Source organism: Myotis daubentonii, chromosome 12 (genome assembly GCF_963259705.1).
Source record: "Myotis daubentonii chromosome 12, mMyoDau2.1, whole genome shotgun sequence".
Lineage (NCBI taxonomy): Eukaryota > Metazoa > Chordata > Mammalia > Chiroptera > Vespertilionidae > Myotis > Myotis daubentonii.
The window spans coordinates 73,509,022-73,797,379 of NC_081851.1; the positions used below are offsets into that span (position 1 = coordinate 73,509,022).

At 43.0% G+C, this 288,358-nt stretch overlaps 2 long non-coding RNA genes across 2 annotated transcripts; one reads left to right on the plus strand and one right to left on the minus strand.

Annotated features, from left to right (window-relative positions):
* Positions 1 to 26,464: 26,464 nt before the first annotated feature.
* On the plus strand, positions 26,465 to 181,738 carry LOC132213843 (uncharacterized). Its single transcript, XR_009448078.1, has 4 exons — positions 26,465 to 26,631; positions 165,331 to 165,413; positions 176,368 to 176,517; positions 180,858 to 181,738. It is a non-coding gene; the product is annotated as an uncharacterized LOC132213843 (long non-coding RNA).
* On the minus strand, positions 145,931 to 242,400 carry LOC132213844 (uncharacterized). The gene is made up of 3 exons (XR_009448079.1): positions 242,016 to 242,400; positions 159,690 to 159,770; positions 145,931 to 146,355 (listed from the first exon to the last, which is right to left on the minus strand). It is a non-coding gene; the product is annotated as an uncharacterized LOC132213844 (long non-coding RNA).
* Positions 242,401 to 288,358: the final 45,958 nt, after the last annotated feature.

The window sequence follows — 288,358 nt, forward strand, 5'->3', positions numbered from 1 at the left end:
TAAAATAAACAAAATAACAACAGCAATAACAGTAATAGCAAGAGCTAATAATAGGACATTTGAGTTCTCTGTGCTAATAAGCATCATACTAAGTATAAGCCATGGATCATCTCATTTAATGCTCACAACCCAATGAGCTTGGTATTAGTTATTTCTGTTTTACAGACTTAGAAACATATAGGCAGAGGTGTAGTCCTTTGGAATATTTGGCAGACTCCGACTTTTATTACTTTTTCCGTGGAAGCATTTTTTTTCTAAATGCTGCTGAAGAGCAATGATGTGAAATGATTATTCAGAATTGATCGAGGGAATAAGCAAAGGCAGTTTTCCCCAAGGCAGTTGTGTGCATTGAGACTGCACTCTTCCTTCCCACCTCATTTCCCACTCCTATCTCTTGGAAATACAGGTGCCATTTTTAATAGATGCAGCTGGGCCATTAATAGACAAAGCTTGCCATCAGGGGCCTGGTGTGGTTGTGGAAGAGGTCTGTCTTTGTTGTGGTCCATGTCCTGTTTGACTCCCCACTTTCATACCTGTGGCTCTCCTTGCCCCTTGTAGAGTGAAGAGCTTGCTTCATTCGGAAGGAAGCAAAGTGCAAAGTGAGGTCACTGGATCCTGCTAACTCGTAAGACTTTAACTTGCAGAAACATTTCAGAAATGTTTCCTAAACATTTACAAGAAACAAGAGGTATTTTGATAGGCTCATAAACTTTATTTAGTTTTAACAAATACCGAAGTTAGTGGTTTACTATACCGATAGGAATTACATGTTGTGCTATAAAGTCAAAGGCCAAAATAGTTCAGATAGCTACGGCTCTAATTAAGACTTCAGTGCATGGTGGAGTGTGGGGAAAGTAACACTGCACTCCACAGTCCATTCCTTTAAAAACAGTTTAGCTACTCAAGTTCCATTTATTTAAAAGAGCCTTTTATGGAAAACTTGGAGAATATTGGATTCATTAACAACAATTGTAGGTTTCCTTGAGTAGCAGCTGGATCTATTGAAAAGGCCGGATGAACAAATACGAATTGACCATGACCTCCAGAAATTAGGGGTCTGTTTGAAACCTGTTAGTGTAACAGTATTTTGTGTAGTAGCTTTAATCTTTTTCTCTTTGGATGGAATTAAGGACTCATTTTCTTTTTTCTTCCTTACTACCATTTTCTCCTTATTTTATATGCATATACACACAAAATTTCATATCTATTCCCATGCTATCATTTTGTCTTCACTCATATTTCAATGCATGTTTTTGTTTACTTGTTTTTACCCTGTTGTTGTTATTATTAATGGAAATGCATCTGTAGGTATTGAGTGTTTTTCCCAGCTTTATTAAGGTATAATTGAGAAATAAAAGTGTATATATATTTAGGGTGTACAAAGTGATGATTTGCTATACATATACATATCAATTACAACATTCAAACTAATTAACACATCCATCACCTCACTTAGTGACCATCAGTATATGTGTGATAAGACACTTAAGAATCACTCTCTTGCCCTCCCCGGTTTGGCTCAGTGGATAGAGTGTTGGCCTGTGGACTGGGGGGTGGGGGATAGAGGGTGGGGGGGCGGGGAGGTCCCGGTTTCGATTCCTGCCAAGGGCACATGCCCAGGTTCCAGGCTTGATCCCCAGTAGGAGGCATGCAGGAGGCAGCCCATTCTCTCTCATCATTGATATTTTTATCTCTCCCTCTCCCTTTTTTTTTCTGAAATCAATAAAGAAATATATTTTTTTTAAAAAATAAAAATATGTTTAAAAAAAGAGTCACTCTCTTAGCCAATTTCAACATACAATAACTATAGTCTCCATGCTGTATGTTAGGTCCAGAGAACATATTCATCTTCTAATTGGCAGTGAGTACCTTTGACTGACATCTCCACATCACCCCTACTCCCCAACTCCTGGCAACCACCGTTCTACTCTGTTTCTATGAGTTTGACTTTTTAATTTTATTTTTAATACATTTCTATTGATTTCAGAGAGGAAGGGAGAGGGAGAGAGAGAGATAGAAACATCAGTGATGAGAGAGAATTATTGATCAGTTGCCTCTTGCACTCCCCCAGTAGGGATCGAGCCTGCAACCCAGGCATGTGCCCTTGACCGGAATCAAACCCGGGACTCTTCATTCTGCAGTCTGACGCTCTATCCACTGAGCCAAACCAGCTAGGGTTATGAGTTTGACTCTTTCAGATTCCACATATAAGTGAGATCATACAGCATTTGTCTTTCTGTGTCAGGCTTATTTCACTTAGTATAATGTTCTCCAGTTTCTTTTTTTTTTTTTTTAATATATTTTATTGATTTTTTACAGAGAGAAAGGGAGAGAGATAGAGAGTTAGAAACATCGATGAGAGAGAAACATCGATCAGCTGCCTCCTGCACATCTCCTACTGGGGATGTGCCCCTCCTGCACATCTCCTACTGGGGATGTGCCCGCAACCCAGGTACATGCCCTTGACCGGAATCGAATCTGGGACCTTTCAGTCCGCAGGCCGACGCTCTATCCACTGAGCCAAACCAGTTTTGGCATGTTCTCCAGTTTCATCCATGTTGTTGCAAATGACAAGATTTCCTTCTTTTTTTATGGCTGGATAATATTCCATTGCCTACGTAAGGCACATTCTCTTTATGCATTCATCCTTTGATGGACCCATAGGCTATTTCTGTATCTTGGCTATCACGGATGATGCTATTGTGTGATTTTTAACATTCCTCCAAATGAGTGCCTTGGACTTCACACCCCTGTTAGCCCAGGATCAAGACCAGAAGATAGCTAACTAACATGGTGGAGTGTGGGGAAAGTAACACTGCACTCCAGTTTATTCCTTTAAGGTTTTTTTGTACTTAGTTTTATTTTGAAAAGGTTTTGGCGATAAAAAACAATGAAAACCATCAAGGAAATAAATATGCTCTGTGTGATTCTAGTTTCCCATTATGTAACCCTTAAAAGCAGCGGTTCTCAACCTGTGGGTCGCGACCGCTGAAAATACATCCTGCATATCAGATATTTACATTATGATTCATGACAGTAGCAAAATTACAGTTATGAAGTAGCAACGAAAATAATTTTATGGTTGGGGGTCACCACAACATGAGGAACTGTATTAAAGGGCCGCGTCATTAGGAAGGTTGAGAACCACTGCAAGGGTTTTTTTGGGAGTTGTTAGATGCTTGTTATGAAAATGAAAAAAATAATATTTTAGCACCATTATTTTCTCTTCTTCCTTCCTCTCTTGCTTTCTTTTTACCTCTTCTTCATTATTATTAATTAATTTATTTTTTATCTATTCATCAGACCCCTCCACTACCATGGATGGCTTGTGCATAATGTGGGAAAAGCTCTGGGGGTAGAATTTGAGAACCTGCATTTGAATCTCTTTTATGCCAGTTATTAGGTGTATGACTTCAGGCAAATAATTTCATCTTTCTGGGCGTCTATTTTCTTATCTATAGAATGTGGCTAATAAAATCTGGCCTATTATTTGTGCTGATTAAATGGGATAAATTTGATAGAAGAAAAGCTCATTGTAAATTGTAAGGTTCTATTTAATATTAATATATAAATTATAATAGTAATGCTTTAATTTGAAAAAAAAATCATCCTGTGGACCAATTTTTCACATGACAGTCTATTTTACGTGATATGTTATGGTTAGACCATCTTTGATGTAACCATCTTCCAAACTGGACAATTACGTAGTCTTAGACAGTTGGGGACTGTGAAAAACACTGCAGTTGGCATGCTCCTGCATAAATAATCGCTCTTCATTTCTGAATCTCTCTCTGGAGTTTGGCTGCAGAAGGCCAGTCCCTTTCTTCCAGGGCTGCCATTGCTCTGGGCTCCTGTCTTGTTGGTGCTGCTGCTCGACTCTAGGAGAGGTCCTTTTCCCTCATAATGTCCCTGGTTCCAGAAGGGCCTCCAATTACTCTGGGCATGAGTGGCAATGCAAGAGGATGGCTTTGCCCAGCTGGCATGGCTCAGTAATTAAGCATTAACCTATGAACCAGGAGGTCTCGGTTCGATTCCTGGTCAGGGCACATGCCTAGGTTGTGGGTTTGGTCCCCAGTGTGGGGCATGCAGGAGGCAGCCTATCAATGATTCTCTGTCATCACTGATGTTTCTCTCTCTCTCCCTCTCCCTTCCTCTCTGAAATCAATTACAGTGGGGCCTTGACTTACGAGTGTCCTGACTAACGAGTTTTTTGAGATACCAGCTGTCTCTCCTCCGATTCTTTGCATTGAGTTGACAGAGTAATTTGAGTTAACGAGCTCATTGACGAGCTCCTTAACGAGCTCGGTCTCGGAACGAATTAAACTTGTAAGTCAAGGCCCCACTGTGTGTGTGTGTGTGTGTGTGTGTGTGTGTGTGTGTGTGTATACACACACACTAGGGGCCCGGTGCACGAAATTCGTGCACTAGGTGTGTGTGTGGGGGGAGTGTCCCTCAGCCCAGCCTGCCCCCTCTCACATACTGGGAGCCCTCAGGCATTGACCCCCATCACCCTCCAATCGCAGGATCGGCCCCTTGCCCAGGCCTGACGCCTTTGGCTGAGGCGTCCGGCCCGGGCAGCGGGGACCCGCAGCTGCAGCGGCCCCGCGATCGTGGGCTCTGCTTTAGGCCCAGGCAAGGGACCCCTAGCTCCTGGGACTGCCAGCTTCGACCGTGCCCAGCTCCCATCGCTGGCTCCACCCCTACTTCCTGCTATCACTGGCCAGGGCGGAAAAGACACCTGAATCTTAGTTGGCAGTTAATTTGCATATAGCCCTGATTAGCCAATGAAAAGGGTAGCTCGTACGCCAATTACCATTTTTCTCTTTTATTAGTGTTGATATCTATATATGAAAGAGAATGGCTTTTGTGGTTGTTGGATGGTGAACTGGACTCATAATGCCCCTTTGCTATGGAGGATCTTCTTAGACAAAAAATAGGCTCTGACTAGGGATGGGATGGGCAAAACAGAGAGAAGGAGAGGAAGGGCATGTACTTGTTCCTGCCCAGAATCCCCGTCAGGGTCCCCAGGGCTCTCCCAGCTGGGCCTTATAGGATTACAATTGAATTCACAACTCCATCACTTCCAGAGAGAGCAGTTCTGTCTGCACTGCTATTCTCCCCCCACCCCCACCCCCAGTGTTGTATCTGAAGTGAAGAGTGGGGCAGCAACCCTCCAGGCTGTTAGCAGCTCTGTCTTCCAGTGAATGGCCTGTGAAATGTTAGAGAAGAGCTGCAACCCTCCTCCCTGGGTGGATATCACCTTCTTCCCTTGGATTTTATGAAGAACCTGATCCTCTTTGCCTGAACGCAGCCAAATAAACGGGAGTCTCCGAGGAGGTTGATGGCTCAGCCATAGAAGTCCCACAGCGACGTCTGGTTTTGATGTATTGCTGATGGAGACGATCATGCTCCCAGAACGAGATCACTTTTGCCAGTTTGAGAGAAAGGTCATGTTTTTAATTTAACTTAATTTCCTACACCAAAGAGAATTTTCAATAGGCTATTCGACTTTTGCACCTTTAATGAGACCAGATGCTGTGGGGCCTGCAGCAATGAAGAGAAAACAGATTTTCTAGTTTACACTTCCACTTGGTGCATTTTCTAAATTGAGCATGTGCGGTTCTTTGAAGGATGCCATTCCTCGTCGCTGTTTCCTTCTTTCTCCTTCTTCCCCCACCCCCTTTCTCCATTTCTGTCCATCTTCCTTTTTCTCCCTCCCTACCTTCCTCTCTACATCCCACTCCTCCTCCTCCTCCCTAGGGTTACCTTTGAGTACAGAACATAGGCTAAGCAATGTGCTTGCAGCTTTACAAATATATTTAACTTCCATTTTACAGAAGAGGGAACCAAGACTCAGCAAGACTAAGTAAGGAGTAGAGTATAAATTGTGTAGTGGAATGGTAGGCTGAAGAACAGTCATTTATGAGCTTGGATACTGAACCTAGATCATCTGAGTTCAAGTCCAGGTTTGGGCATTTATTTGCGGATGACCTAGGAAAATTACTTCATCTTTGGACCACTCACTAGTCTATGTTGATTGTCTTAAAATTATGTTCGATTCTATTTTTAATGATGATGACTGTAAATACAGAAGTGCATATATATAGTTTATAGACTAATGAAACACATCCCTGGATACCTTTCAACCAGATTAAGAAATAGAACCTTGCCCATGCCTTTGGAGTCTTCTTATGTGTTCCTCTTCTGTGGCAATCCCCATCTTCCTGAACCCCAGAGTAACCATTGCTTTAGATTTGGGTTTTATGCTGTTTTTTTATTTTATTTTTATTTTTATTTTTTTGCGTACATGTACTATAGCTATATATACACATCCCATTCTTAAACATACATTGATTAGCATTGCTTATTTTTGTATTTTATTAAACTGAGAAACAAAGTATTTTTCTTTGACTTATTTTTTTAAAGCTTTAACTCTATTTGTGTAATTCTGCCATGTAGATATAATTCATTTATTTTCAGTGCTAAATGAAATACAGTTATATGACTTTATCTCAGTTAGTCTCTTCTCAATGGAAATTCCAGTTGTTGTATCTTTTTGATACTAGAAACAGTTCTGTAAAGCATACTATTAGACTTTCTCCTGGGGCACCTCTGCTGAAGTTTGGGATGGTCATCATGTTTATGCCCGGATTTATGCCCAACTGCTTTCTGAATTTGTTGTAACGGGACAAATTTACTCTCTGGTGGAATAGAGTTTCCATTTCTCTACTACTTTGCCCACACTTGGTATTATCAGATTTTAAATGTTTTGCCAATATAGTGAGTGCAAAATATATCTTATTGTTTTAATTGGCAACTTTCATTTCCAATGAAATTGAGCAACTTAACACAGTTTATAGTTATTTGCATTGTCTCTTAGGTAAAGTGCTTCTTCACGTTTGCTTAATGTTTGCCCATTTCTCCTCTTTAGTCTCATATTCCCTCTTTATTAAGTGGGGGACTGTCCTGGAAGCTCTCCAATGGCTTACAGCTTTGTGTTCTGCGACTCAAAGGCTGATATGTTGATGCCACTAACTCTCTGCTTTCACATGTTGTCTTCCTCTCTCTGAAACCTGCTTGCATGTCTTAGGGATTGATGCCAGCTCGTGGCCCTGTCTCCTGGATCAAGGACATGAGAATTTCCTGACTTTCATTGATTATTTTAAAATTCCCATTGACAACTAAATATAAGATCTCCTTTTTCTTGTTTATATTCTGTCAAATGTTTACAAGTTGAGCACATATTTATGATGGGCCAGAATCCAGATTATTCTGCTGTTGCTCACTGGTAGAATCAAGAAAAACATTGAAAAGTGAGGAGATTAATTCTTCCTGTTTCTACAAAGTTGGCCCCATGATCATAGTTTATTTTTAGGATAATTTATTACATACCTCTTCCTCACTCTGTTTCTAAATCTTGTTTTCCTGCAGATCAATGATTTTAAAAGAAACAACAAATTAAAACAAAACCAAATCCTCCCAAACCAATGAACCAACTAACCAACAAAAACCCAAATCCAAACAAGCTCAAAAATCCCCAGCCGGCATTAGCAAATCTAATACTACCCTTTGGTTTAGCTCAGGAACTGCACAGGGGGCTACAATTTCTTACACATTTGCCAATGTCTGCCCCCATCTCACCTTCTCTTTTATTATAATAAGGATCCCTGCACCAAAGAAGGAAAATGGGATGGATGTCAGAAATGTGGTGCAATGGCAGTCCCTCTCTCCTATTTCCCCACAGCAACAATAATTTGGGAACCTTTGTGGGAACTTTGGGATGCAGGTAGGAGGCTGTGAAACCCCAGTGGAGCCCAAGACTGAGGAGAGCCATTTAGAGAAGTGGTTGCACATCCACATGGCAGGCTCACCGGCCATGGTCATGGGGATAGACTTGGAAACAGTCCTGTTCCCTGGTAGACTTGACTATAGCTTCAGTTGTCCTTGGTCCTGCTAGTGCCATATGCCTGCCCTTGACCTGGCTCCAGCTCCTCTCAGCCATGGTCTGGGATCAGTCCTGCCTAGTCAGAACCCAGCAGGAGAAACACTCTTCCTCTGTGTCCCGAGAGGCAGGCCTGCTGACCTTGGTCCTGGCTGTGGATCCTGAAGGAGCTTTCTGACTTGGTTCAAGAAAACCCAACCATGGTCTGGGACCCAGTCCTGCCCACCCAGGGATCTGCCCAGTGATGCAGCAGGAGCCCTCCCAGTGGGAACATACCTTTCATACCCCTGGAGCAGCCCCACTGTCTTGGAGCCAACTGCAGACCTTGAAGTGGACTTTTGTCCCAGCACCAGCCCTACTAACCAAGGTCCTAAAGGCAGTCCCATCTTCCTAGGGCATTGATGGCGAACCTATGACACGCGTGTCAGAGGTGACACACGAACTCATTTTTTTGGTTGATTTTTCTTTGTTAAATGGCATTTAAATATATAAAATAAATATCAAAAATATAAATCTTTGTTTTACTCTGGTTGCAAATATCAAAAAATTTCTATATGTGACACGGCACCAGAGTTAAGTTAGGGTTTTTCAAAATGCTGACACGCCGAGCTCAGAAGGTTCGCCATCACTGTGTAGGGACTAGGCAGGATCCACACCCACCTAAGCTCCTGGTACCAGGCCTGCTAATTGTGGACCTCACTGTGGACCGAGCAGCAGCCATGAGACTTGGCTTTAACCCTGCCCAACTGCAGTGCCAGAGACAATTCCATCACCTGGAGGTACAATAGGAGAAAAGCTTTCCCTGACAAAACCAGTCAATAAAGACGAGAAGAGATGTTGGCTCCTGCAAATGCACAACAAAGGCACCATTGCAAGGCTTCCTGGATCATGAATCAGGAAAACGTGTTACCATCAAAGAAAAGAGTAAAGCTCCCATAGCCAATCTCCAAGGAATGGGGTAGCAGTCTGCAAATTTCCTGACAGAGAATTCAAAACCATCTTAAAGAAACAAGAAAACAATATGTGGACAAAATATGAAATTTGATAAATAGAGACCATAAAAAAGAACCAAACAAATTTCAAAGCTGAAGAATATAGTGACTGAACTGAAAAAACGCAGAGAGTTTCAACAATAGACTTGAACATGTAGGAGAAAGAAGACAAATCTTTCTAAATTAGCATGGCAACTATAGTTAACTAGAGGCCCAGCCCCACCCACCCGCACGCACCAGCCTCACCACGCTCACAGCCCCGCCCACCTGCACCGGTCTTTGGTCCTTATGGCATTAGGGCCATGGGCTTTTTTATATATATAAATAATACTCTATTGTCTATTTGAAATTTGCTCAAGAGTAGATCTTAAGTGTTCTCATCACAAACTAAACATGGTAACTGTGTGAAGTGATAGATGTGTTAATTAAGCTTATTTGTGGTAATCATTTCACAGTGTATACATATACCAGACATCATGCTGTATACAGTGGGTCCTCGTTTCTCGAACTTAATTTGTTCCAGGAGGCTGTTTAAGAAGCAATTTGTATGAAAACGGAATCATTTTTCCCCATTAGAAAGAATGTAAATTGAATTAATTAGTTCTGGACCCCCAGATGATTCCCTGTTTCAACCTTCCCTATAGACAGTACATGCCTAATGTTCTGTTTAATTTATAAATAAACATTTCTTAAATTTATCGAACCACCCCCTACTGGCTTTACATAAATTTTTCATATATCACTGCCTCCTGAAATGGTGTCATAGGCTAATTGCTTTTCCTTTATCCAAATCAACAACAGTTTTTCTGCCTATTCAATTGCCTGTGATTACTGTTTTGTGAGCATTTTCACACCCTTAATAACATTAGCACTCTTGGTGGCCTCTTTTATTTTAAAATTGTGCTAATTGCCAGCAACAAAAGCCTTCTCTCCTTTGCTTGTTGCCTGCCAGATGCTATTAGCCTTGCTGAGGTATCAGCATGAAAGAATTGTCAGGTTGAAGTTCTGGTCGACACCAGAGACATTTGTTTCTGTGAACAGCGTGGTGGATAACTGAATTGTTGGAGATGGGAGACATTCGAGTAATGAGGTTTGACTGTACTTTAAATATGTACAATTTTTATTTGTCAATTATACCACATTAAAGCTGGGAAAAAACAAAGAGGAGAAATGTGATGTAATGGGAAGTTGGAAAGTTCAAGGCTTGGCCACTTATTCAGCATCCGGCATGCTTGCTTGGAGACCTTAGAGCCGTGCTGTCCTAGATGGTACTTTCAAACCTGTTTGCAGTTAGTATAATACATGATAGCTTTTCCATTGCTGCCTGTGGTTTCAAAATAAATAATGTTTCATATTATTTGAATTATTTTCAACAATTGGTTATTTCTCACTAAGCTATTGGCTCTTTGAGGATCAACTCTTATAGATTTTGATCCATTGTCAAGTCAGTTCACACCATGCCCAGCAAGCACATGTTGATGGAATACAAAAGGAAGAAAAAATGACCAGTTGATGGAAGTCCACAGCACTCAGGGCTCCAAGGCTCACCCCTCACACCCTTATGCCACATTTCATCCAAACCCTGGAAACTGTGACCTCTCTCACTTCCTGCAGCAGCTCACTGGCAGCCTCAAGACCACCCTGCCTCGGCCTGAGAAGTGAGAAATTCTGAAAGCAATCGAACACTGTAAATTTTCACAGCAGTTCAACTGAAAGCTGTTGGGCACAGATGTTTCTGTAATTGTGATATGCTGGGAACATTCTCTGGGCTCCAAGCACACAGCGCCTCAGCCTCATTCTTCCACCTGGGTGCCTCAGTGGGCAAGTCTCGCTGCATCGAGGCTGTAATGGGAACCAGGTGACAGCATGTGCCTGTTTTAAAAGAGCTGAGCAAGATTCATGCCCTGGTCCCAGTCACTCCTGGCCTCCTGACCCAGCTCCTTCCTGGGGAGCTGGCTTTGCTGATGGTGGGCCCCTCTGCTCCCTCTGGGCCCCTTGTCCAAGATGGGACTGCCATCTCATGTTTGCTGTTGGGTGGAGCCGTGGAGTTCTTCCAGCTGCTCTCTGATAGGCTGTAGGAAAAGAATCAGGAAGCGGTCTCCCTGGTGTGAAAGAACATGAAGCTGCCAAGTGACCTCTGTGTGATCAGGACCACTGCTGTCATTTTAAAATCCACAGGAGGATTTTGCAACTTGTGACATATCCCTTCCAAACTGGATTTGCTTTGAGCATACGGTATTCCTGCCTTTACCTAGAGATAGCTCCCATTTACTCCAGGGCCCTTCCTGCTTGTGGAAACACGAGGAAGGCTACGAATAGCACAGCGGAAACATCTGCCACTGCCTGGAATGTGCACAGCAAGGCTGACCAAAGTTCAGCGCCCAGGGAACGTTTCTCACAAATGTTCCCAGTTGGGATGACTTGGACCTGTGCGTGCTGTAGCCAAAGGAGTCAAGAGGTCAGGGAGGAAGGGTGTAGAGCTGGGGACCTGGGAAGAGGAAGCAGTGTGGCACCTGACATATGCTGGGAGGGTCCCTCCTGGCCACTCAGGCCGAGCGGCTCTCCTATGCTTACAGCTGTCAGTGTTACTGCATAACAAAAGTTCCCCCACTTCTTTTCACACTTTTCTTAACACAAGCTGCTGAAAGACCTGCTTTTGTAAACCTTGGCATAACCTTTATGCCTTAATTTTGTCACCAATGTTTAATATTATCTACACAATTATTAAACAGAGTTTACTCTAAACAGTATTCGCAAATCCTCTAACAGCCAAGAGAAATATATATTCCCAACTTTAGCTTATGTTTATCTTATTCATCTTTTTAATCTGTAATTGTTGTATAGCAGAAATTAAAAAAAAATTCCGAGAAGAATTCAAGGAAGTAATTGGTAAGAAAATTTAAAAAAGCTTCCATAAAAACTAAACTAAAAATCCAGACAAACTCTTAGAATAAGAAAGTTCAACAAGATTGTTGGATCCCAGATCAACTTAAATATACTTATTTTTATCAGCAATAATCAGCCATCAACCAAAAGTAAAATAGTATGTCTTTTACAACATCAATAAAACAATGAAGTATTTAGGAATTAACTTAATCAGGAGTACACGAGATTTCTATAGAAAAATGTTAAATTTTACTAGAATACAACCTACTTTGGGACTATCATGAGAAGGCAGGGTTTATTGGAAAAGACAATAATGCTGAGAAAAATAGAAGCAGCAGGAAAAGAGAAAGACCAGATAGGCATGACTCCACAGGAGCTGTGCAGGCTGCTGAGGACAGAGCATTGTGATCCTCACTCATTCAGAGTCGTCAGGAGTCCGAGCTGACTCACCGGCACCTAACACACACAGAAGATGATTTATTTAAATGGGGAGACATTCCTTGTTCTTGTCAAGGATGAGTCAATATGATCAAGCTGTATCCTCCCAGATTAATTTCCAAATTCAACACAATTGCATTTAAAATTCCAGTGGGATATTTTGAAGGACTTGATAAATATATTCTAAAAATTATATAGAACTAATAAGGCCACGGATAGGTAAGTGAACATTAAAAAAGTAGAGAAAAGGAGGAATATTTTTCTTGCCAGATATGAAGACATGAGATAAATAACTCAATTGAACAGAATAGAGAACTCAGAGACAGACATATATCTATATATATCTCTATGTCTATCTCTACCTATCTCTATCTCTATATCTCTATCTCTCTATCTCTATCTCTATCTCTATCATCTCTATCTCTACCTATCTCTCTAACTCTAGTTCTATCTCTATCTTTATCTCTATATCTATATGTAAAACATCTGTATCTGTATATTATCTATATGTATTATGTGCATGTCTATCATCTATATGTTTGCATTATATAGGTATATCTATCTACATGTATATTTCTATATCTGGGGACTTAATATTCAAGAAAACAAGCACAACAAATCATTGAAGGGGTTGGGGAAAAATAAGTTTAATAGTTGGATCTGGGAAAACTGCATCACAATACAAAGAAAAATAAACCTTATAACATACAAAAGTAAATCTCAGATGGGTTACAGACTTGTCGCTTGGCTGGACTGGCTTAGTGGTTGAGCATCCACCTATGAACCAGGAAGTCAAGGTTCGATTCCTGGTCGGAGTACATGCCTGGGTTGTGGGCTAGACCTCAGTAGGGAGTGCAGGAGGCAGTTGATTGATGATTCTCTCTCATCATTGATGTCTCTGTCTCTCTCTCCCTCTCCCTTACTTTATGAAATCAATAAAAATAAAAAAAGACTTAATTGTCGAAGGAAATACTATAAATGTTAGTTGAAGAAAATAAAGGGAGAATAGTTCAAAGGCCTAAGAGGGAGGAAGAAATTCTTAAAACGGTTAAAACACAAGGCATGAGGCAGACTCATTAATGATTTTGATTATGTCAAATTTAAGCACATTATGAATAAAGTTAGTAACAATTTAACTATAGGATAATATTGCAGTGTCTAATATGGACAAGATATTAATATCTAGGACATAAGTAGAAATCTTACAAATCAGTATGGAAAAGAAAGGAACCTCAGTGAAAAATTGGGCCATGGATATGAGTAACCAATTCAACAGAGAAAATAAATAAAAGGCTTCAATGCACGAAGATATATCTATTTTTGACAGAGATCTATGTGGCAACAACAAAAGCCATAGCAGCTGAAAAGTGGGATTTTAGTTGTGGACAAATTTAATTCTCTAGTTCTCACTTTACTTGGAGTTTGAAAGTTAGAGAAGCCTCTTTGGCTTGAATAAACATTGGAGTCATTGACAATTCTAGGCAAAGGAAGTCCCAAGAAAGAGAAACATAGCCCCATAATTTGGATATGATAGAGACTTACGTGGTTAATTTGAATGTTAAGAATAAGAGTGTTTTGGGTAAGTGGGTAATACTGGTCACACAACCCGCCTCTAGTACTTGTGCGTTTTAGAGTACCCATTGTGTTCCAGGCACTAGGCTAGAACATGAGATGTATTGAAGATGACTAAGGCATGACTTTCTCCTAGGGATCACAATGGAATGATTTTTTTCCTGTAACAAGGAGTCAAGCTCCTTGGGGTTCATTGTAATCTTACTTGTAAAGTGAGGATAAGGACCTTAGTGCATTGGTTACTGACCTGGAGTGCACCCTCAGTAAAGATTAGCATGCCCATAAATTCTGCTGTGGATATTCTGTAGGAAAATCAAGTATACTTTAGAAATAGTTCAACCATAAGTCCCGCCTCAATCACTTCATGTGTCTATTGTGGGGCTCTGTGCTCGCTGTTCTGAGGTGCCTGGGAAGGTGGTGGCCTCGCCCTCACAGCTCAGGTCCCGCTGTAGCACAGGGTCAGCACAGTTGTGGGAAAAGCATCTCAGACAGAATTTTCTTATCCTTCTGGAAAGAAAGGCCTCACCCTGCAGGCACCTCTGTGGTTCTCCCTCCCTCTGGCCTGTTTGTTCTCTCCTCGCCTGTCATAACTGTGTTTACAAACCACCCAACCCTTCCCATTAAAAATGACAGAGATTATAGGGCCCAAATGAATCACTTCTAGCATCTAAGTCACAATAGTCATCTCTCTTCATCATTTCATTATAATGGAAGCACCAACAAATATAAACAGTACTAGTTCTACTGAAATTTACAGGTCAATTACTCACTACTTTCAAATCGGGCTTGCCTATATGTATGTCTTGCAGATAAATATTGTATGTACAAAAAACGACAGAGATGATGGAGCCCAAATGAATCACTTTCTAAGCACCTCAGTCACACTAATCAATTGCAGCTCCCTGTCACTGGGACAGTGATCTCTGTAACTGGTGATCTTTACGTGAGCTTGTTAGGAGAGCCGTTAGGAGGGGATGTGGACTCTTCTCCAACAAGAAGCCACATGCCTATGAGGCCCTTCACTCACAGGGCTGGAGGCGTTGAGTCACCGACTGGCAGTGTGGGAGTAAAGAGGACCGCTGGGATTCAACAAATTCTGCTTGAAGGGAGGGTATCAGAGTGAGTGGAAGGGTGGTGTTTCCTTCCTGCATCTTGTGGGGAAGGCTCAGAGTTTGGGGCTTTGCTTTCTTCCTCTCCCTGAAGAATCTGCCCTTTCATCTCATCTTGGCTTCTCTCTAATCAGGGGTCAGATAGGCTGGCAGAGCTGCAGGGTGGATGGGATAGCTAGCTGTAGTGGTGGTAAATAGCCCAGGGCAAAGGAAAACAAAACAGAAGATCCAGCTTAAGTAAAGGGATCCCAATGGGTGGAATATCGGAAGAGAGTCCCATAAGAATCATATATGTGAATGAGGACAGACAGCTACTTTAATTTGGGAAGAAATAAGACGACACAGACTTTGAACTTGACTGGGGAGATATGCCCAGAACTTCCATCAGTGAAGTGGTGACTTCATGATGTAGGTGTCTTTAGGACGCAGGGTTGGGGTTGACACCTCTGAGCAGCATTGCCCTGTGTGCCTCTTTCTGCCTGGTCAGCTGCCAGCTGTCCTCTGTGACCTTGGGAGGAGGGTGAATAGAAGTGTCTGTCTGCAGACATCTGCATGCAGAGCAATCTGGGGGCACAACAGTCCTGGTCCTTGGAGTTGCCCTGTTAACTGCCAGCATCTCCTGGTCTTTGTGGCTCTCAGCCCCTCACTTCTCCAGTGTTTCATTTGGGCTCTATGTGTCCCCTGTATCAATCCCCAAGGAGGCAGGAACAACCACATGAGCCCCGCCGTTCCTTCCCTCCCCTCTCCACCTGGGGAGGGCCTGCTCCTGACACTCCCCACTCCACCCCTTCCAGGTCTCGGTCAGGTTCCCCACAGATAACCACCAGGCTCCTGAGTTCCTTCCTTCAGGTCATTGTTGCTCCATCCTGTTCGGAGTTACTGAATGACCAGGCCTACACACTGCATCTCATTTAATAGTTGTAAGAGTCCAGTGAAAGACATTAGTATCCTGATTTTATAGATAAGTACACTGAGGCGCAGAAATTTAAAATAATTTGCCTAAGGTCACATAGCTAATAAATGATACATCTGAGGTTTCACCTGGAGTCTCTCAGACTTTACATTTTCGCTTCTATTAACCTCCTAAGGTATTTTATGAAATGGATTTGGTAATTTCTTCTTAACTTGAATTCTTGGGTGGTTCACCAGTTCCCCACCAGAGGCCTCTTTGGTGCTTATGTCCACTTCACACAGAAAGAAACTTTTAGGACAGACCAACTGGTCCATGCTCCCAGCCCATGCCAATCTATGGAATTGAATGGCAAAGGTTAGATGATCTTGACTGGGGATTTTTAAACCAAAGGAATCTCTCCTTTTGTGATTATGCAAATTTGATTTTTTCTTCAACATGTTTGCTCATTTTTTAAAAAGTTTTCAGAATATTTTGTACCACTAATGTCTCATTCAAAAATTATTTTCATCAAAATGCAATTGGTTAAAAATAATTGTTATTATTTGCAACACTTTTTCTCTGTAATCAGGATTTTTCTCTTTTGAAACTATCGAATCAAGACAAAATATTGAAATAAAGTGGACGCTGAGGGTGATATAAAACAGCCATTGTCATCCTCCACTTCAAATTTTCATCTTAATAAAATGAATTTTATTGTTCTTATCAATTGTTTTTATAATTAGTAAATGCATTAATTTATTAATAACTGATTTAAAAAATCAGTTATTATTAGGGTTGCATAGCTTTCATTTATATTTTTAAATTTTTTTTGTTAATCCTCACCTGAAGATATTTTTTCCTTTTTTTTTTTTTTTTTTTTTTTTTTTTTTTTTTTTTTTTTTTAGAGAAAGTGGAAGAGAGAGGGAGAGACAGAGAGAGAAACATAGATGTGAGAGAGACACATCTATCAGTCACCTCCTGCACTCGTCCTGACCAGGGCCAGGGGACTGCAACCGAGGTATGTGCTCTTGACTAGAATCAAACCTAGGACCCTTTAGTCCGAGGGCCGATGCTCTAACCACTGAGAAAAACTGGCTAGAGCCATAACTTTTATTTAAAAAGAGAGTTCATCTTCTAAAGATGTTTGAAATACACTGTAGAGACAATCACTGTGAAAGCCTTTGTTTCCACCTCACTTTCACTACCCCCACCTTGGGAGGCCCCCCACCTGCTTGCTTGTGCTCCAGTCTTCATAGCTGGACTTTGACCCCTGGATTTGGGGATTTCTTTAACTCTCTTCTTGCCCTTTTGAATCTTGTGTGAGGTTTTCAGCTTTGCAAGCCCCACCTCTGCCATTTTCTGAGGTCAGGGTTTACATTCCGCGTCAGCCCTGCAGAACATGTTCTGAGGCCGAGCCTACAGCTGGATCCTGGGCTGGATCCCCACTTGAGAGGTGTGGACTGGTCAGCTCTTCATGGATTACTATCTGAGTGGGCACCTGGCAGCCCCAAAGATGAGCACCTCAAGTTTATATTGCTCTTGCTCGCGTGTGGCAACTCTGCACTTGTGCTGAGAACAGGCTTCTTGGCAATGCACCTACGGCCCACGGCCCAACCATTTTTGCAGCCACGAAAAACACAAAAGTTTGCGCTCTTCAAAGAAGGCATTATCGGAGGAAGCACAGAACTCCTGACTCTATGCCACGCGTTGTGCTAGGTGGTTCCCTGTGCATTTTCTCTTGTTTGCTTCTGACTTGAACTAAGTGGAATAAACAAAACAAAGAGCCCATTAGAGAGCACTTGTGAGACTGGGTTGGAGAATTTGCTTTTATAGGGGAAGAAGTAAAGGGAAGTATTTGCCACAAGGGCAGGGATTTATTTATTCTGCTGGTGGTTCTCAGATTACACCTCAGGGCTCTGATGCTTCTGGAGAGCCCTGAAGGATTCCGTGGCCATGGACGGGATCGTTGGCACTTTGAACAGAGCCAGGGGGATGATTTCTGTAAATGTTCATTTGCCAAAGAACAAATGACAGGAGAAGGCGGCATGATCTCTGTTCTCAAGGAGCTCACAAGCTGGCTCGGAAGAAAAGGCACGATATGTACAAGATCATTAAAGACACTACACAGCATGTAGTCATGCCTGGCACAGACCTCCAGGGCCAGGAGAAGGAGCAATTCTACAAGCTGGAGGGCTGGGAAGCCACTCAGGACACTGGGGCTGCTCTTGCGCCATGTTTAAGGGGCATTTGTTCATGTCCTCTCCTTCTTACACATTTTCCATGCCTTGTGTTCAGTCCTTGTCTCCACTGAACTTTCTGTTCCTGTTACTTACAAGGAGGAAAGACTTAGCCATTTACTTGATTAATGGGTGGTGAGCATAGGGGATAGCATGAGGGTTTATTGTAAGGAACTGAGGGAGCTGTAAGGGCAATGGGGAGGTTATGGTATTTACCAATCTGTGACTCAATTTCTTCTTCTAATGGGACTAATAATAGTAGTGCCCACTCAGAGTATTTGAGGGAAACAAATCTGTGTATTGCTTAGCTCAGTGAGTGACAATAATAGCTCTTCAATACATGTAATCTTTATTTTTACTAATAATTTCTGGTTTCTCATAACTTTTACTTGCTGGGGGCTCTTGTGACTTGAACTTCAAATTCCCCTCAATGTCTCTGCCTGAACTCCCCTCAAACTCCTTTCAATTTCATATCTTGTTGCCCTTGCCTGATCATCTTCTTGTTCCCAACAATGTTCTTAACAGAGAATCTTGTTGTCTTGGCTGATGTTTTTGGTTTGGTCATGTCATATGTGACTGGCCTTGGTATTAGCAGGTTTCTATTGGGTTCGTGCCCTTTCCTGATCCAATCATCAGGGACGATTGTCAGGAAAACAACATACAATGGAGTTTGGGCATGGCATGTTGGATGGTGGGTCTTGTGCTGTTTATCTCTCATAGCCTAACTTCATACGGATATCTGCCCAGTTCGGATCTATACACAATCACAGTCTCTTAGTGCTGAGAAGACACATAGGTAAAACATATATGGTCCTTGTGAGACCTTTCCAGCAGGGAGTGGTTTCGGAGTGAAGGAAACAAAGTGCCCAGAAGCCTGGAGTGTATGTTAGCTTCTGAGAGCAGAGTGAGGGGACTGGCTGTAGAGGTCAGTGGTAGGTCCCAAAGTCCGGTGGATCTGAACAGGCTCATTGACAAAGAGATTCTGGGGGAGGGCCTTGCAGGTGAATAGCAGAAAATATGCCCGTTTTTGTGCTAAATGCTTTTATTGCCCCTTACTATAAGCCTGTGAGTTAAGTGTTTATCACTATCTAAATTATGCACACGAAGCATGGGTGCTCAGAAAGGTTAAGTGATTTGCCATAGGTCACAGAGTGCTAGAAAGTAGCAAAGGAGTGATTCAAACCCAGGGATGAAGGTTCCCCCAACAGGAGCAAGGGCGTGAAGGGAAGAACTAGTTTGAGCTCACTGCATCTGGAAAGGCTCTCAGTCTGTTTGGCTGGAGCCCAGCATGCCTACTGGGGGAAAGACTGGAGAGGTGTGCTGGGAAAAGACTGTGGAGGGTCCTGGATGCTGAGGAGTTTGGGGGTGGGGCCAGAGTCTCAGTTACAGTTCTTGGCACTGGGCCTTGTATGTTGTGAAGGTTCAGCAGATGCTTTTTGAAGTGAAAAGGGATTTAGTTGCCAGGCAGAAAGGGTTTGGGGACATTTTCTTGGCTGCCATCTTGGATACCCTAGCCTTGGTCTTGGCCCAACTCTCCTTTTCTCTTCAGCTTCATGTGGATACCAGAGTGATCTTCCTAAAATCTAGGCTTCTTCATGTCACTCTTCTGCTTCAAGTCCCCCAATAGCTCTCTAACTCTCTCAGAACAAGTTCAAACTCCTTAGTGCAGCATTAAATAAACTTCCGATCTACGTCCAATCCTTCTGCTCTGTCTTCTCCTTCATGTTCCTGAAGCTACTATATTGAACTGCTCACCCTTCCCTAAACATCTATTTTTGAGTCTCCAGGTGATTGACAGGTTTTCACCCCATTCTGCCTGGAATTTATGAGCTGGCATTATTGGTTAAGTCCCTTTTAGGAATTAAGTTGTTAGCCTCCACAACCCTGTCAACCAGATTCTTTTCTTCCCATTTTATAGATGAGTAAACCAAGGTTCAGAGAGGTTAAAACGCTTGTCCAGAGTCACAGAACTAATAGGATCAGAAGGGGGATTTCAACCCAGACAGCTTGACTCCAAGGCCTGTACTCGCCACCACCATCCTAGGTGGCCTCCCTTTACTTTTGCACTGCGTGGGTATTTTCTTATTCTACGTGGTCTGATCAGATGCCTCTTTTATGGAATTTTCTTTGATTACTTTCTCACCTCCAAGCTGCTCAGTCAGATGAATCACTCCACAGAGCTTTGTTTAATCTATAACAGAATTTATCAACTCTTATTAGAATTGTTTTCTAGAGCTCTGTTATGGACTGAATGTTTGTGTCCTTCCCCAAATTCCTATGTTGAATGGTAGGCCCAGTCCTCAGTGGGACTATATTTAGAGATAGGGTCTTTATGGAGATAATTAAGATTAAATGAAATCATATGTTTGGTGCCCTGCTCCCATAGGATTAGTGTTCCTATAAGAAAGACATCAGATAGCTCACTCTCTTTCTTTCTGTCATACGAGGACCCAGCAAGAAGGCAGCAGCCACCTGCAAGCCATGAACAGTGCTGCTATGACTGTTACATTTGCATTTGTTAAGTAGAGCACAGGGTGTGGATGGTGAGTCCAAGTTCAACAATGGGCTAGACTAGAAATTGAAATAAAGAAGTTTGTTACTCAGAAGTTCTAGAGGAAATACCCAGAAGGCCTTGAGAGGTTACATGAGAAGATCAAGGCAGAGTGCAGACAGAGAGAAAGGGAGTACATGGGGCTTATGCTTTTATTAGGGCATCCGTGGATGCAGTGCTTTAGGGGGGGCGAGTAGTATCTGGCTAAGAACAGATTGGTCAATTCAAACCAGACCCTCCCCACCCCCGCCCCGGAGTCTTACCTAAGAGATGAATAAGACAGACACTAGGGAGCAGGGGGTGCTGTTGATCACAGGGCTGTTGGGGAGTCCTGTCAGGAACTTTCATTTGCCTGTGACTCTGTGCAGCTAGAGTAGAAATCTAGGGCATGTGCTTGCATGAGGGGGCTGGTGTCAGTTTAAGGCCCTGGATGCTGAGGCAGGAATGCCGTGGACTAGCTTAGCTCAACTTTCCCCATGAGCCCTGATCAGAAAGTGACTCTGTGGGATCTTGATCTGAGACTTCCAGGCCCCAGAACTGTGAGAAAGTACATTTCTGTTGTGTAAGCCACCAGGTCTATGGTATTTTGTTATGGCAGCTCGAGTAGATGAATAGAAGCTCTTTCTTTCCGGATGGGGTCTCCCTTTCTGGAATGTGAGCTACTAATTGGCAGAGATCCTCTCTGTTGGTGGCCCTGTATTCCCACATCCAGCTTGGTGCTCACTGATGGGCAGTGAGGCTCTCGGGCAGTCTGTGGCATGGTGCCTCATTGCATCCTCACTACCTTGCACCCCAGGATCCCACAGCTCCAGGCCCACTCAGAGCACTCTCCACCTCTCCTGCCAAGTTCACCTGTGTTCTGGGCCCCTGCAGGGCCCCGGAGACGGCTGTCTCTGCACAGAGCTTGCACTGAGTGCTGATTTACTAGCTTCTCGCAGAGGCTGGGCGGCCTGATGTCTCCACTGGCCCTCGTAAAGTGCACCCCCAGCCCTCGCCCTGTGCCAGCAGCCGCCCTGCCGACAGCCCGGGCAGGATTTATGACAAGGATTCATCAGATTAGGAAGGATGACACGGTCTTTCTTCCACTGTGTACAATGCAGTCAGACAACATTGCAGGCCCCTCTGCCTGCTGAGTAAACCCACATTGTAAGGCCTGGCATTTTCCGACCTGCAGTCACTTGGAAACATTTTGATTTCACAAGAAATAACTTTAGAAATGGTCTGGAGCTGAACAGAAACTTAACTCTTTTGGGCCCCCCTTGTGCTACCTCCTGCCCGGCTCTGGGACCTTCCAGGGGTCTGCTCACTGCATTTTTGCTCTGTATCAGGACCCAAAGGCAGCCTTGGATTTGACCCAACCTCCACTTCCTCTTCTAAGAATGGAATATTTGCCCCAAGCCCTGAGGGCCACTCATCCACTCTCTGCGTGTTAGTGTCTGTGAGAGGGAGCTTACAGCTGCCTGCCTGTCACTCCCTTTCATCATTAGACTACGTTGCATCATAGAAAGCTCTTCGAAATTTAAAAAATGTTTACCTCTTTCTTGCTTTTGCATCTACTGGGCTTTCTTTTGTCATCTTGAGCAAAAACGAACATAGTAAAAATTTGCTCCATCTTTCACACAGCAGTTTTTCATTCATTCTAGCAGCAATGGGTCTCATTCATCAAACATTTATCAAGAGGCTGCTCTCCTGCACACAGTAGGTGGAAAGATGAGCATAGGGCGACTGTGTGTGGTTTTATGTTGTGTGCTGCCCATCTTTGGGGAGCTCTGTTCACACAGCCTGTGGGGTCCTATAGGGCTGTCCTGCATGAACATGATTCTGTATTTGCCCTTGAGGCCTCACAGGTTACTCAGGGTCTTCTTTGCCCAGCTCAGCCTTTTTGGCTTTCTTTCAATGATTCCTTCTTAGTCATAGTCATGGCTTGAGTTTACTCATCATCTTGTCCTGCCTTCCCAGATAGTCTTATCTGTCAGGGTCCCTCTGCAAGTATGGGCGCTCCAAGTACTTTCTGACTACATCTGAGTGATTTGGGCCTATCACGTAACCCTCACGAAGAGCCATTTGCTAAGGTTTTGCTTTAGTGAGTGATTTCTAGAGATCAATCAGACTTGGAGATAACTTGACATGGATGGCTAAGGGAAGGAGATATCCACCCTTTGGCTACATCTGGCATGTGCCCTTCAGGATTATAACTGTCCATTCATGTCTTTGTGTACCTTATTAGCTTCTTTATAGGAGGGGCTGAGTTTGATTGTTGTGCATCTTCATAGACAGCAGAGTGCCCAGCCCAGGTAGCTGCTTGGTTAATATGAAACAAATGGTAAGTACCATGTTCACGCATCATTCTAAGAGCTTGGGTGGGGGCAGGGAGGGGCGGTCATAATGGAGAAACACGACACCTGCTCTCACAGAGACTATTACCTGGATTTCTCATGGCATGATCAGCGAGTGACTAAGTGTGAATCCTGAGAAGCTGACTTGGGGAGGCAGTGCTCCTGAGTGACGCTCAAAATCTCATGGGCTGGGCTGTATCCAAGTTGTCCCACCAGCAGCATGAGTGCTTTTTACAATCGTGACAACGGCACACAGTCAGCGAAGATGAACTTGCGGCTGCTTCTGGAAAGTCTAGGTTTTTAGTTATCATTCAAGGCATGAAAGGCATGAAGAGGAAAAGGTTTTGCAGGACTTGGCTTCTGGTTGAGCCCCAATATTCCCTGGGGGCACAATCATTGTTTTTTGAGGCTATAAAGATATGTGTGTGTGTGGGGGGGGCAAGGTAAAAGTGTCATTGGACTCTCTTAGAGGTCACAAAGCCATCACCAGGTCACCTAATCAAAGATATGTATGTGGATGATTGTGTCAAAAAATTAGACACACTGGAAATATCAGAGTTAAATAATGAGACAGGAAAAAAAAAAAGACGGGATGAACGAGGTAGGGTGAATAAACTTTCAGTGAAGGGCATCACTTTAGCTTGAATGCTATCATTGGGGAAGACTGACCAACTCACCAGTTCTGCACATGCTTTTGTGATTTCTCAGTGTCTGCCATGAGCTATAATAGCTCTCCCACCTTCATTGCAGCCAGTTCCTTCTTGGTACCCCAGAAATTGTCAGACCTAGGCCTTGACTTTGGCTTTCCTGGCCCTCAGTTCTGTAGTTTTTCACAGAGACACACGTGGCTGCATTTTCCACTCATTCACTGTTGTATATGCCATGATTTTATCTAACTCTGGTCAGATATTCCTCATCATTGGCCTGAAGGAAGGCCCTAGACTCAACTTTAGTTTAAGTCAATAAAACAAAGCCTCAATTGCTGGTACTCTGCCACACCTCTCATGCCCTGCCTCTCTGTTTTGTTCCAGAATGCCTGTAACTCACTGTTGTGGCATTTTGTAAACTTAGCTTGAGGTTACATTCATAGCAATATTTGGAAACCACCTTAATTTTATAATTAAAAATTGAAGTGACTCACCCTACCTTCTCTTTCTTTCCCCACAAATAATCTGGCTGTAAAACAAATCTCTGCTATTAAGTGTTATTTATTCAATTGTGATTTGCTGTAGAGCTGTTTAAGAGCGGGTCATTAGGTTAAAATCATTGCGCTTGTCCTCTGAGCAGAGGATGTCTTGTGCTGACTTACGTTGGGTGTGCTTTCCTGACGCTGAGCGAACACAGCCGTGTTTACATTACACATATTCTCTAGTTGCTGACATCTTTTTGTTCCAGAAGGAAAAAGACAACACAGATGAGTGACCCGATCTGAAGTGATATGTCAGGTCAAGCAGGACCAATGGTTGATACTTTCCACTCGCATTAACTACACTTTCTTCCCTTTTCCAATCTTTCTCGCCCCAAATCAGAGGAAACCAGTTCTTTCCGTTGATCTGAATCCTCTGTAGCTTGTCTGGAGAGTCTCTGAAGCCAGAGTCTCAAAGGGCTAATGAACCTATGGGTCCCTATGGATAGACCCAAGGCCACCACCCAAGCCCCTGGTTGTCTCCAAATGGATAGGAGTTTAGAGACCCATGCAGAACCTGTTTTTGTTTTTGTTTTTTTTTGCTGTGTCAAAATGAGTCTACATACATTGCGAAAGGATGATCAGGATAAGTGAAAGCTCTCCACAAAATCCCTCTTGGGTGCTAAAATAGCTCTTCCAAAGTCTCCCACCTTCTTCCCATTCAGAGCCCTCTTGGCTTTGCATTTTCTAGGCAGATGTGAGAAATGTCACCCCAGTTCCCAAGAGGAACTGAACAAGACAGATGGGCTCTACCCCAGCAGGACACCTGGATGGCAGCCTTATCTAGAGCCGAAATGGGACTGCATGTGCCGCCTGTTTATTTATTCTCCTCCTGTTTGGAGACTTTCCCTGATTAATTGCTTTCTAGTAATCGAGGCTGCTAACTAATGTCTCGTCTGATTAACCTGTAGGTTGGCCCTCGGTCCCAGAGGGTGGGCTGGCCATCCCGCAGGGGGAATGAAGGAGGTCGATGGCCAGGGGCCCCTGGGATGCCAGTTTTGGGCTCGTTTATTTGCTTTAAGTCTTGTTTGCTATTCCTGCTGCAGTGACTGGCGACAGCTCCCCCCAAGTCCCATCCAATCTAATTGGCCTGCTGAAACAGCAGTGAACACAAGACTTAAGAAATGTTTTCTTTGAAAACTTCTGGTCCGACAGACACTTTGAGATCGTATTTCACCCTGTTTCGATTGCACACCATTCCCTGGGACTTTCAGGAGAAAAAGCTAAGTGAGTCTTACAGGAGAACTGGTGCTTTGTGGTTTGGGGGGGCTAATGAGCTGGAGGTTGGAGGGGAAGCTGTGCTGAGGCGGCCCGGCATCTTCAGAATCTAGAGACTCTGCCAACGTTAACACATCCGAGGAGGTATTCAGTATCAAAGTCTCTCATATTTGGCTCCATAAACACAATACCGTTTGCAAAAACAAAGCTAAGGAGCTCATGCTGATTACTTCAATAAAAGCTGTTTAATTATGAACATTTGGGAAATGAAGTTACCACCGGGACCAGGAGGGCTTTGGCGTCCGGTGTCCGTGCTCCCAGCATCCCACTGTTAAAGCAGATTGTCCACTCAGCTGAAAAGGCTGACATTGAGCAGGGCACACCCTCAGCCCTGTGGGATGCTACTCACTTGCCAGTAACGCTCCCTCTTACTGCAGTGGCAAATTTGGGGAACTGAGCAGTGATAGAATTAGCAAATACTATTCATACCATTTGCAGGTCATCCAAGGATTATTTAGGGTGGCGGCCGAAGCTTCCAGAAGACCTGCATTGGTTGCTAGGCAGCTAGCGGACTTCTTTTTCTCTCCCAAGAAGTCAGGGTTATAGGACTGGGCAACATGGAAGTTAATTCTGAGCAGAGAGTCAGTGGGTCAAATTCTGACAACACATTTTGGAAACCTCAAATGAGTTTCTCTAAATAACATTTTAGGAACATGATCTTATTCATGCTTCTGTATAATTCTCCCCTCTCTTTGTGTGGTTATAACAGGTTATTGTGCATCAGATAGGATAGATAGAACTATCCATGTCAGAGCTTAAAGAACAAAAATCAGAGTTGAATCTTTGTGTGCGAAAAAAGAAATATAGGGACATACGCATGGTCAAGGAGTGAACTCTTCCCCAGAGTGATTCCTCCCACATATTGATGATTATTTCTCAGGGAACCAAAAATTTTTGTGTTTTAATTATTTTTAGTAGAAATCTTTAAAACTTGCTCTGATTTTTTATTAGCAGATATGAATACAAATTAATATTCTGACCTGCTGAAAAACTATTGAGTAATTTATGTGGCCATTTTGTGCCACAAGAATATTCTGTGCTCTTGTAATGACAATATATTCTTGATTTTTATTTCTCTTTAAACAATGCAGTGATTTTTTTTTTCTTTCAGTGAATAAGACAAAGCCAAGAAGAAATTCTGAGTGTTGTGGAAAAGTTTTTGCTGTAAATCCATATTGCTTGAAAGATGGTCTGGAACCTCACAGGTAGCTGGTGAGATACAGTGCTAAGGGAAGGGACCTGGACTTTATGGGGAAGGGGAAGGGGGTAGAAACAGGGGTTACTCTGGAGTTTTGTTGGGGGTCCTGGAGTTAAACTCCAGGCTCTGGGGCATTCACCTGGAGAACATGTGCCAAAAACTTTTCTTTTTCCCTAACTTATATTCAAAAATTGAAGTTAAAGGGCAACTTTTTATGCATGGTATACAAAGTTAAAATAACACCTAAAACTCCTCTGTGTATGGATTTGTTTTCTCTCCAAATGGTCAGAGTTACTGAAAGAAACTTAGAAAGGAGGTTATTGGGGGTTCACAAGACCCTCTGGGAAGAACCTACTTAATCAGACCAGCCACTGGGACTTTGACAAAAACCAGTACAATGTTGTTACCTGACATCAGTGAGAAGGGACCCTGACTGGTTCCCAGGAGCTGCCTGTGTCACTATTAATGACAAACACCAGAATTTGTGGGGCATGGAAAGGCGGCCAGGCTGGTAATCAAGATGCTCAGCTCCTGGTCCAACTTCTGCTGTTTGTGTGACCTGGGATAACTCATTTAACTTCTCTGAGTCTGGTTCCTCATTTGTTTAATAAGGCTAATAATACCAATGCCTTAGAATCGCAGGTGGAGATACAAACCGAAGAGGTAATGGTTGTGAAAGAATTTTAAAAAGACTCCCAGGTGATTCTAATGTGCAGCAAAGGTTGAGAACCACTGTGTTAGAGCAATGATGGTCTTAGAGGACATCTCATTCAGTGCTCTCATTTTATGTACGGGAACCTGAAGGAGAGAGAGAGGCAGAGAAAGGGACTTGCCCAGGATCAAAGTTGGAACTAGGGGATCTGACTCCCCTTAGGGGCTTTTGTTCAATGTCTTATATAGAGAAGGCACCTTATCAATAATGTGTGAGTTCAAATGAAACAGCTTCAGATGATATGAAACAATGATATTCAAGGAGAATCAGGCGAGGGTGTCAAAAGAAGGCAATTGTGAGGCCATGCTGACTCTCTTGGCTCTTTCTGAAATCTGTTCACTTTCCAGATCATACAAGCTCCATCCCCGTAGGGAAGCACAGTGTTCAAGGTTCCTGTCTCATCTTCTAAGCTAACACCTGACTGTGAAGTTTTGGTACTCTCAGCACACAGGGCCTAGAGTAGCTGGTCACCTGGTCACTTATGAGCAGATCAATACCTGTTTCCCCATTTGGAGGAAGAGGATGTGCCTGAGGTCAGGCCGGCCTCTGAGAAGGACTGGCCTTTAGGTGAGGGTCCTGGTCCAGGAGGGGTCCATGTACATTGTGTATCTTTTTCCATAATAGTAAGGGCTCTGGAGAGCAAGGCTGGAATAATTTTCTGCTTATCCCAGGTTGGTTCTCCATAATGGACTTGTGGATAGCCTAGCCCCAGCCCCCAAGAGTCCCAGATTCAGGCATCTCAGAGACTGCTGTAAAATGTAATCAGCAGTTGCTTATTTTTGAGCTTTTATGGGTAGCCACTGGATGTTTCGAATGTTTGATGCTTTGAATTCAATTTTATATGGAAGCTTCTCCCCTTCCCCAACTCAGTAATACATCGGACTGGAAGCCTGCAATTGGAGGTGGGGTCTACAGTGGTCTTCTCTGTTTTTCATCTTATGCAACTTTTCCTCCTCTACCTGCCCCTAGTCTGCTCTGGTCTTCTAGGGTGAAGAGGATTGGTGAGGGAGAATTAGGGAGTGAAAAAGGTGCTGCTTGATGGGCCTGTCATAATCAAATATTACTGCCCTCTGGGTGTGTTGGGAGCTAGACACCCTTATATTGGGGATCAAGTGCTGTTCCCTGAACACGGATGATGTCCCTTCAAATTGGCCACTTACTACTGCAGATATCAATGCCCATCCTTTCTTGGGGTTATTCTGCTGCTCAGCTCCCAGGAGGACCTTTTTTCATAACACAAGTAACATTTTTCATAACACAATCTATACTGGTATCTTTCCACAATGTCCACGTGAAACCAAGGGAAACTCCGAAATTGAGCCATTTCCAGGGCAGCCGCCTATCCTTCCTCTGCTTTTAGGTAGCTACCCATCACTTCCTCTTTCTGCTGAGTTTTTTCAAGCTTGGAACCACACCCAGTCTCTGTGCCTTCAGACAGACCAGGCTTTCCAAACTGTAATCCTGAAGCCTCCCCCAGGTGAAGGGATGCACCCCCTCTCCCTTTCTCATGGAGTGTGCAGAGGGGTGCTGATAATGCTTACCATTTTTGTCAAAGAAATATCTTCCTTTAGATCTCTTCAACCTCAGAGATTTTTAGAGTGGATGTTGGGCTACGCATTGCAAGTATGATTTCGGAAACATTTCCTTTGCAAGTCCTGCATTGGTGGGCAGTTCATTTTATAATGTGCTACTAGGAAGAGCTCCATTTTAACTCCTGTTAACCTTCCATTTGAGGTGCAGACAAATCACAGCAGAGCCTGTCTTGTTTGCCTTGCAAAATAGATGTAGTGAATTTAAAAAGGGGTCATGGAAGGAAAGAAGCTTTGTAAACACAAACATCCTATAGAAATGTTGGGCGTTGCCCTGACCACTGTGGCTTGGTTGGCTCTTGCCCCAGACACCAAAGGGTTGCTGATTCTATTAGTATTCCTGGTCAGGGCACATGCCCGGGATGCTGGATTTGATCCTCAGTAGGGGATATGCAGGAGGCAGCTGATGTATGTTTCTCTCTCTCTCTCTCTCTCTCCCTTTCTCTTCCTCTCTTTCTAAATAAAATCAATTTAAAAAATCTTAAAAAAATAATAAATGAAATGTTGGGCATTATTCTTAACATCATGTAAGTAAAATATATATATATGTTTTTATCCTTTAAAACAGCCTGTGGATCGTGACCCCTTTGGCAGTCGAACAACCCTTTCACAGGGGTCGCCTAAGACCATCCTGCATATCAGATATTTACATTACGATTCATAACAGTAGCAACATTAGTTATGAAGTAGCAACGAAAATAATTTTATGGTTGGGTCATAACATGAGGAACTGTATTTAAAGGGCCAGAAGGTTGAGAACCACTGCTTTAAAATAAATTTGCTGTATCTTTAGTGGTATTGTTTAGCATTTTTAATCATTGAAGCAATTCATTAGAAACAGTGATTTCCAAGATCAACCACATTCAAACTACATGTATCTTTCTCTTTGAAAGAGAAACTTTGCTTTTACTAATGCCTGACTGTCTTTATGTCCGTGGAGTAGTGGTCTTCGATTACTCATAGACACAGACCAAGAATGTCTCACTGTAGCCTTTGGTATGAATTCTTGGTACCCCCAAAAGAGGAAATTTGCTTTTTTGCTGTTTGCAAAGGAATTCAAGACCTTTGTGGTCACTAAGAACTCATAAAAGCAATGATCCATTATGTAAAATGATCCCTGGGTCTAGTCTTCAGTAAGCCAGCGTCCAGTTTGGGAAATAAATATCAGAAACTGAGGCTTTGTGTTTGAGAGTATGTGGTGTTTGTTGGTAAATGGGATTTCTCCTGAAGTTGCCTTAACTTTTGCTATGCTTTCTCTATGGAAAAACATGAGAGTCTAAACAGGTTTATTTTATGCTTTAATATGCTAAACAACAACAATAACAAATAAACAAAAACAGGTAGGGCAAAAGCAGAGAATTGAATGTCTATTTCCAATTAAAACTTTATTTGAAGTTTTCAGTTGTAACCAAAGGATGCTGCATAGCACTGTATATATCCTTTTTACTTCTAACAGGTCTATAATATCTCTGGAGCAGGGAACCAAAATCTTGGGTCTTTCCTGACCTTCTAAATAATAATTTTCAGATACAAAATCATATCTTTTATCTTTTTTTGTTGTTGTATGTAAAGTCTAGATCAGTTGATCATGTGTGTGCTGTGAGTATGTATGGGTAGTGAAGGAGGGAGGGAGAGAATGGGGTGTAGGGTTAGTTCTACTTAAATGTTGGTACACAGAGTTTATTATGTGGCCCCCAATGTATTTAAGTCTGACATTTGGTCTTTCAACAAATATTTATTGTCTGACATGTTCTAGGAACTCTGATAGTTTCTGGGGCTACAGAGTTCATTAAACCCTGGTCCCTCAAGGGGCTTACATTGAAGTTGGATCTCTTTCAGGGTTTGGTATGGAGCACAGAGCTTGAAAATTATTCACTATAATACACATTTATTCTTTATGTGGTACCCAAACAATGAGACAATCTTTGTTTAAATATTTTTTAGAACTTTCATTTGAAAGTACTGTTCCATAAAACATTCCTGTGTATAGAAATCTTGGTTTTATGAGGAGTGGGAATTTTTTATGCAGATTTTCTTTATAAATTTGGAGTCACTGATGAAGTGGCAAGGGTGGGAAATTTAGTGGGTGGCAGGAAGATATACAAAACATCTTTGGAAGTTGCCAAAACCAATGTGAACAAGATGTTCGCTATCATAGCTTTCAGAATTTGGATCCATAAAAGTACTGTGGTTATGTCTAGGACCAAGAGGCATTGATTTTTATTTTACTGTAATATTGCAGATTGTGCCATTGGCAACATGACTTATCATACCATTCTTTTGGCAAGATGAAACAAGCTATGTCTGGTTCTACTTCATTCTGCAGTAGATTAACTCAGTTGCTGGGAGTTTAGGGCCAATGTACTTGGTTGTACTTCTGATTTCCAATTAAACATCAGTCACCTTCACAGGAAAGAAAGGGGTGAGGGGTTCTTCTTTGTCTGTAGATGCCACATAATGCCAGCTACCATAGCTACATTGTGTGGCCCTCAGAAGCCCTAGGGAGGGTGTGTGGTTGGTTTCTCCAATCACCTCTTCCAAAGGAATAATTCAACATATATTATACAATGATTTTATTAGTCTAGTTACCATAAGTTTGGTAAAGTGAACCTTGGAAGCATTGCCGAGTAATACCTACCAAAATGGAGCCCAGGTCAATAGGCAACTTTCATCAGTGAAGGTGAGCAAGTCTGGCCCCAAGGTCTAACTCTGCGTTGATTTTTTTCCCCCAAGATAAGGAGCCCTCATGCTTATACTGACAGAACTAATTCACTCTTCTGCAGAATATAGTGCTGGTTACTATTTAATTCTCATGTCCTAGGTATCCTGTATGAATTAGACCTCTTCACATGGAGGACAGAAAGGAAGTCTGCCCAAGAAGCAGACCCCTCATGTCTGCTTTTCTAAATATTACACAGAGTTGTGGACATGCCCTCAGGCATCATTTTTCTTAAGACTTCACAGTTTTTGCAATTGTCTTGGGTTGAGAAAATGACATTACTCAGCCACACCAGCTTCTTGCCAAGATGTTCCATAAAATGCATAATAAAGCAGCATTTTAAAAATTTTTATTAACTTTATTTTTATTGTTGATACTATTACAGATGTCTGCCCTTTGTCCACCCTGACCCAGCCCATGTCCCCCCCTTCCTCTGGCCATCATCACACTGTTGTCTGTGTCTATGGGTTGTGCATATGTGTTCCTTGGTTAATACCTTCACCTTCTTTCATCTAGTCACCCTCTTCCCACCTCTCTGACAGCTATTAGTCTGTTACATGTATCTGTGCCTCTGTTCTATTTTGTTTTTAAGTTTATTTTGTTCATTAGATTTCATATGTAAGTTTTATCTTTTCAAAGAACCAGCTCTTGGTTTCATTGACCTTTGTATTATTTTTCTTTAGCCTCTATGTTATTTATTTCCACGCTGATCTTTATTATTTCTTTCCTTCTACTTACTATGGGATTTGTTTGTTGTTCTTTTTCTGGTTCTTTTAGGTGTAAGGTTAGATTGTTCATTTGAGATTTTTGTTGCTTCTTGAAGTAGACCTGTAACACTAAGAACTTTCCTCTCAGGACCACTTCCATTGTATCCCATAGATTTTGGGTGGTTGTGTGGTTATTTTCATTTGTTCCATGTAAGTTTTGACTTCTTCCATGATCTCATTGTTAACCCATTTATTGTTTAATAACATGCTATTTAGTCTCCATGTGTTTGAATGCTTTTCAGTTGTTTTATTGTAGTTGATTTCTAGTTTCATGCCATTGTGATCTGAGAAGATGCTTGATGTGATTTCCATCTTCTTGAATTTGTTAAGTCAAATTTTGTGTCCTAACAAGTGGTGTTTGAGATTGTTCCATGTGCACTTGAGAAGGATGTATATTTGGGTTAGAGATGAGATGTTCTGTAAATGTCAATTACATCTATCCAATCCAGTGTGCCACTTAAGGTGGTTGTTGCCTTGTTTTTGTTTTGGTTTATTTTTGTTTGGAGGATCTATCCAATGATGACAGTGGGGTATTAAAATTCCTACTATGACTGTATTACTGTTGATCTCTCCCTTAAAGTCCACCAAGATTTTCTTTATATATTTAGGTGCTCCTATGTTGGTTGCATATATGCTAATAAGAGTTATACCCACTTGTTGGATTGATCCCTTTAGTATTAAGTAGGGACCTTCTTTGTCTCATTATAGCCTTTGTTTTAAAGTTTATTTTGTCAGATATAAATATTGCTACCCTAGCTTTTTTGTTTGTTTGTTTCTATTTGCATGGAATAATTTTTTTTTTTATCCATTCACTTTCAGTCTGTGTATATCTTTTGTTCTGAACTGGGTTTCTTGTAGACAGCATATATATATGGATCGTGTTCATTCAGTTACTCGATGTCTTTTGATTGAAGCATTTACATTTAAGGTTATTATTGATAGGTACTTATTTATTGTCATTTTAAAAATACCTCTCTATTTCTTCTTCCTCTTAAAGCATTTAAGATTTAACATTTCTTGCAATACTGGTTTGGTGGTAATGAACCCCTTTAGCCTTTTTTGTTTGTTTGTTTGGGAAACTCTTTATTTCACTGTCAATTTTAAATGATAACCTTCCTGGATAGAGTAGTCATGGGGCATGGAGAGGACCAGGATTCTTACCTGAAATTCCCACAGGAACCTGGATTTTCCAGGGAGAGCATTCACCTGAAGGCTACCTTCCCTGCAGAGGCAGAAGAATGGCTTTTTAAAGAAATCCTCACCTTATGATATGTTTTTATTAATTGAGAGGGGGTGTGGAGAGAGAGAGAGAGAGAGAGAGAGAGAGAGAGAGAGATCAATTGGCCTCCTCCCACGCATAACTGGACAAGGGATTGAACCCACAAGCTAGGTGTGTGCCCTTACCAGGAATGGAGCCCACAAACTTTTGATGTATGGGATGACATTCCAATGAACGGAGCCACCCTTCCAGGGCTAAGAATGACTTTTAAAATAAGTCATAAGCTACTTAAGCTGGGTGCTCTGCCTCTGTGGGCTCAGAATTCTCAGGGATCCAAGACAGGGGCCGCTCTGATATTTTTACCTTGAATTGCCACTTCTTGATCTCTTCAGAGTTTTATTTGACCATGTAAATGACAAAATGGGATTTCTTGGGGAAGTGGGAAGAATATTTTTAGAATGAAGGACATTAAAAAAATGAGACAACTACTGCAAGAGTTTGAAATTTGACAGGAGCAGACATTTTCCATCCCTCTCATGAAACTTTGCCCAATTCCTTGGACCTTTAAATACCACAGATAAGCTTCAGTTTCTGGCCAGCGGGGAGAGGGGCTCATGCAGAGCTCTGTGGAGGCTCAAAGTGACACCTGTGCGGGGGGCTGCCAGTGATTCTGGTTCTTCAGGCCCAGATTTCCTTCTCTGACCCTACTTAATTGGATGCTAACCATCTACTTGTAGGATTTGGCTTTAGAAAACCTCGTTTAAAATTCCAGCTTTAACCATTATTAGCTGTGTGACCTTCTATAGGTGAGTGCACCTCTCTGAGCCTCAGTTTCCTCATATGTAGAATCAGGAATGATACCATCTAAACTTCTGTGAGGCTTACTGTTTGTTGCATCGCAGCGTATTGCGGGTCAAGTGTAGTGAGGGATGCAGTGTGCAAATGGCAAGTCCGAGAGCCCAGTTCAGAGTGTGCTGGTTCAGTGAACAAGTAAAGGTTATGCAGTGACCAGACGTTTCCAGGGATTTTCCATAAGCTTCCAGGAAGAACATTGTTTAGTTGTTATTAAAGTTTTGGGAAATCACACGTAATAATTACAGCAGAGATTTGGTAACTCAGTCAGGAGTGGACATCAGATCTCCTGACCTTTTTTGCCCAGTGCTTTGTCCTTAGCAGCGTTCCACCTCTTCCAATGACAACTGCTCTTCAGCATATGGTATAGAGGCAGGGATTTGTGGTTTCTACTGTTCTTCTACAAATAGAATCTTTCTGATTCTCTTAATCTCCTGAAAGGTAGGCAGGAAAGCTGCTATTATTCCCATAGTATATTGAGTGAGCAGGCTCAGAAATGCTGAGTACTTTCCCCAAGAACACACTGCTAGTTAATGGAGAACTGCACCTGGAACCCAGTTCATTGACTCTGGAGTGTCCAGTGGTGGCCTTGAACTCCTGTGGACTCCAGCCTTCTGTGCTGATGTGTCAACAACCCACTTCTCAGGAGATGACGTCAACGAAGTTTGTCCAAGACAGCCCAGCCCACCCATGACTAAGCAACTGCCTGAGAGAACCTAGGGAAGCAGCATGAGGTGGGCTCCCCAGCAATGAACCCCTGCCCAGATGCCAGGGCTGGAGTTTGGACTCTCTCACCTGAGACTTGCCTTGCGAGCTCTGAGAGTATGTAGAACTTCTTGCTATATATTGCACAGGTCTTGGGATTGAGACTGATGATATTGTGGCAAAGCTAGAGTTTGAAAAAGGTTAAACCACTCTGAGCACAGCAGGGGCTTTTCATCAAATTCAGCTGCGGGAAACCCTGCAACAGGACCACATTGCTACTGAAAATGTCGTCAATCAGTCAACAAGTACTTCTGGAGACAGTAATGTGAGAATTCAACAAGATCACCTAAGTGACAAGTCAGGAAGGCAGCATGGTTCAGGGAAAAGACTGGGCTTTGGAGACATTCAGAAGTAGGTTTGAAGACTGGCCCTATTATTTCCGAGATGTATGAGTCCCACCAAACCTCTCAACATCACTGAGCCTCAGTTTACCCACCTACAGTTGGGAAAAAAATACCTACCTCTCCAGGTTTTTGGAAAAATACTTATTTCTTACTTTCTCTCCTTTGTCCAACATTTAAAAATTATAAAGTGATAAATCATTGATAGTTGTTAGTTCCTATACTTGGCATTGTACATGACAATGGGAAGGACAGGGAGGAGAGAGACATTAAAAGTGTTGACAATCTGATTGTTAAAAAAATGATAATATGTTGTTGTTATAATTTGCATTTCCCAAATCACTAGAGAAGATGAGCATTTTATGTTTGTTTATTGTCCATTTGTATTTCTTCTGTGAATTAACTGTTCTTATGTTTGATCTATTTTTATTTTTCTTGTTGATTTGTAGAAACTCTTTTTATATTATGTCATTCTCCCTCTCCTGAGCATTCAAGTTAATATACTAAAGGGTATTCTGGAGCAGTATTGCTCAGACTTTAATGGGTCTTCAGTATCACTTGGGGATCTTATTTGAACAGAGAATCTGATTCAGTGGGTGGGTCATGGAATGGGCCCAAGGATCTGCATTTCTAACAAACTCCCAGGGGCATCCAGTGCTGCTGGTCCACACCCCATACTTTGAGGAACAAAGTTTAGGATTTATGAGTTTTGTTTGGCAAGATTCCATCATGTGCAAGGAACAATGTGTGGTAGGCTTTTCTCTTGTTCAATAAAAGCACTAGGCACAACCGGATGAAAGTGATCTGTGTGAAAATTAGAAGGAAGGGGTACCTGTTGGGATGACTGCAGTCAAAGTCTTTCTAGGGAAGCTTATGGGGACTGATGTGAGGGTTGATGGGGGCTTCTGTCGGGGGGGGGGGGGGGAGAATGGCCTTTGTGTTTTGAGTTTAAGTCCCACCTCTGATTTAGCTTTAGGTCCCTTAGGCTTTCCATTTCCAGCTTGATAATAATAATAAAAACACAAGACCTGCTCTGATTATTACAGAAAGGTTTTGTGTTTGTTTTTTGTTTTTTAAAAATGAGAGGAGAATTACTGATACGCTTTGTGACCTGCAGCAAGCTAGAATACAGCAGCTATTGTACCTGTTCACGCAAAGCCCTGGAGTCTGAACAGCGGACCCAGAGCCCAGGAGTGTCCAGTCTGGCTCGTGTGCAGTGAAGGCACAGTGCTTGGCATACTCTCGTATCACTCCCCAGACTCTCGCTTAGACAACCCCTCTGCCTCACAGCTTGGATTCTCGTAAGTGTATCTGAGTCACTTTGGACTTGAATTTTACAGCAAGGCACCACTCCAGGATTATCTGTGGCAGGTAGCAGGTATTGAACTGTATGTCTGATTCTGAAGGTAGGTCATCATAGTCCAGCTATCTGGTCTCTCTCTCTCTCTCTCTCTCTCTCTCTCTCTCTCTCTCTCTCTCTCTCTCCTGAAATATGACTCCCCAATTACTATGGTAATTTTAACACAGCAGAATTTAGAGTATGTATTATTCGATTGTCTATGACAGACATTGGCTGGCTTTTTATGAAACGTGTTTCTTCTTTTTTCAGAACACACAGCTAGACAATATTCCTCAACTTTCTTCGTAGTTAGGTATCATTTAGGGCTGATGTTTTTAGGAAGCGAATTTAGCTTTTCTACTCCCTGGTCCCCTGTCTGCTGGCTAAACACAGAGGACTCCATGGTCCTAGCAGAGAACTAGCATGGCAGAAAGGTCATGCAAAGACCCACCGCCAGTCTCTACTGCCTGTTTTGGATTTTACATGAATGCATTATTTATGCATGTTGTGCTTAACACCTTGTGTATTTTTGGGCTTGTTCATTATAGTAGTTAGAATTACCTTAACTAATGCACTCTAATTTGGGAATATCATTGGGATACTTTCCGACTAATACCTAGCATAAACATTACAGTTCTTTGAGTAACCTCTTAAAGGATTATATAGGATAGATGAGTAAAAGAGAAAGGTGAGTTAGATAATCTGATGAGTATGGTCGGAGAGTCTTTAAGAGGCTGAGCATTTGAGATATGGGGAAACTTCGGGTTGTCCTTAATTGCCATACTTCATGAACTTTTATTCATAACTGTGAAGCTTAGAAATCAAGCAGTGAGAAAGAGTTCAATGCTCCCTGTGACTACCCCTGCCATCTCCCTTGAATTCCTTTCTTACCACTCAGGCCTAGAACAAGATGGCTATTCTTCAGAGAATGAAAGCTGAGTGAGTCCAGCAATGTTTCTGTTTGATGTTTTTGGCAGTGATGATGAAAATTCTAGACTGAAACGATACTATATGCAGTCTGGACCAATTGCCTTATTAAAGTAGAATGGATTTCCTCTCTTTTTGCTGTCTGGATCAATTCTTGGAGGAGTTAGAGAATTTGGTCTCTCAATTGAAGCAACATATTGTACTGATAACATGTGAAAGTAAGTCTGATTGGACTCACCAGGCCTTTCCAACTCACTGCTCATGTGAGCATTAGGAGGGCTTTTGCAAAATAAATAGAGCTTGCCAAGGTCTGCTAAGAAGGGTTCCAGATTCCATTGACCAAAAATGGAATGTTTAATATTCCATAGTAAAAAAAAAAAAAAACAGGAATAAAAAAAAAACAGAACCATGGAATTCTGAGTCCCACCTGTTAAATTATTTGTCCTTCTAATAGAAGCAGGAATGAAAGGCGTATGTTTAACATCATTTTGGACCCATTTCCTATGGCGGAAAACCAAGGTAAACACATTTTTCCTGATGTAATTGTTGATATTAGTTCAGCTCATATGATGCAGGAATAGCTATGTGAACCATTTTACTTGGACCCATCCTTGGCTGGAGTTGGACATGCTACTGGGAAAGCCTGGAGCCTGTAGTCTGGGGGCCTGTATCTTTTAGGAAGCCCCCTGGTCCAAGCATTGCTGCTATGAAGGTGCCCATTGGGTTCCTGGCCTAAGTTCTCATTTCTTCTCCTGTGTGTTTGGGAATATTCATCTCAACTCCTTACTTGGATTAGTTCTTATTTCTTATTTGGCTTCTACTGGAGAATTATCATTCCCCTTATTTTGCATGGACACATATATGTGGTTCTATTGTAAATGCTGGAGATTTTTTCTCTTAGTTCTTTTTTATCTTTGGCTCTCTCTCTTCTTTCTGGACACCCTTTTTTTTGTCCCCTATGTTAATAACTCAGTGTGTCCCCCCCCCATTTTCTTTATGCTATATACTTATATACAAACATGTATACCCGTATATATTTTTACTATTTTTGTGTTATTTTTAACCCTCTTTTCTGTATATTTTCAGCTTGACATGAATTCCCAGGGTAGCATATGGGGTTGGTTCTCATGCTAGTCTCTCCAAACTTTTTTAGTCCGTGATGTGGTTTATTTCTCTATTCATTCTTTCCACAAATATTTTGTTTCAAGTTCTGTACTACCCATTGTAGGTATAAAGATGAACTGGATACAGATCCTGACCTCAGGGAGTTACAAGTTCCTGTACTTAGTGCAGTGAGAGAGGGCTCTGGAGGCCCAGACAAGGGGCATCTAGACCAATCTGGAGGGAGGGCCCTGTTAATACCACCGGGCTCATTGCTTCTCTAGAAGAACATGTTCCAAGTCCCAGTTGGGATAATTCAAAACCCACATGTCTGTCCCAGGTGCAGGGTGGGGAGGGGGCTCTGGCATGGAGGCAGGAGCAGCAGGGGCAGAATAGAGGGCTCTGCCTCAGGGGGTGGGACAATGGTGGCAACACAGAGTCCTGGACAACTGTGCTGCTGAAAGAGTCAGAGGGGCAACAACTGTTGAGTATGAATTCTTTCCAAGTCTGTATTTGTAAACGAGGTACCAGCACTGAGGATGTCGGTCCTGCATTGTCATTACTTCACATGCATGTCCTGGCCTCCCAACAGGACAGTAAGTACACAGAGAGCAGGAACTGTGCCTCCCATCTGTGATACCTTTCCCGGGGCACAGAGCACGATTCTGGTCATGGAGGCCTTCATCTATGAGTGCAGTGCCGCTGGCTGGAGGAATTAAAATAAAATTGTGAATGGACATTTACACATGAAGTTACATTTCTAATAGCCTTTTTAATGTTCTGTTTAACATCCTCACATCCTAGAAATGCTTATCTTTGCAGTATTTATAGTTCACAAAACATTTACCAGTACTTCCCTGGAACTTTAACATGAAATTTGGAGGCAGATATCAGTGTCAGCATTACAGTTTTATGTTAGTGCAGACACACTTGAAGCTCAGGCATTTAATCATCCAAGACAGCAGAGCTGTCCCTGGGAAGACTGGAACTCAAGCCTCAAGCCTTGTCCACTGTGACTTGATAATGACACAGAAGCGATTCTCTTGGCCCTGAGCTGGTGCAGGGCTCCTTCAGTTTTCATCAGCTTGGCCTGTGGGCTCGGGGCAGCATGAGTGGAAAGTTTACAAGTGTGGTGATGAAGGGCACCATTAGGGCTCCAGAGGGCCCTAGAGAGGACTTCCATGTTGCCAAACACCCGTTAAAGATCACAGTGCCAGGAACCCCACTGATGGCAAAGCCATCTGTCAGGCTAAACGTTGCCTGCCTCAGTTTTCTGTTTAAGCCAGAGATGCCTATAGGAGTGGAAGACATGAAGTGGAAGCCACCAATTAATATCACTGTAGTGTCGGTTGGATTATCAGTTACTCTCCTTTGGGATCTTAGGGAAAGGCTCCAATCCTAAAGTGATGTAGTTTGTTTTGTTTGCCTGTTTGCCATAGAAGACTTTGCTGCCTACTATGTGATTCAGGAGAGTAGACGAGTTGGCCACACTGTGGTGCGGCAGCGGAGGGGGACAATGGGGGAGCATAGGAAAGCTTTTCCTCTAGATCCTTGTGCTTCTAGCTGGGATGCTTTGAGGTCCATCTGATCCTGGGCAGCTCAGACATCACCCCCTTGTCTGAGGCTGCTCCGGTAGGAAGCAAAGCAGGATGAGGGCTTCCTTCCTATTGACCTTCCTGAGAAGGGGAGTGTCAGGAGGTAGGAAAGAGTGTAGCTGAGGCATGCTGTGGGAGAGGGACGCTGGGCTGCGTGGTGTGTGGTTACTCTGGGGGAAGCAATCCCTCTTGATTTGGGAAAAGGATGGCCTCCTGTGCTGAAGGACAGGTCCCCAGCATGGCAAGGTCTGTCTGGAGCCAGCATGATGGGTATGTCTGAAGGGTCGGGGGGCACCAGTGATCCTCAGCCCACTAGGGTCCTGTGGATACTCTCAGGCTGCTCTTCCATTTCTTGAATGAAAAACAAATAGTCATCGGTGCCGAAGTTCAAAGCCATGGTTCCTGTGTGTTCCTTAACATGATGCAGGTGGGCCTTCATTGGAAACACCTTCTGCTCCTCCAGCTCAGTTCTCATGAAAACAAACAGTGGTGCCCTTTGCCCAAGTTGGAAGAGGGGGCCGTGAAATCGCCATGAGCTTCCCGTGCATGCCCCGACTTGAATCAGGTCCTTCTGCAGGGCTGAAGACCTGCACATAATTGCAGAGTTCACCATGGGCAGCGAGCAGGGTCCCGTGGGCAGCGTATTTGTATAGGGCTCCTCCTGTAGCCATGCTGTGTGGGGAGAGGGATCAGGGCCCTTAGCACAGGCCACAGTGCAGCTATGACTTGGGGGGGGGGGTCTCCTCATCTCTGCTCTGGACAGATTTCACAATCCAGGCTTTGCATGATTCCCTCCTTCCCCTTCATATTACAACTGCTATTTGGACATGAAGTTCAGTATACTACCTTGGAGACAAGGGAAGGCACTGGAATCTGGAGCCTGACCCCCTGCATGTGAAAACTATCCATGTGACCTTGTGTGAGTCACTAAGCTTCTTCATCAGTGACTTGCAGGTCCTACTAGTACTTACCTTTTAAGGTTCTTTTGAGGATTGATACATACAAAGGACTAAGTGATGTCTGGCACTGAGTGAACACTCAGTGTTAGCTGTTACTATTAATAAAGAGAATCAATATGGGTTTTTTGTAATAGATTTTACTTATTAAGAGCAGTTTTAGGTTCACAGCAAATGTCCCATGTAGATTTCTGGGCCCAGGCTGGTGACAATGGGAGTCTTTAGGATCCTTGCTGTTGACCTGCCCTCCACTCAGAGGACAACTAGCCAGGCACATCACACTCCTCTGCCTTTGTTTGTACCTTTAATGCCAACAAATCCTAAAGCTCATATAGGGCGAGTCCCTAAATATTTAGTGAGGTTTTGCTCACTTTTCCTCAAAGCCTTGAGTTTTAAGAAATAAAACATAGAAAACACTACTACATCCAGAGATCATAGTTAATGCCGCAGTGGGTCAAATGAGAGCTTCTAAAGCATAAAAGCAAGGTGATAAAATCACTAATGATGTAAAGTAGGACATACTGACAGGAATTAATTTAAATTTAGGAAAAAGGCAAAATTACTGAGGGAATGAATAGAATTGCCAGAAATGTATGACAAAATTGGCAGATTACTCCTCATTGCATACAGAATTAAAGAGTGTGAAGTGATGATTGCAAACATTCATTTCTGAAAAATTTGTTTTAGATGATTCATTTGGACAAAGAAGCTACATTAAACACACACACACACTGGTAGGCAAGAATAACAGGAATGCATGCCTGAAAAATACATCTTACCTAATAATAGGCAAACATGTAAATTGACCATCTACGCGCACCAGCTAATCAGGAGAGTATGCAAATTAACCCAACAATGGCATTAGTCCAGCTGTGCATTAATTCTTGGGAAAATTGTGGAGATTCCTTCTGTTCATCTGTGATGTGAGGCCAGCCTTACTCAATGGGATCCAATGATCTTTCTCCTTCACTTGCTTTGACCTTGGGTAGGCCTCTTTAAGCTTTAAGGCCTCCACCTGACAATTCAGAATGAGGGATTTGGACCATGTGTTCTGAGAGGACCCTTATAATTCTTACCATTTCTGAGTTCAAACACTCCTATGCACCACCAGTCCCCAAACCACTCACATATAACTTTGTTGGTCACATTCTCTTTGGTTCTTTCTACCAGCCAGGGATCATTTTAATCATGAAGCCACCAGTCCCTAAACCACCAAAGTGACAGTCAAGGCAGGACACAGAGATGCTTCTGGTTATGAACAAGAGGCGGCCCTATAGTTAGGTAGTGAAAGTAACAGAAGCTATCCCAACAGTAATCCTATAAACTCTAATAACTTCCATAATAAACCATAAAGGCTGAGTTGCTCTGTACTCTTCCATGCCCAGCCTTCAGGTTGCCATTTTGCCATTTTCTGATTGTTTTACCTTCTAAACCTGTCCTTAATGTTCACTGTAACCAATTTTTACCCAGTAAAACCATTTACCACTGTGTGTGCATGTGTCCTACTATATATCTCTTTTTCGAGGTAATGTTGAATTATGTTGGTACAAGTTTATGACCATTTCCATCTTGATGATTTGATTTAGAAAGCACAATGTTTTTGCTATCTGTAGGCTGACCCACTTTATCCCTCTCTTTAAGTAGGCTGAACATATGGGTGCCTGAAAAGCAATTACTTTTAATTTTTCATTTTCTTTTTATGGAAGCATCTGGTGCAATTCGCTTGTCATTTATGTTGCATGCTTATGTCTGAAGGGAGAAAGAAGACTGGGTTCTGGTGGTAGATAGTGAGGTACTCATGTTTGCAAAGAAGGCATTGTGCTTGCTTCATATTGAGTTGCTGTTTACAAATGATGTCCTTTTGTTTTAAAATGACCTTGAGAAGTGGGTGGAAATGATGATCCCTATGGAGCATATGAGAAAACAAAAGCCTAGAGAGTTAAATTAACACATCAAGGTCTTGCCTGAGTATCTGGGTATGTAGACATGAGCCCGCACTGAATAATTTGTCCTGAACCTCCTCTTTCCCAGGAAAGCCCTTCCTAATGTAATATATCCTGAAGGGCAGTCTCTGGGCTGAAGTAACCTGAGAGGAGATGGCAGTCTTCCAAGAAGTTGCTGATCTCCTTAGGTCTCAAGTTCCTTGCCTGTGCGAATGTGAAGGCAAATGGGGTGGGATATTGCAACACCGGGTTATCACTCACATGCTTACTTGGGAAAATGTCTCCCGTACACAGATTAATTAAAAACCGATCCTTTGGAATTCTGTGCCTTGGAGTGAATTATGAGTGGTTTCTGTGAAGTTTTTTGTGGTTGCTAACTGGAAACTGTAGAGGAGTGAAGTGGGCAGCACAGCTGCATTGTAAGAATGCAGGTTGTTTTTAATTAATGCCATATGAAGCATCCAACCACAGCATTTTCCCCCGGTTTGATGATGTCTGTGGTCATTGTAACCTAGAATTCTCCAAATTACTCCCATGTTGTGCTAGATGCAGCAATGATTGAGTCCTACTTGCTGGGGGCAGTTGGGATAATAGAAACCTCATTGGTCTGTGGAGGAGGCATGGACAGCAAGTTGGGGGTAAAAAGGTAAAATCTGATTCCAGGTTGGTTCCAGAGCCAGTTCCGTCCACCTGGCAGGAAGCAGGGAGTAAGAATTTATTCTTTGCAACTCAGCTAACCAGTCCTTATTGCTTGGACAAAGCTAGCATGGCTTCGCTTCATGTGGCCAGGCTATGCTGGAGCCTAGGCACAAGAGCACCAGCCATCATTATCCTTTTCAGAGGAGTCCACAAGGCACAAGGACAGCCAGTGTCCAAAGCATAGGGGCTCGTGATCCTGCAGCTGCTGCTCTTGCCTCCAGGAGGACACCACAGTCTTGCAGTGATAGTTTGACATGAATTTAAGGTAGAAAGGGGAGTCAATCTTGATGTCATGCATTTATTACTGAAAAGTAGGACATCAAGGAATAGGGACAGTTGTGTAATCGTTATACCCGCAGTAAAACCTCACTGATTTGAGTCACTGGAGTGGGATTGGTCTGGTTATAAAATATTTAACAAAAAGTGCATCTTGATCAATTTAAGATGCATTCAGGGTTATATAGGTGAAATATATATTAAAAAGCATACTACCTGAGTGTAAAAAGTCCTTCTCAATGCTTGACAATTTATCTTTATGGAGGTGAAACATATGTCATGCTAGCTAATTTACATGATTAATTTACTTTTCAAGCAGCTATCACAGAGATAAAATCTAGCCTGACTTATGCCCAAATTATCAGAAATTTCAATTAGGGAATCTGGATCAGGTACAAAATTGTATTTGATGAAAAGAAGGTTTAATCTGAATGGAGTCCAGACATAGGGCTCTGGAATCAATATAGGCATGCGATTCAGTTCATAAATATGTAATGACATCTACTATGTACTCAGTGTGAGGGTGTGAAGCAAACACGCCTTTGTAGACAATGCATGTAACTGTCATGAAAGGCACCCATGGTTAGTGTGAATAGAGATTAGGGTAGAGATTAGGATGATGGGCGAGTCTGGGATGCTAGACTGAAGAGAGAATGAGGAGCCATGGGAAGTTTTTGAGCAGGGGAATAACATGGCCAGAGCTATGTTTTAAGGGTAGCCACACATATGCTATTTTGAAGATGTAGGTAGAGAACTGCTGCAGAGTTTGAATGAGAAGTATAGTCCAAGAATTATAAACTATGGCAATTAATTGATGTGAAGAAGAAAAACATCTCAGAAGGGGTGTAGCAACATCCATCCCGGGAGACGTGGCATGAGGTTAATGGGGTCAGTCAGTGGAAGGGGCCACTTTGAAGATTGAGTTTTGGACAGTGGCTTTGGACATTTGACTGGGAACCCTTTTGGATTATTCAGCAGAAGGTGTTGAATTAGTATATGGTCTTAAATTTGATGAGGCTGGATTTAAATGCTAAATCTGAGAATCAGCTGCATGCAGGTGCGATCTAACTGTGGGTATTGGATCAAGGTAGAGTGGATACAAGCAAAGAACTGATGTCTGGACCTTGGGTGATGAATTCTTTGGTTAGGAAATGACCCATGTGATCTGTGTATTCTCTGTACCTCCAACTCTAGGGAGTATGAGTCCTTGCTGAAGTGGCTGAGGATAACGGCGGGCAACTGAGTTTTCTTGCAAAGAATTACATAGTTACACTGTGCAGTCAGTGACTAGATTTCTGCTCTGCTGACAGGTTATCTTTAAACGCTAATAAAAATGATCCTCTTGGTCATCCCAGTCTTCGGTTTCCTTCTTTTTGGCTGTCATAAATGCACTTTTGCCTCTTGACTTACTGTTAGAAATTTCCTGTGTAGTTTGTGTAGCATTAGGGGGTCAGGTTTTGGGATTTGAAACCCAAACAAATCTTTTGCTGCTTCCTACAGTACACTTAAATTAATTTAGGGGTCAGAGGACATCCTGTGAAAATATTGAGAACAGCCCCGCCTTTATTTCTACACAGATCCAAAAGGAAATCACATTTGCACAGCATGAAGCTCATTTTTAGAGTATCCCAATTATATTATTGATTGAGAACATTGATCTATCAATCTCAGAATCAATTTCTGAAATAAATATTTGAAAAGATAAGCATGTTTAACTTTGCAAGTTACCGAATGTGATGCAGTACAGCAAAACTATGAACCCAGAACAAGAATTAACATCAACAAAATGAGATAATCTTACTGAAAACAATTTATTTAAACTAATGTTTACCAAGTGCTCATTAAGGGAAAGCATAAAGCACGACGGGGATGTGGGTGGATGTTCTAAGAAATCAGATATGATTCCTGTTCCCAGGGAGAGTAGACATTGATGGGTGAGCTTATTTATAAAGATAACAATAGCAGGGACTACAATAGACTGACTATAATTCAAAATAAAATGAAATAAGTAATGAGCTGAGACAAAGCAGCACCAAGTATGAAGAGGTGGTTTAGTTCTGGAAAGAGAATCAGAAATGTTGTTTGTTTGCTTTTTTTCCCCAGACAAGGAGGCATTTGAACTACATCTTTGAGGATAATACTTGTAAGCATGATGGTGGGTAGTTGTGGTGGTGATGATGATGGTGATGACAGATGACTCTGAAGATAAAGAAGAGTTCCCAGTCCTTGAATGCCGATGGTTTACCTGACTCTATATTATTTGCCAAACAGACTCTGTGTTAATGTTTCAGTGGGTAAAGTGGAAGGAGGGGATTTCAGATGGCAAAAAAGCCTGAGAAGAAACATGTGTTTGCGTGTGCAGAATAGTGTGTTCAAGGCCCAGGGTTACATGGAGGGCTGCAGTAGAGGGAAGATAGGAAGAGGAGCAGGGATCAGATGAGCAAAGAGCTCCAAATTCTCTCTGAGTCACACCTAAAGCTCTCTGGATACTTGTGTGGGAAGCTGACCCCATTAAGCTTAGCAGGACAGGCTTGTGGTATGTGCACCTCTCCTCTTAAACCCTGGGACACATTCCCTGGAACTGCATGGCCTGCAGCAGAACTTTCTCCTGAGGTTTATGAAGGAGAGGCCTTGAACCTAGGCTTTTGATGACTCCAGGAAAGATGACTTTGGTGCGGGCCCAGCAGGCATCATTAACAAAGGATGGCCAGTGCATCATAGACCAAGGAAGACAAGGGTGATGCTTTCTTAGATGAGGAATTCTTTTCCACTATAATCCACATGTCTCCTAACGCATCTGGACTTCCTCGACTTCTAAATAGGAATTCCACAATATGCCTGAAATAACCTCCAGGCACCTCAATGATTTGCTAACAAAGAATACTTTTTATTACTTTAAAATTGGACCGATTCTACAGTCTATGGCTCAGTGGGGGAGAAAAGAACGCTTATTCATACTAAAGGTGTCTTTATGGGAAAAAATTCAGAGAATTCTGATAGCTCTGAAAGAGAAAGAGAAACAGAAAAATAATGACTCCTGGAAAGGATATTATATGTTTTAAAACAAGTTGAAATATCTCAGAGATATCAGTTGTGGTGTTTTTTCTTGAAAGTATGTGGTCATTTGGGGAATGAAGAGGGAACATCTGTGTGTGGCAGGAGGGTCCAATCGGCTTGATAGCTCAGTACTCCAGTCCAGTTGGGCTGAGTCCAATTGAGATTAGAAAGGAACAGAAAGGTTTGTCTGTAGAACAATTAGTGGGATGTGAGGAATATTTAGTTCTGGTTGTCAGTTTTGGTAAATCTTAAGCAAAATCATGAACCAACAATGACAACATAAACATAACAGAACCTTTAAAAAAACCCATATCTGTGTTTTTACTAGCCTTCAGAGGCAGAAACATCAAGTATTTGGGACTCAGTTTTCTGACTCATGATGCAAAGAACACTTGCTCTCAGATGTTGAATTTATATTTCTCTCTGGTGTCCCTGGGTATCCTGGGAGCAGAGACACATTCAGCTGCAGGGACCAGACCAGTTTCCTGAGTTTCCAGGCTTCCATGAGGTTTGGTTTTTAATGAAAATGATTATCTTAAAAATTCCAGAGATTTCTAGGCAAGCTGTTAACATGAGAACCGACATTTAACTATTCCCTCTCAAATTCACTTTCGAACAAGTAACAGAATATATTAAAAATGGAAAAAGAAATCTCCATTGAGATGATGAACATGCTAGACACTTGGAGAATTTTGTTAGAGGCCATGTCCATGGGACCAAATGCAGCAAGCATACGGTGGAATGACCAAACCAACTGTGAGAATGTTGAAATACTTCCATGTTTATTGGTAGAAAGCCACTTCCCAGAGCCTCTGGAGTGCTCTCATGCTGTCCAGGTGGATCCCTCCTCTGGGAACCCTTCAGTTTCCCCACAATTCAGCAACTGCTAGGATTAAGCGGGGCGGGAGAGGTCTCCAGAATCTGATGTCAGTAGCCATTGTGATAGCCACTAATTGTGTGCTAGGCAATGACTTGCTTGTTAAATATTTAGAATGCCAGCACTGTTGATTTGTCAGCTGAGATGGTGTATGAGGAAAGTATTGTCAATTAGTGTTTATCTTCTCAAAATAGCATTCCTTTCTTTTTGGGACCTGCTCCTTTCCCACAACAACCATGTGGTTCTGATGAGGAATGGGAAAGAGCACTCATTGCCCTGGCTTTAGTGATTGGTTCTGGGATGAACAGATACCTCAAGCCATGTCAGTCAGATCGTTTATTATTATTATTATTATTATTATTATTATTATTACTACTACTAGAGGCCCGGTGCACGGATTCGTGCACTGGTGGGGTGCCTTGGCCTGGCCTGCAGGAATTGGGTTGAAACTGGCTCTCTGACATCCCCCAAGGGGTCCTGGATTGCGAGAGGGCAGTTCTCAGGTGATGCACCTCGGAATCAGGCTCCCTTCTCTCTGGTTTCGGGTACATCACCCAAGAACCACTGCTGCCAAGTGACCGCATCTCAGTGGCTCCTGCATTGAACATCTGCCCTCTGATGGTCAGTGTGCATCATAGCTACTGGCCAGTAGCCTGGTCGGCTGGTTGTTTAGGCGTGTGTGTGTGTGTGTGTGTGTGTGTGTGTATATATATATATATATATATATATATATATATAATTTTTATGTTTTTTATTGATTTCAGAGATGAAGGGAGAGGGAGAGAGACACAGAAGCATGAATGATGAGAGAGAATCATTGATTCTCACCCACAACCGGGAATTGAGCCGCAACCTGGGCATATGCCCTGACCAGGATTCGAACCCTGATCTCCTGGTTCATAGGTTGATGCTCAATCACTAAGCCATGCCAGCTGGACTATTATTATTTTTTTTTTAATGGGAGTTGCCACTCTTAAGTTAGAAAGTAGAAGTCTCCACAACATGACCTGCCACATGGGGGAACTTGTCTAAGGGAAAGAAAAGTACAGAAGGGGGAGCAGAGACAGATAGAGATCCTGTGGAAGTCCTCAGGGTGCTGAGTCCCTGAGTCCATTTGCTTATGAAACTCCCCATCTATCTCATCCTTTTTGCTCTTTATTATCCCCTTGATAGGGTGTAATTTGGATTATTGTTACTTTCAACCAGAGTCTTGATTTAAGACAGGAAGTAGATGAGAGCTAATCCCGTGAGTAGTCTGGGTGGAGAGGGAGCAGAGCAGCGAGGCACTCCTTGGGGAGATGGTGTTGGTTCCTCATTAGCAGTAGAAGAAAGCCCAGAGCTTCTGTAGTTCCTGGCGGAAGTGGTCACACCCACCCGACACCTGGCCAGGGCATCCTGTCTTCACCATCTGTGCTGAGATGAAGGTCTCAGCTATCATTCAGGTGTGACTCTATCTACTTCCTGACCCCACCTGCTCAGGATGCTCAATCCATTGTTTGGTTGAGCTTTTTTTCTGTTTTGGTCTCTTGAACCTGTACGGAATTTCTCCTGTTAAATTTTCCACCAAGAGAGTGCAGACCAGTTTCTCACAAATCAACTTCTATCCTACCTGAATGGGAGGAGCCAATGCCAGGAGACATCATCACACTAATTGTGTGCTAGACACTGTAATGTGCTCATGTCACCTTGTGTAATCCATGCAACAAGTTTATGAGGTTTTCCAACTATTTCATGGATACAGAAACTGAGGTGAGAAGAGGTCATGGAGCAAACAAGTGGTGGAGAAAGCATTTGAACCCAGGCAGCCTGGCTACTAACTGTGGGCAACACTATGAATAAAGGAGGAGACAATGCTCCCAAGAGAGCTCTGAGATTCGGGGGCTTCGTCATCCCCAAAGCCTCCATGCTAACCTCGCCCATTCTGCTGCCTTCCCCATAACCCTCCTTAATGCAGTCTGAGCTGAATTTTTGGCCACTTTCCACTTTGAACCAATAAGTCTTGACTAAGGAGCAACTAGGAGGAGACCGAGGAAGACCTCCCTGAATGCTTCAGGTGGAGCAGTGAGTACCATCCACAAGGGGAAATGAGCGATTTCTGTGAGGTCATGAGACAGGACAACACCGCAGACCTTCGAGAGCTTTCTGCATGTCAGGAGGCGGCTGCCAAAGACCCTGGCAATTCAGAACTGCTTTCTCTGAAATAACTCCACTGTAAGAAAAATCAGAACATTTGAGAGAGTATTTGGTGAATATTCTTAAACTCGGTGGGGATCAGGGGCTGTGGACTACATCAGGAAAGGGGCAAGTCCAGCCAGGTATGTACCTTATCTGGGGGAAGTGCTTTATCAAAAATTTAAAATTAATTTTGCCACAGCAAGTAGTTAGCCTAATGTTGTAAAATACAATTAATGAGAAGACAAGAGCTGGAACAAGTCTTCTGGAACTCTAAGGAAAAACTGAAAAGAAAATGATAAGAAATTGAAAAGATGTGGGAAATAGATCATGGAGAAGAAACTCTGCACAGTAAGAATGCTTAAAGGAGAAACATTAAGTATGTAGCAGGGAAGAAAATAAAAGAAATAGGAGAAACTCCTTGGTTGAAAGAGATGGCAAGAAAAAGAAAAAAAAAGTATGCAATAGTATGACAGAAATAAGAATGAATATAACAGATTTGCATTGCCAGGGGAAAAATCACTCAGGTTGGTTTAAATTAAACTGAATGTTAATAAGAGACCATTCAAGGCAAAAATAACAAGAAAGGATTTAAAAATTAAAATGATATGCAACAATGTATCAGGGAGATAAACCAAAAGAAATCAGGTGGCTGATATTGATATCAGATAAAGTAGAAACTAAGGCCAAAAGCATTTAGGGTGGTGGTGGTGTGTGTGTGTCCCAAAGGGTAATTCTATATTGGCCAATGGACCAATTCATAATGAAAACATGCAGTCAGGAATGTGTGTGTTATGAATAACATAGCATTCACATAGATAGCGCTAATACTTATAAACCTGAGGAAACATCAACAATAAGACAATTGTGCTCTTAGACATAACCCTACCAATGCCTAATAGTTTAGGAAATAATAAAAAATATAACAGGAAGCCATGAATTAGGACAAAGAGGTCTGGGTTAATAAACAACCTTGAAATTCTACATTAGCAATCCCCTTTATGTCCTTACAGATAAAGTTCCTTCTTTGCAAGTATCTTTGGGTCACTTTCAATATTGAGTTATTCCTCTTCTATGCTGCAAAGAATATCTCAATAGAAAACATTGTACTGACCACAATGTCTGACCAAAAAGCTGTAATAAAAAGTAACTAATCAATGTTCAGTCATTGGATGGGGCCCTATGTGAACCCCCAGCCTTTCCACTCAGGCAATCACGGCCTTGCCTTTGAAGACAGGCAGTATGTATTCTGTGCTGTTGCTGTTAGACTTTCCACAACAAGAGGATCAACATGAAATAATATCCCCCAGCAGGGGACCATCGAAATTTACTGCAGGCAACTTCATGTTAGTTTTTGGAAAGAAAGAGATCAATCAAATGATTAAGAAAAGAACAAGAACAATGGAGTTAGAAAGATTCTTCAGCCATCATCCTGCCCAATTCTCTCCTCTTACAGATGAAGGCATGGAGAACAGGGACAGAGATCTCTAGTAAGAATTCCTGTGGAGCCCAGCTGGTGTGGCTCAGTGGTTGAGCATCAACCTATGAATCTGGAGGTCATGGTTCAATTCCTGGTCAGGGCACATGCCCCGGTTGGGGGGTTTATCTCCAGTAGGGGGCCTGCAGGAGGCAGCTGATCAATGATTCTCTCTCATCATTGATGTTTCTCTCTCTCTCCCTTGTCTGAAATCAACCTACATATATAAAAGCCTAAGTAACCATTATGACTGGTCAACTGGTCGCTATGACACACTGACCACCAGGGGGCAGACGCTCAGTGCAGGAGCTGCTCCCTGGGGTGGTCAGTGCTCTCCCACAGCAAACCTCAACGGTCCCTCCCCCCTGCCAGCGGGCCCCGATTGGCCACAATCGAGGCTGGCCAGCCAACCGCCCTACCCCAATCAGCCCGATCAGGACTGTGAGATAGGCCCTGATTGCTGGCCAGGCTGGAGGGACCTCACCTGTGCATGAGTTTGTGCACTGGACCTCTAGTAAAAATATATTTAAAAACAAAAAAAGAATTCCTGTGGATTTGTCCCAGGTTGTGCAGCAAACAAAATCTGGCTGGGGCCCAAGTCTCCTGGTTAGGCCACAGCTCTGTGCCTTTCTGCTGCTCTCCAAGTTTCTCCTCAAGCAAGTCCTGGGGCCGACATTGCACGTGTGGGCTGTGGGCTCAGTTCCAGCTGGAGTGACCCTGGTGTGCTCACTCGCCTGCAGAGCCGAGGCTGCCTGCTCCCAGGGGACTCCTCGGCTGCTGGCCTCTGCTCCTCTTGTGAGGAGAGCCTGAGCAATGTGGTTGCTATTACCCAAATCGCAGGCTTCCCACCTCTGCCAGGTAACCTGCGAAACAACCTCTGACCTCATTAAATGCAGAAATCACTGAACTGTAAGCGTGCTTTGGGGGGTTTTCTGGAACGCTCTCATGACCTCTTTTTGTCAAGGCTCATTTTGTTTCTCCCCACCTCCTGCAGCATCTGACTAGTCTCCCTCCTTTATCTCCTCTCTCACAGGCTCCCAGGATAGGTCGCACCCTCTGCCTCCTCTCTTTGCATGGTGCTTCTGAGCCACACCAGGTGGGCAGCTGTTTTTCCATATCATCCGGCCAACCCGTGTTTTCTCACCTGTTGTCCGGCTGGACTGCAGTTGGAGACCAGGTCTCATTAGCGGAGTGGAGAGAGCAGAGATGTAAAAGCTGGGCTGCTCTTTGAGACTGCTGAACCAACTGCTTCGGGGGTGGGAGACCTTGTTCCCAGCCATGAACTTATGAACTGAGGGTTGTATGAAATCCAGTCCTCATTGTTGTTATAGTGTAATCCTCTCTCGGTTATCCTCCCAACCGTTCCGTAACAGGTTCACTTCTTCCTCCCTTTCGCTGTCAGGGGCTCTGGCATCAAGGCGTGGGCATCTCATCTCCAGATCCCGGCTCCTGGTAAGATGCCAGGGGCCAAAGCCTGGTGGAGGCCAGCTTAGCCTCTGAACTCTCAGCTGTGACTGGGGGGATAATTGCAGAGCCCCTGTGGGGTAGAGGTAGGGGGATGTCTCCTGAAATAATGTCCTCTCAACTTCTCACATCTTTGTGAAACTTCAGGGAAACAATGAAAAGCAAAGGATTTTAGGACAAGAAGAGGTCTTAGCCATCACCCACTCCAGACTCCCTATTTCAATTTTCCATTGCTACATCACCCATCTCCCCAGAAGGTGCTGGCTAAATAACCACCAACATTTATTTGCTCATGATTGTGCGATGTAGTGGGATGTGGTGATGTGTCACTTTCTGTGCCAGGTGGGATTGGCTGGGAGCCTTGGTTCCCCTCCATGTGGTCATTCTCGCCCCATGTGGTCACTCACCATTTTATTGTCAACCTGAGTGTTTGTATGCAAGCTGGCTTCTGAGAGACAGAAAGCATTCTGTTGGTTAAAGCAAGTCAGAGGGCAGCTGGGCATTTAAAGGAGAGGAAGCAGACTTCATCTCTTGGTGGGAGGAGTGCATGAGGTTGCAGGAATGGAGGAGATGTGTGGCACCATCTCACAGATGACCCACCACACTCCGTGCTGGACAGAGCTGTGATTGGGCTCCTGCAACAATGAGTGACCCAATGAATGGTCAACATGGTTGGGGCTCCTGCTCCCAGAAGAAAATAGCTCACTTTTCCTACTTTTGAGGAAAGAATTGAAGTTCCCTTTAAGACTAATATGAAAATATTAGGAAGTGAGAGGGGAGCAGAGATGAGAAATTGGGGTGAGGTGGGAAGGGAACATGTATTTTGAGTTCTGCCAGGCACCACTCTGACCTATCAAATAAGCCAAGTTCATGTTTCTATTTGGATTTTGCTAAAAATCCCGGGGCTGCTTTTTATGTTTGTTGAGTGACTATTGGTTGCCACATCTCCCTAAGTCTATTTTTGATCTGGAAATGTGTTCAATGAACATAGGAAACATGAAGCACTGAGGCTTTCTGTCCCACACTGAGAGGTGATAACATGAGCATGATACTTGGACTGGAAAGAGTGGTAGAAAGGCCGGAGAGGAAATTCCATGCTGAAACACCCTGGAGCAGCACAGTCTGTGAATGCTGTGAAATCTGCCTTCAGTCAGGGTGGCCTTGGAGCTCCCTGAGGATGTGCTAAAGGTCTCTGGCCATTTCTCTTTTCTCTCTGTTCATTGGGAAGAGGTCCTGTAGAGAATTGCTGGGGTTGCTTTGAGAATTATGTTTTGTGGTGTGCATTGCATTTTATATATTTTTCTAAACTTTGCTTCTGGTCTTGGGGGGGAAAAGGCATCTGAAGAAATGGGCTAGGCTTGGAGTAAGGAGGAGAGGTTGAGGCACTGCTCCCTGGTGTTGGCTCAGGGCTTGGGGTCTCCTGTGTACCTAGTCTGGGGATGAGGCTCCCACTTATGCCTGTTTCACAGGCTTCTTGGTAGCAGCAATGCATTTGCATGTGTAATACATAGTCTCCCAGACTGGCTTACATCAAGTTCAAGCCTCATTACACTATTATTCACATAATTGATTCCAAGACCTTGAAATCAATAACTAGATAAACTCTTTTGGTTTAAATATTGTTCAGTGCAGTACCTCGAGGAATTATTTAATTTGGGGCTTTATAAAGAAAGTGTAAGAATTTATTTAGTTTATGTTGAATATTTGACAAAGGACTTTAAAAATATATTTCAGACTTTAGGAAGGGAGAGGGAGAGAGAGAGAGAAACATCAGTAATGAGAGAATCATTGATTGGCTGCCTCATGTACCCCCCGCCCCCCTTCCTGGGGATTGATCCCGCAACACTAGCATGTGCCCTGACTGGGAATTGAACCTTGACTTCCTGGTTCATAGGTCTATGCTTAACCACTGAACCACACTGGCCAGATGACAAAGGACTTTTTGATTATCACTTTAATATCTCAATCTTTGAGTGCATGAAGATCTGCTATGAAACAATACTTGCAGAATTCTTAAGGTGGTATGCCCATAGTAAAGTTTTAAAATGGTTCCCCAGTTGAAAAATTGGGGAGGTGATGGTTGTAAATAAGATAGATGAAGTAATAATGACTAATGTTTACCTTACTGTGGTGGTCTTACTGTTTGTATTAGTTTCCCATTGCTGCTATCACAAATTATCATTAATGTAGTGGCTTAAAACAGCACAAACTTATTCTCTTATAGTTCTGGAAGTCAGAAGTATAAAATGGGTCAGCAGGGATGTCCTCCAATGGAGACCCTGGAGAAGAATCCATTGCTGACTTTTCCAGCTGATAAGGCTGCCTGCACTCCTTGGCTTGTGGTCACACATCACTCCAGCCTCTGCTGCTGTCATCACGTCTCTCTCTTATGAGGATCCTTGTTAATACCTTGGGCCGACCTAGATAATACAGGATAATCTTTGCATTGTAAGATCATTAACTTAATTACACCCGTGAAGGCAAGGCTCTTGCTATTTAAGGGACATTATTCTCACATAGTATTAATGGCAAGTGTTTATACAGTCTGTTGTTTCTTTCAATAGGAAAAGTGGCATTAGTGTAATGGTGATTTTTAACTGAACATTTTAGTGTTTTGTTTTTTTTTAAAAGGGGGCAAGCTTGTCCCAAAGAGAAAAACTTTGTGAAATATGAAGATTTTAATTAAAAAACTGAAATTCCCACAGAATGCTTTATTTTAGAGCAAAATGCGACTGATATGAGGGCTGTAAATATCAATACACTTTATTTTGTTTTAAGCTTTTATTTTATTTCTTTTGGGGAGCTATAAGGTCAAATAGAGAACCTGCAAACAGATTTCCCCTACTGTTAAAAACAACATATTAACTGATGAAGAGAGTTTACATCTTGGATTATGAATTTCATTTTGATGAAACTGATCTCTGTTTATATGCAATCTATATCTCAAAAGCAGAAATTAAATTAAAAATTTAAGATGGAAAGGATGGAATGCTTTGATGCCAGTAGCAAATACCAGTGGCAATTTAACAACTCTATTTGTATAATATTAACTAATTGTTACTATTTTTGTCAGTTCTCTGGTTAAAATTTCACATGTGAGTGGTCTGCCCTTAACCTATTTTCCCCAAAGCCCTGCTGCTTTTAATGTGTGGTTTTCTGAAATGTGAGTCTATCAGGAACATGTATGTGACATTATAACAGAAATAGCTTCATTTGCATTTCAAAGCCACAGTTAATCCACCTCACAGTAATAGACAGATACTGTTTCAATAATAATCATCAATTTTGTTTTTCCTGAAAAGTCCCATCAGAGGAGGATACTGATCTCAGAATGGGAGAGCATTTAGGAAATTTGGAAGGATTTGGAAAAGTTTTGGTGTAGATTGCATTTGATGTAATTGGAAGAAATGAATAGGCATGACTTAGGTAAGAAAGAATGGAATGAAGATTCAGAAAGAGGGTCCAACACTCAACAGATATTTGTTGCCTTGGTTCATGAATTTCATAGGAAGCATACGTTTGTCTGCTCACAGCCAAAGGCTTTGGTGCTGGCCTTGTTTGTTGTAGTCATTTAGCATCTTGTTGGGAGCACTGGAAACCTCCAGGATGACAGCAATCCTTTCCTTGGGGAAATTATGCACCAGGCCAGTGTCTCCCCATCTCCACTTGGCTCTCTAGCACTCACCTGCTAGGTGAGGAGAAATGATTTAGAAAAAGCCACCTTCAGCACAAATGAAGTAGATCATTTAGGCTGCCTGCATGAGACAAGCTCTGGGAAGGAATTTCGGCTCCTTCCATTTGTGCAAGAGCAATTTCCTTTTAAGTTCAGAATCGCTTATTCCTAAACCAAGACAGAGGGAGAAGGGAGGAGAGGGGGAGAGAGAGAGAGAGAGAGAGGGAGAGAGAGAGAGAGAGAGAGAGAGAGAGAGAGAGAGAGAGAGAGAGAGAGAGAGAGAGAGAAAGAGGCTCAGACTTTGCTTGTAACCCTTCGGATTTATTTGGGGTGAGTTAGCACGAACTGGGCATGGGAAATGATGCCAGGCACACAGACCCCGCACATCAAGGTGGGAGCAGGCATTGGCCCAGCACCTCCCGCCTGCCTTAGTTTTGAAAAGAGGAGCTAAGAGGGCAAAAGGAGGTGAACCTTTGCTATGCAGAGAGACAAGTCAGACAATGTGAGTTTTAATTGAAATCATATCCCCAGCATTTTACTTTTCAAAAGCTGTTAGCGTGACAGAGGTTGCATTTTCTTGTGACTACTGTTATTACTGTCATGCTGACTGCTGTGGGCCGGGGCTGAAGGTTACATGTGGGCCCTGACGACGCTGGGCTGTGGGAGGGGCTGGCAGAAGGAGCCGCAGCCTGCCGAGGCTCCCCGGGAACCAGCTTCTGGCCGCGCTGCCTCTGGCTGAGGGATCCCTCGCTCTGGACCCCATCATCCTCTCCAGCACCTGGTGGGGATGCTGCCGTGTGTCCCCCGCCCCTTCCCACACAGACCTCTTGGATCCTCAGCATCTTGTCCACTGTAGGGGCTGCAGTGAACTGTGTGGCTCGTGGGGCACACAGGCAAGTCTGCTCTGAGATCTCTGCCAGAGCTAGCGAATCCTCAGGGCGCCCAGGGCCTCCTTCTGAGAAGGGTCATCGCTTAAAGGCTCCCAACCGTGACTCTGCGTTTGAATGTCCCGGGGAATCTCCCTAAAATGCAGGTGCTGAGTCAGGGGGTTTCATATGGGGCTTAAGCTTCTGTAGCGTTAACCAGCTCCCAGGTGATGCCAATGCCGCGTTTGGCTAGCAGGCGCTCAGCTGGCGCCGGGTTGGAGGAGGCTTCTAAGCTGCGTATTTTTTTAGAAAGAAAATCCAAGGAGCATAAACTCCAAGGGGCCCTCTCTCTGTGCCTCGTCCTGGGCCTTGGCGCTGCGTGGGACAAAACCTGAGAGGAGGAGAAATCTAATGCCACCGCCTGCCCGGGAGAGCTCAGGCTCGCAGGGGTTGTCGGGAAGACAGGACCCACGCAGGCAGCCGTCAATCAGGTGTTCGAGCTCATTGCTGCTGAAGCGCCCACCGGGGTACCAACTGCGAGCGCTGGGCCATGCGAAGCAGCCGGCTGTCCGAGGCGGTTTGGAGATCCTGCTTCAAAGTAAGATTTCTCTTTTCTTAATAAGAGAAGCTCCTCTTGTTGCAGAAGGCATCCCTTGTCAGCTCACTCGCTTGCTGTTACACATGTCTAGGTGCGCAATTTGACTTTGGTTCACGGTACAGCAGAAACACAATGTACCCTCTCATTTGTTTAGCATCATTTTAATGAGCAATTGTTACATGGAAAGCTCTGTGGTAAATTAAAGGGATTTGTGTATCCTATATTATATGAGGTCTCAATAGAAATAGTACATTTTTCCAAAGATGAAAAACACACACACACAGAGTGAGGCTGTTCAGAGGCAATGTGGTCAGTGCAGAGGAGGCGTGTGGAGGGCAGCGCGCTCTCCTGCCCGGACCCCTCCTACTCGCCGTCACCCACGTTTCCAGCGGTTCCTTTTGCAAACGTAGTGACCGGCAGAGAGAAAGGGCTCCCTGCCTTTACCTGGAGCGTGCACGGCCCAGCGTGGGCATCCTGGGAGGTGACCCATCACCCAGGAGTAATTCGGGCAACCGCCCCCAGGGCCCACTGCACCTCTTGGTCGTGGTCCGGGGGTCTCCGCAGGCCCTGCGCCCACAGAACGGAGAGGTCGGCTCCACCTTTCCGAGCAGGTGGATGCAATTTAACTAACATGGCGGCCCGGTTGTAGAGAAATTGACTTCTCGTGAAAATACTGAACTAAGGGATTTCTGCTGATTTCTTTAACTCCCACCCTAGGCAGCAATAGAATTTCCTAATGCCAATTCAGGACACACACACAAAAAAGTAATTCTCTATCAAGCTTGAGTGGGCTGTTTTGATAATCTCTCAAAAAGAGCTCTTCTATCCGGCCGTCTAACCACTGTGCGTACACCTGAAACTAATACAAAATAATATTGAACATAAACAGTAATTTAAAAAAATTAAAAATGAAGCCATATATATATATATATCAGAGGGAAAGAGGAGTTGGAAAAAGGGGGGAAAGGGGACGGAAAGAGACTTTGCTTGGGGTGATGGATGCACCATGCAGTGTACAGATGCTATTTTGTTGAGTTGTACACTTGAAACCTATATGGTTTTGTGAGCCAGTGTCACCCCCGATAAAGAAACAATCAAAAAATAAACATACTTCCTGCTCTAATATGAGGTGGGGGAGGAGCCCCCCAGTCTCCTTTTGTTCCTCTTAGAGGGACTGTCTTTGGAGAAAGGTGTTAGCATGGCCCTCCACACATCACTGTTGTAGGCCCAAGCTCAGGATCTCGAGGAGAAGCAAGCCTGTGGTTCCTGAATATCTCAGTTACTAAGAAGCTTTGCAGCGAGGTAGAAGGGGATTATTTTCTCCTTTCAGGCATCTTCCTGGCCACGGGGCATCCTGGGGATTATCCCCTGGGAAGCCCACTCTGAGGCTGAGGGGATCAGCACGCATCCTCGTGCTCAAGGGTTTTGGGTGGGAAAGGGGTCTGCCTTAACAGTCCCTGGGAGGAAAAAAGTCCTGTTTTGTCGTACTTTTCTTGTAAATATTTTAGTACTAAAATGACTTCGAACACTATTACTAAGAAGCTGAACATGTTTAATGGGCTCTGTGGCAGTCAGGCTAACATGCCTGTCACTTTGTCTCTCTAATGTGCCCCGAACATTCCTGCCTGGAGTGAGAAGCGTGAATGTTATTTTTTCGGCTTGGATCTTGGCAGGTGTGTAACGTGACTCCTGATAGCAGGACAGCCGATTACATTCGTCTATAAAACCATTTCTAAGGCTCTTGGCACCCAAACTGTTATTGCATGTCTGCAGGTGTTTAGTAATTGGATTAATGCAGAGCCGAAGGAATGTCTGCTCCCCGGCTCTGAGAAACATTGAGGAAAGACAAATTCATTTCGGAGAGTGACCTGGAATGCACGATGACAGGCCCGTGCTCACACATGAAGCCAGATCTAAGCCCGCACGTTGAAAATGAACTGCTGTGAGCAATCACCTTCCATAGGAAAGTTTATCCAAAGCTAAATACAATAACAATGGCCTTGTGAGTCAGGCGGGAAGGAGCTTCAGTCTGGGTTTTGATCCTCTTCCAAGAGCAACTCAGACAACTTGAGCTTAAGCCTTCCTATCATGCAGCTCATGAACCCTACAATCCTAGGTGTTTAATAATAATAATAATTTTTAAAAGGCCTTGGTAAACAGAAGAGGATGATAAGCTTCCCAGTGGAAGTGCAGAGACCACAAGAGTATCCTGGATCATCATGCTCTTGCCAATTAATCCCCCCCTTGATGGTAAAGACACAGACCTCCTAGAATACGCCCATGCAGCCATGAGCAGTGCTCACACCCCATTGCAACTATGACCAGTGCCCAGAGTGGATGTCCTTGGGGTAATTTTGTCATTCTGGCTAATTACAACTCATGATACCCTCCGGGAGCAAAAAGCCAAACTCTCAGGGGCTCCCATCTGAGTAGATAACACCTAATGGGTTGGCCTTATAAACCTAACCTCTATCTCAGCGTTACAACTCCGAAGGGAGGTGGACCATTTGGAGACAGTCCAAATAGAAGGGAGATAATGGTGAAAAGGCAAGTTTTGTGAAGAAAGGCAAAAGAAATTGGTACTGCTTAGTTTAAATCCTGGAGGGGTAACTTGTAGTTCACAAATATTATGACAGCAGGCAGTGAGAGCAGAATGGGGAGAGGGTAGGACAAGAAGCCAGTCATGGCTTGCAGAGCATGAGTTGGAAGGGCTCGTAAGGTAGAGGAAGTAAGAAATCTGTGTGAGGGAGGAGCATGGCCCACATGGCTCCTCATTCATTCCACAAAATTTGCTGGTCACAACTGTGAGCTAGTTCTGAATGTGTGGGGATTGCAAAGTGACCGGGATATATTTTCAGTTTTCTGAGAGTTGTCATCTAGAAAGTCAGGGAATGTAATGGTAACATTCTGGGTTTGTTAACACAGATGGCTGTGAGAGCTCATGGGGGCATTTCAGTGGCCTGGGCAGGAGTGACTCCCCTTTGGAGGACACCAGGCCGCCTTGTGAAGGTTGATGGGGTTTCGGTTGACATGTCAGCTGACTTTCCAGCTCTCAGTTGGAAAGAGTTATACTGGGGATGGAGGATGCTGCCATGTTTGCACATTTGGTTGTTTGGGACTGTAGGTGAGTGGAAAGGAGAAGCCTGGAGAGCGGCTGTGGTCACCTTGCCATGAGGTTCTTCCATGAATTTGAGGAAGGAGGACTCCGTGGGGCATGATGGGGAAAGGTGTGGGTAGGCAGCGTGTGGGGAGGAAAGTCAGAGGGACCTATGGGTAGAAAACAAACAGAAAGGAATAGCAACAGCAATAAAGCTTTCAAAGGGAGGCGGCAATCTGGAGGGGTGTGGGCAGCAGGGTCTGCTTCGGAGGCAGAGTGCTCAGAGCTTTCATCATTCAGATGTCAGTGTGGTGGGCAGGTGGGCTGCCCCAAGAGAAGGTCAGGAGAAGACGACGACCGGGCAGAGGGCTTAGGTGGGGGAGGCAGCCCAGCCCAGGCCGAGGAGGGGCGTTCTCTGTAAATCATGCAGGAAGGGCAGGCCCAGTGAGCAGGGGAGTGGAACTCAGTAGGTCAGTGGAGAAAGCTCAGGACAGTGTCTTACAGTTTTCCAGGGACAGAAAGGAGCTGGGTTAATCAAGATGAAAACAAGAATCCAGGAGGACTAATGAGACTAAAAATGCTTACTTTTAAATCTGCATTAAAAGTTTGAAAATGAAATTGCTGTTTGAGGAACTGATTGACCACTTGGAAAGTCTATTATCACATAAATCCAAACGATTAAACCAGGAAAGGTTCTTACAGACTGTAAGCCCAACCCCATTAGTTGATACCGAGGAAACTGGGAGGAACAGGGCTAATCCCCAACCACACAAAGACTGGGCAGATCAGGACTATCCCACCATCCTGGAAGGGTGAGGGATGGGATACCCATGGGGATGAGAGGGAAGGAGGAGTAACTTCTGTGTGCTCATTAACTGCACTGAAAGTATTCATCAAGCAGGGCATCTTTAGCTAAGGCCAGCCAGTGCAAGGCATTGTGAGAGAGTGAGAACTTCCAGTTCTACCGGGCAGAGAGAAGAGTGAGTTCCTTGGGAACCAGTTGATGGAGAGACCACTGTGGTGGGCATGGTCCAGGGAAGTTTTGAAGAGGAGCTTGGACAATACAAAGCTGTATGTATATGCATGCATGCGTGTGTGCATGTGTGTGTGTGTGTGTATGCTTACGTGTGTGAGGGCAGTTAGGAGAGGAGAGAATCATCCACAAGGCACTTGGAGACCACTTATTTGGTAAATCATGGTACAACTCTATTTGTGATGCATGGAAATGCGTGATTGATTTTGATGGTAGAGGCTGATATTTCCCCTGCAAGCACTTAGGCCCACGGAAAGCTGAGTAGAATTACAATTTTCTTCAGCTGAATTGGCAGAAAACCTGTTCCCCCTCATTGCTAACTTTCAGTTGGTCTCATTGGTGTCCCAGAGTGTCTTGTTAGGTAGATATTTCTATTTAAGCCGATTGTAATGCTATCGCTCAGGTAACATCTGGAGATCCTTTCAGCTCTGAGGCCAGGCTTATTTTCTAAGGGGAGTCCATGTACCCACAAATGGTTGGCAGGATTCTTCGGGCCAGGAAGGAAAAGGGCCCTCATCAGACTCCCTCTGCTCTTGGTCAACTTCTTCCTCCAGTGCTGCCTTCCCCTGGGAGCCACTGGGAGCTCAGAGTCACTCCACACTCAAAATTTTTCTGTGTTTACAAGACATTTGGGCACAGATGGAATTATTGCATCACAGGCCAATTTCTTCACCTCTTTTACACACTTTTATCACGTAAAGCAGCATGCTGAAAGATCTCAGTGCTACTGAAGATTGCAAAAGTAAAGTGTAGCTTCATCTGCCTTTGGAAATCTGTCCAAGGACCTTTCTGTATATACTAGAAGCCCGTTGCATGAAGATTCGTGCAATAGGCCTTCCTTCCCCTGGCTGCTGGCACCGGTTTTCCTCCGGCACCTGGGACCCTGGCCTTTGGTCTGGCCACAGCGGAGAAGCCAAGCCTCTTCAGTCTTCAGTACGGCTGGAGCCTTCAGTCTTGGCTCCGTGCCTGCGTATGCAAATTAACTGCCATCTTTGTAGGGTTAGTCGCTCTGATTGGCTGGTGGGCATAGCGGAGTGACACCAATTTGCATGTTTCTCTTTTATTAGTATAGATTCCATTTCCCCTCACAGCCCACAGTGTCGCTGCCTCTTAACCCACGCTGCCAGGCGGCTTCCTCACCTTCCTCAGGCCAGTGTTGGTTCTGATATAGAACTCCCAGCAGGCCTTCCTGGGAGACATTTTCCCAGTCAAACCTCACGGACCTGGGCAGTTTCTGGCAAGAGGGACGAAAATCTGAATGGTCAACAGTAACAAGAACCAAGAAAGCCATTTATATACCCAAACTAGACTAATACATATTTCCTGATTAGTAGAGGGTCTTGTAGGATATGTGTTGAATAAGGAGATCGAATTGGATCACAATTAACATTACTTATATATGCAATCAATACAAAAAGTTCATTAAATCAGACAGAAATTCTACTTCATCATCCTCTTTGCTTTGCTGATATTGTTTCATCAAAACCCTTTTTATTCGGAGACATGGCATAGGTGAATTTTAATCCAGACACTCAATTATCCAAATCACTGGCATTTTCCTGCTCTTAGCAGTGTGCTCCAGGAACACAGGCTGCTTGTTCCTCCCCTACCTTGGCTGGCAGAGCACGGAGGGTAAAATATAGGAAATTGGCAAAACTCCATTTTCAATCCATGCTCAAAACTCGGATCAATCTTGCTTCTCTTTCTCCCTCAAATAGAAGAAATGAAAGAAGCCCTTCTTTATGTAAAACTGGATCTTATTCTCCAAAGGGGTGGAAGCCCCTGGATTGCAGATGAAAAGGGCCCAGTCTTCTCCGAGAATAATCCGGGACAGGGAGGTGGCGGTGAATGGCCTCCTTTGTAACTGCAAACACTTCTCCCCAGTGACCTCCAGGAGGACAGAGGAGGCATCTGGGGGTCAGGGATTGAGTCAGCAAGAAGCAGGGAGATATGGAAGGCAAGAGTTGGGAGTGGAAGCCTGTGCTGTTGCCCCTTTTACTCACATCCTGCCTGGGCTGGGCTTGGCAAGGCTTCCTGCTTTCCCGCCATCTTCTCCAAATGGTAGGAACAAGATGGAAGAGGCAGCACTAGGGTAGCGCTCCATGCTCAGAAGTGATTGTGGACTGATTTATCCATCCATCCTTCAGAAAATGTTAAGAATTCACCGTGTATCGAACCCAAGTCCGAGGCTGGAGGTACAGAGATGAATAATTCACAGGTGGTACGTCCAGGGATTTCCCAGTCTGAGGGCCCAAGATGAAGCTGCATCTGGCCAGCAGTCTTAGAATTCTGGCTGCATTGGTATTCGGGCTTCCTTACTCATTGCTGATTTGCTGTTTCAGTCTTTTGTCATGAATTGGGAACATCAGTGTCTTATAAGATGATGGAAATGGATTTAACCTGCGTAAGCAAGAGAATTGAATTTAGGTAGAGGCTCAGCCTCAGGGTGGGGCTTAGGGTGAGGCAAGCAAGCAGCTATGGCACAAAATTTATGGAGGTATCACTCACAGGGTCACACTGGTGTGAGGTCTAACTAACAACGGCTGCTTGACAGACTTTGTACAAGCCATTTAAACTCTCTGAGGACATACTTCACTCTTAGAGTTGTTGAAAACTTAATAGTATAATCGTTGTAAAAGTACATTATAAACTATAAATGATATATAAATACATGTTGGTTTTAACAATAGTAATAATAATTGTTTATAATGTGTTCATTAATCACAATGATATCAATAATAACCATAACCAAAACATTCTTTGTGGTAAGTGCAACACATTACATTAGAAGATGCAATATAGAAACCTAAGGTTCTGGCTCTACACTTTAGAAGAGGCAGTCATTAAATACAATACAGTAGTGATGTGTAGAAATATTTTGAGTGATGAACTCAGACTTGAATGTTAATTCCAGGTTTGTCACCTACAAGTGACTAGCCTGTAAAGTCTCAGTTTCCTTATTTGTGAAAAGAGAAAAATAATAATAGACTCATAGGGTTGTTACTGAGGATTAAATGAAATAATGTGTGTAACGCTCATCATCCTGGAGGCCCCTACTACTCGGATGGGAGCTACTGCGGCTAGGTGGGGACTGCAACAAAACCACTTCGTGCCGCAGGCCAGAATGTCTCCTCAGATTCTTTGCTTTTCCAGGTTTCCTTAGCTGAGATCATATCACACAGCTCTATGACACAAGGATGTTTTCCCCATAGGCCTGATGTTAGGAATAATTATACTAAACGTTCCCTCTTTCCTAAGTTTTTCCAGAATTGCTGCTGTGGTGGAAGTACCCCAAACTAAAGATTTGAACTTTTTCTTTAAAAATAGGAACTAGAAACTGCATTAATGGAATTAGGCTTTCAAGTCATTATTGTTTTAGCAATTTTTGTGTGTATCTTAAATATTATTTTAAATTGGTAATTTCAATAATTACTTTGAAAAGCACGGAGTCTCACATCATTGTGACCAACTCCTGACTGCCAGAGGCCAGCTCTCTTCTTCATCCAGTGAGACCAGGGATGGCCTTGGTAACTCTATTGTGAAGGTAAAAGTAAAGAGAGAAAGATAAACTTTGCTTCCTTTCTCTTGCTTTTATTGCCAGAAGCTTGAGGATGAGCAGGGGTGGTCTGGGCCCCCTGGTGCAGGGCATGGCAGGTGCACAGATTTGGGAAAGCCACATGAGGTTCTCAGAGTCGAGTTTGAAAAAAAAATATTGTCTTAGCCCCACTAGGGGGACCAGGTTTTGGACTAAGGGAAGGGCCACATTCCAGGCCTCAGAAGGGGTCAGACAGAACAAGCATAGGTGCAGGGAAAGACTCAGTGGCTCAGGAGAAGACGTAACAGTTGAACACCCACTGGCCCCGTCAGACCTGCAGGTAACACAGACAAAATGATAGCTCCTAGCCTGACCAAGCTTCTGGCTGGTGTGAAGGCAACAGCATTGCACACAGGGTAGAGGAACTCACTTCCACAACTCAGAATTGCTTCTAGGCATGCAGAGATTCACAGGTGAGAATGATTATATCTCATCAAGTTCCCTCTTTCTGGCAGTAGTATCTCAGTCTCTCATCTGATATCTATCAGTTCCTATTGGCCGATCCCTGATCTAACTTCTGGCGTTGAACAGGCCCTTAGAAAAAATTTGGTGAATGAATGAATGAGAGAGTATAATGGCCCTGAGGCATGTCCTGGCCATAGTGTCCTAGGAAAGGGATTCTTAATGATGACGAGCCACCCCTTCACCAGGAAGAAGGGGTGTGGGCACCATGGATCTTTACTTATCACTAAAACGTAGTTAATTAGATCAATGGAGGGATGTTCTCTCCATTTCATAGGATGCATTTTGTTGTTCAAATGGTATAAAAGTTGAAGATTGGGTTGTGTACTATCAAGATTAATGTGTTAATTCTTTCCTTGAATTTGAATTTAGAAATAAATGTGTTTCTAATGATAGATTTACATGCTTTGGATTTGTAGCTAATAATCATATTAAACCAGTGTGCTTCCCCTTTATTTTTAGCAATCAGTGTACTTAAAACTTAAATTAAAACCCAACAATTGTGCTAAACATACTTTAGTGCCTGATAATTCCATCCTTGTTTTAACTTTGTATCATTCTTTATCTTGGGATCATAGGGTGTTTTTTTTTTTCATAAAAATGCAATATATTTGTAAGAATTTCTTTGTATTTCAATTTCTTGGTAGAGAGGACATAGATTTTTTTCCTCGGAAGAATTATGATTGTTCACAGAGTTCAAGAACGCCAATTTTAATTAGCCTTCTGATTCCCAGGGCTTACAAGCCTATCGTGATCACTAAAGTTGGAGGAATGGATGGCCAATAGTGACGTCTAGCTCATGCCCTCCATTTATTACTCGGAACTCCAGCTCCCTTCCCCATCCCTGTCTTGGTTCAAGGGCAGGTCTACAAAGTGCAGTTCTAGGCAACAGCAGGGCTTAGATGGTACCCCTCTTGCCTTGGGGGAGATTTCACACTCGCCCATTCTTTTCCTTAAGACCTTTGGCGGTCAAATACCTCACATTCTTCCCTGCTGAAAGTTCTGCAGGAAATGCAATTTACTTTCCTTGTTTCCCTCTGTTGCTTCAGAGAGCTATGTAATACTAGTGAGGGAGGCAGTGAGATAATGCAGGAGTTCAGGACTTGTATTGGAAACTGGCCAACAGGGCTGATCTTCACCTTTCCTCTCTTGACTTCCCTAATTGCAAAACCCCACAGAGAGGTGGGGAAGACTAGTGGACACCTAAGGTACTTTCTATAATTCCCCTTGACTCTTAATCACTGTCTGGCTTGTTGACACCCAGCAGATTCTGATTCAGTGATTTTTATCATATCTTTTAAATAAATCATAACATAAGACAATCATCATTAACTGTAGAATCAGGGCAGGGCTGGAGATGATTGTGGTGAGCAGGTAGTCATAGCAATAACAATAAGTCTAAAAGGAAACAAAGAGATTAAGCAATTTGCTCAAGGTCGCAAAATAATAGTAAGAGAAGCAGAGATCCAAGCTCAGGCCTTCCTAACGCTCAAATCTATGCTTTGAAACACTTTAAAAACCACCAAGTGGAGAAGAACATTTGTGAAGGTCAATGGGACTGAGTGATGACATCATAATTAAACATAATTTCACCTCCAAAACTGGACTCCAAGAGTGATCTGAAGTGCTGCCATGGGAACATGACAGAGTCACATCCAGTCTCCATGGAGCCAAAGGCATCAACTGAGCTATCTTGAATGGATTTTTTAGTTACTTCAAAATTACAATAACAGACATCTTGAAAATAGGAAATGCAAGCCCTTTGTTCCAGTAGTTGTATTAACAAGTCTTTATCCTGGGGATATAATCAGAGTGGTACACAAAGGTGTGCATACAAGATGTTCACTTCTGAGTTATTTATGACATCAAAAAATATGGACTGAACCAATGCTCAGCAGGAGGTTTGAGTAAATTACACACACAGACACAGTGGGACCTTAGCCACTAAATCTTTTCTGTTCCTATATTTTTGCTTTGTAAAGTATAACTACTTTTTTTTCATCCTTTCCTGAAGATATGTTTTTATTGATATTTAGAAAGAGAAGAAGGGAGAGGGAGAGAGAAACATCAATTGGTTGCCCCCCAGACCCACCCCAACTGGGGAACAAACCTGATACCTAGGTTTGTACCTGACTGGGAATCGAACCTGCAACCTTTTAGTGTATGGGACAACATTCCAACCAACTGAGCCTCCCAGCCAGGGCTGCCACTAACTCTGTATTGTGGAACAATATCTAGTGAGGGGGATGGTTTCTTGCAATATTGCTGCGGGAAAAGGCAGGTTACAAAGAGGTATTATTTTTATTTTTAAAAAGCACAGTTTTAAGAAAAAGACTTGGGTTAGCAAAATGTTCACTCTTCCTGGAGTGGTGGGACTGCAGGTGACTTTTGTTTTCCTCTTCGTGCTTCTTTTTCCCAATCTTTGTGCTTCTCTTTCCACTTTTCCCCAATCTTTCTGTAATGAGCAAGGATTGCTTTTGAACCAGAAAAAAACATCAAATAAATGTCATTAAAAATAAGAAGCCGAAGCCTGCCCTCCAGCACTCAGCCCAGGACATCCGTGGGGTGTGCTGCAAGTGCCCTGAGTCTCAGTCGGGAGCTCTACCAAACAGCTATTGGCAGACACCCCTTTCTCTCAGTCCCTCTCACAAGGACCCCAGGACTGGCACAGAGAGATGGGCTGGAAGACAGTTTGAGTGTCACCTTCCCTACAAGGCCGAGCTCCTGATCTGATCTCCTACAACAGACCCATTCCTCCTGAAGAAAGATCCTCCCCAACCCAGAGCCCTGCCTCCGGGAGGGGTGTCCCTTGTTCCCCACAGGCGGAGGGGTTCTCCTGCTGTGGGAGGCGGTGATTGTCAGCATTGACCTTTCCCTGGGCTTCCTGGGGACCTCATGCTGGAGGTCCCTGGCAGGCTGTGACATGCTTGCCTTTGAATTTGCACTGGGTAACACCCAGGCTCTACTTTGCTGCATCTTTATGAATCAATAGCAGGTAATCCTTTTGGAGTAGGTGGGATTTAAATTATATGCCAATGGCCACATACCCAGGGTGAGCTATTGGCCATACTCACCTCTCTCTGTCCTGCTGTGCTCAGGGTGTTAAATGTATTGCTTAGACAGGCTCAGTGTTATAACTAGCAGTGTTAACTAGCAGGCTAAATGCTTTTAAGGAGCAGTAGCTTTCAGCCTTTAGGAATACTGTCATTCCACGATGCCAAGACCAGTGCTACTCTTCTCTTTGCCTGGTAGGAGCCCAGCCCCTGGGCACTGCCCGAAGCACTGGCTACATGTGTAGTTAGCCCAGGAGTGGTGGGGAAGGGTGGCACCGTGAGCTAGAGAGAGGCAGTGCTCACAGTGCCAGGCCTGCTGGGGGCAAAGTCTGGGATGTACCAAAGCCCAACTGCTTTTGCTCCTCTGAGCGTGTGACCTGAACTTAGAGAAGCGCCTCTGTGAGCACGCAGGGCTACGTTCAAACCTCCACTGTGCTCGGTTTCCTTGCCTTTCTTTCGCCCTCTTTGAAATGAAAAATAAAGCCACCTGTCAAAGCTGGTGATATGTTCAGACCTGTAACCCACACAGATTCAGGAAGACTTCAAAGTGGAAACTCCTCGGATCTGATTACATTTCCTCGCAGATGGTGAATTTATGCCCTGAGCTTCCACCTTTGCTCTGACTTCTGTTCTCTGAGCTGGCGAAGAGAATATACAGTATTATTTGCAGACTAATGAGGTAAATGCCGCTTAGTCTCTCAAACTCCATGGACTCTCTGGACTTCAACAGAAATACTGCGACTTTGCTTTTTATATGGACTCTGGGCCCTGAAAAACATGTGCCTATGAGAAGATAAAACACCCTTTGGGACTCCAACTTTCCTACCAGGGTATCTGTCCACTTCATGGTACTTCGGCTAGTAACAGTGGGGACAAAAATAGCATATAACTCCTAGGGTGATCGTGAGCCATAATTGAGTTACTTAGGCAAAGCACTAAAAATACTGCCTGAGACAATCATTTTATATGTGTGAGCTATTGTTTCCCTGAAGAAATAGTTACAGAGGAGCTGGAGAAAGGAAGGTGAATCTATATGCTGGTGATTTCTCTAATAACTATCTATACCCATTGCCTAGTGTAAACTCCTCTTGCAGCCGTTCGAGGCCTGCCATAATCTGGCCCCAACTTAGCACATGCCCCGTGGTTCTCTTCCTTGACTATTTCACTCTGGAAAAGGTTGGCATGCCACCTCTTCAGAGCAGATCTATCCACTCGGCTTTCTCTGTTTTCTATGAAATTCTATAATGCGTATTTTCTGGGCCATAAAGTTTGGTCCTGGGATTGGACTGACTACAAAGGTGGTGTATTTTTGACTTATCCTGTGAGGCTTGCTATCCTGCTACCCACATGGCTCCTCTGTTGTTGTGCACATGTGTCAACCACTGGTCTATGTTCACGGTTTCAGCTAAGAAGCATTTACCGAGAAGAATAGCCAGGGCTTAGAAGAGATGTTGAGTTCACTCTGGGGTATCTCTCCCAGACTTTGGATAGTGGCTTCCAGGTGAGTAGGACACTGACCAGGTGACTAAAACAGTAGACCTGGGTAGAGCTTCCCCATGCTGGCAAGGTGGGGTCTGTTGTCTCTTGTGGATAGAACACTCATTTGCTTCCCGGGGACAGCTGACTCAGTAGGAGAGCGTAATTCCCCATGTCCAAGGGGGCTGCATTATCTCTTGCTGGGTGAGCTGTAAGGCTCAGGCAGAGACCAGGTGTCTGTATGCTCTCAGGGCACAGGACTCCTGGGTGGGGCACTCACCGTTTGCCTCTTGCTCATGGCCTGGTCCTGTCTGGTACCTCTTCTGGAAGAGAAGGAATCTAGATGGAGTCTGGTTTACTATTGAGTAGGTCACCATGGCCAGGTGGCTACTAGTTTAAAGCATCCCTAGAGAGAGCATTCCCAGGTTATTATGCTTGTAGGTGTGGGGTAATTCTTCAATTCAGTGTCCCGAGTGGACTGTAGGACTCCTTCTCTACCTCCTTGTTTTTGTCTTTCCATGTAGCACTTTCTGTACAGATGAGAATCATGTAAACACCCTTTTTTGACAGTTGCCATTACCTCTAGCCTTTCAGCCAAGACAGGCGATTCAGCAGACATTTCCAAGCTATGGACGCTGTCCACAATCAGGGGGAAACAGAAAATAGCTCCTGTCCCCAAGGCGCTCAGTGCTGTGTATCAGGTGGATGGGTAGAGAATTGCCAGGAGTTCAGAGACTGTTGCAGGGGTGCGTGCATGAAGTGTGGGCTGAGGGGCCATGTTCCTGAAAGGCTGCTCTGTGCAGTCTGCCCAGGGCTGGTCTCCTTGCTCATGGAAAACAGCCACAGTCTGGGCCATGTCCCATCGAGGCACTCATTCCATCAGACGTAGAACATTTTTTCTCAGGGACTGAGGTTGATGCTAACCTTAGCCTTCCCTCAGCCTTTCAGAGGGTTTGGGAGAGGCCCTGTGTCTTCACACAGGAACTGGGCCTGGTTCTCAATTTGTCAGATCCATTCTTCTGGCATCAGGGCCTCATTCCTCAACCTGCTCAGCCGCACAAATTACCTGGTCAGTTCAAATATCAGATGCTCCTGATTTCCTTTCCCCTGGACTCCCCACCTTCTTAAGCCCACCTTGCAGACAGTCTTCATAGCCTCCTTATCTGTTCTCAACCTTTTCTGGACTTTCAGGAGTCTGCCCATACCTTTCATGTGGAAACTGCCCCTTCCACCCCATGTCAATGTCTGGTCTCATATTTCATCTCTGTAAAATGCTGCTGAAAGTTTCAACACTTGTATCCAAGATCTCCCATAGTTTCTAAACACTTTGGAACATAGATCCCCTCTCATATGTTTTTTTTTGTCCCTTACAAATCCATTCAAATAGCGGATTACACATGGTAGTTACTCAGCGTGTTTTCTGTTTCCTAATAATTTTATAACATTTTAAATCTATTAATAAATACCACTTGACCACATTGTTCTTTCAGTTAAAACACACTTTTCTCACACTTGCACACATGGTAAGTATAATAGCTGTTATTTGTTCAGTGCCGACTATATGCCAGGCTGTAGATGTGTTACATGCATCATTTTATTTTAATCCTTGCAGTAACTTTGTTAAGAAAGTGTAATATGAGAGCTGAGGAGACCCTGATGGCTCTTGTATGAGTCAGGGTGGAAAAGGGTCTGGCTGCTAACTCTTCCCTCAGTAACGATCTCTATCCGTTGCCTGCTGCAAAGGCCTCTGCCAGGGGAGCAGCGGATGGGAGGAGAGGGATTGGGATAAGAGGTCAGGGACCTTAGGTTTGATGAGTCCCTTGAACTGTAGAATTATCTTTTCTTCTTTGGCATTGTTAAGCTTTAGACAAAACTTACTTCAAATAAAATGATGAAAAAAGAAGGTCACTTGGACTTCTTTTTACTGCCATGTGACTTAGGCACTCAGTATGGGTTTAACACAGCTGTGTTTTTAATAATCTAAGCCAGATTAAAGGAATCCGTGCTGGAAATGTGTGTTTTATTTAACAACGTGTTACTTGTAGCACTTCAGACACACGTGGGCTTCGACATTTCGGTTGAGGAAGCTACGTGAATGTTCAGGGAGCTACAGTTTTCACAAGATTTGTCTCCTCCAAATTTATAAAAAATAAGTGTTGGTAGCTCCCACATTCCTCAAATAAATGAACACTAATCAACTCACACAGTTCAGTTCATTTAATGTTTAAAATAGCTCCATGCTGTTGTACTTTAAAAATCTTCAGAGATTTCCTGAATAGATCATTACCACCAAGTTGGTACTGGCTTGTGGAGGCAATAAAACAAATAAAGTCATTAAAAATAATTTGAACAAAAGGAGTAACTTGATATTATGCCATCTACATTTGGTTAAAATGACATTTTAAAGTTCTCTTTCATCTTACCAAACAGATTTTCTAAAAGGAAAAAAAAATGTGATTAATAAATTATCCTTCATAAATCTTATGATAACTATTATAGTCTTTGGAGAATTATGAGTCCACATCTGGAAAAAGTATTTTATATGCTACTGCCTGTAAAACAGCATGCCGTGCCTTTTACAAGTGCACGTTAGTAAGTAAAAATACGGTACGATCTTTGTGTTCATCATTTTCCCCTCCAAAAGAAGTGTAAGCCTAGTTTATTTCATAGTAAAGAGTGCTAATAAAGTTTATATGACGCTTGTTTTCCTCTCTTACTTTGGTGCTGATGCAGTTTTACTGGCTTATTTAGAATGAGCTTTCTATCAGAACTCAAGGAAGCCTTCTTACGTGCTGAGTTGGCCTGTCCCCTTCGAATCCCTGCCTGGGCAGAAGCCCCATGGTTCAAGGGGTGGCCAACATTGCAGGACAGAGCTGAAGCTAGAGGAGCCACACACTTCACTTTAAAAAAAATGTTTGGCTCCTGAATTCGATTCCTTTTGTACTATTTTCAATGCACAGATCTCATGAGCTAGTGATTCAAAATGCAAGATTGGCTCATTTTTAGAATTAGAAATTTGATTAAACTTAAACATTTGTTCTATAAAATGAGCGAAGTACTTGGAGAGCCAGCAGTGTCCCTTGGAAATAGCAAATGCTCTTTTTGTTTCCAAGCAGCTGTTTGCAATAAGAAGTGGCTGGTGAGTGAAAGGGAAGGCCGCCATTAGCGAAGGTGACCCCTCCGGTTTTATGGAGCTCTGCAGTCATGTGAGCACCATCAGTGATAAATATCACAACAGAGGTTGCAACGTGCCTGCTTTTATTTTCATGTGGACCCTTAAATGCACTTTAAGTCACAGAATATATTTAATGACTGCGGAAAAGCACAGTCTATGTGCAGAAAAGCAACCTCAGAGGAAAGAAGACACAGTAGAACTCTTACTTTTATAAGACTAACCTACAATAACCCGTAGCAATAACACCTGTAAAACAAATTTTCTATTGTTTGGATTTTGGAAAAGCAACAGGCTACACTCTACTAAAGTAGACACCAGGCTTTCAGTCTCCAGAGGGTTTGATGCATTTCTCTGTTGGGCCTTGTTTCCAAGCATTGAGCGACCAGATTAAGGGCTTAGGTGCTGTTGGAATGGTGCGGATTGTAAAGTTCACTGAGTCCTGACCTCATAAGTGAGGAATCTGAGGAGCAGAGTAGGAAAGAAACTTGTCCAAGGGCCAGTAACCAGCACAGACAGGACAAGGACCCATGTTTGCTGATAGAGGTCTCCCAACTCCTAGCTAATCGTGTAGATTGACAATTGAAGCATTGAAAATACTTCTAATTTAAAATGGGGTTAGCTTGGCTTGGAGTGAGATTTCTGTTCCTTTAATTGGATCATCAAAAAAAAAATCTAGAGTCTCATTTATTGGACAGAGGTAATTGATGTTGTAACTCATAGTGTTAAAAAATTAGCACTGAATCACTATGAAACAGGTAAACAAAGGTAATTTCAGTGCACTCAGGGCATAAAGAGAAACAGTTCTGTTGTTCTAGGTTTCTAGCTTATTTCTACCAATAATCAGATGTGTGATCTTGCATGACTCTCATAATAGCTATGTACCTAAATCTCTTCAGTTTTAAAATAAGATCAGAAAAGGTGATTGCAAAGCCACCTTTTAGATAAAAGCTATGTCATGAAATTATTCCACGATTGGTTTCAGAGCTTTGTTGAGTGGCGAGATTTTCTAATATCTGTTCAAGTTTCTATGCAATGCCTGTAGATGTGACTGTATCAGGCAATCCAATGTAGTAAAGTAACAGCCATTTATTTAACTCTGGCCTCTGTGGGTTGACAATTGGACTCGGCTGACTCATGTGCATGCTGTTGGTTGTTGGGGCGATGGGGACATCTGGGCACACGGTTTCTCTTCTCCTGCAGGCTAGCCTAGACTTGCTCATGTGGTGATTGCAGGTTCCAAGAAACAGAGTGGAAGTGATCAAGGTCTCTCGAGGCCTAGACTTAGAAATGGTGCCATTATGTCCATGGCATTCCATTGCCAAGTCACAAAACCAAGCAGATTCTCAGGGAGGGGAACTAGCCTCTGCTCCTTTGTGGGAGGATTTGCAAAGTCAGAGTGACATGGGTACAGAGATGGTGGAGAATTTTAGCCATTTTTGTGATCTACCATAGTGCCTACCTCTTGTTATTTAAAACACTAGGTGCTCCATGAATCAGTGGTGATAAGACTTTTAAATTTCATGAGCAAGTAAACGTTAAAATAGAATAGTGTGGCAAGTGCACATAAGCATTAGAAATTAGCAATTTTTTAATTGTAATAGGAAGGAACATTAATACCAAATGCCAATCATCCTCTATTCCCCTTATTCTCTCTCTGTATATATGTAAAATATTATGTATATATATGATTATTTACACCCAAAAATGTATTGGAAGAATAAAATTTCAGACCAAAGGAATGGCCATCTTACACTAATATTTATCTGCCTAACTTATTGTCTGTTGTTGCTATTGTTACATCTGACTGGCAGAAACGTCAAGAGTGGCAGTGCTGCCCAGCTGGAGTGGTCAGTGGTTGAGCGATGACCTGTGAACCAGAAGGTCATGGTTTGATTCCCAGTCAGGGCACTTGCCTGGGCTGTGGGCTCGATCCCTAGTAAGTGGCGTGCAGGAGGCAGACGATCAATGATTCTCTCTCATCATTGATGTTTCTATTTCTCTCTCCCTTCCTCTCTGAAATCAACTATATATATGAGTGACAATGCTCCCCATGAAGTTGCCCTTGAAGCTACACCATTTTTATTCATAATTTTCATTGACGTGTTCCTTAGCAGCTATTACTAAGACAAGGTTCCCTGCAGACCTGCTCCTTGGTTGCACATTGGAGTTATAAAAATTTCCACATACTAGAAATAGCAAGGCTTTAAAACTAGGACACAATGATTTTTCACCAAGTCCATTTACATCACAGCCTGTCACCAACTTTTCCCCACTGCTCTTTCATCCAGTTGGCTTCCCCTGTCTATATCTGAGTGGTTTCCGAGAGAGAGAGAGAGAGAGAGAGAGAGAGAGAGAGAGAGAGAGAGAGAGAGAGAGAGAGAGAAAGAGAGAGAGAATGAGAATATGAATGAATGAATGAGAATGAACAAAGTCAGTGCTTGTCACTCTGCAAATAGCCATCATGGGGCCTTGTTTACACTGGTGCCTTTCACCACACTGGCCGCTGGGACTGGTTTCCTCACCTCTGCTAGCCCCCTCTGTTCTTAATTCTGTGATGTGCCATATTAGTCCACCATTCAAGAAAGCTTCCAAAGCAATGGCGAGTTCATTCTTTCTGTAGCCAACCTACTGTTTTCTAAAGATGCAATTCTTGCCCCAAAATTAACCTCAAACTTTGGTGGAGCCAAGGAAACCACCTCAGCAGCTTTCTTAATTCTGTCAGTGTTCATGAATCCTCCATTCATACCTGTGCCTTCAGGTTGAAGAACTGAGTGGGCGTGCACACGTGGGCCGTTTCATTCAGAATCTGGTGGCCAAGCTTGTTATTTAAAGTGATCGCTAATGCTATTTTTTGTGAGCACTGTTCATCTGGAAAAATGAAGTAGCAGTAGACCAATAGGTAAACCTGAGAAAAACAAAGGGAAGGAGGATGTTATGAATAATAGCAAGAAAATGAACATAACGGTACTAAAATTAACTTCTCCATATTATACTGATGATTCCCTGAACTAATTTTAAAAGCCTATGTTTGGGAATGTGAAAATTTACCTTCTCTCTCTCTCTCTCTCTCTCTCTCTCTCTCTCTCTCTCTCTCTCTCTGCCTCTCTCTCTCTCTATGGAATTGAGAGAAACCTGTGGATTACAGCAGCCATGTATGACTGACCTTCATTTGGATTTTTAAGCTTTCTTTGGCAAGTGTACCTTGGTATCATTTTATTTTTTACTTTACTCAGGAAGATAAATACCTTCGTGATGAGGTGGCAGGCAAATCCCTTACCATGCAGAAAATCAACCTTAACTACTATTCTCTTTGAAATGGAACTGCCCTCCGTGGAATAGAAGAAAGGCAGTAAGAAAACAAAACTGCCTCCCTGAAACAGAACCCAGAATCTAAAACCAGTCATTCTCTGGAGGGTTGAAAATCTTTCCTTTCAAATTAAGTTAGACTTGTGTTTCTACCATTATGGTTTTTGGCCATTTCTCTCTCTCTTTCCAGATGGTCCAGACCATCTGGATGCTTCCCAAGCAAACGGCCCGTATTCCTGAGCAGCAATTCTCTAATAAAATAAGTGCATTTCTTCTCGTGACACTAAATAACACAACTCTGGTATCAGGCATTCCCACCAACAGTGAATGAGGGTTCCATTTTCTCCACATCCTCACCAGCACTTGTTGTTTGTTGACTTATTGATGATAGCCATTCTGACAGGTGTGAGGTAATATCTCATTGTGGTTTTAATTTGCATCTCTCTGATGGTTAGTGACATTGAGCATTTTTTTATGGATTATCTTTTTATATTTCTTTTAGACACCTGCATGTCCTTTTTTCTGAGAAGTATCCAATCAGTTTCTTTGCCCACTTTAAAATTAAATTGTTTGTGTATTTGATGTTGAATTGTATAAGGCCTTTACAAATTTTGGATATTAATCCCTTACCATTGGCAAATATGTTCTCCCATTCATTGGGTTGTCTTTTCACTTTGTTGATGGTTTCCTTTGCTGTGCAAAAACTTTTTAGTTTGATACAATCCCATTTGTTTATTTTTCTTTTGTTTCTATTGACCAAGTTGATACGTCAGAAAAAAATATTGCTATGTGAAATGTCTGAGATTTTACTGTCTATGTGTTCTTCTAGGATTTGTATGGTTTTGAGTCTTACAGTTAAGTCTATAATTCATTTTGAGTTTATTCTTGTGTATGGTATAAGAAGGTGGTCTAATTTCATTTTTTTGCATGTATTGGTCCAATTTTCCCAACACCATTTATTGAACAGACTGGCTTTATCCCATTGTATGTTCTTATCTCCTTTGTCTAATATTCGTTGACCATATATGCATGGGTTTATTTATGGGCTCTCAATTCTGTTCCATTGATCTATATGTCTGTTTTTATACCAGTACCATGCTGTTTCTTCTTCTATAAATTTTAAGTATTTGTTTCATTGTGGTCTGCTGGGTCTAGGATTTGGTCTGTCAAGGGTGTAATAAAAATGGACATAATGCTTTGAAATGCCAAGGAAAACAAATGCTAAACAGGAGCCTGAGTAGGCTAAGATATGCAAAGAGGCCCAGGGACCTCATCCCAGGGGCGAGTTGGGGAGCTTGGGGTATGTAGGAGAAGGAGCACGGAGCAGTGGAGTGAACTTGCACCCCAGACAGTGGGCACTCCATGCATGTGTCCAGCTGCAGGTTTAGTTAGGATTAATGTGCTTTGATGACCAGCCCTATCCTAAAATTTCCAAGAGAAATCAGATTCTGATGCCAAGTTTCCTGAAAACAGATGGGCAAGACTTTTCTCTGGAGAAAGAGCACCAAGGTGAAATGCCACATGTCAGGAGAAGGTATTTCAAACTTAATTCACAACAGGCAGCAAGAGTGTAGAAGAGTAAGCTGGCCTTCAGCGACTTGTGGTGTGAACACGCAGAGGAACCCGAGCTCTCCTCCTAGGACGGCTGCCCTCTCTAGCTTCCAGTGTCCACCTGTTGTGAAATGCGAGCCTTTGCTGCTGGAAAAGGACACCAAATAATATGTTTTCACCCTCTGCACAAACCTCTGTTTTCACAAATTTCATGTGAGATCGAATATGTCATCACTTCTCCTCAGGGCTGCAGAAGGGGGAGTTCTACCAGCGTCTTTGTTGGAACAGAGCTTGTTTTCACACCACTTTGTGTCAATGTCTCCCATTTTAAGCTCTTGTTTTTATTGGACACTTTGGGTTTTTTTAGCCCAAACTGCGAATATCCAAAACCCACTAGGTTGTAGGCCAGATAATTGGGCCAGGGAATAGCCACTTATTTCCAGATTTATGTCAAAACTGATTGAAGTAGAGATCCACTCATTCCACCTGCATAATCTCCTGTCTCAGCTCCCCGGACACTGCCCTTTCCCAAGATGGTGAGTGTTGGTTATACCCATGACTCCTTTTTTACTAAGTCTCAAGTTAGTGTAATTTAGGACGTAAAAGACACTGTATCCCACTGAACCCCAAATATGTGTGGATTACCACCACCGAGGCTACAGATCTGTCCTGTGGGTAAAGTTTGAGAAGGGAATAGTAGGGCTGTGGAAGAAAGAGTGCAAATTAGATAGAAAACATGAGAAGCATCTTACTGTAGGTGCCTAAAAAATATGTTAGAAATGTTGCTAGGACAGGTGGATAATTGCAAAATTAAAAAATGGAAACAGTAAAGCTCCATATTTATATTAAACATTAAAACAATGGGAGTTATATTAATAAATTTAATGTATGAAATGATACATCTTCCCTTCCATGGAATTTATAAGTATTATTCTTAAGTAGAAATTTATAAGTATTATTATATACTTGTTAAAGGCAAGTGTGGTACTATGCAAAAAACGCTGATCTTTGCTTCAAAAAATATGAATTCCAATCTAACTTTATTATTAGCTCTGTGACTTTGGATAAGTGACTTAACTTCTCTGCATTTAAATTTCCTCAGTAGTAAAATAGTGATAAAATTAGTAACTTTAAAGTAATTGAGATAATGGCTAAATGACATAAAATATGAGAAAGCATTAAGCTCTATACCAGGCACATAGAAGGCACTTAATGAACAATTGTTATGACAAAGAATAAAAACCTGAACTTGGCGTTTATATGTGAGATCCATATGAGCTACCTGCACACAGGTGGGGAAAGAACAGATTTGAAAGTGGCATATTGGGGTTGGGAATGTACGCACAATGATGGCGAAAGGCACTTGGCTTCTCAGAATGACTGTAGCTTTTGGGCTTATCCACTGCCCAGTGTGTCCTCCTGTCCTTGGCTGTTCCTCCATTCCAGTCCCCAGTGTGATACACAGATGAGTCCTCCATCTCTTTGGTTAGGAGTCTTCCAATGCCAACACATAACTGAACTCAAGCAAAATGAGTTTTCAACAGGGTTGGGGTCAGTTGTTATGGAAAAGTTCCCATGGGGGTAGGTAAAGGGAAGGTGGAAAGGTGGTGTGAAGGCCAATATTTAAGGGAGGGGGCTCCATATAATGTAATACTTTTTCATTGACAGCAACTGCTCTTTTCTTAGTTCTTCCTTACCCACTTTTCCACTTGGGGTGTTTCATGTTTATCCCTTCTGCCTTGGATCTCGAGATTTTTATTCAACAGATATTCACTGAGCACAAGATCCTGTGTGCAAGATCCATATTGTAACAGGGGAATCCGTGGACAGCTCATTTCTGGCACCAATCCTCTCACACTACCCTGCTCCTTTCACTGGCTATTTTGTCACTTCCTTCAAAGACAAACGAAACTTACCAGCCTTTCGTAAATGACTAGTTTATGGATGGGTCTGCTGTAAGCAACAAGGGAAATTAAAGAAGGGGCACAGAGCTGGGTCTCCATTCCTCCTTTGGTAGCATGTCATATCATTGCAGATGTTTGGTGTCTTTCTGAGCCAGCCAGGTGGGGAGACTTTCCATGAGGCAGTGTAAGGGCAGAGGGAGGGACTAAGATCAGGGAAACCAGGGAAGAACAAAAGTGGATGGAGGAAAGTCATGGCCATGTAAAGGAAACTGGCCATTGGTTATTTCGGACACATAAGCAGGACTAAGAGTGGAGGAACAAGTAGGGAGCTCAGGAGTTCAAAGCAAGTACAGATGAGCTAGAAATCCCTTTTACATGATTTGATGTCTGTTCCAGGGGGATGCTAGGTGGCTGAGTGGGGACCATGATATATTTTACCTGTAAAATGTTAAATAACCTTATCCCATCTAATAAAAGAGAAACATGGTAATTGGCATACGACCGCTACCCTTCCCATTGGCTAATAAGGGCGATTTGCAAATTAACTGCCAGCCAAGATGGTGGCCTGCAGCCAGGCAGCTTGAAACTAACATGAGGCTTGCTTGCTTCAGTGATGGAGGAAACCAATGTTCCCCGCCTGCCTTGCCGGCCTCTGAGCTTGCAGTTTGAAACATAGTTACAAATATAGAAGCTAAACAAAAACCCAGAAACCAGTTTTCAGCGAGCTGGGATCTCAGAGCTGGAGTTGATACAGAGTTTCGATTATAGAACCTAAACAAACCAGATACCTGCTTTCAGCAGCTGAGGCCTCAGAGCTGGAGTCTCAGAGCTAAAGCTAGCCCAGAATTAAAAAAGAAAAGAAAAAAGGAGCAGTTGGGAACTTCAGTCCCAGCCTGAAAACAGCCCTGAGCCCCTCACCCAGACTGGCCAGGCACCCCAGTGGGGACTCCCACCCTGAAGGGTGTGTGACCAGCTGAAAACAGCCCTGAGCCCCTCACCCAGACTGGCCAGCACCCCAGTGGGGACCCCCACCCTGAAGGGTGTGTGACCAGCTGCAAACAGCCATCATCCCCTCATCCAGGCTGGCCAGGCACCCCAGTGGGGACCCCCACCCTGATCCAGGACACCCTTCAGGGCAAACCAGCCAGCCCCACCCATGCACCAGGCCTCTATTCTATATAGTAAAAGGGTAATATGCCTCCCAGCACCGGGATCAGCGGAGCCGAGAGGCCTCCCAGCACCGGGATCAGCGTGACAGGGGCAGTGCCCAAACCCCCTGATTGCCCTGCGGCTCTGTGTGTGACAGGGGGCGGGGCCACAACCTCCCTATCGGCCCTGCTCTATTCCTGACAGGGGAAGGTGCCCTAACCCCCTGATCGGCCTTGCTCTGTGCCTGATAGGGGGGAGCTCCCCAACCCCCTGATCGCCCTGCGGCTCGGTGTGTGATCAGCCCTGTTCTGTGGGTGATAGAGGGCGGCGCCCCAACCCGCCCTCCCCCCATGGGCTCTGCTCTGTGTGTGATGGGGTAGAGCCATAACCTCCCCATCGGCCCTGCCCTGAGTGTGACAGTGGCGGCACCCCAACCCCCTGATCGGCCCTGCTCTGTGTGTGACAGGGGGCGGTGCCCCAACTCCCCTATCGGCCCTACTCTGTGAGTGACGGGGGGAGCTCCCCAACCCCCTGATCGACCCTGCTTTGTGTGTGACAGGGGGCAGTGCCCCAATGCCCTGATTGGCCCTGCTCTGTGCGTGACAGGGGGTGGCGCCGTAACCTCCCCATCGACCCTGCCTTGAGTGTGACAGGGGGCGGTGCCCCAACCCCCCAATCGGCCCTACCTGGAGCATGACTGAGAGTGGCATCGCAACCTCCCAATCCGCCCTGCTCTGTGCATGACAGGGGGCGGTGCCCCAACTCCCCAATCGGCCCTGCTCTGAGCCCGACCAGGGGCTGCACCTATGGATTAGGCCTGCCCTCTGCCACCTGGGAGCAGGCCTAAGCCAGCAGGTCGTTATCTCCCAAGGGATCCCAGACTGCGAGAGGGCACAGGCCAGGCTGAGGGACCCCCACTTCCCCCCGAGTGCACAAATTTTTGTGCACCGGGCCTCTAGTCTACACTAATAAAAGAGAAACATGCAAATTGGTGCCACTCCGCTACTCCCACCAGCCAATCAGGATGAGTATGCAAATTAACCCAACAAAGATGGTGGTTAATTTGCATACGCAGGCATGGAGCGAAGACTGAAGACTGAGGACTGAAGAGGCTTGGCCTCTCCGCTTGGACCAAAGGCCTGGGTCCCGGGTGCCGGAGAAAAACCAGTGCCGGCAGCCCGGGGAAGGAAGGCCTATTGTGCGAATCTTCGTGCAATCGGCTTCTAGTTTTAAGATAGAGATAGATATATTGTCCGAAAGTGACATTTTTATACTCGTCACTACAGTGTACCATAGACAGACCAAAATTCTTATAGAAATTTTAGAAATGGGTAGATTCATTGGAGCTCCAGAGTTGAGGGAAAGCCTTTTGGGAAAGATTACATTTGAGGTTGTTCTTGAGAGAGGCGTGAGACGTGGGGAATGGGAGAGAATTAAAGGTGCTGACTGTAAAGCGCTGTATCCTCTCCTGGGACAACCTGCCTTGTCTTCCCTAAACACTGCAGCACTGGGGCTTCCACTGACACTCCCTCCGCCGAGAAGCCTCCTGGCTGGGTTCATGCCTGTGCCCTCGCCCCAGCCCAGCCCTCTCTGCCCACCAGCCCTTCAGCACATCAGGCTCTTCTTTACGAACCTCTCCTCGGAGCTCCTTTGATCAGCACGACGGAGACAACCACAAAGCACCTTCCGGAGCCCAGGGATCTGCTTTTTCATCACTCCTGTTCCTCTGGTTCTTTTACAACAGGTGGCACCTAAATCCTCCCCTGTCTCCCAGATCTTTCTCCTGCAGCCCAAGCACACAGCTTCTGCTCTCTGTGGACTTGATCCTTCCAGACAGCCTGCCAAATTATAAACGCCCTCTAATAAGTCTCTTCCCTTCTCGACCCACAATTCCTCATCTTGCACTCAGAAAGCACAGGAAACTTAATCGATAGGCTTTTATTGAGCACTACACGTTTGCCTAGGCCTGCAGTGGGGCTGTGCCATAGACCCATGGGCGCCCAGATGTGCAAGTCACATGTTTACATTTGATCTCCACAGCAGCACCTAGACACTAATAGGCAGGACAAGCGACATTTTAGGAAAGGCAGGAGCGAGTTGCGGGAAGGTTAAGTGAATTATATGAGCCACACAACCTACCATGGCAAAGCCAGGACAAAGCACCAAGTGCTCCTTCTCTGCCAAGTGGTCCGGCCACCATTATGGCACCTAAAGGCAAACCTGACTGATGGGATGGATCCCACCATTGTTCTCATGTCAGATGAATTGAGGGTTGGAGAATTTAAGTGGGATTTGAACTCGGGACAGAATGATGGCAAAACCCATGCCGACAACCATCACATGCTCCAGCCATGGTTAAAGGAAGGGATTTATTCATTGTGACTTTGAAGCAGGATTTACACTCCTTGGTGGAAGACGGAGGGTCTTATGCTTGACCTCAGTGGAAGGAGGACCTTGATCAGAGAGGAGTGTGGAATAAGGAAACAGGCAGCCTGTGGGACAGTGCGCGTCCTGCCCTGCTAGGGGGGCTATGCTGTGGGAGGTGCTGGGGAGCAGAGTCCTGCCTTATGCAGGGAGTTGCAATGAATGGCTTCTGATGTTGTTTTCTAGTTAGGACTTTGTAAGCTTCCACGAAGTCTACCATGGAATCCACTGTGAGTAAAAAAGCCACGTTTAAAAGCTCCTTTCAAGTGTCCTGGGGCTGGGAGACAGGAAGGCGATCGTCACTTTCAGGAGTTGTGACAAGTCACTTGTCTCACAGGTGATACCCAACGTGTCCCCTATTCTTGCTCCCTGTCCCTGGACCCCCTAAGACTCATCCAAAAGGGGCACTTTCCTCCTTTCCCCCCCGAACTCTGTGTAAAAGTCTTTAGGAAAGAATGGGAATAAGCACATTTGACCCTTGTGTCCTTCAGCCTGGGCTACCTGAGCGACGGCTCATTTTTGTGTTTGATTTAGGATCTGATCCAAGATGACTTTTAATCTCCGTGCGGCAGGAATTTCGTTCCTAATATGTCAGCTCCATCCCGCTGAGTGTTCCATCCACACCCTTAGCCCAGTTATCTGCGGGGACTTTGACCCCAGACGGGGAGTCCCAGATGGGAGGCAGGACACTGCTTCAGGATGGACTATGAAAAATGCATGTAGGATAGAAAAATGTGAATTATGTGTGAAACAAACAAAAGCACCAGGCAACATGGAATTTGTGTCAACAAAAGCTTGCTGCAAGCTGTTGCTTGCTTCTAAGCGGGAAGTGGACCCTGGCGCCTGGGGAACAGTAGCAGGGAAGGACTTTTTGCAGAAACAAAAGGGGTGACCTATTTTGACTGCAGCTGCTTTCAAGCTTTTCAGCTCTCCTCTTTCCTGCGTCTGCCTCCCCCAGCAGCTCGGGAAGTCACTGCTTGTTAAGTCTCATGGTCTGAGCCACGAGAATGGGAATAACTGGCCTAACGTCTTGACATATGCAAGAGACAAGCAAAACAGTCCAAAGGGTGGGGCCTCCGGTTGACTTTCTTGTTGATTATAAACCAACAAGACTGGATTACTCGGTGAAGGAGGGACGTCAGCGTTCTCAGGAGGATTCATGTACTGGAACGCCTAGCTCATGTTCCAATTAAAATATCCATTCTGGAGCTATTAAACTGCACAGACTTTTGGTGCCACCAACTGAAAATGTTCTCAGTGCTAGTTTCCGAGCTAGCTGCAGAAATCCAAAATGGTCGTTCCCTCACTGAGAGAGATTTCTAGGATGAGACACCCAATATATACATTTTTTTAAAGCAAATTATTTTCAGTCATTTAAAATGATTACCCTGTTCCTCTCTGGTCCCTGCTGGAGGCCCAGACATCCAAGTGCCATAGATAGCTGTGTCAAATATAATGAAGAGCATTCCAATAGTTCGGGGGGGGGGGGGCGCACACTGCTCCAGGCTGGCTCACGGCCACTCTGGCTACCACCAGAACTGCCTTCCTGAGGTGTTCGGGGAGGAGGGAGCCCTGTGTGGTCCAACTGGCAAGCTTTTTGCATACGGACCTCTCCCTTTACAAGGCTGGTGAGATTTTGTGGCCCACAGGCCACAGCCTCAACCCAAACCCATGACCACCTCACACTTTCATTAATTCGGGAGGTACCACTTCTTGCTCTCGCTTCCCCAAATGGCTCCTGGGGCTCCTTGCAACCTTTTACAGAGAGATTGAGGCGGCAGGCTGCCAGGGCTGTGGAAACGAGGCACCCTCCAGTTGAATTTGACTTTATGAAGAAAGGATATTCAATTTCATTCCATTCCATTTAATTCAATGCATATTTATTGAGTGCCAGTTAATATAACAGGTTCTGTGGACCTGCCTATGGCCTGGGCTCATTTCAACCTTATCTCACCTTGATCTCTTCATTTATGAAAGTGTTATCGATGATAACATAATCCGCTCAAGATTTCTGTGGGCTTCAGTGCGAAGGTGTGTGTAGCGCACCCAGCCCATTGCCTGGTCCATGGTGGTCGTGCAGGGGACAGCAGTACCTCTTGTTCCTCTCCCCTTTCTCCAAATGCTCGGAAACATGAATTCATCAGTCACACCAGGAGTCATTTCAGGCGCGGGCAGGAGGTCTGAAGGGGGTGTCTCTGATGAAGATTTCCTTCTCAAGACCGCACTTCTACGTTGAAGTAGCTGGGTTGTATTGCTGACTTCATAGGGTAGGGAATTAAATGAGATAATATCTGTGAAATGCTTGGCACACTATTAGTGACTCATAGAGTCCATGCAATGACTATTATTTAACTAGAGGTCTGGGTGCACGAGTTTTGAGCACTGGGGTGGGAGGTCCCTCAGCCTGGCCTGTGCCCTTTTGCAGTCCGGAACTCCTCAGGGGATGTCTGCCAGCCGGCTTAGGCCTGATCAAGCTGGCAGGCAGACATCCCTCCCGCAGTCCGTGGCTCTCACAGTCCACAGCTCTCGCAGTCCGGGACCCCTCGCTCCTTAACCGCCCACCTGAGAGGCTCCTGCCACTGCTGCTGCACTTGCCAGCCATGAGCCTGGTTCAGGGCTTCTGGCTGAGCGGTGCGCCCCCTGTGGGAGCACACTGACCACCAGGGGGCAGCTCCTGCGTTGAGCATCTGCCCCTTAGTGGTCAGTGTGCATCATCGAGACCGGTTGTTCCACTGTTCGGTCTATTTGCATATTATATGGGATGTATCTGTCTATGTATCTATGTATGTATGTCTCGACCTATTTTCTATAGATTTATTTTGTTATTACTGCTTATTTTCTTGGCTTGAAACCTCTAGGATTCTGGCAGTCTAGTTGTCCCTTTCTTCCTCTGTTGTGTCTTCCTGGCTCCTTAAAGACAGGCTATTCATTCATTCATTCCCCAGACATTTGCTGAGCACTTGTTAACTGCCCACAGTCACACAGGCAGGTTAGGTCACCAAAACTGGCCACCCATTTGGGACCCCTGACATCTAGCAGCTTGTGGTTTTTGAGGAAGCCAGAGAAGTAAACACATACTTTCCAATACCATGTAATAAACATAGGGGTAGAGGTCAACATGGGTGATGTGGGAGCACAGATTAGGGACAGGCAGCCTGCTGGGGCTGGTGGAAGCGTGGTCATGGGTGGCTCCTGGCCGGGATGTCTCAGCAACTGCATTTGAAAGGGCAGATGTTTTTAAATTCTCAAGACCAAAGACTTTCCATTCGCATTTGTGTCCTTGAGGCATCATGTGCCAAAACAAGCGATGGGAGAGTCTAAATTCTGCCTCCAAACTATGCTGGAAGGCAGCACAGTGGCTGGGCACTCTGGGGTGTCTCATCCCAGTGGCACACACAGAACTTCCTTCTTCTCCATGACTTCAGGGCAATACCATCTGAGCATTGAAGCCTGTGCTGCAGGTTCTCCCCAGGTCTCTTTATAGTAGGCTGTCCCTGCAGGTCACCCCACACAGCTGTGTCTCAGAGCACCTGTGAGAAAAACCTGGTCAGGACAGGGGCCAGGAAGCATGCCTGTAAATACATGGACAGTGCTCACAGGAAGGCTAACAGGGAAGACAGACCCAAGTCCACTTCCTTCCTAAGGTCCATCTGTGGCTCCTGCATCCACCCATGGAGGGACAAACAGCAATGATGATGCTGGAGTGATGAGGAAGAAAGTTCGTGAAGCACTGTCCAGGAAGTGACGCCAACGATGCAGAAGGCTTGGCCCTCCATTTCTGGCATCTGGTGTAGCAAACAGCTCCCTGAAACATCGGGGTTGGCTTTGTAGTTAATGCCTTGGCCCACAGGGCAGGAAATAATCCTCATTGTCCCAGCAACATTTTCAAGAATCTTGACTTAGAAGCCTTGTGCCTCCATCCAGGCCCTCAGCTGAGCTGGGGTCTGGACATGCCCTGTGCTGTGTTTCTCCTGTCCATTGCCCCTTGCTGTGCTTTCCTGTGGTCCTTAGCATCCCTGCTAATTTCCTGTCCTCCTTGTCTCTTCTTCAGGAAGCCTCGAAAGTGGTCCCCAATCTCATGAAAAGCCAAACAGCTAACTCAGCCTTCAGGATTGACAGAGAAGCACATAGGAGCTTCTGTTATGAGGAACACATCCCCCCACCCCCCTTTTTAAAAGACTTTTTAAAAAATTTTTTTAGAGAAGTTAGTTTTAGGTTCACAGCAAAGTTGAGGGAAGGGTACAGAGATTTTCCATTTATCTCCGGCCCCCACACATGCATTGCCTCCCCCATTATCAGCATCCCCCAATCACATTTGTTACAACTGATGAACCTACATTGGCACGTCATTATCACCCAGAGTTAATAGTGTAGGTTACAGTTCACTCTTGGCGTTGTACATTCTGTGAGTTCGGACATATGTATAATGACTTGTCTCCACCCTTAAGGTATTCTCACTGCCCTAATATTCTTCGGTGCTCTGTGTACTCATCCCTACCACCCCAACCCCTGGCAATCACTGATCTTTTCACTATCTCCATACTTTTGCCTTTTCTGAAAGTCATATAGTTGGAATCGTACAGTATGTAGCCCTTTCAGATTAGCTTCTTTTACTCAGTAATATGAACTTATTTTTTACTTTTTAAATTAAAAAAATTGAATTTATTGGAATGACATTGATTAATAAAATTATATAGGTTTTAGGTGTACAATTCTATAATACATTATCTGTATATTGTATTGCATGTTTGCCACCTCAAGACAAATCTCCTTCCGTTATCATTTATCCCCCCTGTACCCTCTCCTACCTCCGCATCCCCTTTTCCCTCTGGTAATAACCATGCTGTTGTCTGTGTCTGTGAGTTTGTTTGTTTGGTTTTGCTTCATCCCTTCACCCTTTCCCCCCAGCTTTAAGTTTCCTCCATGTCTTTGCTTGGCACATTCACTTTGTAAACTTTCATGCACATAACGTTAGATCCAGGAAGGTGGTCTTGGCCCACTTTGAGAGCGCAGGGACTCTAGGGGTTATAAGAGCACCCGGATCAGACCAGTGATCAGTACACTTCGGGCGGATGGATAGGGAGAAATTGGCCCAGTCTCCTTGACTTTCCAGCTAAGGGATCTCCTGTCCCCACTCCACTCTGTGTTGAAACTGACCTCAAGGAAAAGGTAAATGAAACTAATTCCTTCTGGAGGAGATTATTGAGTAATTGAAATGGACTTCCTCAGAAGGGTCCTCCTTCCACTATCCAGTATTAACAGTCATGACACTGGAGTAATAATAACGAAGCAGCAAATGCATAGCAATGACGCTGTCTGTTTCCTTGTACAATTGATACAGTCCTTTAACACCTGGTTTCTCAGTTGATCCCATGATAGTGATGCTGTAGGTGGCAGGAATGACACCAATATTTTTACTTTTCAGGCAAGGAGGCCACATTTTTATGTGGCCGTGGGACATAGCGAGGGTCACACAGTTGATGTGCATAGCAGAGCCAGGATTCCAATTCAGGTCTCTGACACCAAGCCCATTGAGATTTCTCATGTGTAACTGATACATGCTGGGCCATGTCCAGGCTTGGGGCTCAGAGGCAAGAGTGACCACCTGGGACTGGGGGTCAGGGTAAGCTTCATAGGAGAGGTGTCCCTTACCTAGGCCCTGAGGATGGGCAGGAGTCAGGCAGAGTTTAGGGGGGTGGTTATACCTAGCAGGACAGTTAGCAAGCTGGTTACTACAGGGGATCTTTCATGTGACATGGTGCAATGTCAGAATGTTAGGGTGTTCAGATGGTTGTGAAGGGGTTCAAGAGAGAGCTGTGGTCATGAGGGTTTTTCTCTAGTGCCCCTCCTTAGCCTCCTTCTCAGCCTTGGCCTCTCTGTTTGGCTCAGGGTGGTTGGAGACAGGGCACACTTTCCCTGTCAGAGGATTTGGGCATGAGCACGAGGGAGCTGTTCCTGCCAGGGCTCTCAGCCTCATTCTCTTTCCTATCCCGCTGGTATCTTGGGAGGAGGCCATGGACCAGTCCCTGGTCCTACTGCAGTTGTCAGAGGAGCACCCACTCCGAAGCAGCCCGCACTGGCCTCCTTTCATCTGGCTGTTCTCAGATGTGAAGGACACAGAACAGAAATTGTCTGAAGGCCTGCTTAGTGGGGGGTGAGGGGAGCCAGAGGGGGAATTGAAATTCAAAGCCAAGGCCCCCAGACACCCTGCTTTGTGGCAGCTCATCAGTTTTCCCGCTTCTCCCGTGTGGGAGCCCGTGTGCTCCTGCTCTTGTCTGGCTGCAGCCTGGGCAGCATCTGTTAGCAATGAATAAAGACGGGGTGGCGGAGGTGGAGGCGGGGCCGGGTGGGGGCAGGAGGAAGGTCTATTTAAACAAAATGTGTTTGCTCACACACATAAAACCACAGGCCTCCTGGAGGCGAGCACCCCATTGGGCCCCCTCATTCTTGCATTTGTAATCAGGAGCATGTGATTGAAAGACTGAAGCCTTCATGTAGATTCAGTGGGCCTCAGCCTCCCTACATATGAGGGGCTTGGGCAGGGAAAGTTCTCGGGGCCTTTCCTGTGTCCAGCGGCGAGAGATGGCTGGTCTAGAGCTGAGAACCCTCTAGTTCTCACACAAGGCGTAGGATGCTCTGGGTTCACAGTGCCTCTGGGCCATTAGGGAAGGAGGCCGAGTCTCCTCTCAACCTCCAAAAGGTGAAGCAGGCGCTTTGGTAAAGGGCTCCACACAGCCCCCAAGGCAACATCTGATTCTTCGCCTTAGCATTTGAGGCCTCCAGGATCTGATGTCTGCTTCCCCATTTCCCATCAATCTGTATTCTTACTTCAAAATCAAGACCTCCAAGGAAACAAAAGGTAAGACACATGCCAGCGAGGCCAGAGCCAGAATTCAGAGGCACTAGAATATTTCTGGAAGGCTTGACAGGTAAAGACAGTCTTGTATATAGAAGGAAACAGTTTCAATTGCTTTCTTGAGCAAGGAATCCTTTTAGAAAATTATTGGGAGTAGGCAAGGAGTTGGAGGCTCTTCTCAAGTCCCTTACGAAGACAACATGGGGGAAGAGAACAGAGCATGTCCTCCTTCCTTCATCCTTTTGTGGACCCAAGGAAGAAAGGGCCTTGTGTGGGCTGGTGCAGCTCCTGTGCCTACCCTGTCCATGGCAGGGCTTATGGCTGGTCCTGAAACCCTCCACTGGCTCCCACCAATAAGGAGAGTGAAGGAACCACCTCACCTTAAACTCCTACCACTGGGATGTGTGGGTGACTACTCTCTGAGATTCTAGCCAGAGTTTCTACTTCTAAGACCTTCCATTGCCTTAGAGTGCTGAGGCGGTGGGAGGAAAGAGAAGAGGAGAAGTATAAGATAAGATTTAGTGGCCTGGAAGTCTTCCATACCTGCTTCAGAATAAGGGGATAAACACATTAGAGGATAGATTACACTCAGGCAAGGGTGGAAGCAAGACACAAGATAGGTGTCCCTGATTTAAGGAGGCTCCAGGAGGATTGTGAATGGATGTGTCTACGCTACCTCCCCCCCCCCCACTTTTTTTTTCTGGGGCAGCCTTGACAGTGATCTAGGTACAACTAAAGGGTCATCTATGGTGAGCAAATTGGATGTCTTATACCTCTGTTAGAAACTCTGTAAGCTTGACCATCACTGACCCACGATGTGACCCTGGAAATTAGCTGTTAGTTCCCAAGTTTTCTACATATCTTAATTGGGAATTCCATTGCCCAGACCCCTCAGCAGCCTTGGGGATTAATGAAAGCCTTGTTCACAAATGTCTCAGGCTCCATAAAGGTTTAGATCGATAATTAACAAGAAGGAGAAGGCATAAACATTTCAAATATATATCAACTCCCAGATCTGTAACAGCCAATAAGTCTAAAAACTGAGTGGCCACAATTTCCCTCAGTGACAGGCAGCCCATACAGTTTCAAAAGTAATTCTGCAATGAGTATAAATTACCACTTGGGTAAACCTTCCATGTATGCCATGGCTATGGATTTATTAAGTGAAAATGAAACTTTTAAATAAATATCTGAGACAAAAAATGTATTTCCCATCTAATCGGACCACAGAAGCAAGAGGTTTTAAAGCGCTCAGTAGCCTGGACTCTGAGAGTAGAAAAAGCTGATCACATTTTCTTAGAAGTAATTCTGCTGAGTTAGTCCCTGCCATGAAATCTCCCTCCTCAGCTCTCCAAATACCTGGATTCCCTGATATTAGCCAAGAGCAATGAGGGCACAAAAGTTGCCAGGACGTTCCCCCAACTTCTTGGGGGATCTGACAGATCCTGAGGCATCTCATTTCCCTAAGATCTGGATTTGGACTTTCCTCTCAGACTCTGAACCAGCAGCTTCCCAGCCAAATGTTCCTGCCACGTGGCCTTCCCTGTAATGGAAAAATAGGTCAGTGTTTCAGCTTTTAACTAGCTTTATTGATACTAAAAATAATCTTTGCAAGAGACCAGTGGACCCCAAAATACAAAATGAAAAGGACACATCAGCAGCCTAACCAGCCCTGCAAATGCTTGATGGCATTCCCTGTAGTGTAGACAGCAACACTCAATGGACACTACTGTCTCTCTAGCAATCATTCTGTCCCTTCTCTACTAGGGGCTTCCCAGCCCCAGGTTTAAGCCCTTGATTACATTTAACCCATCAAGGTCATTCCTATTCCTCTTGCCAAAGAAGGATGTGAGAACTCAGGTCTAAGCTGATCACCACCTGGTGTTCCCTATTGGTAAGCATTGGTTCATAAATGGGCTGGAAACATCTTACAAGCAATCCTTCCTATATAATAAAAGGCTAATATGCAAATCGACCTAACTGTGGAACGACCGGTCTCTATGACATGTACTGACCACCAGGGGGCAGACATTCAATGAAGGAGCTGCCCCCTGGTGGTCAGTGTGCTCCCACAGGGGGAGCGCCACTCAGCCAGAAGCCAGGCTTATGGCTGGTGAGCACAGTGGCGGTGGCGGGAGCCTCTTCTACCTCTGCAGCAATGCTAAGGACCCCTCAGGGGATGTCCTAAGCTGGCAGTTGGACATCCCCCAAGGGGTCTCAGACTATGAGAGGGTGCAGGCTGGGCTGAGGTACCCCCTCCCCCCCCCACAGTGCACAAATGTAGTGCACCGGGCCTCTAGTGAGATATAAGAGGCTATATTTTATGGGAATTTTGATAAAACTTTCCTTGATCATAAAAAAAAAAAACCAAAAAAAAAAAAAAAAACCGCAGGAAGATATGGTCTCTCACTTCCATTGGTGAGAATGAGGAGCATTGTATTGGTTGCCATCCTGTTATGGCAAAGGGAACCAGCCTTAGGATAAAACTGAATCTATAGAAGAGTGAACAGTGATAAAAAAAGAGAAAAGGTCCTTGATGACCTCATAGAGGGACTAGGTTAATTTCCTTTCCCATTTGGAAGTTCAAGTTCTAACATGAGGATTTCAAGTAGTATGAGAGTTGGGATATCTCATAGATTGTTGACTCTTTCAGTCTATTTCTAGAGAAAGATGTCAGGGTTGGAAACAAGAATTACACTATATTGTTGTATACAGTTGCTAGAGTTAATGTGCTTGTATTTTTCATTAATATTTTTGAGGAATATCAATTTATAATTGTATTTTTTGTAATGTCCTTATAAGTTTTGGCATTAGGATTAAGCTGGCATTATAAAATGATATGAGATATGTTTGGTCCCCTGTGTTTATTTTTAAAGTTTGTGTAAAATTAGTGTTATTTCTTCCTTAAGTGTTTGAAAGAATTCACCAGTAAAATCATTGGGATCTTGTATTTTATGAGAGGAAGAGTTTTGATAAAAACAGTTTCTTTATAAAATTGCTGTTTGAACATTTTTCATCTCGTGCCATTTTGACAACTTATATTTTAAAGAAATGCATCTATTTCACCAAGATGTTTAATTTGTTGGCATACATAAATTTTTCATATTATTTTATTATACATTTAATATCTGTAGGGTCAATAGATATACCATCTTTCATCCACAATACTGTTAATTTGTACTCCCCTTCATTCTTTCCTACTTGATCAGTCTCAATGTTTCTTAATTTTGTAGAATTTTTTTCTTCAAAGAACATAAATTGGGTTCTCTTAGTTTAATAATTATTTTCTGTTTTAAATTTAATTGATTCTTTTTTTTTTTTTTGCTTTTTATCTGTATTTATTTCTTCTACCTACCTACTCTGGATTTACTTTGCTTTTATGTTTTTTGCTTCTTAAAGTGGAACCGTAGGCCATTGATTTTAGATCTTTCTTTAGATTTATCTATGAGCATTCAAGCTATATGTTTTCTTCTATGCACTGATTTAGGTGAATCTCACAAATTTGGACATATTGTGCACTTTTTACCAATTCACTAAATCCTCTTTGACTGTGTCTAGTCTAGATTTTGTGTTTTAGTCTAGATTTTGTGTTTTAGTCACTTTAATGTCTCTATTTTAAACGCCTGTTCTTGTTTGTTTTCTACCAATTTTTGTTTCATTTTTAAAGAAATTATTCTTTTATCTCTTTGATGTTACTACACGTGTTTATTTTGTAAATTTTTTCAGACTCATAAAGTTAGTTGATTTCATCTGAGAATACCCTTGTACACTCTTAATGATGTTTGACTCCCTTTCTTCGTGTAATATTTATCTGTGCATTTTAAATTTAGTCTCAGATGGATTTGAAAGTTTATTTTCCTCATTTTCCCATCTGTGTGTATCCTTCTTATCGTATAAAGTTTATAGATGTCACCTCATAGCTTTTCTGAACCTGCAGAGCAGCGCCACACATTCTAATGACAAGTTAGCACTTCTTCCCTGTGGCAGCTTGTGGAAATGACATGTCTGGCCACTGAGCCAGCGGGTAACTTGATTCTGTGTCTGGTCTTTGTATTCACCTGCATCCCTATGACCACAGTTTCCTATAAGCATAAGCCCTATGTAGAATCAACAATAGCTTCCTTTGTGTCACGGTTGGGAATTCCCCCTCCAGCACTGACTGCAGGTACTGAACCTAGCTTTCGTCTCCCAGTTCGGAGGTTGGTGCAGTTAGTCCATTTTGCCCCGTGGGAACTGGCCTCCTGGCTACCAGTGCTTTGGTTTGGATGATGACCTAGAAGGCTTGTGGCTTCAGCTCTGCTCACTACTTTGCATTTAAGTTCTATTTCAGTCCATGGTGATGTTTGTTATACTTCTGAGCCCAGCTCTGTCTTTTTGGATTTCGCTTTTTCTATTTAATTTATCATTGCTGTGTGTTTCAAGCTGACAAAGTGTACTAGACGTAAACGAAATATATCATCTTTGCCAGAACTCTTCTTCTTGCTTTATAAATGGAGAACTGAGGGAGGCTCAGAAAGGGGGAATGTCTTGGTTAGGGCCATCCAGTAAGCTTGTGCCGGAGCCTGAGCAGGCCCTCCGGCCTCCTGCCTCTGTGCCCTGGGACTTCTCACTGTCCCCAGGTGCTCAGAAACTGACTCAGCACCGAGCTGCTGCCTGCCTCCTTGCAGGAATGAGGTAGGAGAGAGAGACAGCTGCTGGGGAGACTCACCTGATGTTTCCTGATAAGGTAGAGAAGATGCTTAACAGATTTCATCACCGCCAAATTCATGTCTGACTCAAAGCCTTTCTTTCAGCAAGTTGTCACAGTCTGAGCCAGGGCCTCGCCCCACAGTGCTCGGTGCCACATGACCTTTGCACTCACCACCACAACCCAGCTCTAGAAAAAGTATTTTCCCTTTGGAGGTTTCCTTTTAATGAAGAGACAAAAGAAGAAAGTGGACTTTTAATTTGAAATGGGCCCAACATTTCAATGTAGGTTGTACAAATAAATCAAACACAATTGTCAGTTGAAAAATGTCACTCAGCTTAAGAAAAAAAAAATGTTCCATGTGGTATGTGTACCTGTGGGAAGAACAGTGTTTAAAGCCTGGTTGCTGGATACTGTCACCTGGCCAGACATCCATCTCTCATAATATTGCATAGCTATGTGATGAAGGGCTGTCAGACTAAACTCTTTTATTACTTAAAAGTTTGTAAATCAAGATTTTAAAAATAGAATGGGAGGGTAGATGTCGTTCCTCCTTTTGATTACTTCAAATGAAGCTAGTTAAAAATCCGTCTGGTGTCTCTAGCCATTGTGCACACACTGTAGGCAGAAAAGGACACGAGATTTCCTCCTGCTCCAATGGACGGCCCCCATGCACTAAGGCCTCTTTTATTTCTGAAGCTGTGTGGCCTGTTCCATGTCCATGTGGCCACGTTCTCCCTGGTCTCTATAATTCAAAGTTCCAAATGGAACGCGACACACTCAGAAAACTACTTTTACTTGCAGAATGCGCATTGGAAGGTGGTTTGTTGAGCTCTGTGCCTCGCAGCCTTTAGCATCTCTCACCACCCAGCGGTGGTCTAAGTAGGTATTCAGTCAGCTGAATGCCGGAAGGAAGGAAGGTGGCTGCAGATGCAGGGCAGCCACAGCCTCAGAAGACTGCCATGACTGAATGTAGCTACAGGAAGCAGGTATTTCCCTGGCTGTGTTCTAAGATTAGCGCTTATAGCAGTTGACCGATGTGTATCGGCCAAGCAGAGGGTGTTTAAAGGATCAAGTGAGTGTTGATCTAATGCTTTGAAGATAAAGGTGAAGATAACAAGCAAATTCCTATTATTGCAAATGATCTAATAATTACTGTAATCATTATCCTTATCCAGCCATAGACTTAACAATAGAGATATTCAAGTACATTGAGTTTCATTCTTCAGCTGCAGTACGGTTCATTGTGAGTGATAATGCAGATCATATAACCTTGAACAGGTTGCAGAGTGAGCTACCTCTCTCCCACTTGCAAACAAGTAACAGAGAACAGCAATTGCAGGAGAGGTGGCTGGAGGGAGCCCAGGGAAGGGAGAGGGTGGTCCAGCTCCCAGTATTTCTGATTCCCCAATGTCAAACAGCAAGTGAGTATCTCCAGTGAACCAGCTAACATCTTTGTGTTGAACTGACAGGTTGTTTTGACATCATGAGACACAGCCAAACAAAGAATGAAAACAAATTGGTAGCCACGTTTCACAGTTCCTGATCATGGGCACAAAGCAATCAAACACACCTGCAAGAAATCCTGAAATACAAGCTTTGATCCTGACTTCGTTCAAGGTTCAACCCTCCGCTTCTTCATGAATTTTTTTCCAGCTCAAGTAACCATGGGATGTGTCCTGACCTGGCCTAGATCACAGAGTGAGACTTATCTCTTACCCTTATCCTCATAAGCAGATGCTCAACTACAGCTGGGATGCTCAGCCACAGCCAGGCAGGTAGGAGAGAGTGATGGGGCCATCCCCAGGCATACAGCATGCTAGACTTAGAGACCAGGCTGAGGTAGGATGTGATGATCAAATAATCAGGTGGCTCGATGCTATACATTCAACATAGTTTCCACATCCCAGAGCTTGAACATATTGACAGTTAGAGGTTGAAGAGAATTTTGTGACAGAAGAATAGGTTTGCCTTAAGCCTCACATGCCTCACATAACAGGGAGTAAATGTTGAAAACACGATGTTATAGAAATGAGTGTGAAAGAGTTTTGAATCAATTCAGAGGCAGTGCGTCCGTTAGGAAGGAGCCTGTTATGTCCAGGTATCTAATCCTAATCCTGTTCTCCTCCAATGGACCTCTTGGTGTCCCAATTAGAGGTAAAGAATCCACGACTGGAAGGATGCTGGTCCTAGTGGTAGGGGGTCAGTTCTTTGATGTGGTAGGAAAATTCAGGGTTGGCAGCATCAGCCTAGTCTGGGACACAAGGAAACTCTTTAACTTTGCCCTAATTCCCTCCCTCCCTCCCTCCCTCCTTCCCTTCCTTACTCCTTCCTCTCTCCCTCCCTCCCTCTCTTACTTTCTTCTCTTCCTTCCCTATGGACCTCTCTCCCTTCCTTCAATCTTTTCTTTCTATTATTTCAAATAATTATCTTTTAGATTTGTCAATAATCCCTATTTTATTTTATTTTTTTAATATTTTTTCTCTTCTATTATTGACTTTCCAATAATATCTCTGGATTTACTACTTTCTTTTTAAGCTTAAAACCTATTTTTATTAATTTCCATCTTTACTTTTTACTAATATATACATGTAAGACTTTAACTTTTCCTCTGAGAACTTCTTTTTTAAAAATATATATTTTATTGATTTTTTACAGAGAGGAAGGGAGAGGGATAGAGAGTTAGAAACACCGATGAGAGAGAAACATTGATCAGCTGCCTCCTGCACACTCCCTACTGGGGACGTGCCTGCAACCAAGGTACATGCCCTTGACCGGAATCAAACCTGGGACCCTTGAGTCCGCAGGCTGACTCTCTATCCACTGAGCCAAACCGGTTAGGGCTCCTCTGAGAACTTCTGAGATGCCAATCTGTCCAATAGAAATTGTCATATAATCATAACCACAGCCATAACTATAATGTATAGTATATGTATAGTATAGATAGTAGATATATATTGCTTTCATTGTAATTTAGTTCTAAATATTTAAAATTTTCAGCAATATTGTGTTTTCAATTTGGCACGGTGCCCACACTAGTTCTATGCCTGGGCATCGTAAGCCTCCCCGGGCCCCCCATTACATTGAATAACTATGGATGAAAAAAAATTGAATGCACCGAAACCTGTTTGGCTCAGTGGATAGAGCGTCGGCCTGCGGACTGAGAGGTCCCAGGTTCGACTCCGGTCAAGGGCATGTGCCTGGGTTGCGGGCACATCCCCAGTGGGAGATGTGCAGGAGGCAGCTGATCGATGTTTCTCTCTCATCGATGTTTCTAACTTTCTATCTCTCTCCCTTCCTCTCTGTGAAAAATCAATAAAATATATTTTTAAAAAAATTGAATGAATCTTTGTAATTTCTCTGGTTCTGAATATTTAGTCACCACTGTATTTCGTATCAATCACACTCCTTTTCTTGGCCATGTGTCTACATTTCTGTGTGCTTACTGTCTGGACGTGCTCCTTAATATTTAAACAAAGGCCCAGATAGGCATACATGCAGACTCAGTATTAACAGGAGGGAAGTAGGAACCATTTACAACTGGAACTTGTCCAGGAGACAGACACAGTTATGCCAGGGACGAACAAAATGCATCTTCTCTGCCTTGAATTCTGCATTCAGAATGAAAAGGGAATTGAGGTGCAGGGCATTGCCAAGCTGGAGAGCCAGATAAGGTGGCGGGACCATTCCCCGACCTGCCTCGGCCATGCACCTCATAAGCTGATAATCCTGGGTAGAATTTCCCAACCAGCATCTAGAAAAGAAGTGGATTTTATAGCAAAGTGAGGCAGGCTGACAGCTCTCAGTAAACAGAACATAGGTCTTCTGTGTAATCTGGGTAGGAAGCCGCTGTCTGCCTCCCTTATCTCGTCTTTAACTCAGATCCTCTTCTAGTATGTCACATGTTGGTCCCGACTAAATAGAAAATAATAATGATAAATTTAATGGAGAGGCCCCATTTATTCAACACTTATCAGGTGCCAGCAACTGTGCTAAGTGTTTTATAAATATGATCTTACTTAATCTTCTGGAAAAGTCCATTATAATTATTTTAATATCACAGATAAAGCTAAAGCTCAGATAGGTTAAGTAATTTTTCTAACATCTGAGAGCTAGTGAGGGGCAGGGCCAGGGTCAGGGCCAGGGCCAGGGCCAGGGCTTTGCATCTGATGACAATGCCTGCTCTTCACCATCCTTCTGTCCTCCCACTCCCAACTCTAAGCAGACCACTCCCCAGAATCCCACTTTACCCTTTACAGGTGGTTAGCATTGCTCTTCCAACAACATAATTTACTTCCTTGCTTGCTTAGATGTCTGTCACCCCACTGGGCTGTGAACTGCTTGAAAGTAGGAGTCTGTTCATCTTTGTATCCCTATTGCCTCACGTGGTATGTGGTGCAAAGCAAGAACTCAGGAAATGAGTGATGAATGAATGAATCAGTAAATGAAACAGACATTTGGTAACAAGCTGCTTTGTCAAAGACCTTTTATTGTTACTTTACTGGTAATCTTTGCCCCTGTAAGGAAAATCATATCACATAATAAGATTTAAATTTGTTTTCAGATATTGATATCAAGTTAGTTTTCTTAGTAAAACAGTCAAGAGTTAAAGGAATCGGCAGAGGAAATAAAAGGGCCTCTTCAGGAATACGTAACACAGAAGAAGACTACAAGTTCAAGATTAAGGATGTTGAAGAATAGGTAGTCAATCGGCCAGGGTCAAACTCAAGAAAGCTTGCTTCTCCCATGTTTCAGAACCCAGAATGATCCGTTTCAGTGCAAACAACAGCCTTGGCTCAGGGTATAAGGCAGCTGCCCATCAGCTAGATTAGGGCTGTTTCCAAACCTACGTCTCATTCTTTCTGGGAGAGAACCACACCAGATCTGGTCTCTGAGCGCTCACTTGGAAATACAGCCGTCACTCTGCAGAACACATTGGAGGAAAGCTATACCCCTATGGAATCAACAGATGCAATTTGAGTTTCAAACACTGAGCTCAGAGGAAAGAGCAGACAGCTCCAGGCTGACTCTGTGGAGCTCCAGCGTGGACCACACACAAGCAGATTCCCACACACCTGGATCCCCAGCCACACGGGTCCAGGGTTCTTACCAGCTCCTCAGAGAGGGGCCACTAGGGGCTGAGGCCAGCATGTATAGTGTGTTTTTCACCCTCTGTCATCTATAAGGACCCAGAGTAAACTCTATCAAGTTCTCATGTGAGAGTATGGGCCCAATTATTCTCAACTGAGCCTTGAATGAAAGAGCTGAAAGCTTTTCCAGATATGGACTGGATGGAGTCTGTCCGTTTATTGGAGAAGCCAGACCAAGTGCGCAGCTTTTTTTTTGCAAGATACTGCTTGAATGAATATCTTACACATTGAGCAAAGACTTGGGAATATAATAGAAGTTTTTGCCCTCCCCCCAGATTGCTAAGAGGCCTGGTATTTTAGCAGTGGAGGGGGCTTGTGTAAAAACAGCGGGAGACAGGGCTGCAGAGAGAGGTGTACAAAGGTCTTGCCCTCCCTAGTCAAGCCATTCATTTGGTTGGCCTCTGTCCTGAGTGTGCGCTTTAGTAACTGATTCCAGAATGCAGGAAGATGTTCCCTCTCTGTGTGATCTCCTAGTGGTTTTAGAACTGTGCACACAATATTGAATAATAGAAAGTGCTGATTTCACTAATTTATAAGGGCTGTGGTAGAATATATAGGGTGAACTAGGTGCCTGGGAAGTCTGTTATATACCCGCTTATTTGCCGGCTGATGTCTAAATCCTCCATCAAAGCTTGATATTCTGATCTCTTTTTATAAAGAACATTTCCTAAAAGGTGTCCACTGTTACAGGGAAGCCTCCTTTTCTGCTGTGGAATGCTCTGAAAGTGCCAAGTTTTATGATGGTATTAGTCACTGACAGACACAGATTGATTTTAGGGAAGGTGAGACATCATTATATCAACTCACTAGAAAGTGTAGGATTTGAGTACAGCCAGGGATGGAAGGGATCTGCTGGTCCTTTTTTTCCTGGTGAGTACATAGTAGTCATTCATCTCTATCCGGCCCCCTCCTTCTGTTCCCCTACACACACACACACACACACACACACACACACACACACACTGCTGTGCACACTTGCCTGGTGTAGACATCATTTCCCTGTGTTCAGCCCAGAGGTTTCCCACAGCTGGAGTGGGGAGCACCTGTGTGGCTCTGCTTTGCATCTGCTGCACTCACTCACCGGCAGGCCTGGTTACCATCTGCATAGGTAAGGCCCAGCCTGGGCTATAACCACCGGCCCAGCTCCTGCAGGCGCAGAGTAAACCTGGACATAAAGCAGGTATCCTGCCATACCTGAGAGGCTCTGCTTCGTGTCCCTGGTTCTTTCACACAAAGAACCTTATTTACCTGGCATGCCTCCCGTCTCTTTCTTGATACTCACATCTTCTCTTTGATTTCAGTAGCTGAGTCATTCTAGGAGCTGGAGAAATGAGCTTAGGAGGACTCAAAATTAAGTGGCTCTGTCACTGACTTCATTCATTCATTCATTCATTCACTCACTCATGAAACTCCAGTGTGCTCTGTGGAGACAAACCTGCATAAAATTCCACTGCTGCACTTGAGGACTTGAGCCTAGCTTGGAAGAAAAACTTAAAAACTCATAATTGCAGCACAGTGTGATAAGAACTCCTGAACGAGTGCATGAAAAGGGCTTTGCAGGCACAAAAGAGAAAGCCACACACTTCATCTGGCAGAGCTTGGAAGAGCTGTATGGAGGACAGCACATCTGAGTAAAGTCACAAGTAAGAAATCACAGCGTTCTTGGGAAATAGCAGATTAGGGAATAAAAGGCAAGAGTGAATTCATCCAGAGTGGAAGTAAATTAAAAATCAATAATAAAAATATCTCAGGAATACTCCCAATATTTGAAGACTAAGTAACAGATTTATGGATAACTTGTGAATCAAAGAAGCAATCAAAAGGGAAAAGGAAGTATTTGAACTGAACCAAGGCATATGTACAACATATTAAAATTTGTGGGAGGGAGTAATTAGAGGAAAATTTATAGCATTAAATGCCTATATCAAAAGAGAAGAAGGGTCTCGAATGACCTCAGTTTCCACCCTAAGAAAATAGAAAAAGAAGAAATTAAACATCAGTAGGTAGAACAGAGGAAATAGTAAAGATCAGAGCAGAAGTTGATGAAATTATTATCAGAAATACGATAGAGAAAATCAATGAGACCAAAAACTGACTCTCTGACAAGAATAACAAAATAAAAATCAATAAACATCTATCCAGGGGTGGGCAAACTTTTTGACTAGAGGGCCACAATGGGTTCTTAAACTGGACCGGAGGGCCGGAACAAAAGCATGGATGGAGTGTTTGTGTGAACTAATATAAATTCAAAGTAAACATCATTACGTAAAAGGGCACGGTCTTTTTTTTCAATAGTTTTATTCATTTCAAATGGGCCGGATCCAGCCCGCGGGCCATAGTTTGCCCACGGCTGATATAGACAGATGAGCAAAGGAGAAAAACAAGAAGACACAAATTACAATATAGAAAATGAGAAGATGGCATCACTGTAGATCCTACAGATATTAACATGGTAATTAGAGAATAATATGAAGAGGTTTATGTCAATAAATTCAACAACTTTGATGAAAGAAACAAATTTTTATAAAGACACAAACTACCAAAGCTCACTCAAGAAAGATTAGATAACCTACATAGCCCTGTATCTATTTTCAAAATTAAACTTATAGTTAAAAACATCCCCTTAACTTTAGGACAAGTTGGATTCACCAGTGGATTTCACCAAATATGTAAGAAAGAGATGTTATCAGTTCTGCCTATACTCTTTTAGAAAAATTTTAGAAAGGGGGTAATACCTAACTCATTTTATGAGGTCAGCATTATGTTGATATCACAACTCTAGAAAGACATTATAGGAAAACTATACACCAATACCATTTATAAACATGTGTAAAACTTTTAGACAAAATATAATAGATTGAGTATAGAATAACTAAATAGTGAAGAAATGTAGGGTTGGCTTAACATTAAAAAAAAATCAATGTCATTCATCATATTAACAAAGAAAAAAATAAAAAAATATGGCCTTCACAAAAATGAAAAAAAAAGCATTAAATAAAAAACCAACATCCATTCCTGATAAAAACTCAGTAAACTAGAAACAGAAGGGCACTTCAGTTTGATAAAGGGCATTAATGAAATAATGCACAGCTAACATCATGCTGGTGACTCTTTAAAATTAGGAGAAAGATAGGATGACTGCTCTAACCACGCTATTAAACTCTGTACTAGAGATTTTAGCCAGTGCAATAAGGTATAAATAACAGAGTAAAAATCATCACGACTAGACAGGGAAAATCAATTCTGTCCTTATTCTCAGAAGACATGATCATCTATGTAGAAAATTTGATGTAATCTATAAAAAGAAAAGCTGGTAGAACTAATTCAGTTTACTAAATTTTCAGGAAAAATATAAAAACAGCATGCCCTGGCTATTGTGGCTTGGTTGGAGCATGGTCATATACACTGAAGGGTTGCAGGTTCAATTCCTGCAACATACCCAAGTTATGAGTTTGATTCCTAGTTGGGGCACATGAGGGAGGCAACTGATTAATGTTTAGTTCTCACATCACTGTCTCTCTTTCTCTCTCTCTCTCTCTCTCTCTCTCTCTCTCTCTCTCTCTCTCTATCTCTCTCTTGCTCTCTCCTTAAAATCAATTAAAAAGCATGTCCTCAGCCCTAACTGGTTTGGCTCAGTGGATAGTGCGTCGGCCTGCAGACTCAAGGGTCCCAGGTTCGATTCCAGTCAAGGGCATGTACCTTGGTTTCGGGTACATCCCCAGTGGGGAGTGTGCAGGAGGCAGCTGATCGGTGTTTCTCTCTCATCGATGTTTCTGACTATCCCTCTCCCTTCCTCTCTGTAAAAAATCAATAATATATATATATATTTTAAAGCATGTCCTCGGGTGAGGGTTAAAGAATTCAATAGTATTTTTATATACAAAGAGCAAATGATCAGAAATTTAAATTAAAACCATTTATATGACCATACAGATATGAAATGACTAGGGATAAATCTGACAAAAGATGTGCAAGACCTCTACACTGAAGACTACACAACTGGAAAGAAGTTAAGAAAGACCTAACTAAATGGAGGGAAATATGTGTTGATGGGTCAGAAGACTCCATATTGTTAAGATATCAAGATATCAATTATCTGCAAATAGAAATATCAGAATATGTTTTGAAGACATTGACAAGCTAATTTTAAAATTTATATAATATATTTATAAAAACAGGTTTTTTTAAAAAACATATTTTTATTGACTTTTTAACAGAGAGGAAGGGAGAGGGATAGAGAGTTAGAAACATCGATGAGAGAGAAACATTGATCAGCTGTCTCCTGCACACCCCCTACTGGGGATGTGCCCACAACCAAGGTACATGCCCTTGATCGTAATCGAACCTGGGACCCTTCAGTCTGCAGGCTGACGCTCTATCCACTGAGCCAAACCGGTCAGGGCTAAAAACAGGTTTTAAAAATGAAAAAAGGGGAAAAGCATTTGTGTAGAAAAATTATGGAGATATTTGTTAATACTAGACACACACAGCCAATGAGACTCAGAAACATAGCCATCTGCCCGCTTCCAGGAGTCCCTGCTCAGCTCACAAATACTCAGTCTCACCCCATGTCCTCCAACATCAATGGAATCTGACATCCTTTGTCTGGCATGTAATCTTTCAGATAATGACTCAGACCAGCGTTCCTGATCTGATGCATATCTCATCTTCTCAGCAGAGCAGGGCTTTCCTTCCCATAAGCATATTCTCCAGCAGACAGAGAAGAGGATGTGGAGTGGTGGTAGTCATGGAGATGGTGTGGCTATAGAGGCCGAAGTGATCTGATGCAAAGAAGCTATGCCTTTGAAGTTTCCTGGTATATATTAAATATTCATGCAAATTTTCCATTCTATGCCATACATGCATGCGCACACACATCTTAAATCACCACTTAGTAAATTGTTACCCCCGGGGGGGTGTTCATGATTTTACCATGGATTCTTTTACCCTTGGCCCCCCACCGAGTACTCCTAAGGGTAAATATTCCTCAAATTTAAGAAAAAAATATGCAACAGAAACATTCTCCTCCAGCTAGCTCAGTTTCTTCAGTTAGGAAATATCTCCCAAGTTTCTGTGGCCCACAGGAGCTGCTTGGCTTCTCGAAAGGTCCTATGTATTTGAATTCCTTGTACTTAATGCAGTTGCAGTCAGGTTTTACTGCGTCCTTGTACCATCTCTGACCATGCCAGCAGGATGCCAGTTACCAAGTCGCTGCAGCATCCGAGTCCTCTGGTTTGTCCTTAGCTGCTATGTTATGTACTATGTCACTCTTTTCTAGGACCTACACCTGTCTTGCTTATAATTTTATTTCCAGAACGTAGCATAGTGCCTGGCATATAATTAGTGCTCACTAAGTATTTGGTAAATCAGTGAATGTTTAAATGAAAAAAAAAAAAAAGGTGTGTCTTAAGAGACTGTCAGTATCTCAAGGGCAGGGTCTGTCTCCCATGCCCTGGTGTTTTTAGTTAGGGGTCCATAACTAATGCTTATTTGGTATTTATGGATGTCTGAGGATGATGGGTGGAGAATTTGGATATTTGATATAATTACTAACCAGTTCAACTTACTTACTTTACAAAAAATTACTGAAGTGAGCCATCTATATTGATATTTTACACAAGCATATGTTTTAAAATAGGCCTGTGCTTTTGTACTAAATGCTGTTAGACTTGAATGTAGGGCTGTTTAGTTGAAGGTCATTGAGCGTTGAGAAGCAGAGGAGTCTTGGGAGGGCTCGACAAGAAAGGACGTGGGTGGCAAAGGGACAACGAGATGGTAATTACCATCAAGAAGAGACTGATGCTGAATGTTTGGTGTCTGTCCTCCTCTATGACTTCAGTCCTTTGATAGAGAGCACGTGAAATGGCACACTTACCACCAGGCTTCATGTCAGGTGAATAGGGCCGTGATGTAACCGTAGAGCAGAAGTGGGATTTCCAGCCCCTTTGAAGTTCAGCACACACAATGCAGAACTGAGAGATGTGAGAAAGCAGAGCAGAGAAGCATGGGTAACACGTGCCCTCCTGGGCAAGAGAATGTGTAGTATGTCGCCTTGGAGGAAAAACATTCTGACAATTCCAGAAAGGTTGTGTGGCAACCTGACACTATCCCTGGAAAAAATGGATAGATGATTGTAGAAATTAAGAACCCCAACATGTATTTGTCCCTTGGGCTATACGAGAAAGAACAGAATCTACGACTGAATTCATAATGTTAGTCCTGATGGATATCTGTCCACGCTAACAGGTCAGGAGTGCAGTGGGGCCAAGCCCAGGACTCGGGGTCTTCCTGTGGCCTCCTGCCGGGAGGGTCATGCACATTTAGATTCTCCGACTCCCCCCTTCCCGTGGTGGTTTCATTCTGCATGACTGCTCTTCCCTCATCATTGTCTTTTACTGTCACAAAATGCCAGTCTGCACTGTTAAATAACAACATACCCCATAACTATGGTAGGCCAATTGTGGTTTGAGTACCAGCAACCTTGTGTCACCTGGGAATCTCAGGCTTTCCCCAGAATTCACAAATCAGAATTTGGATTTAACAAGCCTCTCTCCCCGCTTCCACCCCGGGATTTCTCTGCATTTGACAGTTTGGGAACACTGCCTCTAACACCCTTCGCTGGGTTGCTTCTTTATAAAGTCTCTTAAATTCAGCTTCTTCTGTCTCAAATTGCGTCCCTACATCTGGTCATCAAACAGGTGTTGCTTTTCCATCTTTGAGATGGCTTTTCCTGGCCTCTTGCTGACAAACGCTGTGTTATTGCCTGGAGAGGAGCTTCCCAAGGCTGTGTGCATTCAAAGGGAGACGGAAAGGAAGTAGCTTAAAGTCAGCTTAACTTTTGTCCACTTACTTAATTCCACAGATGATTCATAGGGCTTGTTTTTATTTCCCTAAAGATATCAGTTTCTGATTCCGTGAAGCTATGTTTATAGACAATAGTTCACATGTCTTTTTAAAGCTGCATGTGTTAAATCAAAATTATCTGTTTTGATCTCTGATGTTAAGAAAGTACCTTTCCAAACCCCATATATGGTAATATTTGTGATACTAAGCCATTCACAAAACACCTTTACGGGCCTCTTGGTGAGTTATTTACTAGGTAACCTTTTGTAACCAACAAGATAAGAATAAGATGTCTCCTCCCCTCACTCTCATCCCAGGCCCATGCACAGCAAGAGGTAGCATATAGGGGGGTGAGGTGAGCAGGTCTGTACACTGGGAAAGATGGTAAACATAAACTAACCTATCAGGCAATTAAGGGGATCTTGGCTGAGGATTTCAATTTGTAATGTAACATAGTTATAATAAGCAGATGGGGATGACGAGGGGCTTGATCTGACCTTTTATAGTTTCCAAATGTTCATGAAAGGCAGTGAACCTTTAGTTGTCAAGAACCTCGAGGCTGTTCAAACTATCCAGTTGGCTGCCAAGTTTCTATAAAATCGTCCATCTTATAATAAAGGAATGCAGGCCTCAGAGTGAGGCAGATCTGGATTCAAATGCCAGCCCAGCACTTACCAGTCCTGTGAACTTGGACAACTCCGTTTCCTCGTCTGTAAAATGAGGAAATTCATAACTACTACATAGGGTTGTGATAGACTTCAGAGAAAATGAATGCAGAATATCCAGCACTTAGGACACGAGCAAGTAGCTATTATTCTCTAATTTCCAGGATAATGCTCAGCAGAGTAAATATGCCAGAAATATTTGTTGAATTTGCTGTCTCCATGAACTCATCTTTATATGTTGAGGGACAAATGTAGTAGAAACTTGGGGAAAAGGTTTTCTCTTGGTAACTAACTTCGGTATTAACATATACCATAATCCTGATTTGTCACTCTACAATCTGTCTTATTGATAGAGTTAATTAACAAAATCAGTTTTTAAATTGGGGACTGAGTTGTCCAAGTTCACAGGACTGGTAAGTGCTGGGCTGAAAGTTGAATCTAGATCAGCCTCACAATTTAAAAATTGATTTTGTTAATTAACTCTATCAATAAGCCAGATTGTAGAGTGACAAATCAGGACTATAGTGAGCCAAATAGGCATCCACAGACATGTTTGAAATTGAAGCCACACTGTTTCTATGAGATTATTCCTCATTCCAAAGTAGAACTCAGGAGGAGGGATATGTCTCACTTTTCTTCCCAGAATGCACTAGCATTATATTGGGATGGGGTCCGCACAGGGTAAATGGAACAAGAGAAGTGGTTACCTAAAGGACCAGGAAGAGTTAGCTTGATGAAGAAAGAGGAGGAAGACCATACAACATATGGCAACTACAGTGAAGAAAGTCTATGGAGCTTTAAATGATGGCTCATTTCCTTTTGTGGCTTAGAAGATATTGATATCATCACTCTATTAAAATCCCTGGCATGGCAGTATGGGATTCTACCACCATCACCATCACTGCTGGAAACCATGCTGGTGGTTAGCATATGTAAATATGATCTTATATACATTCATCCAAAGTGGCATTCATATCAAAGTAGAACACTTCATATAAGGGACCGAGGGTAATACTTAGCCACAAAATGTGTGCCAAGAGGTGGTTTTCCAAAAGGTTTCCCCAAGGTCTCTTTCCTTACCAAGGGCAAGTGTTCAACTGCAGGATCTTGCCACATGTTTCCATTTGAGCAGATGGCAGGAAGGTTTGTCTACAGTGTGGAACTTGTTAGGGGGGAAGCCTCCTGATAGAGAATAAGGAGGCTGCTTAAATTTACTTAGTGGTGGAATGGTTTGTAATCCATTCATGCTTGTAAGTATAATGCTTTTATAATTGCTTGTAAGTAAGTTAAAAGCCTACAGAATCAACTCAAGGGAAAAGACTATTTATCTGATGCCTAGACTTATGCTGAACTCTCCAGACAACATATCCATTCCTTGTCCATATCATTGAATAATATTTTACATATACATCTTCTTAAACTTGCTACTTTGATTACGACAATATTATTTTCCCTCTCAATAGGAGAGGGATTAAAGACTGTAAAGGAGTTACTTTGGGAAAATGGCCTGATGGTCTTTATGGGCAATAACATCAAGACCAACCACCACTAAACTGTGACCACCCACTCACCACCCAGATGCTATGTCGTATAGGTGAGAATGACCTAGGTCAGTAGTAGGCAAACTGTGGCTCAGCAAACTGCGGCTCGCGAGCCACATGCGGCTCTTTGGTCCCTTGACTGTGGCTCTTCCACAAAATACTGGCTCTTCCACAAAATACCGACTTCTGCGCATGGGCCACGAAGTTTCAATTGCACTGTACGTGTGCACCCGCACGTGGTATTTTGTGGAAGAGCCACAGTCAAGGGGCCAAAGAGCCGCATGTGGCTCGCGAGCCTGCGGTTTGCCGACCATGGACTAGGTCATTCTTGCTATGGTAACAAACAACCCCACAATCTCAGTGGTTTAAGACAAGAAGAGTTTCTGTCTCATTTGAAGTTCACTTTGCAAAACTTCCCAAGGCAGCTGTCCTCCATGTGTTGGCTCAATATTCCAGGGTACTTGAATCATAGGTACTTCCATATTGGCACACCCTTTTGTATTATCCCAGGTAGGATAAGAACTGGATGGTTCTGCACTGATGATGTCATGTTTTAGCCCAGAAGTTGCACAAGTCTGTTCTGTCCATAACCCCTAGATCAGTGATGGCGAACCTTTTGAGCTCGGCGTGTCAGCATTTTGAAAAACCCTAACTTAACTCTGGTGCCATGTCACATATAGAAATTTTTTGATATTTGCAACCATAGTAAAACAAAGACTTAGATTTTTGATATTTATTTTATATATTTAAGTGCCATTTAACAAAGAAAAATCAACCAAAAAAATGAGTTCGCGTGTCAGAGGTTCGCCATCACTGCCCTAGATAGTTGTAATACCCCACCCAACAGCAAGCTGGGTTGGGAACTTTAATCCTCCCATCTACCAAGAAGGGGAAATAATTCAATGAAGACAAGTATTTATAGTCTACTTTAACATAAATTGTTTCAAATTTGCAAGGAAACTGTATGTAGCAAGAATGAACGTGCTCATGTTAAGTATGAGAGGCATTATAGATTAGGTACCTGTGAGCATGGGTTTGGAGTCAAACAGTCTCCGATTGCCACCGTGAGATCTATGGGAGCTCAGAAAAAATATGTTTCATTTTCTGGTGAATTGGGATGAGATTATCTAACTCAGATGTTTTGAAGTTTAATTGTAGTAAATAAAATGAATTGTATAGTTTATAAATCACAAGAGTTCAGGAACCTTTAGCTCTCTCCCTGACATACAAATCAAAAGTTGTAATTTTGGTAGTAAAAGAGTAATGAACCAGATTACTTTAAAGCTTGGTTGGTTAGATAATTTCAATGAAATATAAAAGTTCCAATTTAAAAAAATTCCCTTGGCCATTTATGCCAACTAAGAGTCCAGCTTCCTGCTACGTTTTCCTGTCTTTTCTCTACCCTGACCCCAGCATCACAATACTCTAGCAACTTTTTCACAGTTTCCATTCTGTCATGTTCAGCATTGTCTTGTCCTAAACCTAGACTCAGTTCCTGACCTCTCTTTACTTATCCCAAAACACATTCACAGAAGTGACAGTCATGATTTTTATTCCTTCCTAACCAATCTCTTCCAAAAACAAGGACAAGGGTAAAGGATTATCACTTTCATGATATGGATTATGCTACCCTCCTTCAGTAAAACAAGTTATTTCAGCCAAACGGGAGGTGGGTGGATAGTGGATGTTATTTTTGCAGAACAAGACCAGATATTTATGAGAATTCCTGTTTCATTAATTAGAGTAATACTTCCTGATCCTTGTGTCCTAATTCTAAGAAAGGATATACACACATATAAACATAAGTATATATGAGTATATATGTATACATGTATATGTATATATATGTATATAATATATATATATGCATATATATTGGGTGGGAAAACATGTTTACAGTTGTAATACAAATAAATAAAAAAAGTAATACAAGAATAAATCCTGTGTTTTGTGTATTCACAACTGTAAACCTACATTTGCCCATCCCTGTACTGATGAAAGAATAGCAGAACTAAAGAAAGAAAGAGCCCCAAACTGTACTGATCATGAGAAGTTATGGATGGAGTTATGATAATGACATTTAGTGATGAGTTTCCTGGCAACCACAGCAGCAAGGAAAACCTGATGAGCTTCATCAACGGAACAGGGGAAATATACTCATTCCTCAAGAGACACATTTTCTGGCCTTTAATCACAAATATAACTTGCAATCAAATATGGTTATACTTTCGGTAATATCTTAGAATAGTTTTCATACCGCATGTGCTCTACTGACCCCTCATGACAGCCAAAGGCGTGGCATCATAGCTCCTCTTGAAGACAGGCATTTATGTGGCCAAAGTAATACAGTGGGGCCTTGACTTACGAGTGTCCCGACTAACGAGTTTTTTGAGGTACCAGCTGTCTCTCCACCGATTTTTTGCATTGAGCTGACCGAGTAATTTGAATTAACGAGCTCCTTAACAAGCTCGGTCTCGGAAAGAATTAAACTCGTAAATCAAGGCCCCACTGTAGGTTAAGAAGCCCTCAGGTGACATAAAGGCTGTTGGGTACTGGAACCTCAATTCTTTTCAATAGAACACTTGCTTGACCCTGAAGTATGTCCATCTTGATCTTATTTTACAAAGTTTAAATTTTGGGGAACTTAGGAAATTCAGTTGCAGAATTCCGGGATTCTGAAGACAGTGTAATATTGATGTGATAGGTTCCTGGTTAGAAGTTTTGATAGCCAAGCTTGTAAAACCCAGTATACTTCACCAGTTATACTTTTCTTTGAACGCTGATGCCCTCTGGGTTCCTGAACAATGTATTTCGAACTGGAGGACACCTCAATGCATACAATAGGAGCTCCTCAGTTGGGGGGGGGGGATTGGTCCTCTCAGCCCTATCTGTGTGGCCTACCCATGGAGGAGCCCTGTTTCTGCATAGCTGAAGGCTGAGCTCAAGGCAGCATGGTCAGCTGGCTCGGTGGGCTCGCTCAGAGCCTTGCAGGCTGGGGAACCCCTGGTGGGAGCAGGCTGCCTCAACGCTTACACAGCTGTAAGGCTCCTCGTGTCCTTGGGCTGGCCCATCACATATGTGGCTTCAAAATGTTCAAACCTCAGGCCTCAAATAATCTTTTGTTCCTCTTTCCTGCTTTGTATGTTTGACTCAGTAGCTTTGTTTATTTTCTTAAAATATTTCCTTTTGGTTTGTGTTTCTTGGCTTGCCCCAGCTATGATTTTTCTAAATGCAATCTTCTCGGACCCCTTTGCCATTTATAATGACTCCCCCCCCCACCACCCCCCCCAATGATGGCAAGCTGTTTAGATGGCTTGCACTTCCTGAGGCTTGGGAGGGTGCTCAGGACCCTGATGCCACCTCCTCTTCACCTGAAGGGTGAGGGCTCTTAGGGGCCACTGCCATGTAAGGCAGGGTCTCTTTTGCATATGTACCCAAGCCGAAGAAATTCCATATTCTCATCTTCCAACCAAGCTTTTCAACCATTGATATCAGCAGTACTGATTTTCTGAAATTACAACTTTCTTGATCTCATCTTTGGGGTTCTGCAACTAGGGAAGCCTTTTAAAAGGAAGCTAAGCAGGACACATTTTCTACAGCAACCCTAAGACAGCCGCAGGCTCTTTTTACATAGCTCCACCAACTTTTGTTTTTCTCCCCGGAGGAAAGACACAAAACCATTTCCCTAAGATTGTCAACATTCCAAAGCAGCTAGTCCTGCCGGGTTTCCTGTGTGCAAATGGCCACTGCCCTTCCCTGGAGCGGAGCTCCAGGCTGGAAGCTCTGGGCTCCCTGAGCATCCCCTTCAAAGAGGAAAATACCAGCGCCTCCTGAACCAACACTGAGACATGTTTGACTAGGGGTGATGAAATGTCTTCTATAAACACTCCCTACCTTACCCACCTCCCTTTCCAGGACTGATTCACCACTGAAGTATTTGTGTCACCCAAGTTCAAGAACATGAAACCAAACCCTTTGGTTTTCAAGTGCCATGGAAGGCCCAGTGAGCTCCACCAGCTAGGGAGGTAATTAATGAAGTCCAAGCTGCTGGTCTCCAGCAGGCGTGCCCGAACTGCAGATGAGAGCTGGGTCAGATCACTAGTGCATGCTGGGAAGCCTGGTTGCAGTTCCTGGCCGTGGCTAGTCAGAATGCATACTTCCAGCACAAGACGGGAAGGGACTCTTTACTGCCTCAAGTGCTCTCCCACCAGCAAAGTAGGAAGTCTCATTAATTCAGGATCCTCTCCCTCAGAGCTGGGGATCCTGACTCAAGTTTACTTTTACATTCTTATATGGAGACAGGTGTGTGGTTTCATTTAAGAATAAAATGACTGTAGGGGGAGTAGACTATCTTCTTGAGAAAAGAAGAAAGAAAATAATATTGAAAAGACTAGGGGCAGCCAATATATCTCTGTATTGCAGAGTATTTTCAGCAGCAGGAGTGCCAATATAAATAGATAAGAACCCAGGCTTCGCTGCGAGCAAACTCTCCCAGGGAAGATGCTATCCCGGAAGTCATCACTGAAACTCCAGAGATAGAAGTAAGAGAAGTCATGGTACCTCCCCACAGAATCTTCCCTTTTATTTTCCCCTGGACCCTGTTAGACATAATCATTACTCTCCCAGGACAGTCTGCAAAAATTCAAGTTACCTCTGACATAGCTATAGGACAGTGATGGCGAACCTTTTGAGCTCGGCGTGTCAGCATTTTGAAAAACCCTAACTTAATTCTGGTGCCGTGTCACATATAGAAATTTTTTGATATTTGCAACCATAGTATAACAAAGACTTAGATTTTTTTAAAAATATATTTTATTGATTTTTTACAGAGAGGAATGGAGAGGGATAGAGAGTCGGAAACATCAGTGAGAGAGAAACATCGACCAGCTGCCTCCTGCACACCCCCCACTGGGGATGTGCCCACAACCAAGGCACATGCCCTTGACTGGAATCGAACCTGGGACCCTTCAGTCCGCAGGCCGATGCTCTATCCACTGAGCCAAACCAGTCAGGGCAAAGACTTAGATTTTTGATATTTATTTTATATATTTAAATGCCATTTAACAAAGAAAAATCAACCAAAAAAAAAAATGAGTTCACGTGTCAACTTTGACACGCGTGCCATAGGTTCGCCATCACTGCTATAGGATATTGTTTATAGTATCATAGCACTGAATGCACCTGAAAGTATATGTGTTGGGCTATTAATCTACTGTGGGTATGAAACAATATATACACAATTGGGTGGAAATAAGTAGATTAACATTTTCCAATCTAGTTTCTCCCTGAATGCTGTTCTCAGAGTTTTGCTTAGGGTTATATGAAACAAAAACTTGTTTTGGAATAAAATTAATTTTAATGGCAGCTGATGATGTTGAAGTCTGAAAGGTTTCTTTATCTTAGAATCTTTAATAACTGAATCTGTACTGTGAATCTCCAAGAGGGGGATTTGGGTATTGCATTTCTCTAAGTTACAAAGTAACTTATTTTTTCTAGGACTATTAACATCTCTGGAAATACTGAGCTGTGGAACACAGTTTGGTAAATTTAGGGTTAAGCAGTACTTCCTGTGACATAACTAAGCTAACGCAGTCAGTATTATTAGTATTTAGACTAGAAGGTGCTAGAAGGTCCGTAGAAGCATCCTATGTTGTTTTAATAATATAATTCATGGCCATTAAGGACTGTTTTAAAAGGAGTAAACAGTGTCTGAGGAACATTCAACTTTATATGGAATGTCTAAAAAAAGCAAGCAAACAAACAATCAATCTGCCAGCTGCAGAACACTGCTTTATTAGGCGTAATGCTGCTTGGGTGTGGCCCTTGTCACATCATGCTCTTTGGATTACAGATACTTGTGTGGCCAACCTGGGAGGCTGATCACCTGATCACCCAATATAAATTTACATTTATAAGAAAATCTGGTCTGAATTAGAGCTAACTTACTACTTCACCTTTGAAAAATGACTTATTCATAAGATGCCACTGCCTGTAATGGAAACTTAACTGTCCTATATCACAGGCATTTCAGCCCATGTTCTCTCTTGCAAACTTTGCATTCTTGTCCGTGTTGGTCTGAATTAGTGAGGTAAGCCTATCCCCTGAGCTGCGATGTGAATACAATGCGAAGAGAAAACCCTCCTCCTCGAGCATTTCAGTCCCTTTGGCAGTTCTGGTCACACCTCCTCATGTTACTACTAAATTAGTCAAACTGCTGGCATGGGTTCCCAACTCGGAGAAGGCAACTTGTCCCTTGTTGAGTTGAGGGACAGCCTGCAGACTTCTTTTAATCTGATTGTTTTAATTCAATTTAATCTGCCCAGTAAATATTTTTCTTCAGCTGAAGAAATGTGTAAATCAACTAAGTAGTTTGTAATCTATGTATACAGTTAACAAAGCCCATGCTGACCCATGCCATGGGGCTCCATCTGAGTTTGCTTTTGCTGGTCAATCACCACAGTTACCCAGAAGGGAAAGCAATTCATGTGAGAGTGATAACGGAAACCATACCTCACCCCAGTAGCAACTACCACCCATTGAATAATTACTTAATGCTGATAATTATTTATTGTCCCCATTATACTTGGCCTGGTAGGCATTATTAACCCCATTTTACAGATGAATTAAGTGAGATTCAGAAAGGTTGAGATGCCTTAACTGATTTGGCTAAGTGGATAGAGCGTCGGCCTACAGACTCAAGGGTCCCAGGTTCGATTCCAGTCAAGGGCATGTACCTTGGTTGCGGGCACATCCCCAGTTAGGGGGTGTGCAGGAGGCAGCTGGTCGATGTTTCTCTCTCATCAATGTTTCTAACTCTCTATCCCTCTCCCTTCCTCTCTGTAAAAACTCAATAAAATATATTTTAAAAAAAAAGGAAAGGTTGAGTGATGTGCCCAAGGCCTCCAAGCTAATAGTTGGTAAAACCAGCATTCAAACCCCAAGTATGTTTGATGCCAATACCTTTGCTCTTGCTATTACTCTGCCTCTATACTCACCTGCCTCTATAAAACTGACCCACACAATTTTAACCTTTTAAGTTCTGGGGCTGTAGAGCCTGGATTTGACTCATTAAATTGGGTTAGAAGTTTTTCTTAAATGCTAAGCATCTCAAAATTAAGATCCAATTGGATATTTCAAGTTTCCTCTAAAATTCCCATGGAGACACAAGAGACAGTGAAAACTCACACCTCCATTCACATTTAGGACTAACGCCCACACTTTATCCAAAACCTAGAGTTACTTCTATAACTACAGGACCACGAGTCTGTATTAAAAAAATGTCACCTGAGGCCTGCCCACATGAAGCCAAGAACAGTGAAAACCTACTCCCACTAAACAAGAAAAGGATGATCTCCTTATTCCACTCTCTGCCAATTAATTAAGAATTATCAAACCTTTAGCAGGACTCAAGGCCCCTCTGCTGTACAGGGGTTAGTGTTTGAGGTAACCAGGATACTGTGGGTGGGGCTGTGGCATTGATGAGTATGAATAAGGTGGTGGAGGAAGACACAGCAGGAGAAGAGGAGTAAGTAGAAGTTCACTAAACATTTTATGTGTGGGGAGAATCAGAAATGACAGTCACAATAGTAAGTGCAATTTATTGAGTATATACACAAAATGATTATTTTCCCAAAACATGCTTGTAAATTTGTATGACTTAGAGCTTAGAAAACTTAGCAAAAGTTAGTATATATACTAGTAGTGGCTAAGAGAATAGATTTGAGGTAAGAAATAACTGGGTTAAATCTCATTCTGATCCTTACTAGCTATGTAACCTTGACTGCCGGGGTCCAACCCCAGCAGGTCCAGGGGTCCCCAAAGGCGTAGACGGAGTCGGCGAAGAAGGAATGACATGGAGACAACGTTCAGTTGATCAGCAACCTAGCCAGGATCTCTAGCCCGGATCTCCAGAGAGGTTCTGTAGCCATGTTCCCTCGCTAGGTTCTCCAGCCAGGTTCTGTCCAGGCTCTCCAGTCAGGTTCAGTGTCCAGGTTCCAGTCAGGTTCTCCTGCCAATCTCTGTAGTCAGGTTCAGTCCAGGATCCCTTGCCATGTTCTCCCGCTAGGCTCTGTCTCTAGGCTCTGAGGCCAGTCCCTCTCCAGGATCCTCTGGCATGCTCTCGCCAGCGAAGTTCTTCTGTCTCTAGGCTCCGTGTAGGTTCTGTCTTCTGAATTCTGTCTCCTGAGTTCTGAGTCTTTCTGTCTTGTTACAACTGTATTTATACCAGTTGATTCAATCCTATCAATCTCTATTACAAAGGTTAGGGTGTTTCTTATCTCCATTCCAGGGAGAAAAGATTATGTAGTTTAAGCATGATTGTTCATAGTTAAAGGGATTAATTACCCGCCTGGCACTTAGTTGAGGGGTTTTATTCCCTCCCTAACTTCAGGGGAAAATCCCTACCTGCGGATTCAACCTTTCTCGGAGAGGTGACCTTGGTTAAAACACAGCGCCAAGAAGGTGAGCAAACATATTAAGAACCATATGCCATATATGCCAGGTCCCTTGAAACAGCAAGGATGGACCAGCTCCCGGCAAATTCCCCCTTTTTTATTTTTTAAAAGCAAGCATTTAAAAAGAAAAACCTCAAATGCTCTCTTGTATCCATTTTAAGAGTAGGATTGGCGCTTTCCGCTATTACCTGAGTCCTGATCTATCACCCCAGGGAGAGCTTGCCAATCCTGCACTTTCCCGGGGTGGAAAGGCTGCAGTGGGGTTAAGGATAAGGCTCCTTGGGCCTACCTTCTCCCATGCCTCTACATTTACCTTTCCGGCACCTTTCCTTCCTCAGAAAAGCATGGACGTATTTCTTGTATAAAATGTTCTGTCTGACTGGGAGTAACCTTAATTCCTCTGCTAACAAGCATATATGTTAAAAGATCAATACGGAGTCTTTTTTCTTTAGACTCAGTATGGCACATCTTCTTAATCTAAAGATCAATACAGAGTCTTCTTTCTTTGGACTCAGTATGGCACATCTTCTCAATCTAAGAATCAATACAGAGTCTTCTTTCTTTGGACTCAGTATGGCACATCTTCTCAATCTAAGTTCTGTACTATCCACCTTCTTACCCTACTTATCCTCTATAGGGGGGTCTGTAGCACCCTGGTGGAGTCCTATCCGTCCCGAGTGTGGGGGTTCTCAATGGGGGGGGCTTACCTAGGGGAATCCTTTTCCAGGGATTCCCAAAGGTGTGGACGGAGTCGGCGAAGGCTATCCACCCTCTTCCTACGGTGGAGTCCGATCCGTCCCGAGTGCGGGGCGCTTACCTAGGGGTCCCTGTTCGGGCGCCATATGCCGGGGTCCAACCCCAGCGGGTCCAGGGGTCCCCAAAGGCATGGACGGAGTCGGCGAAGAAGGAATGACACGGGGACAGCGTTCAGTTGATCAGCAACCTAGCCAGGATCTCTAGCCCGGATCTCCAGAGAGGTTCTGTAGCCATGTTCCCTCGCTAGGTTCTCCAGCCAGGTTCTGTCCAGGCTCTCCAGTCAGGTTCAGTGTCCAGGTTCCAGTCAGGTTCTCCTGCCAATCTCTGTAGTCAGGTTCAGTCCAGGATCCCTTGCCATGTTCTCCCGCTAGGCTCTGTCTCTAGGCTCTGAGGCCAGTCCCTCTCCAGGATCCTCTGGCATGCTCTCGCCAGCGAAGTTCTTCTGTCTCTAGGCTCCGTGTAGGTTCTGTCTTCTGAATTCTGTCTCCTGAGTTCTGAGTCTTTCTGTCTTGTTACAACTGTATTTATACCAGTTGATTCAATCCTATCAATCTCTATTACAAAGGTTAGGGTGTTTCTTATCTCCATTCCAGGGAGAAAAGATTATGTAGTTTAAGCATGATTGTTCATAGTTAAAGGGATTAATTACCCGCCTGGCACTTAGTTGAGGGGTTTTATTCCCTCCCTAACTTCAGGGGAAAATCCCTACCTGCGGATTCAACCTTTCTCGGAGAGGTGACCTTGGTTAAAACACAGCGCCAAGAAGGTGAGCAAACATATTAAGAACCATATGCCATATATGCCAGGTCCCTTGAAACAGCAAGGATGGACCAGCTCCCGGCACTTGACAAGTCACTTACCTTTCATGAACCTCATTTAGCTATAAAATGAAAATGACAATACTTATTTTGGAGGGATGTTGTGAGAATTAAATGAGGTAATACAAGGAGTACACATAGCCTAGGCATTTAAATTGGTAGCAATAATAATATTTGAGGCCCTGTTCTTACGTTACTACTGGACCACAAAACAGTCCTTCAAGGTCGGCAGAAGAAATCAACATGGAGACTCTCCATGGCTGCCAGCGCAGGGGCTGGGTGCACATTGGCATCTGATTATTCACCTAGTTAGTGCTCTTTTAGGTATTCCTTCATGTTTTGTCTTGACCTCGTTAGACTGACAGATATACGTTTAAGAATATTTTTTAAAAATCTTAAAAATAATCGCTAAAATAATAAAAAACAGATGTGTACCTTTGAAAGTACAGGAAGAGATAAAAGCAAAGACCTCAAAGTCGAAAAACACAGAGATATATAGCTAAATGACAAATAATGGTGAAAGGAAAAAAATGGTGAAAGGAAAATAAAACAAATTAATTTTGAATATAAAGACAAATAGTTTTAGCACCCTTATTAAAACACTCAACCTTCTCTGGGGAACCCAAAATAACCTTAATGAGGCAAATGTCTATTCTTTACAAGGGACAAACTTGAAACAAATAACCCAGAACAGATCAGAATGGTAAGATGGGCAGAGATTTACCTGGTAAATGTAAACATAATGACAGCAGAGTCAGTTGGAATTAGTGCTGTGTCTACTTGGTTTCTCTAGAATGGTTTCCCAGAGCCCCCTTCTCTCTGTGTGTCCAGGTTAGAGTAGACAGAAGAGGAATTCACTTGACATTTACAAGGCAGAGCTGAGCTGTCACTCTCTGGAGGTCATTGTGGTTACATGGGAGAGCGGAGAGGTGGGCAGGCATGAGGGTTCGAGCTGGTGCTCATCCCCCGTGCACCGATTTTTCCTGACTGCCGGACCTGCTGACAATAGCCTCTTCCTGGCCATCACCAGGTGCTTGGCTGTAGAATTACAGAGGAAGTCCTAGTTAAGCAGAGGATTTTCCTCCCACTCCCCTTCATGGTTCCACTCTCGCAGCTCCATGTTCCTGGATTTCCTAGCAAATTACATCTTTTCCACCTAAGCAGTGCTCCTGGCCAGTTGTTAGTGGCTTCTCTCAGCTCCTCTGTTCCTTCTTCTGGATCTGCACTCCCTCAGGTTCTTGCATAATTACACAAAGAGTTATTCCTGTCACACATTCTTGATTCCGTGATACTCAGAGAGGTTCTGTTTCCTGCTTGAATTCTAAAAAACGCAAATATAGATAGGAATAATCCATTTTAGGGAAAGTGTAATTTCCATAAGAGTATTGACTGGGCAGATATGTGTTCTGTGCCTGAGTCTTAATTTGTAAAGGTGACTGAGTGATGACAGAGAGGTCAATGCTATTGAAAGAAAAGTTGAAAGTTGCAGTTCCTTTTAGAAATGAGAGGCTCGGCCCTGACAGGGGTCCTAAATTTTGAACGTGTCATTCTAAAAGTTTATAATGTTACTTTGGACAAGATCCTTAATCATATTGATCATTAAAACTCATGGCCATCACTCAATAGAGCATTGCTATAAATGAAAAGGCATTTTGCACACTATTTTATTTAATTCTCACATTAAAAGTGTGAGCATTTTTATCTCTATTTACAGAACAAGAAACTGAGACTCGAAGTTTTCCAAAGTGTACATAATTAAATATCCAATGCTTCCTGCATTCAGGGCTAGTACGTGGGAGCAAAACTACTTAGACTTAACCTGGCTTATTATCTAATAGGCAGGTTAACAATTATCAGATAAACAATGGTTAGTTTGGGTTGAATTTATATAGAGTACAGCACATTGATTTGTTTTTGTAAATATAATATCTGATCCCTGGGCACTTGGGATTTTAAGACATAAATGACAAGGTTCTGACTTCGTAAGACCTATAGTTTTATCAGAGAGATACTTTTCATACACAAACATTGCAATATTTTAGGAAAAGAGGGTTCGTGGTGTTTGGCATCCAGATTTCATTAAAATATGTACTATTTGAATAAATGAAATGTGGCATGCATGGGAAAAAGAACAAAGATACACAGATCAAGCAAAACATGGAGAAAAAGACTTTCTAGGAAGATGGCAAAAGCATTACAGAAGTGGTTGCATTGAAACTGGCTACTGGAGGGCAGGCATGCTGGAGAAGGGGATTCTGGGTGGATGGGAGAGCGTGGCAATTCCATGGAGCTTTACTAAAAGTAAAAACCATAGCGTGTCCAGGAAGTGGATAGTTCAGTGATCTGAAAGTGGTCCTCAGAGCCTCATGGACAGAGTTGTATTTGTGGGAGGAGAAATCACAGCCCTGATACCCCTGCCGTTCATGTCTTGAGTGGATTCATTTAGCAAAAAAACCCCCAAACATTGCAGCCTTAATATCTCAGACAAACTCCTTAGTGCTTGTGGGTTGGCTGTTGGAAGCGACCGGAGCTGAGATGGATGGATCTAGTCTGATGCCATAAGCCCAGTTCTTCTGAGACTTTCACAAGATGTTAGGCATCAGAGTTACTTGTCTTTGAGTGAGAACAGCCTTCTCTCTAGGGAGCATTATATTTGCCCACTCTGTTCCAGCAAACAATACAAAACTCAGCCATGGGGGCCACTCTTCCTAACACACAAGTCTTAGGAAGGTCAGAGAATGGTAACTACCGTGTTCTCAGGGATTAATACCAATACTTCCGTCCTGCATGGGGCCCAGGAGCTGCAGCATTCCTTCAAGGGAAAGAGAAGGGCTCCAGGGCTGCTGCAGCCCTATGTCTAATCGGGGATTTTCTGGATGCCGTGCTGTGGGGGAGGACTTGTTTCTTGGACGAGTCTTGTGAAAGGACATACAGACCAAACAAACAAAAAAATGACAGACATGAATGTACTTTTGGCCACTTTCTCCCCTGAAATATGAAGACAGACTTTGAGAACACAAAGATATGACAATAAACTCTCATTCCTATAATAGCGAGGGTGAGAGAAACCATTAAAGTTGTGTGTGTGTGTGTGTGTGTGTGTGTGTGTGTGTGTGTGTGTGGTATCTGGCTACTGTACTTGAACAATAATTCCTCTTGACATTATACAAGGTCAGCAAGTCACCTCAAGACCACCCTGCTTGAGGGTCTGCGCTGCACACAGGGCTGTGTGGACTCTCTCAGCTGAGAAATGTCACCCAGCACCTTTCATATTTATGGTGACTCATAAACAGGAAACCAGTCCTGTCCATGACATTGTAACGTTTTCATATCTCAAATCCCTTTTATGAAAATGAAAAAAAAAAGTACACCAAACCAAACAAAAGAACTTGGCTGCCTTATGCTTTCGGGGCCAAAATAAATATTGCCAAATTAGTAAGGCATACTGAACAAATTAAGCGCTAAATGCAAATTTATCGACTGAAATGCAATGGCAGAGTCACCAAAGAGCTTCCAGTGTGGACTGCAGCCCTGTGAGGAGGTGTTTGTGTTGGCCGTCTCTGCTGAGAGGCATGGGAACAGTAATGTACAAAGAGAGCGTTTCTGTTACACCCAAGATGGACAGTTTGTTTTAGAAAGTTCAAGTAAACAGTGTCTAACATATATTCACTGAATTCAGAATCTCAGTTGCTACCAAGAAGGAGATTAAAAAAAAAAAAAAAAAAAAAAGCTGGCAAAATTTCTTAAAAAAAACCCCAAAAAACACAAAACACAAAAAAACAACTTCTTTGGCAATGTTAAAGCCCGCCTCATAAATCACTGGGCGAGATGGAGACAGCCTCCTCCTCTCTGTGATGTGTATAAGGCCCAGCAGTGCTTCATGGAGGCAAATGAGAATTCTTCCCTTAGGATATTCTAAACCTCACAAAGTAAGGAGAATATTCATCGTAATATTTTGTAATGTCCCAAATGGAACATATATGATGTATCTTTTTAAATTCTGGGCATCCTTGATGATGTCTGAGTTGTTTTTTTTTTAAACATATTTTATTGAGTTTTTTACAGAGAGGAAGGGAGAGGAATAGAGAGTTGGAAACATCAATGAGAGAGAGACATCGATCAGCTGCCTCCTGCACACCCTGTACTGGGGATGTGCCCACAACCCAGGTACGTGCCCTTGACTGGAATCGAACCTGGGACCCTTGAGTCCACAGGCCGATGCTCTATCCACTGAGCCAAACCGGTTAGGGCTGAGTTTTAAAAGTTGCATGGATATTGCTTTAGTTCAGTGATTGATTTGGGAGGGGTAGAGAGTGGATATGTTCGTAACTATGGAGTGTTTTCCTCCTGACCTTGGACTCGGGGACTTTCTTTCCTGCCTTGCTCAGGGTCCTCACCCCCTCTGACATGAAAGGTGCTAAGTGAAGGTCTCCATTTGGGTTGGGCCTCGCTGCTGCTTTGGTAAAGAGCCCCCACAGCTCTCTGGGGCTTCCCACCATGCCCGTCTCTTCTCTGACGCTAGATAGTTGAGGGAACCAGGAGAAAGAGAAGTCATTTACCCTAAACTACAAATTGGGGATAGAATGGGAACACCATAGTGTGCCAAGCCTGGATGGATATTTAGAAAGCTTTACTTTATAGAGGAAAAATTAGAGGCCCAGAGAGAGGTTGTAACCTGCCCAAAGTAACACAGTGAATCAGTGCCAGAGAAATTATTAGAAGATCAAATTTTCTTTATCTGCTGACTCCTAGCCAAAGTTCTTTCTACATACCACACTCCCTCCCACACAGCTATGACTTAGAGGTCTTTTTTTATTGATAACACTCTCTTTCCATACCCAGCAAAGTACAGTAACAGAGTTAAATACCTCCTTCTACATGCCACTCCGTTGCTCAGGAAAATCCAGTGGCCGCCCACTGCAGAGGAGGTCAAGTTTAAACTCCTCAAGAAATTTGGATTTTGAGGTTGAGGGTAATGTTGGCCTTGTGCCAGGAAAGATGGATCGAGAATCGCAAAGCAGAAATAGGTCCAGCTATGACCCCTGGAGGAAGGGAAATATGTTAATATTAAGTGGGTAGAAATACTAGTAAAAATCACTTCTAAGTTATCTTTCCCTATAGGAAATTCCCTAAGAAATAAGTCAGTATTACATTTTTAAAAAGCATCCAGATAGTCAAAGGAATAAGCATCAATTTGATTTCATTTATTTGTACGGCACAATTTCAATTAACTACCAGCCCACTAACCACCGTTGCCAATAATCATCTGGCAACACCTCCAGTTCGGACGCCCACTCGATATAGTCAACAACCTCATAAATGCAGCTTAATGTACCTGGGACATTCCGGATTCATCTTACATTCCATTCTAGGACAATGGGCATTCACACTCAATTTCAGAAACATGTCCCTAGAATACAAGAAACAATTGATTTTTTTAAAAAGAAAAACTCCCTTGGACTCATTTTAATCAGAAGTGATATAAAAATAAGTAGTAATTTCAGAACATGAACAGTATGTAAATTCCTTGATGAAAGTAAAGTTTACTGTTATTACAGTGAGGTTCTTAATGATCTCTACCTTGGTTGAATATTCAAATAGGCCCTCCCCCAGCCTTGGCTCTGGGTGTAGGAAGAGCCCACCTCAGTGCTCTCCACCCAGGCAGGGCACTTCTGTGTGATGGTCTGTGCCAGGGGCAACCTATTCTACCATCCAGGGGCCGGGTGCCCCTGTGATGCAGGAGAATGCGTTGTGTTGATTATTGCACAGTTTTGAACACTAGGTGCCTTCTAGTAGGTAGATATTTTGGCAATAAATAGTAATTTTGGCCTTTTCACAGTGGTTGATCTGCCTTGTAATATTCTTGACCGACTCTATCTCCTCAAAGGGTGACTGCTGTTCAGATTAATCAATCTGTGAATGTGAAAGTGCTGCACACCAAGTACAGAAACCACAGATTTGAGGAGATGGGGTCATTTGCATGGCTGCTCATGGAGATGCTGTGGCCAACTTGCACTCTCTGCTCACTTTGAAAGCTTCCCCCTGGAACCACATAGACCCCGAGGGCGTGGGTTTCGGGCCAGGCTTCCTAAAGCAGTAAGTTAGGAGTAGAATGTCTGGAGGTAGAATGGGCTGGGGATTGAATAACTGTCTTAACCACAAGGATGGCCACCACTCATCCCCCAGCCATCCCTAAGGACCGACCCTCTCCAGCTTTACACAATCGGGAACAGAGTGTCGGGCTCAAGGAAAAGCTTCGAGTCTCTGGAGGGCTTTTGGAAAGCAGATACCTGGGACATGAGCCAGGTCCCCACATCCACCATGTTCTCTGTCAGTTCCCTCCCGGCCTCCTTTCAGACCTCACTTTCAGCGGGTCTCTTCAGAGTTCCCCATTGCACACAGATACAATCCAAACTCATCATGTAAACCCATCAAATCACTTCCTCTAGTAGAGTCCCAATATTTAAGGACTCAAATACCTGTTACTGATCTTGTTCTAACATTGTCATCATTATCATCTTCATCATCATCATCATCATCATCATCATCATCATCATCATTTATTTAATCCTTGCAACGTCCTCATCAGCTTTTTAATGAGGAAAAAACAAAAGTCAGTATAACTAGTAATTATAGTTTGTCTTAGACAAAATCTAAGTTAACTGTACATCAAGAACATCAATTGCATTTCAGAAAATTCACTCAGCATGTTGAAAATATTCCTTTTTGCTGTCTCCATAAATTATGTAGTTGAATACATCCTCAGATGGGGTGGCAGACAGGTATCTGAGCACCATGATCAGATAACACTGCCTTAGCCAGGCTCCTGTCTGCTTGGGGGTGTTTACCTTGCTTTGCAAATATATACACCACACCTTTCATACTATATGATGAGGTCTCCTCTCCTCTCCTTTTTCCTATCCTTTTGTCAGTGTCTGACACAGAATTTTGCACATAGTAGGCATTTAGGAAAACCTCTGCAGTGAGCGGGTGAATCTGCGAGCCGGGCTTGGGTTGGACCAGTGGTGTCCTCACTGAGTCATGTGTGAAGACTGATAATTCTGTAGGCCTGTCCACAGTCATGCGTTTCTATCCAACCCCATTGCCCCTCCCACAAAAGCACACTTGACACAGGTGAGCATGCACATGTGCATCTGCACGTTCACACCAGTGCATGCGTGTGATCCCAGTACCTGCAAGTGCTGGCAAGTACCTCCTCTGCACCCCAAACTGGCAACCCTCCCCCAAATCCATGCCAACGGCCAGTCAACACTCTTCACACAGAACACACTGGCAGGGACACATATGAACTATTGCAGCCCAGCACCTGTGCACACGTATGCTGCATGAATGTGCACACCTGGCCTGCCTGTACTCTGCTGTGTTTGAAGCTGAAACGAAGGGCCAGGAAGCACCTTGAACCTGGCCTGTGTGACATTCACAACATATCACAAGAAAAAAAAATTCCCTGTACCCTGTGGAGACTGCAGGTCTGATTGAATGCTTTAAAGCAGCGGTCACCAACCTTTCGGACCTCATGGGTCACCAGTGGTCCATGGACCACCCGTTGGCATCCGCTGCTTTAAAGGACCCTGAACACGGACTCTTCCCTGCGCTTGGGGCTGGTTCCTGAACAATACAGAAATTGTCAAGATCTGCAAGAAGCAACACTGAGTTCTCTAAGTGCCTGTAGGAGCAGGGTCTCAAACTCCTGAGACAATATTACTATTGTCTCCAAGCTCAAACTTGTTGTTTTATCTTTGAGGAAGTTTATTCCTAGATAGAGATCTTCATAACACCAGCCTCGGCTGGATCACATTTATTGCTGCTGTATGAGAGACCCATTTAAAAGCTGGGTGCGTTTTCTCCTCAGCAAATAGAGCCCTTGGCCCAGGGCAGTCTATGTGCCTTTCTAGAAAACTCAGGCCCAGGAATCACCCCATTACTGGTGGAATCCACAGAGCTGTAAAGGCCAAGGGGAAGGGAGGGAGTTTAAATTTTAACTTCTTCAGACATCATGGGACCATCACAAAAATGAATCAGAAACAGGCGCTGCGAGCATTTTTCACCGTCACCGTGCAGATGACAGAAGATAAGAAATATTAGTCAAGGTGGAAAGTCCTTTACTGATAGCATCTTAGGCCTGTGTGGATGGAGACACTTTCTCAGGAGTTCGCTGGAGAGTTCGCCTCACTGGCTTGCTTCTTCCTTCTGACTTATAGAAGCAGACAGGCTCACTTATCTAAAAATCACTGCAAGGAGACACAGTCTTCCCCCTCTCCTCCAGCTTCTGGAATGCTGAGCTCAAAGGGCCCTGACCGGATACCTCCTTTTTTTTTTTTTTTTTTTTTTTTTTTTTTTTTTTCAGGCAAGACCTGGGAACAAGGACACATTCCCAGTGACTTATAACCCAGAGACCAAACGACATCTTGTACTAAAATCTCAGACTCTCATTTTAGGGCCATTATCTCCATTTTATAGAAGGGGAAACTGAGGCTCAGAAGAGTTAGGTAATCTATCCAGAGTCATATGACCTGCAGGTAGAGAGGGAGAAACAAAATCCAATTTCTTTAATGTTAAATCTTTGGTTGTTTCCACTTTTTTTTTTCTCCTTAGACTGCAGACTACCATCATCCTTGCCCCAGTGTCACTGCGGAAGTTCAGAGCAGGTTGCTGAAGGAATCTTTGTTCTAATCCTAATAGAGACGCTTAACCTTCCTCATCTCCCACCCTGTGCCCTCCCTCTTCCAGCTCTGAGGTAGGGCAGTGAGGTTGGTGTGTACCTGCTAAGGGAGGGGCCCACCAGACATGGGGAATGAAATCATGGCCAGCGTGACTCAGTCCCCATCACCTCTGTGTCTGAGGATTGCAAAATGGCGAACAGCTTGCTCAAGTCAAGGCTTTGGAGCCCCCCGTACTTGGCCGCTTCTCGGTAGATTCTCTCCCAGGCACACTGTGTTGGGACAGTCACCGTTACGGGTGCCCAGGCACAGTGGGAGGGTGAGAGGCCTTTGGGCTCGGCGTTTCCTGTGCTGTGGTCTAAACCTGTTCAGTCAAGTCGAATTGTACTGGAATCCTGGGGTTTGCGGAGGGAGCCCACAGCCAGCTGTTTATTATTTTAAGAACTCTCGGTTGCTGCCCTTCGATGTGGGGGTGGAGGGGCCAGCCTACTGTGCAAGGTGGCTGCCGCGTTCTTCTGGGAATGACAATGTTGCTCTGTGCACTCCACGAGGCCCCTCGGGCAGCGCTACCGCATTCCAGAGCCTCCCTGCCAGATGAATAAACTATTTCATCTCCTCAGTTGCTGAGACAGAGAGCTGAGGCTCCCGCAGTTGTGTTTCTCCCCATCATGAGACCCTTAAGTGGGGAAGACCCCCCCCCCCACTCGGGATCACGATGCTCAAGGCTTCCTCTGAGCAGTGGGTCAGCACACTCCCACTGGGCTCTGTGAAACACACTCTAGCCTCCCTCACCTTTCAGACCGTCCCTGCTGGGCGCCCTGCACCGTAAGAATGTCCCCGTGTCCCACTGGAACATTGCTGATTGCCCAATCCAGCTCAGCACCCCTTCCAGCCACGTCCCGAGAAACCAGTGCCGGGGACTTTCAATAACACCGAGCGATGTCCCGGAGCTGTAAATGCCTCCCAAAGACAATCGGACAGAACCTCATTGTTTCAGGGAAGAAGGCGCCTCGCATAGTGGTCACATTGTGGTTACGGGGCCTGATGATTAATCCACGGAGAGGATGTGCAGGAGCGAGGACCTGGCATCGTTCCTATAGGCGAAGAGTCTTTAAAATCTCACGTCTCTGACTGAACGTGTGCCCCAGAGACACAAGATTTCCACTGTGAAGGTTTTTCGGGGGAACTCACTTTCCCAGTTGTGAGTTGGCATCTAAGGAACTACCTTCTCTCTCCACACAGAAATTCTATGTTTCTAAAACACAAATGTTTCACACTTCGAACTCTACAGTGTGCCGCTCACAGTTATACTTCTGAAGATGTGCACCTACTGTGCTTGCGAAACTTCTGAATTAGAAATGGGATCTGAGCAGCTGGTACCTGGAGAAGGTAACACACTCAGATACTGATCAGTAGGTATATATTTGGTATTATTATTATTATTTTTTAAATATATTTTATTGATTTTTTAAAGAGAGGAAGGGAGAGAGATAGAGAGTTAGAAACATCGATGAGAGAGAAACATCGATCAGCTGCCTCCTGCACATCTCCTACTGGGGATGTGCCCGCAACCCAGGTACATGCCCTTGACCGGAATCGAATCTGGGACCTTTCAGTCCGCAAGCCGACGCTCTATCCACTGAGCCAAACCGGTTTCGGCATGGTATAATTATTTTTAGAATCAATTTTTCAAAAGCTCGGAGCTAAGTAAGATCTTCAAAGGTACTCGAGGGATTCCAGTAATATCCACCAGTGCTCACCATGGCTCCTGCCCTCCGCATGATCTCCCTGGGGGACCAGAGCTCAGGCCAGCCGTGGGCAAACTACGGCCTGCGGGCCGGATCCGGCCCGTTTGAAATGAATAAAACTATTGAAAAAAAAGACCATACCCTTTTATGTAATGATGTTTACTTTGAATTTATATTAGTCCACACAAACACTCCATCCATGCTTTTGTTCCGGCCCTCCGGTCCAGTTTAAGAACCCATTGTGGCCCTCGAGTCAAAAAGTTTGCCCACCCCTGGCTCAGGTGGACACGGTGTGAGGGGCTGTAGGGGCAGGACCAAGGGATGGTGCTGAAGGACAAAAATCAACTCTGCCACTTCCTGGTGCTAGACCTTAGACACCTCTGAGTTTCTGTTCTGACATCCGGTATGTCTGCACTGAGGAGTCAGTCATAAGGTGTGTATGGAAGATGTGCTTGCTCCTCTGGGTTATTGGAGTGATTTGTTAAATACAAGTTCAGGGCAGGATGACATTGTGATTCTGGACTGTTGTGAAGTTTTGTCCAGACTCAGACTCAGTGATTGTGCCTCTCAGGTCACTTGAGGAGCCATGAAGTAACTGACAGTGCAGTGGGTGGGGAGGGAGTGGTGGGCAAGGAGTAACTAGGGTTTGGTCAGGGATTGGATATCAGAATGAGAGAGAGAGATGAGTATCAGAGAGTTCATATTTTTGCATTTTGCACAATCGGGTCTTTAATTCAGGTTCTTTACTGTCCACTGAAATGTGGGCTTGAGCTTTTGGGGAAGCCCAGGTCAGAGAGCGCTGCCTCCAGGTCTTTGTTGAGAAGCAAGCTTTTTGCCCAGGCAGGGTGGGATAAGCTGTCGCTTGTTTTCATAACCTGCCATCACACGGGACAGGCCTGAAAGCTCAGAAGACAAAGCAGAGAAAGTTGTGTCCCTTTGTTTCGAGCTCAGGGCCTTTCAATGCCATCAACTGTCTCCTTGTTCCCTTGTTGTGCAACAGGGCATGTAGCTCTGAATGGGACCTTTTATAATTGGAAATTCCATAGTTCCAGTTGCCCCTGACTTTCTTCCATGCCAAACGACATCTTCATAGACTTTCAAGTTGCATGTTTGAAAGAAGCACAGTCCCACCCACACCTCTCACCCCACGTGCTTGCCCAGAGGGTCAGCCCCGACTCCCGGAGAACAGCGGGACTGGCTCTGGCTGCCAGGGGGTTGGAGCTGGAGCCGGGGGACCAGCACTGCCCTACCATTCAGTGCTCCTGATGCCTGAAGCTGCCGAGGGCATCACTTCCAGGAGCTCCGTGTGCAAGGAGGGCCGGGGTGCATCTTGAAGGGCATCATCCTAGTATCCTCTGCATCCTGGTTCTAGAAAGGGTGTTCACTGGACAGGCCATCTCACCTGGTGTAGACCACATCCTGCCCAGAGCGACTCTGCCTTGCCAGCAGCTCCTGCTCTCCCCATTTATGTGTGAACAGGTTTCTGAACAAACACCGTGGATTCTCTGAATCCACAGGGCCATTTGCTTTAGAAGTGCATGCAAATTCGTGATTGTTTGGTATCTAAGTGGGAGAGCAGAAAAGAGAGACAGAACTTAAAGCTGGTACAATTTGACTGCTTATTTGATACTTTGTTCTATTTAACCAGCACAAAAAAATACTGGAAGGCCATCTTCATTGTACCGATGAGGAAACTGAAGATCCAAGGCTTTGAGGTTTTGGCCACATTTTTGTAGCCACTAAGCTGAGAGATGAGGTCTATTTAACTCCAAATTAGGCTGGGCTCTTTCTTTAGAGCGTGTTTATTCCAGATCCATTTCCCACTAATGCCAATGATTAATAAGCCTTATTCTTTGGCCAGCTTCTTGAGAGAGATGCCTTGGGCAGACTCATTCTGACTTGACCTCTTCCAGCTGTTTTCTTTCCTTCTGGGTGGTGCTCTTCATCTTCCTGGCCTTCCACAGATGCCCAGAGCCCTCCGGTGCTCCTGTTTCCTCCCTCAGCGCCCCAGCCAAAATGTACCTGCGGTCCTTCATTCATGTTGCAAAGGCATAAAGGACATTCATAGCATGGCCTGCTGTGCACACACTGTCTGAACTCTGTAGGGATTCACGACCATTAGCCCAGAAGAGGATTATTGTGGAGCAGGAGCCAGGTCTGAGTATGTTTTGCAGTTTTGGCATCCAGCTTAGCGTTGGGCCCATGTGTGGATAGATAAATGAATGAATGGAAGTGTACGAAATTAACTCACCAGTAGAAGAGCATTTGAGGATGTTAGACATTTCCCTGCATCTGTGAAATCATACCATGTTGGCAGATACCTCACAGGCCTGTGCACAACGCCAGTATCCGACTGTGTTAAAATTTTTTCGTTCATTTATAATTTTACTCAGCATTTTTTGAGCACCATCTCTCTGTTAGGTTATGGAGACAGCAAAATGGAGGAACTTAGGCCTTGTCCTCAAAGAGCTTACCTTGTTTGTGTAAATTTGGGTCTGGTTGAAAGATGCTTATTACATATAACAGAAGACACTGCTCTCACCCCTGTCACTCAGGAAATTCCAAGCGTTTTGGGAATTCTGTGCCAGGAACTGGGGGCAGAAGTCCAGTTATGTCCTTTTCATTCTATCACAACATCAAAGTGTTCCATGCAGAGGGAACAGAACAACTAAAGCTGAGCAGATCCGAAAAAACAAGTGCTAGTGTGGCTATAAAAAACAAACAAACAAAACATTTTGTGAGGGGGTGGGAATGGACAATCAGTGGCAGCCTCGTGATGTTAACGAGCTAGAGATTGGATTATTCTCACGTGGGGGCATGGAGAGTAATTAAACTTTACACATGCAGAATGCTTCCAGGAGCAGTAACTAAGGTCTTTACAGGAATGACCTCATTAAATCTTTGCTACCACTCTGAGTTAGGTACTCTTCTTAGTCCCATCTGACACGTGAGAAACTGAAGCCCAAAGCCGCACAGACAGTCCAAGTCAGAGCTGGCACTGGAGCCCAGTCTCTGAGTCACTGTATCCTCTGCTTCTCAGAGATCTGGTGACGTGACCTCAGAGACCGGGCAGTCCTCTCTGAGGACAAGCAGCTCATGGATGTGGAGGAGAAAGCACAACCTCAAGCTCAGGCTTGACTCTTGGACTCAACAAAAATTCCAACTCGAAACGACAGTCCTGGATGGCAAGCACCATTGCTCTGGCCTGGATGGCTCATCACATGAGTTCAGGTTTTGTGTGTTCAACATTAAAGAGACATTGAATCTAGTGGAAACAGAGAATGCATGGAAAATGACCTCACTGACTCAGGGCTGAAGTTGAAATGCCTGGCTTGGATTTTGGCCTCACCCTCCCGTTCCTCCGTTCTGACTGCTGCTGTGGCCACGTGGCCCCGGTCCAAGGCTGCGGTAGAGTAGCCTTCTGTGCGCAGAGTGGTAGCTCCTGGCAGCCCTGTGCATCTGCTCTGCTCCACAGAGGAACTCACCAATTTCAGTAGCAATCTGCAAGATTATCCAAGGATACCAAGCTAGAGACATTTATAATATGTGACCTTGTTTCTCTGCTATGGGAAAAAATAACTGGAAGAAAAGGGTGTGACTCATTGAAACATTTCACTAAAAGGTCCAAATAATCATATAGCGTACAGCATTTCTATATGAATACAATGATATATTTTTTTTTGCAGAAAACCCATATACCTTCTTTACTAGCCCTGCGAAGTAGGCAAGTATTCCTTTTCTTTTTATTTTTATTTTGCATGTGAGACATCTGAAACTCAGAAAGTAAGAGGCAGAGCCAAGATTTCTAATTTGGATCTTTTTGACACAGGGGTCAGTTCTGATCCTGGTTGATGATGCTTTTCCTGGTCCCCTGAATCCGAGTTGAGTGCTTTCCCTTCTACCTGAGACTATGCTATTGATTTATCATCAAGGATGGTGTTCTGCCTATATGCACCAGCTTGACATTTTTGCTGTTAATAGATAGGGCCTTTCTGATTGGCCAATGGCCATCCATAGCAGTTATTACATATTTTTATTATTGCTTCTGTTTTTATATAAATATTGAATTTTTCTGATACAAAAAGGATTTAGGGCAGTTTGTACAAATACCATACACTAGTAAGATAACATCTATTAAAAGTAGACAAACCAGCAAAAAGAAATGCAAAGATAGAAAGATACATTTGGGCAGGAAAGAGACCAATACAAAGGTGTAAACAATAACTCTGAAACATTTGATCAAGATGAGCTGTTTTTTGTTTTGTTTTGTTTTTTGATTCCAAACCTGCCAGGAACCAATGACAGGAGAAAAGCAGGCTGGTTATGTGATTTACTGTGTCTAAGAAAAACGCCAAACACAAATCAAAAGCATGTCTGGTATAAAGTTATCTTCCTGAGACCCCCCTCCAAAAATGAGCACTGTAATTTAATTATTACTCTTTCCATAACATCTGTCAAATGGTCAGGATGATAATGACTTTCAAAGGGCCATTTCCAGGGGCTGCTTAAACCAAGAGAAACAATGTTCAGGACTTGACCTTCTGAGGGTATTTGCCTTGGATCCTTAGTTAAATAATAATTTCTCTGACATGTGGTGCTGGATTCAAAATTTCCCTGGAAATTACAAAAAATAATAACTATTTAAAATTAGAAAAATAAAAGAGTTGAACTACAATAGAGGGGATGTGAACACAGGTCCTGTTCCAAGATCTCGCATGTCTTACCTGCTTGAGCTCCTTCTCCTTACTATGCCCCTTTCTCCATAAGATAAGTGTGTTTCTCATCGCTCGCTCCCATCTAACAGGTGGAATATCTCACAGCTATTCCTGGAATTCTTGTGAACTTCAGACAGAAAGTAGTCAGTGCGATTCTTATGCCTGTGATTTTGCCTCTCATTCATTCGTCCTCTTACCAGAAATGTGTAGAATATCACTATGTGCCTGGCCTGGTAGACACAGAGATGGATAAGACACAGCACGTATGGATCAAAGGAGGAGACAGAAATGCTCAGAGACGATCCCAGCACAACACGGGCAGCAGTGTCACAGAGACATGTCCCAGGCGGTGGCCAAAAGGGAGAGAGGGACCATTCTCACTGTGTGGGAGGCTGGGATGGATTTCAGTGGAGTTGATGCTCAACTACAGTCCTGACCTAAGTCCCTCAAGTAATTGAGGATGGAGATTATTGATGCAGAGGAAAGCATATTAAGGACATACCAGTGAGCAAGAGTGGGAGATGTGTTGGGGCAGTAGGAAATTTGAGGGGCAGAGAGCAGAGGTAATCAGACTGCCTTATCAATAAACAAGTTAAGAAGCCAAAACTCTGGTTATTACATTTTAGAAGAAAAAATGCCCTGAACTCATAACTTAATTATAATTTGAGGGGGGGGGGTGCGTCTTATGGACTAAACCTTCTATTTGCATTCATTAACACTCTGACAGGGGTAGTGAAAGAAGAGGGAATGGGTGGAGGCACAGTGCCAAATGCAGGGTCCAGGAGGACTGGGGGCCATGCCTCAAAGACTTAAGCTGACTATCCATTTCGGCTCAGACATAACATTTTTTAAAAAAATTTAAGCAAAAGTATATGATGTTAGGTCTTCCATGATGTACTTCTCTCCTTCTTGGTGAGAAGCATTGGGCTTTGGTTTCATGTTTGGTCTTGCATAAACTCCACTCTGTATGATTAATATGCACCTCACATGGTCAAATAAGAATGTGCTGCCTCCAACTCAGTTGCATAATCCCAAAGCCATAGATTAGCAAAAATCATACCATGAGTTAATTGTTTTCTTTTTTTAGCAGGAAGATCATATTGCCAGGAGAATACAACTTTGGAGTTGTCAAGTGCCAGGTTAAAGCTTTCCTTTGTAATCTTATGATCTGTCTTCAAAGTTGGGAGGAGAGGGTTCAGTCTTTACAGATATTAACACGTGCTATGTACCGTTGCAGTTGAATTTAAAAATTAAATAAACAGCCAAAACCGGTTTGGCTCAGTGGATAGAGCGTCGGCCTGCGGAATGAAAGGTCCCGGGTTCAATTCCGGTCAGGGGCATGTACCTGGGTTGCGGGCACATCCCCAGTAGGAGATGTGCAGGAGGCAGCTGATCGATGTTTCTCTCTCATCGATGTTTCTAACTCTCTATCTCTCTCCCTTCCTCTCTGTAAAAAATCAATAAAATATATTTTAAAAAAAATTAAATAAACATATTAGAAGTTAATAACCTCTGAAGATTTAGGACATGTCATTCTACACTTTTAATTTTATCAGTAGCAATGGAATCAATATGGTATCAGGATTTACTGTATAAGTTTAATGGACTTGAAAATTTTAAGAGCCCAAATGAATAGATGATATATTTTTTATCAACATAAAAATTGGTCAAATATATAAATTTAATTCACTTAAAATTTGGAGTAAAATCCTTTTTATTGGCATTAGAAGATGTTTCAGGGAGAAACAAGTGAAGTTAGAATCTTGGTCTTAACCTCACAGGATTTTCTAGCTTCAGAGATCTCTGTTCATATTTCTTGCTTGCTGTGATTGGAACCATGCAAGCCAATCGGTAGACCTACTGTTGAATTTCAGTTGGTTGCCCAAGTTTGCCAAATCCTTGGAAGGACCCTGCCAACAAGCTAACACTCATTAGCTAGCTTCCTCACTGCAATAGTCATTTTCTCTCATTCTATTTAAAGCAACCCTCCTCATACCACGGTAAATGATTTTACACTGCACGAAATGTGCTGAAGCATTCACATTGTGGCTGATTACAAACCACACAGGAATAGGGCTTTACTCCTAAAGCATATTTTGTGCCGGCCCTGGGTCTTTGTTGCTCACTTTTGGCACTCTTTGCCAACTCAACATTCTCCAAGAAAGTGTAAATCCTACCACGGGAAAACGAGGTGTGGAATATGTGCCTCGGTTGATGACATCACCTTCTGGTTAGGGCTGTAAATTGTGTGAGACTGTGCAAACAGACACTGGCTCCTAAGTGCAGGATTTCATAGCTGTAGATTCTGACCTTGAAAATTCATCATTGAGGAGTGGAGAGCATCCCTCCTGCCTAGTGAGAGTCATTCTAGGATCTGCTGGGAACGCACTGGCCCTGGAGTCCAATGAATAGGAGGTTTACACCTGAAACTGCTACTGCTTTGGGCCAAATGCTTATGATTTATTACAGGTCTCAACGATACAATTCTGATAAACCAGCTAATGACTGTCTGAGCTGCCTTAACCTGAGGAAGGGACTGCCTTCATTAAGTGACTTCAGGGTCTCCAAGAAGATCATTGAGCTGGTGAAGTGCTTGGAATTCTGTTGTTCAAACACAATTCCCTGGGGAAGGGACCTACTGCTGAAGTCCCTCTTAGTGTGATAGTGATCAACTTGGTGATGGTGTCCCCAAGGGGAAATCTGTCAAAATCTGAAGGCAATTTTTTTTAAAAAAATATATATTTTCATTAATTTCATAGAGGAAGGGAGAGGGACAGAGAGAAACATCAATGATGAGAGAGAATCATTGGCTGCCTCCTTCATGCCCCCCACTGGGGATTGAGCCCACAACCCAGGCATGTGCCCTTGACCAGAATCGAACCTGGGACCTTTCAGTTTACAGACCGATGCTCTATCCACTGAGCCAAACTACCTAGGGCTGAAGGCAATTTTAATTGTTATAACTGGAGAGAAAAGATGCTACTCGCATCTAATGAGTGGAGGTCAGGGATGCTGCTAAGTACCCTACAGCGCACAGGACAGCCCCCACAACAAAGAATTATCCAGCCCAATGTCAATAGTGTCGAGGTGGGGACTCCCATCTTAGTGTACATGAGAGATTGAGAGACTTACTAAAGGGGACATTGGAAGCAGCATGGGGAGTGTGGCCATGTGGGAAATATAAAAGCCATCGCGCAGAGAGGGACACATAATGAAAAACACCGCCTTTCACTGAGGGTTGGCCTTGAATCTATGCTGGAAAATCATGTGTTCATAGATTTTCTTTCTTTTTTTTTTTTTTGGTTAAAACCTCAGAAAGAATGAAATAAAGCAACATAGGCTGTCCCTGGTCTTTATTCAAGTTGATGGAAAGAGTGGCATGAAAAGAGGAGGTTCCCCCTGGAGAGTACAGGATGGAGGACCCAGGTGAGCAGTCTGTAGCAACCCCAGTGGGGCTCTGGCGGATTCCATGGAGGAAGGTGGACACACTAAACTGCTTCCCCTAAGTAGCTGGGTTTTCTGTCTTCGTAGCAAACCGAATCTCAGTATTACCCAGTCAGTTGTATGTGAAATTCCAAACCTGCAGGAAGTGGTTGGTTCCTCTTCTTCCCGGTTTGTGGGTAATAGATTTGGAATTAGATGGTAACAATGGGTGAAGCATGGAGAACAGACATTTCCCCAGGCAAATTCTCCAGAAGTGGTGCATAGTCAAGAGTTTTCAACAAAGGTTTGACATGACAGTTGTTTATTAGCCTCTCATAAAAAAGACAGTAGGGAAAGCTCTGGGATGCAAGACTGGGTGGCGTGTAGAGAAGGCGTTGAAAGAGTGGTACATTACAGGCTTGCTTTCCCCATCCACCAGTAACACAGGCCCCCTCCTTAACTTGCTTTGCTGAAATTTGAACTTGTGTGCATCTCGATTATCTCTGCAAATTACACCAGCAACGTGTCAATAGTGACCCACCAACCTCTCAAACCAGAACATGCCGTAGCTCTCTTTCTGCTTCCTCTTTGTTCATTAAGTAACTGCCCAGGCTTCTTTGGTGTTTTCTCTGCTCACATGTCAGCTAAATGAGGTTGCTTTGCAACCACAAAGAAACCTTTTGCTAGTGCTGCTGCCTCGCGTTACCAGAGCGCTAAGTGCTGCTTGGCGTGAAGAACACCAGTCATTGTGGCCAAACTTCTGAGATGTGCAGGAGGCCAAATGTCGGACTGCCAATCAAGCAGCAAGGTGGAAAATTCTTGCCTTTCTCTTGGCTCAGGTTAATTGGTTGGGGGAAAATATTAAAACTCAACAGGCAATAAGAAGAAAGATTTCATTCTTTAATGGACTTGAGCAGTGCGAGAAGCTGTGCAAGCATTACCGTCCATCGATAATCCCACGTCACCTAACACATACAGGCACAGGCACACACAGACAACACAAGGACTCCAAGAAGTTGTGTCTTTGGCTTCCATGGCTGAGCTTCTAGTTGTGCAAATCTGCATACGAGGAAAAAATTACGTGCAAAAGTTAACAGTTCACGTTCTGCCCTTGTGGCCCTATGAAAATGATCAATCCATTCTCAAGGATTCAGAATGAGTTGTAGAAGACTTGTTGTTAGTAACAATAGTAATCATTTAATAATAGTGTAGTGCATTAAGTGTCACACAGAATATACACACGTGCTATCTTGTGTGATCTGCACCACACCCTTCGTTCTCTCATTTATTAGTGGCCTGCTATGTGTCAGGCACTGGGCTCAGAAGATTAATTGGGAAGTGAGATTACGTAACTTGTCCAGGATCGTACAACTTCTAAGTGGCACAACTTGGACGTCACCCAAACCTTCTGAGGGTCACACTCTTTCAATGAGCTTCATGTTACACTTCTCCCTCCCCTCAATAACTGGCATTCGCCTCATGTAGGGGAATGAGTGGGGCCCTGATTTAATGACAAGCTAGTCATGTTGCTTGTTTATCTCATTAAAATATTCCTGCAAGGAAGAAGGGACTCAGCCCATCCATTGGCATATCTGGACCATGTTCATTTAGCCCCTTATTTTACCAGGGGATCATTGTAACCTCATAGAGTCATTCACATTTCCCCTAATGAACATTATCTGCAGACTACTGCCTCTGGTCCTCAGCATTTTCAGGAATAAATTAGCATTTGCATTTCAACATTTCAAGCATAATGAGTGCATGCAGATGATGTTATTGTATTTTACAGAGGGCCAAATTGTGTCATAGGGTCATAAAGTAACCTGCTTAAAACCACATAAACATCCCATCCCTCCACAGCCAGACCTTTTGGGAACATTTGTCACATGTAGGTTTTTGCAAAAGGGAGTGTTTTTCATTGAATGTGCCACATAGTTCTTATAGACACATTGGCTCTGTAGCTCCTTGGTTTTCCTTGGACTTGCTAGTTCAAGGCCATGCTGATTCTAGGATGCTCTTTCACATACACACATCACCGTTTATCCAAAGGATCAAACAGTTTCCTCTTTTTAAAACAAACATTTTTATTGAACTTGTTGGGAACATATTGGTTAAAAAATGACATAGGTTTCAAGTGTACAATTCTGTAATACCTCATCTGAAGAGTTTCCTCTTAATCCACACTGAAGACCCATTGAATGGGAGGCTTATCGCACATTCTGCATCTCTGATTCCTAGTTCTGGAGTCAGTGATGAACACTTCTCTCATTCATTCATTCATTCATTCAGTCAGTCAGTCAGTCAGTCATCTATTGACTCACTCCTGGGTAATCTATGGGTATTTATTGAGTACATATTCTGTGCCAAGTGGTAAGCAGTCCTTTGGGGATTCATCAGTAAACCAATAACTCAATGCTTGGGTACGGGGGGCATAATGTCAGGGGGTGGTATGTGCAGTTGTGTATGTGAGTGCATCTGTGTGAACTAAATCACCTATGTCATTACCATAATTCATTTACAAATATTCTCAGATTTGAACAAATGACGAGCTAGTCCAAATGTGTAAGAGAAAAAAAAATTTCCCAAGGGTATCTTTGGTTCCAAATTCTCCACAATGTCCCCATAATCTATCCTCTATGCACTTTCACCTGGGGATGGCTTTTACTTTCGGACTCACCTCTTCTGCCTTTTAACTTGCATGTAATCAATGGAGGTTATACACACTTTTCTTGCTACTGGAACCATCATGTAGATTAAACATCTAATCTCCTGTGTTGTAAATGTTTACATTTCAGTTTTCCTTGCTGCCTCAACATCCCCACAGACAGGCCATGAGCATCCTGCCCAGGTGACCAGGTGCACACTGTGATAAGCTGGTCCCTACCACTAGTTCTCCTTCTTGCCCTTCCCTGACTATGACATAGTGACCATCAGACACACCAATGAAATTCCCTCATGCCTTTCCCGGTACCCTTCACTCTGACGCCCAGTGGAGGCACTGGCCCGGGGTCCTCACTCTCTCTTGGCTCCCCACCTGCTTTTTGAGCCCCCTCCCTTAGGGCTCTCTCCACGTGTGGCTCCCTTGTGGCATGCGGTGGCACTGTCTAGGAGCTATGGGCATAATACACTTTGTTTTCCTGCACCTCTTCTGTGTCTCCTCTTGTGGCCACATCCAAATATCAGACACCTTTTACTTCTCTCCTTCCCAGAGTATACATTTCTCCTCCCAAGAAATTAACCTATGGTTATATTTTAAAACAAACAAAAAATTTTCCTGCAAAACAGAAAACCAACACTTGGCAGGCTGTCATTTGGCATGTGACTCATCTGGGCTGCAGCAGAGCAGGGAGCAATGGAGCTCCCCTCCTGCCCTCATCCATGCAGTGGCCCCCGAGGTCAGGACAAGGTGGGCCAATGGGCGATGGGTGCAGAGAGCTGCCTGCACCAGGGCCTGGCTCCTTGATTGTGATCACTCTCCTGCTGTGTGGCTTTCTCAAGTCGCTTTCCCTCTCTCTGCCTCTGTTTTCTGGTTGCCTGGGGTTTCCCAGCTTTGCTCAATCTCATTAAGAAATGTGTGGCTGTATTTTTCTATACCAACATTTAAGTACTTGCCCAGGGATCTGCAGGCGCGTGTTCCTGGAAAGACTTTGCACGGATTTTCCACTGCCTGCTGCCCTCGCCAGCACTGGGAAAACTGCTGGGTTTTTTTTTTTTCTTCTTCCTGGTTGCATTTGCCACTTACCCTACTGAAAACAGGAATTAAGACTTTAGACAGCTGCTTACCACATAAAACTTTCAAATCAAATATTCCTATTACATTTTCTTAGGGAAAAAGTTCACTCGACTAGATTAGCAAAATGAAGGTAAATATGAAGTAATGCCAGTGGCTGCCTGCAGAAGGTGTTTCTGACTTTCCATGTTGACTTCAGGGCCCAGAGCATTGAGGTGTCTGTGACATTCTGCTCTGTGTCACATTTGTGAGTAGGATGATGTTGTAATGCGCCCGTAATGGCTAATATTATGTTCATGGAGATTGATGCCAATGCGTACTAATATATGTTTAGTCAGGTGGAGGCATTCCCAACTGGTAATGTAACCTGTGAGGTTAAGTAGCTTACACATATAAATAGAACAAGGAGGACTCAACTCACCTTCTGGACACTGCCTTTACCCCAGAGTATACGTTTGCTTGATGTTGTTTTCTAATGCCTAAAGTTTATTTTATTTTGTTCTCTAACATTTAAAGTCTGGGTAAAACATATCCTAATCAAATTATTCAATGAATGGAACTCGAATCTTTCAAAGGGCCTAGAGTGGAGCTGGGGAAGCTAAACACTAAAGCACTTGGGTGAGAGAGAGCAGGTCACTGCTCCCGATGTGGTCTTCTTGGTTACAGCCAGCTGACGTGAGCAAAAGGGGTAAATGGGACAATTCAGGAGGTTAAACTACCTACCTCATTTACCCATATAAGCAGCAGGAAGAATAAGAGATGGGGCAAAATCTTCTTGCTACTATTACCTACCTTTGTGGGAGAAAGAGCTTAACGTCTCAATGCTATCTTGTATCAGAAAGCTTAGGACCCCTTGATATGGATTTCTTGGGAGCTGTGCACATAAAATGGTTCTTTAAAGTATAGGGAAGCAGTGAAACACTTTTCAAAATAATGGGATTGTGTAAAACAATGAGTTCTCTGCGGACAGCCAGTGTGCAGCAGAGCCTTCTCAGACTCCAGGCCAAACCCATGCCACCTATCCTCGGGGAGTGGGGGGAAGGCCACAAGTCCTCTGGAGCTGGTAGCACAAAGCACCACCTTTGTCGTCAGAGCCCCATCACCAGCGCCTCCCCCAGCGATTCTTTGCCACATCTGACACGTTTAAGCAAGAGACATCTCTTACCAGGAACTTTCTCAGAATATGCTAGGAAATTAAGTTTAAATAATAGAAAACAGAACACAATTTTTATAGTCAGTAAATCACATGAGGAAGCAGAACTGTCCTTGATACCCCAAAATGCCAATCTCTGAGGGCACCTGTCCCCATGCTGGGGCTGCCACGGGGGCCAAGTCCCTCTTCCTGCGTGGCCTGCCTGCATTCCTGCTGTCCTCACTCTGTCTTCCAAAGCCTCACAAGTGGACACCATCTCTAGAACCTCTGGGGTCCACATGTCATGTTCATATTCTGCATCATGAGATGACAGACTTTTGTTTCCTCTGTCTCTGTTGTTCACAGCCATATGACTTGGGAGAAGCTGCCCAGCCCAACCCAGCTCTATGCCACCCTTGTGGGAAGTCAGCGAGTGAGGATTTCATAATCTGGAGAGTAAAGGAGGAGCTGGAATTCTGCCCCAAATGATAGAGATGTTTCAGGGTACTTTCCCCAAGATGACCATTGACATGTGAGAAGAGAATCAGGAGTGTTTTCTTTTTTTTATATATATATATTTTATTGATTTTTTTTTTTTTTACAGAGAGGAAGGGAGAGAGATAGAGAGTTAGAAACGTCGATGAGAGAGAAACATCGATCAGCTGCCTCCTGCACATCTCCTACTGGGGATGTGCCCGCAACCCAGGTACATGCCCTTGACCGGAATCGAACCTGGGACCCTTCAGTCCGCAGGCCGACGCTCTATCCACTGAGCCAAACCGGTTTTGGCAAGGGGTGTTTTCTGATTGCCGAGAGTTTGTAGTTCGTTGGCCTTCTCTTGTGCTTCACTGTGAGGGTGTGCCTATGTGAGTACGAGTGTCCAGGAGAGGAGATACAGTGCCAAGAAGCCCAGAAAGAAGACTCATCTTGAGAGGTGAAAGGACTTCCTCCACGGAGAACCCTGTGCAACTTTATGGGCTGGCCGAATGCCAGAGATCACTTTAATAGTGGAAGAGGTCAACCAGAACCACGTGACTGGCTAGCAAGGAAGTTAGAGCAAGTTTTCATTGGGATAGGAGTTGTATCAGATGTTTTAGAAGGTTGTTTGCAGTGCTTAGATATTAGGATTCTATAAATAGTGGTCAGTGAAGTCAAGAACACACACATGCACACAGTCAAGCACAGAAGCATTCAGAGGTGTGTCCTAAAACTATACACCTTCCCATGGAGAGCAGGTCCACACCCGGGGGAGTGCGGGTCAATGGCAGGTTCTCAAGAGTTTTACCTACAGGTAAGACGTGACTTGTTTGTCAGAAGGGCAGGAACCCCTGGAGGAAAGGAGACATCGCGGCAGGAGGAGGAGGGGCCGGAAAGAAGAGAGGAGAAAATAACCAGAAGGCAAGCCTTACCTTTTGGCCTCGTTAAAATACTGCGCAATGGGCCCCAGGAATCTAGTTCTGGAGCAAGTCCATAAAGTAAGCCTTCAGAAAGTTTGCACAAAAGATTCTTAAGTAAGCTCATAAATGTGACACCAAGCAAATACTCGGCAAAATTCAGCCAAGTCATAAAAGGAGTTGCTGGGACCATGTGGCAGCATTACCTGTGCTCACACAAGCTTGAGTGCAGGGTTTCCCTGCTTCTAATTAGGGGTCCGGTTAAGTGACAGAGATCTCAGGGTATATTTATATTTGGTCCTGGGCCAGTTCTTTCTGGTCTCTGGACTCTTGTCATAAAGGGGAACCAATATAAAGTAGGACAAGACCAAAGAAAACATGTGAAGTTTTTATTGTAGAAATGAGAACTTTTTATGGTCGATGCCGGTCTAGTGTGACCACATCACGGCTGGAGAAGTAGGGTACTTGGGAGAATGCTACCAATCTTGGACTGTTTGGGATTTGTCCTGACTGTGTTCTTCTCATTATTTTGTTTTTAATGGAATCACTAGAATCTTCTGTTCAGGCCCTATTCACTGATGGGCAAAGCTGAGTTGGAGGATCCCTTGGCCTAACAACATAGAATGGCACATGCATCGGTTTCCCCGGCTGTCTCAATGAAGTACCACAACCTCAGGGGCTTAAACCATAGAGATTTATCATGTGACAGGTCTGGGGGCTGAAAGTCTGAGACCACAGTGTCAGCAGGGTTGGTTCCTTCTGAGGGACAGCAGGGAGAATGTGTTCTTTGCCTCTCACCTAACTGGTGGTGGTTTGCTGACAGTCTTTGACATTCGTTGGCTCATAGAAGCATCAACCTTGTCTCTGGTTCTTTTTTCACACGCGTTCTCCCTGTGTGTGTCTATGTCCAAGTTTCTCCTTCTCATAAGGACACCATCTGTTGGGTTAAGGTCCACATTAATGGCCTTATTTTAACTTAATCAAGTTAAAATTAGAGAGCTAATCAACTCTGTAAAAACCCTGTCTCCAAATAATGTCACATTATGAGATCCTGAGGATTAGCACTTCAATATATGAATTCAGGGGGTGGGAGGGGCAGCACAATTCAACCAATGACAGCCTGGTTTCCAAACCAGGAGGGAAAGAAGCTACTGTACATTCAATTTTCTTTAAAAACCTGAGAAAGACTCTACAATACTCTGATGAAGACGGCCCTCAGAAGTACTACTTTAAATAATTTATTTCTGAAGATTGACACACTTGTTCATTGCCCCATTATAAGGACTCATTTGAGAAATACTATAGTTTATAATTAAGCACCAAGAACAAATGTAGGTCCACTTCTTTTCTGGCAATAAGAACCACATCATTCACCATGTTTCACTTTTCACTTGGGTTGGCAGACATCTTAGAGTCAAATGATATTGAATCTTGGTTCACTCACTTATATCTTCTTCTTTGGTTGGACTTGGTTTTCTGTTTTGGTTTCTCTGCTTTCATCTCATAGACTTCATGTGCCTCTGCCCAGCAGTTTCACAGCCTTTCCAGAGAGAGGTGGGATGCACTTTGATGAAGCAAAACGATGACTCTCAATGTCAGGGTTGCCTCTTCTGCCCCAACTCCAGAAGCCATGGTCCATCATAACCTTCTCAATGGGATTTGCCCCAGCGTTCCTAGATTATCTTTAAAATATTTTAAATTGATTTTAGAGACAGAGGATGGGAGAAGGATAGATAAATTGATGAGAGAGAGACATCAGTGGGTTGCCTCCTACATGCCACCTACTGGGGATTAAACCTTCAACCTAGCATATGACCTGACCAGGAATTGAACTGGTGACCTCTTGGTTCATGGGTCAGTGCTCAACCACTGAGCAATACCAGCTGGGCCTAGATGATCTCTTTAGACTCACCTCCAACCTTCCACATCTCTGCTAGCCAGAGCTTTTGTAAACAGTGTTTTAACCCTGCTTACAGCATCGAGCTGTTTACTCCTGAGTGAGCTTGTATTTGATAGGAAATTTAACCTTTAAAAAATCCAATTGCATAAAATATCTAAGCATCTCCTTTGTATGATAAACAACAGCAGTGGCAGAAAGTCCAGTTTGTGCAAAAATAGACTTTAGGGAAGAAGTCATTTCTCTGGAATAGGAGGAATCCAGAATAGGGAAAGCTAGCGCTCTCTCTCCCTCTCTCATACACACACACATTCCTACAAACAAAGTAACACCAACAAACTACTAACTCAACTTGAATGTTCATTTTTGGTTCCTTTATATCACATAAAGGGATTTAAAAATATTTGACTAAAGCATTTTATTTGTGAATACCTCACAAGCATCTGAAGCTGGGTGTACCTCAAGAATTTTACTAGGGTTGAACATCTTTTGAGAATCACATGGGACTGTGCATTTTAGTCACAGTTGCTTCACTTTTACAAGCAGCAATAAAATACGAGGACTGGCACACTGAGTTAGGGACTTCAGTCTCCTGTGTTTGCTCTGTATTGTGAATTCATTTTTGCACTGGTTCTTTCAGATCTAAATGTGTACTCAGCTATGCCAGCACCCTTTTCAGTTTATCTTATAAAATTTTTAAATTCTACATCTTTTTTTCAGTTCCAGAAAGCCTTTTATTGGTGTCTGAATGACATTGTATTCATTTTTAAAAAGTTCTTCTCTTCAAACTCTACCTATTCGGTATCAACAGGTGAATATACTTCTTCCTCTGAATCCTCAAGTGAGTTGTTGGAGTTATTTTGCCTCCTTATGCTTTTCTGTAATTGTAGCAAAGGTGTGTGTAAGGCAGAGGGTCTGGGGAACAGTGGGGAACAAGGGAGCAGCTGGAGGAATGGGATCACACCAGGAAAAGACCTTTCATGGACAAACCAGAGTTGAAGCTGGAGCAGGGAAAATCTGTTTGGAAAAGGAGAGGTGTCCTGCAGCCATGTCCTGGGCAGGGCTCTATTACTATGCAGATACAGACATTTCCCCAGAGGGGGAGGACCTCAAGGTCTCTCTCTAGTATATAGAATATGATGGAGAGAAAATATTATTTTAGAATAAAGCCCGGGTGTATGTTGTTGTCATTGTTTATGTAGTAGCTGGAGAAATAATCATTCTTTATAAGTATGTGAAATACTTTTCTGGTAAAACCATTTAAGTGTAGAGTTTGTTGTTATTGTTTACTTGTGGGTTTTAGGGTAGTTTAACTTTTTTTTATTGTTTACTTTCTATTTAGGCTTTCTCTTCCAAATTGAGTTTATTGTGTTAATGAATAATGGAGTTAGTTGATTACATTAGGACTTCATATATATTAAATATAAATAGCTGATAGCTCAATTTTGAAAATGTATTTTAATAAACACTGCCTTTATAATAATTCAAAGTGTGTGTATACATTTTGGGGACACTATATATATTTTTAATATGCTTTGTAACGAGGTCTTTTGTTCTCTCATTTTAGTTCTAGTTTTGTCAGATTTGCCTAACTTTGTAAAAGTTTATTCAATTTATTGGTTATTTTCAAAGAACCATTGTTTTGTATCATTAATTCTTTTTTGTTTCTAATTTGCAATACTTTTACAGTTAACTTTATCCATCCTACTGTTCTTAGTTGTACAGTGTTCACTGTTTTTAAATTCTTAAATTTATTTATTTTAGATGATAAAGGCATCCAATGCTACTCACAGATCATTCATGTAATTCTGGCTATGTCGTTTTGAGAGACTTTCTAATTTTTTTCTCACTTTTGTTTCTAGCATCTCATTGCTTCATCATGGGCTCATTTTGCTTCTTGCTGAAATATAAACTATAGTAGGTGTCTCCCAGCCATGGTCCATGTGCAGTACCCTGAAAATGTCTTTATTTTGCTGTCAATCTTGAGTGACGGTTTAGCTGGTTTAGAATTCTAGGTTGAGTTATATTCCCTCAGCAGTTTGAGGTAATTTTTGAATTGTTCTTGGACACCCATTGATGCTGATATAAACTGCTGTTAATTTGATTGTCATTAATTTCTAAGTAATCTCTTATTTCATTCCTTTAATTTTTTAAAAAATTTTATTTTTTATTGAATTTATTGGGGTGACACTGGTTAACAAAATTATATAGATTTCAGGTATACAATTAACCAAACATCATTTGTACACTGTATTGTGTGTCCGCCACCCCCCCCCCAGCTCCCCTCCCCCTCCCCCCCCTCCCCCCCCCCCCCCCCCCCCCCGCAATCAGCACATTGTTGTCCATGAGGTTTTTTTTCCTCCTTTTTTTTCTTTTTTGCTCAATCCCTCCAACTGTAAGGAGAGGTGGGTTGGGGGGTTGGGGAAGGGATTAAGTTGTATTTTCTTTTTTAAATCTTTAGCATTGTGCAATTTAGATTTGTTTTTTTAACTATGTTAGAATCCAGGATGCTTTTTATTCTGAGGACTCAGTTCTTTCCTGAAATCAGGGAAAACAGAGATCAGAACAACAACAAAAGATTATTTTACCATGAATAACAAGTAACAAAATGTAGTAAAATTATCAATCAAAAGGCAACCAATAATAAATAGATGACTTTCAAAATCCCATATGTGTGAAAGTCGGCTGAAAAAATCTTTTGGGTTAAAGCAGAAACTGTAAAGGAAGTTAAGTGCAAAAGCTAAACAACAATGAAAGCATACATGTCAGAATTAGATCTCTACCTTTTGGCTTCATCGTATTTTTTCTCTATTTCTTGAATAGCCATTAGATGTATATTGGCATTTGCTTTGTATTATCCAATCTCTTTTCCTTTCTCCATCTTTTTAATTTCTCTCTGCTTCATATTGGGCGAATTTTTCAGATCTAGATTCAAATTCAAATGCAGTGTTTGCATAAGCTTGACCTTAATAAGGACATTTATTAACCTTATATAGTAAAGAAAAACACACAAATGCAGTGTCAAATTCAGTTTTTTTTTCTAGTATACAACCACACATATCAATGGAGATTAAAAAAATGAGTGACTGAGTATAACTTTCAAATTTAGAATGTACTAGTATATTGATTCCCTTTCAATATTGCCTATTTCCTCATCCCTCTCTCCAAACATCCATTATTTCTCTCAGGCATTGTTCTTGATTTATCTTTTCTAGAATTCTAAACATTCTTATTTAAAAGTCTCTTTCTGGCCTCTTTGTTGTGTGAGTTATTCCATCTGTTTTGTCAGTTAGTTTCTCTCAGGTGTTGGTGAAGGGCAGACTGAGGAATCGGATTGGATTGCCTGCCTGAAACCCTGGTTCCACTGTTTAAGGCTGTGAGAGCCCAGTAAGTGATTGCCTTCTGTGTGCCTCAGTTTCCCCATCCGTAAAGTGTAGGTAATGCTAGTTTCTTCCTCAAGGAGTTGTCATTTACACAGTTAATATCTGTAAATCACTTTTCAGATCCTTTGAGTATGATAAATTCTATTTTCCACTGCATAGGAACAAAAATTCGAGTGGGTACAGATTTGGGGGCCCACACTGTTGCCCCTCCCCCTCTTCAGAGCCCTTTACATTATTTCCTGTCTGCTTTACAAAAGGCTAATTTGTATTCTTTGGAAGGCAATAGAATTTCTTTTGTTTAATTACCTTTTTGCAATGCTTATAGAATACTTTCATTGTCTTGAATAAAGAATATGTCTAGGCAGGGATTTCTTTTCACAAATTTTTCTTATTAATACCTCGTGCTCTCTTGTCCTAGGTCCTTTTCAAATAGGCGAGTTTCTTTCTGTCATACATTTGATTATGGTTTCTGTCTGCTACCGACTGAACGTTTGTCTCCCCCAAATTCATTTGTTGAAGCCTAATCCCTAATGCAATGCACTTGGAGAGGGAGGTAATTAAGTCAGGGTGCTGCAGCCTCAAGAATGGGACCAGAGCCTTTATAACAAGAGACAGGTGAGAGCTTGCTTCCTCTCTCTCTCTCTCTCCCTCTCCCCCTCTCGGCCCTGGGAGGACACCAGGAGAAGACAAGACAACCCTCTGTAAACCAGGAAATGGGTCCTCATCAGACAAGGGCTCTGCCAGCACCTGGAGCCTTGACTGTGAGAAATAAAACTTTGTTTCAGCCACCCAGTCCCTGGTCATTTGTTCCTGCAGCTGAAGCCGACACGCTGCCCATCGGCTGTGTTTTCTTCTTACTTTCTGTCAGCCTGTTTTCTCATCTATAAAACAGGGCAAATAATACCCATCTTGCAGGGTTGTTCTGAGAATTACTCATGATCAAGTACGTAAGGAGTCTACCCTGTGCTGTGTTAATAAATCAAATACCTGCAATAATAATGCAACAGAAAAAAAAGCATGATGGGCACATTCTTAAAGGGGTCCTTGCTGTCTGTATTTCCAGTATTTTCTAATGCTAAGTTCTGTCAGCTTTTGAGTTCTTAAGCAATAGTAGAAAACCTAGCAGAATGACCTGCACATGGTAGATGCTCAATCATTGCTTTTCTGAATTTGAGTTCATACATTGTTTAGCCTGGTTTCCCCAAAGCTGTCATCCTTCTTATTATTCCATCCCTTCCTCTTTTCTTCCAGGTGCTGCTTTCAGTTGTCTTTCATGTCATTAATGAATGTGTTGTTGTTTTTAATTTAGTCATCGCATTAAAACAACAAACCATCAGGCCACTTCTTCCCTTCGCCATCTGTCTTGTCATGTGAGACCCTTGCCATCAGACCAGCATGCCATTTCAGAAGCTATGCCCTCTTCACTTCACTGAGCACAGAAAAGAGGTTCTGAACAACGTTTCTCCCAGTGGTTTTCCTTCAGAGGAATGAGATTTCTCCTTTTCGATATGATATTTCCTTGAATCATGGATTTCCAGTTGCAGCCCCTCCCTGTTCCGCTGCACTTCTCTCACCAGTAGCTTTTATTTAACACAACTTAGCGAGCATGGCTGCCCGTAGCCCAGCCAGACACCAGGTGGGTTCACTACAGAGCTCTTTGCAAAGGCCATTGGGAATTGGGGTTTGGAGTTTGATGTTCAATGTTTTTGTTACTTTCTGATAAATGAAATTTAAATTCTCATTATATGAAATAGTGTGACGTGTGGTTTGGGTGTAATTCATGTGTGACGTGGATTCTGTGATAGTCGTCTTTGGCTGATTTATGTCAAGGGATGCCCTGTTACCAGCAGAGAGGTTCTCTTTTGGAGCAAAATACTAAATTTTAATGCCAATAATGTACCCAAGCCTAAAACCCAGGTCAAAGGAAACTAGGCTCAAGATAAACACCTTTATATATAACATCATTAGAGTGTTGTTACTTAATTTACCTGTAGACTCTTATGAGGACACAGAACACAGAATTGTCACAGGCATAGACCCCTTTCTCACAGTTGTAATTATAAACATTAGGCAATATCTGAAGAACTAAATATGCACAGTAAAGATGTAGATACATTTCTACATTTCTCCAGAATAGAGAATAGGTGGTTTGATTGATAACTAGGATAGATGGTTTGCTGGGTACTAAAATAAAATTTCTGAGTTTGGAAGTTATTTTTCTTTTAACTAAAGAAACAATGGACAACAGTGTGCTCCCAAGGAAAGTAAGAATTTATGAGTGTTGATCTGTGAAGACAGGCCCTAGGAAACCTTAAGTAAAAAGGCTCTAGGCTTCCCTGCCTGGGTTGTCCTTGGTGCTTCTATACTGTAGAAGTCAACAAGTTCATATAAAGTCATTTATTTCATAAAGACACCATTTTCTATATGGGTTAATTCATCTCTTGTATCACCCTGAGATGAGTTCTGTGGCAGGAAACTCATACCCAGCCTGCATGACCCTCAGCATCACACCCGGTTACACAGGTACGGGGGTACATGTAGCATCTGCCCTAAACATGGTGAGAAGGGTATAGTCATTAGAGATGTAGGCATCAAGAAATAATAACCTGGTAATAAAATAACCTATTAAATATTTATTGGGGGCCAATCTCTGTGTGAGGCACTTACCCAGAGGTTGACCATTTAGTCATTACATGTATTCTTCCTGATAAATATTGCTGCTCCTCTTTTATAAATGAGGGAACCAAGGGACTAGTACAATAATGGGCCCTGGCCTGGAGCTAGTAGCCCAGGTCCCTATTCCAAGATCTACCACTTAACAGTTGAGTGGCCTTGGCAAAGTGGCATACTGTGGACTTGGCCCTTGTGATGCTAAAGTCCCTTCCAGCGCTGACACCCACAGTGCTAGTCTATGCCACCATTCCCTCGTCTAGTCCACACACAGGATGGAGACATTGCTGGCAGACACTGTGTTTTCCTTCGCATTTATGTGATTACGGTTTACAAATATACTCATTCTTTGAGTATGCCAACTGCTCTCTTCAGAACACACCGAAGCCCAATACCCCACCAGAAGCTGGCTCAGAAAATACTCCGGAGGCTGCTCATGCTGGCTTGGAAACCATTTCTCCAAAATAAGCCAAAGAAAGATGCCAGTTTACTCTGCAGGGGAGAGAAGGCCTCTTCTAGAGGGGGCACAGGCATCCTGGGCTACTTATTCTTTAAGACCAAAGGTAATTATCACTATGCTGTTTTTAATGCCAACTGTGGGCACTGGAGTTACTAATCATTAATACTATGAATGCAACCTTCAGATTATTCCCCAGAGGGATTAGAGGCAGCCAATCCAGCCACAAGTGCTGACTGTGTAGCTCAGGCTGCAGTGGGAGCCCCAAGCTCCTTGGGGGAAGCGCCAGCCTCCCCGCTTCACAGGGGCCCTCGCCCAGCCAGGAGGCTTCCTCTCGGGCTTTGTGGCGTCCCCAGGACTCACACAGACAGTTTATCTTGTTCCCCAACAGAATGTGGTTTCTAAACCATCAATCTTAGCAGCTATGAGTGCCCCGAGGACTGTTTCACGGGGATTAGTTTGTGAGCCCGATCTATATATTTACAAGTTGAATGTTAAATATACTCATATGGAAGCTCTTGTAGGACACATTTGTATGGCAGGTCCGAGGACATCTATAAACTCTCTGATGAGGCTATCTGTTTATTTACTTGAATAAATATAAGGAAGAACAAAATGCTTGGAAGAGTTTCAAATGTGTGTAAATCTCATCATTCCCGGAGTTTATCTTAGTGGAGCCGATGAGGTGGCTAATCAGGATTCCTCTGCCAGTCCTCCTGGGTAGGAGAATGAGATCATGAGCCCCTTTCCGTGGACGATCGTGTAAGAACTGCATGCAGTGATCTGCATTTGCTGCATGGCATCTTCTTGGCATTGCGTTTGCAGGGCACTTGCAAAACAAAACAACAAGACAAAACAAAAGTGAGAATCTATGGCTTAATGTCTTCGGAGGGACAGAGTCTGGTCATGCTTGGTTTAGAAAATGAGATGCTGAGAAAGCAAGGTAAAGATGTTAACCTTTTAAGCACAAAAACCCTCAGCGTTGTCACCTATATCTTTTTGGTACTTTCTCCTTATATTACAGAAACACAGTTCAGGATTCCTAGTTCTACTGATCAAGGGGCCAGATGAGTTCTTCAGTGCAAATGTCAACAAGGAATAAATAAATTTTCTCTCTAGTGGGGCCGAGGAGGCACTAGTTCCAGTGTAAAACGGGGTAACGGCATTATCCAAACTCCATTCTACATGCTCATCAAGGCAGTTTACGCTAAAAGTCTTTTGTGTGGTGTGAAAAATAGGCATGAACTGTATTTTTTTTCGCAATTTAATATCCATTTCAGTTGAGATTTATGACAGAAAGTACTATAAAGCTGCAAATAAATAGTGTTCAAAAGCAAAACATAGCCAATCTCCATATCCCTCTATAAAAGTCTGGAATTCTTGCCCAGCATTCTTCAGAAATGCTATTTAGACTTCAAAGTATCCTTTCAATCCTCCCATTGGGTGCTAACCCCAGTCTCAGGCTGCCCTCATTTCCAATGTGACAGCATCTCGACACCCCCATCTTGACAGGAAGATGGCCCCACTGCCCGTCCCCCTTCCTCCCCACCTGGCTGGACTTTCCCCACCGGCTGCAAAGGCTTTGCTGCCTTTAGATAATACTCAGGACCCATGTATTGTGACACTGTAAGTTTCACATGTGATTCGTAAATACTTACTAACCCTTCTTTCAAGCTTCCCTTCTCTATCTTTCTGTAGTGACTCTAACTCTGTTGTCACTTTAGTAAACTAAGACAATCACTCCCAGGCAAGAGTACTTCATTGTACATGCAGTCAACAGAGGCTGAAAGGGGAAATCCATTTTATATTCCAGAGAAGACAAAGAGGGTCTGGCCTTTCAGAATAAAGACAAATGCATGGGAGAAGGGAAGATAACTAAAGTGAGAAGATCACTTTTTTCCCCACTCAACTACTCTTGGTGTGAAATCCTTGCTCCACTAGTTAGAAGTCGTGAGACTTTTCTGAGATGTTGGCTCCCCATAAGCAAAACAAGATAAAATGTCTTTTGTATAGGGTTCTAGCAAAGCTTAGGGACTATGAGTGTCAGGGGCCTTGCTCACTGTACATGCTGCTGTGGTCATAGCTGTAATGGTTGTTGTAGGAGATGGTGCTAATGGGCTGTTGGTGTAAGTGGTGTTATTGGTGATAGAGTTAATAGGGGGGGGGGGTGGGGGTGGTAGAGCTGGAGCTGTAGGCATTAGGGTAGTAGTTGGTGTTGGTGCAGGTGATGGTGGTAGTGGTGGAGATGGTGGTAAATATAGAGGTGTTGGTGATAGAGTTGTTGGTGATGGTGAGTGACAGGCATGGTGATATTAGCAGAGTAGTAGTGGTTATAAAGTTCATAAGTCACACATGTAAGATTAACCTCCACATTGCCTAATCCTTTGACCTTGGACAAAGTTAAAGAAAAATGTCAGGGAAAAGTTTTTGTGTTACAAATAATGGGAACTAGCAAGATCTCTTATCAAAAATGATCTTCCTGCTTCCTGCCACATGGTGAAAAATTCCACCATTTGAGATTCATACCTTGGGATTTATAAACATTTTTATGTTTAAGAGCCCTTGTTAAAATTTAAATATCCCCACAGGGGTTCTGTCTTTATCTTCCCACACTTTATTGGCAGATTTTTTAATTTAGCTACAGTAAAACAGGATAAAATTAAGAGCATTGTAAGGACTAAATGAGATTAAAGTTTGATCCAGTTGCTGTGGGTAAAGAAGCACTCATTGAGTAACAATGATTATTTTTGTCATTAATATTGTTATGGTATACAGAATCTTATACAATTCTCAAAGAACCTGTGAATAGACTTTCTTGTTTTATAGCTGAGAGAAAAAAAGCTCAGCGAGCCTTGGGGTAACTTTCCGAAGTCACATGTATAGCTGGAGATGAAGATAGGAGTTGCTTTTTGTTGTTTGTTTGCTTTTTTCCCCCCTGCTTTAGTAGTGTGACTTATAGATGCCCCAACTGACCTTTAGTTCCCAGTAACAAGGCCCAGCACAGTGTTGGCCACCCAGCAAGTAGCCAGTAAGGATGTTTCATATGGACCCCCATGAAAATGTCTCACACCATCAATGAATAACATTTTTGGGCCAAAATGTGGATGTTGGAGGGTGTTACCAGATTTATGAAGTCAGAGCCGATCTGTTTGCTGAGGGACAAAGGGTGCTGGAGGAACCCACCATCTCCCCAAACTGTGCCCTGAGCACCCACTCAGGAGCGAGCAGCCCTGGCTTCCGGAGCTCCGTGGAGCTCAGCAGATGGAGCCCAGCTTGCAGGGTCAGGCCTGAAAGAACCTTGGTGCATCTCCCTGGAGCCTCCGGCTCAGGCAGGAACACCCAGCCCCTTCTCTGAAGCCCCGAGGGTAGCGTGGATTCCTGCTCCTTCTGGGGCAGACAGTATGTTTGGGCTGAGGCTGAAATGAATACCACACATCTGGCGGGTGGGGAGTCGGGGAAGGCTGGCGTGGGGCGTGGGGGTGCAAGGCCATTTCAGGGCGATTGAAGCTGCAGTAATCCGAGTCCGGCAGGGCCTGAGTCACCCTGGACTCCGGAGCCTGCTCAGGCGGAGACTGACACCTGGAGCCATCTGCGGTTTTGCCCTGGCTGGCCCTGCCCTGCCCCACCTTGTCCAGCACAGCTTACCCCGGCCAGGCCAGGTCAGGCCCCGCTGGGTTGCAGCCCGAAGGAATTAAGCCCAAAAGGCAGAGCCAGGAGCTCTGAGCAACAGCAGTGATGTCAGTGAGGACGGTGTGGTGCAGTGTATGCACAGCCCAGGAGGCATCTGTCCCCCGGCCCAGCCTTCTGGTGGCTCCCGTGTCTGAGTGTGCATTCTGGGCATCTAGGTGTATGTCCGTGTTAACACCATGTGTGCTGTAGGCTCATGCATCTGGCTTTGTGTTCCCTGGAGCATAAAAACATAATTGACCTTGTGGTACAATTTGGTTGGTCAGAGAGCAGAAATCCTTAGGGATTTAAAAAATTCTTATGTGCAAGGGGCCTCCTCTATGGACTCAGGGACTTAGGAGACTGAGCAGAACCAGCACTGAGGTCAGAGAGGCAGGGGAAAGTCAGCCCAGGCCACACACTTTCCTGGGGCACAAGGTTCTCTCTGACCAGAAGTTAGCAGAGGGCCCAGGACAAGGGGTGGGGGTAGGGGAGTGGGGGGGGGGCGGGGATAGGGAGGTAGAGAGGTAGGGACTGTGGTCTGGTCCTGGTGGCCTGAGACTTCCGTGGTGGGGGTGGGGGGATTGTTGGGAGAGTGTGTGGCAGGGTTTTGCTACTTCAAGTATTAATCCCTTTATAAATATAGAAACTTTATATCATCCTTCCATTATATCAAAATTCTACATATTTTTATAAATGTGTCAAAGTGATAAGGGCCACATGCCACTTCAGGTGCTCTTTCTTTCTCCCAAACTATATAGACTCCGAAAACAGGAGCTGAAGTCCCACATTTGGTCATTGGTCCACTCTGGGTCCCTACAGCCCATGCAGTGAGGCCTGCCAGTGTGTGGCCAGGCTGCTTAGATAAGGATGCGATAATTCTTCACTCGGGCTAACCCATCACTGCTCTGCGCAAAGGGGGTGCCATTGAAGAGAAAGCAACTCAGCTGTAAATGAGAAACTCGGGATTTAACAGGAGGCTAGGACAGAATGAGATATTCGTGACGACTCCTTAAAAAGAGAAGGAGAAAGACAGAAAGAGAGCGAGGAAAGAATAGAGGAAAGAGGGAGGGAGAGAGAACCAGACACCCGATAATGTTCTAATGACAAATCCGGGGACAGTGCTTGGAGCTTCTTCGCACTCTCCCCGTTGTTCTGCAGGCTCCCTGACGGGCTTGCACAGCCTGGTGTCTCCTCTCTCTGCAGTGGCAGATGTGAGAATAAAGCAACCTCAGCCCCGACCACTGCACCTTCTGCTGTTCTCTGACGAGCACCAAGGACAAGGCGCATGCAGCACCTGGGCAGTTCAGCCACAGGATAGTTGAGAGATCCCCTCTAGGTCTACCACTTAGCATCTTGATGGCACTTTACCTCTCCACTGCAGAGGGGACTGCTGGAGAGGCATTTCGAGGATCCTCCATGGAACCAGATTGACACAGAGCCTTGGGTATTGAATGCACTCAATAAACACTTAATAAATACATGATGATTTAAGACATTCCACATGAGAAATGTTCATGTGAGTTCCCAAACAGAATTTTGAGTCTCCTGCCACAGATTGACTTTGGCACTGAGAGGGCTCGCTCTGGCATCCTCCGGTCCTCACTAATGCCCATGATGTCAGCCTCGGGGTATGTGTTGAGAGAATGGGCACTTGAAGAAACAGCAGGTCTGTGCTCACCCTTTTCCTGTCTGTGGCCAGCCATCTGCCAGTGACCGTGCTGCTCTACTCTTGGTTTGGTTGAAAAGGTATGAAAGAACTGCAGCTAGGCATATGGTGCTCATGACGGTCCTCTCTAGGCTATCCAATGCCACTTTGGATGTGTGTGGGCAGGCCATTAAAAATTTCGGGAAGGCTGAATCACAAAAGGGCTCCATCATTTTAGTGAGTGAAGGTGTCTTAATTTCTACTGGAGATGGCTTTGTGATACTCACAGGAAATTCAGGGGGCACCTATCTTTCTGGAGGCCAGCTACATAGCACAGCAGCCAACTAGCTCGACCCATCTTATCCCCTGGCTGATGGGTGAGAAGGAGACAGTCTTGGGGTCTTCTGGCCACAATGCTTTAAGTGAGGAACCTCTCTATAAATTTGAACCAAATCTGATGGACAAGGTGGTACCAAGAACTTAGCGAGGACAGGCTACCTTAAGCTCCTCAGCTTCTTAGAAAGCAAAATGGCCCATCTCCATCTCTCACCATCAACGGGCTGCCTGAACTGCTGGTGTCTTCAGTTCGCGTCATAATACTTCATTCAGCTACCCATTCGTTCCACACATCCTGAAAACAAATAATGTTAATGTAAATAATTTGGGAAGCATTGTTCCATCTGTTGAAAATGTGCAGTAGTTGCTTCGCCCCTTGTCTAAACTGGGGCGGCTACTTTCAGGCAAGTTTGGGAGGTAAATGAACTGTCTGGATGCTTTTCTTGGCAGTCTCTCTTATTAGTGGGAGGTGGCAGTAACGAGAACATGAGGAAGACGGAAAGTGTTTACTTAAAGTCGTGGCCAAATGGCGAGGGAGAGTTAAGATAAATCACAAGCTGTCAATGATGACAACTTCAGACTGCTACTAGTTCACTCCTGTTTATGGAGTTTCAGATGCTACATTGAGAATGTGAAGGAGGTTATTAAAGTGTTATTGGTAGAAGTTGCTGATTGTTTAGATGTCAATGTTTGAGGCAAGAGGTAGCAGCCACCCAGACAGGGAACAGGGAAGGCATGAGGCCTTCCTTATCCAGCCATTCTAGATGAATCTGTGTCCAGTGAATGGGCACCATTGACTCCTCCCCACCTTCAAGACTGGGAGGATGGATCAGCTGAGGCTTCCTGCATGTCTGTTACATGACAAGCAACAATAGAGCATTTTGGTGAGGGGCCAAATGAATAAATGAGGTGTGTGCTTTGCTTTTCTGAGTGCTTTTCTTGACTTTGCTTGAGTGTTGGCTTTTGAATTGTGGCTTAGAGTTTGGTTCATGTGAACAAAAGGTTGGACGCTTTTGAGGTTAGCCATTATACTCAACAGTTTCTTTCCCAAACAACTCTCTGAATGTCAGCCCATAAAAAATGAGCTCACCTTAGTGAGCCTTCAGTATTCATTTTACTGAACTGTAGTGTCTGCCTTTGTCCCAGAGCTCACTCCTATAAAGACAATGGGTCACTGGCAAGTTGCAGAGAATGAATATGTTCTGTCCTTGCACACAAGGCCTGTGAAGAGCTGGAAAGAGCTCGCCTGTGACGTGTATGTCCCTTCTTTCTACGTGGCTCTCAAACATTTATGAGGTGCCAGCTAGGACCCAGATACAAGGGAACATATGACAATCCACACTGTCAGAGGCGTGATGTCATCAGGAAGGACTGCATTGTCAACAACCACAGTGAAAACTGGCCAGTAGCTTCTATGATAGCGGAAACTGGTATACGTACATCATTGAGAAGGGAAAGGCAGGTTGAGTTCAAATCCCCGAGGAAGTTAGGGAAAATGACAGTATACATGTTGGAGGCTGGGTAGAGTTTTCCAGTGAGGCTGTTATTCCAGAGAGAGGAATCCAGACAACCAAAGGCATGACCTGGTTGGAGAATGGCTGAGTAACTGTGTGGCTGGGGTGTGATTTACAGGGATGGTGGCTGACGGTGAATAAGAAAACTGATTGTCCATCTTATAAAGATGGGAATGATCGGTAAAAGGAAAAACAAAGGAACAGCACGCACACGAAATCTTGCCCTGTCATTATTTCACTTGTGCTTTAATGTTGCCTTTCTTTGAAAAAATTTGAATGATATAAAATTACCCAGCATTTCTAATGGTGGCCTATTTATTGAGAGAATGTTAATTTCTTTTTCAAAGGAAAAATGAAACTAAGATGATCTGGGGTGTTTTCTCAGCAGGTTCAAAATTCTGGTTTTGAAATAAGAGACAGAGTTTGAGAAGGAAAGAAAAAGTCTCAGATGTGACCTGAGAGATTAACTTGGGAAACCACTGTGCAGGTGATGGAAAGGGGAGAGAGGCCTTCAGGCATAGCCTTCTCCCCAACCCCTTCTTTCTACTCACCCCACACTCTGATATGGTCGAAGAGGATTGTGAACTTGTAGTTTTCTGGCTTTTTGGTTGTAAGGGTGGGAGTGACACTCCTTCCAGCTCTTTATATCCCAGAAACTAGATATCTATCTGTTTCTCAATTATAACAACAGTAATATTCATATAGTGAGTGCTATGTGAATGTGGATATATGTGTATGCTCTTATCTGTATATATATGAATATTTAGATGGTGGATATATGTGTATGCTCTTATCTGTATGTATATATGAATATTTAGATGGTACATTCATATGCAGTTATGTATACAACAGGAAATCCTCAATTCTATAGAACCTGTTAATGAGGTCAGTCATATCTCCCTTAATATGGGGAGTGAGTATCTTATATATTTAATATAGTATATATGCACATATTCCTACCATTGTTTCCACTAAATAGTTGTTTTAACCCTGATACCTAGCCCTCTGCAGTGAGTAAGCATATGAATAAAGGTGATTATGAGTACGTGGAAGAAAGAATGTTTCCTTTGGAAGGAGGTAGAAGTTCTGAGTGTGAAGAAGCTTCTGTTCTTGACAGTATCAAGACACCTTTGAGAGAGTTCTGCAAAGGGCATGGCGAACAATGCCAGCTTTGTGCCTCTTGTGTACAGAAAATATAACTCAGTGTCTATCTTCTTTAATATTTCCCTATGGGCCACATTGCAATGACTAATAAGAAAAAAATCAAGTTATTTCCAAACCTGTTCTAATTAATAGTGCAGTTCTATAACCCCATTAAAAAAATAGGATGGACTCTGTATTCAGATACTTCAAGGTCACATTTAACAGCTATGAGACCTTGGTCAAAATAACCTTTCTGAGGCACATTTTCTTGATCTACAGAGTAAGGATGAAATAACTCATGGGATTTGTGATTCTTGCAAGAGTTCCTACAAAATGCCCCTCCAACATGTAAGAGGCTCATCAGGTCATAGTAATTGTAGTGACTGTGGCAACAAAATACCCGCCTTTAAAATAAATAACAGCCCCCTCTTTTTCCTTTCCCAACCAATCCCCAACCTGTCCCTTCGCCCTCTTGTCCCATTTTCCACTTCTTTTTAAGGGAATGGTTACTAAACTAACCATGCCAGGTGGCCTCCTGCCGTTTGGACGATATTCACGAGCGGGCAGTGCAGAGTGTGTCAACATTTTCTTTCTCCTCCAGTCAAATGGCCAGGTCAGTGAGAGGCCGGAGGTCTCCGATTTCTTCTCTTCTTCTTATCCTCAGGGTGGATGTTAGAACCCACAATCCTTCTCTATCACTTAGGAATTAGGTCCAGGATACTTACTGGCCTAGAGATGGGAGATTACTTTTTATGATAGAGCTGTTGTTTTATGGTAGAGAACTTTTCTTTTGTTTGTTGTTTGGTTTCATAAAAGATTGTGTTTGTCTCTGAAATGTCTCCGGGTTAACTTTATTTCTTTTTCCATGCAGTACATTCTTTATTTATAACTTGCTTTTCCTCCACCATGGGTGCAGCCCAAGGATGTTAAGATTCAAAGATGAGATAGTCATTTTAGAGTTTGGGGCCTGGGTTGGGATCTGATAATCTGCCATGTCCCTCAGACACGTCGCCAGAAAGGTCTGTATTTGTTTATTTGGCGTTGACCAAGCAAATAATAACGTGTACTTTAACTTCCCATTTTGCTGTTGTCCCTTGTTTTTATAATGCCGTTAGGGACTTTATAAGAAGGAACTGGGAGATTAGGGGAAGACTCAAATGTTCCTGGCCTCCACCCCCAGGGCAATACCATCTAACATGACCAGAACTTCAGGCCTCTTGCTAAAACATCACTTTCCCTTTGAGAAGACGGCATCTCGGCGTTTTCTTGATTTGAAGGATATACACAATTCTTTTCTGAACCTTTTCTTCATTTACTTTCTGATACAGATATAAGTTGAATGATAAGGTAACCCAGACACTGTTAGGCCGCTCTTGTGTGGTGTGACATTCCAAGGCAAAGAGGTTCAAACTGCAAAAAGTGACGTCCAGATCAGGCTCTCAGAGTGATGACAGGGTAGGGATGGGTCTCATGTGGCCCACGTGGAGGGGCACAAGCAGGTTTCTGGTTCCACATGCTCGAATTCATGCGGGAAGGCAATTCCCATCATATAGAAAAGAGAAGAGACGTTCCCCGGAAGTGTGGAGAGAAGGGTTCATGGGTAAATCACTACCGGCTGTTGGTAAATGGATGGTAGCCATGGTTCCTCTTGGTTAGGCATGTGGACCTGATATGAGACTCCTGTTGGCACAGCCCAGGACAGAGAAGACTTCAGTCCTGCCTGGCACTGGACAGGGCTCCCTCAGCAAATGTCTGCATTGCCTTTGCACCACTGGCATGAGCCTGGCCCAGCAGCTCAGGGAAGCAGATGAGTCAAGTAACAGTAAGGTCTGGGGCTTCTGACATGAAAACCCCAATCTTATGAAAGTTCTAAGGAATCTTCTCTAATTAAATACAGTTAGTCAGATAAGTCAAACAAGAGTGTGGATTTTCCAATCACTGGTTTATCTGCGCTCTTAACTTTATTTCTCTACCGCTGATAACTTTGATCAGTTTTAGAGATTTTAGAGTTTTCTTAAAAGCTAGAAGTAAAAAGATGGCAAAAGTTTAAGGATAATTCATTGTAAACCTTAGTAATTTATCAGGGAAAGGAAGAGACAACTGGTAGTCTTTAATGGGATCTGAGACTATTAGGTTCTTCCCTTAATTCTTTCTTCTCCTCAGAGCTCTTTGTTGGAAAGAGCTCTTTTTGCTGACAATTATAAAGAAGCTTATGTTTCTCCTGATCATCAGCCGCATCCTGAAAGAAGGGACCACATTAATCCTTAATGTATCGCTGGTACCTATCCTGTGGTCTCACACCTTCCAGGCCATGAGCAAATACTTGAGAAAGAATATAGGAACGAAATGACCTATTGACAGGTTGACTGTGGTTTCTCAATCCTTGGTGAACTATTTAAAATACGTTTGGCTCTGAAGCACTCAGAAATTGGTTGCCTATGTATCATAGGTGTGTTCTTGGTCCCTCTTGTTTAATTACATCTGTTTTCTCCTTCACCCTCCATCCATCCATTCCAGTTGTGCACACCTGTTTGTCAATCACCTCAGCTAGAAAAACAGCATTGGTTTGGATGATCTCTGTCTGTTATTACCAATAAATCTGGAATCCCAGTAGCTTAACAAATCAAAAGTTTGTTCCTTGCCTGTGTATACATGCACACACAAGCACACACACTTTGGAGGGACTATCTCCCTGCCTCTGTCTCTCTCTGTACGTATATACTTACAGACAGCGAGGTAGAGATAGAATCACATAAAGACACATAGAGAAGACACATGAATGAGAGAAAATGAATGGAAGTATACACATTAAAAGGTAAACAGTGGTCAATTCTGGATGCTGGAATTATAGGTAGCTTGTATTTTCTTATTTATATATTTTTTTGCATTTCCAACTTTTCTAAAACAATTACATCCTAAGAAAATAAACAAAATTAGTTTTACTTTTTTTCTTTTTAAAGAGACATGTAATACAGAGGAGGCTATGATGACTTGGTGAGAAGATAGGCCCTCTGGTTCCAGTGAGCGATGGAATTTAATCAAAGGAAAATCAATGGAAAGAAAAAAGAAGCAAGGTAGCTATAGGGACACAATCAGTTAATTTCCTTCCTCTCTGAAAACTTTTATGAGTGTTTTGATGGCCCTAGTGTCTCTGGCTAAGAGTCTCCTAAATGGACAATATATTCTGTGATTTCACAGGAAATGGAAAGTCAAGAGATTGCAGCTTCGGCAGCCATTGAAGGACCAGTGTGGTGGGGAGCCCAGACGACAGGTCAGCTGAGGTGGGTGCAGAGTTTTCTTAGTCACCTCTGTGACTCAGGGCAAGCGGGGGCAGCCTGAGAGGTCACTGATGTTTGTGGGTGAGATGAAAGTGTTTCTGACAGCAAATCCATCTCAGATATGACATGTAGACTTCAACATGTGAGTTTATGGTTGGTGTACATGCCCCAAAATAGAATCTGCTATTTAATTTTCTTGCTGTAATTTCATTTTAAGAGTGATGACCATGTAATTTAGATGTTTCTAGGCCCGCAGAGGGATACTCTCTCCCATCCATATGTGTTTATAGAATGTCTCAAACGCCTGGTAGTTCTCCATAAAAGTCAAGTTCTTTATGAATGGCCACTCTTGTTTTCTGATTTCCTTTCTAACTGGTCCTTCCGGAGAAAGAACCTTTTTTTTTTTTTTTTTCCCCACCACTACATCTGAAAGAACCCGTTCCTTCCCTTTCAGAGATGCCTCCTTCCACTGTCACTGATTCTGTTTTCTTCAAACTTATTCTTTTCTCCCAGTGCCATTACTGTTCCCACCAGCTAATATTTTACAGTCCTACCCCATAGGCAGGTGTGCCCTGGCCTCTGTAATGCAGAGAGCTCCATACAGGGACTCAGCTCCCACGGGCTGAGGATCTGAATTTGACCATTGAGATGATGTCCTGATACATGGCTGGGTTATGCAACATGTCTCTCACAGTTTTATGGAAAGTGTTTTGGGGGCTTTAACCACCATTTAGAATAGTAAAATTACAAACTTATTTCTCCTTTAGAAACAGATGGTTTAATCTAAATTAAAAATACATGTCATTCTTAGTGTGTATTCTAAGTATTCTAAACAATGTTATTCAGCCCAGCCAGTGTGGCTCAGTTGTTTGAGTGAAGTCGCTGGTTCCATTCTCAGTCAGGGCACATGCCCAGGTTGTGGGTTTGAGCCCCAGCTAGGGTACATATAGGGAGGCAATCAATTGATGTTTCTCTCTCACATTGATCTTTCTATATCTCTCTCTGTCTCCCTTCCCCTCTCTTAAATCAATAAAAATATTTAAAAATATTATTAAATTAAAAAGAGAATAATGAAAGAAGAAATGTAAAGCAAGGATACATTTTAGAGAAAAATTTAACTTCACTAAAAACCAAAAAAAGTTTAAAACAAGCATTTTGCCTTTCAAAAAATTAGAATTAATTATATTTCCCTCTACAAGAAATCCAGGCTCATTGGAGAAATGACTAAACCGAGATTGAGGGCAGGATAACACTGAGAACAAATCTGGAATATTTTTGGTGGGAAAGCCAGACTATAAGGGCTAAAAAAACCAATAGTGATGGAGATATGTTCAATGAACTTAGAAGCAAGCTTTTGAGGAATTCCCTTAACCCAAATCAGAGACAATTTCAGAATCAAAACAAATAATGATTGTGATGTATTTGCTAATAATGCATTAGTTGATTATTAAATATGTTAATTACAGTTTTTATTCATGTTAAAAAAACACTCGTACTATATTATGTATAAAAAATAAGCCAATACAAAATTTTATATACTTGTAATCCACATTATATAAAGTATAATTTTCATAATAAAACATGACATTCATCTAGATATGAATAATAGTTAGCCATGGCTGTGGCTTATGAGTTCCCATTGTCATTTTCTTTATATTTTTTAATGTTTCCCCACTTCGTTTTTGTTTTCTATAAACAAAGGAGAAGGGGTGGGGTAGGAGAGCTGAAGCCCAAGGTTATTGGTAGGACCTCTCTGCCTCATTGTCTTCTTTATCTTTGGTGGTATACTCCAACTCTACCTCCTGAAGGGAAGACAGAACAGACAGCTCCTGGGGTGAGAGGTGAAGGTAGGCAGCTACGTATAGAAAATATCTTTAAAGTCTCAGCCTATCTGCAAAATGAACATGGATTAATTTCTCACTCAATTCTATAGAATGAGGTACAGTGGGGCCTTGACTTACGAGTTTAATTCGTTCCAAGACCGAGCTCGTTAAGGAGCTTGTTAAGGAGCTCATTAACTCAAATTACTCTATCAACTCAATGCAAAAAATTGGCCAAGAGACAGCTGGTATCTCAAAAAACTCATTAGTCGGGACACTCGTAAGTCAAGGCCCCACTGTATTGGTCTTAATATAAGAATAACACTGTTTATGGACCCTGGGAATAGACCATTTTAAGAAATAAAGATCTCAAGAGATTTCCAAGTTAATATTCCAAGATCCTCTAAACCCAGCTGGTAAAAAGATGAAGTAATCTTCAAGTAAATGGAGGCAGGGCCTGTGGTTGCGTTAATTCCTTCCCACTTTGAAAGACTTCATTACAAACTGGAATAAAGGAAGAAGTGAAGTGTTGGCACTTTAAGTAGAAAGGAGTCATCTAGGGGAAGCAATCCCATAGGGTTAGTGTGTGAAAAGGAAGATGCTACTGGGCACATGCAGGAAATGCAGTCTTTCAAGCAAGGAAACAACCCTGTTTGTTCCTGGAGGCTGGAGGTCACATGACAGACTGGATCCTGCTTCATAACCTATTTGGATCTTCAGCAGATGTTTACAAAAGTCCTCCTGTGAACCTCAGATGAAAAGAAGTTCTGCTAGTTTCCAAAGTGCATGGGAGGAGGTGATGGACTGGTAGGAAAACAAAGCCTAGAAGAGTGTCTTTAACTGTGCGCTGCGAGATTTACTGGGGCCCGGCGGGGGTCAGGCTGGAGGTCCTCCCTGTTCACAATCTATAAAAAATGATATAGACTGGTTAATTCTGCTGACAACACAGAGCTGAGGGAGGCTTAGCCATTCAACAAAAAGTCGGCAACATTCAGAAGTGTTTGGGCTATTCCCTTGCCCTGAAAATTCTCGGAAATTAGTCGATTCCAGTTCATCAACACTCACATTTGAGGGAGAATGTATGGCCTACAAAGTAAGTGTAGAAGATTCATCAAAAGTTTTTTTTGGCTCAGGAAGGAAGATTACATTAGTGTAACTTGAATTCCTGGATTGCTTTGGACAATGCCAAGATCTGGGACTCAAGTCTAGATAAGGCAAGCTTCCCAGCCTCCTATTTTAGTCATGTCAAAAGGAAAGTGTAGCGGTCTGGAACAGTGCACACACATTTTTAATGGGATGGAGCACTTGACCTTCGGTTTCCTTTGGTGGATTGTCCGTGGGACTGGGGCTGGGAAGACCAGTCACTGGTCCTGTGGCACAAGGCGCGTTCTTTACCACAAACAACCCAAGAAGTCATAACATGGGAAGATTTCAGTGTTATCCTTTCTTGCAAGTCTATGGAGACACAGCAGAAATGGTAAAGAAATGAGTTACATCTAATTTATTTGCTAGTAAGTATTAAATCTGTTTCCCAATACAAAGGGGGTAGACATTTATTGCAGGAGGAAAGGTCATCAACACTCATGTTATTTTTTCCTACCCCCCCCCCATCCCCTGCTTTTCCTTCTTTCCAAACAAAACCTTTTGTTTGGGGGTAACTATAGTATTTGTTTCCATTTTGATATCTGCATATGCCACCTGGATTTGAATGATATCTTTCTCTACTAAACTATATTGTTGCACTGTTTAAACAAAGCTAGAAGGGTGGGTTCCCAAGATGATATATTAGTGGGGGTTAGAATGCTTTATGAGATGAAGAATCCAGGGTCTGGCTTGTAGGGAATTGTTTAGTGGGGAGGATGGTCCATTCAAATTAGCAAGGTTCTAAGATTGTGGTTGAAGTCATCACTGCATTTTAGAATTTAAGACGAAGAGTAAGATGTTCTGCCACATTAAGAAATAGGTGCTAAACATGAGGGGATGACCTATATAGAGGCTGGCAGATGACAGACACACAGATGAGAGCATGCTAGTGACCTGAGTCTCAAATGAGGAGAGTTTTCTCAGGGAGGGTGGGAAAGCAGTGGCCTAGAAGCTGCCCTGCACACCTATGAAAATTCATCTCTACCTTCTAGAACCTGTATCTAGGGGTCTCACGAACACAAACAGCCCCATCACCAGAAGTCTCCAGGGTTTCCAAGACCCTGGTGAGGAACAGCACTTCCTGGGGAATTTGAGGGGGAACACAGGATACAATGGCGAGGCCCTTCTTGGGAACTCAGTGGAAGCACTGGGAGCTGGTTAGTGAAAGGGTGCATCTCAAGGACTAGGGCAAGGGCCCCATTTTGTACAGATAACAATTCAAAAGAGACTGCAACTCTGAGTGTTCATAAACGACACCAGGAGTTAGAGAAACAGAATCACTCAAGCCAGAGGGAAACAACTGAGTTTAGAGAAATCTAGCAAAATATATTTTAGGTGATAACAATGTTAGCGCTTTACAAATCTGAGAAATGGGATTTCCATTTCCGGAGAGGTAAATTCCTAAATATGTTCTCCTTTAGCTCGTCTAATCCTCCTGTGAATTGGTCTTGCCACATGAACATTGCTTTTTCCTCAAATCAAAGTTAAGGAGATTCACTCCAGTGACTTGAAGCCAGCCTTAAGCAATTCAGGGAATGAACACCATTTTGTAAAAGTGCTCTTCCTTTTGAAGCCATTCTGGGTTCTGACAACATGTGCGGGATGACAGCAAGGAAGTTGTAGCACTTGGAAGGCCTCAGAGAGGGGGAAGGAGCTGACTCCAAGAGCAAAGAGTTGAATGATTGTCAGGCGGGGGGCCAAGGAAAAGGGGAGCAATTCTGCCAATTCTCCACTCCCCCTCCAAGCGCTCCAACTTCCCATCCACTGCCAAGACACATTTTATTTTTCTGACATGAAATATGTATATAATTCTAGCCTGAGTTTTTAAAGCACAAGAGGGTTGATTCTGTTTATGCCTCCTTCTAACTCCCACCCAGTACAAACATTGGCTTCCAGCCTGGTGGTGACGACAGGATCTAACAAAACAGAATCCCAGAGCCAGTGAGTAGATGGCTAAGTAAATATGCCCCCAAACACTGACATTTTTCACAGGGTAGGTGTGTTGGTGGAGGACTTGGACAGGGAGGCACAAGCAAGATAACTGGGAAAACAACAGCAGACACTTAATGACTGAGTTTTTGTTTAGGTGCTAATGCTCTTTGTCCCTTCCCTGCCTGGGACTTCAGGTATCATCATCTGGATTCAGATCCTGGTGGTTGAAGCAGGGATTGAGTAGCCCCATAGAAGTGGGTCTGTTTCTGTATGTGCCCAAAGTACATAGCCTGGCATCATCATGAACAAATATGATTCATGTGAGAAAGGGGGACTTGCCGTGAATGAGAGGAATTGGGCAATTGGAAATACACGAGTCCATGAATTATTGGACTAACATTATTGAGCACTTGTGGTGTGGCAAAGAGCGTCCATTTGATAATGTGAGCCACTACGCTATGCACCTTGTAGCTGTTATTTCATCTAATCCCCATGTGGCTACATGTCAGGTATGGGAAGAACATTCGAAAACATCACTCCTGTTGCAGTTGGCAGGGATCCATGGCAGCAAAAATCTCGTATCATTTCTTATTTGTTAAGGTTCCTGAGAAACCATTACATTTCATCCTTCTTTTCAATACTTATATGAGCAGAATGGCTCTATTTTTCAGTGTTGCGTTCATTCCCAGCACCTACCTCATAGACATGTACATTTTTATTATATTCATTTTGAATTAATGAATACATGCTCATGAATGAAGAGCTCACTTTTCCTATAGCTTTATTCTGAGAAACATAAAAAAAATGCATGAGCCGAAACTGGTTTGGCTCAGTGGATAGAGCGTCGGCCTGCGGACTGAGGGGTCCCGGGTTCGATTCCGGTCAAGGGCATTTACCTGGGCTGCGGGCACATCCCCAGTGGGAGATGTGCAGGAGGCAGCTGATCGATGTTTCTCTCCCATCGATGTTTCAACTCTCTATCTCTCTCCCTTCCTCTCTGTAAAAAATCAATAAAATATATTTTAAAAAAATGCATGAATTCAGCTTAATTTCTGATAATTGTTCTACAGTGTCCATCAAAGAGCCATGCAGAGGACACTTTCCCCAAACCAAAGCAAGATGTGGCTGCTTGCTCCATTGCTCCTTTACTGCCAAGTATCAGGGTGCCACAGGGGCCATTTTTGTTGTTGCGATCAGTAGTTCTAGAGTAGAAAACACCACCCGTCCCTCCTGTGGCCAAGGCTGGATCTTGTCTAAGGAGATAGTTGGCATTTGTAGAGCTACAGGGGCTGAATGAAGTGTGTGGGTCACCTTGGGGTGTGAATCACGTTGAAACAGATTTCCTAACTTTAAAATCATTGGACTTTCCTATTTGATTATGTGTTCTAAAACTAGATAATATAAAAATATAAATCTGCAAAAAAAGATGCTGGAAAGTTTGTTCTGGATCTCTCTTTCCCTCCTCTCTCTTAATCCATAACTCTCTCTATTAATGTTCCTGTATGTCTTAGAGTAGAGGCCTCAAATATCTGTCATAGTACTTGATTGCCCAAGGTGATTTCCAAATCTGAAAAGAATCTGCATTAGTCATTAGAAGAATCAATGTTGAAGGATATGCACATGTGGGGATACGCCTTCCACTTGAGTTCTTTTCAATTAGACAGTATTATTCTTAGTAAAATTGGCTGGATTAATTTTGAGCACTTTTAATTTTTGTTTTTGTCACCATGCCTACAGAATATACAGCCTTCCCACTGGACTCCTCCCTGTGTATTCTCCTCCTCAATTTTTGGCTTCTCTTCTGTTTATGTTAAGACATCCGAGCTCACCACTACACACTCTCCTTTCTCCAACTGCTGTTGGGTTCTTCGCTAGCTGGACAGTTACTCAGCAGGACTCTCACTAAGTGTAGATGGTATCTCAACAGCAAAAGGGCTCTTCTCAGCCAGAACAAAAGGAGTATCTTTTATTCTTCTCAGCCAACAAGGGAGATATCTGAAAATTTACAGTCAAATGTGAGATGATTATTGGGAGGGATGGTCTAATAGTATCTTCCATTTTTCAAAATGTTTTAAAAATGTTCCCATTTGTGATGCATTTTTCCGGTATAACACCATATATAACATCACAGTTTTTCTATTTCATGGGGAGCCCATTCTTACAGACGGCAGTGAGAATGGCATTCCCTTAAAGCTTACAGTGCACAGCTCACCACCCATGCATGTGGCACTTACCACTCATTCCTACTTCTACCTTTCACAGAGGAGGAACCGAGGTATTTTCATACAGCTAGTTATTTATCAAGTATGTGTTCCAGTACATAACTCACATCGCATTACTATCCACACTTCATGCTCCTAGTACTTGATGGGGGATAAACTTTTATTTCACATATGAAGTTATTTAAAATATTTTTATTTGATAAAATTGTAAGACCTATTCTGACCAACACAGACATCTTTACACTTTAAAAGCTATTGGGAGTTGAAGTAAAATCAAAAATTTTTAAAATACATTTTTTCTTTATTGATTAAGGTATAACATATATGTCCTTATACCCCCTTCCTCAACCCCCCCCCCAGCCCCCTGGTGCCTGTGTCCATTGGTTGGGCGTATATGCATGCATACACGTCCTTTGGTTGATCTCTCCCCTTACCCCCAGCCTCCCCTACCTTCCCTCTGAGGTTTGACAGTCTGATCGATGCTTCTCTGTCTCCGGATCTGTTTTTGTTCATAAGTTTATGTTGTTCATTATATTTCATAAATGAGTGAGATCATGTGATATTTATCTTTCTCTGACTCCAAAATTTCTTGCATGAAAAACTAAATGTTCTTAAGGAGTAGAGGGGGGGGGCGGACAGCATGAAATACAGATGTATAAGCTTTTATAAAAATCCTAAAAGAAGACCCACAATGATGTTTTACAGAGTATCCAATATTGGGCAAAACCTACTTTTTAGTTGTTTTTTAAACAGCATAAGATATGCCTTCGAAGGCTAGTTTGTTAAGCGAGAGGAACATAGTCCCCTGTGCGAGGAAGGACACCAGTCTGGGAGTAGAAGGCTTCTCTCCCTAGAACTGACTGTTCTTGAGGTTCATTCACTGCTTGACCCAGATATGTTTCTTTCTTTCTCTGGCCCTTGCTTTTCCAGGTTATAAGAAGAGATTGGACTAGATGATCCCTAAGGATTCTCATCATCTTTAATATTTTACACTTTATTTTCCTGGAGTTGGGAAAAGATAAAGCCATATAATTGCAATAACATTCCAGGGGGCTGAAAAGTGAAAGATGCCTAGTCCAGGATGTCTAGTTTTCAGCCTTGAGGCCTATATTTCCTTGTAATGGAATTATGTAGCTGTCCTACTTATAGTTCATATATATCTTCTCCTTTCAACTTACTAGCCAGACCAGTGAAATGTCCGGATTCCACCCTACAGCCCACCCCCATTTTCTAAATCTTGGAACTTCTCAGCCTTGAAGCAGCTTGTTGGCTCTGAGCTGGGTATTTGTTTACTCGGTGTTTTCCATCACCTGGGATTCTCCTTCAGGACTCTCTGTCCTGTGTTCATTGGCTCTCCCATCCTGTGTGCTCGGCCTTCTCGCTGATTATTCACTTGCATGTCAGTTTATTTAATAGGAGGCCTGGCATTTCTGGATCCTTCCTAACAAAACTGTGTTTATTTCTTCCTTGCTGCTTTCTCTCCTTGTTAGATCATCTGTGCCTCTCCTGTAGGTTTATCCCAGCAGCACTGCAGAGTCTTCATCATTGCAGTTTAAAATATTCCTGTTTGTTTCCCAGAACCTTCCTTCTCACTCAGGGTCTTAGTCTTAGATGCCATCTTCTAGGTGAAATCTCTTGGTGTCCGAAACTTCCTCAAAACCTGGAACAATACATACCCCAGTGTGGTGGGCAGAGTTTCTAAACTGATCTCTTTCCCCCAGTTATCCTGACCTAACTCTTCAAACATATGAATAAGAGGATACTTCATGCTTGCGATTTTGTATTATGCTATATGGCCCTTAAAATAGGGAGATTACCCAGATGGGTTTGATAGCAGCACATACATCCTTAAAATCAGAAGCGGAAGTCAGAGAGATGGGAAGTGTGAGGACTGGATGGGCCATTGCTGTATGAAGATGGAGGGAGGCACACAGGAAGCCAGAGGAAGCATGTGGGTGGCCACGGGAGCAGCGAGCAACCCTGGGCCACAGCCAACAAGGAAATGGGACTTTTGTCGAACAACCAACAACCACAAGGAACTAAATCTGGCCAACAACCTGAAAGAGTATGGAAGCAGATTCTTCCCCAGAGCCTGCAAATGAGAGCCCCACCTGGCCCCAAATTCACTCCATTCTGTGGGACCCTCAGCAGAGAACCCCTTACACTGTGCCCAGACCCCTGACCTACTGAAACGGTGACATAATAAATGAGTGTGTTTTTAAGCTGGTGAGTGTGTGGTCATTTGTTACACAACAAGGGAAAGCTAAAATTCCCAGCTATTGGCTTGGTGGTGCTGCTTTGTTGCTTTTGTTTTCCTCGCTCTAAATCTAGTACCTACAGAAGTGGAATCTTTGGTTTCACGGAGCAAAAGTCTTTTCAACCCACAAGATCTCCCAAATACTGAGGGTAGGAGAAGCTTCCAATTAATCTGTTAAATAATTATAATTTAAAATTGCAATATTGCTTTATTTGAAGAGAACCTGGAGCATCACAGAGTTTTCCTACTCAATTACCAGTAGCTCAAATATCCAAATTAGCAAATTATGCCCTAAACTCACTCAGTGACATGGAGGGTAGGGATATGTGTGGGAAGAGGGTATGAATGCTGTGGGACCAATTACATGAAAAAACTATTCTCTTTTAATTCTATTTAAAAAGTAAAGAGAACAATTTGCAAAGGTAAAAAGAGACTAGACTAGAATGGAATCAAACTGTACATGAGTTGATGGATAAATTCTGAGAATTTGATTCAAACTACTTATAAAATAACCACTAACTTTAATGGTAAAGATTATATTGGAGAGGAAAAAATGATCTACACATTTAGGTAAACTCCAGCAATCATCCAATGTTATGTCTTTTCTTTCTGCCTCACTACAAAGTGAAGAATAAACTAGGAAACTGAAAAGATAAATTATATTTTACCCTGATAATTTGAATCTATGAATATTAAACACACATTAACAGAAGAATGAGACTAAAGATAAAAGGAAGTTATCTGGAAGAGACTTCCACATTACATTGCTCTGAAGCTTTGAAACTCTCAAAAGGGACTTGACCTTAAAAATCAATAAAATTGGTTCACATACCTCTTTTTATGAATAAAGCTGGAAGTATTCAATCCAGGAAGTATCTTCAGTAACAGGAAGTTTAAAGATGTCAGAAATCAAGTCTTAAATTTACCATATTGTAGATTTTTTACCCAAGTGTTTTTTATTTCTTTGGATACATCTTGGAATGGCATATCACTTGCATATCAAAGATTGTCATTATGTAAACAAACTTTTATGGAAATAAAAATATAATAATGTACCAATCTTGCAATATTCCTGGCTCATGTCTAGCAAGTATAAAAATAGTAGAAGCCATCTATGAAACCATGGATTTGAAAATCATTCAGATTGTGAGAAACAGTAATGATTGTATTCAGAAATTCCCCAAACTTCCCTGCTATTGGACAAAGTCAAGTTGTGACTGCTCCTAAAGTCAGCCCAAAATAAATCTCTGGCTGGGTGTCCCCAGGTGGGAGCCATGGCAGTCCCATGTCCACGGGCTGGGTGTAGAGTAACTGAGAACCTAGGAGATCACTGACTGGGCTGGTGGTTCAGGGAAAGGATAAGAGGATTACCTGGGACCTGAAATATGTATACACATGAGTCAGGTGAGGTGGGTAAGTGGAAATGGATAGGGTGGAAAGGGAGAAAACAGAGGGAATGTAGACAGCTCATGTGACTTCCTTCTTGGATGGCAATGCTGCTGACTATGATGAAAACAATACCTTATATTTTCACACATTTCCTAGTTAAAATATTCTTTTCACTTCTTTTATGGTATCTTCAGAATAGCTTGTTGAGATGACAAGGCAGGAAATTGTTCCCCGGTTTCAAAGATGAAGAAATCAAGGCCCTGTGAGAAGGAAGCGGCTCTCCCACAGCTAATCACCATTGATGATGTGACACAAGCTTCAGTCAGAAATGCTGCTGGAAGAGTGTAAGTTCCTTTGACATACATTTTACAATTTGTTGCATTTTCTTATGTGAACTTATTTAACTGACATTATTAGATATCACCAGGGGCATCTCCATTTGGAGTAAAGAATCTGAATGTCAGAGGGTTGACCTAATTTATCCCAAATCACAACACCTGGTAACTATGAGAACTAACCTCTGCAGGAGGCACCCAGCAGTAATATCCCTCCCTCCCTTCCACTCTCTAAAACGCAATGGAAAAAATAATCTCAGGTCAGGACTATATATATATTGCCTAGTTTACCCTCTACCTGAAATGATGAAAGACCTATTAGGGTGACACATTTAGCCCCAAATCATTCTTATCCTTTTTGAGTTAGTCACATGGGCAAATCAAGACAACTTAATAACTTAATTCTGGTTCATTGTAGGCTTCCTTCCCACGTCCAACTTTGGAAACTGGCTATGATTTTCACTCTGACAAAGGTCAAAGCATTATCACAGTTGACCTGCATATATTTCAGTGGTCAAATAGCCACAGGCAATATTAACTAATAGAATATTAAATATACATCTGGTTTATAGTGTCAAAAGAGAACTTCAGGGGTTTTTTTTAGGATTAGAGAAGATAAGAGAAATAAGAGAAAGCTTGACAGATGATGGGGAAATGGGGGAGGGGAGAATGGGGGATGATGATTCCAGGAATATTGAGAAACTTGGAGGAATTCCCAGAATTTGGAGTGGGAGCAAAGGAGGGAGACATAGGGAAAATAACGGAGGTGATAAAGACAGACTCAAAGTGTAAGGAGGCCTTGAATGTCAAGACAGGAAGTTTGAAATTGATGATGGAGGTATGGAGGAGACAGAGGAGACATAGGGAAGTGGGGAGTAATGCTGTCACGGCAGCCCTGGAGACCCGTCATGGGCATAGGGAGTCTAGGCTGGCTGGGGCTTTGGGGAAGAAAATATTGCAAAGGAAGGGATAATTTCCAACTATTCTGTGCCTCACAGATATATAAATAAAGCACAATAAGGACTATAATGAGGAAATAAATGTCATAAAAATGTTTGATAGCAGATGGGACGTAGAAACATGAAGAGATGCCAGTAGCCTCCTGCCAAGAGCAATAAGGGAGATAGTTTGGTCTAGATGACTTCAAAGCTCGGCTCCAACCCTGTAGATTTTGTAATTCTATGCTTTGGTTCAATTTATTGAATTTTACTAGTATTTGTTTGCCAACTACCACCTATGTAGAAAACATTATGCAGGGTGCTGTTGTGGAGGTTGGGGAGTGGGAAGGGGATATGAGAGTGAATGTAATTTAGTTCCCTGCTCTGAAGAAGATTTGTCATACTGGGGAGAAGATCTTGCAAACTGAAATGCACTCCAGAAGGAGTAAGTGACTTTAGAGGATTATACATGCAATGGAAGCCCAGAAGGTAGCATGGGCAAACTTAAAGTCATCTATGAAAGTGATGGTCTTAGGGATAGGCAAAGAAAGGCATAGGCAATTACTTGGCAGAGAAAAGCTTACGTCTAAAAGGGGTGAGGAAAATGCTTTTGAAGTGATAACTATGATAGGTAAAATTCAAGGTAATTCTCAGGGAATCACACCCTTGTATAACTAACTCCCTTCCCCTAGTGAAGGTGGCACCTGTGACTTGCTTCTAGCCATTAGACTATGTGAGAGGTGGTTTGTGCTACTTCCATGATTGGATTATGTGAGATGGCAAAGGTAAGGTGATAATTACAGCTGTGATTGTGCTCTCTTATATAAGACTCCATCTTAGCAGACTGGAGAAAGAGTCTCCTGCTGGCGTTAAAGAAATGAGTTGCTCTTCGTGAGAGTTCCACTTGGCAAGGAACTATGGGGCCTCTGGGAGCTTAGAGTATCCCCCAGCTGACAGCAAACAAGAAAGCAGAACCTCCGTCTTATAATCCGAGGGACTGCATTCTACCAGCAAGCAAGTGAGCTTGGAGAAGGACCCTAAACTCCAGAAAGAGATTAGCACAGAGAGAGCCCAGAATGTAGCGAAGGCATGTCTGGACTCCATACCAACAGAAACAGTGAGATAATAAAGGGATGTTTTTTTAAGCCACTCAGTTTGTGTTAATTTGTTACAGAGTCATAGAAAACTAATACTGTAAGCTACCATGTCTGGCTGAAGCTCTGAGTGCATATCAGGGATCAGTGGGAGATAAGGCTAAAAATATTATTCGAGAGGAGACAATTTAGTTAATCCAAATTAGAATCTATGTAATGATTAGTATCTCGTCCAAGTTAGAACTCAATGAAATTCCAGTGGGTGAAACAATATTGGGGTACACCATGGTCTATGGCAGGGGTCCTCAAACTACGGCCCATGGGCCACATGCAAATACAAATATTGTATTTGTTCCCGTTTTGTTTTTTTACTTCAAAATAAGATATGTGCAGTGTGCATAGGAATTTGTTCATAGTTTTTTTTTTAAACTATAGTCCGGCCCTCCAACGGTCTGAGGGACAGTGAACTGGCCCCCTGTTGAAAAAGTTTGAGGACCCCTGGTCTATGGTAATGACAGTGGTGCCGTTTGGGGAGTAAGTGGAGGATTAAGAATACAGAACCCCATACTATCTTTCTAGCACTTGTCTAGTATGGTGGCTGCCAGTTTTCAGCCATTATGATGATTTTTCTATGGGGCTACTTCACTCCCTTTGAAGTTGCAAAAACCCAAGCAAGTGCTAGTAGAAGGCAGAAGGATGGCTAGACAGAACTTCCATGGAACTCTAGAAGTAGGAGGTGGATAGAAGCCTTAACAACATCTCTCTTAACCCTCACTTTAATTTCATGGAATCACAATAGTCAGAAGTACCTTTAAAATTATCAGTTTAAAAAATGAGAAAATGAAGACCAAAAAAAGGGAAAATAATTGTTCAAGCTCCCATAGACACACCACGACAGACCAAATAGTACCTGTGCCTCTTCTATCAGAATACCTCAGGTGTGACAAAGGAAAGATAAAAGATTCATTGAAAGAGATAAACTATTAGGAATAGTGACTGACTTTGCCTTTTGAAAACTTAATAATGCAAACTTAATAATGGCCCAAGCATTGCCATGGCTACTTGTTGGTTATGAGTACAGTTATGTCTCTGCCATCTGTTTCTCTTGACTACTTCCACTCCCATTTGTGTGTTTAATATATGTTTATTGCACAACTTTGTACCTTCGCCTTTAGAAAAGCACTACTAGCAACAGGCTCAAATTTCCTTCTAGGGTTGGACTCTGTTAATATTGCGAGATGCTGTCCCTCCTTCTCTAAATCTCCTTCCTTCTTTCTGGGCAAAGCTCCTATTGTCTTTCTCTCAAGTTCAAGTAGATTTGGGGGATAATAATGTTCTAATTACTTGAATTTTAACAGCTCTCCAAACCCAGAGATGTGGAACTGAATCATTAGAGTGACAAATAGTTGAGATGGCAGTTGAGCAAATGAATGATACAGCTCAGAGCCACCCCACATAGGCTCTCTGACTCTAAGACTGGGCCTGTTATTTGCCCTGACATTTTTCCATAGGGATGGCAGGAAGAGAAGAAAGAAGGAGCATGGTAGGGAAGGAGAAATTGAGGTAGAGAAACATAGTAGTAACATTGGGAGATGAGAAAAGAAAGGGAGCATATAACGGTAGGCCTGAGATTTTTCTCTGACTCAGAACATTAAAAGCAGTTTATCAAACCATGTGTGCACCCAGACATATTTTCCTGGATTGGAATGTTGTGGTCAGTACAGTCCTACAGCCACCCACCCATTAAACAGAGATTGATGTTTTGGAAATTTGGGGGGAGGTCAGTGACTATCTCGAAGTGAGTTAAGTTCCTGTAGCTGGGATGGCTGAGCTTCCTATTGTAGTCTGTCGAAGGCCTCATCTGATAGGCAGTGACAAATAGCCGCTCTCCAAGAGCACAATTGCCCCTGAGAAGCATTCCTGAGAAAGAGCATAAAACCACAATCAAATGACCACGCCGCTTCCCACGTTAAGTACACACTGAGTGGTTCATGTGTGGGCTTTGGACAGAAGGCCAACTCTCCAGATAGACTATTGGACGGCTAGTGCCGCTAATGACTTCACTGGCCTTGACATGTGAGGAAGCAGGACATGTACCCATTAGAGTAAAATTTTTATTAGAATTGCCATTCCAGAGATTATTAGCAACTTGTAAAGAATGCAATTACCACTTAAGCTGTATTCAACTGAATACATTTTAACCGTAATTGAAAACAAATGTAGGCTTAACTGTATGGTTGGTTAAGCCCCATGATCATGACTGTTATCTTATTATTTTCCATTAATTAAAACAACATGTGCTGGGATTTATTTGCAGCTACGCAGTTGCAATTGGATGAAGGCTCAAAACAGACTTCTTATTTCACGTTTTCTCCGCAGCACCGCTCAGTGTGGCCACTCGGACATTTGTCACAGTGTTTTTGTATCCCCTGAAATGTGAGTAAAGATATAGACGCACTTTCATTTCTATTCTTCTGAAAGAAAACTTTGAACTCAAGCAACTCTTCCTTATTCTTATGTAATAGGGAGGCCATTGATGGTGGTGGCCACCTCAACATTTTGACCTCAGTGACTTCCAGAAGTAATCAGTTTCCAGTTTCTGTTGACTATGAGAGGAATATCTAGGGCTTTGAGCTGTTGTGAGTTTTGTGTCTGTTTTTAACCACATGCAATTGTCAAGGGTCTCATGTTTTCTTTTCTTTTTTTATTTCCCTCAGCTTGGATGTTTCATCCCAATCTGTAAGGAAAATTTGATTTTAGGGGAATTTGCTGTAATTACATAACTTGCCTTCTGAGAGCACATTTCAAAGCTTAGATTTGACAAATAAGAGGTCTGTCTCTAGTTCTCTAGTTTAATGTGATATCAGGAAATGACTTCATATCCCTGGACCTTAGTTTTGCCATCTGTAAAACTGGGATACCAGGCCTGATCTTATCTACCTACCAGGGATATTCTGAGACCATAGGAGATGACAGCAGTGGAAGGGATTTGGAATCTGTGATGAATATTCCAGAAGCCAGGATCATGATAACAAGTGTCTTCTTCTCATCACAGACCCATTAGGTTTGTCAACATTGAACACAGCAGTCTCAACTCTCATCAGGTGTTCAGTAAATGTCTTCTAGAATGCAGCCATGATTTCATGGTGTACATCTTTGAATGGTCATCATGCTGCTTTTAGGACAGGCACATAGAGACAAATCTCAACCACAGGTGCGGGATTTATGTAGTTTACAAGGAAATTCTCAGTCTCTGAGATGAAGAGCTGCTGGACTACCTCCTATAGGGTCTTCATTGTGACCAGCTCAGCATTTCTATTTGGGCATTGGCATGTTTCATTTTCCTTGTGATCGTCGTCATCATCACTGTCAATTTAAGGTACATCTCTGAGCTTCTAAATACTTAAACACAAACATACACCATACAGTGTATCTTCCAACAACCATACAACATGACGATGGGATATGTTAACTCAAGGAGAAGTGCCTGGAAGAATGACAAGCTAAGCTACAGAGAAGACAGGAGCTCGGGTGTCTGAGTTTTGTAAAAAGGTTCTATAATAAGGTTCTGAAAGAGATGAGGCAAAATGGTATTTGATTTTAAGAAACCAAATTTGAGGTGATCAAACTAGTTAAAGATCAGGTTGTAGAAGAATTAACCTGTGTAAAACAAACTACCAAAGCAGCATGGCATGCAAGATCCCATCAAATCTAGACCTTGCCTGTCTTTTCACATTAGTTTATCAGTCATTATTATCACTCTTTTACTCACTAGACACATTCTACATTTGACCAATATGAAATGCCATCCTTCTCTGGATGTGCAATGTTTTTAGGACTCTGTACATTTTTATGTGCTGTGGCCACTGCTTGGGATATCTTCTCGCGTCTCCATCTCAGGGGCTTAGAGTATTGTGATGGTATCATTCTGTGCCTGCCTCCTCTAACACCCATGTGCAGAAACCTATCTTGCCCACTCTTATGTTTTCAAAACTCAGTCAGGTGCTGACACAGAGTGTGCATTTACTGAATGTATGTATACATCGTTGGTGTCCAATAGACCTTTCTGCGATGATGGGGATGCTCTACATCTGTGCTGTCCAACCCAATAGCCACAAACCATATGTATGTAGTGACTGAGCACTTGAAATGTGGCTAGTGCAGCTGAGGAGCTTTCTCTTTAATTATAAATGATTTAAGTAGATATAGATAATACAACTAGTTGCCGCTATACTGGATGGCACAGATATAGAAAACAATGAGAGAATGACAAAAAAAAAAAAAAATAGTGACTCCAAAGAAATGGTGCTCAGGTGCCATGACGAGGGGATTACTGTAAATCAGGAAGAGTGAGACTATGGATGATAGAGGACATTATGACCAACCCCTGCATTTTTTCCTTACACGATGTTGATCAGATGGTCCTGCACCAGCAAGGAAGCTTGAAGACACCGGCATCCATAATCTATGTGTTCTGTCTTACTTGCCTCCACTCCTGAGTGCTTGACACATTCTGAGTGGAAGATGCCTGTAAAAAGAATCCTGTCTCTAAAGTATGAAGAGGCCTTTAGGAAGGGGATCAGGTCAAGAAGGAGAGAATGAACTGCTTAGAGTGGGCTGAAGAAGTCATTTTAACACAAGACAATGCTGTAAGGCCCTTCTCCTGGGTGGAATCATCTTGCCTTTGGCACGATTATTTCTACAAGGCCAGGAAGGGCCAGGGCAGCCAGGGAGAAAGAGCATGTCTGGGTCGGGGAAGAAAAAGAGCCCTGGAGGGTCACCAGTTGGAACAAACTGAAACGGAGCACAGCTGCAGGTCAGGCTACATGCTTTCCAGATGCCTCCCTGGAACCGGTCCCGATGATATCTCTGCAAAGGAGGTGCTTGAAAAAAAGAGAAATCATCACAGCTCTATGGCCATGCCCAGTGTCCTTGTGGGGCGCTATCTCAGTGGTCATTCCCCATAAGGGTTCTTACAATTCATAAAAATTTCAATGGCATTTATAAATAAAGATTCAGAACTGCTGTTCTACCTCATATCCCACCTACCATGTCCCATCTGAAGGATGTGAGGTACAGAGAGCAAAAATGGCATTTCCCAGATCATGCACTGAATCATGTGGCAGATCAAGGATGAAAGAGAAGGGAAACACAGGAGGAGTTTGTAGTTACTCATTACAGACCCTATCCCACTTCCCCCAATTATCAGCATCTTCAGATGTGGTTTCACCTAATATTCACCTATCATGTCAACGGCCACCTTTATGTCTCTAGTGTTCAAAATACATCATGAGAAACTTTGTTATGCCTGGTAAGTACCAGCAGTAATTTCAGGTTTTCATGATTCCCAGTGGCCACTGGGAACTGTGGAATTAACACAAATAATCTGTGTATGCTCACAGAAATCACATATTACCTGAAGGCTGAATTAATTATGTATTCTGTATATGCACGAACATCTTAAAATAAATGTAGACACTGTTGAGATAAACATCTTGCTAATTAATTTAAAAATTAATTCATTTTATACAGAGCACAAAAAGTAAAACAACTTCAGTTAGGCTCCAAGCTTGGAAATATGCTGATGCCATAGGAGCCCTCCTCCTCTCAGAAGTATGAATCATTGAAGGAGCTGCATTTCTCTGGTTTGGCAATCCTCAGAATCAGGAAGTTCAAACTGATATGTTTTTAATAAAACAATTGTTTCAAATTTTTTCTCTAGTCCCCAAATCAAAGTCGTCTATTGACAGTTCTCAAGCGAAGGCACCCCATCCCACAACGAGGGTTCCTGATTCTGCGGGCATCCTCAGGTTCACGGAGGCTGCTGCCACTTAGAGGAAGCACCTGGGTCCCTCACTTTTAGGTGGTGGGGTGCAGGAACTGTCATTTTTGAGATATCGGCCTCATCCTTGGGCAGATGGGTGAGGGTGAGAGCATCTTCACTGGCTGTGGGGACAATTGCTACCCACTCTGACAGGAAAGTGGCCCGGGGCTGATTCAATCACATGCTGTCAATTGAGTGACAGACATACTGTCTCATTCAAGGCCCCAGAAGGAAACACATGGCCAGTGCAGGCGACCTGGTTTAATTACACTGAAGATGCCATTTGTTATGCCCTGTGCTTAGTGTATTCACATTGGGACTTTTCCTAAACGAAAACTAACTGTGGATTGTACTGTCATGAACATTTGCAATGTACACTTTGGGACGCACCAGTTGTTTTGCATCACAGTTATTCCCCTCAAGATCTTAATTAAATTCTAAGCCAAGAAAGACCCAAGGGAATAGGACCACACACTGTACTTTAAACTGCGTTTTAGGAGATGATGGATTGTGCCCTCACAGTAGCCAGATTCTTAAAGAACACCCCTACCCCACTCCCACCCCCCCAAGACATTTCCACTCAGTGTTGTTTGTTTAGACATCTACAGACAGGCACCCCGCTCAGCAAGCAGAGCACAGAAGGCCTCCTTCTGCCTGAGCATCTCGGGTCGGGGGAGAGGGCAGTGGATGGGGGATGGACACGTGGCCCTGGTGCCCCTCTGGGAGGCACACACATCTCCCATGAAGGCCGTGAGTTTGCCTGCCAAAAGGATGTGCTCTTCAGAGCCCAGTGCCAGCAGGGCTGGCAGGGCCAACACAGAAACTTTGATTGCTCTCTGTTACAAGGAAGTAGGCTCCCTGGAGCAACAAATTTACATCTGACTGCAGGTTTATTAATAGAACTGAGTAGCTCACATCCCCCAACCCTCTCCTGGCCCAAGCTTGGCACAGTTTCACACATTTCACAACCTCCCAGAGTTAGTGTAGGTCCAATGCTCGGCCAATGGCTATCATCTGGAAATTCGCTGTCGCTTTAGTTTAAGGTGCTTTTTTCCTGTTATGATGCCACCTACCCTCATATCTCAATTTAAGATTCTTTCAGTCGTCCATCCCTTATTATAAATTGGCTTACAGATTTTTGTTTTTCCAGAAAGAAGTTTTGACAGTGATGTGTGGGACTTAATCATGGCTATTTTGATTGCTGATGAGACGGGAGAGAAGATTTTATTACCAAAGTGAGGGAAGACAATGGAAAATGAAGAAAGCTCTCTGTATCAACTACTTTAGATTTTGTGGAGAGAATTTCCTATCTGCTTGTTGGGAATTGAGGTTCAAGTGTGAAATGTTACATGGACCATAGATACTTGACTGGAGTGGAAATGGGTGCTAAAAACCAACAACACTTCCCATCATGGGCTGTGCTGTTAAGGTGTCTTGCTCTTTTAGCTGCTAATCAAAGGCATTAGGAATGGCCCCACTCCTATCTAAGGCAGGATTTCATAATACCTTGATTTCAAATATGCCCTGTGTGTGATACTCTCCTGGGATTGCTGCATTCCTAGAAACAGCGGGGGAAAGCTTACCAGTTTACCCAATTTCTGAAGAAAAAGACTGGTTTTAGAGGTCTGGACTAATGTGGTTTGGACAAAAAGATATAATTGAAGAATGTCATAAATGCCAGGAAAATATGGAAATGACACTGAAAGATGCTCTGAAGATCTCCCAGCCCAGCCAAACTGGTTGGTAACTGGTGTCTCATCAACAGAGGAGGTCTTCCTGGAACTAACTCAGAAGATAGTTCAGAGTGGACCAGTTACTTTTAACCACAGCATGCTGCAGATTTTTCAGCATAGGCTGGACTTTGGAAAGAATACCTCTCAATGTTGGTTTTAAAAAATGAGTGATTATTTTAGTTAGCAAGTATTTAATGAATACCTACTCCAAATGGATCCATAACCCAAACATGAAAATAGACTTAGCTTTGCAGGCGAGGCCGACCCAGACTCAGGAGACTTCTAGAGAGCAAACTGGTAATTGGATTGAAAGGGACCCCAGCACAACAGTATCTTTCTGAACAAAATCCCTAAAAAAAAAAAAAGCCAGAATAACAGCACTGGAAACAAACATTTTAGGTCCTATAATGAAGTAATTTTTGTAAAGGTACAAGAAGGTGAGCAAAAAAAACCCTGCATTATATGGTTGATTTTTCTTATTCTGTAATGAAAGAAACATAAGACCCAGAGAAGTTAAGGGCCTTTTTAAGTAGAAGTGTGAAGTAGTGGATGAGACCAGCTTCTTAATTCCAAGTCTAGTGCTATGTCTCTTCTCTGCTCCCTCCCAGCTCTTCCTATTGCCTTCCTGAGGTTCCCATAGCAGCATAGTTTATTGTGCAGAGCTCTGATGAGGCCAGGATCAAGTCTACAGGAAGTCATTGTTCGGATGCATGTGGGCAACTGGGCTTCTTTCTCTCTCACTTGGAGCATGGGCTGGTTTTGATTGGGTGGCTGGCTATGATAGCATGTATAGAAAGTTTCTGGATGACTAGACCCGTGGTCGGCAAACTGTGGCTCGCAAGCCACATGCTGCTCTTTGGCCCCTTGAGTGTGGCTCTTCCTAAGCCTTAGGAGTATCCTAATTAAGTTAATAACAATGTACCTACCTATATAGTTTAAGTTTAAAAAATTTGGCTCTCAAAAGAAATTTCAATCATTCTACTGTTGATATTTGGCTCTGTTGACTAATGAGTTTGCCGACCACTGGCACTAGACAATTCTGCTTAAATCTGTTACCTCCCAGAGGTTTACCTTTTCAATATGTATTTTTCCATAGAAACCTTAATGGAGTTGGGGTTTGATCTTCTCCTCCCCTCACTTAGTGGATCTGGGGTTTGATTTTCTCCTCCAAGTGGCTGTGTCTCTCCCCACACATGGTAAGGAACAGGGCAGTCCCTATGATGGGCTGGTACCTAGCTCTCACGTGGACCATATGGAGGGAGGCCGCACTGCTTCAGGGAATCCTGGTTCAGAGGCTCAGCAGGAGAGAAGAGGAAGTCTAAGGTAAAGGATAGGGTTAGGAGCAACCTAGGGCAGTGCTAGGGTTTTCAGTGACAGGATAATAAATCATGGAAACTCCTCTTAGAAACCCCATTATCTGAGCTTATCACAGGCATGGGATCTTATTATTTGGACTCCAAGCTCTAGCTCTTCTACCAGGAAGAGAGGGGTTGGCACTTTTATCAGTCATTAATTTGGGTGAGTACTTTGGGTTTTATTACTAAAAACTAAATAGAAAAACGGCTGGTAAATGAGTATCTCTCTATCACCTATCTATTTATATTAGCAAACTCAAATAGGCTGTTGGTTCTTCTCAACTTTCTGTTCCCACATGAGTGTAAAATTTATGTTGGGTTCTACAAAAGACAGACTCTTCCTTCTCAAGGCTTTGGCTCAGTCTGAGGTTTAAAAGAGTTTTATAAACTGCCCATGCAAGGCAAAGGTTGGCTCCACTGGGAGGTGTGGCTGTTAAATGGTTCTTGGGTTGGGTGTCCTTCAGGGAACCCCCAGCAACTCCCACAGTGACTTATATCTGCACTTACCCTGGTCCCAGCAGTGAAGCCTAAAACGACTTGACTTTTCTGGGAGTCTCTTCTACAAGAACAACAAAAATCTGTTCTGTTCTCACTCTTGTGCTCCTTCTTATTTTATCTTTTGTTAGAACCCCAAAGTAATTCTGGCATTTGCAGGCCACCTCAGAATGTGGCTGTTTTCTGTTTAGTTTCTGGGTCACATCCAGGTCACCTTTGTGGAGGACCTTTTGAACTCTCATACTGGGCTGTTGTGGAGTTCAAAACTGGGAATGCCTGGGTCCTATCACAGTTATGTTAAGGGACAAAGGAACAGTGTTGGAATTAATTTTCCAAATATTTACTTATTGAAATAGGGATCGGTGTTGGAAATAGAAAGATCTAGACCAGTGATGGTGAACCTTATGAGCTCGGCGTGTCAGCATTTTGAAAAACCCTAACTTTACTCTGGTGCTGTGTCACATATAGAAATTTTTTGATATTTGCAACCATAGTAAAACAAAAATGTATATTTTTGATATTTATTTTATATATTTCAATGCCATTTAACAAAGAAAAATCAACCAAAAAAATGAGTTCACATGTCACCTCTGACACGCGTGTCATAGGTTCGCCATCACTGATCTAGACAGTCCTTGCTGTGTAGAGACCCACGGTATGATGGGCAAGCAGACATGCAAACAGAAAATCACAAAGCTGGTGTGGTATTCATAGACTGGTATACATGCAGTGCTAGGATAGAGAACAAAGTCATTTCCTGTATGAGAAGGAGTCATAAAACAGGTGAGACCTGAGTTGAGCTATAAAGAATGATCCGGGGTTCATCAAGCTGGAAAAGGAATAAAAAACTTCAGACCAAAACAGCATATACAACATTACAGAATGGATGTTATGGCTAATCTACTCTAACTCAAGTGAGACAAGATGTAGATTGTATTTCCCTCTAGAGTCACTGCAATTTCCCTTTCACTTATTGGATTTATTTTTTTGAGAGATAAACAGATAAATATGAAGGAGGGAGAGGAGAACCAAGAATAAAGATTAGCTTGCTAGGCCATAGCTTGGTATTATCATTGCATAGTAAACAGATGGGTAGCATCTCCTTCAAAATTATTAGTTTAGTTGTGCCAACACCTAGTAACTTCCTATTGCTGAAGTTGTGAAATTGAGCCCATAATGGAACATTCCACAAGCCTTAGTAACTGAGCCCACTGAGCAGTGCTTCCTGGAATCCAGGAGACTGCCTCGCGCTGTCTTCTCCAGGCCAGTTCAGCACCTGAACTGGAGTCCTCTGATCTGAAAAGCATATGAGCCTGAGGCCCTCCCTTGAGTTACAAGTACCTGAACTCTGGGAAATATGCTCCCTAGGAGTGGGCACCACTGACTCTATGAGGCTTTCAAGGGAGGTGGACTTTCGGTCCTAACCCTTCAGCAACTGTCACAAAAGAACTCTCCCTGAAGAACAGGCCCCTGGATGAATCATAGCTTATGGACATTGAAGCTGTACCACGGAAAGACCTGGCCTTTTCCGGGAGCCCGGGCTCTGAGTTACTCCTCTGGGAAGGCTGCCTGACCATGACTGTCAGAGACGGTGTCCAAGTTCTGATTTGAAGGGAGCAGCACAGAGCCAACTGCAGGTGCGGGCATGTCCCTGGCTTCACCCACAGGCCTCCAGGAGAAAGATGTGCTTTCTGCAAAAGGCCTGAAGAAAAGATGAGGCCCATGCAGAGGCCCTGCTGTGCAGGAAGATTGCTTCCAAGAAGCGGTGCATTTTGAGTTTCCCAACTGTGCATTTGGTCCCCACACAATTTATCTTCACGCAGAATCACATACCTGTGTGCCAGATGTGCACAGCTGTATGTGAGCAACTGCTGATCTGTCTGGATCACATGCCAAGTGCCTGTTTCTTTAAATTAGGGTGGGTTGGGATTTGGGCCGTGTGAAAATTTCATTTTGAAACCAGAAACCGAGCGAGCCCTGGCTACACGGGGGTTTGAGTAGAGCACGATGATAAACCAAGGCTGGATTAGTCTTTTCCAGGACCCCCCAGAACCTCCCCCACTCTCAGCTGCATTCTGGGTCTGCAGAGGTCGGGCTATCTGGAGACTCAGTCCTGCCAAAGTGTGCGGCCCCTGTGAATGCTTGTGGTGAAACTGCAAAACCTCTGCCCGGCCCTGGGGAGCTCTGGGAGCAGAATAGAACTTGACATTTTTAGTTTGTGTTTCAGTTTTTACCCTCTGGACTCAGAAGCAGCAAGACCACAAAACACTCAATGAGAACTACCACCCCAGCGGCCAAGGTGCAGCTGTGCACAGGAGAGAGGGACCCGAGGCGAGGAGGGGACCCTCTCCCCTAGACGCCCAAGCCTCCGTGTGCACTGCGGGGACCCACAGCACTGGCACCTGGGCATTTCCCACCGGTCATGCCGCTCTCGCCTCTCATGGCCAAAGACAGTGAATACTAAAGCGACTCAGCCCCATGTTGTCATTCCCGCACTGATTTATTGGGTATCTGCTCCTGCTAGGTGTGTGCGAGGCATCATGAGAAGGTAAAGTGCTTTACACATAATGAATGTTCAATATGTGTGAGTTGCTGATAATATTATTGAAAAATTGCCTTTTCCACCCATATTTTTTTTTAGACCTACCAGGTTCCAGGCACTATGTACAAGTCTCCCATTAATTCTCACAACTTCATAAGGCAGGCACTGTTTTACTATTTCCCCAGTAGGAAGACAGGCTCAGAGAGTTCACAGAACGGACTCCAACATTGTATCTCCTATACGGTAGAGCCAGGCTCAAGATTCAGCCATGTCTGATCTCAGATCCCGTCTTCCTACCACCATGCTGCTGTCACTCCTCTCTCAGCTGTTACCAGAGTCCTAACAGAGGCTGCTCAGTCCAGGAGTGCATTGCATGTGCTTCTCCCGGCCCCTGGGCCACCCCGCTTTAATGTGTCCCTGGACGGACGCCCGCAGTGCGACCTTTTAGTTGTTACACGTCCCAGTTCCACTCTGGTTCTCACGCAGGCCAGCCCTGATGAATCAGCTCCCAGTAACAGGCTCAGTTTGAATTTCAGCAAAATTCTCTAAAAACAATAACCAGATGCAATTCAACTCACATCGTGTCCACATAAGGAATCCATTCCAAGAGAAGTCAGAGGATGCACTGTGATGCTCAGTCAGATGAATGACTCCTCATCTGCCCTGGGCTCGCTTTAGAGCTCAAAGAAGAAATAACATCGAGATTAATTTTAGAGCTCAGTCTTTGACTCCGGTCTCAGGAAGAATGCACATATAATTAAGTCTTATAATGATGACCCCTTAGATCATAGATCACTCACGGCTAGTGGCTCCTTCCAGACACCTGCCACACTCAAGGCAATTTCCTCTTTTCCGTCTCAAGAACTGTTTCAGACTTTGCTTTCATACAGGCTGCTCAGAAGAGCCGGGCCACCGTCCTTGGAGTAAAACGGGATCCTCCAGGAATTACATCATTTATTTTTCAACACAGATTAATTTAATTTGGTTTAGTTTTACAAGGGCGAGTGATCATAGAGTTGATAACCAACTAGATGCCCTGACGTAAATTTCAGTCCTGGTTTCGCTTTCTTCCAGTGAGAAAAACAAAGACTCTCAAAGGTAATTGGTATATCACCTCTCCAAGGGCGGAGAAGGGGTAGGCTTTCAATTTTCTTAAACATAAAACTTAAAATCCACATATAATAATAAACAAATGGTTTAAGGCATTTTATGTCATAAATGTGCTGCCATTATTTAGTTATGAATTTTCAGGTTCAGGAATTACGCTAAAACCCAACGGTCATTATGGAATGTCTGTATATTTGATTTCCAAAGCTCCAGATAGATTTTAATGTGTTCAGTGTTATACCACTGCATTCCCCAAGCTATTTCTATATCCTTAGAGACATGTCCTAATAACAGGCCTCCGTGTCTTCTGCTTAGTGAAAAGTGTGAATAATAGCTCTAAAGAGAAGTATTTATGTATATACACACACACACATATATGTACATATATATATATTTATATATAGGATTTTTTTAACTATAACATATGTTCTCACATGGCCAAGTGATTGAACCCAATACAGTTAACAACTTAGGAAGGGATCCATTGAATTTTCCAGGTCTCTTCATGACCAGAATTACTTTGTAAGGAGACCCTAAATGTGGAATAATCAACATGTTAAAGTAATCTAGATGTTTATGATTTGATAACTCTTTGGTGCATTGTTTAACAACATGTTTTCAATTTACTTTCCTTCAAATAGCTCCAAATAACCCCATGATTTGGGATGATTGATTATGGGAATGCTGCTTTTACTGTACATCCAAGGTAATTTTAAAATTACATCTTCTTTTCATTGTTAAGGGGTAAAATCATTTGCAGGTCTTGACATGATTTATCAGAGAAAGGGGGACAAAGGGTCAGTGTTGGCCTCACTCTATTAGAACAATATTACGTGAGCCCAGAAGTAAAGCATTAGACCTCGTGGAAGCTGGGTTCTAATCCCAGCATGCTCCGTAATCAGTTCAATGGTCTTAGAGAGTCCTTCACCTCCTGTGACTCACTTTCCTCCCATAAAAAAACCATCAAAACAATTGGTATCAAAACCTTCCCGAGAGATTCTGATTCATTATAATTGGGCCAAGGCCTTGAAATACGTATTTTCTGTTAAGGACCTGAGTTTATAATTATACAGGTTTGGAAAACACCAGATTAAATAACTTCAAGTTCAATTCTAGAATGAAGTTTTCCTGTCCTCTGGACATTTTTCTTTCAATATAGCCATGTTCTAAATGATCAACCTTATGTCACTGTGTGGTTGCTGGGTATTTCTCTCAGACGCTGTGCTCAAGCTTGTATGTATATGACCCATTTGATCCTCCTCAGAACTTCGCACTGTCAGTGTATTCGTCATGGTTAGTAATCCTACCTGGGACAACAAACTCCCAATCTCAGTGGCTTGAAACATTGATGTTTTGTTTCTCACTCATGTAAAATCTCACTCCATCTTGCAACTATGCAGCACCTGTGTCCCTCATGGGAAGACCAGGATAGGAGATACTGGATCTTACCTACCATGATGGGAAGTGACGAATGACACTTCTGTTTACGGGTTATTGTGTTAAATATGTCACATGGCCCTGATCCAACTGGAAGACTGGGAAATATAAAGGAGCCAATGCAGATCTAATAAATAAAACTCTCTGCCACAACCAGGGATCGAAATTTTACAGCTTTAAGAAACTGAGGTTTATGAAGGCCAATTTGCACTTGAAGAACGTTTCTGATGAATGTGTCACACAGTATCTGATTCAAAAAAGGAGGCATGCATTACTCACAATAGCCAAGATGTGGAAACACCTAAATGTCCATCAGTAGATGAATGGGTAAAGAAAATGTGATATATACATAAAATTGATGTTATTCAGCCTTAAAAAAGGAAAACCTTGCCATCTGAAACTACATGGATGAACCTGAAAGACATTTCGCTAAGTGAAATAAGACAGACCAGAAGGACAAATCCTGCATGATTCCACTAGCATGAGCAATCTAAAATATCAAACTCATGGAAGAAGAGAGTAGAATGGTAATTTTCTGGGGTTCAAGGGACGGGGAAATTGGGGGGTGATATTTAATAGTAACAAGGTTTTCCATTTAACTCCTCTCTAAAAATAAGTTTATGGATGTGACACCTGTCAAGCACAAATTTACAGATACTAATAAAATAGAAAATACTGTTTATGTAAAAAAAGGCATGATTTCCAAGAATAAAACTTGTGTTTTTTTTCCTTAGAGAGAATATTTTCTCCTAAATATATAACTACAGAAATGGTATTTTTGAAGCTGTCCTTGCTACTCTGTGTGCTGAAATCTGAAGACTTTTTCCTCCCTCCAGCCAACAGGTGCTCCCACTGCAGAAATATGATGTCCCAGGGACTTTCCTGTGCTCTACTTTTACTCCAATTTGCTCACTACAGTGAAATAGGACCCCCGAAATGTCAAAGAATCATCCTTTTCACCTTAGCTCTTCTAAGCGGTTCTAAACAGAGATCATTTCTTCACAACTAAACCTGGGAAATAACAGCTTTGTCCATTCAAAGCACACCTGTTGTAAATAGATACTTTTTCTTTCTTTCTAGTTTTTGCCCCTGAGCAACTTCTCAGTAATTCAACAAATAATTTTCAGGGTGTTGAGAGATTCAGAGATTTTTGGAACTAGGATTCAGGAAGATAGGCCCTGTATTGGGGGAGTATCTAGTCCCCAGCAAAAGCAAAATGAAATGAAAACAGCAACAAATAACAGATAAGTAAGTCACAGTAAGACATGAGGTGAGGGCCACAATCGATATACTTAGGAATGAATGGGAGCCTAGGGAGGGGGACAGTTACTTCTGCTGGGTTTGTGAAGTCTGGAAGGGCATCAGCGAGAGAAGGTAACAATTTTTCTAGGCTGGAAAGTGAGGCATCATTGGGTCCCTATAGGAGTGGGGTGGGTGTGGAACAGCCACCCAGGGAGGGAAGACCTTGAGCAGGAACTCTGAGGTGGTAGAGTCTTCCCATTTACAGAATGTAGTGGGCTGGGGCTGGCTGGAGAGCTAGGCTTGGGGAAAACGTTCCAGAACATAAGTATCCTTATGAAGGAGTTTGGACTTTACCTTACGTGCATGAAGGAGGCATCGAGGTTTGTAACGATGGGTCTGATATGTGCTGCAGAAATATTTTGGTGTCCAGGAGAGGTGGAAATCAACTTTTGCACATCTCTTTGTAGCACAGACAGTAAATTGCCACCCAGTATCTATTTCTTTTATATATATATATATATATATATATATATATATATATATATATATATATATATATATATATATATATATATATATATATATATATAAAATTTGTTGATTTTTTACAGACAGGAAGGGAGAGGGACAGAGAGTTAGAAACATCGATGAGAGAGAAACATCGATCAGCTGCTTCCTGCATACTCCCTACTGGGGATGTGCCCGCAACCAAGGTACATGACCGTGACCGGAATCGAACCTGGGACCTTTGAGTCTGCAGGCCGACGCTCTATCCACTGAGCCAAACCGGTTAGGGCTCTATTTCTTTTTCTACTTCAGTGTAATAATAGAAATTGTTACTGGGCATGTGACTCCTCAGAATAAAGATGGCCTTTCTTAGGTTTTCTTTCTGTTAGTATGGTTGTGTGACTAAGCCAGTGACACATAGCTAAAGTCCCAAAGGCAGTTCCAGGCATTTTTCTTAAAAGACAGCTGGCACCTGGGGCTGCTCTTGTGCTCTTGCTGCTACTTATAATGCAGATGTGATGATGATCTACTTGGACCTGTTTTTTTTTAAGGCCATTTGAATGGAAAAGACCAACTGCACTTTCCACCACTTGAATTGGTTTTGCATCTTTGTGAAATACCATTGGGCATATTTATGGAGGTCTATTTCTGAGTTTTCTATTTTGTTCCATTGATCTGCAAATGCCAGGTGTATTAATTATTGTATCTATATAATAAACTTTAATGTCAGGTAGAGTGATTCTCCCACTGTATTCTTTTTTTCAAGATTCAAGACCCATTTTAAGAAATATATTTTATAGCATAGAATACATATACATGAACAAACACACACATATGAAACCCCTTCCATGCAAAAGATATCTTGATTATTTGTGATGCACCTCACTTTTTTTTTCTAACCTACGATTCCATTCCATTTTTTCATAACAAAGTGCTGGTCATGACCTAGTACATTGACATCACCAATGGTTTTTTTCAACTTGCAGCTTAAGAAACACTGGACAAGAAGGGAGTGGGGAGCGGATATTTACCACCAATCCCCTGGGTCCTCGACAGGTGCAAGTAGCAATGACAGGGAGAAACTGAAGGTGCAACAACCATGAGGTTGAGGTTGCCCTCTTCACATTATTTTTTTTCCTAATTGGGAGAACAGCTTCTAAGACCATACAGCCCACTTTTGGGGTTGTTGTCTTACTAGGAGAAAATAAATGGTCTCTAAACATAGGTTTGGTTTGCTTTGAAAATGGAAAAACCACTCAGCAAGAGTAAAAGGGTGCTTGTTATCACATTAATCATTAGGCCAATTATTTTACATACTAGGGGCCCGGTGCACGAAATTCATGCAGTGGGTGTGTGGGGGGGAGTGTCCCTCCCTCAGCCCAGCCTGCCCCCTCTCACATACTGGGAGCCCTCAGGCATTGACCCCCATCACCTTCCAATCGCAGGATCAGCCCCTTGCCCAGCCTGACGCCTGGGCCAGAGGCGTCAGGCCTGGGCAGGGGACCCTCATTTCCACCCACCACTGGTTCTGCCCCAGCCTCTGGCCCAGGCGTCAGGCCTGGGCAGGGGACCCCCAGAACCCTCCGATTGCTGGCTCTGCCCCTTGCCCAGGCCTGACGCCTCCGCCAGAGGCGTAGACCCCCATCACCCTCCGATTGCCTGATCAGCCCCTTGCCCAGGCCTGACGCCTCCGCCAGAGGTATCAGGCTTGGACAGGGGACCCCCATCTCCCCCCGATCACTGGCTCTGGCCCCCACCCAGGCCTGATGCCTCGGCCAGAGGAGTTGACCCTCATCACCCTCCGATCACCAATCACTGGATCGGCCCCTTGACCAGGCCTGAGGCTTCCGGCAGAGGTGTCAGGCCTGGGCAGGGGACCCCCAGCTCCCCGCAGTTGCAGGCTCCACCCCTGCCCAGGCCTAACGCCTCTGGCCTAGGCGTCTGGCCCGGGCAGCGGGGACCCGCAGCTGCAGCGGCCCCGAGATCGCGGGCTCCGCTTTAGGCCCAGGCAAGGGACCCCTAGCTCCTGGGACTGCCAGCTTCGACCGTGCCCAGCTCACATCACTGGCTCCACCCCTACTTCCTGCTATCACTGGCCAGGGCGGAAAAGGCACCTGATTCTCTGATCATGGCTGGGGGGCAGGGCAAAGGCAGCCCCAGGGCTGCCTTTGCCCTGCCCCCCAGCTCTTAGCTCCCCCCTGGGTTTCCGATCACTGTCAGTGGCAGGGGGCTTCTTCCTGCTTTCCCTTTCGCCTCCCTGCATTGTGCCTACATATGCAAATTAACCACCATCTTGTTGGCAGTTAATTTGCATATAGCCCTGATTAGCCAATGAAAAGGGTATCGCCATATGCCAATTACCATTTTTCTCTTTTATTAGTGTAGATATTATCATCTTTTATGCACATACTGCCCTAAGACATATATATTGTATTTTCCATATGAGAAAAATATAGCCTGTTAGAGATTAAGGGATTTTCTCAAATTTCACATCCGATAAGCAGCACAATTCAGAATCCAGCCTGTATTGGTCTCACGCCTTCTCCCCAGATGTCATGCATGAAGCTAAACTAGGCTCCATGGGTGGTCAGGGTCAGGAGCTACAAAGGAAGGGGATGGACTCTTTTGGGTGGTTTATAAGAAGGTTCTTAAAATGACAATGTAACAACCTACTTGGACTATGATGCTGAGAATCACACCCGAGCTGTACAAGGTCTGTATCACTGATGAAGATGCCACTGAATCAAGCCATCATACCAGCCAGGGCTACTGGTCTTGTACATAAGTAGGGAACATTTTTTATCAGATTTAAGTCACTTATTTTGGGTTTATGTTACAGTTGAATCCAATCCTGATAGAATCACTATCCCACAAGAACAGTGGCAGAAAAATATATATCCATCACATAAATCCACTTTTATAAGGGAATGAAGTCAAATTATTACCCCCCATAAAAAGGTGTTTTGCAACATGACCCAGGAACTTAGAAGCACCATTTGTTCATTGGTTCTCCTTGTCTAAGTCTCACACACACACAGCTCCCTCTGGCCCCATGGACCTATGTGAGAGCTTGGTTTGCATGATAGCAGGATATGAAGCGCTAGGGAAAGAAGAGCTTCCAAGGACAGTGTAGGGATTGTCAAGGTCGGGTCAGCAGTGTACAACCCTACCCCCCCGCCCCCCTGAAATTCTGTAGTCACAAGCAAGACGAAGAGCTCCCTTGTTTTCCCCTTAACTAAATGTCCTAGGACAAGGAAGAGAAAAGACAATGGTGGATACGTGGGCTAGAAGAAAAATGAAATATAAATGAATTAAATTCTTCACTAAACAGAAAAGTTCAAATTAAAAAAAAATAAAGAAAAATGTAGGATACTAATTTGAACCATAGCCCCATGTCTAATGCTTTTAGCCAAGGAAAGGAGAGAAAAGCAAAAGAAATCTGAGTCAGAGGGAAGATGTCATGGTGAGTTTCAATGGGATGAATTCCTTATTAATTTTAAAGAACACGATGCAACATGGATTTAATTATACAAGTCAACCCACCCACATTCCTCTGTTGCTTTTCACACACATGGGCTTCTGAGGATGATGAAAGGCGGGTGGGGAGAAAGGGAAAAGAAGGAAGCGCATGGGGTGGCTAAGGCCATGGAGAAGGGGCTCTCCCCCAGGGTGCAGGCGCTCTGGGCCTTCCTCTCTGAACTTGACAACCACGGGTGCTCACTCTAGTCACTACAAGAGCGCCAGACCACATCAGTCTCAGCCCATCCATTTAGCGTGGCTTCAAGGACACTTACATTTTGTTCTATTCACGGTGAAGGGGAGATTCTTAAAATTTTGAGAGATGGAGCAAAGGCATATCACAAAGGAGACAGATAGGAGCTTAGGAAAAATCTCTCAGCCACTTTTCATTTCCTGTGGAAGGCACAGCTCAATCTCACCAAGGTTTTCACTAAGAACAAACAAATCTATTAAAACGAAAGAGTTTAAGTGAATCAGAAAATGTTTTTAAATGTATGTATATTAAACATTTCATTTATTTTTGTTAATCCTCACACGAGGATATTTTTCCTTTATTTTTTTAGAGAGAGAGAGAGTGGAAGGAAAGGGAAGAGAGAGAGAGAGAGAGAGAGAGAGAGAGAGAGAGAGAGAGAGAGAGAGAACATCAATTGGTTGCCACCTCAGGTGCCCTGACCAGCACTGGGGATCGAGCCTGCAACCAAGGTACATACTCTTGACCGAAATCAAACCCAGGACTCTTCAGTCCCCACAGGCAGACACTCTACCCCCTGAGCCAAACCAGCTAGGGCTATATTTTTAATAACAACTGTATTGGGTAAAACATGATGTTTTGATATGCAAATACAGTGAAATGATTACTACGGTCAAATCCATCTCCACATTTTGGTTTTGTGGTGAGCACATCTGAAATCCACTTTCCTAGCAAATGTCCGCTATACAGGATAGTTTTATCAGCTATAGTCATCATGCTGCCCTGGACCGCAACCCACACAACTGCAGCTTTGCCGAAGCAGCATCTGCTTTCTCTAAGTCCTCCCGGGGGCTTTCTACCTGTGCTGTAATCAACAATAACCCGAAATCCGTTCAGGTGAAGACATCAACGATTTCCCGTAATCAAGACCACATTGTTTCTGCCTGTTTTTTCTGTTCATTGTCAGATAACACCCAGTGAATTTAGCTGTCAGAGAGCCCACTGGCCATCCAGTGCCTAGAGTTCATCTCTGGACGTGTTTAGGCTCTCAGACTGAGGACATCTCATTTGGAAGGGAATTGGTGGTAGAATGATGGGCCCATAAAGTCCCCGGGCGGCAGCAGCTGAGTTCAGTTGAAGACAACAACAGAACCAGTCTACCTCTTTGAAACAAAAGGATGCAAGACAGAGAAAGACATACTTAGAAAAGCCTTGAAAGGCTTTAGGTCGGCCTCCACGAGTGACTCCCAGAGCAACACCATTCAACTGGCCCTTCAGGGTAGCTGCCACCTCTCCCGCCATCAGGAAGATGGAGGATTGGAAAACCTACCACTGAAACATGGCTCTAGGAACAGTCTTAACCATAATCCAGGATTAGGAGCTGCCTTCAGAACCATTGAATTTAGAACTGCACCATGTCTGCCATATCCTCACTGGCAAAATAAATGTCCATGCCATGCACTGCCTCCTAATCAGGACTCTACTTGGGGAAACTGGCTTTTTTAATTTTTATTTTTTTATTTTTTTTGTAGAAGGAAGAGGCTTGAGATGAAATAAAGCAACTTCACTTGACTACCCTTCAAGTAGCTTCCTGGTGACTCATTTCAGGATTTCTGGTGTAGGACGACAATATTCAAAAGTCCAGATTACCTTTAAAAAGACTGGTGAACAACCGTAATTACTGGGGAAACGACTCCATAATTGGAGGACCTTTGGGTGGTGGCAAAAGCAACAAGAATAAAGGTAGTCCTATGCCAACAGCAGTTCCCGAGGAGGCAAGAGCAGCAAAGCAGCAGCAGCTGGGGGCTGGGCGCCGCGGGGGAGCCAGCTGCTATCAAACCGCCGCTGATGGGGCACCTACTCTGAAGCGGGCAGGGTGCCAGGTGCTTTATAGGCCTACTTAACTTTCACAGCTCTGACCTAAGGGCGAGGCCATCCCCAGTTTGCGAGAGAAAACGCCGAGTCTCGGTGGCGGGGTGGTTTGCTCTCAGGCAGCATCTGGGTGTGCCACAGCAGTCCGTGGTCTTGCAGCCACACTACAGTAGGTCCTCGGTTACCTGGGAGATCCGTTCCTATGGCGACAGAAGCTATCGCCGTAAGTGGGAACCCACCTACATCAGCACCCTAGTCTCTCACATGCAGCACATTCACAGCAGTAATGAAGTGAAACAGTAAAACAAATTTAAAAGAAAGATAACAATTCCTGACCTTTACTTGTGGTAAATAAAAAATAAAAAACCTAAAGCACGTATGTACATACGTCGAAATGACGGAACTTTTTTTTTTTAATAAATAAATGGGAGATGGCAACGTAACCACAAAACGAGGTACGTGGAGTCTGATGTAACTTGAGGACTGTCTGTATAAGCCTCTGGAAAGAGGAGAGTTGGAAGGAGCGGTATCCCGGGAGCTCTAGCAGCACGGAGGTGTGAATGAAAGACTTGCTCTTGTTTTCGTGTTAGCATCACAGGCTGGTGCGGTCTGCCCATACTGGGAGGTATGCAATGAGTGTTGGTCAAATGAAATTGAACGGAGTCAATACCAGTGCCACAGTCTAAGCCTAATATCGTCACCCACAAAGTATGTAGAAACCTTCCCTTTATTTCCGGCATCCTCCAGTGGGTGGTGAAGTTCTCAGAGTCACCTCCGAAGGAGGAAGTACCCGGTAAATGTCTCTGACATTTCTGAGGGTAGGAGCAAGGCTAACGAGGGCCCATTGGTGTAAAATCAGCCTCAACAAGAAGAGGAAGGCGGGAGTGCATTACTGACGTGTTTAGACCAACCTGACTCAGCAGGCTGGGGATCTGAAATTGCTGCCACCACCGCCACCGTCAACAACAAACACATGCCGAGTGCTGCCATTTTCCTCCCTCTTCACCAGCTCACCCACACGTCAGCCACACCACCAGCTGCATCTTCCCTGTGTTTACACCAACCCAGCAAACAGATCTCCCACCACACCATCGATCTGGCCTCCTCCACCATGACCATCTCTGAGTCATCTCCTGTCACCTCTCAGGTCTGCTGTAGGCACCTGTGCTCACGTGGCTTTCTGCCCTGGGAATTGAGGACTCTCCTTAATTGAAGGTACACAGATTTCCTGGTTCACCCCCAAGGGACTCCATCCTCTACAGCTTGGATTTGAACCCTATAATTCACATGGTGTTCCAGAGCTCATATTTTAAAAAAACCACAAAACTTACTTTTCAAATAACAAATGTTTATGACCCAAATACAAGAAGAAATCATGTTTTAGAGTCTTTATCATGAGTTGGTGCTAAGACACGGGAGCCACCAGTCTGAGTGGCCAGGTATGGTGTCCTCTGTCCAGCCATCATGCCAAATGATCCCTGGGGAGCATTTAGGGGAAAGAACAGCTGTAACTCTTTAGAGATTTCAGTATTTTAAATGCAAACAAAGTGAGAGACCAGTGAAGTGTCCTTGTGAACATATTAAATGATCAGACTGGATGTTTCTAGGATTTTAGATAAGAGGACTGAATTTCAGATGCCCTGGTAGGTTTGAGTCTTGGAAGCAAACCTGGCTCCCTTTTCTCAATGATGAGCCGTGCTGCGACCCAGGGTGCACAGGAAGGCGGAGGAGAGTTCTCAGAGGACCACCGATGGACCTTCTACCTGTCTTTCCCAGCCTGTCTGCCTCCATCTCTCCAGTTATCATCGCTTTCCTCTCACAGAGTAATTTACTATTTAATGCATTCGCTGAGCTTTTGACTTCAACAATTTCGTCTTTATTTCTAACTAGGGGCCCGGTGCACGAAATTCGTGCACTGGGTGTGTGTAGTGGGGAGTGTCCCTCAGCCCAGCCTGCCCCCTCTCACATACTGGGAGCCCTCAGGCGTTGACCGCCATCACCCTCCAATCGCAAGATCGGCCCCTTGCCCAGGCCTGACGCCTCTGGCCTAGGCGTCCCGCCCGGGCAGCGGGGACCTGCAGTGGCAGCGGGGGGCGCCGCGATCACACGGGCTCCGCCCCTGCCCCTGCAGGACGTCTCTGGCTGAGGCATCCGGCCTGGGCATCGGGGACCCGCAGCTGCAGCAGCCCCACGATCGTGGGCTTCGCTTTAGGCCCAGGCAAGGAACCCCTAGCTTCGACCGTGCCCAGCTCCCATCGCTGGCTCCACCCCTACTTCCTGCTATCACTGGCCAGGGCGGAAAAGGCACCTGATTCTCTGATCATGGCTGGGGGGCAGGGCAAAGGCAGCCCCAGGGCTGCCTTTGCCCTGCCCCCCAGCTCTTAGCTCCCCCCTGGGTTTCCGATCACTGTCAGTGGCAGGGGGCTTCTTCCTGCTTTCCCTTTCGCCTCCCTGCATTGTGCCTACATATGCAAATTAACCGCCATCTTGTTGGCAGTTAACTGCCAATCTTAGGTAGCAGTTAACTGCCAATCTTAGTTGGCAGTTAATTTGCATATAGCCCTGATTAGCCAATGAAAAGGGTAGCTCGTATGCCAATTACCATTTTTCTCTTTTATTAGTGTTGATGGTTAGCTGGTTTGGAAAACGATTTCCTAGTACTAACTTTCTGCTCAGTGAAGTGAGGCCTCCATTTGCCTTTAACCCTGGGCAGTTAGAAAGATGACTGGTTCTAGTGCAGTGGTTCTCAACCTTCTGGCCCTTTAAAACAGTTCCTCATGTTGTGACCCAACCATAAAATTATTTTCGTTGCTACTTCATAACTGTCATGTTGCTACTGTTATGAATCGTAATGTAAATATCGGATATGCAGGATGGTCTTAGGCGACCCCTGTGAAAGGGTCGTTCGACCACCAAAGGGGTTGCGACCCACAGGTTGAGAACCGCTGTCTAGTGCTTTGATTGCCCCAGACCAGGCTCGGTGAATTAGCAGGTGATCACACGCGCAGTGGCCTGCAGTGTTTCATGAACTTCCATCCCAGTTCTGATTAAACTTTGGTTTTCCAAATAGAAGATACCTGTTTGTCTTAGTCTATCCTCCCAGCTATTTATGGGAGGGAGTTTGAAGATAGGCAATGCGAAGGTTTCCAGGAATGACAAAAATAGGGAAGCAGTTTCTAAGACTCTCCTGGGGGAGCAACTACGGGTCCCGATCAGATCCCTGTGAAGGGGCCTGGCCTACCATACAGAAATCCGACTTTGTTCCTTCATGTATTACAGCGAACACACATTCTCAGCTGAACTCTCCTGTTTTATATCATCTCACTCAGACATCACTTCCACTCTTCAGCTGAGAGATGTTCTGTTTACTTTTACCAAATCACGTGATGTGAGATAAATGTTCAAACCCTTATTTATGGGCATTTAAACATTGCGACACTGCTTTTACAAGGCAGTGGGCTGATTCCAAGATGGATAAGCTACAAAGCTACAGTTGGCCTCCATCCTGGCTGCACGGCGACAGAGACCTAAAGTTGGTTTTGCTCATAAAAAGGCAAACAATGACACACAGATCTGAAAACAAACAGAACCAGAGTGTACCCTGCAGGATGCTAGGAGGGTCCATTGGCCTGGTGTCACCCGGGTGGAACCCTGATATTGGGAGACCTAGTATAGATTCACATGTTCTGAGAGTTGTCAGACAATGGCACTGCCTAATCATGCCTGTCCATAGTAGCAACACATAAAATGTGCTAATTTGTCAGATGTTTAGTATAAATCTAGTGCTAAACATCTGCCCCTTGAACACTGAGGGCATCAGGGACACTGGCCCCACATCCAGTTGAAAACTCATGTATAACTTTTGACTCTTCAAAAAGTTAACTACTTTAGACTGGAAGCCTTACTGATAACATAAACAATCCATTCTATGTGTATTTTAAATTGTATTTTGTAATGCATTTTATATGTATTATATACTGTATTCTTATATCAAGACTAGAGGCCCAGTGCATGAAATTCGTGCACAGGTAGGGTCCCTAGGCCTGGCTGGCAATCAGGGCTGGCTGAGGCCTTCCTTCCCCTGCTGCCGGCTGCCAGCCCCTGGGCCTTCCTTTGTTCCATGCTGCCCCCTGTGGTCAGTGCATGTCATAGCAAGCGATTGAACTCCCAATCTCCTGGTCAAACTTCTGAGGGGACAATTTGCATATTAGTCTTTTATACATATAGACTAGAAGCCCAATGCATGAAATTCGTGCACTGGAGGGGGGGTGTCCCTCAGCCCAGCCTGCACCCTCTCAAATCTGGGACCCCTTGGGGTATGTCCGACTACCAGTTTAGGCCTGATCCCTCTCACAATCCGCGACTGCTGGCTCCCAACCACTCACCTGCCTGCCTGCCTGATTGCCCCTAACCACTTCTGCCTGCCAGCCTGATCATCCCCTAACCACTCCCCTGCCAGTCTGATTGATGCCTAACTGCTCCCCTGCAGACCTGCCCCCCCCAACTGCCCTCCCCTGCTGGCCTGGTCATCCCTGTCTTCCCCTGCAGGCCTGACCACCCCCCCCCCAACTACCCTCCCCTGCCAGCCTGGTTGCCCCCAACTGACCTCCCCTGCTGGCCTGGTCATCCCTAACTGACTTCCCCTGCTGGCCTGGTCACCCCTAACTGCCCTCTCCTGCCTGCCTCGTTGCCCCTAACTGCCCTCCCTTCCGGCCATCTTGTGGCGGCCATCTTTTGATCACATGGGGGCAGCCATCTTGTGCAAGGGTGTGACAGTCAATTTGCATATTACCTATTTATTATATAAGATAAGCTAAAGAAAGCAAAGTGCTATTTAAAAAAAATCATAAGGAAGAGAAATATATTAATACCACTTATGGAAGAAAATCAGCCTGTAAGTAGACATATTGTTCAATGGTCAGCTGTACTTGAATTATTAATTAATGATCACAAACAACCATTAGCGCTTATGCCCAATTTATAGAAGAGGACACTGGAGCACAGAGAGGTTGCACCACTTGCCCCAGGTTACCCAACCAGAAAATGGCAAAGCTGGGACTAAAACCCCGACCTTCTGTCTCTAGGGACCCCACTGTGCTCTGCCTACTTCTCCCAGGATAGGTGTCACATGCGCCCCATAAATGCATTCAGCAAGTCAGGGCTCCCTGTTATTCAAGGCAGTTACTGTTATTGCCTCAAAGACTTTTCAGGACATTTCTCATGTTGAGCTTAACCTGCCAGTTTCTACTGGAGTCCTTCTACCTCCAGAGACATCCAGAACATGGTTTTGTTTTCTTTTTTACCTCCTAACAGCTTCTGGATACTTGAAGATGCTAATTGTGTACCTGAATGTTACCTTGTGGTTAGTGCAAGCAATCCTCTAGTAAAGAAATACTGCAGCACTGGATACTTAAACAACCCTCCACTTCTGCAGCATCTAGTTGGCAGCACAAATCTAACACTGGGAACAAAGTGCATTAGGAATGATGTCAAGGAAATAGTAAGATATGCTGATAAGTATTTATGTAGCCATCCATAGTGTCATTTATATTCCCCACAAATTAGAAATAACCTAAGCATCAAAATAAGGCAATTGATAAAGTATACTTTAACCATGTGATATTATACACAGTCATTAAAATTAATGTTTTCAAGGGAACCCTTGGACATTGCAGGTAGGAATGTAAATTGGTACAGCCATTATAAAAAAACAGTATGGAGGTTCATCAAAACATTAAGAAGAGAGCTACCATAGCTACCCAGCAATCCCTCTTCTGGGTATTTATTCAAAAAATGTGAAAACACTTATTTGTAAAGATATAAGTATCCCTATGTGCATTATAGCATTATTCACAATAGTCAAGACATGAAAACAACTTAATTCTCTTTCAACTAATGATTAAAGAAGATGTGGAAAAGGTGAAGGGATTAAGAAAAAAAAACAAAAACAAAAAGTTCAAAGACTAACAACAGTACGGTGATTCTCAGAGGGAAAGGGGGTTAAGTGGTGAGTGAAGAAAGGAAGCTTGACTAGGGGTGGTGAGCACACAATATACAGATGGTGTGTTATAGAATTAAAGCCCTGAAACCTGTATAATTTTATTAACCAGTGTCATCCCAATAAATTCAATAAAGAAGATGTGGTACATGCATACAATGGAATACTACTCAGCCATAAAAAGGATGCAATATTGCCATTGGTGACAACATGGATAGACCTTGAAAGTATCACACGCTAAGTGAAATAAATCAGATGGAAAAGGACAAGATATGATTTCACCCATGTGTGAGATATAAAACAAAAAGCAACAAATAACAAACAACACGAAAAACCCCCTAGTCACAGATAACAGTTCAGTAGTTGCCATAAGGGAAGGGCGGGAGGATGAAGAGGTAAAGGGGGTAAAATATATGGCGACAGAAGGAGGCTAGATTGTGGGTGAAGCACACAATGCAATGTCCAGAGGATGAAGTATAAAATTCTGCACCTGAAACCTATATGATGTTATTAGTCCATGTCACCCCAATACATTTCATTAAAAAAATTAATGCTTTCAAATAAAAACTAAAAGTAAGTTCTCATAATAGTGTTCATTTTTGAAAGTGGGATTTAAGACTCTATTTAAGATATCATCCCAATTTTGAAAAAATTTAAAAAGAAAAAAATTCACAAATACATGTATCCAGAAAAAGAACAGAAAGAACCACACCATTCTACTACTAATAAATACTATCTCTTCTTCTAAATAACCTGCACATTTTTCAAACTTTTCAAAATGGGCATTCATTACTTTACTTTTGAAATCAGAGCAAATATATGAACATTGTGTGTATATGTATTCTGAAAAACAAAATATGTCCAAGTATCACCTCCAGCTGAAGTTGAATTTGAAGATTGGATAGACAGGCAAATTGCACTGAAATGGGGTGCTTCTACCATCCATTTTGATGCCAATGTCCTAGGCTCCAGATTGCTTTGACCTCTGGGTGCATTTCAGACTCAGCAGCCAGGGAATGAGAGCCAGGAGGCCTCTCTCCTCCACCTCCCTCATCCTTCAGAGGACAGTGTCAGGGATCCACCCATGTAGGATTGTTAGATAAAACACCCCATTAAATCCAAAACTGAGATAAACAAAAAATATTTCCTGGGACCTAGTTACATTTACAGATTTTTCCTTTATCTGAAAAGCAGATTTAGCTGGGCAGTCTATATTGTCATTGCTAAATCTGGCAACCCTACATGCTGTAGATCCCTTCAGATTTCCTTTTTACCATTTTCTTTTTAATTTAAAAGCAGGACCCTTCTTTTTAACCGTTCCCCCTAGAAGCACGGCCTTATTAAATCACTCACCTGGAAGTGCTGTGCAGGATGCGTGTTTCTGTCGAAATTAAATTCAGGAGAAACCTCCTTCACCTTCCTTGCCCCATATCTCTTTCTCTGTCTCATTCCTTCCTTCTCTTTCCCTCTCTCTCCTTCACCCCTATTTCTAAAAAATTGCTCTCCTTTAATTTTTTAATTTTTTTTTTTATAGCAAAGGTGGAAATTTATTGAAGAACAAGTATGACTCCCACGTGGGGAGAGGGAAAGAATCTCACAGCACAGACTCCCAGGTGGGGAGGGGGAAAGAGTCCCGCTCTCCTTTACTTTTTAATGAGTCACTGTCTCAGTCTTTCGCAGAAAGGGTTCAGGAATCTGGAGAAAGGCCTGCGACATAAATGAATACACTAGACAAGAAATATAAATTTGGAAAGCATGGGGAACCAGGTGGAGACTTCACTCTAGTGCAAAGCTCCCTGACTTTTATTTACTAGAACATACATTTGCCCTTTAGCAAAGCAAACAGACATATCAAAGGTAAAGTTTGGTAAACAGTAAAAGATTATCAGGTTAGGGGAATTGCCTTCGGCCACCATTGTCTCTGACAGAACAATCTGTGCATAGCCTGAGCCCTAGCTAAAAGCCCAAGGTCCATCAACCTTCTGAAGAACTTCTTGCATAATTATGACCTGCTGGTCTTAGCCCCCAGCAAATTACCAAAAAAGAAAAGAAAAAGAAATACCCTCCGTATTTTCTCCAATGTATTACTAGTACAGAAGGTCACCACAACTTTCCCATGTAGGCCTGCTGAGAAGTGCTGGGCCCCCTTGGCCTCTTGGCAGCAAGGCCCATCCCCACCTCTCCTGTGGACCTCCCTCCCCCCTGACCTAGGTCACTGTACCCATGGCCCCCTGCTTTCTCTCCCTCTTAGAGCCCAAACAGTGCAGCTCTTAGCTCTTCTCCTCACACTGCCCTGGGCTACGCAGGGCTCTGGGCTATGCTTCCACCCACCTGTGGTGAGCCTCCTGGAGCCACACGCCCACCACTCGGCAATACCTGCTGTCCACAGCTTCTTCTCATGTGCTTCTCAGCTGTGCTCTGTTTGCTCAGAGAGGAAGATAAACCTGGATGCTCAGACTTCTGTGGGGAGTTCTACTTCCCTAACCCCTACCTTAGGAGCTGACCCAGGAGGAGGAGTGGACAGGACCCATTCATAGACCAATATCTGAACTGGTGACTTTCCCCTAACTCGCCTTTCCTGTCACAGGTTGTGGGTTTCCAGGTTGTCTGAGGTTAGGTGGAGAGGAAGGGAGATCTCAATCCTTATAAACACACTTGCCTTCTAAACCTTCCTTTTACCCAGAACATTAAGATTATTAATGTGAACTGTGAAGAATTAGCTCCTTTATTTTTTGATCTGATTCTGACAAACTGTTCCTGAGGCAAATGGCATTTACTGGGCAGATTCATGGTGGGGGAGGGGATAGGGAGGGAAAAATATTGGTGAACGTTTTACATCGTGATACCATACCATGCAGTAGAGGAAACATAAAACAAATCCAAATAGAAAAGCAGTCAGAACAAGATTAAATCTAATTCATGCCCCCACCCCCCTCCCCGCCCCACTTAGTGTATCCTCTGAAAATTGCTGGTGGCCAGAGGGTAGAATAATGTAGAAACGTATCTTCTCCCAATGTCAAGCTGATCACCATCTAGTTTGGAACACATCTAAAGCCGGGAATAGCAATAAAGGACAAAGAAGCTCCAGCAAGAGGGCGTGTCTGCTAAGGGTGAATGAGGCGGCCGAGAGGTGGAAGTATCCAGAGGCCGAAGGGAAGGGATGGGCAAATAATGCCGCTGCTGATATCAGTTTGCAGCAAGGATGGAAAGAGCAGGGGCAACACCCCGCTTGGGACACAGCATGTCGGGGAGCTGGGGGTCAGTGTGGAGAAGATGGGGCTCTATTATAAAATGTTGCCACCTTTCCTTTTCTCCATGTCACTCAAGTCTTCCTGCAACTGCTTGCTGTAAATGGGAAGATCATTCTAGTTGGATTTAAATGGTAAAGAGCTGGTTTCGTTGGCTGGGTAGCTCTGAACGCTTTCCTGGGTAAGCATTTTGGGGTAAGCTTAGCGAGGCTGAAGTACTACAGAAGCAGGAGATACAATCACTCATTTCTTTATTTAATAATGAATTTGTTCGTCAAATACTATTTGAGGGTCTACAGTGTCCCAGGTCAATGCTAAGCAACGAAATGCAGGGAGATAAGAAAAAAGCAGCCGCTACCACCAGGATGTCACTATGAGGTAGGGTGAGCCCAGCATGATTAGGAAGTGACCAGACTTTAGTGTGAGAGGACCTCGGGGACTTGGCAGGAGCAAATGGAAATGAGCTGGAAAGCACTCAGGGGCCAGAGGTCAGGTCTCGCTAGCTCAGGACCTGAGCTTTGATGATGGAGAGTCGTTGACTAGTTTTTAGCAGGGGGAGAGTGACCAAGCACATCACATTATAGAGAGATCAATCATCCCTGTGGTACTGTTAATTACAAGGAGGCCAGGGGGAAGCTGGAAGACTGTTACATAGAGGAACTAAAACGAGTCAGAACTAAGCCAGCGGTGGTGGGAATAGGGGGAAGGGCAGGTTCAAGATGGTGTCTGGGTGTGGAACCGAGGAGCTTAGAGAATGTACAAAGGAAAGGGTGGGGGGTAAAGATGACGTTCAAGTTTATGGCCTGGATGGGGAATAACAAAGCATCCAGGATAGAGAGGAGGTTTCCAGGGGATTAGAGAAAAGACATTCAGTTTAGACAGGCCAAATCTGAGATGCCTGTGGGACATCCAAAAGGAGATGCCTTCGAGCTGTCTGCTGCGCGGCTCTGAGGCTCAGTAGAGAGGTCTTGGCGATTTATATTTGGGAGTCACGGCCCTGGGCTGTGAATCAGCACTACCCTGAATGCTGTTATTTCAGGGGCAGAAGAGAGTTGCCAGGGAAAGAGATTGAAAAGAATCAGCCGACCTGTCGTGGAACCTGGAGCCTGTATAGCAGGAGACAAAGACAACAGATTATCAAGAAGAAGAAGGGTGTGGCTAACTGTGCCAATTCCATAGTAGATGCCACCCTGGGCAGTGGCATTCAAGTCCGACTGCAAGGTGACTGCCGGCCACAGGAGGCAGCACTCTGTACACACACTGAGTGGCCAGATTATTATGACCACCCCATCAGTACTTTGTTGGGCCACCTTTTGCCTTCAATACTGCGGCGATTCTTCTTGCACTGACTCTACGAGATGTTGAAAGGTGATGCGAGGAATCTGACACCATGCCTGATGAATAGCACTGTCCAGTTCTGTGAGATTTGATGGTTGTGAACCAGCTGCCTGAGGGCTCTTTTAACTTCATCCCACAAATGCTCAATTGGATTGAGATCTGTTGATTGTGGGGGCCACCTAAGCAAGGTAAAGTTTCCCTCATGTTCTTGAAACCACTCCTGCACAATACGAGCACCGTGGCATGGCACATAGTCTTGTTGGAAGAAGCCATCTTCATTGGGATACGCCATCAACATGATAGGATGAACTTGATCAGCAACGATACTTAGGTATGTTGTGCTATTCAGACATTTATAATGATCTGGCCCTCTAGCAACTTCAGTGCAAAATTATAGATAATTTGCCTACAAACATTAGGTGGTCATAATAATCTGGCCACTCAGTGTATAGTCTCCTGCACACAGTAGGCTGTTTGTAAATATGAGTTGAAGATGGAGATGGTTAGCAGTGGAATCATGTGTCTGAGGAGGGCTACAAAGGAGCTCATTGGGCAGAAGGGGGCTACCAGCAGGCAGGGATTGTATAAAGGGGGCTCCTTGCAATGGGTGGGGACTCAGTACCAAGACGGCCCTTCTAACGTTTGGATGACAAATATTGTGCATGAGTTGTTTTCTTTTTTTCTTTCTTTACATTTTGAAGTGAAAGACTTTGGGCCAATAAAGAGGGAGACCCCGGCCGCAGCTCCCTCCCCAAGCCCTGGGAGGTAATGCCTGTAGCCCTGGGGCACGTCTTCTCATCCATAAACTCAGCACATATCATCTGTTCCATCTGCTCCTCAGAGAACAAACGTGGAGTTTTGCGAGTGTTTGGGAACACAGAGAGAAAGAGAGGGGTAAAGGAGCAGCGGAGGCCGAAGATGGAAGCCGGATTGCTACTATTTTACTAGGTCAACGTAAGCAAACTGGTTTCCGCATGTATGAAGTGATGGCGAAGATAACACCCACCTCCAGTTTCCTCCAGGCCCAGACCATCCTTTTCTGCAGCATAACCACCATCACCATCTGGGCCTGGAGCAGGGTATATCGGGTGTGGAAGGGGCTTTAAAATACAGGCTGACTTGCCCTGGTGGGTATTTCCCAGTGGTTAGAGCATTGGCCCAAGCACAGAAGGGTCTTGGGTTCAATTCCTGGTCAAGGGCACATACCCGGGTTATGGGTTCTCTCCCTGCCCCAGTGGGGGCGGGTGTGGGGGGCAACCAGTCGATGTCTCTCTCTCACATCCATGTTTCTCTCTCTCTGTTTTCCCCTTGCCCCCTCCCACTCGCTGCAAAGCAATGGAAAAAATATCCTCGGGTGAGGATGAACAAAAACTAAAATAAAAATACACGCTGACTCCGTTGGTCCTCAGTGCAGTCCAGTGGGGGGTCAGGGACGGGTTTATTATTGCCTACATTTTCCAGATGGCACCGAGGCCTGGGCTCCCAAACTGACCCTGGGTGAGCTCTTTGTTTCCCAAACCCATGCTCTTGCCTGGTGGGCGTGGCTCAGTGGTTGAGCGTCAACCTATGAAGTAGGAGATCACAGTTTGATCACCAGTCAGGGCACATGCCCCGGTTGCAGGCTCAGTCCCCAGTGTGGAGTATGCAGGAGGCAGCCAATCAATGATTCTCTCTCATCATTGATGTCTCTCTCTCCCTCCCTCCCTCCCTTCCCCTTCCTCTCTGCAATCAATAAAGATATGTTTTAAAAAACACACCCATGCCCTTTCTACCTCCCTCAAGCCCTGTGTGCTTCTGCTGGACACTGTCATTATGAAGCGGAAACCCTCTCTGCTAAGGAAGGGGGTAGAGCCTGCCTGCAGGAGGCCCAAGGTAGAGTCTGGTCTCAAGCCTCTCTTTGCTGTGCAAACCAGGGCTCAGGCCATTTCCTTTCTGGGAGGTGCTCAATGTCTGCATGCACAGGGGTGAGCCAGCTACCCTGCCGGCTCTCAAGGCTGCTTAAAGGCAGGAGTGAGAGGAGGGCCAGGCTGGGAAGCGCTGTGCACACTGCAGGCCTCCCCTCTGCCAGTTCCCAGGCATATGGTCCAGCTGACTGCACAGCGGCCCTGCTCTTGCTTTCCATGTCGAGGGGCCAAGATGCCTGAGCTGTGAGCTGGTTTTCTCCCCGCGGCCTGGGTAAGATACCCCTCAGAGCGACTGGACACTCCCTCCCCTTCAATCCAAATATTTAGCTTCAAGCCTGCCTCAGCTGTGCTTTGGCAAGAAGTGTTTGGGGGGAGGAGGCTACTCCGAGGGGCCCTCCTTTGAAGCCCTGGGTGTCCCACGGTGATGTGGGGCTTGGGCCAAGCACGTTGAGCTTTGAGGCCAGCAGCAGCTTTGAGACACTCTGGGGGCTGCTGACTTCATCTGAGGGGGCCGGGGGCCCAGGTCCCCCCATGGCCGTGGGCTGTCAGTGAGCTCTCTTTCTGGGAATACAGCCTCCTGCACCATCTCCGCTGGCCCTGGAGCAGCCTTCCCTAGGGCTCTGCATGCTGGGAAGTCACAGGCTGAGGGTGAAAGGCGGGCCCCAGCTCTCTGCAAAGGGAGAGGAACTATTATTATTAAGTCCTGCAGTGAATTTTTTGGGTGACCACGGACCATCACTTTCAGTGACTTACAGGGGAAGTTATGCTTCTTGCCCCTTAAACTTTAGATTCTGGGCACTGCTCCTACCGGGAAGCATTGGGCTCATGAACTTAAAGCTATGGCTGCTGATGGGCCACTTTGGGCCCTGAGTGTCCCACTACAACAGCGGTTCTCAACCTGTGGGTCGCGACCCCTTTGGCAGTCGAACGACCCTTTCACAGGGGTCGCCTAAGACCATCCTGCATATCAGATATTTACATGATGATTCATAACAGTAGCAACATTGCAGTTATGAAGTAGCTATGAAAATAATTTTATGGTTGGGTCACAACATGAGGAACTGTATTTAAAGGGCCAGAAGGTTGAGAACCACTGCACTAGAACATCAGGTGGAGAGAAAAGTTACTGTCCCGACAGTTGTAATCAAGTCTGATACGGAAGAAGGGCCACTGTTCCACAGAGGGGAGGCGAGGTCACCCCTGAGTCACTCTTGGTTCTGCTGTGCCTGGCACTGACTAAATGTACAAGTCTAGCATGGCATAGCATAGCATAGCATAGCATAGCATAGCATAGCATACTGGTATAGAAATAATAGTAACCCTGTTGCTGAGGAAATTGCCTAGATCAGGACACGGAGGAAGATTTAGGGGGGGGGGGGCAAAAACCTCTGGAGGGGCAAGCCTAAGTTCTGTAAACCCCTTAATTGATATGCTATCAATTAAGAGAACATCTTAATTAGGTAACCTCCTAATCCCCCAACATACCCAAACCAAGGCTGTAGAATAAACCCCAGACACAAAGCATGGGAAATTCATGGAGCTGGAGGCCAGTTAAACAAAGTGACTCACCATCCACCCCAGCCCCTTGAAGATCAGGAGAAGGGTTCTATGGCTGTGTCTACTGCTTCATCCCATACAAATCCATCTGGCAGCCTGAGTCTGGGCCTCAAACCTGGGCTGACCTTTACACAGAAAGGCCAGGTGCTCTGTCTCAGGCGGAAGTCACTGAAGACATAGGGAGGGATGATGACTTCACCTCAGTTGCTACGTGTGTGAGTGTCCCGTTTCCCTCTGTCTAGATGTGGAGGGCACAGGCCCTTCCTTACTCAGGGATTAGTTCCACAGAGTAAACACTACTAACAATGTTGTTAATGGTAATAGTTCTTCCTGTTTGCCAGCTATCATTCCTAACAGTTTATGTTACACAGTCATTTAACTCTTATACCTATACCTAACAGGTACTATTATTTTATCCATTTTAAGGTGAAGAAACTGAGGCCCAGGTCAGTTAAGTAGTGTATGGTCTGTCGTGAATGTAGAGTTCTCCTGAGGCCACGTGATGTATGAGGTCACAACAGATTGAGTGCGGAAGCTGGTGTGAACATCTGCGACTAACACAAACATTAAAAATTTTATTTTTTCTCATTAATTGCTTTTAAAAAATACATATATTTTTATTGATATCAGGGGGGAAGACAGAGGGAGAGAGAGATAGAAACAAATGATGGGAGAGAATCATAGATGGGCTGCTTCTTGTACACCCCCTACTGGGGCTGGAGCCTGCAACCTGGGCATGTTCCCTGACCTGGAATCAAACCGTGCCTCCTGGTTCATAGGTCATTGCTCAACCCCTGAGCCACACGAGCCAGGCTCATTGACTTCTTTTAAAAATTACAATAGTTATTTTCATAAAATATGTTGTTATTTTTAAATTAACTAGTTAACAAACATTTAAAAGATGTCCTCAGTGATAGTTTCTAATATGTTAAATATTGATAGGTTATAAGCGACATAAACTTTTGAGGTCCTTTATGATTCCTAAGAATGTAAAGGGATTATGAAACAAAAAGTTTGAGAACCCTTCATTTGTTCCATTCTTTAATATAAAATAACTCCCCCCCCCCTCATCTTGGCAAAATATAACTTGATAAATAAAACCTATGGCATGTTCACTGGTGCCTGGTCAAATGTAGACACAGCTTTATCCTGATTATTACTGTGTTTGCTTGTTACTGGTTCTTCAGGAAGAATACTTGGTTTGTCCCCTGGATATCCCCTCCTCCATAAATAAATTACTACTTATTGAAGATATTGAGAGGAGTTGACACTTACTTATTGAGAATGCTACCCCTGTACTGAAAACAGAGGGTGGGGAAATAGGAGCGAGAGTAGCTGAGAAGAGAGAATGAGTTCAACAGGGTACATGTAAGAGAGGAGGGTCTCTCCTCTGGGCACACAGTGGCCTTGGCCACAGGAAGGCCAGAAAGCAGAGAAAGTTGGACATCCTTCTCTCGAAAGGCCCTGTTCTCCCTCAGCTGTTTCAGAATTGGTGTTGGGGGTGGGGAGGATGCTGTAACTATACCACCACCACCCCCTTATTTGGAGTAACCAAGATTTAGGTGAACTTCAACTCAAGAGTTTGACTGAGAGCAAATAGGGAATCATTTGAGGAAACAAAACCCCTTAAAAACAAAAAGGTGATTTGACCCAAAGACGAAACGAAGGGAAGTTGCTTTATTTTCTATAGTTGGACATTTTCTCAAACCTTTCTGTTGAGATGAATTCCTTGAATGGATTGATGTTTTGGGGGAAGAGTACCCACCTCAGTGGTTGCATACTTCCAAGCATGATTAAATCATTAAATGTGGGATCATGTGGTTAATGTGTTTCCAGGGATATGTTTACCAGTATATCTGTAAGAGCTAGATAATTCCTGGCACATGTAGGGACTCAGAGCATACTTGTTGAGTAAAAAGAAGGAAAGAAGGGAGGTGGGAAGGGAGAGAGGGAGGGAGGAAGGAAGGGAGGGAGAGAAGAAGGGAAGGAGGGAAGGAAGGAAGGACAGAAAGAGGGGAGGAAAGGAAGGAAAGAGAGAAGGAGGGAGGGAAGGAAGGGAGATAGAAAGAAGAAAGGAAGGAAGGAGAGAGGGAGGGAGGGAAGAAAGAAAGGGGTTTCTTCTTTCTGGCTGATCATCTTTAGAAGTTACACTTGTAACTCTATTCCATGAAAATGCGTTTAGCCTAACTGGAGAAAGGAAAAATCTATTTTTCCCACTGTACTTAAAAAATCTAAGGAGTTTACCTTAAGGGAAGAATGGTGTTTGTGGAATGGTAAAGTGTTTCTAAGAAAAATGATCCTGTGTGCAAAAGTGTGCACCTGTTTTTTGACTAAAGGGACATCAGATTTCTACCACAGCCCATTCAGAAATAGGAATTCTCTGACCGTCTCTCTGGTCTGGTGGGTGCTTCCTTCTGCTGCCCCTGCATCATCGTAGCCAAGCCACTTGGTATTTTGGCTTCCCCTCTTCTAAAACAGTCTACTTCTTCCTGTTCCTTAACAACAGAAGTGAAAGGAAATGTGTGGATTTAGAAAAAAAAAATATATATATATTTATATATTTTGGGGGGGGGTAGAGTACACACCTCAGTGTTTGTATACTTCTAAGCATGATTATATATATCCATCCCAGAGCTACCTTTAAATGCATTTTTTCCAAGTAATATCAAAATATCCTTGGAATTTGTTGTGAAAATTTGACCACATCCTAGTTAGCATGAGGTTAAAATTAACTGTAACATGTGTTTTAGGGATCTCAATTTGCAAAATATTAATAGAGTTCATGGGCAGTTAACTGCAATAAAGGGAGGAAATGAAGTTTATAGTGCAGGACCCTGGGGATTACAGCCTTCCCTACCCCTGAGCACATTCATGCCCCAGAACTCAGGTGAGGTGAATAAAGGGAACATAGGAGGAAATCTCAAGGTTAACATAATGGATCTGCTTCTCTTCCCTCCGGGGAGGGCTTGCAGTACCTGAGACATGGCCTTACCCAGCTCTGGCTTCTTCCTGCTTATTCAGAAACCTTATGATTCAGCCAGAATTGAAAATACAGGGACCTTTAGCAAGACTTATAGCTGCCAATATATCAGGGGAGAGCCCTGACCCATCCCTTGTAACTTCTCTGAAAATATGATCTTTGCTGCGTTTGCATCTCCAGCTGAACACCTTTGCCAAGAGAAAGTCGGGGAGACATCCTGGGTTGAGCGTCAGGAGATGCGGACTTTTCCTTCCTTTGTGATTGATTCTCCTGTGACCTGGAAGCAATCATTTCTCCCTTCTGGACCTCGGCCTGCTCACCCAAACAGAGAGCTAGTGGGGCTGGTGGCCTACAGGGGCTCTTTCTACTCATTAATCTGTGATTTAATGTGAATCCAACTCTTACCCATGGGCTTTCTAGGAAACTCTACTAAATAATTATTACATGAACCCAGGAAGAGTCACTGGAAGATGAAATAGTCATGATGGGTAGATTTAGTCCAAAGTTCCAATAGGAATCTAGTGACTAGAGAGGAGAGAGGGCATTCCAGGCAAAGAGCAGACTTTGGGTGAAGAACTGAGTTATAAATCTATGGGCCGAGATTTGAATCAGTGGGGAGAGCAAAGGCGTTAGAGCAGGTTGAAGGAAAAAGAGAACCACCATGGCTTTCTCACGACTTTATGTGGGAAGGGAAGACTTTTCTGGGCTGTCTCTGAGGGCACCCTCAGGGATATACTTCAGTGTAGTGTGCAGAAGCTTTTATGGACTCAGAATATCAAAATCCGTGTCTGATCTAGATCCTTTCAGATGAGGGGCCTACTGGTCTCACCTGCCCACCTAGTGCGTTGTAGCTGATATTTGACCCTCTCATTCCAGGTGGCAGGTGTCCTCACACCAGCTCCTAAACAGGCCTGTGTTATGCTCACCTCTGACTTGAAGAATGGGGTCATTCTCGTTTTGGGAGATCTTGCATGGAAAGGCTCTGGAGCTGATGACTTTCCAGGGTGTGGATATAGGAAATCTTTCCCCTTTGGTTTGCTTCCTCTTCAGATCATTAGGGCCCAATCCTCTGAATCTTCAGGGGGATTAAGAGCACCCAGGACCCAAATAAGTCCTGCTCATGACAGCTTATCAGGAGCCTTCGACCACTTCAATCTTCAGGCCAGTGGAGCTTAGAATATCATGCATCCTTGTCAGCATCATTGACTGGGTGTGACTATCAGGCACTCTCATTACATTATAATCACTTTCCCACAATGTGGTTCTAAATCCTAGTGTTTCCCTAGGTACCTGCTGCTACCTCTACTACCTCTGGCTTAGTCCATGAGACTGAGAACTAATCTTTCTTTTCTTTTCTTTTCTTTTCTTTTCTTTTCTTTTCTTTTCTTTTCTTTTCTTTTCTTTTCTTTTCTTTTCTTTTCTTTTCTTTTCTTTTCTTTTCTTTTCTTTTCTTCTTTCTTTCTTTCTTTCTTTCTTTCTTTCTTTCTTTCTTTCTTTCTTTCTTTCTTTCTTTCTTTCTTTCTTTCTTTCTTTCTTTCTTTCTTTCTTTCTTTTCTCCCCCATTTCCTTCCTTCTTCCCTCCCTCCCTCCATCCCTTTTATCTCATTAGATTATCAGTTTATCCTAAAGGATATAATTTGGGAATAGCCAGGTGGAAGAGATGCATAGGGGAAGGTATGGGAAAGGGTGCAGACATTCCATGCCCTCTCTAGGGATACCATTCTCCCCAAATCTCCACATGTTCACCAGCCTGGAAGCTCTCTGAACCCTGTCCTTTTGGGTTTCCATGGAGGTTTCATTACCTAGACTTGCTTTTAAATCCTTAGCTATTGACGTTTGATCCAACCTCCAGCCCCTCTTCTCTCCCCTCCACTTATATATTTTTTAGTCACAAACCCCCACTTTGTTCAGTGTCCAAGGCCCCCCACAGGATCACAGCTCTGCCAAGAATTCAGACTATTTATCTGGGGTATTGATATCCTGCCTTACCCTTGTCAGTGCCTGAAAGCTTTGCCTGACTGATAGGTGCTGTATCAGGGACCACCTTCTGAACCCTGGCCAGGGCTGGGACATAGCCTCTCACACTCATTCTCTTAGGACCACTTGGGTTGTATGCTCCCACCCCCTGAGCATTCATCACACATGGTTCTTGCTTAAACTTGATTTCTGGCCCTTGACTTGTGAGCAGTTAGAACAATAGTGGCCCCACTATGGCTTGTTATTTGTTATTATTAAGACCTCATTTTACTCTCATTAAAGACCTTCTTGGGAAAGAATTTCATGATGCTAGTTTGTATTCTTTATGGGAATTATTTTATAACTATGTGATAAGATTTTTTTAGGCTTATAATGAGTCGCAGTGGATCTTCAGAACACTGAGAACTAAAGGGAATATCTAAGGTTTGTTTGTTCCTTTATTTGCTTGTTCTAATTAAAGTCAGTCTTTGCACAAATGTTGGAGTAGTTTTAATTGTGTACACTTTGTGCTTTAGTTTATCTACATACAGTCCCTGGCCAGAGGTAATTTGTTTTCTTTTTTAAAAAAGATTTTTTATGGATTTTTAGGGGGGGGGGGGGAGTGGAACATCATCAGTCGCTGCCTCCTGCATGCCCCCGCATCGGGGATTGAGCCTGCCACCACGGCATGTGTCCGGACAGTGAAGTGAACCAGCAACCTTTCGATGCCCAGAAGATGCTCAACCCACTGAGCCACACAGCCAGGGCAGTAATTTATTTTCTCAAGAGAACGTACATGTGGCTGAAGCATCAGAACTGCACACTCTGCCACCCCCTCACTCTGCAGACTTTGTTTTTCTCAAAGGCAAGGGAACTCTCAGCTGGCTCAGACCACGATGCCTGGAACCTAGAATTAGTCCTTGCCCTCTAGTTCTAGGCCCAAAGAAAACTGGGGTAGATCTTAAGTGTCCAGGAGTCTACTGGAAAGCAGGTCTTTCAGCTCCCAGAAGAGAGCTAATCAAAGGCAAAGCCCCACTGCTCTGCCTCCCCAAGCAGAATATACCCTTGATATCACAGAACCAGTCAATACTGAGTTATTGGAACCCCTGGGACTGTATGAACTGGACCCATGACCACATCCGTTGAGATCCTCTACATCATCTCTCACTCAAGGCACACCCAGCTTTTGTTTCTCCAACGGGCCCAAGCAATAGTGTCCAGGATGCTTTTAGTGACTGAAAAACAGCTGAGTGAGCCCTACAGTTTGGGGTTCCTACTGAATTTCTTATGATCAAGGCAAGGTTCTTATCCCTCCCACCCAATCACAGTCCAATCAGGGAGGCCATCTAGGAGAACTGGCATATCCTGGGATGATCACTTACAACCCTTAATAATTCAGGCCTGGCCTCCCTGGCACAAGTGAGACTGTGGGAGAAATTCCTTCTGATTCTAATACTGGATATTTCCTACTTGCTGCTCTTCTAGAGAATTCACATAAGCAGCCCAAAGTCCTCTGAAGGGCTCCTCATGCAACCAGGTCCTGAAGGTTGTGGGGAAGCCATTCTTGGGGCTGCAGGGGTGTTTGCCTGCTGAGTGGGCTCAGCAGAGGCATGTTACTAAGTAAGCAGTGTTTTCAGAACAAGGGGAGACTTGGGTTTTTCTCACTTGGGACTAATTCAGAGGGTCACAATAATAGAGCCTTCTGAATCATGGGCTACGGAGGCAATCACATTGCTTTTGCAGTAGGCAGCTCTGGGTCCTATTTCCTGCTCAACCAGGTACCAACTCTGGGGCCAGGAGCCTTTTTCTTTTTCTCACCCTGACAACTTCATCAATCAATTAAATGGAAGTAATAAAGGCACCTCGAGGAGTTAATGTGAGAATTAAATATGGCCTATGCTATAAAATACCCAAGTAGAATTCAGCACAGGGTAAGTGCTCAATACGCTATAGAACCTATTTACAACAGAGGCGAGTTAAAGCAGGTTACTGGATTCTCTTTATCATCTTCTCTGGATGTGAAAGATTCCAAGGGAGCCAACATAACCAGGGGCACGGTCTAGTTAGTTCCAGGAAAATTCATAACGAAACTTATTTTTCTTATAAGCTTCGGCAGAGCTAAGAGGAATAATTGTCCCAAAGTTTGGACAAAAACAAAAGCCTGAATTCAGGTTCCATCTGTCTTGCAGATAAGTCAAGTATTCTTACCACACACACCCCTATCACATATGTGCACACGGGTGCATGGAACATACCCACGTGCCCATGTATGCAAACATACAAGCACACACATATATTCACATGCAAAGTTCCCCTTTAAGCCAAGCTACTGTCTCAGATCTCCATGCCACTGTCTTCAGCTCCCGAGCTGTGCCAAAGCAGGAGAAACTGATGGGTCAAGCTGGCTGAATTCTAACTCACCAAAGTCACTCGGATGACCCGCTGCATTCCTTTACCAGACATTTTAGGCATTTTTCATGGGGTTGGGAAATCATGTTTCACCAGGAATAAATCGAATCCAACCCCAAAGGACTAGAGCTCGATTTCAAACTCAGAACTGAGGAGGTCAGAGTGGGCTGTACCACGGAAAATCACTAACTCCCTTCCCTCGGCAAAGCAAGACTTATTCTGGAAGAAACAGAGGAGGCTGAGAGTCAGGCACAGCAGTTTCTAATATTTTTCCTCTGGACTTTTCTTAATTAGTGTTGACTAGCTTAACGAAGCAATTAAGGGGCTTATTTGCTTTTTTAAATCACATGTGAAATTTAAGAAACCTTGAAATAGGAGAAATATTTGTCCCCAAGATCTTACCCCACAAGGGAGATCGGTTTGAATATTCTCCAACCACTAGAAAGTGAGAACAGCGGGTCTGCTCTCCGAATGGGGCCCAAGCAAAACAGAGACCGCAGTAGCCAGCTCTGCAGAGAGCTGCCCTGGAGGGAACGGCTGCTGCTTCCACTCTTCCCACGACTTCCACTGAAAACAACAATAATTAGTTTTTAATAATAATTAACTTGAACAATAATGTGAATAATGATATCTATCATTTTTGGCTTACGTATGTGTTTGCAATTCCGTTGCACACTTTTCATGTATTATTTTAATCTCAATCTACCCCCTCCCATTCTTTACAAGAGGGAGAAAAAGGGATTCAGAGAGTTAATTGGCCTGCCCAGGTTCCCACCCCTGGCAGAGCCTGAATTTAACCATTTCGGGCACATTTATCACCAACTCTTGGGATAATTCTTAACCATGAGAATTGTGGCCCAAGTACACTGAAGATTATTAAATATTTATACCTGTACATGGTATTTACACTTATATTTATATAAAGAGCACTTGTAGATGAAATTTTCTTTTTAAATTTTGATAATTTTATAATCAAATTATCCATGTCATAACCTAACATACTATATACTATGTATATAATATGTTAATCAGTTCATCGTAGCATTTCATATTTTAAATTACTTTTAAAAATAAAATTGTATACAGTTATATACAATTTATATAAGCAGATTAAAAACCAATATCTATTAATATAGTAAAACATGATACATGATCTATGACATATACATGATACAGATTTGTAATATGTAAGTCATAATATAATGTATGATATAGAGAATATAATAGATAATACATGATATATGCGATATATTTTATTATTATTATTATTTTTTAAATATATTTTATTGATTTTTTACAGAGAGGAAGGGAGAGAGATAGAGAGTTAGAAACATCGATGAGAGAGAAGCATCGATCAGCTGCCTCCTGCACATCACCTACTGGGGATGTGCCCGCAACCCAGGTACATGCCCTTGACCGGAATCGAACCTGGGACCCTTCAGTCCGCAGGCCGACGCTCTATCCACTGAGCCAAACCGGTTTTGGTTATTTATTATTTTTAAATATATTTTTATTGATTTCAGAGAGGAAGGGAGAGGGAGAAAGAGAAACATCAATGATGAGAGAGAATCTTGATTGGCTGCCTCCTGCATGCCCCTTACTGGGGATCTGGCGGGCAACCTTGGCATGTGCCCCTGACCAGAATCAAACCCAAGACCCTTCAGTCTGCAGGCCAATGCTCTATCCACTGAGACCAAACCAGCTAGGGCAATATGTGCCATATATAGATATAGATATAGATATAGATATAGATATAGATATAGATATAGATATAGATATAGATATAGATATAGATATAGATAGATATCCTATCTAATAAAAGAGAAAAATGGTAATTGCTGTACGACGATACCCTTTTCATTGGCTAATCAGGGCTATATGCAAATTAACTGACAACTAAGATTGGCAGTTAACAGCCAACAAGATGGCGGTTAATTTGCATATGTAGGCACAATGCAGGGAGGCGAAAGGGAAAGCAGGAAGAAGCCCCCTGCCACTGACAGTGATCGGAAACCCAGGGGGGAGCTAAGAGCTGGGGGGGCAGGGCAAAGGCGGCCCTGGGGCCGCCTTTGCCCTGCCCTCCAGCCATGATCAGAGAATCAGGTGCCTTTTTCGCCCTGGCCAGTGATAGCAGGAAGTAGGGGTGGAGCCAGTGATGGGAGCTGGGCACGGTCGAAGCTGGCAGTCCCAGGAGCTAGGGTTCCCTTGCCTGGGCCTAAAGCGAAGCCCACGATCGCGGGGCCGCTGCAGCTGAGGGTCCCCGCTGCCCGAGCAGGACGCCTAGGCCAGAGGCATTAGGCCTGGGCAGGGGCGGAGCCTGCAACCACGGGGAGCTGGGGGTCCCCTGCCCAGGTCTGACACCTCTGCTGGAGGCCTCAGGCCTGGTCAAGGGGCCGATCCGGTGATTGGTGATCGGAGGGTGATGAGGGTCAACTCCTCTGGCCAAGGCATCAGGCCTGGGTGGGGGGCGGAGCCGGGGATTGGGGGGATATGATGGTCCCCCTGCCCAGGCCTGAAGCCTGGGTCAGAGGCATCAGGCTTGGGCCGGGGGTGGAGCAAGCGATCAGAGGGAGATGGGGGTCCCCTGCCCAGGCATGATTCCTGGGCCAGAGGCCTCAGGCCTGGGCGGGGGCCAGAGCCAGTGATCAGGGGGAGATGGAAGTCCCCTGTCCAAGCCTGACACCTCTGTCAGAGGCGTCAGGCCTGGGCAAGGGGCCGATCCTGCGATTGGAGGGTGATGGGGGTCAACGCCTGAGGGCTCCCATTATGTGAGAGGGGGCAGGCTGGGCTGAGGGACACTCCCCCCCCCCCACACACACACCCAGTGCACGAATTTCGTGCACCAGGCCCCTAGTATGTTCTATAATAGAGAACACATAATGTGTGGAGATTATATCTTTACTAATTATATATAATTGTTTATAAAATGATCATATAATTGGATAAATAGTGGGTTAGTAATTAAATTAGTTATTTTAATAAGTATATACTTATAGAGTAATTTTCTAAATTATCTAATAAAATAATAAACATATTAGATTACTAAATAATGAGATTAAGAAATTCTGGCTGATTCCAAATCATAAGGTCTTCGTACTCTACTTAGATGAGTAAGTGGAGAAGAGAAAGTGATGAAACAAAGGAAGAAAAGGGAAACTGTACCTTAATTCTTGCTCAGTCCTTGTAGTAAAGGACAGCGTGGTATTTGTCTAGTTTCACTGTTACAGTAGAGAAGATGAAGGGAGCCACCCTGGGGCCAGTCCAACCATTCCCTCAAGCTCGTGCGCATTCAGCATGCTGCTCCTCAGGGTACCGGGGAGGGGCACTGACCTGGGGTGGTGTCTCCTGGCCCAGCTCCTGGTGCTGGCACGGGCAGGCTGGTGGCCAAGTCCCTCCCAGTGTGACATCCTTGTGACCAGTGTCACTCCCTTGGAGTCAGTCTATTTTTCTCACCTCTGGGATTGCAGCCTAAATACTTGGCACTGGAAGGACTTGCGGCTCCAAGACAGATTGGGAGGACGTTCCAGATGGGCACTGAATCCACAGTGCCAACAGGGAGAGAAAAACATGTGCGCCCAGGGAGATTTCTGAACTATTTACCGAACAGGGGGAATTGTTTATTTTCTAAATATCTCCCAAAGAGTCCATTTATGAGCTCCATTTACCACTTCAAACAGGCGAGTTGGCAGAGATATGGCACTGAAGATAAGATGATGACTAATTAATGGTCTTGCAACAGGTTTCAACACCCAGATCTACAACTACTTATATTTTTCTCTTAACCGCCAACATCTTCAAACAGAAACATGCTTTTAAGTATTTTTGTTAATACAGCTAATAGTTTTATCTTGTTCCTGGCACTATTTCCCCTTCTGGATAGGGTTATAAATAGGGTATTCCACTTGGCAAGGATCTTGTCCATGGCATTAGAGAGACGGTTCTATACTTACTGTAGCAAAACAGCACATAGTTGGCATATTTCCCCCCAAAACTCTCCTAACATTGACACTGCCATGTGCATACTTTTCACTTGACTTCACTCTGAAAATTGCCTGTTTCTCTGATACATACCAGAGACTTGGCTGCTTGGACTTTTTTTTTTGGCGGGGTGGGGGGGGGGGGGGGGAGTTGTGGAGAGCAGAACATGAACGAGCATTCTTCCCAGTTCTGATCTTTGCAGTTAAAACTTGCAAAGAGTACAGCCATTTGTAAGAATGATTTAAGGTGCTTCCTTTAAGTTCAATGTTAAGATCTTAGGATTCTCTGACAAGAGGAACAATCCCAGCCATAACTAACATGTGGCTATTGATAATCACATTGTTTTCCTTAAAGTTGTGAGAGGCAACTGTCTGAGTTCGTGTAAATATATAGGAAAAGACACTGATGCCAGATCTTGGCCTTTTTTGTTTTTGTTTTTGGTAAGAAAATTCCAACAGGAGGTTTAAAGACACACATAATAACATTATAATTGAGAATTCGAGCTAAATCCCTTTCAAGTGTTCTGCTGCCAATATTTTAAAGAAATGTCAGACAACTTGGATGAGGTTAAGATGCTAGAAAACAATATCTCTGGGAGTTCAAGATTTTTCATTGTTGTGAGACAAAGGAGGCAGAGGAGCATAAATCTCGAGAGCTCCATCTCCACGACACTCCAGTGGCCCTCAGCAGCTGATCTTCCCTTTCCCTCCAGGTCTAAAAAAGCCCGAAACAAAGCCCCCCCAAATTTTGGGCAGCAGCCACAGAGGCTGTTGATGACTAGCAAAGAATGTCTCCCAATGAGGCTTTCGGGGAGGCAGAAAACAGACAGCCCTCAACTGGAGAACTGGGTAAACACCCTCCATTGGCATCAGGGGTGTTTAGCCAAAGCCCCATTTGAATGACTGTCAAGGAAAAACTAACTGATTTCCCAATCCTTTCTGAAACTCTGCACATTTTGCTCATCTCCTTGGGTAGTAGAAGAGAGGGCAGGTCATGAGTGAACATTGGCCCATAACACTATGCATGAAGGGTGATTTGGTGCCCAATGATCCTCAACATGTCCACATGCAAGGATTCACCACCACAAACATATTCAAAGTTTATTTGAGAAGGCAGCCAAATGAGTCCCACTGAGGGTAAAGTACAGTCATGTTAGTGGATGAGTGTGTGTGTTGGTGTTGCTGCTTGTGTTTTGTTCTTGTTTGCAAAGGATTGTTGGAAAACCATTTACCAAGTTCAGCACCAATTTTTACTTGTGGTTTGGATATTTTGATCTAAGATCTTTTGGGGATCAACTCTTCACAGACTGGGGGAGCCAGATTTTCTATTTTTGTTTTAATAATCCTTTTAGCCATAGAATTAAGGAGTGGACACTGGCTAGTTTTACAGAATACCTTATCCATAATTAAAGCATCTAATGAAGCTGAAACAAGAATATTATTTCTTATGGGTTTAAAAGCATGCAGATAATGTGTCTGATAAATCATGTAGGGGTTTTTAAATTATTAGTGCTTTAGAGATAAAGAAAGATTTAGGAAAATACCGTCCCCCCACCCCACCCCTGAAGCCCTCACACACATACCAATACAATACACTTCTAAAGGCCTACTTGGTTGTTGATGTTGTGTTTAAATGTCTAAATAAATTTCATTTTCAGTTTCTTAGTCACACCAACCACTTTCAAATGTTCCATAGCCACATGTGGCCAGTGGCTACTGTATGGGACAAGGCTGATTCTGAAATATTTCCAACATCTCAGATAGTTCTACTGGGCAGAGCTGCCTTAGAAGCTGGTTCAAAGCTTGCTTGTCAGCCTCCTCCTCATGGTAAACGCCCCCTCCACCCCCCCCCCCCCCGCTTTAGCCATCCTCCAATAATTCCAATCTGCATTGTCTTCTGCAAATGCCCTGGCCTGTGGGACTGTGTCTGCTCTTTCCAAAGCTTGGAGTGCTTGTTTGGAATCCAAGGCCTGGAGGAAGGAATTTTACTTTCTGAATAAGCCCTTTCTGATCTTTCCAATAAGGGCTCTGCCTCTGCTGAAGGCCCAGACCACACACTGGACCTTGCCGAGGCTCACTGCAGTTTGCTTCATGCTGCAGTCTCCCCAGGACCTGGGAGCCCCACTGCCAGGAGGGCAGGGCAAGTGCATGGGTTCTTGTTTCATATTTCATGACCTCTGGTTTTTGTTGTTTGTTTTATTAGATTTTTTAAAATATATTTTGTTATTGATTTCAGAGAGGAAAGGAGAGGGAGAGAGATATAGATAGAAACATCAATGAGAGAAAATCATTGATCTATGGCCTCATGCAAGCCCCACACTGTGGATCGAGCCTACAACCCAGGCATGTGCCCTGACTGGGAATCCAACCATGACTTTCTGGTTCATAGGTCATCTCTGCACCACTGAGCCACCATGCCAGCCGGGCTTGATTTTAATTTAAGATTGGAAATCAGGTAAGGGGATATAAAAGAATGAAGAGAGGGAAAGGTACATGTGGTGACAAAGTCTGATGAAGAAGGGAAGAAGTTATGGTTGTTAACGGTGTGGAAATATGGTTCTGTTTACAATAGAAGGGAAGAAGAGTGGTTGCTGCACTAAATACACCAGAGAAGAGTCCTATAACTAAAGTCCAATTTTGCCATTTGGCTTTATGGATCAGAGTGAGTTAATGATCCTCTCTAAACTTCAGTGGTTTTCATTAAAGACTAGGAATAGTAACACAGCACAGCAGGTCGTGAATATCACTTGTGAGATACTATATGTAAACGTGCCTCTTAAAAGATGAGAGAGGAGCCTCATACAAATGTGAGGGGTTATGCTTACTGAGAGCTTCCAGAAAAGAAGGGTGTGGAATAGGGAGAAACATATGTTTCCCTGGCCCCTCACAAACCCGCTTTATTCTGACAAAGCCCAGCCGACTGATAAAGTTCCAGTAGGCTCTCTGTGAGTTATCCACAGGGTTCTTTTTATCTCACAGAAATATTTATGTATCTATAAGTATCTATAATATTTTTTTTTATTCCACCCTCGTTGGGATGCAGTTATGGCTATTGAATGTTTACTTTTCAGACATTCCTTCTCCCTTTGAAGAAATCCAAGGAAGAAAGAGAAAAATGCTGACAAGTTTTCAAAGCCATGATTTACAGGAACGATTTCTGAAAAGCAAGTGGACAACATCCGAATTCATCATCAAATAATATTTCTAAAGCACCCTCTAGTGCCTGGCCACACGCCCGATGACTCAGTGCCTGGAGAGGCTGCAAAGTTTTTAAAGGAAAATGGAACCTCTTGTTGGCTCCTGAGAAGAAAGTCTCTTTACTCAGGGTTCCTTACGACTATCTCTAAATAGGTATCAAGAATGGATCGCTTTAGAAAAATGCAATACAATTAGAAACCTCAATACTATTAAATGCAATTCAAATTCCAGTTTGAAATACATGTTAAAACTGAAAAGGCCACGTCAAAAATTATACCAGGAATTAGATGAATTTGAAATCTAAGTAAATCGCAGGGCAGGAAAATCTACTCGGTAAGTGAGAAAGTTTTGAGCCTGACGAAAGGTAAGTTTTTTAAGAGTAGATGGGGCCACCTAGCAGGGATGCTAGGCACATCTGACATCTGATTATGCTGTGACTGGTCCTAGCCTATGGTCCTTATCCAGACAATTCTCAAGTGGTCTAGTGAAAAGAATGCAGTCTGTAGATTCAGAAGGCTCGTGGTCTAGGCTCAGCCCCACCACGTATTTGGCTGTGTGACTTGGAACGCATTGCATAAGATTTATGGACCTTAGTTTCTTCACATGTAAAATAGAGATAGCTCTGCCAACTTCATGGAATTGTTTAGACTTTAGAAGATTAAATAAGATACAATGGACTAGTTCCTTGAACATAGTATTTGCCTCCAAAATACCATCATTTTTCCAGTTGTCTGATTGATTTGGCAATCAGTGATTTTATAATACGCATTCAATATAATTCTTGTCCATATCTCCTCAAAGGAAATTTCACTTTCTCTTCATCTTATCATTCCCACATCTTGGAAAATGAGATCGTGTTTTTACATCATGGTGTTGAAAAATAGCAGAGTCAATTCCTGCATAGGTTAGTTGACTTTAAATACACATATCCAGTTATTGATTTTTATTGCTCATTCATTCACTTGTTCATTCATTCACATAATCCCAAACTCTTAAATCTAGAATGGTCCCTTTACTAACTAGAAACTTATTAATAAGATGAAACGGATGTTTTTATTATACACGGCAGATCTCTACAGCAGATGAAAAAAAGAATACTGAATCATTTTAAGCAGTCACTTTGAAAATGACTTTTGAACATAGAAGAACTGGGCTTGTTCAAGCAAATTATATTTCAAAGTTTTACTTGCAAGGTTATTTATTACTGCGTGGAATCTCACTCCTGTGGCTAGGGTCAAAGAAAATGGGGACACAGGTGCCTGCCTATTTGCACAGACATTAAAGAGTGTTGTAAAATGAGCTGAGGCCTTTTAAGTTACTGTCTTTTCCTTTATAATAATAATCTCTTCAATTTTACAAGGTCTATATTATTTTTAGGTAAGAAAACACTGTAGAGTTCATGTTTTATTGTTCCTTGCAGTTACATAAATTATATTTGGCCAAAACAAATGTAATTCCTACTGTGTGAACTGGGAATCCAAAATGTTGATTTTCCTCAAGTTATAAACAATGTGAAGATATGTTATACTGGGTCACAATTTTCCAGAGCAGAGAAAAATATATAACTCAGTTTTAATAACAAAACTGCATATATCATTAAAGTTTCCTGCTCCACACAGAATGTATTATATTACTCTGCCCAGCAAGAAACATCCTTTGTGTAGACCACAATAGGATTCTAAAGTCCTATTTGATTGAATGGAAAACGTCTTAGCCATTTTTTTTTAATGTAATGCTTAAATGCTCATGGAAATTCTTCTTTGTCTTTGCTAGTGAATATTAAATTTCTTCTCACTAAATTTGAATGCCATGAATTTTGTAAACAACAAGGTCTGGGGACAAACATCACGATCTTTTTCCCACTATTAAGGAATCTTCATATTTTTAGCATCATAGAAGCAGATGTCTGCTCCTTTGTAACACCAATGAACCTTATTTATCCATGTATTATATCAACTTCAAGTTGCATTATAGCAATTTACATATAAGCGCATCTATTTAAGTAGGCTTGTAAGTTAGCAAAACAGAGCCCAGATCACCTTATCTTTGTGTTCTCAGACCCTGGTCCAATGCTTAGCATCAAGTTGGAGCTCTAAAAATGTTAAGTGAAGAAAAAAATGCTATAAATATCACCACCAAATCATAAATTTGGTTTATACATAACCTGTCCTGCTCGTAATTTAAAATTCAGGAGATTTAAAAATGTAACTACTTTTTACAACATTGAAGGAAAGATTATTATCTTCATTTTAAAATAACATAGATGGTATTAGCTAGACTAGCTTCCTTATTTCACAAGTGAAGATGTGGGGGCCTGAAAAAAGAAAGTGTCTTTGCTTTTGCTAATGTCACAAAACTGGAGGCAAAACTGATCCTAATTATGTTCCTCATGTTGTTTGTCTGATACAAATGTCATATATGTTAATTAACAACATTTTGACAAATTCAAAAGTACAAAAAGGAGCCAACAAACTCATGAAAAGAGACACATTAAAAGCTAGAGAAATGCAAATTAAAAACCACTAGGAGATACCGCCTCACATTCATTAGGATGGCTAACATAAAACAGATACACAGAATAAAGCAAGTGTTGGTAAAGATGTGGAGTAATTGGAACGCCTGTTCATTGTGGGCAGAGTTGTAAAATGACAACTACTATGAAAAACAGTACGGTGGTTCCTCAAATATTTTAAAATTATATTTTAATAAAACTTTCAGTACTCTGGGGTGAGGAGGGCAGGGGTGGGCTAGAAGGGGTCAATGGTGGGAAAAGGGGGTTATATGTAACTAGGGGCCCGGTGCACGAAATTCGTGCACTGGGTGTGTGTGTGGGGGGGAGTGTCCCTCAGCCCAGCCTGCCCCCTCTCACATACTGGGAGCCCTCAGGCGTTGACCCCCATCACCCTCCAATCGCAGGATCGGCCCCTTGCCCAGGCCTGATGCCTCGGCCAGAGGCATAGACCCCCATCACCCTCCGATCGCCTGATCAGCCCCTTGCCCAGGCCTGACGCCTCTGACAGAGGTGTCAGGCTTGGACAGGGGACCCCCATCTCCCCCTGATCAATGGCTCTGGCCCCCGCCCAGGCCTGAGGCCTCTGGCCCAGGAATCATGCCTGGGCAGGGGACCCCCATCTCCCTCTGATCGCTTGCTCCACCCCCCGCCCAAGCCTGACGCCTCTGACCCAGGCTTCAGGCCTGGGCAAGGGGACCATCATATCCCCCCAATCCCCGGCTCCGCCCCCCACCCAGGCCTGATGCCTCGGCCAGAGGAGTTGACCCTCATCACCCTCCGATCACCAATCACTGGATCGGCCCCTTGACCAGGCCTGAGGCCTCTGGCCTAGGTGTCCGGCCCGGGCAGCGGGGACCCGCAGCTGCAGCGGCCCCGCGATCGTGGGCTCCGCTTTAGGCCCAGGCAAGGGACCCCTAGCTCCCGGGACTGCCAGCTTCGACCGTGCCCAGCTCCCATCGCTGGCTCCACCCCTACTTCCTGCTATCACTGGCCAGGGCGGCAAAGGTGCCTGATTCTCCGATCATGGCTGGGGGGCAGGGCAAAGGCGGCCCCAGGGCCGCCTTTGCCCTGCCCCCCAGCTCTTAGCTCCCCCCTGGGTTTCCGATCACTGTCAGTGGCAGGGGGCTTCTTCCTGCTTTCCCTTTCGCCTCCCTGCATTGTGCCTACATATGCAAATTAACCGCCATCTTGTTGGCAGTTAACTGCCAATCTTAGTTGGCAGTTAACTGTCAATCATAGTTGGCAGTTAACTGCCAATCATAGTTGGCAGTTAATTTGCATATAGCCCTGATTAGCCAATGAAAAGGGTATCGTCGTACGCCAATTACCATTTTTCTCTTTTATTAGATAGGATACTTTCAACAAAATGACATTTAAAAATCTTTCAGTACTATTTCTTGAAAAATCCTGCTAGAGTTTTGCACAAGGCTAGACAAATTATTACAAACTTGTATAAAGAAGTATACAATATTTTTTGGTATAAAGTCTACTCATGAAGTTTGGAATAACTGTTGTAACATCAATGGCAATCATAATCTATACTAATAAAGAGCTAATATGCTAATGGTTGATATGCCGTAATGGGTAACGACCAGGTCATTAACATATTAGCTGGGGCATTGCTCAGAGGATGGAGCGGAAGCAGGGAGGCGCCCGGAGGAGGCAGGACCATCCTGTGCTGAGGAGGGCAGGAGTGAGAGTGCATAGCACCCCCCTCACCAGTCCTTCGCCACCTCCCCCGCCCCCCCCCCGCCCCCCCGCTCTCACTCTGAGTGCCCCGCGGCCCACCTGCCAGAGGAAGGAGCACAGTGCAGCAGGCAGGAGGCTTCCACACTCTCCTCAGGAACCAGGATGGGGTGGAGCCACCGCATTGCTCCAGAGACGGGAAGAAGCGGGAAGGCACCCAGAGAAGGTGGGACCAGCCCTATGTGACTCAAGGGACTGAGGGCAGGGCTTGAAGTGGCCAGAGAAGGCCAGACGGTTTGGGGGCTGGGCCAGATGTGCTGGAGCTCTGCGTGGACAGGTTTGAGTGTCAAGGCAGGGCGGCCCTGCGTGATTTCAAGTTGCGCGCTGGGCTCCTAGTGATAAATAGAACTGTATCTGCCAGGTCTTGCATTTACTGCCAGGCCATATTAGTTGAATCCATACAGCAGCCTTATGGGACATGTGCTCTTATGATGGTCATTTTACAGAGAACCCAACCAGGGCCGGGAACATTTACATAACCGGCCATGACCACTCCGCGGTGTTGATGAAGCCGCGCTCTGACCACACTCCGTGTGTCTATGTTGCCGCTAAAGGTCACTAAGCTGTTTCAAAGTCTTTCTAAGATTAACGTTCCCTTCAGAGGACTTTGCTAGAGGTGCCTTTATGCTTCTAAGATATTTTTAACTTTTGTTCTCAACATTTTGGGTTCTGCAGTCTTCTGCTGGTTTTGGATGGCTTTAACATTTTTTCATTACATTTTCTTATTTCTAGTGTCTAAACACTTTATTAAACTCTTACTAATACCAAGAGGCACCTTCGAATTTTCTTCACTTTTCTGGTTGTGAAATTATGTCTTATTGCAAATAACAATAATCTATTTATAATTCTGTTACATTTCTTGTAGTAATAGCTATGAGTTCTATAACCATCTATACTAATAAAAGAGGAATATGCAAATTGTCCGGGATGCCAACACAGTAACAGTAATGACCTGCAGGTTGCCTGGGGCGACAAGGCCAGCAGGGGGGTTAGTGAGGGATGACCAAACGACTGAACAGCAGGCTGTGTGGGGTGACCAGGCTGGCGGGGGGGCAGTTGGGGGTGACTAGGCCAGTGTGTGTGTGTGGGGGGAAGTTAGGGGCAACCAAGTTGGCAGGCAGAGGCAGTAAGGGGTGACCAGGCTGGCGGGGGGGCAGTTGGGGGTGATCAGGCCAGCAGGCAAAGGTGGTTAGGGGTGATCAGGCTGGCGGGGGGGCAGTTAGGGGCAATCAGCAGGCAAGCAGGTGAGCACTTAGGAGCCAGCGGACCTGGATTGTGAGAGGGATCGGGCCTAAACCGGCAGTTGGACATCCCCTGAGGGGTCCCGGATTGGAGAGGGTGCAGGCTGGGCTGAGGCCCCCCCGACCATGCATGAATTTCGTGCACTGAGCCTCTAGTTAGAATAATAAAGGCACAGAGCATGTATGGGCGTTTTATTCCAAAATATAACAGGTAACCAATGGGATATCACTGTTAGGTTAGATCAACGGTTCTCAACCTGTGGGTCGCGACCCCTTTGGGGGTGGAACGACCCTTTCACAGGGGTCACCTAAATACATTCTGCATATCAGATATTTACATTATGATTCATAACAGTAGCAAAATTACAGTTATGAAGTAGCAATGAAAATAATTTTATGGTTGGGGGTCACCACAACATGAGAAACTGTATTAAAGGGTTGCGGCATTAGGAAGGTTGAGAACCATTGGGTTAGATTATTAATCATGTTTTATGTGTTTATAATATTTTCTTCAATTAAAAATAAAGTTAATTTTATTCAAAATCTTTTGACATTTATTGAGATGATAATATATGAATCCCTCCCACCTTCTATTTGTCTTATGTAAAAAAAAATGACAACTACATTTTCTTGACAATTATTATATTCTAATCACCGTTTAAAACAATTTACATTCAATTGCTTATTTAATCTTCTCAAAAAGCCTATGAAATAGGCACTGGATTTTTTTTTAAACTTTTTTTCTATTCACAGGTGAGGAAACTGAGCACAGAGTACTTAGCCATTTGCACAAGGTCATATAACTAGTTAGTGGCAAAGCTGAGATTCAAGTCCAGCCTGATCTGCCTCTAAAGCTAATGATCTTAAACACTCAGAGACCTGAGGGCATCAATAGAGAAGGCTTGAGCAACTCTTCAGAATTAGAATCTGTAACAGGAAGACAGAGAGAGAAGGCTATTCTATACATACATACAAGAACTGGATCGTTCTAAAAAGAAAAATATTTTAGAAATCACCTCTGAAATATGCTTTTATATGTCCAGGATGAGCTCAGGTGCTCACCCACCCACTTTCCTGTCTTTTCATAATGGGAAGTAAATAAGACAGAGAAAGAAAGAGCTCGATTGTTCTCTCTGCTGACCAGAATTGGGGAGTTCTGAGATTCTGAAACTCAGGAAGTCTGAATGGCTATGAGGAATCAGAAAGAAGGGAGGGTGTAGGTGAAACATCTCAGCAGGGAAACTGGGCTCACGGATACCAGCCATTGGTGCCTGTACAAAGACCAGACAGAAAGACATTCCATCAGACAGTAGGTGTGGTTGTGTGACTGAGGAACTGAAATGTTCAAATACGAATTTTCAGAGCCCTAGCTGGTGTTGCTCAATGGATAGATCATAGGCCTGTGGACGGAAGGGTCCCAGGTTTGATTCCGGTCAGGGGCACATGCCTGGGTTGGGGTTGTGGGCTCGATCCCCAGTAGGGGGCATGCAGGAGGCAGCCAATCAATGATTCTCTCTCATCATTGATGTTTCTATCCCTCTATTTCCCCCCCTTTCTCTCTGAAATCAATAAAAATATATTAAAAAAACAAATTTTCAGAGATTTTTTTCAATAAATATAATAAAATTTTTTTTTGTAGATTTTTTTACTACCATGAAGCAATTGCATAGATTAAATCAGGCTATCATAAAATAATCTACTGCTGCTTCTTCAATATGAATGCGTGAATCATCATACCTATAAATAAATATGAATCTCTTTTACACATTATTTTCTTTTTTACATCTACTCTTAGTAATATGTATAACATCTATGGTGATTGTGTCATATAAGATAATATTGAGGTAGGTACTGACAGATGATTCATCTTGTAAACAGACAACACAAACTTTTGATATTGATAAATACGGCACAGTAATATAAATATATTTCCTCTTCCTTTTGATTTTCTTCATAACATTTTTCCCTCGCTTACTTTACTGTAAGAATACAGCATACAATACATATACAGAATATGTGTTAACAGTTTATGTTATTAGTAAGGCTTCTGCCAACTGAAGGTTATTAGTAGTTAAGTTTGAGGGGAGTCAAAAATTATACACAGATTTTCAACTGCATAGAGGGCTGGGCTCCTAAGCCTGCATTGTTCCAGGGTTCACTGTATATATATATATATATATATATATATATATATATATATATATATATATATTCTCCCACTGTCTCCTCCATAACCAGGCCACAGTTTCTCCCCCAACAATGTCCAAACTACCCCTTCTTTTCAAAATAAAAAGAAATTGACTAAGTCTAGAAGCACTTTGTTTATCCTGTTTAGTCATCAGCATTAAAAAATCATATCTAGCCATGATCTTGGCCGTTCCTTGTTCCACACTTTTTCTCCAAACAGATCGAAATTCAAATCATATTCTGAGCATGGTGTTTAAGACAAGAGAAAATGTTTAGAAGTGTTTTTGTCCTACGTGGTTCACATTTTTTAAAGTTTTGGCATTGAGAGTCACGGGCTTTAGTTATTTGGAATATTATCTATAATAAATAGCCCATTCCCTGGTGATGGTAAATAAATGAGGCATCACTCCATTGCACTTACACTGATTTATGCACCACGATGTGGAGAGTGTCCCATCTGACAATGCAAAGAGTGAACACGGTCAGTTTGTTTTGTTGCTATGTGTACTGTTGGGTCCCAGGATACCTTGCGCTGGAAGGAAGCCCTGCAGAGTGACAGGGTTACATAATTCTACCTTCTCCGTAAACTGTCTTGGGCCTCAGCGTCCCCAGCTCAGATGTCTGTCTATCAGTCGACATGTGGGTCCTGCATTGCTCATTCTGGTTTGACCCTCAGCCAAGAACTTTTACAGAAGCCTGAGCCCTGACTTCCTTCCTAAGCAACTACCACTGTGAGAGCAGTAACCAATTCCTGCGCCTGATGACAGGAAATGGGGTGCTCGCCCTTTTCAAAGGAAAGGCAATGAGAAACCGTTCCCCTGCAGGTGGGGTTTTCTGGCTCACGGAAGGGTTAGGAATGAAATTAGCCATTGAAAATTTCATTCAGATCCATCCAGACGTGGCAGAGTACAGCGGACGCAGGCCTTTCCACGTTAGGTGATCAAGTCCAATTTCTCTCCACGTCTGTGCTCCAAAGCAGACAGCTGCGAAACCCTTCGCAACTGTTTTCCAAGTACCCAGTTGCTTCCAGAGTCTACAGAGATAGAACACCCCAGAATGAGGTCTGAACCCTGACCCCACGGGCTTGCGATCTAGTCTGGAAGGCCAGAGTCACCCACACAAACTGCTCGGGAAGTAGGCTGTGCACCACAGAGCAGCCGGCCATGTGGGTCAGACAATAGGGAGTTCAGAGCCAACAACTGCTCAGAGTGTGGTGCAGCCAACTGCAGGAGAAATGGGAATGTGACAAAACGGTCTAAGTAAGATGCCTGATTTGGACATTTCAACCCCTACTGTTTCCTTTCTTCCAACTTCGGTTTTCCTGTAACAGGTCAAAACCACTTTGTAGCGGTAATCGCTTTAAAACGAGTTTTAAACTAATATGCCCCCACGTAAACACAACGTTCTCATTTTGGATGGGCCTACCATCCATCCATCGCCCTGACACACTCCAGCAAAACGATGCACAATCCATCACAGAGCTTTCTGCCCGCTGTTCCCCTGTTCAAATGCATCACGGGCTCCCTAAGGACAACATGGACAACATCAATCGGCCTCTGCTTGGAGTCGCATTGTCTTCCCAGCAGGGCCTCCTCACCCACCAGACATGAGCGACACTATATGGGCTTATTTTTTAGGACATCTTTAGTAATGTCCCCCATTCCCTACCGTTACAAACCTACCATCTGTGACCTCAGGTGACCATGCTATTTTATAGATGGACAGTATAACTGGTTTGATTGTTTCCCGTGTGTAGGTGTTATTTGTCTAGCTGGATAACATTTTCTCTTGTATAGGCGTGTGCAGTATAATTGGAAAAGTTTTTACTTTTCCATAACATGTAACACATAGATGTTTAATAAATCCCTCGTTGATAAGTTTTAATACCTGAGGAACTAGAGCAAGGTGACCAGCATATGGTAACTGGTGCATGCAGGGCCAGGACTAGGATGAGGTTAGTGGGGTGCTTGGGGGGCAAGATTTAAGGTGGTGCTCACACTTAGTTGTACACCTCCACCTTGCACTTGTACAACCGAGAGGAGTGCCTCCTTAAACTCTACGTCCTAGATTCTTCCCTTGCCTCACCCTGGAAGCTGCCTTGATTAGATAATAGTAGGAAGTGTTTTTGCAAAATTTGACTTTATAAGTTAAAAGTAGATGGTGGCATTGTTACCCTCATAGCTGTTCATAAACAAGACCCATATGTGTGCATGCAGAGAAGGGGCTAATGCCACCAGACTGGCTTCCCTACCACGGTGGCAAACACATTAGGGTTTGAGAGGTATGGCTTTGGTGAAAAGAGATTGACTCTCAGTGAGATCTACCCAGCATCAAGGCCTAACTTCACCTTCATCACCTTAGTAGACTTAACCACCAAATAGTATTTGGCAAAACTGTATAATGGTAATAATGAGAAGAAAGAGGAGAAGAAAAAAGGAAGAAAAGGAAGAGAAGGAGGAGGGAAGGAGAAAAAAGTAAGTTTTTTTATGGAGACTCATTGGAATGATATGAGTGACATACAAAACCCTAAATAAAACTTAGTGATTGTTTGTGTTTATTACCCTGGCTTGCTGTGTGTGTGTGTGTGTGTGTGTGTGTGTGTGTTCATACAATTGCTCAGATATAGCATTCTTCGCACATTATCTCTAAATGTGCATGCATAATCCTAATATACATTAAAATTCCTGCACATGCATTGCCTGCCTAATAATGGAGTGAGAGGTTGGTTAAACAGAAATTTATCCTGAGTGCTTCCCGCCACTATGGAAAGGAGTTATTGAATGGGGCCACCTAAAAAGTATCTTTGGGTTCAAGGTTCTATGTCATAGAGACTATTTGTTTTGTTCAACTGCTAATTGGGAGACTTGGAGGTTAGTAGTTTCTTTGTGCGATTAACAAAAAGTAAGAACTCAGTAGGAACAACAGATGTGGGGACAAAATGACAGGTTCAAGTTTGAATTGCTAGTGGCACCCACAGGGGACTGTTGATTCCTCTAGAACAGCGGTTCTCAACCTGTGGGCCGCGACCCCTTTGGCAGTCAAACGACCCTTTCACAGGGGTCGCCTAAGACCATCCTGCATATCAGATATTTACATTACGATTCATAACAGTAGCAACATTACAGTTATGAAGTAGCAACAAAAATAATTTTATGGTTGGGTCACAACATGAGGAACTGTATTTAAAGGGCCAGAAGGTTGAGAACCACTGCTCTAGAAAAATGAAGGCACTTCCAAAATAAGGGGGTGGTTTCCTAATAATTCATCTTAAGTAGTGAAATACATACCCCACAGGTCCCAATGAAGGCACTTATGTGCTTCCTGAAATGGTTTTATTTAAAAAAATACCATGCCTAGGTGTGTGGCGGTGAACCTGGTATGTCTAGTAAAATGATTCGCCAGTTGAAGCCACGCCTATGATTAGGCGTGATGTTTCCACGACTTATTCTGGCAAGAGTGGCCTGGCATCGAATCAATGAATCCATACATGCCCAGCTCTGGGGCACAAGTGATCTTACCTAGATTAACTAGGCAATTGTGACCATCTAGACCTGATTTGAAAAATGGCTCTGTAGGCCTTAGCCAGATTGGCTCAGTGGATAGTGCGCTGGCCTGCGGACTGAAGGGTCCTGGGTTCCATTCCAGTCAAGGGCATGTACCTTGGTTTCAGGCTCGATCCCCGGTCCCGATTGGGGCGTGTGCAGGAGGCACCAATCCATGTGTCTCTCTCACATCGATGTTTCTCTTTCTCTGTCTCTCCCCCTCCCTTCAACGCTCTAAAAAAAAAAAAAAAAAAAAAAAAAAGGAAAAATATCCTCAGGTGAGGATTAACAAAATAAGTAAATAAATAAAAATGTTGTAAAAATAGCCATGAAGCCAAAATGGATAAAAATGTAAAACATTTACTCTGGGCAGCATTGCAGGTACAAAGACTCCCAGATCAGGTGATTTCTCAGGGCTTTCAGGGCTATTTGCAATAATGATAGCATTTGGATGCAAACTTTCCACCTCTTCGATTTTCAATTTGAATAATGAACAATTCATTTTTCCCAACCTTACTAAAAAAGAAAGGAAAAGAAATCTATTCTTTTTGTGTCTTTGTTGCTTTGGTCATTCTTTTGCCTGGGTGCCCTGACGATGTATACGTCTGCCAAATTCAGAGGTGGTTTCCAAAGTTATTCTAAGGCAAGTTGCCTTCCAATGTGACTTTAAGGAGAAAGAGAATGAACCAGTTAAAGGGTCTACTATTAATAATCCATTAATAATTTAATATTTGGGACAAGTAAGCAAAGCCAGATGTTAACTGAAACGTCTCCCGCTTGGGTTGGAGCCTGGACACTCCCAGCCGAGTTAAAGCACTCCAGCCTGGTGCCCGGGCGTCAGCGTGTGGGCCAGGACCCAGTCACACAGCTTTCACTGCCCAATCAGGGCACTTAGAACAACGAACGTAACACGAAATAAAGACATGTTAACAAATAAACCCTTCTACACACATACCAACCATTACACTCAGGCATGAGGTGGGGGTGGGGGGAGCCTGGTATTAATAACCTCAAATTCTTTTGTATTAACAACCCAATTCTATTGGTAGCCCACCCAACTGATGGCTCGAACCCTTCCAGACTCATTTAAGGGACGTGGGGAGTCGGATTGACTTCTCAATGGCCCATTCATCCTTTAAACGTTTACTCTGTCGCCTGCACAGCTCTAACCTAAAGCTGGATTTCATACATAAAAACTGACCTCCAGCCCCCACTGCTCCTGCCAAGTCCCAGCGAAGGCTCTGGGAATAACTTAGAGTTGGCCATAGTGACAAGTTTAAGATTCAGTTATTAAGTGTAGTAATTTATTTTTACTATGTTTGTAAAATGGCTTTCGCCCAAACTAACTCCACTCCCCTTCACAGCCAAAAGGCCCAAGATAGCAACGTGATCCTCACAGCGACAGGGCTGCGCTCTCCCTTGTTTAAGGCCACGTCAAACAGAAGGACTTCTACGGAATTCAGATGGAGACATTTCTCTTTTGCCTTAGTTTGGGGAGAAAAAAAAATTGATTTCCCTCTGATAGCTGTAATGGATGGCGAGGACGGCGGAGTAATCAGGCCCAGCTCGAGGCAAATGCCAAAAGTTTCCCAGAAGGATAAATCTTGTTTCCTGCCTTACTTCACAGCATTAAGCCTGAAACAAGTCATGTTCTGTGGCTTGGATGCTGTGCCTCTATCAGCTTGGGTTCCTGGCTCACGGTTGGGAACATTGTATTGGTCTGTAACCCCGGGAAGGTTTTCTTGAAGCAAGAAATCACGGTGCCGGTATCTCCAGCTCCCTTTCCATTTATTTGTTCTATTAATACTAGCAAATGAGCGCTGGCTGGTAAGTGGATCACAGGAGACAGTTACACTCACCAGGTGCAGCCGGCCGAGCCGGTGATTTAGCGCTGGGCTTTGGTAACCGTCTTTCCCAGGGGCTGCATGAAAGATGCCTCCTCAGAAAGGATTTTGTTTTGGAAAATAATAACCGCACCTCATCTGTGCTCGGTGTATTCTCAGCAGGTTCAGGGGGAGATCTTTTCTGTCGAGTTCAGGGGAAGGCTTGGACCTTGCGGTCTCTCGGTGTCTTAAATGAAACCAAATCCTACGGGGGTTGCACTGGTTTATGGTGAGTAACAAGCGACTTCCTGTTTCGAAGCAGAATGGGCTTGAAGAGGCTTATAAAAAAGACTCAAAAGGTTTCTTGGACATCAAATGGCTCTAGTAAAACATTTTGATGAGTTAAGTGTAAATGCATCAGCAGCATACGGATTAAATTCCCTTCTAAATAAACAGGCACGGAGAACATGTTTGGCAAAATGCATTCTGAGTTTTGCAAAACTGAAAACATTTGAGGAAGGAGTGTGAGACATTTGATGAGCTCTGAAAGCAGCCGGACTGCCCATCCCGGACTTGAATATTTTCTTTGGATGTTTTGCAGATGTCAAATAAATTAGGGCGCAGATATTAAAAGCGATGTCTGCTGCAGAAGCGATCAGCTGCCCTCTGGTTAGGAGGGTGGGTTAGGAGGTTGTTTCTGTGGAGACCCAGTCCGTGGCTGTGTGCATGATGAGAGCCCCAGGGGACCCGTAACCCTTTCCACACTCACAGGCATCATCTCCTGCCTGGATGCCGTCCTGCAAGGCCTTCTTGTTACTCACAGCTCTCGCATCTGCTTTCCTGCCTGTGAGATGGTTTGACTCCCAGAAGGGATTTCTGCTTTTCTGAGAGTAGCAATGAGGACTCGATGTCACCAGGCAGATGACAGCCCTGGCGCTGTGTGGGCCACGACCTTGTATCCAGGAGCCACTGTCCTTGTCAGGACTCTTGTTATCTCTCACTATCTCTTTTTTGCTGACATGCAAAGTGTATTAATCTGTTGGGATGGTGCAAGGGACAATGGGAAGGAAAGACTAAAGTTGAACTATAGCTTGAACAAAGCCTCAACTGGACTTGGGAGCTAGATGTAGAAAGAGAAGAGTCCAATGTCACCCCAAGGGTTGAGTTTGGGTGATCCGATCCACAGCGAAGCCACTGAATGAGAAAACTCTGTTTAGAAACCTCTTAGATTATAAATTCTTGCAGAGCAGGGAAAATACACAATTGACATTCCTCCTGTAAACAGAGCAACAAATCGGCATGTCATGGGAGAAATCTCACATGTGTGGATGCCATTGCCTTGCAGTCCATAGTCGCATTGAATTAGGGTAATTTTGCTTTTGAACTATACATGCTGAAAGCGGATTCTAAGAAAATTAAGAGGCAAATAAATAGTTTTTTGTTTAAAAACTTAAAAAAATTAAAGGTTTAGTCCAGTATATTTTAGCAAATGATGATGCTATTTACAGATAACTGGCAACCGCCCAGCTGGCGTAGCTCCATGGTTGAGCATCAACCTATGAACCAGATAACTGACAACCCATCACCCTATAAAAATTATACAAAAAACTGATATGCAGTTAATTAAAAATATTTAAAGCCTGTAGAGGGAGAGCTTAGTTCTCGCTCTGAGATTATTCTACAGCTTTATGACTGCCAGCGTCTTCCTTCCTGCTGTCTCCATGCACTCGCTAAATGGCTTCCTCACGGGGGCCAGGATGAGGCTGAGGCTGTTGGCCTTGGTTCTCTTGACTTTCAATTTATTCTACATATGGTCGCCAGAGCTTTCTTTCAAAAGGACTAGTCTTGTCATTCACCTGTTCAATAATCTTTGATGCCTACCAGGTGTCTCCAGAATAAAGTCCAAATTCCTTTACTTGGTGTTCAAACCCTTCTGGTCTGGCCCTAATTCACCTTTCAGTTCACGTCCCACCACCTCATAATCCAGTCATACCAGACATATTCCCTGTTCTCTGATTCCACATGTTCATATGCTCTCCCGGTACTTGGAACTTCTCAGCCTTTTGCACACTTGTAAATATTTACTAAATTATTTGTTTAAACATGTTCCCCACTAGACCTTCAGTCCATGGCGGGGGGAGCAGGCTGCTCTGAGAAGTGCGTATCCATCCCCAGGGTCCAGCGCAAGCACCTGGGATGGAGAGGTGCCCTGTGACATCTGTGAATGGACAGTCACCTCTCTGTGTCTCTTGGCTGTACACTTCTATCACAGCACTTTGTGAACTGTATGTTTATTGGCCTGATCTTCCTACCACTAGTCTTTGAGCCTAGAGGGCAGAAGCTATGACTTTATTTCTGTACCTTGGCATTTGGCATGATGCTTAGTGTGGTGTGCACCAAGTATTCAACAAGTGCTTGCTAAATTGAAATGAGGAGCATTTGATGCCATAGTGGTTCTACAAAATCATGTCAATTTTGAAGGTAAGCTACAGGCATGGTGGCAGTTTTCAGATGCAGCTCTCAATCTTGCATCATGGGAATGTTCTAGGGTGGGCAAATCACAGACCACACGCCAAATCTGTGCCATGACCTATTTTTTAAACAGCTTTATTAAAAAAATTATTTTCATATGACCCTTATCTGCTTTCCCACTACAATGGCAGAGCTGAGTAAGTGCAGAGACCAGTGACCCTAAGGCTTACAATATGTACTATTTGCCTCTTTAGAGATAAAGTTTGCTTATCACTGTTCTAGAGGACAGATGATAATAAGATTAATATCCACTACCTAGAGTGGTTATGATGATTAATTGAGGCAACAACTATAACCTGTTTAATATAGTCTTAGGCACATATTAATTACTCATTAAGTATTAAATATTGTTATCACTGTCACAATATTAGAATTGTTTTCTCTAATAGTAAAAAAAAAAATGAAATAGCAAGCCAGCAAGAATTTTGACACAGGCCAACTTATAGACAGGCACAGGGATGGGAAAAACCTGAAACTGAGGGAGAAGCAAACTACAAAGAAGATAAGGTGTTTATTGAAATGCCATTTGATATACTCATGATTGTTTTATTATCATGCCCATTTTACAGATGGGAAATGTAAGGAACCAAATGTTGACTCAGTGGTCTTAGAGTATCAGCTAGACATTACAGGGCGGGGACTAGAAATCAGAGCTTGAAAGGTCTGTTACACACGATGTAGGAACTGAAATGAGTCTGTTCACTGTCTCTGGCTCATTCCAACCAACCTGACTAGGACAACTTTTGAAAACGAATCACCAAAAGAACCACCTGTAAATGATAGGAGCCCTGAGAGGAGATGCTAACACAGAAATGGATCCCAGACCAATAAACGCAAGAAGAGGTGATCAATGTCCTAGTGATTGGGGAATGCCAATCAAGACCACATGAGGAATCATTATTCAAAATCAACCACACACCCAGCAACAGACATTTCTCGAAATTAGCCGCACACCCAGCAGCAATGACTAGAGGAGAGCTTTCCTCTCAAATGTTGCAGAACTGTGAGTCCATGTGAAACTATGCAGCTGACACAGTCCACACATGACATTTTCCTAATGATTCGTGGAAGTGACAGGTTTTCACAAAGCATGACTCCTTGGAATTCACTTGGAGAGCTGGATGGCTGATTTTAGTAGCACTAAAATCTAACTCTAATAAAAGGTCAGAGCTGCTGGGTCTGACAGGAAAGACACAGGAGCCATCCCGGGAGCAGGCTTCCTCCCTTTCCCCTGTGCATGACTCAGATCCCTCCATAGTCAGTCCTTACAACCTCAAACCCTCCTCTCCTACGTTCCTACACTCAGCGTCACCAGCTCCCGATCTCTCTCTTACCACATTGAATGACAATATTCATGATTTCAGTTTTGTTTTGTTCTTTTAACAGACTAACTGCCGATATGAACCAGCTAATGTATTCCCCAGTGACCCACAAAGTCTGTCTCGAGTTTATTGGTGAAATAGGCAAATTGGTTTCCAAAGGCCATGCTCCTCTTGAGAAACTGCGCCAAAGTAGGAACTGCCGATTCATGTCTCTGCTAACCCCAACAGAGGCCAAGAGCCGGAGCCATCCCTTCCCTGCAGGATGGACTCGGGAGACTGTGCACACTGCCCAGGGCACCGGGGCCACTGGGTTTGCTGGTTAGTGAGGGGTCCTACTCGGTAAGAACCTTCTTGGTCTAATTTCAGCCAGTTGTTAGCATGTCAGACATGAGGGGAGGGGAACTAAACCTTGGTTATAAGCATGGATGTTCCACAGAAATCCCTCGACTGGGATAGCGAATCCTTCTATCAGGCAGGGAAAATAGTGTGCGAAGGGAGAGAGCCAGAGACTGTCGGTCCACACTGTGGTTTATTTGTGTTGTGGGTGTTTTTCTCCTCTGTAAACACATTCTGAACGCAAGTGATTGGTACATGTCTTATAAACTGGGACTATAAACACAGACATTCTCTTCCAAAAATGGATCTGTCGGACTTCCCGAGGGAACTGGCTCTTGTTTGTTCTGAGTTCTGACCGAGCATCAGTGAAAACGTCACACCTCTACTATTTGGAGTGCCACCCCCAACATCAAAGCGAAAAATGTTGAAAAGGTTTCGAGGTGCCCTACTCGATTCCAAAAGCCATTTCTCTTCTAGCAAGAGAAATATACTTGCTGGGAGGCCTTTCTACTAGAGGAAGGAAGAAAAGATCAATGGGTGTGTAATGAAAGCTAAGGGGTGGCAGAAGCTTTGAGGAGAATTCTCCTTCAGCCACATGCTCTGTGGTCTCTGCTCGTGCTCACAGATATTTCAATTTTCAATGTCATTTCTGTGTGGTTCTTTTGTTTTATTTTTCTCATAAAATGACAACTTCTAACCTGGACATGGATTGCTTTTAATATGCTATTTGGATGGAGTCTAGAAGTATTCATGAGGCATCTAAACACTGAGTAAATTGAGTGTTTTGCCAAATTATGCACTTTTAAATCAATGGCTTTTTTTGCAAATAAGATGGTTCTTCCATTACTAACTTATAAAGGGCTGGCCTAGAGTATGACTGGGAGTACATCTGTTCTCAGCCCCACACCTCCCACATGGTAGATATTGAATATTTTCCCAACAAAACATTTATTGTTATTTGTCGCTACAGACCCAGATTATTGAAATGCTTCAAATATAAATTTTCTTATTTCCAGTTAAAAAAAAAATGAAGTGATGCTAAACAGGACTAGATTTTGTTCAACTAAGTCCTATCCATGGACTTAATTACTTAGTCTTCATTGGAAACAGTGGTAAGATTGGTAAATGAGATGACATCTAAGACACTGACACATGAAGTCTTTAAGGACAAGAATGTGAATCACTCTGTTGCCTCCTTCAGTTTCTGCTCAAATGACAGCTTCTCACTGAGTCTACTCCAACCACCCTATTTAATATCATAGCCCCTCCCAAGGCAGATATCAACTCCCTTCCCCTGCCTTACTTGTTTTCCAGAGCACTCATAACTTCCTAACAAATTATATAATTTACTTCTCTAGTTTATTGTTTATTTTTTCCTTCTAGAACAGCTCAACAAAGACAAAAAATTTGTCTGTTTTATTCACTACTTCATTCATGGTGTTACTTCAGTGCCTGATTCAGAGTAACTGCTTACTGAATATTTGTCATTGTCAATAATATTGTGGTCAGTGGCATACCCAGTGTATTTGAGACAGAGAGATCTTGTTTTTTTGTGAACTCTCTCCTGAGGTTATTTTTTCCATTGATTTTTAGAGAGAGTGGAAGGGAGAGAGGGAAAGAGAGAGGGAGAGAGGGAAAGAGTGAGAGAGAGAGAGAGAGAGAGAGAGAGAGAGAGAGAGAGAGATGAGAGACACATATCAATTAGTTAATTAGTTGCCTCCCTGCCTCCTGCACATGCCCTGACTAGGGTGGGGATTGAACCTGCATCCTAGGTACATGCCCTTGATTGGAAATCGAACACTCCACCCACACTGGCCAGGGCGAGAGATAATTTTTTACACCCATTCCACTACAGGACAATTTATTTTCATTTATAGTAGGAAATAAAACAGATAATAAGGACCAGAATAGCAAGTGGGCAATTTATTTTATTGTATATATAATTATATTTATAAAAATAAAATTAACAGTATGACTCAAGAAAGAAAAAAAAACACAGCAATTTATTTAATAGTTATTAAATTTATCTGTTTGAATTTTGTTTATTTGATTATAGCCTGATATAAAAATACTTTGTGTAAATAATTGCCCAGTAACTGATAAATGATTTTTAACAAAAACAAAGATCTCAGAAGATAAAACAACTAAGTCATATCACTGATGTAATGTGGATTTTTTCATTGGTTTATTCTTTAGTTTTGCAACAATTCATGCTTTAAAAAATAAATTTTGATCTTGAAGGTATTCAAATTCAAAAAAATACCCTTGTATGAACTAAAATGTATTTTATCAACTGAAAATATCACATCTCACCTTGTAGCCTGCACTCTGATCTACTGATTTAAATTTCAAAAATAAATAAAATCTCCAACTAGTCACAGAAATCACTCAAATTTTGTTTCTCTGCCTTAAAAAATAATGATATCATCATTATTTATCTCTCGTCTACTATTTTCAACACAAGAATATGTAGTACCACAGAGACTGGACACAAATTGTACCTAAAATGAGTTCCAACATCTCTGAATCATTAAGCGTGTATTTTCAAAACAAACACATGAAGCTGAATGTTTGTGTGTCAGGACCAACTTGCAACTGGGAGTTCTCTGAATTAATGTATGACGAGTGTACATTGAAGAAAAAGTAACAAAAATGTACACGTGTGAAGCTAATATATATGTGGAGTTTTACACTACATATATTATTTAATACACATTTATTTTTAAAAGTTATAATATACATTTACTTACACAATATATTTACATTAATATGCATTTATATTGATATTATATAAACAAATATTTAGATGAATATATAAGTTTATGTAAATATATGATGTAATATCTATAATAAATGTTATAATACATAACTATATATATCACTGAAATCCTATAATAATTGCAACAATTGTTTAGAACTTAGAGCAACAAGACATTTTTTTTCAGGCAGGGCTATTTTATCACTGCTGGTATTTAGCATTGCTGGTGCACTGTGATAATTAAAAGTGGACCTATTTTAAATCTGTTTTCTTATTGCATTTGAATTCTTTACAGACAGCACCCCAATTTATTGCTGCCACTGCCCCCACTCTTACTGTACCACTGGCTGTTACTCATCTGTGATTCCCCGTGGCCGGTAGAGCCTCCCCTATGGCAGGTGGTCCATGGATGGTGAACATGGCCCACTGCCTAGACTTCATGTAAGCGGAGAGCAGTCTTCAGAGACGCATCTCTATGCGGTGAGCTCTTCCTGTTTAGAGGCCGGGGAAGGGGTCAGAGGGAGACAGCCATCTCTTCCATTCAACCTCCACAGAGATGTGTGAGTGTTTGGCCCCTCGCCCCGGCGAACGCCAGATGCACTGCCCTCAGCCAGTCCATTGGGGACCACCCTTCTTCTTGGGGAAGATTCGTGGCAGCTTGGGGATTCTCCCTGGCACAGGCCTCGGGGTTCAGCAGGACAGAGCTCCGCGTCTCCCTGCCAGGGCCGGGGCTGCCAGAGTTCTCAAGGTCCAGGACTATATTAGGAAATCTCTGCGCCCAGGGAACAACAAACATGTTTGTTTTTATCCAGCACAGTCTACTCTGCTTATCTCAGACACCTCCCTTCGGCAGAAATCACAATCCCCGAGGAATGTTCCCGTGGGGTTTGGTAAGTTTCTCCTCTATCTAAATGAGGTCTTGCCCTTGGTATTTGTGAAATCATTTCAAAAGAAATCATTTCTCTGAGGCCAATTTTTCTTTTCTTTTTTTTTTAGTCTTTAAAAAAAAAAAAATCAAACAAGAGTAGCCCGGTAAAGGAGGCACTTCTGAAGGTGAGTGCAGTGGGTCTATGCTTGTCACTCATTTGCTGACGTACCACCAGCAGGTGCCTTCTTCAGAGTTCCACCCAATCTGTCTGGCTCTTACCCACTGTGCTCAGGACCATGAGTGCTGGTGCCGTGCCGCGGGGGAGAAAGAAGACGGAGCATTAGAGTCCATGTCCTGGTCCCATCATAGACAGCCTCTACTGCTTATCTCTGTGCTTTGAACTACTGGGATGTGAGTGAGGCATCAGAAAGCTCTCCTGCTCCTTCTAAACGCCCCACTGCCCTGCCACACCTGCTCTGCAGGGCAAATTCTTCCCCATCCCTTTCATGAAATATGACACAGCCCACGACTGTTCTGGTCACTTGCTATCAATGTAAGTTCCTCAGTTTTCTGCTAGCCACAGAACTGTATTATTTCATTCATTAAAACGTCCAGTCATATATAGTAGTCAAAACCCTGGATTCCATTTAACATTCAAGCCCTCCCTCCCGCAGCGTGGGCCTGTTCCAGGCAGGGGCTCCGAGAGAAAGGAAGGGATGCCAGGCTTCTTCTCTGCTTCCCTCTCTTGTATTAGTACTTCCTTCCCCAGCTTGAGAGCTAAGGCTTTTGATTCCTCCAGAAAGGGGGAGGGGAGAGCTGTGAGGTAAGTGGCCGGGAAGGCCTACATGACTGGTGCCCTGGGATGTGCTGTCAGAACTCTTCAGGCTCTTCCTCTTCTAGATGCTTCTGCGGGTTCTTTGGAGACCCCTCCCCCATCACTGGTGATCTCTCTTGCTGGTCACAAAGCTTCACCCTTCAGTCTGAGGGCATGTGCTTATCAATGTCTGTAAGTGTGGCATCCACATATATTTTACTTACACAGGTCCTTCCACATTCCATGGTAGGTTTGGAATCTTCTCAAATCATCTTTTGGTGATCTTTATCTAAGCTGATAAAGACCTTCCAGCACTTCTATGGCGAGGAACTTGGCTAATATTTGCAAATCACAACCAAATAAAGTGTACTTCTTTTTTAAAAATATATATTTTATTGATTTTTACAGAGAGGGATAGAGAGTTAGAAAGACCGATGAGAGAGAAACATCGATCAGCTGCTTCCTGCACACCTCCTACTGGGGAGGTGCCCACAACCAAGGTACATGCCCTTGACCAGAATCAAACCTGGGACCCTTCAGTCTGCAGGCCGGCGCTCTATCCACTGAGCCAAACTGGTTAGGGCTAAAGGGTACTTCTTATGAAAATGTGTCGAAAGGGTCCTGATCTTGGGTCCTCACAATGCATCTTTTACACTTTCTCAAAATTATTTCATCTGACCCTTAAATAACTTTATGGGGTGAATAATAACATTCCAGATAAAAGACCAAGGCTTATAAAGGTTATATTATTTGCTTAATATCACACAGTAAGGAGTAAAGATGAGTATTTTTGCCCTTCTTTAATACCTCCCTTCTCTATAATGTTATAAAGAACTTCAAAGTAGAAACTTTCCCATCGATTATCTGCTGATTTCCACAAATTTGTAACTTAGCCAGAGATCCCTGCTTCACAGATGAAAACATGTTAGGTCACACAGTTCGTAAGTGTCAGATTCCTAACTCAATCCAGGGCTTTCTCTACAACACCACATAGCATCTGTGTATGTGTTCCTTTCTAAAAATATGTACATTTCTTTATTCAATCTCTGTGTAATTTATAATTACACTTACGGAGAAATGCGTCGATGTGGCTGCCACTTATTCCTAATCTCTTCCCTCTGACGTCCTCATTCAAACAGCCAGCAGCTTGAACCACAAAACAGAATGAACTAAAAATCCAATGTCAGTACTTTTTGTTTATATCAATTTCAGTGCTGGCCCCCAAAATACAAACTAGTATCAACAGTTTGAAATTACTGTATTAACATTGTCTGTTTCTAAGCTAAGCTAAACATGGAAGCAGATTGCATTGCAACACATATTTGTTTTAACTCGAATACAACCGATATTCTTCTGCAAGACATGTTAACAAAGTTCCCCGTAGTTACCCATAGAGTGATGGAATGGAGTTAATGGAATATTTTGGTTTACAAATTTGTGTGGAAATAAAAATTTTATGATTTTTTACAACTCAAGAATTTGTGTTTTTCTTTCCCATTACTTTGCTTTGTGTCAGAAATAAAAATCCTTACACTTCATCCAGCAAACATTCCATTTTAGCCTACAATTTGTTATAATAGCCCCTGAGTGGAAATATATTAACAAGAAGAATGTTATGAAATTGATTTTTTCTCATCTTACCATCAAATTTTATGAGAAAATAAAGACAAATCCCCGGCCTGTACTCTACCCTTGTGCAGATGGACAAGATATTAAATGTTATTTCATATCTCGTGATGTGGTAACCAAAGATCCCCTTCAAATACAAGTTTATATAATCAACCCTGACTCATTTTCTCAGGGGTCATTTGACTTTCTCAGACTCTTGGAAGAACAATTAGCTTAAAACTTAAGACAAATTATCTTCTGATCAAATCCTCTTCTCTGATTCTCACAGGCATATCATTGTAAATGTAAAATCCAATACAAAAAGTGCTTGTTAGTGTTTTACATATGAGAGTAAAACTTTAAAACAAAATAAAATTTTAATAGAAGAGAGTAATAGTAAAAGTTTTGATAGATCCTTATGGAAAAATACTAGGCAACATTAAAATAAGAGGCCTATAAAGATTGTTTTATGATCTGAGGAAAAAAAATTGCTCACGAAGTAGGTTAAGTTTCTAAAAGAATATTATAAAAAATACCATGTTATCAGCTCTTAGATGCACATTTTTCACGTTATAGTATTTTAAAAATCAGGACACATCTTAAAGTTCGTGGTGTCTTACAATCATTGCAGGCCATGTTGCAGTGGCGGCTGTTGTTCTTGCTGTGCCTGTATGAACTTGGCTATTGTTCCTGTTGGAATCAACCAGGGGTGGGGAACGTCCAGCCTCCAGGCCATATAAGGCCCATGAAATCCTTTGGTCTGGCCCTGCCAAGGCATTAGGGGTGAGTTAATTAAATGTTTGACCAAATAGAGCAGGCTAATTTTTAAGCTGATAATTTTGTGTCGCCCACGAATGATGTTATAAATATCCAAATGGCCCTTGGCAGCAAAAAGGTTCCCCAACCCCTGGAATAAACAGACGAATTGACACTTCTCATTGTTTCACTCATGAAACCAGTCACGGGCAACATTTAGAAGAAACACAAGTCCTGGTTGTTTCCTGAAAATCTTATTTCAACTCTTTAGAGCAAAAAGGTGCCAGCACTGAATGTTTTTTTCACTAACAGTGGAAGTAAGCAAGGCAAGGATGCTTACTCTCAGCACTTGTACTGAAAACAAACTGACGGTCTTAGCCAATGTAATAAGATAAGAAAACAGCAACAAAAATTCTACAAATAGGAAATACAAATATAATACTGTTGGTATTTGCAGAAAACTAGATCGCCCACATAGAAAAATCCCAAGGAATTGACAAAAAAATAACTGGTTGCTAGAACTGATAGGTAGGTATAACATGATCACAGAGCACAAAAACAACACACAGAAATCAATCCTGTTTGTATATATGAGCATCAAATAATTAGAATTCAATCTCAAAAATACAATACCATTTATAATAGCCCCCCCACAAAAAAAATGGATACAACTATAACAAAACTTATGAGAGTTACATGCTGAAAAATTCAAAATATTGCTTAAAGAAATCAAAGATCTAAATGATTGAAAGGCATATGTGTTCATAGATTGGAACACCCAGTATAGTTATGATGTCGATTCTCCTCAATTTTAGCAATAGTTTTATTACTATTCCAAGTAAACTGAGAAAGGTTTTGTGTTTGTTTGTTTTGTATAGGCAAGCTGACTCTAAAATTTTCATGGTAAGGCATGAAAACTAGAACAGCTAAAATAACTTAAAAAAGAAGGATAAAGTCATAGTATTCATGTTACCCAATTATAAGATTTACTCTAATGCTATAATAATCTTTATTGGTAAAAATATTGACATATAAATCATTGGAATAGAATAAAGAGTCCACAAATAGACCCACATTAAGATAATCAATTTCTGAACAAGATGCACAAAATTAAATGGAAAAAGAGTAATTTTTTTCAACAAATGGCCTTAGAACAATTAATATCCATATGAAAAACATAAACCTCCACATATTTTTTATATATATATATATATATTTTATTTATTTTTTACAGAGAGGAAGGGAGAGGGATAGAGGGCAACCAAGGTACATGCCCTTGACCAGAATCGAACCTGGGACCTTTCAGTCCGCAGGCAGACGCTCTATCCACTGAGCCAAACCGGGTAGGGCCACATATTTTTTTTTTACAAAAATTAACTCAAAATGAACTATGGATATTCAATGTACAACTATCAAACTTTTAGATGAATTTGTAAGCAAAAATCTTAGGGACCTGGAATCAGGTAAAGATCTCTCAGAGATAATATAGAAAACACAAATAATAAAAGACATAATTAGTCAAGTTGGACTTCAAAATTTTGTTCGGAGAAAGACTGTTAAGAGAATGAAAAGTGAAGTTACAGACTGGAAGTAAATGTTTGGAAATCATGTATTCAACCAATGACTTATATCCATAATAAATAAGGAATTCTCAAAACTCATCATTCAGAAAACAAATATGAGAAAATTGGACAGATGTGTGAAAAAAATTTAAACTGGACCATCTTCTTACACTATACACAGGAAGAAAACACACCTCAGAATGGACTAATGGCTTAAATGTTAGGCTTAATAAAAATCCTAGATGAAAACATAGACAGTAAAGTATCAGACATTTCTCACAGCAGTATGTTTTTTCTGATATATTTCCTCAGGCAAGGGAAACAAAAGAAACAATAAACAAATGCAACGAAGTCAAACTAAATTGTTTTTGGACAGATAGTAAAACCATCAAAAAAATAAAAAGCTAATCCACAGAACTGGAGAACATATTTTCCCATGATCCATCTGATAAAGAGTTAATAGCATCGCAGAAACCGGTTTGGCTCCGTGGATAGAGCGTCGGCCTGCTGACTGAAAGGTCCCAGGTTCGATTCCGGTTGAGGGCATGTACCTGGGTTGCGGGCATATCCCCAGTGGGAGATGTGCAGGAGGCAGCTGATCGATGTTTCTCTCTCATCGATGTTTCTGGCTCTCTATCTCTCTCCCTTCCTCTCTGTAAAAAATCAATAAAATATATTTTTTTTAAAAATAAATAAATAAATAAAAAGAGTTAATAGCATCGAATAGACTATACAACCTATGAGGGGAGGTGGCAGGGGTGGGGTAGGTGAGGGGGTAAGAGATCAACCAAAGGACGTGTATGCATACATATGAGAAAAACCAATGGACACAGACAGTAGGGGGATGAGGGCTTGTGCTTGGGGGAGGGGGTGGCAGGGAGAAGTCAATGGGGGAAAAAAGGAGACTCATGTAATACTTTAAACAATAAAGACTTTAAAAATAAACAAACAAAAAAACAAAACAAAAAAAAACCAAATTTATAAAGAACTTATATAACTCAACACCAAAAAAACCAAACAATCCAATTACAAAATGGACAAAGAACCTGAACAGACACTTCTCAGTGGACATACAAGATGGCCATTAGGCATATGAAAAGTTGTTCAGCATCACTAATCATCAGAGAAATGCAAATAACTACAATGAAATACCACCTCAAACCCATCAGATGGACTATCATCAATAAATCAACAAACACGTGTTGGTAAGGATGGGGAGAATAGGGAGCCCTCATGTACTGTTGGTGGGAATACAGGTTGATATAGCCACTATGGAAAGCAGTATGGAGTTACTTCATGAAACTGCCTTATGACCCAGCAATTCCACTTCTGGGAAGGGAATATATATGAAGAAACCCGAAACACTAATTCAAAGAATATATGGACACCATGTTCATTGCATTCTTTACAATAGCCAAGATTTGGAAGCAGTCCAAGTGCCCATCAGTAGATGAGTGGATAAGATAGCTGTGGTACATTTACACGATGGAATAATACTTGGCGATAAAAAGAAGGAACTCATACCTTTTGTGACAGCATGGATGGACCTGGGGATCATTATACTAAGTGAAATAAGCCAGTCAGAGAAAGATAAGCTCCATATGATTTCACTCATATGTAACCTAATGAATAAAATAAACTAACAAAATAGAAATAGACTTATAGAGGACAGACTGACAGACGTCAGAGGGGAGGGAGATTTCAGGGCTTCATGAAAAAAGTGAAGAGATTAAGCAAAAAACAAAACAAAACAAAAACTTATAGACATAGACAACAGTATGGGGATTACCAGAGAGAAAGGGTGTGGGGGGAGGTAGAAGAGGGGATATAGGAGGATTAATAGATGATGAAAGGAGACTTGACTTGGGGTGGTGAACACAGAACACAATATACAGATGATGTATTATAGAATTGTACACCTGAAACCTGTATAATTTTATTAACCATTGCCACCTCAATAAATTCAATAAAAAATAAAAAAGATAATAGCACCAAACCTAAGGGGTGTTTGGAGGATTAAATAAGTTAATAAGAAAGAAAAAGAAAACAAATAATTCAACTAAACAATGAGCAAAAGACATCAGAAAACAATGTATATTGATGTCAAATAAACATATGCAAAGCTGCTTAACATTATTAGCCATTAGGGAAATGCAAATAAAAACTAAGGTGAGATACATACCTAAGAGCATATCTGAAATAATAATTATTTTTAAAAAACTGACAATAACAAGTGCTGACAAGTATGGGGAGCAACTAGAATTTTATACCTTGCTAGTGGGATACAAAATTGTACAATGTCCTCTGGAGAACACTATGGCAGTTCCTTATGAATATGGACTGAACTGTCAGTCTCCATCCAGGGCCCATATACCGCAGAACTGAAAACTTAGGTTCACACAAAAACCTGCCTATGAATGTTTACAGCAGCTCTCTTCATAATTTCAGAAGACTGGGAACAGCCAAATATCCTTGACAATGAGTCGATAGCAAACTGTGGTATATCCACATTTGTTCCGTTGCTCATTGAAAAAAGGAAAGAAACTATTGTTACACACAAAAACGTGGATGGTTTTTCAAAGGCATTACGATGAATGAAAGCAGTCAGTTTCAAAGACAACAAACTGTTGACATACTGTATGATTCCATCTTGTGACATTCTAGAAAGGGCAAAGCTATATGGAATGAGAACAAATCACTGGTTGCCAGAAACTGGGTGTGGGAGAGGGTATGACTCAAAAGGGGCAGCGCAATTTGCACTTTCTACATTTTCATTTTTTGGGGTGATGTTTGTGTTCTGTATCCGGATTGTGGTGATGGCTAAACAAATCTGTCTATGTGGGAAAAACTAGAGAACAGTATAATCCAAGAAGTCAATTTCATTTTATGTTAATTAAAAACCACTTAAATTATTTCTCTATGGAAGTCTACTTCGGTGGCACAAATAAAAAGAAAACTAAATTTTTTAAAAACCCGGTGTCATAGATTTTCTGATGGTATATAAACCAGTGGTGTTTCTTAATCAAAACACCTTCAAGTTAATGAGGCAAAGTCTACATACATTATTTTTAAAGTGCCCGTAGAGATAAAAACGACCATCCCAAGTGTTAGTAGTGGTTGTCTTAGGTTGTGGAATATACATATTTTTAACATAGTCTTCATGTGTATTTTTTTTTTTTTTTAAATATATTTTATTGATTTTTTACAGAGAGGAAGGGAGAGAGATAGAGAGTTAGAAACATCGATGAGAGAGAAACATCGATCAGCTGCCTCCTGCACATCTCCCACTGGGGATATGCCCGCAACCCAGGCACATGCCCCTGACCGGAATCGAACCTGGGACCTTTCAGTCCGCAGGCCGATGCTCTATCCACTGAGCCAAACCGGTTTCGGCATATTTTTTTTTTTTTTTTTTTTTTTTTTTTTTGCAGTGAGCAAGAATTCCTTTTATAAAGAAAGTGGAATAAATGCAGTACTTTGAAAAATTAAAAGCAACAGAGATTTATTCAAGTGGGCTCTGCCTGCCCCAATTCTGTAAACACGAAGGGTCTTATCTATGAATAAGATGCAATGAGGTGATTCACCAAACTTGGAACTCCCTGAAGGTTAGTTTAGGTCTTATTACTCACACCTACCCTCTCACCGGATAATTTCTCAAGATACACACATCATGAACAATCTGCAAAGCAATAATCAGTTTGGGATTATTTCTGGCAACTGGGTATGTGTTATAGTTGGAGAACTCCCCACAAAAGTACCAAAAAAAAAAAAAAAGGGAATTGTTATTTTTATTGGGGAAACAAAATACTGCCCTTGGCTGCTTCTTTTTAAAGCTCTCATATTTTGGGATGTGATGAGAAAACCAACATTTCAGAAGAAGTAGAGCAACGTTGAGTGCGGGCAAGGCGTTTGCTTTCTGTTCCTGGCCCCTCATGCATATACATCTCCCCAGGCCGGTTCCCTGAAGCAGCCGCTCCCTGCACTCCATCAGTAATGACTCCCGTAACAATAACTGTCAGGGGCTGGAATAGTAAACATTTTGTAAAAGCAAATGGCTTCCAAATGTGGACTCTCCGTGAGCATGTCTCAGAACACAGAGCCGGGCTCGGAACACTGGAGCAGGTAGCAGCACCAAGCCCGGGACGCGGGGATAGAATCAGGCAGCTGGCTCTGTGGCTGTTAACCTACAAACCCATCTGCAAACTCCCCTCCTTTTCCACCCAAAGGTGCCTTTACCCGGCTGATTGGTTCAATACGCAAGAGTGATCCTACAGGAGTTGTGTGCACGGCGTTTGCCTTGCTGACCATGTACAACTGTTTCTGAGCACAACCTGGCCCGTGGGCAGGACGGGGGCGGGGGCCTTTGGGCCTCCTGCCTCGAGAAAAACCCGTTAACTGTGCTAAGAAATGTTCTACATTTTCAGAATGGACACTAAATCTCTGGGAATTACCACTTTGACTAACAAGGTCAGGAGCTGTTTATTTACTTGTTTCATGGGTACCCACAATATTATAAAATATTAATAAAATGCAATATATTACTGAATTTAAGAATGATGTTTTCTGACATTTTAAGGATGTGACTAATGGAAAGGGCAGTGACCAAAGAATTGTGCATGGTTTTGTGAAAGCGCTCTATCATGAGGGATGTCTGGGTTAAACCAGAATGACATCTAGGAAAACAATAACAATTTTCATTTCGGGGTGCTGGGATTATGAGTGGCTTTTAAATATTATTTATATATTCTCCATTTCTTTGTCTAGAACACATATTTCTTTAAAGAAAAAAAACTTGAAAAGTTACAGTCTTAAATGTAACTTATCTCAAATTTTGATTTAGATTGGATTTTTGTATCTTGATAAAGTGAAAGCTTTCTGCTCCAATACCATGTTATCAATTAAAGATGTATTACTTAAGTACTAAAACAGACTATCGGGGGGCATCTCAGGAGGAGAGAACATATTTTATTCTATTAAATCATGACTTTAAGCCTCTCAGAGAGTGTTTCCTTTGGCCCGTCCTGGCTCTGCCTCCTGTATGCCCATGTCAGAGTCCCCTAGGGCCTAGGCGCTGGGTCGCTCCCCTGTAGAATGCTCCTGGGTTCCTAGGCAATTTCCTGGCCATTTCCAGCGGACAGAAATCATTCCTGGGAAACGTGGGACCAGCTCATGTTACAGAACTAAAGAGAGTGTTTTACACAGCAAAGAATTTCTAGCCTAACCGCTTCCAACCTCCAACCGTGAGAGCAGCTGAATGAAGTTGGAGAAGCACAGGGACCTAGGAAGGCAATTGGAATAAGCAAAGTAACACGGTGCTCATCCCCGGCCCCGGGGCTCCGCACACCACAGCGAACAGAACAGCTTCCCTCGGGCCTGTGGCTGCTGTGGTGTCTCCTCCCTGAGAGCAGGAACTGGAAGCCTGGGGCCAGGGCTTCTGAGCCACTTACACAGCTGCCCGGCCTTCTGCTGGGTGGGTCTGGCACACACCATCTTCAAAGGGCCCCCACCCCATGCGTCCCTTTGAAGAACGTGCCGTGCTCAGGAGAAAAAATATTGAAATCCTTGCTGTTTAATTTTTGCAGGAAGCCCCGGCACTGATAAATGAGAGCTCATCCATACATGTTTGTGCTCTGTTACCTAAGAAACTATCTTCAAAACAGAAGTCCTCGTAAATACTCTGGAGATGCATCAGACGCTCTCCGGCGGGCGCTGTGCGACACTGTGTACATGGTTTGGCAGCCGCTCGCTGGGGGAAGATAAACTAGCGCGTTTTGCCAGGATTCTATTACTCTTGACCCTGACCTTGGCTGGCGGCTGTTTCCAGATACTCTCCATCTTAAAGACAGTGCCTGGTCTTTCCCTGAGGCTCTTCCCCCCGCTTCCCTTTTCAGCCGACTTCTCCTTTGAACAAGCGTTCAAATGCACCGTGAAATTCAACGGGATTTGCTCTTAAAGGACCTGACCTTGAAGTTCACAATACTGTGTGATGGCATGTTTTTAACTCTAGGCACTATGTTGTACAGTAGATCTCTGGAACTTATTCATCTAACATAACTGAAACATTATACCATGGAGCAGCAACCCTCATTCCCCCACCTCCCAGGCCCTGGCTGCCACTATTGTACTCTCTGCTTCCACAAATATGATGATTTTAGATACCTCACAGAAATGGAATTATACAGTATTTGTCCTTCTGTGACTGGTTTATTTCATTTAGCATGCCCTCCAGGTTCAATCAAGTTGTCACAAGACAGGATTTCCTTCCTTTTTAAGGCCTAATAATATCCCATTATAACTACCTACTCCTTCCTTCCTTCCTTCCTTCCTTTTTTCCTTCCTTCCTTCCTCTCTCTTTCTCTCTCTCTTTCTCTCTTTCTTTCTCTCTTTCTTTCTTTCTTCTTTCTTTCTTTCTCTCTCCCCTTTCTCTCTTCCTTCCTTCCTTCCTTCCTTCCTTCCTTCCTTCCTTCCTTCCTTCCTTCCTTCCTTCCTTTCATATATGTCACACACATCACACTTTCCTTATTCATTCCTGTGTTAATGGACACTTGCATCATTTCCACATCGTGGCTGTGTGAAGAGTACTGCGATGAACCTGGGAGTGCACAGATCTCTCTAGATCTTGATTTCATTCTTTTGGACATGTCTGCTCCCCTGATTGCAGAGATGGTATCACAGGTGCTTGTATATATCCACACTCATCCAGTAAATGTGTGTAGTTCTCTGTATATCCATTATCGACCTCAGTGCAGTATTGCTCACTACATCCCACCCCACACCTGACAGTGATGACCTGACTTGTCAGTACCCCATCTGCAACGTGAAGTTCCCAAGCACCACTTCCAGTGTGTGGTCTGTGGGTAGTGAGTATGCCCTGCCCTATCCAGCCTCCCACCAGCGTGGGCTGGACTCACTTCAGATATTCTCCAAAACAAACAAACAAAGTTTCCTACTGAATAGCTACCATAAACTCGATGCTCGTGCAGCCCAAAAGCTTTTGCTCCCACTCCCACCCAGGGCATGGTCAAGGGCTTCCTGAGTCATCCATACTATATAGTAGTTATAACTGAAGCTGAATAGAGTGTAATTATACCAGTTTGTGATGCCAAGGTTCATTAGTACACTTACTAAAAGTGAAAAGAATTGCTAACGTTTAACAGATAATGTTATTTACATATATTATGCTGTCCTTAAAACAATCCCATGTAGTAGTGATGTAATATCATTACATCAAAACTATATCATCTCCAATCTCGATTCAATTTTAATGACCTTTGTGTCATTTTTTAAGAAGGGTATGTGAGAAACATGTTCTCTAAACCCTGATGTTTCAAAAGAGAGAGGACCTCCGTTGTTTGTGTTAATCTATGACACGAACAAGAAAAAAAAAACTTACTTTTTTCCTCTATACTCCCTTATCCATATATATGAGTACAAATTTAATACAAAAGTACCACAAAGCTGAGTTGAGTATTTAAAAGCACACATTTCAAGGCTGGTCAGGCATACCAAAAGTGTTCAGTTGCACAGAAATGATAAAACAAGTTATTTTTTTATCTGGTCAGTAAATCCAGTTGGCTTCCTAGATGCTTACTGCTGTAAAGAAATCTTAAACATTAGGGCAGTAGTAATACAGGCTAAATCTCAGAATACCTCCTAATCCCCAGCCCTCTGAACTTCGCTAGCCCTAAACTGTGCAAGTCTCTCATCGTTTGTCAACATAATACTTTAATAATCAAGGCATCTCCAGAACAAGGTCTGCCCACAGTCAGCAGTAGCAGATTCCTTATTCGGGAGAGAATCCTTTCATATCTCTCTCTAAAAAACTTATTAGTGATACATGTTGTTGCATTATACCATGTTTTCAGGAGACAGGCAACAGCATATTTGTATTCTAGGGACAGCCTTGGCTGTTAAAATAACGTGTTATGTTATAAAATGTCCTATAAGCCATAGCCCATCAGAAGCAGTTGGAAGTTGGAGATGTTTCACCCTGTCTTCAGAAGGCTAGAAAATTGCCACCTTCTACATGGAAAGAGGCTCAATGAAAATTCCATGTTTGCCGGGCTGACATGGATCAGTGGTTGAGTATCAGCCTATGAACCAGGAGGTCATGATTTGATTCCTGGTCAGGGCACATGCCCGGGTTAGGGGCTCAATCCCCAGTGTGGGGCGTGCAGGAGGCAGCCAATCAATGGTTCTCATCATGGATGTTTCTAGTTCTCTCTTCCTCTCTCCCTTCCTCTCTGAAATCAATAAAATATATATTTTTAAAAATGCCATGCTTTTTGTAAAGAGAAACACCCTGTAGTTTATTAGCTTCCCTTTAGTTATTTTTATAGAAAGACAAGAAAATGGAGAGCTGCAAAGGACATGCAGAGAAAGCACTGCCCTTTCCTCCCTCGCCCCCCCCCCCAATCCTGTTAAGCAGGAGGGTGGAGGGGAGGTGATAAGGATTATGGAATGATACACACTCAGAGAGCAAGAAATCTCATGCCCTTAAGAGAAAGTCACATGGGGTTGGATAAAACCAGGGGATGTTAAATTCAAACTAGTCTTGAAGGAGAAGATCCTATAAAAGATCATTTTGAATCTGATTCTAAAATGGGATGTATTGGGAGATGCTGAATTAATGGAAGTCCAAGGGAAAAGTTGAGACTAGATCATCCTTTGATTTGTAACAGTTTAGGAATAGAGGGATGGGATTGTGCATTCATCTCTGAGCATTAAGGCAGGCAAAACAATGTAACATTAAAAAAGTCCATACATAGAGTCCATTTTGCCTATTCTGGGTTTGGCAGTAGTAGTAGTGATTTCTCAATTCAATAAGTAGCTTTCTGATAATAAGAGACTCTGAATTGGCCTGGTTCTGCTCTAGCTCAAGCCTTTCTCTTCAATCCTCCAAAGAATCCCATAATCCAGATGATATTCTGCAATGAATCCCCTTCTCTTTATATGAGGTTGAGGAGGTTCTCTTATCTGCACCTTAATTCTACTTAAGATGTTGGTAGATTAGTGGAGAGATGAATACATATAAACCATACATAAATGGAAATCAGCAAACATGAATGTCTAGTAATATTCTCTAATGGCTTCATAAAGTACATAGAATTAAGTCACTGTTGCTAACTTTTAAAGATGACTTCTTCTTTTTTTTTTTTTTTTTAAATCTCTCACTTTTATTTCCAGGTTTGCAATTAACTCAGTGCAGTTGGCGTTTAAGCATATATAAAATATATGCAGCTAAGATTTAAAATAAAACAAAAAGTTTCTTGGTTTTAAAAGATGACTTCTAATCATAAATTCTGGAATAATTTTTTAGCTGTGCTTAAGCCTTTCAATATAGTGAAGTCTTTAGTTTATATCATATCAAGCTGCAAAACAACTGCATATTAGAAAAAAATAATATATCCACAAATTGTATCATCTCATAATGAATTCTAGACTCTGGATTCAGATGCATGTTTATCACTTATATAATTGAAAATAGCAGTTGTGGCACATGTTTCATTTCCTAGCACTGGTCTGTAATCTATACCATTCTTAGAAAAGTATCGGCACCACCTATTTTGGATTCAATGAATTTACCATTGGACCAGTAAGATATGGAGGAAAGTGTGTTGGGGGCTTCTTGTTTCCTTACTTCTAAGAAATGGCGAAAGGAAAAAGTGTTCTCTCCCTCCCCCCAGAAAAGCTGTCATGTTTGAATGTGATGTCAGGAACTGCTGGTGTGTCTTAGAATCACAAAGGAAAGTCATTTGGAGGTGGGGGAAGCCAAACTATTCTGCCTTCCTCAATTGGGGCTCTTCTTTGGAACCAGTGGATGAAGAAAATGATATATGTGGCTATTTTCTTAATTCTCTCAAGGGTGGTTGTAATAGTACTGTTCTAGAGGCATAGGAGAAAGGCTAACTCATTATATTCAATAGATGACTTAGGGCATCGGGGTAAATTCTCTGGAGATCCGGTTGAGAAAGGCTCTGTGGTGAGTGAGATAATGTACCCACTGTATTATTCTGGATTTCTTCTCATGAGAAATAATACATTTCCTTATTATTTAAGGTAATTAGAGTTGGGGGGGGGGGTTTCTGAAACTTGCAGCTGAAAGCAATTTAACCCATATACCTAACCATGAGGCAGGGTGAACTTCAGTGTATTTCTCTGTTTCCTCACTGATGTACTTGAGACAGTTAAAACAATGTCAGTAAGAATGTATGTCAACGTCATGAAGGTTTTCCCCAATACATTCCCCAAAGAATTTTAGTTTTTATGATTAGATCTTGATCAATTTTTAAATTAATGTTAGCATATAATGTAGGGTAAGGTATATATAACTTCATTTTTTTTTTTTGCATGTGGCTATCCAGTTTTCTTAGCATCAGTTGTTGAAAAGATTGTCCTTTCCCACTGAGTTAGCATAGAAGTTTGGTATCTGTAAACAAACAATTATTCTTAAAGTGATAAATTATGACTCTGCTGTGAGTTTCTTTTAGAAGCGTGATAATTTGTTAGTTTTATTAAGACCTTGTGGCTTCAAGACATTTTATTCATCATTTGAAAAATGAAATTGAATTGCACTGGGCACTGTCAGGATGAATAACTTTTGACACTTAATGATTTAATAACCAGCAATGAGAATAATTCAGTCTCAACAATATGCTGACTGTTGACAGCAGAAGTATAAACCTGACCTCAACTCGTGCCTTTTCTGCCAGTCCTTCAGACAATGAGAGACATGCTTGACAAGTATGTATCAGCATGAGCAACGTATTTAAGGTAGTCATCCCCTGAAGGAAGGGAAGTGACCTTGGTTGGGTAGGGTTTGGTACAAATATTTTTTGAAAGAGGCATTCAATTAATGAGTATTTGCATACAACGTTGGTTTTATTTTTACTGAGTCAGTTGTAGAATGACTTCATTCCACATTTTTACATTTTGTTTTGAAGAATTCCTAAAATATTAAATCTGTAGTTATACTTATAGGTGTTTAATTGTTGTTGTTATCTATCCACCTACTTACCTATCATGCATCTGCCTATCCATCTACCTATCACCTTGGAAGTAAAATCTGAAGCACTGTTTCAGTACATGAGGCAGATATAAATGTTGCATTGATTGAAGTAGGGGCAGAGCCAGAGATACCACCCTCTTGCCCCTAGTCTCAGCTTCTATTGGTAACGGAGTAGCCTTCAAGGAACACTTACCTAGTCTTTCAGAGGATAAATGAAAATCTAAGCATACCCATACAAATATACACTCACTGGATATAAATCCTCCTATAACATAAACTTGTTGGCTGCAATATGAGCACACCTGTAGCCAAAAAACAAAAAGAGTGTAAATAGTGGCTTCTATATTAACCTTGTAGGATTATGGTTTCATTATTGAGAGCATAGAGCAGGGGTGGGCAAACTTTTTGACTCGAGGGCCACAATGGGTTCTTAAACTGGACTGGAGGGCCGGAACAAAAGCATGGATGGAGTGTTTGTGTGAACTAATATAAATTCAAAGTAAACATCATTACATAAAAGGGTACGGTATTTGTTTTTTTTTTAGTTTTATTCATTTCAAACGGGCCGGATCCAGCCATGGGCCGTAGTTTGCCCACGGCTGGCATAGAGCGATGGGCAATGGACAACCAGCAACAGAGTTATCCAGGTGATGGAGGTGGAATTGAGACAAGGCTGTCCATCACCAGGTTTGAATTCAGAGAGTTCATTTGCCTCCTGGTTTCACCACTGCTATTGCATCTGCTACTTAACCTCTCTAATGACCTACTTTCTCATATGGGGAATACAGATAGTAACACAAATATTAACTCATCTCTGAAACAAATACTGTTGGAGCACCCAGTTGGCTTCGGGCACTGTGCTAAATGGTAGACATTGTGCAAAGTGTCTCCTGTGCAGCTGTTTTGAAGATCAAATGTCATACTATGCATAGGCTGCCTAACAAAACACCTGACTCAGGAGCAAGCGTTTAAATTATGCACATATTATTGACAAATACAGAAGCTGGTCCTTAGGATGAGATCCCTGAGATAGCCCTCAGTGTTATTCATAACTTGCATCCAACATTGTGCTAAAAATTTTATCCGGGAAATCAGGCCAGGAAAATAAATAAAAGCCATCCAGATCAGAAAATAAGTAAAGCTGTACTTATTCATTGACATTATAACTATCTATGTCAGTGGTTCGCAATCTTCTGGCCCTTTAAATACAGTTCCTCATGTTGTGACCCAACCATAAAATTATTTTCGTTGCTACTTCATAACTGTAATGTTGCTACTGTTATGAATTGTAATGTAAATATCTGATATGCAGGATGGTCTTAGGCGACCCCTGTGAAAGGGTCGTTTGACCGCCAAAGGGGTTGAGAACCGCTGATCTATGTAGAGCATTTGATTGACTATACCAAAAAAAGCGACTAGAATGAGCAAGCTAATAAAGTTGCAGAATACAAGATCAATATTCAAAAATTCATTGTATTTCTGTGTACAAAAAAGAAAAAATATACAATGTCTTCAAAATATAAAACAGAAATAAGTCCGGTACTATCTTTCAAACTTTCATTAAATTTAAAAACTGTCCTAAAATGTTAAAAATTTAGTGAAAAACAACAGAATGAGCTGTTCTTTACAAAAATTCATTTCCCATATCACAGTGGGTCATGTGCCCATTCCATCACAGTCAGGACAATTGGATGTCATGATTAACAAGCAGAAAAAAATAAGGGAGGGGTGCTCTCAGTCCCACCAAAGAGTAGCTATTGCATTTGGTTAGAGTCATTGATATTTGAAGCCTGAATTTACCAATAACCGTGATCTATTTTGATATTAATTGTTAACAGTGCATAGACAAAACAGTTTCTTAGCGATGAACTGCTGAGCAGAATTTGAGATGTTAAATAAAAGAAACCATCCATAAATAGAATTGGCCCTTATTTATATCTCTGACCACATCTATTTGCCAAATTACCTTCTTTTTCTTTATATAAAAACTCAAAAAGTGAAAAGTATCTTTCCCCCATGTTTCTCATACTCTCCCCCCCCTTCCTTCCACATTTACTGTGCATCAGCTCTGTCCCAAACACCCTGCTTAGCCACCTTCAAGGACACACCACCTAGTGGGAGAAATACACGCAAAAGTCACAAAACTCAGCTGGACTGTGCAAGGGTGAATAAGGCGGTAATTTTCTCTTTTCAAAAGATCTTAAAAGTTTGTCCCTTTGAAAATTCACCTTGCGATGCTCAAGTTTACAAAGAAGAGATTGGCCTGAGCTGAGCTGGCCATTGGCAGAGAGAGCCTGCTATGGAGTGGGGAAGGTCAGGCGGCCCTTGATGAAGCCAGGGTGTGTGAGACCTGGGCCAGTCCATCCCCTCTGTGGCCCCAGCTTTATGGGGAGGGAGGGGAGGGCTCATGGGATGAGGGTGCATCCAGCTCAACACTGTGGTCTTGCGTGGGCTCTTTAAGAAACATTTGATCCAGATGATATTTAAAGACTCATAATTCTCCAAGGATTGGCCAGGGAGGGTTTTCCTGTTTTCTCAAGCTGCCCTGCAGAACATATTATACTGTCCAGAAATGATGTTTAAAGTTTCAATAGCTTCTGGTTCTCTGGGCCACATCACCTTGCAGTTGCCCTCAAATTGTTTCTGAATCACGTTTCCTCTGGCACGAAGCAGGAGCCCTCGGTTCACATTACGCCTTACAATGCACAGCGCTCTCACCCTGCTGCAGAGGAGCTTTCATGTCAGAATGAAAAATGATAAAGCAGAAATGAAATAGCAACCACATGTGCTCTGGAGTGTGGCCCCGGCTCAGCGTGGCCTTTCCGAGCTGGGAGCCAACCATCTCTGCAGCACGAACACAGATAGGGGCTGCTGGGGGTGGAGGCTGCTCGCAAGGTCCCCAACTGGGGGTGACCTGAGGCTGGGAAGGGTTGTCTAGTGGCCAGTCACCCCGGAAGTGGCTACTGTAAGTAGAAGGCAGAACAGTAAGTGAGAGGAGGGGTTAAGGAGATGGACCCGGAGGAATGCGTTCAAGTCTTCCTTAGGTCAGTCTGCCCAGTTGATTCTACAGGCTGATGGTCAAACCCTTCTCTCTTCTTCATACCTAGTCCTTTTTGTTCTCAGCTGAATTCCTGTGGCATCCTTCTGTCTTATCACATTAAGTTGTGTCACCTTTAAAACTATTCATCACTTCTCAAGACAATGTGCTACATATATATTTTTTTTAATCTAGTGTTAGTTGTGAAAGATGAGTGAATTCTGAAGATCTAATACACAACATGAAGACTCTAGTTAACAATACTGCACCGGGTACTTGAAATTTGTCTGAAGAGTAGATCTTAGGTATCCTCGCCACAAAAAAAGAAAGAAAGAAAGAATAGGAATGGTAACTATGTGAGGCGATGGACATATTAATTAGCTTGATTCTGGTGACGATTCTACAATATATACATATATGAAAACATGAAGCTGTATACCTTAAATATGCAATTCCTATTGGTCAATTGTACCTTAATAAGCTGGAAAAAGTTCTGAAACCCCACTTTCAGGTTGTTCATGATAAAACAAGTTCCAGGCTCCTTAACACAATTTAAAATATCATTGGTGATCTTACTTCTTATCTCCTGAGACTCCCTCAGGTCATATCTACTTAATGTCTTAACAAGCTAGGCACAGTTCCTGGCACACACCATGCTCATGGATACTTGCATGCCCTGGGCCATGGCTTTCCCCAGCGTATGAGCCCTTACTTCACATGACAAACAGTACTCATTCTTTTAGGCTCAATTCAGACACCACCTTCTCTGCAAAGTCCACTTGATAATCGTTCTGGGAAAATTAGTACCCCCATTCTAGCTCTTTATCACTTCATTCATAAAATTTAATATTGTAATTTATTTACAATTCTTTTCCTGGCCTAATACTAGCAACTTAAATACAGGAAATGTCTTCTATACCTTGTTGCTATAGACTGAATGTTTACCCTTCTTCCCCCCCAAAAATATATGTTAAATCCTAATGCCCACTGTGATGTGTCTGGAAGGGAGGCCTTTGGGGGATGATTTGGTCATGAGGATAGAGCCCTCATGGATAGGATGAGTCCCACATAAGAGAGCTAAGAGCCCTGCCCTTACCCTTTCCACTCTGTGACGAGAGAGTAAGAAGGTGGCTACCTATGAATTAGGAAATGGGCCCTTACCAGACACTGATCTTGGTGCCAACACTTTGATCTTGGACTTCTCAGCTTTCAGAACGGTAAGAAATATAGTTCTGTTGTTAATAGGCCACCCAATCTATAGTAATTTTTTTATAGCAGCCTGAACAGACTAAGACAGCTGTCTAGTGGTGTGCTAGAGCCAGCCATACCACTTGTAAGAGCCTATTATACATATCTTTCCCACCCCTGACTAAGTTCATTGATTTCACATGACTAGTAAAAAATCAGCCATGGTGGGATTATTTACACCACAGAAATTGACCCATCCTACAAATCAGCCCTTAACCCCCCAACAGCATTTTGTTAAACGTTTGCTAGCATACCACTACTTGTATTCATCCTCAAACCTAACACAGGATCTGAAACAGAGTCTTTACCAAAAAGTTGAATGAATAAATCTATGAATGAGTGATCTAGATAATGAATTGATAAATGGTGCAACCATAATCCACTTAGTCGCCAATCCTTTCACAATATTTTTTTTATCTATAAAATAACAAGGTAATATAGATGGGAAAGTGTTAAAATACATACATCATATTATATATACAAATCATTAGGGGTTCAAAATTATTTCTTATGTCAATATTTGTCTAGAAATGCAGCCAAATGGATGATTAAGTGAGGGCATGGAGAATATTATGCTAAGCGAAATAGTCAGAGAAAAACAAGTATCACAGGATCTCACTTATAGTGGAATCTAATGAACAAAAACTGATAAACAAGTTAGATCCAGAGACATGGAACAGACTGAAGAATCTCAGAGGGAAGGAGGGAGCAGGGTAGGAAGAAATTAAACCAAAGAACTTAAATGCGTATGTGCATAACCCATGGGCAGACAATAGTGCAGTAGCCCTGGTGTGGGGAGGACGGGGAGGAGGGGATTATTGGGGGGGTGGGGAGGAGAGGTACATCTGTAAATACTTTCAGCAATAAAGATAAAATAATAAAAAATAAAAGAGAAAGGCTTAAGAGCAGCCTGAATCCTTCAGGTAGTCACATAACCTAACTTTCTCCCATTTGTAAGCTTTAGGTACCATCCCCAGTAATTTTCAGACTCTTATGATATATGAATCAAATTGCTTGGAATATGTCCCATTATCTGCTTTTAAATAGATGAACTCTTACTAAAGAATTATATGAAAGTTTATTTTTAAATGACATCTGGTTAACAGTCCCTGAATCTCACTTAATTCTCATTGCCTGCCAGCCATAAGTTGGATATGCCATCCCCAATAACTTTAACCCCCACATCCACTTCGACAACTAAACCTGATGTTTATCCAATTACCAAAATCTAGGAAGAATTTCACCTACTACAGGAGCCCACACTTATCCACAGTTTCACTTTCCTCAGGTTGTTAGCTATAGTTAACAGCAGCATAAAAATAGTAAATGAAAAATTCCACAAACAATTTATAAGTTTTAAATTGCTCATTATCCTGAGTAGCATAATAAAATCTTAAACCTTTCTGCTCCATCCTGCCCAAACCATGAATGATCCCTCTGTCCAATGCATCCGGGCTGTATAATCTACCAGCCTGTTAGCCAGTTAGCCGCCATCTGGGTTGTCAGATAGACTGTCATGGTCTCTTGTATTCAATTAAGTCTCATTTTAAGTAACAATGGTCCCAAAGCACAAGAATCATAATGCTGGCAATTCAGAGATGCTAAAGAAGAGCCATAAAGTACTTTCTTTACATGAAAATATGAATAAAGTACAATAAGATGTTTTGAGAGAGGGAGAGGAGCTACATTCATGTAACTTTCATTACACTATATTGCCATCATTGTTCTATTTTATTATTAATTATTGCTGTTAATTTCTGTGTCTAATTTATAAATTAAACTTTATGATTAGTGCAAATGAGTAGGAATAAACAGTATATGTAGAGTTTGGTACTATTTAAGTTTTCAGATATCTACTGGGGGCCTTGGAATGTACCCCGCATGGATAAGAGGGAACTTCTATATAAGTTTACAAAAATGTTCTAAGAAAAAAAATGTGGGATATATTCCATCACCATTTTTCCCCTTTACCTTCTGCTATCTCTCCACACCCTTCTTCCCCTCTGGCAACCCCCATACTGTTGTCTGTGCCTATAAGGTGTTTTGTTTGTTTGTTTGTGTTTTTTGCTTATTCCCTTCACCTTTTTCACCCAACCCCATAACCTCCCTCCCATCTGACAACTATCAGTCTGTTCTCTATGATAGTTTAAATAAGTATAAAACAGACACTGTTGACTTGGACGCTCAGGGGAATGATTCTGGCCCATTGTGTCAGGGAGGGCTCTTCAGCCTTTCACCAGCAAGACAAGGGATTTACAACTGGTCTCCTTGGCAAGTCAGAAGCCAAATCAAGGCTTGGAGAAGCCAGGAGCTCGTTTCTTCTTGGCAAGTCTGAGGGGATTAAACTGGCAGATAGGGATGAATGTGGCTGCCGGTGCCATGTCTTCCATCGCCACTGTGTCATGTCCCAGGTCAGGGGTGGAGGAGAAGCCAGCTTCCCCTGGAGGTCTCCTCTCCAACGCCTCTCCCTCTCAGTCTACCCACAGACCAACATCATGCCTTTAAGGTCTGAGAGCGTCAAAATAAAACACAAGGTTTGTATTTCTTAAAGAAAATAAAGCTTTCGCCCAAGGAGCAGTGAAACAGAAATTTAATTATTTTTTCCTCTGAGGGCAAGAGACTTTCCTTTTCGCACCCAAAGCACATAACCCAGTTCCAGGCATCTGGAAGTTTCTAAACTGAAACACAAAAATGTATGTTCAATTGTGTGAGAATAAACAGACCCAGCCCAGGGCACCTCTGAGAGTCGCTGACTGAAATGACATTGTGCGGAGACACTGAGCCAGAGCTCACGGGTGGGCCTGAGACGGGCAAGCTGGGTGTGGAGGGGACAGCATCGACCTCGAAGATGTGCTCAGTGAAGCCGAGACACAGGAAGCTCACACAGTTAGCATCACGCCAAGCCCTGCGCAAGCAGCTGTTTGGTTGGTGACTGTGGCTGGCAGTCTATGGCTCTACATGCGAACAGCGATAAATGCTATGAAAATTCAGAAGTCAGGTGAACTAACTGGTCACTCTGTGGGAAGGCCACTTAGCTGGGACACAAGTCCCTCACCCTTAGCGGCAGGTTGGAGGTAGTGGTATTTCTTTAGCTCCTGTATTTCCTTATGCCCCATTTGACCTCTGCTTTGAGCACTTTGGTCCAAGGACCGGGATACACAGCTTGTACCCTGAGCTGCTGGGAGGATACGGACCTGCAGAAGCCTGGCCTTTACTATTTCAGTATCTTCTCAGGTGCCTCTCTCCTCCTCGTGAAATCCACATTTGGGGCTGGAAGCAAGGTCATTTTTTTCCCCAGAAATAAGACAAATTCCCTCGGAGGATATTCTAGTCCCACAGGTCCCAGACCGCATACTGAGGTGCTCCAGGAGGCCATAGTGGATGCACAGGGCGCCAGGCTTGACAGGCTTTTAATGAAAGAATTAATTTCCACGAAGTGCCAGTGGACATCTGTCACACATCCATGAGAGCTACGGGCTTGAGGTGGGCACAGTATCACATTCCTTTCAATACTGTCATATTTTTTGCAAAGTAGGTTTTCGGTGGTTGTGGATAAAAAGCAAGCATTGCCTAAACATCAATGTGGAGCAGGAAAGGAGGGTGGAGGCAACCAGTCAGATTCCAAGTTTTGAGACACTGTAGAGGATGCAACAAGCACAATATCCTATTTGTGAGTAATTGCGTTTTCTAAAGGATGAAATAAATGTATTTTCTTTCCCTTAAAGTATCCAATGTAATAAAAGGCTAATATGCAAATTGTCTCCTTGGGAGTTCGACCAACTGGGAGTTCTACCACTAGCTATGACATGCACCGACCACCAGGGGGCAGCATGGAGCGAAGGAAGGCCCCAGCCAGCAGCCGGAAAGCTCTGATAGGCCCTGATCGCTGGCCTAGGGACCCTATCCGTGCATGAATTTCGTGCACTTGGCCTCTAGTGTGTAATATATATTAACACATAGATATTATACATAGTATATGATATACATGTGTGTGCATATACATATGTAGTTGTTCATATGGAAAATCTATAATAATAAAAGCGTAACGTGCTAATTAGACCAGACGGCAGAACAGCGAAATGACCATCCGGACGACCTTCCGGACAACCTTCCAGAAGACCTTCCAGACAAAGCCAGGGCTGCGAGGGCCAAGTCTCTTGCATGAATTTCATGCATTGGGCTTCTAGTAATATAATAATTAATAAATAATAATATAATAAACTTTGTTTTGTGTACTTACAACTGTAAACCAATTTATAAATAAAATAGCTAGTAAATTGTTAGAGCATAAATGTATATCAAGTTGTTTGGCCCTAACTACTTACCAAATGGAATATTGGGCATTTATTTTAGTCTAGGGATATTCTGAAAAAAATTATTGAGTCACTAAGGGCACTGTGATTCAAGAAAGTTTGTGACCCTCTGCCTTAGGCAAACTGGTTGGTGATCCTACAAAAGTATAACTCACAAGATTCCCATTCCAGTTTAGGCTTTGTAAACCTGAGGAGGTGGAGGAAGTAACCAACTTCAGTAAGCAAATCCTCAATATTTTGTTGATTAATATTTTCTCCTAACATTTCTTGAGCCAGTTACTGAAAAACAACAACACTTTAAATGCATTATATTCTATAATTTTGACAATGCCCCAGTGAAGTAGATGTTGCATCATTCCTATTTTACAGAAGAGGGAACCGAGGCTCAGAGAGGGTAAGTAAGTGTGCATGTCACCCGGGATGGTTTGACTTGGAGCTGGTTCTTTTTCCATCACACCACACTTCCCCCAAAGGGATAATGGATGGGTGGGTGGGTGGATGGATGGATGGATGGATGGTTGCCTGGACAAGTCAAAGACCTGGCATTCCAGAACAGGGTGGACAGGGAGGAAACTCCAAATGGGATGGCAGAGAGAGCTGGAAAGGATATCGATTAAACACTCTTCTTTAGGGACTGAATAAACAAACAGAATGCCTGACAAATCTACATAGCGTTCTGCAAAGTTTATCCTTTCTTTTGCTTTTTGTAGATATCCAAGAACTGTATCATCTGTTGCCGTACATTTAATTCCTAGTGACTTAGTAAAGGCATAAGCTGATCCAAGTTCAAAGAGGATGATCCCGTGGGCTCTGCATCTCTTTTACCTATCAAATATACCCATAAACCACCCACCCAAATGCTTGGGATGCTTGAGATAGCTCTGCCCCAATCAAGTGTATCTATTAGCATAAAATATTTAGATATTAAGTTTCTAATGCTTTAAAGAAAAAAAAAACTTCAGAGCAGAAGTATGTTTTCCTTAACCTCATTTGTTTTAAAGAAAAAAGAATGAAAGAGAAAAGAAATGCATCATGTTTTATATAAAGGAAACAGCTCCAGGCAAACCTTGCTAAATATTTTAATGGTTTAAACATTCATTTTAGCAAGTTTTCTTTAATTTTCTTAACTTTGTTCCTTTTGAACTGGCTCAACCTTCATGTTTAATCCTTGGAGCTTTCAAGGAACAGCTCACAGCAAGTTATATACACAAATATAACAAACATTTCAAATAAAGCACAATGCATAAAACAGAGAACAGGAGGACTCTGACAACAGCTGCGAGATTTAACACTAATAGTTTTGAAAGATTTTGGCTTGAAGGTTAAGAGTATCTTATGACAATAAGCAGGCTTTGTATATAATGTCAACAGTCCTGTTGCAACATGTCCAGTTTTAATTTATTCTTTTTCATTTGTATAAGACAAATAATATAATTATGGATGTCTGGTTCATGACATTGAAGTTAAAGAAAAAAACGTCCAAAATCAATCATGTTTTTCAAGAATAACAACTTTCCAAACCTCTGGCCTATGTGCCTGATAATAGCTACAGTTTGGTCTAAACGGGATAATATGCTTCAAATCTTTATACATTTATTTTATTCATATTAGTGTTCAGTGCAATGGTGCTTCTGCGTATGTGGAAGTGATTTAACTTTCCGCCCAGTTTGCTTCTCCAGAGGGTGCCATGGCTGATACCGAGTCTAGAGATGGGCGTTGTTCACCAGGACCTCCCTCCTCCTCCACAGACCGGGAACACATGGAAGTTGTCAGAACCAGCCACTGGCTTGCCCAGCAAAGTCTCTGGAACCACCCCAGGCATATCAGAGAGTGTTTTACACACATGCATGCATACACAGGAACACACGTGTGCATGACACATATGCATACAACATTGTGTAAATAATGCCATTGATCAGGGTTCACTTAAGAGGTCTGGTCAGAAATCTCAGGAGAAGGGTGCTCCATCATGGGGTACATGTTGAGAAGGCACAGAACCAAAGAAGCATGCAGCCAGAGAGCTCTAGGAGATGCCAATGAGGCTGCAGGGGTGGGGAACGTTCAGCCCAAGGCTATATAAGACCCTTTAAACGATTTGGTCTGGCCCTGCCAAAGCATTAGGGGTGGGTTAATTCACTGTCTGACCAAATAGAGCAGGCTAATTTATACGATGATAATTTTGTATGGCCCACGAATGATGTTATAAATATCCAAATGGTCCTTGACAGAAAAAAAAGGTTCCCCGCCCCTGGGCTAGAGTGTGGCTTTCAGAAGGACGAAGGCTTTAACCCCGTGTTGGTGATGAGTCCTGTCTCCTTAAGAACACACAAGTCACCAGCAATGCCTGGCAAGGCAGTCACATGGCATGAGCTGGCCTTGCTCCTGTGTCTGTGTTGAAGGATATCAGCTCTGTTCCTGGGTGGGTTCAAACAGCAGAAGTCAGGCCTGGTCGCTGCCCGCAGTGTCCAGGTCTAGTGAGAAGACCAGGCAGGCTCACCATTGTTGGGTCCTGCACCCAAGGGTATGCTTTGGCTTAAGCAGTACTCTCTAGAAGTTTCCACCATGAAAATACTAACAATAACAACAACAACAACAATATTTCTGAGTATCCACCATGTAACAGGCACTGTCCAAGGTGGTTTACTGATATTCCCTCATTGATTCCTCCCACCACCCTATAAAACAAGTATTATTACCCCATTTTTCACAAAAGAAAAATGATTTTCCACAAATATATATTAAAAACAACACTCAAAACCAGATGTTTTCCTTTAAGGAATATATAGTTACCACTTATCTTTCTTTCCTACAATGAAAATGCCAAGTATTGAACACAGGGTCTCCTGCGGCGCAATAGTGGGATTTTTTCTCGGCGGCCGTGGCCTCCTGTCATTCTCCTCTGAGTGTTTCAGAATCCACACTTACCTTCCCACCTGTTTCTATCCCAAGTTGCTTTCTTGCATGTCATCTGGAAGTATCACTCTTGCCTTAACTTGAAACCCTTGCAACCTGCACTTTCATAGGCATCTGCCAATTACTTGAGCACCCCTCACCAACATACATACAGGTCCATACACACATATGCACAGTCTCACCTGTCCATGCTAACCTCTGGTATGTCATTAAACCACTGAATATCAGCAAAGAACCTCAGGCAAAATTTAGATGAGAAACTCAACCTTGGAAGGAGCTTTGTGTCTTTAATTCCTGCCATGGTCTAGAACAGTGGTCGGCAAACTCATTAGTCAACAGAGCCAAATATCAACAGTACAACGATGGAAATGTCTTTTGAGAGCCAAATTTTTTAAACTTAAACTATATAGGTAGGTACATTGTTATTAACTTAATTAGGGTACTCCTAAGGCTTAGGAAGAGCCACACTCAAGGGGCCAAAGAGCCGCATGTGGCTCGCGAGCTGCAGTTTGCCGACCACGGGGGATGACACCCAGCCCAGTGCCTGGAGACCTGGGTTTCCCTGCCGAGTGCCTCCATCAGTCCATGCAGCTGCAGTCTTAACCACCACTAGGACTCTGATCTTGGGCATAGTGGTCCCAGTAAACCTACTTTCTTCAGGCCACTATATGACCAGGACCTTAACCGAGTCACAAAATGGGCTTCAGTGCAGAACAAAGCTCCGTTAAGCACAATTTTAGGCAATGTGGTATGTGGTGGGGGGGGGAGAAGATATCATCAGGACTCTTGAGTGAACACCCCAACTCTGTCACTAACCATGTGTGGGACATATTCCCCTTGATGTCTAAGGACAGAAGGTGAAATAGTGAAATAGTGTGGAAGGTGGAGTTTTTAGTTGCATCTTATTCTAACATCACCTGGCTCCGCAGTCTACACAACACCCATGTCAGAAAGCAGGAGGCTCCCTGCTCCTTGGAGATGGACAAGGGGGAAAATCCCTCAAACCAACAACAATGAAAAAAACCCTAAAGCATTTCACCAAGAACTATGAATGACTTAGTGCATGGAGACTCCTTCCGTAATCAATTGAAATAAGACAAGACAAGTCTAAAGAGTCATGCGAGACCTTCTCTGGGTAGCTTCTTAAGCTTCTTACCCAATAATTCCAGACTAGGAAATCTGGTCTCCTTACAGCCAAAGTGATGGAGAAATGCCTGACTGCACAGCCCTCCCTCACATCTAACAGGGCCCATTCCATTCCATGCAGTCGTCAAGAGATTGGTCTTTTGAGTTGAGCAGATATGGATGAGAGTTCCAGAAGATTTAGGTGCCTTGTGTAAAACCAAATAACTGAGAGGGAAATAACATTGATTGACTTTAATCAAGAGTTCCTTCAGAGATCTTCCCCTCACAGGTGACACCTGAGGTTAAGGAAGGTTATAGTGTGAAGTCCTGTTTACAAACTCCCCGCCCAGGTGCTATCTCCAAACCCCAACTAGTTCATTTTACAGAATGCCTGGATAGGAGCACCTGGGTGTTTTTCTGTTTCAAGAAGCTACCAGTGTTCTGTCTTTTGTCCTTCCTGTTTAAAACTACACTGTTTTGCTTTGGAAAGCCTGGGCTCCGTAGCTCCTCATGTTACAGAGATTTCTACATCTAAAACTCACTGACACCACCACCGTTACTTGAAACGGGTCTTCTCTGCTGGTTTTCATAACGGCGCCGCTTCCTTTATGCAAACTGATGCCCTCATCAGAAAAGCTCTTGGGTACAAATGACCAAAAGTGCATTCAAACTTGCTTTAACACATGTTCATTGTAAGTATAGATAACACCTCATAAAATTAATGGAAGAGTTGCAGTACCTGGAAACCTTGGGATAGGGGACTCACCCTTTCCGGGACACTGTCTCTACTGCTTCTCTCTGGTGTCTAATGGTGTAGAGATAAGATGAGCTCTACGTCCGCAGTCTCCACGTCCACGATGCTCCTTTATCAGAAAGGAAAAAGGATTTTTCTCTATTTGCTCCACTCAAGAGAATCAGGGGGAAACTCTGATTTCTGTACCTTGGCCATATTCCCCTTCCCAGATTAAGCACTGTTGCCCAAGGGGTGGGACATTATTATTATCTAGATCTGGGTCATGTGCTCACATGTGTCTTGAAGATGGGACTCATGGCATTGGCAGTCTGCAGAAACTCGTAGTTTGAAGTTTCTACTATCAAAGTAAGGGAGCAAAGATGCTAGAGTAATATAAATGATGTAAATATTTGTACATCACAGATAATAATGATTATGGTGTGACTCACGACAAGGCCATATGTGCCAGGTTTTACATACAATTGCATCTCAGGTATTCTTTACAATATCTGAGAAGGTGTTTTCCCCTATGCATTGATGAAGAAACTACAGACCACAGGGCTGTATAGGTGGTGCCAATGCCAGAGAAAAGAGCTGGAAAGTCATTCAGAATTTGAGAAATAGTTCTGGATATCCTAGTTTGGTACTGTCTAAGTCATTTCCCTGGATGAAGATAAAACACACAGCTCTCTAAATCTTATTATGCAAAAAATAAAGAGAGAAGAGACTGATATTGGGAGAATTAAATCATGACTAATGAAGGAATATTTGGGTCTTAGAGGAAGACTAAAATGCTGGAGCTGCAGAAGCCTTTGAGGTGAACCAAAGCCTTGACTAGTCGTTCTAATAAAAACTCTGAAATTAGAAAAATTACATACTCAGAAAATGACAATTCAATACATTGAATCCCAATTTTAATATATTTTTAGCTTTGTAGAATATGAATGTTTTAATTATTATTTAGAGAAACTGACAAGGTAAATCATTAAGAGAAGCAAAAGATGCTAGAAATAAGAATAAAATATTTGGAAAAAGTATCATTCTAAGAGAAATAGCTATTAAACTGTTTAATATGTGAAAATGTGACCATGATTTGATGACAAAAAGTTAAAAATACATTGAATTTATGTGTATCCTGAAACTTGACCAAAGAAAGTTTATAAATCCCTGTGGAGTAAAGGCAAACATAATGTAATAAAACAAAGTTCATAACTATAACAAGCTAAGAACTGATTTTCATGACTTAGTTCATAATAGAGATATTTATTATGTTACTATCTCAAGCAGACATATATGGACTAATAGTAATGTAATTTAATTACATAGTTCAGCTAAAGATGATAAAGGACTTAGTGCCATGAATGATAAAACTGAAATTAAGAGAAATTCTTTACTTATTTTAAAATATATTTTTATTGACTTCAGAGAGGAAGGGAGAGGGAGAGAGAGATAGAAACATCAATAATGACAATCATTGATCAGCTGCTTCCTCCACGCCCCCTGCTGGGGATCTAGCCACAACCTGGGCATGTGCCCTGACCAGGAATGGAACCATGATCTCCTGGTGCATAGGTTGATGCTCAACCACTGAGCCACGCTGGCTGGGCAAGAAATTCGTTACTTATTGCAATGAGTTACCTAAGGACTTTTTAATGAAAAGTTATTGGAAATGTGCATGTATTTCCCTGGCAAAATAAAGTTGTAAGCAGGCTCATTATTTAGCTAGTGACACGTGTATCAAAAGAATGCTCCTGCCAGCAATGTCTTAATAGCAATAAGTGATTTGAAAATTATAACAATTATTGTATGTATAATTTGCACCATAATTTATATCACTTGGTAGACCTTATTTACATTTTAACTGTTTGTGTTATATATTGAATCTCCACCCCCGCCCCCATTAGTAGTAAAATGTCTCACTATCCCCTCAGCATTTATGGACAAGGAATGAAGGGGGCAGAAAGGGCATTCTCATGCCAGGACCAGTCCAGAGTGTTTGCTGCAGGAGGAGTCATTCGGGTGATTGAAAGTTGAATAATTTCAACAGGCAGAACAGATAAGATAGTCTTCCAGAGGGAGCGAAATTTGAATACACAAATTGTTTGACGATTGTTACCGGACCATTATGTTAGCTTTAGAGGGCCTTAAAAATATGAGTGGGAAACAAGGTCTAATGAAGTAAATTAGGATCAGATTGTGGGTATCTTGAGAACCAGATGGAGCAATAAAATTCTTCTGGCTCTTGTGAATCACCTTTAAAAAAATCATAAAAGTGACATGGGGGCCTTAGTTCCCTTATCTGTAAAATAGTGATAAATGATTTTTCCAGGGTTAGAACTGAATTCTGTATATGAAAGAACCTGGCGCAGGGCGGCTTCTGCTGTAGATAACTGGAAAATGTATCCTGGTCTATAAAATTTCTGTGCCTGGGTAAAATGCGCGCAGTCTTTTCCTAAGCTCATACACCCAGATTGAGAGATAAGGATGAACAGAAAAGTAATATAATTTCCCTAAAGGAGATATACCCTGTCTATTCTTTTATCTGTTTCTTAAATCATCTTTAGCACTTTAAAGAAAATGGTAACAAAGGAACCCCTGAATTCATTATATTGCATTTTATTAAGAAGGCGTTCACTACATTCACCTTATTTTTCCATGACATGATACAGCTTTGCCTCTGCCTATTCTGTCTAGTCATGACATTTTGCTGGGGTTCAGAGCACTTAGTTGGTTGTATATTTTTTGGCTCATACGAAATCCAAGGTAATGAGCTTTAACACTACAAAGGCACTGGAATGCTTTCAAAAACATTTGCTTCCCACAAGACAAATTAGCTGAACCAAGCAATAAAATGTGACATTAAGCATTCAATACTCCTATTTTTATGCAGTCCCAGGTCAACAAATATGACCCCATTGGGGGCATTTCTCTAATGCCCTTGTTCAGAGTTGTACTAAAAACCTGTCTCTAGGAAGCTAATCAATAGTTATTTATGTATGGTAGACCCCCCAAAGAAAGCCTACCTCATAAATTGAACTCGAGGCATTCTGGAAGCTTCTGAACCTAATGTGGTTTATAAGGACCCTCCATCAAGTGGACCACCCTGCGTGCACACATACGTCTACATCTGTACAAGTCCATTTGCAATACATCACTTTTACTTCTTTGGTATTGTATCTTAAGGTCTTGGAAAAAAAATTCTAAAGGTGTCTAATGATCAGTGAAATCCTATTCTTTTGGACATTTTTAAACATTCATGTTTAGACTTCCTACCTGCTGAATATCTAGTCCTTACAATAAGGGATGCGTCCAGTTCGCCTGGAGTATCACAGTCCTTCTATTGGAGGAACAACATATCTCTAGGCAAACTGAAATTGGTCTAAAGCAGGCAGGCCAGAGAGTGAAGAAAGATCTTACAGGGAACAGTTGTGAAGACTGGGTATGCCTGGCCCAGAGAAGGTGAGAGTCCTGGAGTGCAGGAGGGAGAAAGTGGTGTCTGCAATGTCCCTAAAAGACTTAAATAGAAGGGACCTTAAGGGGGTTAGATGAGGAGCAAGCAACAGAGTGATAGGGAGACAGAGTTTAGGTCAGTATGAGGAATAACTTTCTAAAACAGTGGTCAAAACAAACAAACAACAAAAACACAACACTAAGCAGAGATGAGATAAGAGAGGATCCAGCTGGTGATGCTCCAGGCCTGGGATGAAAGGCCTCAGTGATCCTCACAGCACAGGATTCTTTCCTGCCTCTGCTGTTTCAGGAGGTTCTCATCCAGCCGGTGTGTCCCACACACAAGGCTTCCATGAGTTAGGTGGCCTATTTCCTAAGGACCCCAAGTTTTCTTTCATTCCAAGATCCTCTTTTAAATTTTTGTAGAAGATAAAGTAGAAAAATAAAGATATTTATTTATGCAAGTTTCAATTAACTTTAATATATTTTACCTTGAATTTTTTTGAAGAATTTAAAAAATTCACTAGGAAAATCAAGACATTTGCTCAATCAGGTTGGTAAATTGCTGCCTGTTTTACCTGTCAAAATTATGGGTGCTTCCACCCTTTAGGCTACTCCATACCTTAATTAATTAATAGCAAGGAGAGAAAACTTCAAAACACCAAGGAACAGATTGGCCAATCAGCTGTATAGGCCCCTTATTTCTTTTGAAATATAATATCCTAACAATTTACAGATGTTCCCTGCACTACTTTCAGCCTCAGCTTGGAGTAATCCAAGTAGTCCTGGGTCATCAAGATGGCAATTGTGACTGGGTGCCTGGGAGCTGAGTCAGAAGTGTGCTCGAGGCCTGTAGCCAAATTTAGATGGAGAATGTAGAGCTCACCATCCCGTCAAGGCCACTTCTCTGTTCTATCACCATCCTGAGAGCTGCAGTTTAATTATGACTTCTCCTGGAGACTTTTCAGTGGTGACCTCAGTTCACTGTGCAACTCTATTATAGCACACTTCTGTCTTTGAGAGCTGCGAAGGGATGTACGTTTCCCTGATCTATTTAGGGAGCTTCAAAGAGGGATTTGAACATGTTAATCCCTCTCTCTATGTGCAGTCCATACTTATTTAAGAGTAGCTCTCATAACCTTAACTGTTCTGATAAAAAGGGAAAATAATTACTAGGACAGTGCTATAAAGTCTAAAAAATCCTTTGACATTGCCCTGGACATTCCTCTGCAGAAATCTGATGGCCACAGTCAATATTATGGCAAGATATACATAAGAATGAAGGACTAAGTAAAAAAAATAAAAAATTCCAAGAGGCTAGCAGGACTGGCAGGAGAGCTAGAATAGCAGCCAGGGTGGAGGTGACTCATGGGTGAGCAGAAGTAGCAGGTCTTGTTATTTCTGTTATAAGGTGCAGTGGAGTTTTTGGCTGTGGAGCTCTTCAGTAATCTTTTAAGTCAAGGCATCTCTGGAAGCCCCTTCTGGTTCCAAGGTTCTACTTTCTTCAACAACTTTAGGCTCTATGTCAGCCCGCAGCAATTCTAGCTTCATGAATCAATCAACCACCAAAAACTCCATCTCTGTTGGCCATGCTTAAGAAAGAAAGTTTAAAGCAGAGTCTTCTCTTGCCTTTTGGACTAGTCTAACAAGAAGATGAGGTATGCACACGCGGGCGGAACGCTGCTGGTAGTCAATGCAGTCGGGGGAAAGAAAGTGTCATGCAGGCAGTACACATGGCCCATGTCACCCATGTCTTTGGCTAGGCTGGGCCAGAACATGAGGAGGGATCTGAAGAGATAACTATTTGAACCAAGATCCAATTAGTCCAGTGGTCCCCAAATTTATTTAGCAGAGTATCTGATAATCAATGTCTATTGTGAAATATTTCAGAATGATGTGAGATATATATATATATATATATATATATATATATATATATATATATATATATATATATATATAATTTTTTTAAATAATAATTTTATAACATATATCAACTTACATCAGGTCATGTTAGATTAAAAACTGGTAGCTGTCCCTAAATATGTATATGCGGGAAATAAACCACCTAAATAGCAGCCATTTAGGGCCAGTACAACTAAGGTCTGCATCAGTGTTCTGTAACCACATGATTTAAGAATTGATGATTAAGTCAAATAAGAGGAAACTAAACATGAAATTGCTCTTATTCCCTGGTTTTGCTTTGGGAAGCAACACTAAATAAGTTTTCAAAATATATCTGTCTCCATCCTCTCCCTGTTTCCAGCGGGATACGTTTTTGGGAGTTTGAAAGGGTCCCACCAGAGTGTGTATGAGTGTTGTATCAACCCTCACCTCCCCACCCACATGAAAACATAATTTTCATGTCTTATCCTTCTGCTAATGTTAATGATGCTCCCTTAACCTATCCAGACACAGGTCATCTCGGCAACACACGAAGTCAATGTTGGAAGCCAAGAACCAGTTTCCTTATCCTATTATTTTCCTCTATTTGAGGGGCATGCCAGCTGACAAGGTAGGGTCAAAGACTTGGATGTGTGCAAGAGGAAGGGGGCAGATTTTAAGGATGAGGGTTGAGGCTTTTCCCAAAGTGCAGGGATCACATCATATAGCTCCTGGTAGAGCAAAGAAGGTGGGTCAAAAGTGTGAGGACCTCACATAACACGTCATTTCTTCTCATCTTGAGAACTTGAGGCGACCTTGGCCATCAGTTCCATTGGTTAGCACTCACAGGTGATAGTTTGAGTTGCTGAAGTTACCTCATGATATTGTATTCATCAACACTCTGGGTCTTACTCTGATATTCTGATCTGGACTAACCTCACCTTCCCCTCACTCAGTCCCACACCAACACACACACACACACACACCAGGCTATAATAACATATTTGTAGATTTGATCTACTGAATAATTAACCAATTGCAAATTACCTTATAATATTAAAATAATTACTTCCATAATGTTTTCAGACAGGGTAGCACTTATAATGAATATGATTGATGTAGGTACTGTAAGTTTTTCTATTAGAAGAAAAGTAACTTGATATATGAAACTAATAATATACATACTAGTATATATATTTAAAATGTTCATAATGTAGTTTCTCTCATCTACTAATAAAAGGTAAAGTTACTTAAGTTATTTTGTTTTTCTTTTTTTATCTCACGATATAATCTATAATAATAAAAGTGTAATATGCTAATTAGACCAGATGTCCTTCCACATGACCTTCCTGACTAAGCTGGGGCTGCGAGGGAAGCCTGGGTCCTGGGTGCCAGAGGGAAGCCAGTGCCAGCATCCAGGGGAAGGAAGGCCTACTCTTGCATGAATTTCATGCATCAGGCCTCTAGTTTCTTAATATTTATAGTAACACCTTTCTCATCTGAAAAGTATATCTTAACTTCTTTTCCACTCCTTGTCCTCTTGTTTATCTGTTACATTACAACAAAAAAATCAATTTTTGAGGACAAAATACATTTCAAAGATATACTTTGAGGTTAATGCTACATAGAGGCACTGGCAAATACAGTTAAGAAAGTCCAAAATATTCCACAAACTTCAAAAAAGAGGAAGCCTGAGTCTTCTCCTCTCTGAAGCTCTGTTTCTCCATCGGTAGAATGAAAGATATGGAAGACACAACCCAAGCTCCCTTCCAATTCCAATATTCTCTGACACTCTGTAATCCATTCCTTTGCATGGTGTAAGATAACCAATAGACAACATTCATTTTCACTCAAGTGTGGCCACTGCATGGAAAGACCACATTGAAATGCAATGCCTCATGTGTCAGAGGTCCCTAATAGACGTAGTAGGTCCCTATATTCACCTGGCACCACAACACAACAATTACGATAGCCTTGTCCTGAGCTCCTGTGCAATAGACACCAGCAGGGTGACCCGGAGAAGCCCTTCCCCCACTGCTTTTGCCCAGCTCTGCATCCAGAGCACAAGCCAGCCTGAGGGACGCCCGCCCCTGCAGAGGGTCTCCACCAGGGAGACGGGCAGCTGCCATCTCTCAACAAGAGCTTCTGAGGCGCAGGGAGAGGAAGCCAGGTCCAGGCCCTTTGCTTCTGCTGCTGCTCCCTGTCCTGCTCAGTCACATGTTCCTGCTTCAGGACCTACAGGCAGGTCTCTTCAGGGAAAGCTTGGTTCTTTCTTTCTGGTTTATACTAACTTTCTATAGACTATTGCATTCGCTTTTTGTTTCTATACACTCCCTGCAATTTTGACTTAGGAAGTCTTTGGTTCTGACCAGCCTCCCCTGACGTTATGTAAAGCACAGGGAGATAGATGTTCTAAAGAGACCTCCGCCTCAATCTAAGGGAAGGGCCATCTAGTCTGAGCGCACAGAAGGGTAGACTCTATTTTCCTCACCCCTGGCTCTGGGATTCAAAATAAAGGAAGGAAGCTCCTCACCTATCAGGGCACATGATAGGTTTAGTGGTATTACCTGTGAAGCATCCACCACATTGGAGCACAGACTGTGGGTCTGCACCCCACATGTGCCTTCTCTCCAGGCGGTAGGGCTCATAACACTCAGCAATGCCTTATGAGGCTTTTTCTAAAGATGTCCTTAGCCCAGAAATTAGCAGAGGCAAATCTGCTTCTCATTATCCTGATAGGCAATGATTTATACCTTCCAACTTGGGGGAGGGGAGAGTGCCAAAAGAGGTGAAGCATTTGGCAAGTGATTATTATCAACCCTTCTAGGAGAATGTGCTCCCAGCACTTTGCCGGAATCATTTCCCTCACCATTCCTGGTACCTCCACCCCAATCCACTGTCCTCTTTCCTGGGTAACACATTTAGCTCATGTTCTTTCATTCCTGACATTCTGCTTATCAATAACTGCTCAACCTACTCCTTTGCAACCCAATCCACCTTCCTCCAATGAGTCCCTGTTATATGAGCTCTGCTCTCTTCCAATGACCCTAAAAATCCTTAGGGGTTTCCTCTTCCCATCTACACATTCATCAGTCAGTCAGTCAGTCAAGCAACAAGTATGCAGGAGGTAATTTGAGGGCTTTTACATAAAAAATTAAACTGCTATTTAAAAATCCCACTATTTTTTCACTTTACATTGCAAAATGTTTCTTATTATGAATGGCTTTAGGTTACATGAATATAAGGCTGTAAAAGAATTGTTTAAGGTGAAGTGTGTGCATGAGAGAGAGAGAGAGAGAGAGAGAGAGAGAGAGAGAGAGAGAGAGAGAGAGAGAGACTGGGAGAACTATCCAAAGCTGTTTCCTCCAGTGGTCATCAGAACCCAGAGTCTGGGAAGATTTTGCATAAAGGGGTTCAGGGTCTTTCAGAAAGGAAGAATTGGAGACCCTAGCTTCCTTTTCTCAGGTTCAAAGTTAGGGAGAGCAAGAAAAAACAACAATAAGCTCCTTAAAAAATAAAGTTATTCTGACTTTATTATGTTGAACTTGCTCCTAAACTGACATCGGGGGAGGGAAGTGGAATGTTGACTTAGAATTCGGGACCTGGGCCCGTGCGTCTGGGATTTTGGAGACTGTCCTGGAGCAGCCATTGGGGGCCCACTGGCAGTCAGGAGAAATGGCTGCGTGAACGGATCCTCAGAAGCTGGCCAGAACGAGGTTCAGTGTTCTGGTCTGACTTACTGAACATGAGGGTTGTGGGGTGACTCTCCCCAGGACAACTGCTACTGTGGGAACAGGATCTGCAGCAGCTTCACCAGCACCCGGAGCCCCAGCCACAGGGCTTCAGATGGGGCCCTTGCTGATGCGTGTGCACAGGGGCCTGAGGGCACTTCTCTGAGGGAGGGAGGGCATGCTAGTTTGGGAGTTCTAGACTTGGTTATGTGTGACTCTGGAAAGGAAAGGTTAATCCCTCTAAAGAATCACAGTAGCCTGGGCACTGACCCACTCTGACATGTGGTAGGAGCAGGAGCAAAATGTTAGCCTGACCTCATCCTAGCAGACACAATGGTTCTGCCCTTGATTCTTTGTTTCATAGAACATTTCTTTATTGGG